This window comes from Carettochelys insculpta, chromosome 2 (genome assembly GCF_033958435.1).
Source record: "Carettochelys insculpta isolate YL-2023 chromosome 2, ASM3395843v1, whole genome shotgun sequence".
NCBI lineage: Eukaryota > Metazoa > Chordata > Testudines > Carettochelyidae > Carettochelys > Carettochelys insculpta.
Genome location: NC_134138.1, coordinates 274,687,528 through 274,968,297, shown reverse-complemented (window position 1 = coordinate 274,968,297; position 280,770 = coordinate 274,687,528). Strand labels below are relative to the sequence as shown.

General features: G+C 55.6%; 5 protein-coding genes across 11 annotated transcripts in view; 2 read left to right on the top strand and 3 right to left on the bottom strand.

The window, feature by feature from the left end:
- Window positions 1-49,327, top strand: part of LOC142008959 (unconventional myosin-Ig-like) — a 51,438-nt gene extending 2,111 nt beyond the window's left edge. Inside the window, exons 4-21 of the mRNA XM_074986344.1 lie at window positions 2,316-2,369; window positions 3,387-3,482; window positions 5,053-5,169; window positions 6,813-7,019; window positions 8,208-8,353; window positions 9,075-9,189; window positions 9,706-9,876; window positions 10,388-10,458; window positions 13,427-13,501; window positions 14,473-14,605; window positions 18,008-18,174; window positions 19,068-19,275; window positions 20,787-21,010; window positions 21,113-21,257; window positions 24,077-24,181; window positions 24,289-24,402; window positions 25,878-26,032; window positions 48,048-49,327. Of these exons, the coding sequence (XP_074842445.1) occupies window positions 2,316-2,369; window positions 3,387-3,482; window positions 5,053-5,169; window positions 6,813-7,019; window positions 8,208-8,353; window positions 9,075-9,189; window positions 9,706-9,876; window positions 10,388-10,458; window positions 13,427-13,501; window positions 14,473-14,605; window positions 18,008-18,174; window positions 19,068-19,275; window positions 20,787-21,010; window positions 21,113-21,257; window positions 24,077-24,181; window positions 24,289-24,402; window positions 25,878-26,032; window positions 48,048-48,204 (2,460 nt within the window). The 3' untranslated portion in view covers window positions 48,205-49,327. The remainder of the gene's footprint in view (window positions 1-2,315; window positions 2,370-3,386; window positions 3,483-5,052; window positions 5,170-6,812; window positions 7,020-8,207; window positions 8,354-9,074; window positions 9,190-9,705; window positions 9,877-10,387; window positions 10,459-13,426; window positions 13,502-14,472; window positions 14,606-18,007; window positions 18,175-19,067; window positions 19,276-20,786; window positions 21,011-21,112; window positions 21,258-24,076; window positions 24,182-24,288; window positions 24,403-25,877; window positions 26,033-48,047) is intronic.
- Window positions 49,328-68,989: 19,662 nt separating this feature from the next.
- Window positions 68,990-69,928, bottom strand: LOC142008958 (cyclin-dependent kinase 5 activator 1-like). The gene has a single exon (XM_074986342.1). It carries the CDS (start codon window positions 69,926-69,928, stop codon window positions 68,990-68,992), a length of 939 nt encoding a protein of 312 aa, XP_074842443.1.
- A 17,072-nt stretch (window positions 69,929-87,000) lies between these two features.
- Window positions 87,001-119,558, top strand: PTPN23 (protein tyrosine phosphatase non-receptor type 23). Of its 2 annotated transcripts, none has more exons than XM_074985244.1 (25): window positions 87,001-87,169; window positions 95,693-95,767; window positions 96,911-97,038; window positions 98,660-98,736; window positions 100,002-100,051; window positions 100,937-101,068; window positions 103,294-103,374; window positions 104,106-104,237; window positions 104,500-104,547; window positions 105,322-105,378; window positions 106,859-106,917; window positions 107,303-107,382; window positions 107,722-107,836; window positions 108,223-108,288; window positions 108,797-108,942; window positions 110,294-110,602; window positions 111,402-111,556; window positions 111,735-111,886; window positions 112,631-112,810; window positions 113,028-115,104; window positions 116,787-116,968; window positions 117,380-117,484; window positions 117,697-117,835; window positions 117,962-118,075; window positions 118,158-119,558. In XM_074985244.1, the coding sequence occupies exons 1-25, from the start codon at window positions 87,086-87,088 to the stop codon at window positions 118,680-118,682; spliced, it is 5,268 nt and encodes a 1,755-aa protein (XP_074841345.1). In that variant the 5' UTR covers window positions 87,001-87,085; the 3' UTR covers window positions 118,683-119,558. The 2 variants fall into 2 exon arrangements, with proteins under 2 accessions (XP_074841345.1, XP_074841344.1); XM_074985243.1 differs by having other exon boundaries at window positions 87,002-87,169; window positions 116,784-116,968.
- Window positions 119,559-121,977: 2,419 nt separating this feature from the next.
- On the bottom strand, window positions 121,978-217,258 carry SCAP (SREBF chaperone). 5 transcript variants are annotated; one of them, XM_074985238.1, is made up of 23 exons: window positions 217,158-217,258; window positions 190,522-190,748; window positions 156,615-156,744; window positions 155,523-155,680; window positions 153,160-153,380; window positions 152,103-152,208; window positions 150,931-151,103; window positions 150,277-150,403; window positions 143,536-143,648; window positions 142,408-142,502; window positions 136,081-136,179; window positions 135,457-135,675; window positions 134,299-134,720; window positions 133,555-133,749; window positions 131,961-132,162; window positions 129,461-129,576; window positions 128,010-128,568; window positions 126,720-126,805; window positions 125,864-125,946; window positions 125,215-125,381; window positions 124,586-124,666; window positions 124,039-124,245; window positions 121,978-122,586 (listed from the first exon to the last, which is right to left on the bottom strand). In XM_074985238.1, exons 2-23 carry the CDS (start codon window positions 190,641-190,643, stop codon window positions 122,341-122,343), a joined length of 3,927 nt encoding a protein of 1,308 aa, XP_074841339.1. In that variant the 5' UTR covers window positions 190,644-190,748; window positions 217,158-217,258; the 3' UTR covers window positions 121,978-122,340. The 5 variants fall into 5 exon arrangements, with proteins under 5 accessions (XP_074841339.1, XP_074841342.1, XP_074841341.1 ...); XM_074985241.1 differs by lacking the exon at window positions 217,158-217,258 and adding an exon at window positions 217,083-217,109; XM_074985240.1 differs by lacking the exon at window positions 217,158-217,258 and adding an exon at window positions 216,768-216,898.
- Window positions 217,259-221,889: 4,631 nt separating this feature from the next.
- On the bottom strand, window positions 221,890-261,645 carry ELP6 (elongator acetyltransferase complex subunit 6). 2 transcript variants are annotated; one of them, XM_074986340.1, is made up of 7 exons: window positions 261,512-261,645; window positions 252,699-252,777; window positions 248,688-248,758; window positions 229,978-230,105; window positions 228,268-228,460; window positions 224,407-224,553; window positions 221,890-223,073 (listed from the first exon to the last, which is right to left on the bottom strand). In XM_074986340.1, exons 1-7 carry the CDS (start codon window positions 261,563-261,565, stop codon window positions 222,945-222,947), a joined length of 801 nt encoding a protein of 266 aa, XP_074842441.1. In that variant the 5' UTR covers window positions 261,566-261,645; the 3' UTR covers window positions 221,890-222,944. The 2 variants fall into 2 exon arrangements, with proteins under 2 accessions (XP_074842441.1, XP_074842442.1); XM_074986341.1 differs by lacking the exon at window positions 224,407-224,553.
- Window positions 261,646-280,770: the final 19,125 nt, after the last annotated feature.

The following is a 280,770-nucleotide window of genomic DNA, read 5'->3' as shown; positions in this document are numbered from 1 at the left end:
CTGTGACTGGCAGAACCCACTTGGCCAGTGTTCCCGGGAAACTGAGCGCTTGGGCAGCTCCCCAGGAGAGAATCAGGTGCTGCCCAGCTGATTAGCAGAGCCCCCCAGCCTTTGTTTCTATGGGTGGTGCACATCCACACATGCCTCGGTGCACACAACAAAATTTATTCCACCTGTGGATGTCAAAAAAACTAGCGGGATCAGCTCCATGGCCCTTGGTAAACTGGCCCAGCCATTAATTACCCTCCCTGCTCAGACTGGGTGCACATTGCCAGGCCGAATATTGGTGTTAGTTGTCGGCCGTGTGAAGGCGGCATCACGCCTGTGCCTGCCGGCCTGAACAGCCCGTACCGGCTCCCCGTGCCAGGCCTTAGTGTATGAGACCAAGTGCCCCTTCGCCTGGGGAGGAGCAGAGGCTGCAGAGCTCAGCGGCCCCAGGCTGTGGTGGGGGGCAGATCCAGAGCTGGAGCAGGCCCCAAACGTGGCCTTTTGTCGGTTCCTGTGGGGAGACACTGGGTAGTTTTCCGAGCCAGGCCTCAGGGACACGGGTCCCTGCCCCGATCCCTCAGTGCATCCTGCGCAAACACCTCCCCTGCATGTGCTGTGTCTGCATCCCTCCACACGGGACCACCCCCCGGCTCCGCTCCATCCTGGGGGCCTTCGCTGAGCCGTCCTCTCCCTGCACCAGCTGTGAGTTCCCGCCTGGCCCCAGCTGGCTCTGATAAACCCTAGAAACCACAGCCTGGTACCTTCCTGTCACAGGGCTGCCTGCCCCTTTCCGGCCCGGCCCCTCCTGGCCCTGCTGGGTTATCAGACCAGGCTGGGAAGGGCGGGAGGTTCCAGCCAAACAGCGGAGAGGTCTCAGGAGGAGGGAAGAGAAGCAGTGGAGAGGTCTCTGGCTAGGGCCTGTTATCTGTCTTGAAGGGAGTGGCCTTTGGGCCCTGCATCCAGGCTGGGCGGGTGTCACGGAGTGTGGGGTCCCCAGGCCCTGCCCCCCCATCTCCAGTCAGGTATGACTCCCTCAGCAGGGAGAGCAGGAGTGTTATCAGGTGAGAGGGACACAGCGTAGAACAGACTTGTCACCCCGGAACCCGGAAGCCGTCTGCACAGTCCTTGGGGAGCGGGGGCCTCAGAGGGTCAGAGCTGGGGCTCTGGCTCTGCCCACTTCATCTCCAGCCAGCCGGGACTGCCCCACTCCCCTACTGAAACCCCAACCAGAGGGCCCCTCTGCCAGGCTTTGTCCTGCTTCCTGCGCCAAAGGTGTCACCTGGTTGCCTAAGTTACAAAGGGCCTGGCCATTGATACCTGGGAGAAGTCTTCACACCTGAAATGCCCATCACCAGCTGGCGCGAAGGGAAGCTGAGGCACTCACGTGGCGTTGCTACAGGGCAGTCGGAAACACATACAAAGTAACAAGGGGTCTAAAATGCTCCCAGCCCCCCCAGGCATATCGGCTCCGTCCTGGTCCCTGCATTCAAGCCTTGCCCTTCATCGCTGACATTCCCAGGGCCCTTCACCTCTCAGGGCCCACAGCACCGCACATGCAGAAACCACCCCCCCACTCCCTGGGGCCAGGGCACCGCTGGGGGGGTTAGGCAGCAGCTGTTTCGCAGTGCACCCCAGCTTCGGGCTGGAAGTGAAGGCGGCTGTGGCTGCACACGGCAGAGGGAGGTCAGGCAGACAGGCCTTTAACCCGGGTGCCGGCGTTCCCACATGGGGACAGGCTCTCAAGTGGAGCCTGGGCGGGGCAGGGCCTCTCCTGGGCTTTCTCCCCCAAGGCCAGGCCGGCTGCTACACGAAGAACTCAGAGTCGCAAAGGGATGGGTTCACCCTGCAGTAAAAGAAGGGGGCTCGGTGGGAAGCCCAGGGCGGGTAGTGGCTGTCAGGGCAGAGGTGCTCTGTGGGGTGCAAGGGAGGAGTTGGCTCCGGCCCGGCTGCCAGTGCTTGGCGCTGTATCCCTGGAGAAGCGCTAATCCCACCCGGCTGATCAGCAGCGCGCCCCCCGCCAGGTTGTGTTTTTATTGGTGGTGCGCTGGCACTTGCTTCGGTGCACATAAAATTATTCTGCACAGCTGGAAAAGATCAGTGGGAGCATTGGCTCTGGACAGCTGCTTCCTTTATGAGGGCCTGGGGTGGCCTGGGAGTTGAGGGCATTTCTCTGGTCTCTCTGGCCCATTGGCTTTGCGTGGAGCCAATCAGTTTAAAGCAACTGTGTGCTGGTCTGAAAGCCCAGGCGACGGCCCGCTGTGTGGGACAGCCTGGGGCTGTGAGCCACCCCCTCCAGGTGCTGACCTCCTCTGGCCTTTGCCTTGCAGTCTCGCATCCTCAAGCAGCAGCCTGGCGAGAGGAACTTTCACTCTTTCTACCAGGTGAGCTGGGGCTCCCTGGGGGCTGCAGGGTTGGGCTCCTTAGGCCAGGGAGGATAAGGTGGTGGCTAAATACAAATGATCAATGGGTGGGAAGCACTTTTCGGTAGCCCCAGAAAACCTGCCCAGACCCCATGCGGCTCTCTGTAGTGGGGCCAGTGCTGGTCCAGCATCAGCCGGGACCTCCGGGCGTTCTGGCCCCAGCAGTAAGCTTGAGCACAGAAAGACGCCCTGGCAGAGCCAGATGTGCCCCAGCAGCTGGGGAGGTGCCCAGGCAGAGCCAGCCTGCGCCAAGGTCAGTGGCACCGTTGGGTTGGCAGCAGCCCAGCCAGCTGCAGTGAGGAGAAGGAGGGGAAAGGAGGCGAAGTGGGGCAGGTTCCTACCCCCTTCCCCTCCAGCCGCAGGGGAGCATCCTGTGGGTGTCCTGCCGCCCCGGCCTGGCAGACGCCCGGTTACTGGGCTGGCCCCTGTGCTCTGCGCTCTGGCTCAGGAGGACCTGCTCGCCCAGGGGACACGGCACCGTCAGCCTGGGTGCCGAACAGGCCTGTGCAGGGCGCAGGGAGGAGCCGGCCAGGCCCCAGTGGCTTCCACCACCTCTGCACAGCCCGTTACAGCGTGCCGGGCCGGGTGGGCGGGAAGCCACAGGCAGGTGACTCAGAGGAGCTGAGGCCACGCTACCTCCAGCACGTACCTCCTCTGGCTCCCGCTCGGCCCCGGCCAGGGAGGGAGCATCTTAGTCACCTCCCACCCGAGGACAGCTCTCAGCTGCCCTCCAGCCCCACGTCGGGCTGGGCTGCCAGGCCAGTCTCCGCCACGGGCCCATTCCATCTCCTTGCTGGCCATTCCCGACCCCCGGCCTTGGCTCCTCTCAGGCTGCCCCTTCCCGGGAGACATGCTGCTGGGTGAGCTCCCAGAGGTGCCCCAGAGCCCAGGTGGCAGCAGCAGCCCTGGCCCTGGGGCTTGGGGGCACGATGCCGCACGACCGAGGTCCAAGGGCATTTCCCCGTCTCTCCCCCTCAGCTGCTTCTAGGGACCTCGGACGCTCAGCTGGCCTCCCTCCACCTCTGCAGAGACCCTGCGGCCTATCGCTTCACCAGAGAGGGCGCCAGCAACAACGTGAGTCCCGCTGCCACGCAAGGGGGAGCTGCGCCAGGCTCTGAAGGACTCCCCAAGTCCCTGGGCCAAGTGACTGGTGACTTGGGGGATCCATCACTGGGAGCCGACCAGAGACCCAGGCCTGCCCCCTCCAAGGATCAGCTCCTCTAAGGGCCTCAAATGGCCCCCCCAAATCATTGGGGACCAGGGACCTAGGATTGTCGTGCCCTGTGGCTGGGGCGGGGCAGGCGGGGGCTGGCTGGGCAGCGTGCCAGTGGGGGGCAGGACTGGGAGGTGCTGCTCCACCCCAGAGCAGGCTCTCAGCTGGGCCAGCAGAGCAGTGGGGTTCCCTTTGCCGAAGCCGGGGCGGCTTCTGCGCTCTGCAGGGACCAAGCGCCTCCCTGCTCTGGACAGGCACAAGTCCCATTGACTTCAGCGGGAGCTCAGCCACCCCCCACAGCTTACACCAGGGCTCCCTCTATGCCCGTTCTGGGAGCCCCCCTCACCCCGCTTGCCCATCAGCCACGGCACACAGAGGAGGTGCAGGGCAGCCCAGCAGGGAGCACTGGGCAAAATCCAGCTGCCGGCCGGCCAGACACCGCAGTGATGGGTCCTACTGAGGACCAAGGAGTGGGCGGGCGCAGCCTGCCCACCACTGAAAGGCCCCCTCAAGGTGAGGGGGGACCCATTAAAAAGACTTGGCCCCAAATAGATCCGGGGGACAACAAAACAGGAAAAGAGGGACGGGAGTGGAGGTGAAAGGTTCAGAACGAGGGAGCCAGAGGGGGACACCGAGCAGAGAACCCCGGACCGCGCCCACTGCTCCCCGAAGGCATCGAGGGAGCCGGGGGCCGCCGCCGGAGGAACTCTGCCCGGATTCGTGAGCGGAGAGCGGAGCGGAAATACACCCACAGTCGCAGGCCTCCCCCCCCCGGCCAGCCTCCTCTCCATGGTGGTGTAGATGGAGACTTCAGCCATAGCCGGGAGGAGGCTGACGGGGAGGCCCTGCAGCTTGGTGGGGCCATGGCTGGGCTGCAGCGATGGGGGTTAGGTAGATACCTCTCACTTCCTGGCTGCTTGGTGTCCTCTGTGAAATGAGCTGTGCTGGTTCTCAGCCCCATTCCAATGGATCCAGCCTCCCTGAACGCTACCTGTGGGCACTAGCTGCTGGCAGTCTGGCTGCCAAGGTGTCTGAGACACCCCATTGCCCAAGGGATGGGGCCTCAGGGGCAGGCACAGCCAGGCCGGTAGGAGCCATCGGCACAGGAGACTTGCCCTGCAACTGCCAAGGCCCAGCGTGACCTGTGGCTGACTGGAGAATGCCAGGGCCATGAGCAGGCCACCTCCCCTTCATCTCTCCACTGCTCTTTGCCCCTCTCCCCCGGGACAGCTCAGCAGTGTGAGCATCGACCTGCTCAGCCCAGGCTTGTGAGTTCAGCCCTCGATGGGGCCACCCAGGGATCTGGGGCAAATAAATTTGGAAAAGAAAAAGTGGGGGGTTCTTGGTGCTGCCAAGAGGGCAGGGGGTGGGCCTTGATGACCCTCTTGAGGTCCCTTCCAGCTCCATGAGGTGTGTTTATCTCCATCCCAGCTGCTGGCCAGTGACCAGGCCAACTTCAAGGCTGTGGCGAATGCTGTGAAGGTGATCGGCTTCAGCCCGGAGGAGATGGACTCGGTTTACAAGATCCTGGCTGCCATCTTACACCTGGTAAGCAGTGGCCAGGCCCGTGGACAAGAGCCTTCCCCTGGGGCTCTGAGCTGGGGTGGCCGGGTCAGCAGGGGCACGGCCGCCCTGCAGGGAGGTGTGTGAGCAGCCAGAAGTGTTGCTGAGGGTAGATCACAGGGTCCCCTGAATCAGGATAGGCCCATGGGGGGTGGGGTGGGGTCTGTGTGGGGTGGGGGCTGGTGGGCCAGTGGCAGAGGGTTAGCAGCTGAGGGTGGCCTTCACCAGGCACCTTGGGGCGCTCTGGAATGCCCAGCTCCAGCCTGAGCATTCCCACACACCTGGGCCCGAGGACGTATGGTGCCAATCATGCTGATAACCCGAGGCCCGAGCTGTGCCTGCTCCTTGTGGCCCTGTCCCCAGCTCACCCCTCTGTGCTCAGTAACCACAGGGGGCTCCAGGCAGCACAGAACCCTGATCCTCCTCACATTCAGCCTGGCCTGCGGCCCGTTACCCCTGCAGGGGCCTTCGCTGTGTCTCCTACTGTCTCTGCATGTGCAGCCAGGCCGGCTGGCCAGCTCTCTCTGTGCCCCAGGGTAACTGTGGGCAGCCAGGATATACCGGCAGAGACCTGGTCTGGCCCTGAAAGCACAGGGCTGACTCCCAGAGGGGCGAGATTTGGCTTCTGGTCCCGTCTCAGGCATCCTGTGTGGCCAGGGGCCCGGCAGGGCACATGGCACCTCTCCCAGCCTCAGTTTCCCCACACGGGAGATGGAATGTGATGCCTGCTTGTCCCCAGGGGGCGATTCAGTGTAGGTGCCAGTCTGCGGGGAGAGGGGGGTGGAAGCCAGGTCATGTATCACTGGTGATGCTCACACGCATGTAAAGACCAGCTGGGTAGACCAGAGCGCCCCGAAGTGCCTGGTGAAGGCCAGCCTCAGCTGCTAACCCTCTGCCATTGGCTCACCAGTCCAAGCCAGGCTCCCCAGGCAGTCGGTGGGTGCAGGGCAGGTGGCTGCTCAACCCCAAATGGGAAGAAGGGGCTCGCAAAGGCTGGAGGGTCCTTTTGAAATGCACGCAGCCCCCGTTATGCTAACGAGGCGCTACCTATGCATGGCAGGGCCTCATTAGCATCTGCCGAAGTGGCTCGTTAGCACCCCCCTTTCGAAGGGAGGGGTGCTAGTGTAGCCCCAGGTTGCGTGTGGCCCCATGCACCTTTCTGCCCCCTGGCTGCAACACACCTGTCTGGGGCCAACTGGCCCTGGGCTGGGAAAATGAGCCACCTTGCGGCAAGGGGTAAGACTTGTGCCAGCTCCGACGTGGCACAGGGTGGGCTCCTCCCCTGCCTGCTGCTCCTCTGGTGACCCTCAGCCCACCCCCCGGTGCCAGTCACGCCTGGGCCAGGAGGCGCGAAACGTCCCCCTCGTGTTCTACCCCTGGGGCAGGTGACAACGCGAGGCACGAAGGAGCAGAGAGTCGGGCCCTGCCTTGCCAGGTCCGTGCGTGTCCCTGCTGCATCTGGCTATTGTGTGCTCTCGAGCAGCGCTGGTGCGGTCTGCGCCCGCTCAGGGCATGGCGTGCATGTGGGGTCACGTGCCCGGGCGTCTCCCTGAACACCCGAGGCATAAGGCAGCCCCGTCGCCTGGGCCCTCTCCCTGCTCACTGTGTCTCTCTTGATGGATTTCCAGGGCAACGTGAGCTTCGTCGCCCAGGGAGACGCCATGGAGATAGAGAACCAGGAGCTGGTCTCCCACCTGGCTGAGCTGACCTCCACCCAGCCAGAGAGCCTGCTGAGAGCCCTGCTGTACCGCACGGTGGCCACAGGCAGCGGGGAGGTCATTGAGAAGGGTCATGGGCCCCAGGAAGCCAGCTATGCCAGGGACGCCTGTGCCAAGGTAAAGGGGCTGGGCCCTGCCGAGCCCCCATACTGACCTGCTGGGGGGGCCCCTTTATCAGGCTAACGCCCCCCCCATGCCCTGCAGCCTCCTTTCCATCACCGAGCTGCCCCACAGTTCCCACAAAGGGCATCTGAGCTGCCCCCCGCCTTCCCCGTCACTGCCCGCTTGGGGCTGAACTCCCGGCTGGCCCACACAGGAGCCTGTAAGCTCATTGGAGTCCAGCTCATGCCCCGTGCCAGCCCCTTCACTCTGCGGAGAGCTCAGAGCCGCCTAGCGGGGGAGGCCTGGACCATGACTGTCACCCTGCCCACAGCAGCAGGCCCCCCCCCGGCTGCTCTGACCCCACACCCAGCCCCACGCAGGGCACCCAGGCTGGGAATGGAGCGTACATTGGAACAGGCGGGCGTCACTCATCTGCACCTGCTCCAAACCCTTCCCAGGGTCGGCTGCTCCGGGGCTGGGGCTGTTTGCACTGCCGCAGGGCTCCAACCCAGGGCTGGAAGGTGCAAAACCCCCAGACCTCTGGGCCACGCAAGCGCCTCCCTCCTGGCAGGGCGTGAAGGCTTATACCGGCAGCAGCCACTATGTGATGGAGTGAGGGAGTGCATGGGTGAGACTCAGGCTGGATGTGTGAGACAAGCAGAGCAGCTCCCAGCGGCTAAGGATGACCCTGGGGCTATAACCTAGGCTGGCAAGTGACACCTCAGCCCTGAACAAAGAGGAGGGTGGAGCCGAGCTGGTTTTGAATCAGGGGCGGCAGTTAGAGGCTGGGGGGAGAGGGAGCTGGAAGCAGCCAGCCTGAGGAGGGGGGAAGCCACACCCCAGAGGGACACCCCTTGGGCTCCTCTCCCCAGGATGGGTTGGAATGACTGTCTCTGGTCGCTGCACTGATGCTTCTGTGAGAAACTGGGCCGCTGTTGCCTAATAAACCTCCTGTTGTACCTGCTGAGTGAGAGTCACTCCTGCCAGAGGACGGGGTGCAGTGCATGGGGACCCCTGAACCCCATCACACACTAGATGGTGGTAGAGTTGCACATTGCATCCAGCAGGGGGCACCCCATCTCCCAGTGCTGAGCTGGGGGGGGCGCGTGGCTCCCGCCAGGTTCCCTGCCCCGTCTCAGCCCAGCCAGCCCCTCACCCGAGCTGCCAGGCACCAACCTCCCGCTCGGTGGCGCCTCCCCGCAGGCCATCTACGAGCGGCTGTTCTGCTGGATCGTGGGCCGCATCAACAGCGTCATCGAGGTGAAGGACTACGACGCCCGGCTGCACGGCAAGAACACCGTCATCGCCGTGCTGGACATCTACGGCTTCGAGATCTTCGACAGCAACAGGTCCCCCGCCGCCTCCTCCCCCGGCGTGCGCCAGGGCTGGGGCCGCGCAGCAGCGGGTTTGCAGTGGCTTGGGCCCGGCGCAGGGTGGGGGGGGCCGCCAGTGGTTCTGGGTGCGGCAGAACGAGGGGCTGGCGGAAGGGCTGGTCCCCTGCTGCTCCTCAGGGCCTAGGAGACAAGGAAAGGGACTTGCAGGGTGAGCAGCTGGGCTGGAGGGTGGCTCCCCACTGCCCGGCCCTTCCATCCTGCAGCTGCTCCCAGGGACAGCCCGGGACTGCTCAGAGCTAGATTGCAGGTGCTCTTGCCCTCTCCCCTGGCCCCGTGGGCTGGGTCACTGGAGGGGAGAGCTGGGGAAGGTGCTGGGGCTGTGCTGGGAGCTTTGGCCCAGGGAGCTGGCCTGCCAGAGGCTCATGTCTTGACTTGCTGTGGCTGCTTCTTCGCGTCTCCCCCGCCCTCCTGGGAAGCGTTCCTGTGGGCTGTGCCGCAGCTGCTGTGTGCCACCCCTGAGGTGGCTGCATCGCAGGGGCTCTTTGCCTGCCCAGGGCTTCGTTCGCAGGGTGCAGGGGAGTGATCACGCCGTGCTCCTCTCTCCAGGCCCCGTGTGTTCTCCTGCGGGGGGTGCTGCATGGGGGAGGTGGAGGGATGGCGAATGGGGCCTGGAGGCAGAGAGACCCCCGGAGGCAGGAGACAGCCCCTAAGACTTGTGTGCTTGGCTGGTTTGCAGCTTCGAGCAGTTTTGCATCAATTACTGTAACGAGAAGCTGCAGCAGCTGTTCATCGAGCTGATCCTGAGGCAGGAGCAGGAGGAGTACCAGCGGGAGGGCATCGCGTGGCAGCACGTGAGTGCCAGCGCCCCACAGGAGGAGCCTGCCCAGGGGCATCGGGGGTGGGCCAGCTCCCCAGGCACGAGAAGAGGCCAAAGGGGCCCCTGTCCAGAGGGCAGCACCTGGTTGGGGTGTCAGCCAGTTGGGGTTCCCCACCCAGAGTGCCGTGCAGGAGGGCCCCTCCCAGAGAGCTGCATGACCACCGCGCAGGGCTGGGGACCGGAGGCGAGCGAGGCGCTCAGGAGCAGGACAGTGCGAGCCGCACCTCTTGGGGCGCTGGCTCCCCGGGGGCCCCGGTGCTGGGCCAGGAGCTCTGCCCCAGGGAGCCGGCCTGCCAGAGCGTCACCTGCTGCAGCCCCTCTGTCCCCGGGGCTCTGAGCCAGGTGGGGGCGGTGGCTGGAGGCTCCTCCCAGGCCCGGCTCAGTGGCTCCCTTGTTTGAGGCCCCCTGGGCAGGCTCGGAGCCCCCAGCGAGGGGGTCCCCCGAGACCCCCCCCAGCCCTGTGCCCGGTAACCCAGGCCTGTCCCCGCAGATCGAGTACTTCAACAACCAGATCATCGTCGACCTGGTGGAGCAGTCTCACAAGGGCATCATCTCCATCCTGGACGAGGCCTGCCTGACCGGGGGCCGGGTCACGGACGCCATGTTCCTGGAGTCCATGGACACCCGGCTAGGCAAGCACCCCCACTACTCCAGCCGCAAGGTACCGCCCGGGCTGCACAGAGGCTGGCGGAGGGGCTGAGCCCTGGGGAGGGTAGGCGCTGCAGGCGTGGGGCTGAGGCTGGACTCGGCGGGGGGCAGGACCCGTCTCAGGATGCTCCTGGATTCTGCAGGACACATGCTGGTTTAGTGCCTCTGCAACTTACCCGCCCCCTCCCCGCGACTCCCTGCAGCTTCCAGCGCTCAGGGCTGGAGGGCCGGGGGAGGCTCCTCTCCACCGAGCGAGGGCCGAGGGGCACTCAGCGGTGCTCCCTGGGTGTGCTGGCGCGGCTGGCGGGTCAGGGCACTGGCACCGGCTGGGAGTGTGGGTAGGAGGGGGCTTGCTGGGGGTGGGCAGCGCAGGCAGACGGGCTGGTCCCCCAGGCGCAGCAGAGTCTGGGGTACTGGCCTGGAGTGGGGGTGGTACCCGGGCCTGGCAGCAGTGCCCGGGCAGGGTGGGCTCCCCCGGTGGCTGGGTGGCCGCACCCTCCCGGCTCAGACCCCCATCTTCGCAGCTCTGCGCCACCGACAAGTCCATGGAGTTCGGCCGGGACTTCCGCATCAAGCACTACGCCGGGAACGTCACGTGAGTCCAGGCCCTGCGCCCCGGCAAAGGAGGGGTCCCATGCGGGGCTTGGGGGGCTCCCTGCGGGCTGGTGGTTTGGTGCCAGTCCGTGGGGTGGGAGGCTGAGCTGGGCTGACGGAGGGGGAGGGGAGCTCACCAGGGGCAGGGCTGGGCCCTGGCTCAGTGTGAGGCTCCAGGAAGCGCTGGGCTCGGGACCGGGATCTGGGCCAGCCGGGCGAGAGAGCGTCCCTGGAAAAGCCGGGCAGATGTCACATGCCATCATCATCTCTCAGGGAGCCCCGAGCTCGGAGCCTGTCCCTAGCAGGGGAGATGAGCGTGTGAGGAGCTGGCTGGGGTGTAGGCGCCTCCTGACGCAGCCCTGGTGGGGAGGCGGCTCCTGGCCCCTGGCAGCGCTGCCATGTCGTTCAGCCGCCCCCGCCGGGCTGCTGCCTCAGAGCTTTCAAGGCTCCTTGTCAGCTGGGCTGCAGAGGCAGGGGAGGCCCACGATCCTGCCTCCAGCAGAGGCGCTGAGCCCACAGCCTTAGCGCAGAGAGCAGCCAGGCATTCGTGCTTGGCTCCCCGGGATGGGCGTGCCTGGCTGGGCAGGAGTGAGCGGGCAGCTCTGATTGTGCACCCGGGTGTGTCTCCCGCCAGGAAGCGGTGCTTGTGCACTTGTGACCGTGCAATTGCACACTGGTGGGGTGCAGCGGGAGACGCATGTGTCTCCTGGTGGGGTGCTGCTTGTGTACACGTGTGTGTGCAATGACGAGTCGGGGGATCTGGCAGGAGTGTGCCTGTGTGTATGAGTGTGGTTGGTCGGGTGGGGGTGTTTTCGCTAGAGGAACACTCAGGGGCAATCCCTCAGCAGTTGTGGGGTGTCAGTCCCATCACTCCATCCCCAGCCCCAAGCTGGACCCCTCAGCTCGGGGCAGCCTGGGGCAGGCTGCAGAATAGACCTGGGGTCCCCCTTTCCCATTTGGCTCTTCCCTGGAGCTCTGACGGAGCAGGCAAAGGCGGTTTGCAATTGCTCATGTGGCCCAGGATGCTGGACCCTGCTCGGCCGGGGGAGGGAACGGCTGCCAGGGCACCGGGGTCCTCTCTGACTCTTTGCAGAACTTCTGTGGAGGCCCTTAGCTTCCCCATGGGCAGCTAGAGTTAGCCACTTCTCTGGGCTGATGGCCACCTCCCCTCTCCTGCCCAGGTGGGGCAGGGGCTGCAGTGGGTAGCAATGGGATTAAGGTGCTGTAATAGGATGGGGTTTCTGGGCACAGCTGAGAAAATCAATCCAGGGTAGAAATGCTTAAATTCAGGCCACTTACAGCCCCAGGCTGTGATTTCCTTCTCACTAAGGCAAACCAAGCCAACCACAAAATACCTCTGCCAGCCCCACTGGCCAGCCAGAAACCACACAAGCAAATCCACTGATCCTCCAGCTGTCTCAAAAGCCCCGACCAACAGCCCCCTACTCAAGTGAGAGCTTATTAAGCCCACTTCCCCAATTCCACCCAGATTCTTCCAGGCCCCAGAGGGTCCAGCCACAGGCCCAGGTCAATACACTTGGATCGTACCCCAAACAACACGCTGCGCCAATCCCTTAGAAGCTTAAGATCTGAAGGTTTATTAACAGACAGACCAGGGCGAGAGAGAAAAACCCTTGAAGTGAGACGTGACATGCATCAATTTCAGCGACTGACGCTGGCCAGCGATGCTCTGTGCCGATTTCTGGAAAGTCTCTGGTCTCATCCTTTCAGGGGACGGGCCCCCAGTCCACACAGGCTTCGTTCATGAGGACTGAAAGAACAAAGATGGTCCCTGCCAGGGCCCATCTCATCGTTTTGCCACGCAGAGGGAAAATGCCTTCCCTCCCCCTTAGGTTATGGGTCACCACCGGACCAGGTGGGCTCTTGTGGCGTGTTGCCATTGGCCGCTGCTTTCGCCAGCCCCTCCCAGTCCCCGGCACAGTATGTGGAATGGACGTCTGGGCATCTGAGCTCAATCCCATTGCTCAGCCGAGGTCACCTGACCAGAGGGGCTGCCGGGGCGCTTTGCCATTGGCTGCATCCCAGAGGACAAGTCCCTAATTCCTGAGACGTGTATTCGATGCGCGAGCCTTCGTTTAGTCCATCATCCTGGCTGGGGAGGTGACCACACACCTCCTCCGGTGTATCCTGGGCTCTGTAACGTTCCCTATACAGCTATAGAGCCGACACCGGTAACTTCACATACCCCCATGGCACAGACCAACCAGGGGCATGAACAGACTCAGGGCACTGCCAGCTTTCATCAGACCCCTCACTTGCACCACCTGGCAAAAAGGCTTGGTACCACTTACATGCAAGATAACATAAATGGCTTTGAAAGTCTGGTAACATCACAGGTGTATGAAGCATCCCCCCTACCCCCAGAACAGGGGGTGCTGCTGTGTGGACCGAGGGGGTTATGCTGTGTAACTGCCCACAGGTAGACTGGAACCTAGGACAGGTGCCTCAACAGCTTAAACTAGAGGGCAGCTGGCGCCCCACAGAGGCTGTGGAGGACACTGATTCTTTCCCTGTGACGTGATCTGGGTGCCGCCCCATGGGACAGTGAACCAAACATAGGGGTGTGGGTTACGGTGCATGCAGCCGCCCCCTCCCCCCAGACATGGGGGGCTGCCGCGTGGACCGACGGGGCGAGCGGGCAAGCGTAGGTCACCGAGTGCAGCAGGGTGTAAAACGAGGGGCTCCCTGCAGGCTGCCTCAGGTCCCCCCATTTCAAAATGCACCTGTGCAGGTCACTGGCCCGTTGAGCCTTTAAGGTGCCACAATCAGGTTTTAGAGGGAAACCCTCCCAGGGCAGTAACCACCAGCCCTGTTCTCTCCTCCTGGTCTGCGCGAGGGGGCTCCCAGCTGCAGGCCGGGACAGAGCGCAGGGCCAGCCCCAGCCTCGCCCTAGCACAGGGCGAACAGCAGGGCGTGGGGGTGACTGGCCCCCTGGCTCTGCATTGCAGGTACTCGGTGGAGGGGTTTATTGACAAGAACAAGGACACGCTCTTCCAGGACTTCAAGCGGCTGATGTACAACAGGTGAGGGCTCGGCTGCCTGTGACGGGCACGCGGGGCTGAGCCTGGGCGGCCACGTGCAACTTGCCTCAGGGCCTGAGCCTGGGTGAGCTGCCTCCAGGGAGATCCCACTGGGGTTGGGGGTGCTCGGCGGGGTGCCTGGCTGCCCTGGGGAGCTGCATCCCCTGCTGAGTCACAGAGCAGGGCAGTGCAGGCAGGTCCCCGGCGAGAGGTCTGGGCCAGGACCTGCCAGTGCACCAGCACCGCCTCCCTGGGCTGCCTCTTCCCTGCCCCACATGTGCAGGAGGTGGCCCTGGGCTTTCCCCTTCCCTGCGGCTGGATCGGGGAAGCCGGTTGTTTCCAGAGCAGTCAGGGTGTTCCTGGGACTCGTCAGCTGCCCACAGGGCCCTGGGCGCAGCTGGCCCCACACAGCCATGGGGTGCCCGGGCGGAATGGCCCTGCCTCCTCTCCCGCAGGCTGCCGGCCAGGTCTGATCAGCGGGGGGGTCTCCGGCCTGTTCCCCTGGCTGAACCCCAACGCAGAGGGGAGGGCTAGTGGGCCGTGAGCTGGAGTGGGACAGTCCCAGGGCAGTTGGGATCAGGATCCAGGCCCTCGCCGGGCTCCCTCGCCGTTCAGAGCCACATGCGAGAGGCCAATTTTGTACTGGGCAACACGAGTCTCGAAGCTCCTAATTCCTGGGCATCCCTCTATGCCCACGAGTGGTGCTCGCCATTGACAGCAGCTAGCTCCATGGCCGGCTGTGGGGAGCCTGGTCCCAGGGCCTGTTTCCACCTCTCCCGCATGGCTCGGGGCCGTGCTTTCCTGCGTCTCCCTCACCAGCGCTCCCCGCGCAGGTCCAGGAGGCTGGAGGGATGGGGATGTGGGAGGAGCGTAGATGGACCTGGAGCAGTTCGCTGGAGCACCAGGCCGCATGGGGCCCTGCTCCCCTCGCGCTGGCTTCCCGGCTCCTCACGCCGCCGGCCGTCTCTCCCCAGCGCAGACCCCGTCCTGCGGGACATGTGGCCGGAAGGCGAGGTGAGCATCACCGAGGTGACCAAGCGGCCCCTGACGGCCGCCACCCTCTTCAAGAACTCCATGGTGGCGCTGGTGGAGAACCTGGCCTGCAAGGTAACCCCCCGCTCCTCCTCGGGCCCTGCTCCCTCGGGCGGCTGCCGGCAGCAAGCAGGGCTGGCCAGCCTGAATTATGGGATCCCACCACCAGCCCTGGGATTGGGGTGCCACCACCACCGCTTCCCTGGGCTGCCTCTTCCCTGCCCCACACCTCCAGGAGGTGGCCCTGGGCTTTCCCCTTCCCTGCGGCTGGATCGGGGAAGCCGGTTGTTTCCAGAGCAGTCAGGGTGCTCCTGGGACTCGTCAGCCGCGTGCAGCGCCCTGGGCGCAGCTGGCCCCACACAGCCACAGACCATGCATGGGTCCATTGGCCGCATGGGAGATTGGCGGAGATTGGCAAAGATCCCCCCAGCAGAGATGGGTCTGGCCCAGCCCCTCCTCCACCCCCCGTGCCCAGCTGCATCCTGTGTCCCTTTGCAGGGCCCAGCCGAGCCCAGCTCCTGGAGCCCCAACCAGCCCTTGGGAGGGGGTGTCCAGCTCTGGGGTCAGAGCCTCGATGCAGGTTTGGCCTCTGGGGGTGTGGCCTGTGCCCCACTTCCCAACCCACCTGCAGCCCAGCTCCCAGGCCTCCTGGCATTGCCCCGACACACCTCGGCTGCCCCAGCGTACAACCCACGCCTGGCTCCGCGCCCTCCAGCCCAGGGCCCACAGTCACAGAGCCGCCACCCCTCAGCCTGCACCCTCTAGGGGCAGCGCCTCTGGCTGTAGGGCGCCCCCCAGATCTCCCGCCCGCTTGGGCTGCTCTTGCCCCTGCAGTCTGCTAGCTGCTTTGGAGGCTGGGCGCTGCGCTGGTTGGGTGGGGGCGAGACAACTGGGTGCCCCCCCTTCTCCCTCGGCCCCCAGGGGCTAGCCGGGGCGGGAGCGTGCCATGCTGGCTCCTGCCAGGGGGGCGCTGCTGAGTACCACGAGGGCCTCCCTCCCCAGGGACCAGATCTCTCCCCCGCACAACCCGGCCCCACCACTGCCCCCTCCCACCCAGGCTTCTTAGAGGGCCGGCTGTGTTGGTACCCAGAGCGTGGCCCGCTGCAGCCCAGCGGGGCCTGGGTGCCAGCCCTGGCTTCCTAGCCAGAGCCCAGCGGCCGGTCCAACCAACCAGCCTCTCCTGAGCAGCAGCACCCTGCAGGCTGCGTTACCCTCCCTGAGCCGGCCCTGCCCTCCACCGACCGGCCGCTCGAGCACCTCTTCCAGGGGCATCTCCCCTCGCAGGCTCAGGGGGCGCGTGGGTCTGGCTGGCTGCGCGCAGACACGCGGGGACCCACCAGGCGCTGCCTGGGCAACAGGTGGCAGCGAGTAATACCCCGAGCTGCTCCGCGCTGGCTCCAGCCCCGCGCAGCGGGCGCGGTAATTAGCCCCGGGTAGGAAGCGAGGCGCAGGCGGACGTGCACGGGGCTGCAGGCTGGCCCGGAGCCGGCAGGGGCGCGCGAGAGAGGCACGTGGCGGTAGTGCCGAGCAGCCGGGGAGCGCTGCTGGCTGCAGGGAGGGACCGGCTGCGGCCCGGGGGTGGAGGCCGCGGCTCAGCCTGGGTGGAGGACACAAGCCCCGGCAGGGCTGGAGCGACTCCCCGTCGCCGCTGCTGGGCTTGAAGCAGGCGGCGGAGGCTCCCTGCGGCGCTGTCCCTGGCAAGCGGGCGGCTTCCGTGTGAGCTGCAGCGGGGCGCAGAGCCGGGATTGTCTCCTGGGTCCTCCGCCGGAGCGGAGGAGCTGCCCGGTCCCCCCACCCGACCCGGGCGGAGGCCCTGCCACGTGGCCGCGGCCCTTGTCCCGGCCGCTGCGCTGCGGAAGGAGTCCCCAGAAGGAGCCACGCCCCCGGGCGGTGTCAGACGGGTCCCCGGCCCCCCAGCCCGTGGCACTGTGCAGCGCGCTGGAACTGGGAAGTGCCCCCCCCCCCGCAGCCGAGAATCCCTTCTGGCAGTATGGGGCATATGGCACACGGTTGAGCCGTTGTGATCAGCCCAGCAGTGGTGACGTGCTCGCTGCTGCCTGCCCTGGGGTGCAGCCCCCACCACCCTGCCCAGGGAGCTCCCACGGGGGGGATCTGGGCTAGAGTAGTGGGTTGCACAGGCCTGGAAGGGGGTCACCAGGCCCTCAGCCGGTTCCCCTCCCGGGGCAGAAGCATCCTCACAGGACAAAGGGAGACCCAGGACTCTTAGCAACCCACCCCTGTGACCGCCCTGGGGACCGGGAGCTGTCCGACATGGCAGCCCATCCTCGCCAGGTCTGTTTGGCGCACACACGCCCCCCGCTGGGTTCCCCTGTATAGAGCCCTCCTCCCGCCGGGGCCTCGGTGGGGCCTGTGAGTGGCTTGTCAGTTGGCTTCGCTGTGGCTCAGCCTCACCCAGTCCTTCGTAACGCCCCAGGCCAGTTCACACAGCCAGGCGACGCTCCCACCTGTCTGCCAGCCTGCCCCGAGAGCGCACGGGCCTGTCCACCCACTGAGCACCGAGCGCAGCTGCAAGGTGCAGGGGAAACTGAGGCACGGCTGCCTCATAAGAAAAACATTGCAGAAAATTCCCACTTTGTCACACCCGTCCTGGGCCTCTGCTCCTTGGAGCCCCACTGCAGCCTTACCTGGGGAAGTTGTTTCTCAGGGTCCATTGCTCTCAAATCATGGAGCTGGCCAGATCCCAGCCACTGGCAAGGGGCACATGGCCGGGTGAGCACCAGGGCCAGATAGTGCTGCCCTGCCAGGCTGGCGCTGGGCATGTGGCCAGCAGGGCCTGCGTGTGCCTGGGGTGAAGAACTCTCCCTGGGGTTATTGCACCCACCCCTTAGAGGGGCACAGCTCCCCTCTGGGCAGCAAGGCACATGCCTGGGCCCAGCTGGGCTCCCCCTGGGCTCCCTGCCAGTTCCGGGCTTCCCCTCTACCTCCCCAGCCCCATGCTTTGGCTGGCCCTGGGCAGCCAACCCCGGCAGCTCACTTTGCAGCAGGGGTCCTCAGGGCAGCCCAGCCCTCTCCTCTCCAGCAGCCCTGGCTCATCCCCCAGGATGAAGCATGAAGCATGGAGACCCACCCACCTACCTCAGGGAGCTGTAAGGAGCCTGGAGGGGACCCTGAGTCCAGCCCCCTGCCCTGCCCTCACAGCAGGGCCGAGCCCCATCCCTCACAGATTGTGGTTTTAAACCTATTTGCCCCAGAGCCCTCCAGGGCTGAACTCACAGCTCCTGGGCTCTCCTTCCCCCCAGCCCTGGCCTCCTGCCCCACCACTCGCCCCGTGCACCAGGGAGCTGCTCCCTGCCCAGCCATCCTGGGGCTCTTCCCAGCGCCCCCGTCAGTGGCACCCGTCTGCTGCCCTGAGCCTGCGAGCCCCTCCCTGGCCCCAGGGCAATGAGCCCCACAGCCGCCCAGGGCCCCTCTCCCCGCTGCACCGCGCCAGGTCTCAGCAATGCCCCCCCGCCCCAGGAGCCGCATTACGTGCGCTGCATCAAGCCCAACGAGCAGAAGTCGCCGCTGCTCTTCGACGCCGAGCGCTGCCGCCATCAGGTGGAGTACCTGGGCCTGCTGGAGAACGTGCGCGTCCGCCGGGCCGGCTTCGCCTACCGCCAGCCCTACCACCGCTTCCTGCTCAGGTACCGGCCACGGCCCGCCCAGCCCCCTGCCCCACAGCCCTCCCAGCCCCTCTGCCCCACGGCTCGCCCAGCCCCTCTGCCCCATGGCCTTCCAGCCCCCCTGCCCTCCAGCCCTTCTGCCCCACAGCCCTCCAGCCCCTCTGCCCCTCGGCCCTCCCAGCCCCCTGCCCCACGGCCCTCCCAACCCCTCTGCCCCACGGCCCTCCCAGCCCCCCGTCCCAGCCCCTCTGCCCCACGGCCCTCCAGCCCCCTGCCCCACGGGCCTCCCAGCCCCTCTGCCCCACGGCTCTTCCAGCCCCTTGGCCCACAGCCCTCCCAGCCCCCTGCCCCACAGCCCTCCCAGCCCCTCTGTCCCACAGCACGCCCAGCCCCCTGGCCCAGCCCCTCTGCCCCATGGCCCTCCAGCCCCCCTGTCCCACAGCCCTCCCAGCTCCCCTGGCCCAGCCCACCCTGCCCCACAGCCCTCCCAGCCCCTCTGCCCCAGCCCACCCTGCCCCACAGCCCTCCCAGCCCCTCTAGCCTAGCCCAGCCACCCTCCTACCTCTGCCCATCTCCCTCCAGCCACAGCCACCCTGCCATGGCCCTGCTGGCCCTCACCCCTCTGCCCGTCCCTGCCCCCAGCTGCCCCCCCACCTCCGGCCGCCATAGCCCCTTGGGGAGCCTCCCCCGCCTGTCCCTGCCCCACTGGCTCAGGCACTTCTGCCTCCCCAGCCCAGCCCCAGCTGCCAGACCCTGCCACATGGCCCCCTGTGGAGCCGTCCCACTGGCCCCGCTGCCCTGTCCAGCCACCGGGGGCTCCTGGCTCCTGCCCCTCCTCCCCTGCATGCTCAGAGCGACCCCAGCCCCATAGGCCAGCCTGGCCGCGGCACTGCCCCCCTCGTCCCCCCGCTCAGGTATAAGATGACCTGCGAGTACACGTGGCCCAACCACCTCATGGCCACGGACCGGGAGGCCACGCAGGCCCTGATCGAGCAGCACGGCTTCCAGGGCGACGTGGCCTACGGCCACACCAAGGTCTTCATCCGCACGCCCCAGACCCTCTTCCGCCTGGAGCAGGAGCGGGCCCAGCTCATCCCTGTCATTGTGCTGCTGCTGCAGAAGGTGAGGAGGTGCTGGAGGGGTGGGGGTGGGGGGGCTGAGCTTCTCTGCCCCTCCCCCCCAGAGATTCCCTCCCCTCTGGGGGGTGCTGGGGGCCGGTGCCCACGAGGGGCCTGTGGAGCTCAGGGCAGTGCCAGACTGGCCCATGGGGAAGAGGCCCCTCTAGGCGGGGCTGGGTGCGCTCAGGAACAAAGGGGCAGGGCAGGGGCTCATCCCACCCAGGACCTAGTACCGCAGACTCTGCTGTGGTGGTGACTTTGCCCGGCCCCCGGGAAGGGCCCTTCCCTGCTCCCATGGGGGCCCATCTGGGTCAGGGAGGACGTCTGGATTAGCCTGCTGGGCTGTCACCGGAGGCGCAGCCTGGCCGCGGCCTCTCAGCGTGCGTGAAGACGAGCCGGCCGCCAGGAGGGTCTGTCCCAGCTGCCCACCAGGCACCGTACGCCAGGAGGGAGCCCGGGCAGGGATGGGCCGGGCACAGCCTGTGCTCCAGCAGGAGCCGGGTCGCTGGTGCACAGGCTCTGGGGTGCAGTGCTGAGGCTGGGTCCCAGGTGCTCACGGACCTCCTTCCACATCCCACACGGCCTCCTGGCGCTGCCGCTCCGCAGAGGCCAGCCTCTGACCCCATTACTATCTATAGACGTGGCACCGTTAGCAGATTTCCTGGCAGCGCCGGGCTGGGGAGCTGCGTAGTCATGTCAATGGCAGCTGAGCGCGAGCGGCGCAGCCAGTGTGGCTGGGGCCTGAGGTGGTGTCTGCAGCTCCGCCCAGCACCCAGGAGCTAAGGGGAGCGGGATGGGCATGGGCGGCTTGGCGGGGTGTCCCTGGCACCTCTGTAAGTCGGTGTCTCCCAGCAGGCTTGGGGTGGCTGCTGGAGGAGCAGCGGAAATCCAGAATTTGCACCCGGTCCCATGTCCCGATTTCTGGGCCTTTGTCCCCGAACTTTTGAGCAACGAGAAATTCCGATTTGGTTTCCGTCGACGGCAGCCTGCACCGACCTGGGCTGCTGCAGTGTTCTTGGGCCCCCGTCATCCCTTGTGGGCCCTGCCCCGGCTCAGAACTACACCCCCCCAAGGCACCCCAGCCTCTCCCCAGGGCCGAGCCCCCTCTGGGTTCTGGAGGGGGCGGTTTGGTTCAAAACTCTTCCGCCAGCCTTGCCTGGGCTCCTGGGCACTAGAGTCTGTGTGCTCAGGGCTGTCTTGCTCCAGCCGCCTGCGCTGCCACCTCGACACCGTCAGCTCCCTCACTCCCTGCCCGAAACGGCTGCGAGGCTTCGCCGCGTGCAAACAGCTGCTGCCTCCCACCCCAGAGGTGGCCGCCTTTCGGGGGGGTGGAGGAGCCCTGTGTGCCAGGCTTGCAATGCACTGGGCACCCTCCTGCCGCAGAGGGAGGTGACGAGGGTGTGGGGCTGGAGACGGCCCCATGGTTCGTGAGGTTCTCAATGCAAGTGGCGCTGGTTGAGGCGCTGGGGGCAGGGTCCTGCCACGGAGCGGGTACTATGTCTGCCTCTGTCCCAGGCGTGGCGGGGGGCCCTGGCCCGGCGGCGCTGCCGGTACCTGCGGGCCATCTACACCATCATGGGCCATTACAAGCGGCACAAGGTGAAGACCTACCTGCTGGAGCTGGGGCGCCGTTTCCAGGCGGTGCGCAGCATGGCCGACTATGGCAAGAGCGTGGAGTGGCCCGACCCGCCCGCCGTGCTGGCCCAGTTCCAGGACAATAGCAAACTGCTCTTCCGCAGGTAACGCAGGGCCCGGAGTTGGGCAGCCTGGCAAGCTCCCCCCTCGCCTGGCTCAGCCATGCCTCTCGCACCTGTGCCCGCCTGACCCCCTCCTTGCTGCAGGTGGCGAGCCAGGCAGATTGTGAAGAACATCCCTCCCTCGGACATGGCGCAGATCCAGGCCAAGGTGGCGGCCATGGAAGTGCTGCAGGGCTTGCGCAAGGACTGGGGGTGCCAGAGGAGCTGGGGCCGGGATTACCTGTCCTCGGTGAGCTGGAAGCGCTGTTGTCCGTGATTTGTCGGGACTCCATTGCTGCGGGTGGTTAAACAGCAGCCGCGTCCCGCCCCAGAAGTGGCTGCATTGGTGTTCGACCCAGGTGGGGGCCGTCCGGCCCTGCCCAGAGCTGGGGCAGTGGCTTGGCTTTGGTGATCCCGCAGGGGGCGCTGCTCCTGGGGAGGGGAACGGGGCACCCGCTGCTGCCAGGCAGTGTCAGCGGCACTGAGGGGCGGGGGGGGTGTCCCGGCTGGGTGCGGGGTGCGGGAGGCAGCTGCCTACCCCAGCATCTGCTCTGGCCGCCCACAGCTGCTTTCTGCTGCCAGGCTCCCGTCGCCATAGCAACAGGCACTCGGTAAAGCCCCTTTTCTCCCTTTGTTCCCCCCCCCCGCGGGTCCCTGCCCCTCCCCCACGCTCTCCTGGCTCTGCCCCCTTGCCCCACCCTGCCCAGCTGAGGGCCTTGGCTCTGGCACACCAAGCAGGGCTGGGCAGACCCGGCACGTGCCTGGCAGGAGACCCCGGGAGCAGCACCAGTGGCTGAGCTCATGGTGAGGGGTCGCTCCCCTGAAGGGTGCAAGGAGCCCTGGGCCACAGCAGGTGCCCCACGTCACTGGGGGGGCGAAGCACATGCCTGCGACTCGCAGAGCGGCCTGACCGGGTGCCAGTGCTGGCTCCGTTGTGGCTTTTGCTGGGTGCAATGTTGTCTGGGCTTTTTCAGGACCCCCAGGCTGCGGGGGGTTAAACGGCAGCTGCGTCCCACCCCAGAAGTGGCTGCATTTTGGCGCTACTCCATCTCCATTCCCTCTCAGCCCCCGTGCGGTGCAGCTTGCTTCTGCCTCACGCCTGGCTGGATGCCAGTAGGCAAGCCCTGCTCCTGGCCTCCCTGCTTGGGGCTGCCACATTGACTCCGAGCTCTGGGCCCAGCCAAATTGCCCGCCCTGCTGTGGCCTAGACCCACGAACAAGCCTCCCCAGCCCTCCTCATTAGGGTCATGTGCCAGGCAAGCTGGCACGCAACCGTGGTGAGCCTGGGGTGGCTGGTCTCTCCGTGGCATCAGGGTCCCCCTTTCCATTTGCCTCACCTGGACCCAGCGCTGCCCAACCCCCACGCTGCCGGCAGTGCGCATGGACTGGCCTCTTGTTCTCCCCTGGCTTAGCCTGCTGGGAGCAGGTGTCTCCCTTGCCACACTGAGCATCCTTTTGCTGCCTTCTTCCTCCGCTGGCAGCTCTGCCCAGGCTGTGCCTCAGCTCCCCAGAGGGTTCCCAGTGCTCCTCCCCTGAGCAGTATCCCAGGCGGATTGGCTCCCCTATCAGCACGTTTCAGGGGGACTCAGTGCGGGGAGGGAGGTCTGGCTGTGTGCAGAGGCCTGCACGGGGTGGTGGGGGTCATGTGGTGGGTGAGTGTCTGCATGGTACTGTGTGTGTGTGTGTGTGTGCGCGAGTAGGAGTTTGGGGGTCTGCCTGGCTTCATGTGCTGTGTGTGTGAGTGTGATGGGGTTCAGGGGCCCCCAAGCACTGCACCCCATCCTCAGGCAGGAGTGACTCTCACTCAGCAGGTAGAACAGGAAGTTTATTAGGCGACAGCGGCCCAGTTTCTCACAGAAGAGTCAGTGCAGCAATCAGAGACAGTCATTCCAACCCGTCCTGGGGAGAGGAGCCCAGGGGGTGCCCCTCTGGGGTGTAGCTTCCCACCTCACCAGCCTGGCTGCCTTCCAGCTCACTCTCCCCCCAGCATCTAACTGCTGCCTCCTATTCAAAATCCCCGGCTTTGGTTCCTTCCTCCTCTTTGTTCAGGGCAGAGGTGTTACCTGCCAGTCTAGGTTCTAGCCCCAGGGTCATCCTTAGCCGCTGGGAGCTGCTCTGCTTGTCTCACACACGCACTCCCCCCAGTCCATCACAGTGAGGATGCGTGGGAGTGTGTGTGAGCAGGAGTTAGGGGTCTGCCAGATTGTCCCTGGCATGGCCTAGTGTCCCTACTTGCAGCGTGGACACCAGCACTTTGCTTTGGCTTTAGTGAACTCACAGGTAGGGCCCTCTCCCATTTTGTCCATCTGTGGGTGGAATAAATTTTGTTATGTGCACTGTGGTATGTGCAGATGTGCACCACCCACAGAAACACAGGCTGGCGGCTGTGGGTACTCTGCTAATCAGCTGGGCAGCATCTGAACCTCTCCTGGGCGGCTGCCCAAGCCTTCAGGTTCCAGGGAACCCAGCTCACAAGTGCCAGTTCACTTGGTGAAACCAGCTCCAACCCAGCATGGGAGCAAGGCACCGGCCCCTCCCGCTGCCAGCTGGGCACAGAGAGCAAACCCTGGGGCAGAGGCACCAGTGTAACTCAGAAGGATTGAAACCACTGCCTACAGCCAGGGCCGTCCCTGGGGCTCCTAAGGACGTGGGAGTGGCATGAGGCCAGGCCTCGGAGGAGGCAGTTAGTCGCTTGCCTGGTGGGTGCTACCAAGGCAGCTGGTCCCAGCTGGGTATGGGTAGGCAAAGGGCTAGGGAGTTCTGGGCTGAGGGGAGGCTTTCTCCTTCCCTGACCTTCCCACCAATGCTGCTGCAGCGGGAAGGGGATCAGCGGCTGACCCCAAGGCCCCGCAGCACAGCTCTCCCATTCGGCAGGGAGCAGCTCCGACCCTGCTGAGCTCCAGGGCCCTGCTGACCATGCAGCATGCGGTGCTACTGGCTCCGTTACCCTAAAGCTGGCAAAGTCAGCCGGCCTCCCCCATGGTCGCTCAGCTCCCCCTTTGCCTGGGGAAGTCCCCAGCAGCCCCTCTGTGCCTGACGCCTCCTTTCCGGTCCGGCTCTGCCCTGCAGGTGGCTGAAAACCCCACCATGGCTGCCCAGTTCGCCAGGAGGGTGCAGGCTCTGCGGGACAAAGTGCACTTTGGCTCTGTGCTCTTCTCCTGCCATGTCCGCAAGGTGAGCAGCCTGGCATGGCCGGGCCCCCATCCCTCCCACCGTGGCTCTGCTCAGCACCCTGGCTGTGCTCCCTGGCCCTGGGTGACTTGGTCTCTCCTGCTGCGCAGATCAACCGCTTCAACAAGAGCAAGGACCGGGCCATCCTCATCACCGACCAGCACCTCTACAAGCTGGAGCCCAGGAAGCAGTACAAGGTGATGCGGACTTTGCCTCTGAGCACGGTGAGTGCCGGGGGTGCCACAACCGCCAGGGACTGGCCTGGGTGCAAGGGGCTGCTCTGACACCAGGCCCCCATCTGCAGAGCCGGGGCCCTCGTGGCAGCCCACAACTGTGCTTTGCTGGGCAGACGGGGAGCTGAGCATTCACAGCCCAGTCGGCCCTGGGGCTCTCTGCCGAGGCTGCCAGCCAGGGAGAAGGCAAACGTAGGGGGGCTGCCTAGGGGATGTCCCCCCAGGAAGGCGAGGACGGCACTGGGAGAGCCTACGGTACAGTCTGATACACTGGCTCACAGCTTCTGGGACAGCCTGGGCCCCCCCCATCTGCTCTGATGGATCAGCAGGAGGCTGGATGCCAGGCCAGCAGCCCTGATTGAAACCACATGGGCAGAGCAGAGATGGAGAGGAGCCTCAGCTGCTCCGTCCCCCATCTGGTGCTGGCTGGTGGTAGAAGTGGGATTTCTTGAGACTCCTGCACTGCAGCAGGGTGATTGGAGGCAGCATTGCTGGAAGGTGATCCAGAAGCAGCTGGAAAGTGTTCAAGGAAAACACAAGGCCTGGGTAAGAATCCCACATGCCCAGAATCAGCTGGGCAGCACCTGAATCTCCTGGGTGGCTGTCCAAACGCTCAGCTTACAGGGAACACTGCTCTGGGCTTCTGGTCCTCTGCCCTAGCCAGTGTCTGCTGCTGCTTCCTGCTCCCTCTCCTGGGTGTTACAGTGAGTAGCCCCAAAGAGCAGGGTGCACTGTGCTGCTACAGCATTAACCCTGGACGGGAGGCAACATCACCAGCTCCAAGCATTCAAAATCCGCGAGACGGGTCTCAAACATCTGCCTTGTGCTGCAGCGTGGTCCTGGGTTGCCTGACGGGATGATCTGGGCACTGCTCACCAATCAATTTCCTGCTGCCCCAGGGGCCTTGCTCCCACCCCTGCATAATCACATGACTCCAGGAGCTGGGGATTTAATAGAGGCACTTCAGAGTTCATGATAAAGGCACAAGAGCTGGCAGTGCTGGGGCAGGGAATAATCCTGCGCTAGCAGGGAGACAGATCAGGGTGCCTGGGCCTTTTCCATCCATCCGTAACTACTGTGTGCTGGAGAAAATTCCCTCTCCCTGGTGCTCAGGGAAAGCAGCTGGTGCCACGCAGGGTGCTCCGCCTCAGGAGTCTCCTGGTTGCCGGGCCCCCCGGCCATGTGGCAGAGAGGAACAGGTGATCTGGAGGCCACGCTAGCCCCTGGGCTCTGCCCTGTCTCCTCCCGCCAGCCAGTCAGAATTCAGAATCCTCTCCGGGCGGCAGGAACATGAGCCAATTTGCCATCTCATTGGCTGATGCGGGTGCCGGTCCTGGGTGGGCTTAGAAAACGAAGGAGCACTAGCAAGGGGGTGATGGTAGGTCCCCAGCGGCCACCCCGCCCTTCGCTCCCTGGGGAATCACACCCCTCCCCAGTCTCAGCCCAGGGGCCTTTGTGCTTCCCAGGTGACAGGGGTGAGCGTGACCAGCTGCCAAGACCAGCTGGTGGTGTTTCACACCCAGAGCCACGACGACCTGGTCGTCTGCTTCCACAAGATGCACCCAGAAGAGGACAACCGAGTCGGGGAGCTGGTGGGGGTGCTGGTGGACCACTTCAAAAGGTGAGTGGCACCGTCCGCGGCAGCCGTGGGAGTGGGGGGGAACCACGGTGAAGCGGGTGTTCCTCCCCTGGATGTGGCGTGGCGCTGAGGGAGGCTGGACAGTGGACCCTTGGCTGCTTGTGACTATTATAGCTCCTGTTGTTTTGAGGCTCTGCCCCAGGGCCCGGGCCAAATAATGACACTCCCATTGAGGTATCCCCTGGACCCTGTCCTATACTGAGGCGCAGCCGTTGTTGTGTGCTGTTGGGCAGCTGTTGGGTTCCACCCCAGAAGTGGCAGCATTTCAGCACTGAGTGGAGTGGCAGAGCTCTCGCAGAGGGTACCTGCAGCTCAGGCAGGGTTAGTTAGTACTTGGCTTGGCCTGAGGCAGCCCACAGCTGGTAGCAGCTCCCCACGGGAGACGGAGCTGATCTACCTGAACCTCCTTCTGCGCAGTCAGGGCCTGCTGGGGCAGTGGTGGGTCGGGGGGGCTGTGACTGGCACCTCTCCCCTGGGCGTACCAGCCCATTCGTTGGTCTGGCTCCCCAGAGGATGGGGACCATCGGCTGCTCGTGGTCAGGGTGGCTTAACGTGGCAGGTCAGGTGGGGCGGAGCCAGGCCTGGGGGTTGTCTGCCGTGGTGGCACCGTGGTTCAGGCTGAAATCCGCTCGGGCTCCCCCACCCCAGGTTCAAACCCTTCCCCCAAGGGGTCTGACCCAGTGATCCGGCTGTCAGAGGAGAGCAGCTGCCTGAGAACCCTAAGGCTGCAGGCCCCTGGCCAAGCCCGGGAGCCCTCGGGCTGGTGCAAGAGGGGGAAAGCAGCGCTGGTCCTGCTGGCCCTGTGTGGGGCTGGGGGTGAGGCTGCGCTTTGATCCCGAGCAGGGGGAGGCCGGTGGTGCCCGGCTGGGAGCAGGTGGGGGCGTGCAGGCCGCGGGAGATCCGGCTCTGCCACGGGGAAGGCTCATTTGGTGCCTAATCTCCTAATCAGGCATTGTGCAAAGGCAGGCAGCACATGGCAGCCTCCCGCCGTCCCCTGGCCAGGCAGCACTCCCCACACGCAGCCGCATTGGAAAGCCCCTCCTGACCCCGCTGTCCCCCGCAGCAAAGCAGGGGGAGAGCTGGCGTGGGGGGCGGCGGCTGAGCCCAGACCCGTGGGCGTGAAGCCAGCTCCCTGCTCTGGTGGTTACCGCCGGGGGTGCTCGCGAGCCTTCACCCCGGCTGCGGGTTGCCCCCCTACCTGGCACCGGTGAGCGTGGAGGCTGGGATCTCCGCCAGCATGTGCGTCCTTGTGGCCTGGCTGCAGAGCAAGCCCGGGAGGGTGGGCGTAGGAGGAGAGAACAAGGCCGTACGGCACCGTGGGCAAGGGTGCTGGGGGTCAGGGAAGGGAGCCTGCCCTGGCAGAGTGAAGCTGGGAGTCCAAGGGCAGGCAGGCATGCTGGGTCTAGCTCTCCTTTGCCTGGGGCTGGCCGTGCCATGGACAGGGGCTTTGTGTGGCTGTGAAGCCGGGCAGGAGCTGTGCCATGGGGCAGAGGCGAGCGAGGGCGCAGCCTGGTGCCCACCGCAGAGCGAGCCTGGCAGACGAGGCCGTGTGGCCCGGCAGGTGCCAGATGGAAGTCTGGCTCCCGGCGTCCCCACAGGACAGACTGGGGAGGACAGTGGGGAGCAGGGTCTGGGGCCAGCTGGCGCCATCTGCTTCCGCAGCTGCTGGCCCAGGTCTGCCCCAAAGCAGGAAGAAAAGAGCCGCTTGCAAGGGGGAGGGGCTGTGTGCCGCCCCCGCCCCGCCAGCACTTTCACAGAGTGGATTGCATGGAATTACTGGGCCCCAGGTGGTCTTGCCTCCCCCTGCCCCGTGGGGCCTTCTTAAAGGGCCAGCGACCGCCCTTTGGGGGCAGACAGACACAGGCAGGTCAGAATGACAGTGGCTGCCAGACTCCCATGGACACAGACAGGCTGACACAGTGCACAGGATAGAGCCCCAGTTCTCCCCGGCCCCACTCCCCAGCACCCAGCTGCTCCCTGTCCCTCCCCAGCCTGTCAGTGCGGCTTGGCCTGGCCCCTTCTCCAGTGCAGGGTGTGCCCAGGGGTGGGCTGCCCAGCACCCACAGAGCTCAGCCCAGGCCGGGCCAGGCCAGCTGGGGGAGCTCTTCCTGGAGCTGCTGGCTCTGGGCTGCAAGCCAGACCCCCGGAAAGAGGAACGTATGTGGTCCCTTGCTGTGTCACTGCGGCATGGCCTCTCCCAGGCCAGCGGGCCCCATTCAGCAGGTGTGGCATGGCAGGGGAAGGCACTGAACACTGGGGAGCTAGGACAGGGGAAGGGTCTCCTGACTCCACTGCCTCTCAGGTCCCCAGGCACCCCCAGTGTAGTCACAGCCACGGGGTCCCTGTGGCGTGTCACTGGTGGAGGGAGCGTGGCCAGCCCCCTGGGAGAGCCGAGCACCGGCCTGGCCCGTGTGTGCAACTGGGGAGCAGAGCCCAGCGGGGTGCGCAGGCGTGTTCGTGGCACCCTGCAGTCTAGGGCGCAGGCTGCGGGGGGGGAGTTTTCCATGGCATAGCTCCCTGCAGCTTCAGCAGCCAGGCCTGAGGTCACTGCCTGCGCCCATCCAGCCGGTGTCCTGGCCGATCACAGGCACTGAGTCTCCAGGGCGCCAGGATCCTGAAGTGCTGGCAATTCTCCTAGCCCCATTAGCCAGCACCGGTGGGCAGGGAGGGACTCTGGAACTCCAGCCGTGTTCCCCCAGCCGGTGCAGTTCCCATTGCCCCGATTGCCTGGCTCCTGGCTGTGCTGCATGGGGAAGGCCATGTCAGGCACCGTCTGTCGTTAGCACCCTCTTCGTCCCCCTTGGAAGTGTCTGTACTGTGCGCCGGGGGGCGGGATAGTGGGGCGTGGCCCAGAGACCTGATCCAGCGCATGCCAGCCCGATTGGTGGGCTCTAGACTTCTGCCCCTGGGCCTTTCACATACCAGTCCCAAGCAGCCCTCGTGCATAGGCGCCCGCAGGCTGGTGCACTCGCTCACGCCCGCCCACAGCCTGCCAGCGGCTCCCAGCGAGCCACCCCCTGCCCTGCCCTGCCCCGCTGGCGACATCCTGGGCCAGCAGGAGATCCAGGGGTCCCTGCCTGGTTTCTGTGTCGGGGACCATGGAGGCCTTTGCGCAGAGGTTCCTCCAGGCAGGAACTGCTCAGCTCCCTGGGGCTGGGCCTCCTGCCTGGGAAGCCTTGGGCTTGGATCAGCTGGTGGCTGGGGTGGAGCTGGCCGTGGTGCTGAACGGTGGCTGCTGGGGGTTGTAGCTGCCTTGGCACTTGGGTGGGCTTGCTGGGAGCCGGCCGTGGACACAGGCCAGAGGAACCAGTGAGGGGGCATGGACATGCTGCCTGGCCACGGCTAGGCCGTGTAGGGGCACCGTGGCCGGACTGTCCCCTCCAGCCCTGCTCTGACGAAGGAGCTTCTTTCTGGCCCCTCCTTAGGGCGGCCTGTTCCCTCTGCCGAGGTCTCACTTCCTGGCTTTGCTTCTCTCCGGTCTGAACTGCCTCTCTCGTCCCCTCTCTCCCCCTCCTGCCTGGGGCTTTACAGTTGGGCTGGAGCCTCCTGTCCCCAGCCCAAGCATCCTGAAACCAAGACAGGTAGCACCAGCCAAGCCAGGCTCCCCCATGGATCCAGCAGCCCCATGTCAGGTGAACCCTCCTCTGAAGGAGCAGTGAGGGAGGCTGGAAAGGTGGACAAGGACTCTAGCAGGGTGTTTCCGTGTCCTGCTCTGGCTCATGGCCGGACCCAGCCCAGGGGGAGCAGGGTGCGCTCCCAGCACGGCTCTGGGGCATATTCATATTCCTCAGCCTTCCACTGTCTCATCAGCCATAGCTGCCTGGTCTGATCAGTGTGACCTCCTGGGCTCAAATCTTCCCAGGCAGGTACAGAACTGGGGGGATTCTCCCCTCCCTCCCGGACTCCTTGGATAGAGCTGGGACTCCAGCCTGGTGCTCCCCCACCCCCCCTCTTCTCTGGCTTGCATGAGCCTCAGCTTTCTGGCCGCACGAGCCAGCTGCATGGCTGCTCTGGAGCTGCACCCACTGCTCCATCTGTCCTCAGCATGGTTCTTCGGTTGGCCAAGACCAGGGTTTCCTGGAAGCTGAGCACGTGGTTGGCCACCCAGGAGAGAGTCAGGTGCCACCCAGCTAATTAGCAGAGCGCCCACAGCTGCAGTGTGTGTTTCTATGGGTGGTGCACATTTCAACATGCCTTGGTGCACACAACAAAATTTATTCCACCCAGGGGGTGGACAACTGTAATGGGGTTCAGGGGTCCCCAAGCTCTGCAGCCCTCAGCAGGCAGAAGTGGTTCTCACTCAGCAGGAGAACGGCAGGTTTATTAGCTGACGGGACACAGCGTTGTACAGGGGAGTCAGTATAGCTGGCAGAGACAGCCAGTCCAATTCATACCGGGGAGAGGAGGCCCCAACCCAGAGCTGTGAACTGGCCCCCCCGCTTTGTCCCTTTCTCCGAGCCCAGACTAACTGCCGTCCAACTCCCTGTTCTAATTCAAACCCCTCAGGCTCCACTTCCCCCTTTGTCTGCTGTACAGAGGTGTCACATGGTCGCCAGATTACCCTCAGCAGGAGCCCCACACCCTCTGTGAGACACCCCCCCCACACTTGTATCCCTGCACTACATCACAAGGACATCAGAGGGAACCTTGGCCAAGACCCTTGCAGAACATGTGCTTCCATCTCCCAAGCAGCCTGCCCCGGACTGTGGAAGGGGAAGGGACGGCTGACAGGCCACCAGGCGTGGCGTTGGGGCCATAGGCTTCGGCAAGACAGACCTGCATCCCCTCACTCTGTGGGAGGGGCTGTGAGGCCCCAGAAGAAAGGGAGTGCACATGTCTGTACCACGACCGTGCCTGGCTGCCCCAGGGGGAGTCACCCCAGAAGGAAGCGTTGTCCCTCCCGCTCCCAGCCTGGGGAGGGCATGGCTAGATATTTGCCATGTCTCCCAAGAGAACAGGGTGCCCTGGGTACCACAAGGGCTAAGCCAGGCCCTGCCAGGGTGGATGAGGGGGAGCCTGGGAGTTGAGGTCTTCTGGCTTCTGGCCCCAGCCCGGGCACCGACTCCTGTCCATAGCTTTGGGCTGACCACTCGAGGGCGCTGGGCCTCAGGTTCCCCATCTGTGAAGTGGGGGGTTAGCTGCCTGTCAGTGCCACCATGCCATCCCCAGGGCGCCCTTTATGTTTGCTCCCACAAGAGTTCCCGCCCCAGGGGCCTTCCGCCCCTTCCCTCAAGCTCGGGCCACTGGCCTCAGCCCATAGTACACGCACTAGCACACTGGCGTGGCTAAGCCCCTTGCGGCACTAGTGCAAGTCACACTGGGTGTGCCTGCATCGTGTCAACACGAGGGATTTTCACCAGAGCAACACCACCCCGGCTGCGGACCCAGCCCATCCCGAGCTTCAGCCCTGGCTGAAGGTGGGAAGTGATCTCTGCCCTCGAGCAGGGAAGTCTGCCTGGTGGTGTGTGTGGGTGGGTGGGAGGGTGAGGGGGCTGGGGACCAGCGGCCATCTGGATTGGTACTGCAGGGTCAGATCCTTCCCTAGCGTTCCTCATCCTCGCACCGAGCAGGTGGCTGCCCCTTTAAGAGCCCCCACAGCTGCTCTGCTCCTGCATCTCATTTGCATGTCAGTCCTGTCTCCTTTGTCCTGCCTTAATCACTACCTAGCTGTCTTCCCTGCGGGTCCCGCCTGGCTCGCCTGGCTCGTGTCCCTTGAACACAGGCCCAGCTGCTGCTCTGCTCGCTGCCCCTCCCCCCACATCACTCCAGCCCCAGACAGAGGCATGCACCCAGTGCTTGCCTTTTCGGTGGGTATCCGAGTGCCCCGCTGCCTCCCTTCTCTTCCGCCCCGCACCGCACCGCACCGCAGCGCCCGCCGGAGCCCTCCGTCCCCCAGGGGCCGTAATTAATAACACCCCTCAAATGAGGGCAGTCTCATTAACCCCATTTCGCAGGTGGGGAAACTGAGACCTGGGGGGTGGTGACTTGCTCAGAGTCACCCAACAGCCAAGCAGCAGAACCAGAGTTTGGCCACGGGTCTCCTAAGACCCAGCTCGATGCTCCGGCCACTAGGCCATGCTGCTTTAGGCTTTCTGGTCTGATGGCAGCAGAAGGCTGGAAATTAAAACTCCTGGGGCCCTTTTAATTTTAGCATTGTTGAGGGCATCAGGGTTCCCCCGGCCCTGCCGCTGACTTGCCATGTGAAAGGAGTGTTGTGATACTAGCCACCCCATTGACAAGACAAGCTCAGGTGCCCTCTGCCATGCAGGGTGAAGAAGCCCCTGGCACTTGGCAGCTGAACTGGGGTTTGCCCCAGCACCCTTGGCTTCAAGTCACTCCGCCCAGCTGTTGTGCAGTGTATTCTGCTGGTTGCGTGTCATCCTCCACCCCAGAGGTGGCTGCATTTCAGCCTGTAAAGCACCCTGGGATGACAGGTGCTAAGGGGACTTGAGTTACTCTGGTTTCTCTCTGCCAGTGGCCCTCCCCCAACCTCTTGCTCCCTGGGCGCTTGCAGGACAGCCCAGGCAGGCCCATCACACGCTGTCCTCTCTGCATGTCTGGGATATGGGGCACAGGGAATTAACCCCTTCTCCCTCCACCAAATGTATTGCTGGGAAGCGCCTGAGCTCTGAGCACCGTGGGCTGATTTTTACCCCAGCCCTGAGCCTCGTCACTTAGCCCCATACAGCACAGTGTTCATGGGTCAGGGCTGGTTCCCAGCGCTCTGCACAGCCTGCGCAACCCAGTCCCCTGCAGCCGCGCTGGAGCCCGCCAGTTTGCTGGGGGCCTGGACCAGAGGTGCGCCGCCAGCCTCCCAGGCTGCAGAGGGAAGCAAGCGCCGCTGTGCCAGGAGGGTGTCTGGCTGGGGGCAGGGCACTGCCACCCTCTGTCGTTGTGGGGGGACCCCCAGAGCGAGCACGGAGAGGGAAAGAACCAGGCCACAGCATCCCATCAGTCTCCAGGCTTCCCCCTATGGGCTCTCTTTTTCCCAGGCCAGGCCCTGCGATCACTGGCCTACAGGTCCAGGCCATAAGAACGGCCACGCTGGCTCAGACCAAAGGTCCATCCAGCCCAGTGTCCTGTCTCCCGACGGTGGCCAATGCCAGGTGCCCTGGAAGGAGTGAACAGAGCAGGGAATTGTCAAGTGATCCTCCCCTATTGCCCACTCCCCGCTCCTGACAAGCCAAGGCTAGGGACACCCTCCCTCCCCATCCCAGTGAACAGCCACTGTCTGACCTGTCCTCCCTGAATTCACCTAGGCCTTTTGTGAACCCCCTTAAAGCCCTGGTCTGCACAAGCACCTTGAGCGAGGAAGCCACCAGCCGACTGTGCTGCGTGAAGGAACGTTTCCTCTTGTCTGTTTTAAACCCGCTGCCCCTTGATCTCATTGGGTGGCCCTAGATCTCGTGTTATGGGAGCGAGGAAATAACTTTCCCCCATTCGCCTTTTCCACACCGGTCACGATTTTCTAGCCCTCGCTCCTGTCCCCCTTTCGTCTCCTCTGGTCTAAGCTTTTCAATCTCTCCTCCTACGGCAGCCATCCCGCACCCCTCGTTGGTTTTGGTGCCCTTTTCTGACCCCTTCCCAGTGCCTCTTTGAGGTGAGGTGAGCACAGCTGTCCAACAGCGTCCAGCTCAGCGCCCAGATGGCTGCAGCAAGGCCCCGGGCAGGGTCACCCCGGGAGCAGTGCCCACCAGGGGAAGCGCTGCTCACTCGATGCATGGCTGGAGACGGCGGGGAGGTGCTGGCGTCCCTGTTGGGCTGCCGCTGGCCAGGTGGCTGGGGGTCACCCTGGCAGCTCGCTCCCAGCCCTGCAAACCCCAAGCCCATTCCCTGGCGCCGTAGGACCTGCAGGCCAGGACGTGATCGCTCTGCTCCCCTCTGGCTGGCTGCAGGAGTGATACCCCCTTTCCACTCGCTCAGGCTCCTCAGATTTCATGGCACCATGAGCTGCATGGCCCTGGGGGTCGGGGCGGGGGGAGGCTGAGCCCCACTGTTGCCGCTGGTGGTGGGATGGGGGTTGCAGCCTGAGTCCTGGAGCACCAGCTGGGGCTGGAGCTTGGCTTCCCAATCTGCAAGGCTAATGCTGGACCTAGCGAGCCCATTAAAACAGGGTCATGGTCCACTCAGGGGTCCTGCCCCACTGAGCTCCTCCTAGGCCCAGGTTGCAGAGCACTACATGGCCCCCAGCCAAGTCTCAGCAGGCCCCCGGGAGGGCAGGTATCACTGCTGGCAAGGGGGAAACTGAGGCAGGCAGCGGCCCAGTGGCTTGCCCTAAGGTCCAGGTCATGTCAGCAGCAGGCTGGGACCAGCACCAAGGGCCCCGGGATCCCATGCCACTGGCGCCCTCCTCCGACTACGTCTCGCCGTACCAGCCATCCCCTGGCCCTGTGCTGTCCTGCGGGAAGGAGGGTCTTCCCTGGGGACCACGGGGACGGCTGCTCCCCCAGCGCTGCACCCTGGCCTCATGCCGGCTTGGGGGTCACCAGGCAGGCCCACAACTGGGGGTGGTGAACAGGCCTCAGGACTCCCCCCGGGGGGGCTGGTCCAGGAGCAGCAGAGCCCCTGGGGGTGATGGGAGCTCCACAGCCTGTTGGCGCAGAGTCCGACTGCACGGACCAGGGACTGTAACCGGCCAGGCTGAGCGCCGAGCTGGTGTCCCACTTTGCAGGTGGCTGGGAGCCCAGAGATGGTTGCTAAGGAACTGGCGGAAAGCTCATTAGCAGCTGAGGCTAACGAAGGAGCTGGGGAAGCGGGGAGCCAGGCGCAGCAGGAAGGTGTCAAGGTGAGGGGAAAACACGCAGGTCTCAGGAACTCAGCTGTGCCCCGCCGCTGCCTTGGCCTTGTTTGGAGCTGGGCTGGGAGCTGCTCTCCCTGCCTGGCAGTGTCACCCCTGGGCAGGCAGGGGGGCTGGGGAAAGAGTACCAGAGGCCAAGGGGATGGGCACAGCCAGAGTGACTGCATGGGACAGGCCAGGGCACGGGGCCGGGGCGGGGGTATGTCTGGCAGGGCCCCGCCCAGGCTAGCATAGCAGGGGGTAGTAGCGCTGCTGGCATCCTGGCACCAAGGCTGCCAGGGACCCCACGCTCAGGCCAGACACACGGCAGGCAGCGGTGGCCAGCTGGCAGGAAGAGCCGCCAGCCTGTCTCCTGCCGGGATGTGGCCAGCTGGGAGGCGGGGTGGGGAGCAGGCAGCCGAGGTGTGAGGCGCAGGCTGGCTGGCGCAGGGCGCGTGTTTCTGTGGCAGCGTGGCACAGCGCTGTGTCAGCAGAGCCGGGGCTGCGCCTGCTGCTGCGTCTCCTCCTCGGCGTTGGGTACCGGGGCAGCGGGCTTGGGCCTGGCTCTGACCTTCCATGGGATCAGCGCAGAGCTCTGGGGCAGGTCGGTGGCCACCACTGCACTGGGCTGTAGGGTGGGATTCAGAGAAATGCCAGGGAGCGAGCGGGACGGGCCACCCCAGGGTGGGTGTCATTGCAGGGGTCACCTGAGGGATAGTGCTGCCGCCTGACAGGAGGCGGTGATGCCCTTTAGAGGGGACGGGACTTGACCCAGTGGGGGTGGATCCAGCCAGCCAGCAGGGGCAGGCGTCCCCTGGCACCTTCCTGCTGAACCAGGCCATGCCCTGGTGGTCTGGCCACAGGGGCTGATCCTGCACCACCCTCAGGAGATGGTCAGAGCAGGTGTATCTGGGCCTGTTCTAGGCCCACTTTCCTGGGGGGTGTTCCACCCTCTGGAGCCCAGACAAGCTCCTGTCTTGTTTGCCCATTGCCATTCGTCCCTGGCCGCCGAGCCAAGGAGAGCCAGGGCTGCTGGCTGGCAGGGGCAGGTGCCGGTGCCCGCGGAAGGCCAGCAATGCCAGGTGCAGGGACGAGGAGGCAGCCGTTCCCTGGTTCTGGCCCTCAGCCCGTTGCTGCTCGTCGGCTGCTTTTGATTCTCTCACTTGAGGGGTTTGTCTGACGGTCCTCAGGCCGGGTGCCAGCTGCTGCAGCACCTTCAACGCGAGAGGAAATTTCTACCCTCGCCTCCTGCCTCTGGCGGGGCCAGGGCCCCGTCCTTCCGCAGGATCTTCCGTGCAGCCTGTGATGGGGTTCTGGGGTCCCCCAAGCTCTGCACCCTGTCCGCAGGCAGGAGAGTCTCTCACTTAGCAGGAGAACAGCGGGTTTATTAGCTGACAGGACACAGCATCGTACAGAGGAGTCAGTACAGCCGGCAGAGACAGCCAATCCAATCCATGTTGGGGAGAGGAGGCCCCGAGGGGCCCCCAGAGCCAGGGCCTTGCCCCCTCCTTGGTCTCTCTCTCCCTCAGCCCAGACTAACTGCTTCCCAACTCCCAGTTCCAATTCAAACCCCTCAGGCTCCACCTCCTCCTTTGTCTGCAGTACAAAGGTGTTACCTGGTCATCAAGGTTACCCTCAGCAGGAGCCCCACACCCTCTGTGAACCACTCACACACACACAGGTATCCCCCACTCCATCACATCTCTCCCCCCTTCCAGACCGAACTGAGCAGGGTCACTCAACTGGTGACCTGGGGAAGTTCGGGGCTCTCCCCTCGTGACAGGGCATCGGCTGTACCCTTAGTGCTCCCCTTGATGTGCACCACCTCCACATTATAGTCCTGCTGGGGGAGGCTCCAACTCAGGAGCTTGGTATTGGCCCTTTTCATGTGATGCAGCCGGGCAAGTCCCTTTAGTTCCCTTGGGTTGGTTGGTCTCACTGCTTCGGCCCTGGTCCGTCAGCCACGTTCTCAAGTCGGGCGGGCAGAGCCCATACAGATGCTGCAGCACCAACAGATCAAACAGGTCTTTTGTGGTCTGGGTCCTGCCCCATCTGACCACCAGTCCATACAGCTGCTCCAGCCAATGTCTGGAATTCAGTTACAGTCCAGTAACGGAAGGTACAAATGCTTCCATCCTTGGCATTTAGCCAGACCACCCAAATGGCTGTGTGCCTCAGTTTCCCCTTCCATGCCACACAATAGGTTTGGAATGTTCCTTCTCATGTCAGAGGTTGCAAGACTAGTTACAGGGAACAATGGTGACATTTCAGAGTTACAGACTCCTTCAACATACAATTCATGCTTCTACATCAATGTCATCATGTCACATGGCTCTTTTCAAACATTCAGTGCGTGGTACAATTCTACAGCTTTTGGTAGCAGCACCCCTTGGTTACAGCAGTCAGCGTGAGTAACAGAACAAACCCATTGCAACTGTACATTTACGTTGCTCTGTGGTAGACCACAACTTTTGTGTAACCCCCTTGAGAATCTGGTATTTTGGGGATAAATGGCTGAGGCCTTTCTCAGCACCATCAAGTTCTAATCTTCTCCCTTGCCCCCTGGGGTGGAAATCTGATCTCTCTGGCTGTGCCCTCCCTTCTAACAAGAGCTGGGCCATTGATGATCTCAGGGAGACGGCCCCCTTCCTGCCAGTCTGGGAATTTGCAAACCAAACTGCTTTCTGAGAGTTGTTTTGTGAGTCCCAGACGCAGAATCCACATGAAGGAATCCCTGTTTATCCCTTACTGGCCCACCAGGCCCACAGCTCCTTCGTCCTTCCACCTCCAACTACTGCCTCCCCCTGGAATCAGAAGTTGAATCCAGTATGAGAATATAAGTGTTTCCACCATCTGGAGATGGGGAATTGCTGGTGCTCTCCTGCATCCTACAGAGATTGGCTGTGCAGCTGTTTTACTTGGTTCTCACAGGGCTGCTCACATTCCCTGATAGTTTTTACTTTACTTGCACCAGCTTCCAATTCCTGAGAAACTTTTACACTGCCTGCTTTGGACCCTTCCAGAGCACAGCCAGTGGTTTCACACTCAGGCAGGTCCTGGCCATCAGGAGCTGAAACAAACTTCTCCCCAGGCAAAGGGCTGCTCTGGCGCTTACAGGCAAGCACCTTTCCTGTTCACTCTCCTTCACCTCACTCCCATTTTCTGCAGTCCCCACAGACGGGTCAGGAAAACTTTTAGGGAAATTTTCTTCCTCAAGAGCTCCCCCAAACAATAACTCACCCCTGTCTTGCTCCACAGGGGCACTGGTCCCTTGAGCCACAACCAGCTCCTGTGTTTCACCTACACCCAGGATCACTTCTGGCCCATCAGGCAGATTCCCACGTAATCCCCCTCCAGACAGACAGCCAGTACCACCGGACAGAAGGTTAGGGTCCCTTTTCTCCCTTCTGCTACCAGCTCCTTTATCTTCATCAGTCAGCATAACTCCTTTGCCCATCTGTTCTTGTGTCCTGGCGAGAGGATGACTCTGGTAGGACAGAGTCCTCTCACCCCCTCCCAGTAACACCTCAGCATCAGGCAAAGAACAAGTACCAGAATCATCTGGTCTCTGGGATTCCCTGATGATACTAACTGGATTAGACCAAGTTAAAGCATCATCCCCTCTGAGAGACACAGAGGCAGGCCCACTTCCCATCTGGGCTTCAGCTGCCCTCAGATCCAGCCTTGGGATCTTGGCTCCATCTCGAGCCCCCACAGGCTCAGACAAAGGAGTCACTTCCCCAGAAGCAGAAGCACTTTTCTTGCACCAAGGACCAGTGTCCTTAGCAGGGATACCACTGCCCCATCCCGGAGCCATTCCCTCTGCTCCAGCCCCCATGGCTGGATTCAGAGTCACACCTGGAATGCTCTTTTCTGGTGGATCCTTCTCCAGCCACCCCAGGCTGGTGAATCTTCCTCAGACAATGGGCTAGTTTCCTTATTGGCACCTTTTCCAAACGCAGGCTCTGCTCTCTCCCCAGGCTGCTGCTGCTGTTCAACACAGACAGACAATGGGAGACACTCTCTCCTTTGTCCCAGCTCCCCGGCTGGTCTCCACACACACACAGAAGGTGAAGCAGCTTCTCTCACAGACAACTTGCCATTCCCAGTGGATCAGCTGCTTTCCTGCACAGACACACAGGCACCTTCCTTGGCCCAGGCCTGGAAAACTCTTCGTAGGTCTGTCTTGGCCACTAGTAGATGATGGGTTGGAATTGCTCCTTCCCTCCTTGAGCTGTGGCAGGCCACTCGGTTCAGAACTCCGTGCAGTCCAGGGTTCCCTGCCCCGATCCGGGCTCACCTCTGCAGGATTCTCCCCAGCCCTCAGCTCCGCCACTGCACATCCACGCTGCCTTGTCCAGCTTCTTTAATCTCGATTCAGTTTCCAGGTGCTGCCACTTCACAGCGAAGTTGCTCAGCGTGGTTGCAGGCTCTTAGGCTGATGCTCTCTGCACCCCACGCTTCCTGGAAGAATCCCTTCAGTGTGCCAAGCTCCTTGCGGGTCACAAGCTGCCCGGGGTTAGGCTGTAGGCCCCTCTGCCCTCTGGGACTGACTCCAACAGACTCCCAGCGGAACCCCTTCTTCAGTGTGACACCCACTCTCAGGGACCATGAGCACCCTGTCTTGGGAAGAACTCATTCAGCGTCAGCCTCCTCAGGGGTCACTTGTTCCTGGGGGTTGGGCTCTCGGCCCCTCCACCTTCTGGGACCGACTCCAACAGACTCCCAGGAGTAACCCCTCCTCGGGTGTGACACCCCCTCTCGAGGACCACGACCGCAGTTGCTTGGGTTTGGCCGCAGGCCCCTCCTCCTTGGGGAACTGCACCTCACTGCCCTTCAGCACACCTGGGTCTCGCAGGCCCCACTTCTTCCGGGGCCCCGGTCACTTACTGCTGGATGCTCCATCCTCAGGGTGCAGAACATCCCACTCCTGACACCAGTGTGATGGGGTTCTGGGGTCCCCCAAGCTCTGCACCCTGTCCGCAGGCAGGAGAGTCTCTCACTTAGCAGGAGAACAGCGGGTTTATTAGCCGACAGGACACAGCATCGTACAGAGGAGTCAGTACAGCAGGCAGAGACAGCCAATCCAATCCATGTTGGGGAGAGGAGGCCCCGAGGGGCCCCCAGAGCCAGGGCCTTGCCCCCTCCTTGGTCTCTCTCTCCCTCAGCCCAGACTAACTGCTTCCCAACTCCCAGTTCCAATTCAAACCCCTCAGGCTCCACCTCCTCCTTTGTCTGCAGTACAAAGGTGTTACCTGGTCATCAAGGTTACCCTCAGCAGGAGCCCCCACACCCTCTGTGAACCACTCACACACACACAGGTATCCCCCACTCCATCACACAGCCCCAGCCAGGCAGTGCTCAGCTGTCTCTAACACGCGTGGGTTAGTACCCTCAAATCAGGCCCCTCTGGGGGTGGATGCTCTGGTGCCCCATCTCAGTGGCCAGCCCTGGCACAGGGGCTGCTGTGTTCCTGGGCTGGAAGACACCTTGGGGCAGGGAGTTCCTTCAGCCAGTGGCGGGTACTCAGGGTAGCGAGTGTACAGTGCAAAGGGCTGTGGGAGCCGGATCAGTGACCCAGGCAGGGATCCAGTGAGCCTCCCCGTTAGCGGGACTGGGACCCTCCCGGTGTTCCCTGCCACCTGAGCACCTGGGCAGCCACCCACAAGAGCGTCGGGTGCCACCCAGCTGATTAGCAGACCGCCCACAGCCACAGCTGGCAGCCTGTGTTGCTCTTGGGTGGTGCCCATCTGCACAGGCCTGGGTGCACATAACAAAATTTATTCCACGCATGAGGGAAAAAGCTAGAGGGAACGCTGGCCCGCTTAAATGCACGCCCTTGTAGCCAAGCAGGCTAATGGCGCATTGGGGTGCATTAGGACACACATTGCCAGCAGGTCTAGAGAAGTGGTGGTTCCCCTCTATTCCACACTGGTGAGGCCACATCTGGAGTATTGTGTCCAGTTTGGGGCCCCGCCCCCTGTATAGAAAGGATGTGGATTTGCTGGAGAGGGTTCAGCAGAGGGCAATGAAAATGATTAAGGGGCTGGAGCACAAGATGTATGAGGAGAGGCTGAGGGATTTGGGCTTGTTTAGTTTACAGAACAGAAGACTGAGGGGTGATTTAATAGCAGCCTTCAGCTTCCTTAAATGGGGCTCTAAGTAGGCTGGTCTCAGTGGTGACAGATGGCAGAACAAGGAGCAATGGTCTGATGTTCCAGAAGGAGATGTATAGGTTGGATATTAGGGAAAAACTACTTCCCCTGGTGGGTGGTGAAGCACTGGGACGTGCTGCCTAGAGAGGTGGTGGAATCTCCATCCCTCGACGTTTTTAAGTCCCAGCTTGACAAGGCCCTGGCTGGGATGACTTAGTGGGGGTTGATCCTGCTTGAAGCAGGGGGCTGGACTAGATGACCTCCTGAGGTCCCTTCCAGTCCTGGGATTCTGTGAAATCTGTCAAGTAACATCCGTGGGCGCCGTGGAAGGAACCACGCCCAAACGCTGGCAGGCATGAGAGAGAAGGGCCTGGCCTGGGGGGGCCTGGGGCAGCGTTCCCTGTGAGCTGAGTGCCTGGGTGGCCACCCGGCTGGTGAGCAGAGCTCCCACAGTGGGCAGCATGTTTCTATTGGTGGTGCACATAACATCTATTCCAGCCACGAATGGAAAAACCAGAGGGAACCCTGGTCCGGGTGGGGATCGTGGGAACAGGCTGGCATGGGGCAAAGCTCTGGCTGGGGTGGTTCTGTGCCTGCCCAGTGCTACGTCTGCCTCTGGCCGGCTTCCTGCTCTGGAGGTGCGATGGGAGACCAGCCGATGACAGGAGTCTAAGGGGGGCATTTTGCAGCAGTGCGGTCCCGTCTCAGGAGACCCCCCCGCCACAGCACCGGCCGCCTTGGCAGGATCCCATAGGGGGAACGTCACACCTCTGGCCCGGCCCCGGAGCTGCCTTCCCACAGGCCTGGGAGCTGTCCGGTGACCAGCCCATCGCGGGGGGGAAGGTGCCCCCAGGCCTGAGGCCTGGCCTGCCATGGGGCCCAGTCCCCAGGCCCACAGATTGGCGCTGTGGCTGGGGTCCAGCTCACTGCCGGACATTGGTCCTGTGGTGGGGATCACGGCCTCCAAGCCAGTGCCCTGGGCCCACCTCCTCAGCAGGTGATCAGCCCCCAGGGCCCGTCCCACTAGTGGAGACCAGTTTCTTGCCTTTCCCTGGGACCAGCCCCCGACCCCCAGTCCCTCGTGTCTCTCGGCCCCGGCGAGGGCGTGTTCGGGCACAGCAGCAGGGCCACAGGCTGCGCCCCTGGAGGCGGATCTGGGACGTGCCCGGCTGTGCCAGGGGAAGGCAGATCCCAGCCCCGCCCCCACCCCCGGGCTGAGCAGGAGGGCACGTGAGGCTCCCTTGCTGCAGAGAGCCTCGTCTGCAGGGCTGCCTCGCCCCAGATCTGTCTGGCCTGTATTAATATTTTACCGAACTGTGAGCGCCACAGCCGCTGACGCAGCGCGAGCCAGAGGCGGGATTGTCTGGGCCCAGCTGAGAGCACAGCCCTGCGGCGCTCACAGAGCGAGGGGGGATTCGGCTCTGCCCCACCGCAGGGAGACCCCCCTCTCGGCGGCCTGGACGAGCAGCCAAGCTCCAGGGGCTGCCCGGAGCCAGTGGGGAGCTGGAGGGAGGACGAGGCAGGAGGCCTGGCTGAGCAGGGGCTGAGCCCTCGCGGACGTGCCGGGGGGTGGGGGCAGCCTGAGGGTGAGGTGCCGCCAGCAATTCCCTCTCCAGAGCCCCTGCAGCCGAGTGAGTCTGCAGTTCGTGTCCCAGCCCTTCGGGCACAGCACCAGCCCTCCTGCACCTGGCACCAGCCTCAGGCTCTGCCCACGCCCAGCCCCTCCGAGCACCATGGAACCCCTCAGCACCAGCCCCGGGCTCTGCCCACGCCCAGCCCCTCCGAGCACCATGGAACCCCCCAGCACCAGCACCAGGCTCTGCCCACGCCCAGCCCCTCCGAGCACCATGGAACCCCCCCAGCACCAGCCCCAGGCTCTGCCCACGCCCAGCCCCTCCGAGCACCATGGAACCCCCCCCCCCAGCACCAGCACCAGGCTCTGCCCACGCCCAGCCCCTCCGAGCACCATGGAACCCCCCAGCACCAGCCCCAGGCTCTCCCCACGCCTAGCCCCTCCGAGCACCATGGAACCCCCCCAGCACCAGCACCAGGCTCTCCCCACGCCCAGCCCCTCCGAGCACCATGGAACCCCCCAGCACCAGCACCAGGCTCTCCCCACGCCCAGCCCCTCCGAGCACCACGGAACACACCACCAGCACCAGTCCCAGGCTCTGCCCACGCCCAGCCCCTCCGAGCACCATGGAACCCGCCCCCCCCAGCACCAGCACCAGGCTCTGCCCACGCCCAGCCCCTCAGAGCACCATGGAACCCCCCAGCACCAGCACCAGGCTCTCCCCACGCCCAGCCCCTCCGAGCACCACGGAACACACCACCAGCACCAGCACCAGGCTCTGCCCACGCCCAGCCCCTCCGAGCACCATGGAACCGTCCCCCCAGCACCAGCCCTCCTGCACCTGGCACCAGCCTCAGGCTCTGCCCATGCCCAGCCCCTCTGAGCGCCGCAGAAAACGCCCCCCCCAGCACCAGCACCAGGCTCTGCCCACGCCCAGCCCCTCCAAGCACCATGGAACCCCCCAGCACCAGCCCCAGGCTCTGCCCACGCCCAGCCCCTCCGAGCACCATGGAACCCCCCAGCACCAGCACCAGGCTCTGCCCACGCCCAGCCCCTCCGAGCACCATGGAACCCCCCAGCACCAGCCCCAGGCTCTGCCCACGCCCAGCCCCTCCGAGCACCATGGAACCCCCCAGCACCAGCACCAGGCTCTGCCCACGCCCAGCCCCTCCGAGCACCACAGAACCCCCCCCTCACCACCAGCCCCAGGCTCTGCCCACGCCCAGCCCCTCCGAGCACCATGGAACCCCCCAGCACCAGCCCCAGGCTCTGCCCACGCCCAGCCCCTCCGAGCACCATGGAACCCCCCAGCACCAGCACCAGGCTCTGCCCACGCCCAGCCCCTCCGAGCACCATGGAACCCCCCCCCAGCACCAGCCCCAGGCTCTGTCCACGCCCAGCCCCTCCGAGCACCATGGAACCCCCCCCCAGCACCAGCCCCGGGCTCTGCCCACGCCCAGCCCCTCCGAGCACCATGGAACCCCCCAGCACCAGCACCAGGCTCTCCCCACGCCCAGCCCCTCCAAGCACCATGGAACCGCCCCCCCAGCACCAGCCCTCCTGCACCTGGCACCAGCCTCAGGCTCTGCCCATGCCCAGCCCCTCTGAGCGCCGCAGAAAACGCCCCCCCCCAGCACCAGCCCCGGGCTCTGCCCACGCCCAGCCCCTCCGAGCACCATGGAACCCCCCAGCACCAGCCCCAGGCTCTGCCCACGCCCAGCCCCTCCGAGCACCATGGAACCCACCCCCAGCATCAGCCCCGGGCTCTGCCCACGCCCAGCCCCTCTGAGTACTTTGGGACCCCCCCAGCCCAGCCCCGCCCCATATGAGCTGTTGTGTTTTTAAGTCCCATCCGTCCCTGCAGTTGGGCCGGGCCCATGTGCCCAGCACATCAGGAATGCCCTGAGGCCCCCCCTGGCACTGCTGCAGCCCCCACCTGGGACTGGCCTTGCCTCCCCTCCCTTTGCACGGTGGCTGGGGTTTGTTGGGGGTGGAGGGTGGCTGATAACAGCTAGGAGGGACGTTGGGCACCAGGCTGGGGTGGATGCTGCCTCCAAGGACGGGGCGACAGTGGCATGCGCCGGGCCACAGGGGACACAGCGCCAAGGCCAGCCCAGAGGCAAGGCCATGTGTGGGTGCAGGACAAAGGGCACAGGGCATCGGGGGGGCTGTGTGTAGTTCTGTGCGGAGGCCTGCGCCCAGGGCAGGCTGCCCTGCTAGTGCCACAGCCAGGCATTCCTGTGCCTGCTGGCTGCTGCCCTCCACCGCTCCTCACCCCGCTCGCCTCGCCGGGGGGGCTGGGACTGGGGCCTTCGCACCCCCCCTGCGGCCGAGGAGCCGGATGCCCCGGGGCGCAGCTGGGTCCCTGACACCGCCGCGCCAGCTGGGCTATTCACAGCACCGTCTCTGCAGCTCCCCAGCCGCTGTCCTCTCCTGCAGCACCAAAGAAACAGCCCCTTTGTCTCCCAGGCCGCTCCCCTCGCGCCAGCGTGGAGCCGTATGAGCCACCCGGGGCTACAGCCTCTCTGGCCCTGACTTGTGACTTCCTGCCCTGCTCCTGGAGGGGGTGGGGGCTGCCCGGCTGGGAGGGGGGCAGGGAGCCGGGCCGCACCCAGCACGGAGCTGAGACTGCAGAGGGTTTTGGGGTGGGGTGCGGTGGCCGGCCAGGAGATGCCTGGGACGGTGGCGTGACCTGCCCTGATGAGCTGGGGCCCTGGGCTGCCCTGTGAGCTTGGCTGGGCGCTTGCTCCACCCTAGGCCCGGTTTCCCTCTCCCAGGGCCTTCGGCTGTGCAGCTGGGAGGTGGGGTGAGACATGGGACCCAAACACCCCACCCCACAGCCAGGCTACGGCAGCCAGGGGGCCAGCTGTCCCCCCCCAGGCCAGTGCCAAGTCCCCTGTCCAGTCCCTGCTGAGCTGGTGCCACCGTGCACCGGCGTTCTGCCTGTTCGGATCAAAACCCCCAGGCAGACCCCCCCCACCCCCAGCGCCCCTCCAGCATGTGTCCCCTCGGCAGAGCCCACGCAGCCGGAAGGGGCCCCGGCCCAGCTGTTGGTTCCAGGGGTCAGTTACCGGCTCTGAACGGCCGCATGCAACCTCCGGGTCAGGCCGAGGCCGGGGGGGGGTTCTCCAGATGGCAGCCCGCAGGCTGACAAAAGCCACAGCTGTCACGCCAGCCTGCGGGGACAGAGCCTGGCCCCCAGGGAATGTGCTCAGAGAATCAAAGCCCTGAGCTCCACCCCACCAGCCCTGGGGCCCACCCCAGGTGGCGGAGCAGCAAGGTGAATCTGGCACGCCTGCGTGAGGCTGGTACCTCCTGCCCGCCACTTTTGGCCCCCCAGCCCCAGGCAGGCTGGGATCTGCTGGGGCTTCCCTCTCGCTGTCCTGCAGCTGAGGGCAGTGGCCCCAAGGGCTCGCTTTTGCCAGGGCGGCCGAGTGGTCCAACGTGCCAGGCTTCAGGCACCGGCTCCCATGGGGTGCTCTGGCTGCTGAAGGGAGGTGTGGGGCTCAGCTCCCCCTCCTGCCACAGCCTTTGTGGGTCCAGCACTGGCCTTGGAAACCCAGGCTTGTGAGCTCAGCCTTCAGGCTCTGGGGCAAATAGATTCGAAAACACAATCTGCCAGGGACGGAGCTTGGCCCTGCATTGGGCAGGGGGCTGGATGCCCTGGCCTCCCGAGGTCCCTTCCAGCCCTGGGATCCAGCCCTGCACGAGGCGCCGGGCATTGGGCCTTTCGGCTTGGGCTTATGGTACCTGGGCCGCCCCAGGGGAACTGGAGCCTGCCGGGAGAGGCCTCTGTCCCTGACTGCACCATGCGGGTTGGGGGGGGGGCGCATTTAGAGCCCTGTGCAGCACAGCACAAGCCCGCCCGAGTACCGCACCCCGTGCGAAGGCCTGGCATGCCCCAAACGCCCTCGCTCCGGTTACAAGAGCAGCAGCACGAGAGCCGCCGGGGGGTCGTGCTCTCGCCAGGGGAAGGGCGGAGCGTCGCCGGGATCGCCTCAAGCCAGGCTGGGCTTGGGCTTCCGTAGGGCGCGGCTGCCATTTCAGAGGCCCAGCGAGAGAGCTGGGGCAGGCTGTCCGCAGGGGCCCCTGGAAGCAGAGAGCTCATCAGCAGTGCTCAGCTGCGCACTTGCCTCGTGACCGTGGGCCTGGCCTGATGGCCGTTCCCCGCCTCTCCCGAGCCAGACCTGAGCACCGGCCCACGAGCCACCGGAGCCTGAGTTCGAATCCTGTCACTAGCACTGCAGCGTGGGCCAGTCGCAGAACCCCTCTGTGCCTCAGTTTCCCCCGCTGTGCTTCCCCCCCCCCCAAGGGCACTGCAAGGCGAGCTAAGGCAGGAGGTGCCTCGTAGCCGGTCTCCACAGCTCAGCAACCCAGGCTGCGGGCGGGGTAAGGTACCGTTTCGAGGGAACACTCCCAGCCGAGCCCGTTACAGCCCCCAACGGGCTTTGCTGGCTGCGTGTGCCAGCCCTGAGGGTGGCTCAGGATTCGCTAGCGCAGCCGACCGGCAGGGGCACGGTTAACCCTGAATGGGAGCAGGGCAGGTAGGCTCTGCAATTAACACCCATGGCGAGGTGATGTTCGCACCTCCCCTGCCCGTGGTGTCAGGCTGGGGTGTCAAACAGCCGGGCTGCTGTTACCTTCCTTCCTTCCCTGCTGAAGGAACAGCAGCCCAGGCCCTGCCCCGGCAAAGGGGAACGTGGCAGCCCGGGCCTCGCCCAGCCCAGCTCGTGTAACACTAGCAAAGTGCGGCTCGCACAAGCATCCTTGCACACGTGCCCATCCGCTCCTGGGTGCGAGCGCCTGCCCTGCAAGGCTCGTGGGGCCAGCTGCTGCAAGGGACTAGGGCCATCCTGAGGGCAGGCGCAGGAGCTGCAGCTTCCCCCCCCCAGCCTCCCTGGAGTGGGTCCGTTCTGGAGCCCATCAGGGCCCTGTCCACGTAGACACGCAGGGATGGGACAGCCCTTGCAGAGGGCCCCTGCAGACAGCCCTTCATCCTGGGCCAGGGGCCTGTGAACCGCCCCCAGAGGGCTCTGCCACCTCTGTCCTTGCTCTCTGCAGCCTCCCCCGCCCCAGCTTCCTCCCATAACCAGGCCCGATGCTCCCCCACAACCCACACGCTGCACTCTCCCTCCAGACCACAGGGGTCCTTAACCCCTCCTCACCACTCCCTCCTCCAAGCAGCCTCCCCCGGCCAGGGACACCCTGCCATCCTTACTGCCTGAGCCGCATCCAAAGGGCAGCCACGCAGAGCCCCATTTACAGCTGCCCCTCGCTGCAGGTGGCAGGGTTTGAACCCGGCCCCTCCAAGCAGAGAGCACAAGCCCCTACAGCTTGAGCTGCAGGACTCAGCACCCAGGGCTTGGCTGTCGGAGAGGCAGATACTGCGCTGGGGGTTACAGCGGGAGGGGGGCTGCTGGCCCCTGGAACGGAGCAGCTCCTGCCCACCCCCTCCCACCAGTACTGCACCTGCTGACTGTCTCCTCCCCGCAGGACCAAGCGCGAGCTGCAGGTGTGTGTGTCGGACTGCATCCAGCTGAGCCTGCGGAGGAGGAAGAGGCTGGTTGCCGTCGAGCTGCGCCGCGAGCCGCCCTACCCCGACTTCGGCAAGAGCCGGGAAGGCTTCGTGCTCTACTGGCCCAGGAGATGAGGCTGGGGTCCCGGCCAGCCTGCACACCCAGCACTGCCTGGCCCTGCCCGCAGGAGCTGGGACGCAGGGTGTCGGTCCCGCTCAGCAGCCGGCCCGGCCTTTGGGTTCCACTCTGCCGTTGTTACCCCTTATTAAGGGTAGACAGAGCCGGGCAGAGGCCTCCAGCCCCAGCGGGCAGCAGCCCCACTGCTACCCTGTGCCCCGCTGCAGGGACGATGGCAGGGTAGGGGAGACAGCCCCACGGGCCGGTTAGCGCTAACCTGGCTGCCGTGGGCTCCCACCTGACAGCCCCAGCCATGCCTGAGCCGGGGGCAGGCTTGTACCAGCCCCACTGCCGGGACCAAGGGATGCCAAAGCCCAGAGCCCCTTTGATAGGAGCGCCCCAAGTCACCCTCTGGCCGGCAGGGCACTGAGGCAGCCCCCAGTGGGGGAGGACCATTACCCCCACCCCAGAAAGCCGCATCCTGCCTCACCTGGTCCCTCTTGTCTCCCCATTGCTGCCAGGAGAGCTGCGGGTTTGAGCCCATCCCCCCCTGCTCTGCAGAAGCTGCCAGCTGGGCAGCTAACCACCCCTCCAGGGGGGACATTAGCTGCAGGTGCTGTGGGTGGGGGGAGAGGACCCAGCCCCACAGCTGCGAGAGACTCTGCCCTGGTATAGGAGGGAGCTGAGTCCCAGAGCTCCTCCTCCCCAGTGGGCAGCTGGCTCATGGGTCACGCCTCATCCTCTCTCCAGGGGTCCCCTGGCTCTCTGGCTCCCTGGGTCCCCACTCACCAACAGCTCCTGTACCAGCAACTCTCCTAGCTCACCCCTCTTCCACCCCCTGGCTGTCCCCTACCCTCAATCCTTACCCACCAGCTGCTCCCTGCTGCCTCCTGTCTAGGTCCCCCCTACCCCGATCCACACACCGCCCCCATCCCCTCCTACCCCGATCCACCCCTTGCCCTCCAGCCTGATCCACCCACTGCCCCTGTCACCCCCTACCACACCACCCCAGATCCCTCTAAATCAGGGGTGTGCCAAGAGGGGGTAGGCCCCCTGGGGGGAGCATGGCATTTTGTAAGTGGGGGGCGCAGCACAATCGGCTGCTGGTCTCAGGTTCATCCATCTCATTAAAACCAATTAAACTTGTTGATGTTTTGTGTTTTCACGTTTCTATCCCCATCAACGCCGGCTTTCCACGCCACACGCCTATCTTCTCAGAGCCGCCAAGAGTGGGTTTCAGTGAACCCAACCGAACGCGCCCCGAGGCTGGATCACATTAGACAGGTGGGGGGTGGGGCTGCTCGTTGCAGGGATGAAGAGGGGCACCCAATGTAAAAATTTGCTCACCCTGCTCCGCCCCATTCCAGCACTGCTCTTCCAGGTCCCCGCACGCCTGTCCCACTGGGATGGCTGAGCCAGAGTCTCTTCCCACCCCGCAGCTCAAGTCCTTCTCACCATGTCCACTTCACCCCACCCCACACAGCTGCCCTCCCGTTCCCCTTCCCATTCATCCTCTCCTCTCCCTGCCTCCATCTGCCCCTTCTCCCACGCCGGCCTCCACACCTTCCTCCACGCTCAGAGCAGTGGTCCACTCCCACACGTACTACATCATCTTTCCCATCCCTTCTTGTACCCTCTCTGCCCCGCCCACAAGCAGGTACTCTTATAGTCCAGTCCCCTTCCCAGCATGCATTGCTGCCAGGCCTACAATTCCCAGAAGTTCTGGGAACTACATCACCCAGAATTCCCTCATTCTGGGCTGGGTCCCTTGCCTCCCTTAAAGGGCTAGTTTGCTACTCCCCCTTTTTCCTGGAGCCTCCTCTGCTATCTCCAGACTGTTGCATCCCCTTCCCATCCCACATCCCTTGCTTGGGTTTGAAGGTTTGCCCGGGTAGGACTGCAAACTCCTCTGGCCACACAGAGGCAGAAAGGCAGGACAGCTAATGTGCCCCACTGGCCGACAGCAGGGGAACGCCAACCACTTCCTCGAGCTTGGAAATCAATGAGCTGTTTTCTCTTGGGTGCAGCTGGTGTGAGCTTTCCTGCCTTGGTGCTGGGTTCCCCACAGCCCTGGCAGTAGCTGGGCATGGCTGGTTAGTGGGTAAGGCCCATAAAAATAGGGACCCATCCACGAGTCTGGTCCGGGTCAGAGCCCACAGCCTGTGCCCAGGGGTCAGAGGAATGGTGTGGCAGAGCCAGCAAGCCACTCGCACCATTGCAATGGCTTGCTTTAAAGTCTGTGGCAGGACTAGGACCAGAGCAGGGGCTGTCTCTGGCAGCAGCTGGGAGCAGAGTGGTCCACCCTGGGAACAGACGCCTCCGGGAAGTCACAGTTCCACCTGCTTCGGAAGAGCCAGGGACTTGTGTGTCACTGAGTTGGGGGGGGGGGGTCACCAGGCCCTGCACCCACACACAGTCAGACATACTCTCACTCAGCAGGGGGGACAGAAGGGTTATCAGGCAACAGGAGCACAGCATAGAGCAGACTGGGCAGCACAGAAACCAGAAGCCATCAGAACCCTGCCCCTGCTTCCTCCCTTTCCAGCCAGAGGTGACTGCCCCACTCCACTGCCCAGTTCCCATTCAAACCAGCCAGGCCCCACCACCCTCTGTTGCCCCAGGGAAGGAAGGTGGCACCTAGGTAACAAAGGCCAGGGAGGGCCTTGTGTACATCAGAAGTCATCACACCAAAACCCGGACACGAGACCAGGGCCCCAAATTCCGCTGCCCGTCACGTGCATGAAGACCCAGCATCTCTGCAGCCGGGGCTGGATCAGATTCCAGCAGCATCCTGGATGGTGAATGCCTGGTCTGGGCTTCCCCAGAGGCCCTGGGGCTCAGAATCCACCCAGGCCAATGTTACCTGCCAACCCCAGCAACACACAGAAGGCCCTAGCATGGCAATGGAAGAGCCCTTTGTAATATTACAAGAGGTTCTGGGCACAGCTGAGAGAACAAGTCCTGGGCAAATTATTTAAAACCAGGACACTTGCAGCCCAGGCGAGCGTTTCTTTTTGATAAGGCAAACCAAGCCAGCCACAAAATACCTCTGCCAGCCCCACTGGCCAGCCCGAAGCTACACAAGCAAACCCACCGATTCTCCAGCTGCCGCTAATGGCCAAACCAGTAACTCTCCTTACCCAGGTGAGGGGCTGTGAAAACCTGTTTCACAAAATCCACACATTCTTCCAGGCCCCGAAAGGACCAGCCACATCCCCAGGGCAACGTATGCTTAGATCTTACTCAAGCAGCCCGCTGTGCCGGTCCTTTAGAATCTAACACATGAAGGTTTATGGACAAAGAAAGAAAAGGGTGAGAGACGAAAATTGTTCAGGTGGCTAAGTTACATACGTCAGTGAAAGCTGTTGATGCAGGCCAGTGATCATGGCAGGGCCTCCTGCCCTGCCTTGCTCCTAAGGGCCCCAGAGTCACCCCCAGGGCTCCCACAGCCCAGTCAGGCCGCTGCAGCCTAGTCCCAGTTTGTGGCCCCTCCCAGCCTTAGGCTCACAGGGGGTGGGGGAGCTTGGGCCCACCTACACCACTAAGCTCCAGGCCAGAGCCCTGTTGGTGGTGGGGGGAGACCCCCCAGCCACCAGAGACCCCACCACCACACACTGAGATCACAGGCTACCTTCTAGGTCCCCCCAACCTGGGCTACTTCCTACCCCGTTCCTGGCATAGCCCATCACCCCCACTCAGGTCTCAGCCCCTCCAGCCACAGACTGCTGCTCGGGGGGTGGGGGCTGCCACCACTGTCACACCTCAGGCAGCTGTGGTGGCCTCTCCTTGGGTGGCCATAACACCCAAGCTTCCCTTGAAGCTCCTTCCCCCCTCAGCTGCTCAGCCCTGACTGCCAGGCTTCTCCAGCTTTTATACCTGGCCTACAGCTGGAGCATGCCCAGCAAGGCCTTGGGGGCGGGGCCTTTTCCATCCAATAGGCCTGGCGCTCAACCCCCTGCTCAGTGCGGGGTTGGTACACCCCATCACACCCCTGCTCAGTGTGGGGGTGGTACACCCCGTCACAGTGATGTTAGAAGCTGCTTTCTTGAGAGTCTCTGAAAATCCCTCCCAGGAGGGAAGGGCCCCCACAGTTCCCACAGGCTTAGTTCATGGGGGTGAAGAATAACATGGTCACTCCCAGGGATGTCATTATAGACATCCTGGGAGACTTTCTCCTAGGAACACCTGACCAGGTGGCCCACTGGGGCATCCTGCCATCGGCCGCATTCCAGACAACAAGTCCCAAATTCCTGAGTCTTTGTTCTAGTCCTTCGTCCTGGCTGGGAGGAGATGTGATGGGGTTCAGGGGTCCCTGAGCTCTGCACCCCTCAGCAGGCGGGAGTGACTCTCACTTAGCAGGAGAAGAGCAGGGTTTATTAGCCGACAGGACACAGCGTTGTACGGAGGAGTCAGTGCAGCCGGCAGAGACAGCCAGTCCCATCCATGCTGGGGAGAGGAGGCCCCAAGGGGCCCCCAGAGCCAGGGCCTTGTCCCCTCCTTTGTCCCTCTCTCCCAGCCCAGACTCACTGCTTCCCAACTCCCCGTTCCAATCCAAACCCCACAGGCTCCACCTCCTCCTTTGTCTGCAGATCAGAGGTGTCACCTGGCTGCCTCAGTTACCTTCAGCAGGAGCCCGACACCCTCTGTGAGACACACACATACACACACCTTGTGAGGGAGTGAGGGAGTGCATGTGTGAGACTCAGGCTGGATGTGTGAGACAAGCAGAGCAGCTCCCAGTGGCTAAGGATGACCCTGGGGCTATAACCTAGGCTGGCAGGTAACACCTCAGCCCTGAACAAAGAGGAGGGAGGAGCCAAAGTGGGGGGTTTTGAATCGGAGGCGGCAGTTAGATGCTGTGGGGAGAGGGAGCTGGAAGGCAGCCAGGCTGGTGAGGGGGGAAGCTACGCCCCAGGGGGACACCCCTCAGGCTCCTCTCCCCAGGATGGGTTGGAATGACTGTCTCTGATTGCTGCACTGACTCTTCTGTGAGAAACTGGGCCGCTGTCACCTAATAAACTTCCTGTTCCACCTGCTGAGTGAAAGTCACTCCTGCCTGCGGATGGGGTGCAGTGCACAGGGACCCCTGAACCCCATTGCACACCTATCCCCTACTCCATCACATCAGACCACGCCTCTCACAGTGAACCCTTAGCTCTAAACTTTTCTCATGCAGCAATGGAGCCAATTCTATGACTTTACAAACAAACAGGGCACAGCCAGACAAGTGGCATAACCAGAGTCGGGGCATTGCCAGTTTCATGAGACACCTCACATGGGCCACCTGGCAGAAGGGTTGGTGCAAACTTAACATAGGAAGCACCGAAAGGGTTTTCATATTTCATGTAAAAATCCAGCAATGTCCCACCCTCGTCTCAGAGTGGGGACAGTGTGGGGGTGGTGGCAGGGTCCTGGCCTGGCTCAGGTCCCTCACGGGGACAGGGGAGGGGAGGACAGAGCAGGGCAGGGCTCTGGAAGGTGTTCAGAGGACAGCCGGGTTACAACTCATCCCTCTGCTGCTAGCAGGCTCACCGGAGCTGGGATTCATTTTGTGTAGAGATTTCAAGGCCAGAAGGGATCAGCTGCTCTGACGCGCCTCACACCAGCCCTAGGACTTACGCCCTACTTGAACTAGAACCGGTACGCGGGGACACACCCAGCCTGGCTCTACACATGGCCACAGAAGGCAAATCCATTGCAGCCCAGGCAATTTGTTCCAATGGCTAAATCTGCGTCTGGTTCCCAGGCTGAACATGTCCAGCCCCGGCTCCCACTCACCAGGTGTCAGCTAGACAGAAGATCCCCGGCTTAAGCATTTATTCCCCACTCCGGCATGTGGAGACAGGCCTCAGGTCAGCCTGGGCTTTGCTAAGCTCAACCGCTGGGGCTCCTGGCGCCGTCACTGGGTGGGCAGCATTTCTCGCCCTTCTGTCGTTTTCGTGGCACGTCACCAAAGCTCTCCAACCCATCACGGCCTCCTTGAACTGCGAACGCCAGACCTGGGCCCGGGATTCCTGCCGTGCTCACAGCTGTGCCAAACCCGGAGGGGAAATCAGCCGGCCCCTAAGACCATGCACAAGAGCCAGACCCCCTGGCTGCTGTGGTTGGCAGCCATCTGCAGGGCTGGATGAAGACCAGGTAGGGCCCTGGGACAACACAGTCCCGAACAGCTGCAATAGGGTACAATATTCATGTAATGTCATTATTTATGCTTTAAAATCTATTTGTGCTTATTATTACGCAGGATGCAGCATACAATGGCCCTTAAATTAATTGTAAAATCAGCCTGACATGGCACATTGCCTTTGTTCAATTCAAGCGAATTGTTTAAACACAATGGCGTGACCATGCCTTGGAGGCCCCCTCACACCTGGGGGAACTGTCCCTTTTAGCCTTATCTTAATCCTCTGCTGCCCAGCGGCCCTGCTATGATCCCAAGTGCTAGGGCTGGCCTGTGCCGGTAGCCCAGCCCCATGCCCCCTAGCTTTGCTGCTCTCCATAGCCATGCTAGGTGGGTAAAGCCAGCTCAGGTCTGCAAACCCATGGAGTGATAGCCCTGGCCTGGGGCTAGACTCCTTAAGCAGAAGCAGAGAGAGGTTGCCGAGATGTATGTGTACAACACAAGCCCTGGGCTCTGCTGAGTTCCAGCTGTGCTAGCTGTCTGCAGGGCTCTCCCATCAGGGGCATTGCTGTGAAGGGCAGACAGGAGAGGCGGGTGCAGCCTGTCAACCTCAAAGGCGCAGACTCACGTTTAAAAGATGCCTCTCTATGCGGAAACCAGAGCAACACCCCCACCAGCTGTGTCTGGCTCACACACATGGCCTTGGTCAATTTCATGCGGCCTTGGTCTATTTCGCTGTGCAGCCCTGACCTTGGTGGGTTCCCTGCTCCTGGCTGCCTGCTGTGCAGATAGAGGGCCAGGTAGTGGGCCAGCTGGCAAATGCTGGAAAAGGGAAGTGTGACAGACACTGACCCTGCACCCGGCCACTGCCGTGCAAAGCCACTGGGCCCAGCCTAGTGTGGTTGTCCCCCGAAAGAGAGGAGTTGGTTTCTGACAAAGAGCTGAGGAGCCAGACGCAGCCGGGATGTCACAGCCCCGGGGACAGGCAGTCAGGTCTAGCGTGTTGGGAAGCAGACACCAGGAACCAAGCCGGAGGTGAGGCTGGTAAGGAGGCAGCATGGGAGTGAATCCAGCAGTGAGGACGAGCAGGGTCAGCCGCTGGCCTAGGGCTGCCTCTGGGGCTGCGTCTCTGCTAGGTGGGCAGCTCGGTCAGTGTGGGATGTTGGCTGACGGCCTGAGGCTGGGCTGAGGCAGCGGTGCCAAAGTCACGGGCAGGCCGTGCTCGAGTCGCACCAGATGCCATGGGGCGCCAGCTCGGGCGTCACGGGCCGAGATCTCCCTTCCCTTCCTGGCAGCGGTGGGCAGGGGATGGGATTAGACAGGAAGCGCTCAGTGGTGGGTCGGCACACCGGGAGATGGGCCCACTGCAACAGGCACCTCTCTGCCCCAGCTTTCTCCCACGTCCCCTGCCCCCTCTCTCTGCAGGGCCTCGCTCCGCCCGGGGTTGCAGCCCGTCCCTGAGGACCCCAGCCCTGTGGAGGAACAGCTGAGCTGTGGGTGGGGCCAGATCCCTGCCCCCCAGGCTCTGGGCCTCGGAGGCTGCGTCCCGCCGTGCAGGGCAGAGCACGCCAGAGAGGTGTGCTCGTGGCGGGCAGGCAGGCCCTGGGCCGACCGAGGCAAGCGCTGAGCAGTTGTTCCTGCAGTGCCAAGTTGTCACTATGGGCAGAGCTCCCTGGCCTTGTCCTCCCTGCCCACAAAGGCAGGGCTGGTCCCCAGCAGGCCTCATGCCTGGGAACTCTCCCCAGGGAAGGCGAAGGGCACTTGAGCTTTCCCACGCAGAGACTTTGCTGTGGGCAGCCCCTGGCTGGGGTTTTCCTCAAACCAGCTACCCCGCTGTGGCTACCAGGCCTCTGAGAGCAGCCGGCCCACAGCCCCAGCTCCATGCTCCCGTCTCTCCCCGGTCTGCTCCCCGTCCCCGTGCCCGTGCCCATGCCCACGCCGTCTTCTGCAACGGATCAGCCCTTGGAGAGTGAATGAGGACCCGGCATTGCCCCTCCAGTGAGTGCCCTCCATTTACCCCAACCCCGTTTCTTTCCAGCCGCACACGACAGGAAATGTCCTTTTTTTTTCAGTGAAGATTGAGCCTGTGTCCAGGCTGGCCGAGTCACTCAGGCCACGTTACTAGACTAAACGCGGCAGCTCTGCCTGTGGGAAAGCCCCGGGGAAGGGCATCAGGCCCCCAGCCCTAATGGCAGATTGGAAGGTCATTTCCCCTAGGGGCAGCTGTGCTCCAGCACCGGCCATTGCAGAGCTTCTGGCCTTTTCTGGGCTAGGGCAATCGTGGGTCTGATCTGGTGAGACAACCGGCCAGGAACTGTCACTGCCCGGCTTGGAGTCACCCAGCGAAGCTCTCAGTGGTGAAATATTTTCACGGCTTTGATTTTAATCGCTGCCCTTTTAATCACCCAGGGTGAGGCTAGCGAGAGGGAGCAGAAGGTGTTTGCCTCTTGACTGTGCCCCAGTGAGGAGAACGACCTGCCCCAGCTTATTCTTCCAGCCAATGAGCCCATGCGGTGCCATGACGCCAGCAATTTGTGCAGAGCTGATTTCCGAGAATTCTCCCTTTAAAACCCGCGGGGTGGTGTCATTCAGATGTGGCAGGTGGTGGTGGGAGGTGAACCTGACAAACACATCAGCAGACAATGGGGAGAGAAGCAGGATCGGTTAACAGCCTGAGTCAGACGAGGACAGGCTGGGGACCAGCTGCAGCCGGAGATTGGGGTTCAAACTTGAAAAAGGGTAAAATCCACCCGCAGGCTTGGCCAGCGGCGTGCCCTGGAAACCAGGGAGTGGCACCTGCCAGCCTCAGGTCTGTAGGCTTTCTGAACGGAGGGACTGGGACCTGCACCCCCGCCGCAGTCAGAGGTGACTCATTCAGCAGGGAGAACAGAAGGGCTATGAGGTGACAGGGACACAAGGTAGAATAGACGTGTCAGCCCAGAAACCAGAAGCCGTCACTACCATCCATCTTGGGGACAGGGGCCCAGAGGGGGTCCCCAGGCCAGGACCCGGCCCTCCTGCCTCTATCTCCAGCCAGACGAAACTGCCACCCTCCCCTTCCCAATTCCCCTTCAAACCAGCTGGGCTCCTCCTCCCTCCATTGTCCTGTTTCCCGGGGAAGAAAGGAGTCACCTGGTTGCCTAGGTTACAAAGGCCATGGAGGGTCATTGTGTATGTGTGAGAAGTCATCACACTGAAAATCCCCTCCCCACTATGCACTGATGCTGTCCCTAGGGAAACTGAGGCACCCACCTAGGGGTACAACAGGAGGATAGGAAATACCTGTGACTGAACCAGGGGAATAAAATCCTCAGACACTCCACTTGGGCACGTCGTGCAACATGGCTCGGGGCTAAGGCAGCAGGTGGTTGCCTGGTGTTCTGGTCTTAGCTCTGCCACTGCCCTGCTGTGTGTCCTTGGTCTTGTCACTTCATTTTTCTGGGCTTGAGATTCCCTGCAGAGCCAGCCCCCTCCTGCAGGCAGGGCCCGCCTCTCCCTTTCATTTGAAGGTCATTTCCCTTTGGGGCAGACAGATCTGCATGAGCTCCAGCTGGGCCAGCATGCTGAAAATAGCCATGTGGCTGAGGCTGCTGGCGCAGGGAAGGGGCGAGGTGCCCCAGGGATGTGCCTCACATCTCGGCCAGGATCGTAGGCCAGGCAGCTGGCCCTGCCCCCAGCTGCAGCTGTGTGTCTGTACTGGGCCCTTCCGCAGCACGAGAACAAGGACATGAGGGCAGACCTGCCCATGTGGGTGGCACCCCCAAGCACAGCCAACCCTGCTCCACCACCCAAGAGTAGCGCTCAAGGCCATCCAGTCTGCCCCCCCCCCAGCCCCCGGGCTATCCCCATCCAGCAGCACTGCCCCTCCTTCCCCTCAAACCCAGAGCCCAAGTAGCACAGCCCTCGGGGGACTAGGTGAGCACACGCCGCAGGCAGAGAACAGAGAACCCCACCCAAGGCCTGGCGATCGCTGGGAAAGGATGGCAGAGCCACACCCTGTAACTCTGGCAACTGCCCCACACCCCGCGCTGCGGAGGAAGGCAAAACTCCCCAAGCCCAGTGCCAGTCTGACCGAGGGGGAAATTCCTTCTCCAGCCCCGCACGCGGCAGTGGGTTCGACCCCGGGCGCGGCAGGAGGACGGCCCTGCCTCTGAGCCCACTCAGGCCTGCAGACAGCTTGATGGAGCTGCCTGAGCAGGTGGGGAAGGGAGCAGGCTGGGGCTGAAGCCCAAAGCAGCAGTAGTGCTCCGGCTCAGGACCGGGTCATGAGGCCTAGTGGTCAGAGTCTGAGCGCCGGAGCCAAGAGGCAGGACAGTGGTCTCAGGGCCGGTTTTATTCAGCATTTTCATTACTGACCTGGCGGAGGGGCTGGATTTCACTGTCAGCAAGTTCGTGGATGGCACGAAGCTGTGGGGAGAGGTAGATATGCTGGAGGGTAGGGCCAGGGTCCGGAGAGACCTGGACAAATTGGAGGACTGGGCCAAAGGAAATCTGATGAGGTTCAACAAGGAGAAGTGCAGAAAGAATCCCAAATGCTGGGGACCGACTGGCTAAGCAGCAATGCAGCAGGAAAGGACCTGGCCATTAGAGCAGATGAGAAGCTGAACATGAGTCACCAGTGTGCCCTTGTAGCCAAGAAAGTTAATGACATATTGGGCTGCATTAAGAGGAGCATTTCCAGCAGATCTAGGGAAGTGATTATGCCCCTTGAATCACCACCGGTGAGGGCACACCTGGAATACTGTGTCCTGTTCTGGGTCCCCCATTACAGAAAGGCTGTGGGCACACTGGAGAGACCAGCGGAGGGCAACAGAAATGATTAGGGGGCTGGAGCACATGCCCTGTGAGGACAGGCTGAGGGATTTATGCTGATTTAATCTACAGAAGAGAAGACTGGGTGGGATTTGACAGCAGCCTTCAACTTCCTGAAGGGGGATTACAAGGAGGATGGAGAGAGAATGTTCTCAGTGGTGACAGATGGCAGAACAAGGAGCAATGGGCTTAACTTATGGTGGGGGAGGTCTAGGTTGGATATGAGGAAAAACTACTTCCCCAGGAGGGTGGTGAAGCACTGGAATACGCTGCCTAGAAAGGTGGTGGAATCTCCGTCCCTAGAGGTCTTGACAAGGTCCTGGCTGGGATGATTTAGTTGGGGGATGATCCTGCTTTGGGCAGGGGGCTGGACTTGATGACCTCCTGAGGTCCCCTCCAGCCCTAGGATTCATCATTCTAATTGGCTGAGGGTCAGAACCAGCTTAGCAGGTGTCGGGGCAGGTAGGAGCTCTGAGCCAGGAGTGAGGCTGGGACAGGACTTAACCAAGGCTGCCACGTCTAGGCTGGAGCCACAGAAGAGCTCAGCAGGAGACAAATGAGCTGCAGAAAGCAGACTCGGCTAGTGTGCTGCCAGGCCACCTGCTTGGTTCCTAAGCTTGGGGTGGTCTGGGGAGCAGCTGTGGCTGCAGGGCTTTCTCCCTGCTGACATGAGAGCAAGAACCAATAGGTCCACATCATGCAAGTTGTACATTGAGTCTGTTCTGGTCTGGCCGTGGTCTGAAGAAGTGGGTCCGTCCCATGAAATCTCATCACCTAATAAATGATTTTGTTAGTCTTTAAAGTGCTACTTGGCTGCTTTTTGTTTTTATTAGGTGAAAGACGCTCCCGCCTGGTGAGGTGGAAAATTGCTTTCACGGAAGAGATTTACAGCTTTGCCAAGGCTCCCACCTGCCAGGATGGTTCAGGGACAAGGGACTGGAGTGTGCCACACAGGGCAGGCTCAGATCCCAGATAACCTGGAGGCTTCCTCCATCCCAAAGGATCTGGTCTGTCCCAGCCAAGAATGCCGATGGCACTTCCTGGATCCTTGTCACGTGACTGGACTTTTATATTGGATATGGACGCCAGTTTATGTGTCCGATGGCCCCGAACAGTGTGCCGGTGGCGGGGGGGGGGGGGCGTGTCTAATGAAAGCTGATGATGGCCTGAATCTGTGTATACTACTTATATGTCCGTGTCATATTGGGAGGTAAAGTTACAGGTTTTCGCTCTGTAGTTGTATTAGGAATATTCAAAGCAGAGATTCACAACAGGAGGTGTGAATTCAGCCCCGGCCAGGATAATGGACTTAAGAAAGGCTGAGACGTTCAAATCCATATCTCAGAAATTTGGCATTTGCCAGTGGAAAGCAGCCCAGTGGACAAAGGAATTGACATCAGATGCCCAGACATCCATCCCACCTGCCACATAAATGACTGGGGTGTGCTAGCAACACCAGTGACCAGGGGTTTTGCCACAGCAGCTCACCTAGGTCAGATGACCCTGATGGGAGGAGACGGGGCTTGGTCGGAGGTGGAATGCGCAGCGTCCCTCTTGGACTTAATCCTGCTGCTTTGTTCTGGTTCCTGTTCCGAAGATCCATGTTCCTGCATGCTGACCCCAGCTGGCCAGGTCTACTATTCTCCAGTAACTAAAGCTACAAAACCTGGAATTTTACCCCTTATGGGGTGGACTTTCAGAGACTTTCAAGAATCAGCACAGAACATCGCTGGCCTGCGTCAATAATTGTAACTGACGTATGTAAAGTGTCGCTTGAACAATTTTTCTCTCTAACCCTGTTCTTTATTTTTTAGTTAATAAACCTTTAGACGTTTAGATCTGAAGGATTGGTGAGCATGGTGATTTGGGTAAGCTCTGCGTACATATTGACGAAGGACTGTGGCTGGACCCTTTGGGACCTGGGAGAATCTATGTGGAGTTGGTGAAAGAGGTTTTAAGAACCTCTCACCTGAGTTTGGGGGTTGTTGGTCTGGGCTGGTGTAGCAGCTGGGAAGTCTGTGGGTTTGCTTGCGTGGCTTCTGGCTGGCCAGTGGGGCTGGCAGAGGTGCTGTTGAGGCTGGTTGGATTTGCCTTAAGGAGAAGAAAATCCCAGCCTGGGGCTGTGAGTGGCCCGGATTTAAGCAAAGATACCCTGGACTAATTTCTCTAGCTGTGCCCAGAAACCCATCCTATTACAGTCACTGCAAGTCACGCAGCTAGCCTGCTCTTTGGGGATGCCAGGATCCGGCTGCCAAGTGATCCACTATCCGGAGAGTAGGCAGAGGCCAGTTAACCCAGCCCATGCAGGTGAGACTGCTTCGGCACAGAGCCCTGCCACTGCAGGTTGCTGGGAGGTGTTGCTCTGAGGAGGTGGTGGTGCTGGCTGGGCTCTGCTCATCGGGAAGGGTGAAATGAGGGGCAGCACGCACCTGAGAGCTCTGCTCCTGAGAAAAGGGGGGCATGGCCAGGGGTCTGACCCAGGCCAAGGCAGCGGAAGAGCTGGGCGCCAGGACCCGCTAGGCCACAGGCTGAGATTTTCAGCCTTGGGATCCATCCGTGGGCACGCAAAGGAGCAGCCTGAGTTCAGAAGTGCCGTCTGCCCCCCGGCCCTGGAGCCGCAGCCACCCCGAAACGGGGAGCTCAGCACCTTGGAAAATCAGCCCCTGCTTGAGACATCCCAAATCTGCCCTTCCCACTCGTCACCCCCACCCCAGGGCTCGCTGGACTGCGTCACAGCTGGGAGCCCTCACAGCTCATTAAGGCTCCCGGGCGTAACAATGTGCGCGGCAAAAGCTTCCGCCCTAGGTCAGCGTGTGGTCCCAAGCCCCAGGAGCCGACACGTGCTGGGCTCCTCCTCCCACAGGAGGCGCAAGACCTGGGGGCCAGGTTTCTCCCCAGCCTGCAGGGTTAGGCAGCGCCGGATGGATTAGGTCCACTGACCCACTCGGGGAAGCGTGGCAGGGCCTGGGGGTGCTGGCAGGGCCACAGGCGGGGGTTGTAGCTTTGCTCGGTTGGGGTGGAGACCCGTGAGGTAGTGGGAAGCAAAGCCTTGACTGGGACAATCAGCCTGGGCCTAGTCTTGCTAGGAGGACATCCCTTGAGCCCAGGGAGCCTTCTTTCCAGGGTGTTCTCCCCGAGCCAACAGGATCACCCTGAGCGTCGTCCGCCTCTTGAGAGCTGGCTGTCCTCCCCAGCAATGTGCGCCTTGCACAGCCTTCTGCAGGGACGCAGCATCACGGAGCTATTCCTGGCCTCCAGAACCGCCTGTGGCATGAGTCAGGGTTTCAGATCTCCTGCGCTTTGGGGTGGGGGGGGAATAGGGCGGGGGTGGGGGAAGGCTGGGCCGCCGCGTTTTCCAGGGGGTGTTTTTCGGTCTCCAGCACAAAGAATTCAGAGTTCTGTGACAAATTCCCATCCAGACTTCTGTCTGGGGTGCTTACCTGACCCCCCATTACCGCAGGACCAGGGCCTCACACAGCGCCTGGGAGGCAAGGCAGCGCTGTTATTCCCATTCTACAGATGGAAAACTGAGGCACCAAGCATCTAAGGGACTTGCCCCAGGTTACAGAAGAAGCCTGTGGCAGAGCAGAGATTCCCCAGGACTTCCACAGTCCCATTGTTACTTGGGATACCACTTGACCCTCAACACGTTAAAGGCAGACAAGGGTATTTTAATGATATTTACTTGAGGAAGATGCTGCAAAAATCAGCCTCTGAATGGGGCCCTATTGGCAACCTTCGACCTGCTGGGGCTGCTCTGTCCACGCTGCAGGGCTGCATCCAACCCCTGCTTGGGAACACACGCAGGGTTGTGTCCCTTTCGCAGGACGAGCAAAAAGACCCAGGCAAGGTGGTCTCGCCGAGCGAAAAGAGCGAAGCGCTCGGGCCGTGTTTCTGCATTGGCTCCGTCCCGGGTGGGATTGCCAAAGGCCACCGCCACCTGTGGTGGAAAATCCCAGCTCTCGGGGGCTAGCTGCACGATGGCGTGTGCGTGGGGTTGTGCGTCACACTGCACGAGGACAGCCACCGTGGCCCGGCTCCCTGTTGCGTGTCGAGTCGGTGAGCCCGGAATTGCTGTGTTGGGGTTTGCAAGCGGGCTAGGCCCTGGCTCCTCATAGGGCAGCCCCCTTCCTCCTCTGCAGTTTCTTGCAGTGAGATTTAAGTTTTGTAAATAGCATTTTAAAAACTCCGCTACTGTCACTAAGCCAAGTTTGCCAGCCCAGCTCACAGTCTCCCCATGGCCTCTGCAGCTAACCTCTGGGGTCCTGCCAGGCCCCTGTTTTCGCTACCCCCTGGGGTTCAGCCACCCATTGGCCTTGCAGGCTGTTCCAGCCCTAGGGTCCTGCTGCTCAGGGGCTCTGCAGCCCACCCATCCTGCTGGCCCCATGGTGCTGCAGTCTCTGTTGTCACTCAGGGTCCCACCGCTGCTCTGGGGAAGTGCTCCTGGCTTCGGCCCTGGGCTCAGCCTGGGGCAGCGAGGGGCTAGGGTTGCCCACCCGTGTTCCCTGCCAGCTGAGCACTTGGAGGGCTGCCCAGGAGATTCAGGTGCTGCCCAGCTGGGTGGAATAGGCACAGGGAGGGGGCAGAGCAAGGGCCCTTGGCCAGTGTCCCCTCTGCAAGCCCCACACCGGTCGCCTTAGAAGAAGACCATTTGCTGCAGCCCTATTGTACAGCTTGTAGGCTTATTGCCTTTGTCTGCAGCCCGCCTGAAAGAGCAGCAGGTGGTGGCTGAACAGCGCATCCCAGCCACCATGCAGGACAAGAGTCACACCAGGAGGGTAAGAAGGAGGGCCTGTCCCAAGGGCCCCACCAGCCTCTCGAGGCAGGTGAAGACCCAGCGTTGCCAACCCTCGGGTGGTGGAATCCCCATTCTTGCCTCCTGTGGCCATGGTGCCCCCCTTTCCCTATGGTTCATCTGCCGGCTCTGTCTGGTGTGGAATCGTTTGTCTGCTGGATGGTTAGCTTGGCCAGGTGCAATAACCTCACTGCTCCTACTCGAGACTCCCCTGCTCGGGGATCCCAGGTCACGTCTTGGCCACAGCGTCACCCTGGGGATGCGTGCTCAGCTGGCTGCTCTCCCCACCCTGCATCTTTCCCCCAGGCACCGGTCCCAGGCGAGAATCCCCACCCCCGTGAATATCCAGCCTCAGGCCTGTCAACGGGGGAGCAGGGGGAAGAGGGCACTTGCTCCTGGGCCTCACACGTCAAAGGGGCCTGGAGCCTAGGGCCCCTTCCAAGTGCCAGGCCAGTGCTGCTCTGCTGTTAAGCTCTGAGTGGGATGGCAAGGGCCCAGCACCAGAATCTGAGCAGAGCTAAGGGCTGACTGCCCTAGGCCCCGCCCCTCCCACTCTAGGCCCCGCCCTTGGCCCTGCCCCTTCCAGGGTGCAGAGCTGGACCCACCCCACCTTGCCCTGGGGCATGCGCAGGCGGTCGGCCCTGCAGTCCGGCCTGTGTTCTGCGCCCCCAGCTATCTCAAAGAGTCTCATTCAGTCCAAGGGTTGGATGTCAGATTTTTCACCCCAATTTTATTTTGCATAAAGTGCCGTGGTCATCAGCAGAAAACGCCTGACCCCGCTGCTGCCGGCACTCTGCGACCAAGCTGCATTCCCAGAGCACCTGGTGGGGGGGGGCAGCGCGCTCCCAGCCAGGACACTTTTAGAAATCGGCCGTGTAGGCAAGTCTGAGATAGACGACATTACAAACCGATGTCAAATCCCTCTGGGAAGAGGGCAGAGTATTTGCTTCAAAGACTGAGTGTCGTCTTCGTTCGGCACTGGGAGGGACATGAAGGCGAAGGCCCCTCGGGGGGATAGCCGCCCCGGACTGCAAGGTGAACCAGCTGGTGCCCACAGTTCTTGGCCTTTGCAGCGGGGTGGTCAATCTCCGGGACGGGGACCAAGGAATTTTGTGGGGAATCACCCCCAAAGCCCCATCTTTGGGGTGGGGGGAAAAGGAAGGGGCTGGACAGCCCCACCCAAATAAATAGTGGTTCCAAGGAAGAAATGCAACAATCAGAAATGAGCAGAGGCCAGTTCCAGCGCAAATGAATGAAATAGCCTGTTCCAAGGAATGTTCTTTAGTTTCCCACCATTCTGGAGGAAAATCCGGAGCGGTGTGTTTGGCCAGGAAGGGGTAGGGGGGCTCTCTCCCCCACCCCCATTTTAAATAAGAAATTAACTGCTTCAAAACAGCTACCCCAATGCAGAGAGAGAAAGCGACAAATTAAATAAATCACCTTGACATGCACAATCATCACGTACCCACTCACAGCGCTCTATACAGGGGTATTTACAGAACAGCATATCCACCAGGGGACCAGGGCCCATCAGGGAGGGAGGAAAGGACAGAGGCGGAGGCTGGGTTAGCAGCAACTGGCGGGGGTTTCGCCGATGGTCCCCACCTCTGGAGGGTCTGGGGGGCAGGCGACACAACTGGGACATCTGTAGAAACGAAGGTGACCTTTCATTAAAAAAAAAAAAAGCCAAAAGTCATTTGGCCCATGCCCATGTTACAGCTACCAATACTTTCTGGTATAAAAATATACATATAGCTATGATACAGCGGAGATGGGTGGGGAAGGGTGCAGCTGCCCAGAGCCCCAGAGATCTGCAGGGACCGTGAATGCTGACGGGGCGTGGGGGAAGGTCTGTGCCCACTCCCATCACTACAAAGGGGGCCTCTAAGTGGAAGGTGGCTGGTATGGGTTTATTTTCCAGCCAGTGTTGAGCTCCTGCTCAGCTGTGTTAATGCACAAAAAAAGGCCTGAGCTTGGGGGAACAGCTGGGGGGGATTTTAACCTGTTTTTTTTCCCCTTACAAATGACAAGGAGTCATGTCTGGAGTGCCTTGGGATTTACTAAAGGAGCCGGTGTCTGCCAGAAAGCGGTGACTCTTTAACAAAGAGGTCCTTTCTCCCTGGTGTTTATTGGGCATCAGAGTTAAGAGTTCTCAATACAAACAGCACAGACAACCCCCCTTCCTCGCCTGGCTGGAGCTCGTTTCATTAGGTCTACAGGTGCCACTGAACAGCTTGCGTAACAACCAATCCCATTTTTGGGTCCAACCTCTCTGGCCGTTTTTGGCCCCTATATAGGGAAGGGAAAAGGCACCAGCCCCATTTCTTTGCAGGACGCCTCGAAGCGAGGAGCAGAAACAGACCACGATTGGCTTCCTGTGTCCTGTAGGGCCAAATGCTGGGAGCAGCACTCCCAGCAGTCAGGGCTTTCAGGAGCTCTCCCTGGGGGGTGTTACTACGGGTGCCAGAACTAGCCTGGCTGTGACCCAGCTGAGCCATGGGAATTCCTAGCTCTGGGCACCCAGGAAATACTTACAGTGAGCCATAACAGAAGACCTACGTTGCCATCTTCCCATTTGCTTATTCCTAAGGCCAAGAACGCACCAGCCGGGCTGGTTACAAAACCTGAGCCCGGTGCCGGGACAGCACATGGCCAACCATCACTGCACCAGGCACCGAAATACCACCCCTGCCCATCTCCCAGGAGAGGACAGCCTGGACTCCACGCCAGGGTTCCCTGTAAGCTGGGCGCACGTGCAGCTGCCCAGGAGAAATTCCAATGGCACTTGGCTGGTCAGCAGAGTGGCCCCAGCGAAGCAGTGCACATTCGCACATGCCTGGGACACATAAAATTTATTCTGCACTTGGATGCAAAGGATAGCAGGAACGCGCTCTGCCCTCAAGGCAAGCCAGTAGGCCTCGGAGCGCCTGACAGTTCTCCCCAGCAGGACGGTGCCCCTACAGGATGGTGGGGTCTGGGTACATCCCACCTCCCCAGCATCCCCAGGGTCTCTCTGCCTATAGCTCCGCACAGGCAGCTGCAGCACAGCCTCCAGTCTGGCGCCAGTGCTGCTGCCCTGCCCACCACCCACTTGGGGCAGAGAGCTGCACATGGAGGATTCACTCTAGTGATAATGTGCACCAAGGCCACCCTCGGAAAGAGCTCCCTTGGCTTCAGGCTTCAACAGGAGCTACTAAGGGCAGGTGAAGCTTCAAGCCCCAGTGCTGGAGACGATCTCCCAGCCCGGTCTTGTGCTCCAGCCCCACTGCCAGGGATTCCAGGAAGAGACCTCCAGGCCACATCATTCTGCGGCTGAGCACCGAGCCTCCGGGTTTCCCTCCAGCCCTGGCCGCAGGTCAGTCCTCTGCCCACAGGATGAAGAGCCTCTCGTCTCAGATAGTATCTCCCTCTGTGGCCTCAGGCAAGTGGCTTGCCTGCTCTGTGCCTTAGTTTCCCCCTCTCTCAAGCAGGGGTGGGAAGAGTGACATACCGACCCCAGCTGGCTGGGAAGGTTCATGGTGCTTGCAGGACACACAAAGTGGGAATGACTCGTGGTGACCCACAGCCTTGCAGGGAAGAAGTGCCCCTGTCATTCCCCGCCCACCCTGCAGCCCTGTTTGGTTTCACCCACTCCACCCCCACTTACGGGGACACCACCCACTGGAGCAGCCCTCAGCCATCTCTCCCCCAGCCATTCAAGCCCCCACATCATCCCTGCCGCAGCCCCTGTGCGCTCCTGCCCTGAAGCCTGTCTGCAAAGCCTTGTTGAGTGAGCCCGCAGAAGGGGCACATCAGGTGGGGCTGCATTACCCAGGCTGGGGGGTCGGGCCCAAGGCAGGAGCGGCCCCAGAGAGCAAGCGGGTGGCTTAGCACATCCCCCCATCCTAGCAACGGGACAGGCAAGCAGAGACATGAGCTGTCAATCTCCATCCCCCGCCCAGCTTGGTGAGGAGACTGCAATTGAATGCCAAGGGAGGCAGGGTGACAGGGGGCCTGGGGGGTGGATTAGGGGGTTAATCCTGCCAGAGGAAGGGGGCAGGGAACTCACAAACTAAACCAGTGGTGTGCAGGCTTGCAGCCCCTCTCCTGGAATGGCCGGTACCTCCAAGGAGCCCTGCCTCCCCAGCTGGCTCCTCCGTCCCCCCCCATCCCAGGCTTAACCCCACACAACAGGCAGGAGACCCGGCTGCTCCAAAAGACAACCCACAGCCACTGCCTAGTCAAACACCTCCAGCCGTGCCCCAGGCCACGCTCTGCGGAGACCCACGATGCTAACAGCCCCTCCAGCCACCACCCGGCCCCAGCTCCTCCCTCCACCCTCCCATGCACCTGGAGGTGGATTCAGAGGGGCCATCAGCTTCTCCTCCCTTCATCACATGGCTGCAGCCTCCAGCACTGCCACTGGGCTGCAGAGATCAGGCCGGTACAAAAAGGGAGAATCCAGCGCGACTGGCACAGACAGACAGTACAACTCACCAGTGGGCCCAGGGTCTGGCACGGGGAGGGGGGGCCGAGTGAGGCAGAGCAGGTTGGAAAGGAAGAATACACCTGCACAAATACACTGCCGAGCGAAGCTACAGCCCGCGCACAAGCCCAGCTGTATAGCTTAGATCCACCCTGGAATTTCCCCAGCATTTTGGGAGGCAGCTCAGCAGACCCAGACGAAGACGAAATCAACAAGGCAAAACCATAGCGCTAAGCAGGGGAGCGGCTGGGGGGGACCTTCAGGCACTTACTGTCTTATTAAAAGGGGATCAAATTATTGACGGCAGGAAAAGAGAATGCCTTTGGCTGCCCCTCTCCTGTCTCCGACACAGACACCACAGCGGATGGCTGCCTTCCCGGCTTGGCACATGCAGATGCCCTCTGTTTCTGGCTCACGGGGTGGAGCGGGGGACAGGACACCAAGCCCAAATGCTTGTAAGTGCATGGATGACACCGGGCCAGAGCTGGCCTGGGGGACAGAGGAAAATCCCCAGCTTGCTGCAAGCTGGTCCTTAAAGGTCACAGCAGAGGGAGGGCTGCACTGCACACCAGGCTGGCGGGACAGCGGGCCCCTCTCGCGCCCAGCCAGTCACCGGTCCAGGACGCGGGTGAACTCCTCGCAGGTGCTGCCTTCGTTTTTGAGGTCGGCGAAGACCTGGGTGAAGAAGTGGGGGTCAGCGTTGATGCGCAGCATCTTGGCGCTCATGGTGCTGATGATGCGAAGGCACCGGTCCCAGAAGGCGTCCTTCGCGGCCTCCACCAGGAACGGCTTGAGCGGGTAGGAGATCTCGTTGCCCATGTAGGAGTAGGACAGGTAGAGGCAGGTGAGCAGCGCCGCCTGCAGGTCGTGCTCGCTGGCCACCTTGTCCCCGTCAATCACCTCCCGGCACAGCAGGTACACGAAGACCACGTTGGCCGGGGTGATGAAGGCCTGGTCCTGCCAGCCCTGCAGCAGCAGCGAGCGGTCCACGCTGCGCAGCCACAGGATGGGCTCCGTGGGCGACAGGTGCTTGAGGCGGTAGCAACGGTGGCACAGGAACTGGCCCAGGCATTTGAGCAGCTCGCTGGTGGAGGCCTGGACCACCACGCGCCGCGGGGAGGCCGAGGTGCCCCCGCCGGAGCCCGGCTTGAGGGAGGAGACGGAGGTGGCGGAGATGCGCTGGGAGCTGAGCGGCGCCAGGGGCGGCCCGCCCCCCTCGTAGCCGGCGAGGTTGGCGCAGGACAGCGACTTCTTGACGTTCTCATGGTTGAGGTGGGCCACGTCCTTGGCGGCGGGGCAGTGGGCGCTGTGATTGTTGGCGGGGCCCTTCCCCCCGCCCCGCGAGCCCTTCCGCTTGGTGGAGGCCACCAGCCTCTTCCAGGTCAAGGCCGGGATGAACATGGAGTGGCGCTTGAGGGGCTTGTCCGCCTTCTGCCCACCGCCCTTGGCCCCCGGCCCCGCCGGGTAGCGCGCCAGCGAGCCGGAGGAGCCCTCCTCGTACAGGCTGGCCTTCCGGGAGCCCGGCGACAGGGACAGCACCGTGCCCATGCTGGGGGGGCGGGCGGGTCCCTCGGGGAGCCGGGTGACAGCCAGGCAGCTGCCGGGGCAGATCCCGGCCGGCAGCTAAGGAGCCCTCTGGCGGCGGGCCATGGAGCGGCAGCCCGGCCGCCTGCCCCGCGGCCCCTGGCGGGCGGTCAGGGCGCAGGGGAGCCCGCGGGCGGCGGGAGGCTGCGGCCAGCCGCCGCCGCTCGCTCCATGCGAGTCCCGCGGGCGCTGCGCAGGTTCGCGGCCCGCCTCCGCCGGCAGGAGCCGGGCAGGGAGCCGGCCGGCCGGGCGGGCTCAGGGCTGCTCCCCGCGGGCTGCCGGGGCCATGGGCGGCGAGGCGGCGCCCCCAGCCCGCTCGAGAGCCAAGCCCCCGCCGGGCGATGCGGGGCAGCAGCGGCAGCGGGTCCCCGGGGCTGGGGCCGGCGCTGCGGCAAAGCCCGGGGCGGGGGAGCCAGGCTCGCCCGGCGGGGCCCGTCTGCAGCCGCCGCACCGCGCCGCGCCGCCCGGCACTGGCAGGAGGCGGAGGGAGAGGGAGAGGGATGGTCCTTGGCAGCCGAGCACGGGGGGGGCTGGAGCCGGCTGGGCGCGGCGCGGGCTCCCCCTAGGGCCGAGCCCCGGCAGGAGCCTCGCCCGGGCGCTGGGGGCGGGGTTGGAGGGGGGGCGCCCCCCACCAGCTTCCCCGTCCCCCACCCTCGAGAATCGCGACTAGATGGGGCGGGGGAGGGGCCGACCCGCTGCCCCCAATTCAAGCACCTGCTGGCTGCGGGGGGGGGGCCCAGTGCAAACGCCCGGGTGAGTCCTTGCCCCTCGCCCCCCACCCTTCAGCGGCAGCCTGGAGGAGAGGGGCTGCTTTGCCGGCTGGGGAAATGTCTCCCCCTCCCGCAGTTTTTCAGGGGCCCATCCAGCCCCCGCCCCAGTTGCCTGCAGGGTTTTGTGTTCCCCCCGCCCCCATCCCATGTGCGGAATAAGTATTTGCTGTGCGCCGCCAGGAGCACAAAACCTGGCTGTGGGCGCCCTGCTAGCCCGCCGGGCGGCCTCCGGATGCGCCTGGGCGTCTGCCCTGCTTCCAGGGAGCGCTGGGCCCTGGGGGCGGGTAGGGGCTAAGGACAGAGCATTTGCCATCACCCAGTGGGCAAGCTAAGCCCTCGGCAGTCCGGGCAACCCCTGGGTGGGAATATCAGCCACCCAGTGTTCCCCACGGGAGTGAGAGACCCCTGCAGGGAGGAGCTGAGACCCTGAATCATGAGCCTCAGTTGCTGCTGCCTCGCCACAGCCTGCTAGTTCCCACCTGCACCATCAGGGCAGAACTGTCCCTGCGCTGCACCGGCCTTTGCAGGGGCACCAGCTCTGGAGAGTTCATCATTGGCCAAGGCACGCGCGCGCCCAGCAATTTCAGCCCTGTCCCGGGAGCCCCGTGCCCCTCTGATTGGCTGCCTGCCCTAGCAGCCCACCTCTGGGGCAGAGCAACCAATCAGGGCTGTGGCAGGAGACACGTGGTCCTTATCCCCCCTCCGGAGCTAAAAGGAGCAGAGCTAGGCCAGAAACTCAGGCCGGGCCTGGGATGGGAGAATGGAGGGCAGAGCCTTGAGAGATGCTGGAGGAGGAGGACTGCGCAGAGGGGCGGAGGGCACATCTGTGGGGGCACAGCTAGGGGGTAGCCCTGACGGCCTTGGGGGTTGTGACGAAGAGGGAATGTGCTTCACGTTTTCTCGGAACACGGTGTGTGCCTCGGTTTCCCCCAAGGATCGAGACAGTGACACAAGAGGGGTTGATATTGGAAAGGAGGGGGCCCAGCCATCTGCCCTCTGGAGGTCACTGCAGCAATCACCCACCCTTCTCCACTGGCTTGAGTAATACGTAGGGGAAACTGAGGCGCGCGCTGTATTCCGAGCAGCCATGAGGAACAACCCTGCTTTGTCCCCGGGGTACACTGTGAATTGCACCGCTCTGGGGTTAGCAGATGGGGCACAAATAAATGAGAATGGGGGCAGGGGGGGGAAACTCCACCACATCCGACTGCCCCTGAGAGAGAGAACTCTGAGGGGGAGGGGGCAGAGCCACGCTGCTCTGGGCACCCTGAGCCCACACCCGGCCACGCACAGATCAGAAAACAGAACTGTGATCTCTTAGCAGCTCTCCCCAGCTACCATCTAGATCGGGGTGGGCAATAATTTTGCTGGGGGGACACTCGGAGATTTTGGCAAGTGGTCAAGGGATGCACTTTCCTATGGGGTGGGTGTGGGGCCTGGGACAGAGTTTGGGTGCAGAGGGGAGCTTGGGGTAGGGGACTGGGGTGCTGGCGACAGTGTTGGGTCTGAGAGGGAGTTTGAATGTTGGAGGGGTTGTAACCCAGGACAGGGCATTAGTGTGCAGGTCTGGGAGGTGGTACGGGCGCAGGGGAGGATGCTGGCCTGGGGAAGGATGGAGGAGGGGTGCAGGGGAGGATGCTGGCCTGGGGAAGGATGGAGGAGGGGATGCGGGATCTGGGAGCTGGTACGGGCGCAGGGGAGGATGCTGGCCTGGGGAAGGGTGGAGGAGGGGCTGCAAGGTCTGGGAGGTGGTACGGGCGCAGGGGAGGATGCTGGCCTGGGAAGGATGGAGGATGGGGTGCGGGGTCTGGGAGGTGGTGTGGGCGCAGGGGAGGATGCTGGCCTGGGAAGGATGGAGGAGGGTTGTGGGGTCTGGGAAGGAGTTGGGCTTCTGGGTCCAGAAGTAAGCTCTGGCTGGGTGCTCACCTAACCAGCTCCTAGCCATCAGCATGCTCAGCCAGGCTTTCCTGCCTACCAGTAGCCCCAGCCCACTGGCTCTTCTGTGTGGCTCTCTGCACTGGGGGGAGGGATTCATGCTGCCCCCGCCCCCAGCAAAATCTCTCAGCTCCCATTAGCTGAGAAACTGTGTTGCACTGCGCCCGCTCCCTGCAAAGCCCCTCCCCTCTTATTGGTTTGGAAATCAACCAGTGGGAGACAAGAAATTGTGCTGCATGGCCCCACCCCCAGGCAATCGCTCTGCTCCTAGTTTCTGGCCAGTAGGAGCTGAGGGACTTTCCTGGAGGTAGGGTCAGCGCGTGAAACTGGCCAATGGGAGTTGAGAGATTCCGCTGTGGGCAGGGGAAGCTCCTGAAGCTCTCCCCTCTCCGCAGTCACAGGGGCCAGGTTAAAAGGCTGGGCAGGCTGTACCCAGCCCACTGGCTGTCTCTCGCCCATCCCAATCTAGATCTTCCGGATAAATGTCCATCTAACCTGCTCTTAAATATCTCCAATGATAGAGATTCTACAACCTCCCTCGGCAATTTCTTCCAGCGTTTAACCACCCGGACAGTTCAGAAGCTTTTCCGAATGTCCAACCTAAACCTCCCTGGCTGCAATAAAGCCCATTACTCCTTCTCTTGTCCTCTGCAGCCCAGGAGGACAATGTTTGTCCCTCCTCCCTGTAACACCCTTTTGGGTCTGTAAAAACTGCTCTCACGTCCCCTCTGAGCCTCCTCTTTCCCAAGTGCAGTTTCTGATTTCTGCGCCTGACTCCTGATTTCTAAACGGGGAAGGTGGCCCTGCTGCTCTCCCTGGTGTATAGCATCACAGAGGAGCTCTCTGTCTCTCCCTGTGCTGCACCTCACCCGCAGAGCACTGACCTGGGCGTGAGCTCCCACCTCAGTCAGGCCGGAGGGCTTTGCACTTGTTTTCAAAGTACAGAACGTAAGGGAGAATCTCATCCCTGGGCCGTTCTTTGTTGGGGACAAATCTGAGGACCCACCCCAGACTGAGGGGTCGACAGAGGAGTTTTGGAACAAACGGAGGAATGGAACCGTGGTAAACCCCCAGAACCAGCCGAGAGTTCTCAAGGAACTCAAACGTGACATTGCCACTTTACGCACTCTTCCAGAGGACTGGCGGATAGTTAAGGTAACACAGCTTGCACCATTCTCAGCTCTGCCCCACCAAGCCAATGGGGACTTAGAAAGAAGCCACTTTCTATGTAACTCATGTACAAATAAACCCTACGGCCAGGCAGAACTGATGGGAGGATGGGTCAGGCGCTGCTAACAAGAGCGAGGTTGGGCGACCGAGAAGAGAAGCATTGCTATCCTCTCTTTACAGCTGGGGACGCTGAGCCAGGAAGCAGGGCTGTGACTGCCGTCGGCCCAGGCTGAGAGGGGACGTGAGAGCAGTTTTTACACACCTAACGGTGTTACAAGGAGGAGAGAGGAAAATGGTTCTCCTTGGCCTCTGAGGACAGGATCAGGAGCAATGGGCTTAAACTGCAGCAAGGTAAGTTTAGGTTGCACATTCGGAACAGCCCCCGGGAACATGAGAGCCGAGCGGAAGGGCCAGGCCTGTGACGGAGCGGCGCTCCCCGAGGTTGCACAAGCCCGAGAGCAGAACCGGAAGATGGAAGCGAACTGGTCTGACAGCCGGGGTGTCAGGCTGGCTGTGACTGAGGAGCCAGCGACGGTGACAGGCTCAGAGCCCCGGCATAATGTGCTCTCGGCTGCAAATACTCATCCGCTTGTAAGGGCCCAACCACCGCTCTCTGCGCCCTGCCTGGTATAACAGGCCGGCCAGCACATGGGTCCGGCACGCCCCACCAGAGCCAGGGACCTCAGCCAAGCCAGCTGCATTACTCCTACTAAGGCACTGCTCACCCTGAGGCCTCCTCCTCAAGGCAGCTGGGAGATACGAGGCTGCAGAAAGGGCCGGGGGTGGCCCTTGGAAAGAAGAGGCCGGCGGGGGTGCCCGGGCCTTTGTGTCTGGGTGGGAAGCCCTGGCTGGAAGAGTCTGATCTTCCGACTATGGGCTGCAAACAGGGATAGGGCCCAAGTGCTAAAGAGGAACGGGAGGTGGGTGATACTCCCAAGGCCAGGAGGAAGCCAGCCAGGGAGAGCGTCTCGCTCTGAGGGACAAGGCCCAGGAGCAGTTGCCATCTCTTGCAGCCGGCCACCTCAACTGCAGCTTTTGGTCCGGCACTTCTGCCCGCTGTGAGCTCCAGTGCCAGTTCCAGTCCTGGGGCGAGCCCAGCAAGGAGAGCGACAGGTGGGAGCGGACACCCAGGGTCACCCCAGCTGTGACGCTCGCCGCTTGTGTCCCTCCCAGAGATGCTGCTGAGTCAGCGCCAGGGGCAGCATCCTGAACGGGTCTCTCTGTGCTGCCACACGCTCCTGCTCCCAGCAGGCAAAGCACGGCCAGTGGTGTCTGCCGGCGCCCGGCGCTTGCGGTGCTGGGGACCATGCAGAACGGCCCCCTGAAACCTTGGCTCTGGGTAGCGGCCGAGCAAGGCTGGAGCCAGGGACCCTGGCGCCACCGGCTGGTCCCTTGGGTTCAGTACACTCACTCCAGGAAGCCAGTTGCCTACATCAGTGGAGTCCAAGAGCAATTCAGGGGCCGCACGCTTGTGGTTGTCGCACTCACCCAGCCCCCCGCCCCTGCTCTAAGTCAATGCCCTCCCCCTCCCCTGGAGCCAGGCATCCCCACATCCCCTCCCCCTGCTCTAAGGGATGGCCAGCCACTCACCAGAGCCACCGCTGCTGCTGGAGCTGCAGGGGCCCAGGCCACTGACGCAGCAGCTGCTAGAGCCATGGTGGAGCCGCCGTGCCACTACAGCCACGCCAGGGCCACCAGAGCTGTGGCCACTACAGCCACGCCAGGGCCACCAGAGCTGTGGCCACTAGAGCCACACCAGGGCCACCGGAGCTGTGGCCACTAGAGCCACGCCAGGGCCACCGGGGCCATAGCCGCGAGATCTGCACTGGGGCTACTGGAGCCACAGCCGCTAGCGCCCCACAGGAGTCGCTGCTGGCGCTGCCACGGCCACACACTTGTCCCACCAGCCATTGAGGCGCGTGCGCAGAGCAGGTGGAGGGCACGCCACGCGTGTGGCTTTCAGGAGCCACATTTAAAGGCGCCAAGAGCCACGTGCAGCTGCAGAGCTTGGGAATCGCCACACCACGGGGTCCCATCGGCCACATGTGGCAAACGTATTGGACACCATGGGCCTAAATGCCAGTGGTGAAGTGGGTTGGGGAGGGGGCTGCTGTTAAGGTTGGGAGGGGCCAGGGGCTTGTCTTCACATAGTGTTTGCTTCCCCATGGTGATGGAGGAACAACCAGGATCTACAGGAAGCTGAAACCCACGGACAGGGTGGAAAAAGTACCCCAAAGAGTTACTTGAGTAAAAGTAAAGCTACCTGGGCGGGGAGGTTAAGTAAAGGTCGAAGTATCCTTCTGGAAAACTAGGTAAGTGAAAATACAAAAGCATCACATCTTAACTGTGCTTAAATATCTGCAATTAAGAAGCAGCCAGTCCATGGAAATCCTTGGGTACTTCTGGATAGTTGAGTACAATCAAGGTGTGACACGTGCACTTTTACTCAAGTAGTTCTCCCAGAAGACCCTGGCGAATTTTATTTAATTACATTCCCTCCAAGTAGTGGTACTTTTACTCAAGTAACTCTTTTCTACCTCTGCCCACCAAAGGGATTCAGAGTCCAGCTCTGGCGTTGCTTTGGTTTTCGGTGCCCATCTAACTCAAACACCCACCGACCACTTGGAAGAGATCCCCCCTTTGTGAAAGACAGCTCCCGGCTGACCTAGGACCCCTCCCGCCCCTTGTGTGCCTCCAGGCCGACATGGCTGGCTGGCCATCAGCTGGGGGCTGAGCCAGCTCCCAGACGACTTCCGCCGTTTCTCTCAGGAGTCCTCCAGCAGAAACGGGTCTCAGAGCTCTGAGGTTAGAAGAGAAAAAGCTGGTTCCTGAAAGAACCCCAAGGGCACTAATCCCAGGGGGTCGGGTTTTGCCTTTGCAGGTCATTTTTAAGAGGAGCAGAGTTAGCAACCTTCATGCACCCAGATAAACCCCCATACATCCAGGAGTTCGGTCACACAGGTTATTGCGCGTATACCATGAAACACACCTACAACAGCATGCATTGCCTACACCTGCTGCATACAGGCTACCCCGTCGTCCCCACATGTACACAGACATACCTACAAGGAAGCCGCACCGAGATCTGCCTTGCCAGCTGTGCTTGGGGCCACCTGCTTAGCTGTGAGGGCACACAGCTGTAAGCAGGCTCACACACACACACACACACACCCCTCCAGACTCACACACCTACAGCTGCATGTACACCCATGCTTCTAAGCCAGCAGCACCCCCCACCCCCCAACTGCAGTGTGGTGGTTGCAGAAACCCAACCACGTGCCTGCACAAACACAACCTCACAGCTGGACCAGAGCAAGAGGCCTGGTTTCTGTAGAGGAGTCTGGGCAACCCCATCTTGACCAAAATAACAATGTCTGCCCTGTATGTACTGTCCAGCATACAGATCTCTAACAGGGACAAGCCCAGGCCTCTCTAAAGCTTGATGCATGTACCAGGCAGGCTGAGCCAAGGGAATCACAGAATCATAGAATCCTAGGGCTGGAAGGGAGCTCAGGAGGTCATCTAGTCCAGCCCTCCTGCTTCAAGCAGGATCAACCCCAACTAAGCGATCCCAGCCAGGACTTGTCAAGCCGGGACTTAAAAACCACTAGGGATGGAGATCCCACCACTTCACTTGGTAACACAGTCCGGTGCTTCACCGTGGCTGCGTCTACACGTGCACGCTACTTCGAAGTAGCGGCAGTAACTTCGAAATAGCGCCCGTCACGTCTACACGTGTTGGGCGCTATTTCGAAGTTGAAATCGACGTTAGGCGGCGAGACGTCGAAGTCGCTAACCCCATGAGGGGATGGGAATAGCGCCCTACTTCGACGTTCAACATCGAAGTAGGGACGTGTAGACGATCCGCGTCCCGCAACATCGAAATAGCGGGGTCCTCCATGGCGGCCATCAGCTGGGGGGTTGAGAGATACTCTCTCTCCAGCCCTTGCGGGGCTCTGTGGTCACCGTGGGCAGCAGCCCTTAGCCCAGGGCTTCTGGCTGCTGCTGCTGCAGCTGGGGGTCCGTGCTGCATATACAGGGTCTGCAACTAGTTGTTGGCTCTGTGTATCTTGCACTGTTTAATGAAAGTGTGTCTGGGAGGGGCCCTTTAAGGGAGCGACTTGCTGTTGAGTCCGCCCCGTGACCCTGTCTGCAGCTGTGCCTGGCTCCCTTATTTCGATGTGTGCTACTTTGCCGTGTAGACGTTCCCTCGCTGTGCCTATTTCGATGTTGGGCTGAGCAACGTCGAAGTTGAACATCGACGTTGCCAGCCCTGGAGGACGTGTAGACGTTATTCATCGAAATAGCCTATTTCGATGTCACAACATCGAAATAAGCTATTTCGAAGTTGGGTGCACGTGTAGACGTAGCCCGTGACACCAATCTGCTTCAATATGATGGCCATGGGGAGAGGCCATCCTAGGCCTCAGCTAAACATCTGGACACCCTCGCAGGGCAATCACGGCACTCAGAGAGGGCATCAGGCAGGTGCCAAGCCCAGCCTGAGCTGGGAGAGACCGAGCATATTGGCCCTCTCCATTTCTGGCCCCAGCCATCCTCTGAGTCTCTCTTGCTTCTCACACGCCCCTTGACCCAGCTCCCTGCCAGGCTCCTGGAACAGGACCGGAGCATGCGGCCTCTCTGGCTGCAAGAGATGGTGCCCACCGGGGCTGACGGAGAAGTGACTCACGTCCAGGTGGTACCCTCCAAATACGGCTGAGCCCCCCGACCCTTTCCTTTCCCCCCGTCCCATCTCTACCTCCTATCAAGGGCCACCACTCCCATGCTTGTATCAGAGGGGGAGCCGTCTTAGCCTGTATCTTTGAGAACAACAAGAAGTCCTTGGGCACCTTGTGGGCTAACAGATATTTTGGAGCAGTAGCTTTTGTGGGTGAAGCCCTGCTGAGGTGCATGAGTCATGCTTGGGCTCCTCTCCAATGGGACAGGGCCCAGGAAACAGGATCCCTAACGGCACCTAGTTGGCTGGTCTTGGAAACCCAAATTCCAGCCAATCCCACCCCCAGAGAGCACTGTGCCCTCATTCTCCCCCATTCTCCACAGCGTCCGTCATGCCCATGTCTGTCTCCCCAAGCACCCACCACATCTCCCTAAGTCATAGTCCCTGCCGCCCAGAGTCAGTCCTGTAGTCACCCTGGGTAACACAGAAGGGTTAATCTCGAGAGGGACTTCCCCAATTCCTCCTCCTCCGCCTCCTCCTTGGTTGCCATGGGAACGGAGCGGGGAGCCGGGTTGCAGGGGAGGCACTGAGCCCCCCCCCGCATATTCATGTGCTGCTGGATGAGATCAATAATTCACAAAGGCCTTGGCGCTGGGGAAGCTTCCGATGCACACGGCCTCCATGGCCGGTCCCCAGCTCTGGGACCACCTGGAGCTTCCTAGGGCCAAGGGAGGGGGCAAAGGAGCAGGGGAGGTGGCTGGGTAATGCCAGGGGCCTGCGGTCCAGCTGCCAGAGGAGCTGATGGGCCAAGGCTTTGTGTCTCTCCAGGACTCACTCAGAGCCAGGCTCGGTCCGAGGTGAGCTGGTTGATGGGTTCTGTGGAATGGGTCGGAGCTCACCGCCCAGGGACGCACTCACATCTGCTGGGGCAGCTGCCACCGACCAGCCCCCTTGCCACCAGCCTTAGCAGAGAGAGAGGCCAAGGCTGACTGGGTACCCAAGACTGGCCTCTCCCTCCTCCAGCCAGGTGGCTGCTGTGGGTTCACAGGGAGGCACACTGTGGGAGCAGCCCTCCCCTCATGCATGTCTCCACTGAAGGCTCAGGACTTTCCCGGGCTGGGCTGTCCAGATGAGAGAGGGGACGTGGCAAGAGGTATCAGACAAAGCAGAGTGTGGAGAGGGTTGGGCAGGAGCCTTCGTGCCTCTTCTGCACCAAGCTCAAGGGGACGTCCGTCCCGGTGTCACCGTTACAGCTGCAATTACCTGGCAGAAGTTATGGCTACAATGGACACGGAGCTCAAGAGAATAGACGTGTTCCCCAACTACCTTTCTCTGCATTATTAGCCCCATGCTTCAGGCCACAAGTCTGGGGATAGGAGGAGCTGTCCCCTGAGGTATTTTACTGCACGTTTGTCCCAGCCGGTGGTTCCCAGGTCTGACCCCCACAGCAGCTGGTAGCATTCACAGCCGGGGACGGGCTACTGGATTCCCCCTTCCCCACCACTGCTCCCAGGTCTCTTTTCCTTTGCTAACTTAACACCTTTTCATTTGAGGAAGTGGGTCTTACCCACGAAAGCTCACGGCCTCAGAACGGCCTTGGTCTCTAAGGCGCTACAGGACTGCTTGTTGTTTCTAACACAAGAATGTCCCCCAGTGAAATTTCTAGGCCACAGATTTTAAACTAGCAAAGAACCATTAGCTTATCATGGTCAGCCCATGGAACTCTTTGCCAGGGGAAGGTGGAAAGGCCCCAACTATTAATAGGGTTCCAGTAAGTTTAAAATACAGAGACACACATCACATCTCATAGACCTGGCAGGGACCTCTGGAGGTGACCAAGTCCAGTCCCCTGCCCTCTTGGCAGGACCAAGCACCATCCCCGCCTTTTTTTTTTTAATCTATTTGCCCCAGATCCCTAAGTGGCCCCCTCAAGGATTGAATCCACAGCCCTTGATTTAAGGAGGGTAAATCCATCAATGATTCCTAGTCACACAGCGTCGAGATACACGTCCCTAGTCTCTGTTTTCCCAGAAGCTGGGGATGGATCACTTGATATTTGGCTCTTTATTCCTTCTGAAGCACCTGGCATTGGCTTCAGTCGGTAGGCAGGATACCGAGCTAGATGGACCGTTGCTGTGACCCAGCACGGCCATTCTGATGTTCTCCCATAGAATCCTGATGTATTCGCCTGCTGCTGTAACTCAGCAGACCCCACTCTCCTCCGAGAGTTGAGATAGAGCTCGAGAGTCCTGCCAGTCTCTGTCTTTCCCTCTGCAGAATTAGTGACAAAGTCAGAACAGACCTTACACTTCTAAGCCCAGCCAGGGTCCCTGAAGTCAGCGTTTCTCAAACTATGTTCCTGGGAACACTAGCGTTCCATGATCAACACGCAGGTGAGCTCCGGCGGCACAGCGGCTGGCAACAACTTGCGGCACTGTGATGTTACTGGATTTTTATGACAGTTGTAAGGCCACTTCTGTAACCCCTGTATTAAGTTTGCACCAAATCCTGGGCCAAGTGGGCCAAGTCAGATGTGCAATGAAAACTGGCAATTCACTGAATCGGTTTATGTGGCTTGTACATCTGTGCCATGTTTGTAAGTAAAGTTATAGCTGTTGGCTCGATACCTGTATTAGAAATCAAAACACAAAAGCAGTCAAGTAGCACTTTAAAGACGAACAAAATAACTTATTAGGTGAGCTTTCATGGGACAGACCCACTTCTTCAGACCCACGAAAGCTCACCACCTAATAAATTATTTTGTTCGTCTTTAAAGTGCTACTTGACTGCTTTTTTGTTTTGATAGTACATAGACTAGCATGGCTTACTCTCTGTTACTGTATTAGAAATGTTTTAGAATTAAGGATTCACAAGGGAAAGCGTGATCACCTCCCCAGCCAGGTGACACGGGCTGAACAAAGGAACAGAGACCCAGACATCAATTTCACATCTTATGGAAATTTCTTATGGAAATTGACTGAGACATGCTGGCTAACCCAGCAGCCAATGGAAGAATGCCCCAACAGACCACCTGATCATTGCCTACCTGAGGAAGAAAGGGTTTGTCCAGATGTGATGGAGTCAGGGGGGGTGCGTGGGAGAGAGTCAGGCTGGATGTAACAGAGAGAAAGCCATGTTAATCTGCATACTATCAAACCAAAAAAGCAGTCCAGTAGCACTTTAAAGACTAACAACCATTTATGAGGTGAGCTTTCGTGGGACAGATCCACTTCTTCAGCCCATAGCCAGACCAGAACAGACTCAATAGTTAAGGCACAGAGAACTAAAAATAGTAATCAAAGTTGACAAATCAGAAAAATATTATCAAGGTGAGCAAATCAGAGAGCAGAAGGGTGGGGGGGGGGTGTCGAGAATTAGATTAAGCCAAGTATGAAAAAGAGCCCCTACATTAACACGTGGTTTGAACCAAGATGTGAATTTTCTGGGTCACTAAAAGGGGGTCTTTTGCATACTTGGCTTAATCTAATTCTTGACTCTCCCCCCCGGCTTCTGTCCCTCTACTCTCTGATTTGCTCATCTTGATAATTTGTTTCTGATTTGCCAACCTTGATTACTTTTTTGGTTCTCTGTGCCTTAAATACTGAGTCTGTTCTGGTCTGGCTATGGGCTGAAGAAGTGGGTCTGTCCCACAAAAGCTGACCACCTAGTAAATTATTTTGTTCGTCTTTAAAGTGCTACTTGACTTTTTTTGTTTTTTCAGGCTGGATGTGTGTATGAGACAGGCAGAGCAGCTCACAGCGGCTAAGGATGACCTCCTGGGGCTATAACTTAAGCTGGCAGGTAGCACCACTGTCCTGAACAAAAGCAGGAGTGTTAGTCTTTAAACTGCTACTTGACTTCTTCTTTGTCCTGAACAAAGAGCAGGGAGGAGCTGAGCAGGGTTTGAATCAGGGGCTCCAGTTAGAAGCTGGGGAGAGAGAGTTGGAAGGCAGCCAGCCTGGCTAGGGGGGAAACTAGACCCCAGATGGGGCACCCCTCGGGTTCTTCTCCCCAAGATGGGTTGGAATGACGGTCTCTGCCGGCTGTACTGACAACTGTGTACCGAGCTGTGCCTCTGTCGCCTAATAAACTTCCTGTTCCACCTGCCAAGTGAGAGTCACTCCTGCCTGCAGACGGGGTGCAGTGCTTGGGGACCCCTGAACCCCATCACACCCTCCATGTGGCAAGTCTATAAAGATGTCCCTGGCAGTGACAGTCTTATTCTTCAGTTCTTGTGAATTAAGCTTGTGTGGACGGAGGCCCAGCCCTCAGAGGATGCATTTTCAAACACTCAACAATGGCAGCTTATACCATCACCATTCCCTACATCAATAACTTTAATTGATGTATGTAATTTACCACTTTAACAATTTTTCTCTCTTACCCTATTCTTTCTTTCTTTCTTTCTTAATAACCCTTTAGATTCTAAAGGACTGGGACAGCCTGCTGCTTTGGGTAAGATCTAAGCATACATTGCCCTGGGACTGTGGCTGGACCCTTTGGGGCCTGGGAGAATATGCATGGATTTGGTGAAACAGGTTTTCACACCCTCTCACCTGAGTAAAGAGGATTACTGGCTTGGGCATTAGGAACTGCTGAAGAATCTGTGGGTTTGCCTCTGAAGCTTCTGACTGGCCAGAGGAGATGGCAGAGGTATTTTTGTGGCTGGCTTGGTTTGCCTTATTGAGAAGGAAATTCCAGCCTGGGCTGTAAGTGGTCCGGTTGTAAGCAATTTGCACTGCGTAAATTCTCTCAGCTTGGTGCAGAAACCCCTGAACATTACAGGCACATGTGTTTCTGTTATGAAAACCAGAGACAGTGAAATCTTTCATGTCCGGCATTCTATTATCCGGACCTCTCAAATAACCAGCATTCTAACCATAAATTAATGTTAGTTACATTTCCCATAAGTACAGTATAGTGAAAGTAAATACAAATAAATACAGCAAATACAGACTGAATTTACAGTGTACAATACTACCGTTGTTGGTAAATAAAGTACAGTAAACCCCCTGCTTTATGTGTCTTCAGGTTGTGTGAAACTCACTTTAATGCAGGTTTCACAGAACATGAAGCTGCTGGGCTGTCAGCCTGCCTAGCTTCCCACAACTGCAGGCAGCTAGACAGGCTAAAGCTACGTCTACACGTGAAGCCTACATCGAAGTAGCTTATTTCGATGTAGCAACATCGAAATAGGCTATTTCGATGAATAACGTCTACAAGTCCTCCAGGTCTGGCAATGTCGACGTTCAACATCGACGTTGCGCAGCACCACATCGAAATAGGCGCTGCGAGGGAACGTCTACACGCCAAAGCAGCACACATCGAAATAAGGGTGCCAGGCACAGCTGCAGACAGGATCACAGGGCGGACTCAACAGCAAGCCGCTCCCTTAAAGGGCCCCTCCCAGACACACTTGCACTAAACAACACAAGATCCACAGAGCTGACAACTGGTTGCAGACCCTGTGCATGCGGCATCGATCCCCAGCTGCAGTAGCAGCAGCCAGAAGCCCTGGGCTAAGGGCTGCTGCACACGGTGACCATAGAGCCCCGCAGGGGCTGGAGAGAGAGCGTCTCTCAACCCCTCAGCTGATGGCCGCCATGGCGGACCCCACTATTTCGATGTTGCGGGATGCAGATTGTGTACACATGCCCTACTTCGACGTTCAACTTCGAAGTAGGGCGCTATTCCCATCCCCTCATGGGGTTGGCAGCTTCGACGTCTCGCCGCCTAACGTCGATGTTAACATCGAAATAGCGCCCAACACGTGTAGCCGTGACGGGCGCTATTTCGAAGTTAGTGCCGCTACTTCGAAGTAGCGTGCACGTGTAGACACGGCTTAAGAGCCCCTTCCCCATGCCTTCTGTGGAATGGGTCGGAGCTCAGGCAGACAGGTGAGCTAGAACCCCCTTCCCGGAGCAGCACTGCTGTCAAGCTGACAGTGGCCATGCTCCGGGAAGGGAGGAAGAAGGGTTTTAGCCCCCTTCGCTGGCCACTGCTGCAGGCAGCTAGTGGGGCTAACACCCCATGCCCCACAGGATCAGCCCCTACCTGCGTACAGGGCTCTCAGCCCTTGGTACACTATAGACCCACACTGGGATTGGGCTCCAGCCCCCAGCATGGCAGATGGCTTGGGCTCCAGCCCCTGCCTACTACCCTCACGGACCCTGCTCTAACCCCAGATCACCTCTGCCCTAACCCACCCAGGCTTAACCCCTCCTTCTCAACCCACTGCCCAAGCCCCCTTGACCACACAACCCTCACGTATCCTGAGGGACTACTGTACTCTGCATACATTTTTGTTTGGTTCTTAACATCTAATCTTGTTTTTCTTTAGTGTTGTACATTGCTAGGTATGCCTCTCTAGTATACAGAATATCTGAATTTCCATCAACTTCCCAGTCCCAGGGCTGCCGGTTATGAGCTGACTGTACAATGTTACTTCTTCGTTGCTATGCTACCTGATTAAATTACTTCATTTGGCTTTTGCTGTATCTGTCCCTGTTTGTTTAGATCTTTTTTTTTTTTTGGTCTGATGACAATTTTCTTTCGAGAACGTTTTTGTAGGTGTTCTGCATAAAAAATAATGGTTTGGGGTTCCGTGGTCACAAAGTTTAAGAGACGCTGCCTTAAATGACTTGCCGCATGATGTCAGACTATGTTATTCTTACAGCTCAGTGGAGCTACTATTTAATTTTCTTTAGTTTATTCAGGGATTAGGCACAGTGCTCTTGTCAGCTAATTGCTAAATTATCTGCCAAAAACCCAGAGTTTCCAAGTGCCTGGACGGCTCCTGGAAAGAGGTGGGGGGAGGGTGGGATGTGGGGAGTGTAGAGGGGAGCACACAGCAGCTGGCAAGGGAGGTGGGGATGGCTCATTGGTCTGAGCACTAGTCTGCTAAACCCAGGGTTGTGAGTCCAATCCTGGAGGTGGCCATTTAGGGGGTCTGAGCCAAAGAGATTTAAACAAAATAGTAATAATCTGTCTGGGATGGTGCTTGGGCCTGCCAAGAGGGCAGAAGATTGGATTCAATGACCTCCCAAGGTCAGCACTATGAGATGTGTACCTCCATGTATTATTTAGGGTCAGGCCCCCTCACACTCCCTTTGTTGCTTGGCTTGTACTGAGCCTGTTCAGCAACGCTACTATCCTTGCTCTGCTCCCCATAACCTCATTTCTTCCCCCACCCTTTCCAAAATCAGCAGTGGTGCCCCCACTGCTTGGGGTAGTTGGACACAAAACACTCTGATTTACCAGCCAGCAGCTGAACCAGGCTGTCCTGCCAGCTCTCTCCCCTGCTGTCAGCCCCTGGCTTGTTGGCAGCAAGCAAACAAATGCTGTGGTTTAGTTGTCTGAGATCTTTTGGCAGCTGATCCCATGTCTGAGCAGCACGATTTTTTCCACTCTGTCACTCATCATCTGTTGCTTTGTACTGAATTACTGGCCCTTGGTTTCCAATGCAAAATGTATCGGTGAAATCATCACAAGAGTGAGGCTTGTGGAGTGACTTTTGGTGCTCATTCAGAATGACAGCTGGATAGTCCTGGACTTGGACACCCACCATTGCCCACGGAGCTTCTGCAGCACAGGCAGCAGCGGGGCGGCCCTCCTGCACTCTGTGCCCTTCCTGTGTGGCTCAGCCGAGCCCTGCGGATTCCACTGGGATGGGCTCTCCAGGCCCATTCAGTCCCAGGGCCTTCCATTTGTAACTGGGAGACTTGCTCACGGGGATCTGCTGCGAAAGCCACTGCCCTGCTTTCACACAGGACGCCTAATGGGTGGCCACTGGCAGAGTTTCCGCTCACAGCTGATCCTGGCTGGATCTGAGCCCCAAGGCCAATTATTCTGTGTGTTTTTAAAGTGCTGCAGGACTGCGGGCTGTTTGGTGAAGATACAGACAGGCACCGCTACCTCCCCCTGATCACCACGGGTGGGAGGAGCCTCCTTGCGCCCCCTGCCACAGGGGAAAGTAGGGGCCTAGGGGCGGAGCCTGTGCTCCACCCTCCCCCCAGCAGAAGGGGAGGGGCCTGGGGAGGAGCCTGCGCCCCGCCCCATCAGCAGGAGGGGAGAGGTCTAGGGGCGGAGCCTGTGCTCCACCCTCCCCCCAGCAGAAGGGGAGGGGCCTGGGGAGGAGCCTGTGCCCCGCCCCATCAGCAGGAGGGGAGAGGTCTAGGGGAGGAGCCTGTGCTCCACCCTCCCCCCAGCAGAAGGGGAGGGCCCTGGGGAGGAGCCTGCGCCCCGCCCCATCAGCAGGAGGGGAGAGGTCTCGGGGAGGAGCCTGTGCCCCGGCCCCCAGCGGGAGGGGAGGGGCCTGGGGGGGAGCCCTTGCACCTCCCACTAGCGGAAGGGGAGGAGCCTGTACCAGCCCCCTCCCGCAGGGGGAGGGGGGGCACAAGTCAGCGGCACAACTACATTTCCCATCAAGCGCAGCGACGTCGGCTTCCGGTGGGCGGCTTCCGGCGCGGCCGGTGAGGCTGGGTGGCGGGCCGGGGGCGGCGCTTGGGAGGCTCCGGGCCTGCTGCGTTGCGGCCGGGAGGGGGGAGCGGCGCCGGCGGAGCGGCCGGGATGGAGGCCGTGCCCCGTATGCCCATGATCTGGCTGGACCTCAAGGAGGCCGGGGAGTTCGGCTTCAACCAGGCCGTGAAGAAGGTGAGGGGGCGGGGCGGGGCGGGGGCCTGTTGGGTGGGGGGGGGAGGAGGGGCCCCTTTGGGTGGGGCCGGGGCCGGGGCAGGTGGGGGGAGGGACACATTAGGTGGGGGGAGGGGCAGGCGAGAGCAGGGGGTCGCGGTGGGTACGGGCGGGGGGAGGAGAGACGGATGGGGCGGGGCAGGTGCGGTATGTGAGTGTGCAGCGGGTGCACTGCGGGGCGGGGGGGCTGCTCCCAGGACGGTTGCTGGTAACTGTGGGCTGAAGCTGGGCCTGAGGCCCGAGTCTGTCCCGCTGTCCCCACCGCGGTGCATCCGTCCCTGTCTCTTCCCACACGCGCCCATCCCACAGCCTGTTGCTGCCCCCCCCCGTGTGGGGGGGCTTGTGGGGGTGTCGTGCTCTGGGGTCCCCTGACTCTCATTACCCACTGCCACCCCCTGGGACTGGAAGCTGCGCCCATTGCGAGCCCCGCTTCCGAGGAAGGTCAGCGGGTGAAGGGTGAGGCAGTGTTTGCTGGTGCCCCCCACCCCACTGTGCCCAAGGCTGGGATAGTTTTAAAGGAGTGCGGGATCTCACGTCTCACTGAACCGCCTTTCCTGAGAGGGAGAGATTTCATAGCCTGTGGAGAGCTTGGGTGCTGCTGAATGAGTGAGCGAGGCTGGTGAATGGTAAGTTCTGGCCCTGTGGGGGCATGTTGTGCTTACATCCATGGCCTGGCCCCATTCTCTCACCGCTCTCTGCACATCAGCATTTGTCCTGTGACACAGCTTGCCTCCTTGCACGTGTTGGTAGAGACAACAGCGGTGAGAGGAGACCTGTGAAGGTGCCTGTGGCCAACCTGGAGTGGGTTTTGTTCCATGGCTTCTTGTTTCAGATGGGAGTAGTTCTTCCTGGCAGCGAGATGGCACCAGGGCCTTATCAAAGGCCCAGTTTTTTACTTTTGTTCAACTGAGACTCTGTCTTGGGTGTTTCCTTCCCTCGGGCTTTAAAACGAGGATCCCCACGTGTCTGGATACGGTGATTTTCTACGAGAGATGCATTAATTTAACCTGTTTGTAAGATGCCTTTTGTTGGGGTAACTTAGCTCTGTGCGATAAAGCTGAAGTACCAGAGATCCAGCGGAGAGACCCAGCCAGATCAAATGTACTAGGGACATTAAAATATTTAACCGTTTTTACATAACGCCTGCTGTCCGGCCCCACTAGACCCTTGGAGTCCCACTGTCTCACTCACTGGCCCTCTGCAGCTGTGGCTGCTCATGGCTGGCTGGTGCCAGAGTTCACTGGCAAGGGCCAATTAATCAGTTAATCAGTAAACGTACCGGAAAGCTGCATGCTTACCAGTATGCTTATCAAACAAACCAGCAGTCATGCAGCACTTTGAAGACTAACAAAATGACTTATTAGGTGATGAGCTTTCGTGGGACAGAAGAAGTGGGTCTGTCCCAGGAAAGCTCATCACCTAATAAATCATTTTGCTGCCTTTTAAAGTGCTGCATGACTGTTGGTTTGTTTTGTTAGAATACACGCTAGCATGGCGACCTCTCTGTTAGTATGCTGATCAGTTAACCATCATTTAACATACCTAAAATGCACTGTCAGAAAGAGGCAAATGGGAGACGTAATGACCTCCAAGGGGAACTCCCAAGCCAGCTAATGGAGTCATGTGTCAAGTGATGCAGAGAGAATCCTGTCAGCGGGGCAGAAGTCTTCCAGGAAGAAGCCCTAAGTGAAAAGCCAGTTAAAGCAGGGTCCCTCCTGCTGCATCCCCTCAAGGAGGATTTCCATAACATGGAATGGCGGTTGCTTGAGCTCAAGGCTAGATTGGCCCAAACCTAGGGTGTGTCTACATTACCTAGCCTGGGTCAGTGTAATCCCTTAAAGTGGATGCAGCCCAAACCAACAGGAGTATGGGAACTTGACCTCCCCAGATAACATTAGCAACTGCGTCAAAACTCTCTATTGTTGGCATAGCTGCAGCGCTGGATGTGGGTGTGTGTTTACACCCCAACTGACACAGCTCTGACTGCCTACCTTGGAAGTGTAGCCAGGCCTGGGCACCCTTGCCCCATCACACTGCCTACATTAAATAAATTATTGGCTCCCTTTGAGATTCTCAGTAATGTTTATTTCATAAGGTGCAATCCAGCATCTGCTAAAGTCCATGATAAAAACAGTGAGATGTTTTCCATTGGCTTTAAGAGAGTTAGACTCGGGCCCCAAGAAAGCTGACAAAAGAGCAAAGGGACAACTGTGCTTCCAGTCTCTCATCTCTAAAAAACAGAGACTTAACTGAGAACCGTCTTTGCTGCGGTAACACACGCTGCTGTGCTAAAGGAAAGGCAGTGTTGTGAAGCAGGAATTTGCAGATAGGAGGCTTGGTTACTGGCTTCCTGTATGTTGTCAATCCATAAAAGACCAACTTACTATGGCTCTGGGGATGTTATAGCCAATGCCTAAGATTTCTAGAATTCAGAGACTGTGACTGTGATTTTGCCAGCGGTTTCTTCACGGTCAATTTCATAGTTTACCTGATATTGCTTCTGGTCCGTTTCTCTGTCTGTGTTGGCCTTCCACAAGGTCAGAAGAGTGATCGGGAGTAACCTCAGTGTGTGAAATTCTTAACTTGTTGATTCTTTAACTAAACTTCAAGTGAGCTGTTTCCGTTGGCCCCCTACCCACAGTCCCATGGCTCCGTGTTTCCATTTGTATCAGTGAGCGTGCCGTTTGCCCGCTTTGTGTTAACTTTTGTAAAAGAAAATACTTGTTGATCTTTGAGGTTTGTCTGAGAAATGTGCCATTAGTACTAATTCATATTCCTTTGTGCTGTGCAAAATTGTTGTTACTTTTTGGGCACTTTCCTTCTGTATATCCATGCTCAGTTTTTGGTTGATGCATTTTTTTTAAGGGGGACGATACGTGGCTCTAAATGGAAAACTCCAGATAAAGACTAGTGTTTCTGTAGGGCCACCTTTCCACAAGAATTTCCAAACATTTCACAGACTAAGTTACCACCCTGCATTTAAGGCTCTTTCTTGGTTTGATACTGAAATGCAGCCTTCCTGGCTTCCCAGCACCACTATGCAACAGCTTAGACAATAGTAGATGAGGAGTCTGGTATTCGTTTGAAACTCTGGAGAGGGACTGGGGGAATTTAGCTTGGCAGAATGTGGTGGGTCAGAGATGTCTCCCTGATGTCCAGGAAACGCATCATGAAATCTTGGATGCCTGCAGGTAGTTGTGCTTTCCTCAGCTTTTTTCAGTCCAGAGAGCTGAGTCATGTTTTGCAGAGAGCTGCGGGGGTGATGGTGGTAGGATAGAAATGGTCCTTGCCATTCCAGTTTGCCTAGTTCTGGAAAGGAGACGAGCCACTTTAAAACTTCTGCTGCAGTTGATGGAGTGACAGGTACTTACCTAGAGAAGGGTGGTCTCGAAAACAAGGCAGTTGTTTTAAAAAGTACCATGGCTGTGTGACAGGCCTGCCTGTATATGAGGAATGTGGTTACCGCTTGGTCAGAACGAACATTGTCTCTTTCAGCAGGTTTAAACCTCAGGTTTTTTCTTTCTTTAATAAAGAATAACCTGAAAAGCCTGATGTTACTAGAGGTACTCTTCTCTTTAGGTGTAAAGATTTCCTTGGAGTGTGTGCAACCCAGATTTCTCTGCATTTTGCTGGTGCACAATAGCCAGGAAGTGAAACCAACTAGAAATCAGACAAACTGACATGTCCAATTTCACTACCAAGCAGAGAGATGCAGAAATGATGAAAAGTACATTTTTAAGCCCCTTTAGTTATTATAATAATAACACCACAACCACGTACAGCATAAGTTTTTAAAATTAGCAATTTTTTTTTTAGTCTGACAAGCTTCAGTATGATCCCTTTAAACTTCAAAGTGTTTACCCTCACTGTTTGTTCTCCCTGTGTCCCTGGAGTGGGGAAGCAGATTGGATTTGCTGCATATCGCCTGGGCTTTCAGCTCCCTTCCCCTTTCTGGGTTATGTAGGGAAGTGGGGTAACAGAAAGGCCTCTGGAGGTTGAGAAGATGCAACTGGGGAGTACAGTGTCAGCACCTGGGCAAATGCGCTTTTTAAAATCCAGCCACCGCAAGGCCTTGTGAACGGGGGTTAATTCGCTCCGATTCTCCCTGCACATGCGAGGTGCTCTGGCTTGCTGAGGGCCTTGCTGTGGCTGAGTGGTAGAACCAGATCTTGAGTCCTAGCTCTACCTCTGAATTGCTGTGACTTTGGGGAATTCTTTGCCTCACCGTCTGGGCCAGGGTGTAATGCCCTCCTCCCATTGCCTGAGGCTTGACAGAATGTGATCTGCCAGAGCCTCAGAGGGGAAGTTGACTAATCAATCAATATTTGCTTTCCACCCTGGCTCCTGTTCTCTGTACTGGTTTGTTAAGCCTTCCAGCCCTGAGTAGGCTGGAGGAGTTGGCCTTATGCAGTTAGCAGATGAGATCCTATTTAATTTTCCTTTTCTATAAGGCCCCAGGTTAAGACTCCTTATTGGACTCCAGTCTCTCGTGGTCAGGGCTAGGCTTGTCTTGTTTGGATTAAGGACATCCACAGGCAGAAATCATCAATGCAGGGAGTTGACCTTGTGCGGCAATCAACTCTACCTAGTCACCCAGCAGGACCTTAGGCCTTCGTACATCTCTTATGGATGATCTTAAAGACTACCACGGCTCCCCCTCTCAGACTATATATTAAGCATTTATGTAGCTTAATATTTTCAGGTGTTTATTAATTGTACATTTTTAATATGCTTATTTCCTATGTAAGTCTTTGCCGGTGATGTCAGGCTGCTTCAGAATGGAAACTGGAATTTAACTAAACATGCAACAGAATATAAAATTTACTTGGATTAAGCAAAATGTTAAAAGTTTTTGCTACCTAAACTTGTCAACACCTTTCACATTTCCAGTAAATGATTTCTTCGACCGAGAGCCCAACTGTAGGCAATAAATTAAACTGATTTTTTTCAGGTCAGCCTGGGAACATTTTCAAATATGCATAAATGAAAGTGACCGGAGCTTAAATTCCTACTTGCCTAACTCTGGAAAATGAGAGGGTGCCCTCAGTTACTCATACTTCCCTGTTGTGACCTCAGCCACTTCCCCGTGATCCTTCTTGAGCTAGAAAAGCAACCTTTAACTCCAAGCTTGTGACAGAGGTTCATGGAGTCAATGTCATCAGTTCTTATTTAACTATGTTAAGCGATTCCAATAAGTTTGCGATTTAATATTTTGTATTGGGTTCCGCTTTCATTTTAGGCAGGCTGGTGTTTGAAAAGAAGAATAAACGATAATTTCAGTAAGATGAAAATATCCGGTTCAAATGAAAAGCCGATATTTCAAACAATGATTTATTTTTATCCACCCGTGAAGTCTCGAACCCATGACATCCCAGTCAGTGAGCCATTGGGGCTGATGACAGCTCTGAGTCATGGCCGGGCTGGATTTGAATGAGTGACCTGGAGGGCAGAGGCTTCTCTCCCCCTGGCTCGATGGCTGAGGGTGCGTGACTCCCCTCCCCAGCCTCACACCCCACTTCTCTTACAGCAGTCACTAGTGGCTGAGCTGCACCTCGAGGCATTCCTTGGGGTGCCTTTGGGGGGTATCTCTGCAGGATCGGATGCCGCCTGTCAGGAAGAGCATGTTCATCTGGCTGGTACAGCCTCCTCCTCTGGCACCTGCGGGTACTGCAGGGCCGGCAGCCTCGTTGGCGTGCTTGGCGGCTAACGAAACGTGGACTTCCCTAATGTGTGTTGGAGCTGGAGTGGCGGCTGAGCAGTCTGCAGGGGTGGTGGGGGCAGTCGTTGTGCTCTGCCTGTGGGGAGGGAAGTCCTGCAGTCTGGGCTTAGCTGCTCTCTCTCCGTCCCGCTGGCCTCCTGACAGATACTCGGGGGACTTGGATGTGGCTCGTCCTGCCAGATGTCAGAGGCAGTGCAATGTAATGGTCGCAGCACAGCGACCGCGCAGTCGACTCCCTCTGTCTGTTCCTGCCTTTGTTGGGTGGCTTTGGGGCACATCACCCAAGCTCCAGGCTGGTGACCTCTCTGTCTCCGGGGGGCATGGGGCTTAGGTGCTGGTGCCAGGGCTCAGGGATCTAGGAACTGTGCGTGGCTAAGTGGGTGGGGTATTGCCAGACACATTGCTTTCTGGGTTGAATCTTTCACGTCCTTCCCTGCTGAGGCTGCTGAATTTTCAGGGAGCCGAGGGCCTGTCTCACATCGTGCCCTTGTGTGGGACAGCTGGGCATGTTTGTTCTGGAGCATGTTCCCCAGCTAGCCCTGTGCTCGGTGCCATCAGCCGGCTGTGCAGCTGGTGTCTCCCCAGCCAGTTAGTCACGCGGGCCCTACATTTGCTAACAGATCTCTAGCAGGTGTCAGCTCCTTCCCCGCACCCCAGCAGGCAGCCTGGTTTCTTGCCAACATGGCACTGTGTGCCTTCAGTCGAGGGCCGTACGTGCCCACAATCCACAGCCTCAGCCTGTCCAACACTGAGACCTTGTCCTTCAAGAGTCTCTGTCCAGCGGGTTTGCTGCCAGCTGAGCCCAGCTGGGCGCTGTTCCCTTGAGCCGTGCCTTTGCCCTGCTGCAGCCCTGGCTGGGGATCTCAGCCTTCATTAAACCCCACAGCCCAGCTACTCCGCTCCGCGTGCTGGGCCTCCCCATGTACCAGGGAGGGGCTGCCCGAATCCCCGTGTTAAGTCAGCACCAGAGCCAGAAATCTGCGTCCTGCTCCTAGTCCCTTGTGCTATTCGACTCGTGTGGCGTCCTCACTGTGCCCAGGCCAGGACTGCTGTGTGCCTGTAGCTCAAAGGCTCATTGTCTCCTGCTCTCACGCTTCCCCGGGCCACCGTCACATGGGTGCCCTGAATGGGGCATGGAATGCCCGCCCTGTCCTGGGCCTGGCCTTGTCCTCCCCCAGCCCGCTCCATCAGCACCTGCTAGGTGCACTGCCCAGCCCTTCTGTCAGCGCCGCAGGCGAGCAGCCCGCCAAGTCTCCGGCAGTGCTCAGGCCTCATGCCGTGCTGCGCAGGCAGGGCCAGCGTGTGGCCATCAGCTGGGGCGCCTTGTGCTGTGGGCTCTGTTCTTCCTCCAAGCTAAGGAAGGTTGGATGCAGGGGAGGGAAGATCTGAGGTTCTCCGGGCAATGGCTCCATGGTTGTCCGACCAGGTCCGCCCCTTGGCAGAGTGGCAGGGCAGCCTTTCCCCTCTGATGCAGCGCCGTCCTGCTGATGCGGGTGGTCGCTACACGCTCCAGGGCATTCCAGTCCTGGTAACAGCCTTTTGCTGCCCCAGATTTCCCTGCAGTTTCTTTGGGAATCTCTGTTCTTGGGCGGCGTTACTGTGTGCTGGTAAACTGCTTCTGCTTCCTCCCAGAGGTGGCCGCATTTCAGAGCCAAGGGGTTGGATATTAGGAAAAACTACTTCCCCGGGAGGGTGGTGAAGCACTGGAATGTGTTACCTAGAGGGGTGGTGGATTCTGCATCCCTAGTGGATTTTAAGTCCCAGCTTGACGAGGTCCTGGCTGGGATGATTTAGTTGGGGTTGATCCCGCTTGAAGCAGCGTTACTGTGCACTGTTAAACCGCTGCTGCCCTGCCCCGTGCTGTCCTCCTGTGGTCCCTTCCAGCCCTAGGATTCCATGAGTCTAACTAATTACAGCTGGGCTGAGCCCTGAAGAAAGCCGGTCGTTATTACTCTTGGGCCAGGGAGAGCTCTGGAAGCCGCCCGGGAAGGAGCAGCCCCGTCCTGGCTGTCGGGGGACTGGGAGAACCGGCATCGCAGATGGGGGTGGGGGGTGCTTTGCTGGGCCCAGAGGAGGAGAGAGCCCAGGTCTGGTTTGATCTGCACGGTGCCTGGTGCTTTCCATGCAAGGTCCCTGCGGGAGGCTTCCGCCAGCTGACTTAGACCGATGCCTCCGGCCACTCTGCTGTGGTTATGGGGGGAAAGGGGCCCGTCTTGGCAAGTCTGGCCATCGGATGAGCCGCTGTGGCAAAGCCTTTCCCCTGCCACGGTCTCTGCGTAGCCCCGGCTGGAGCAGCGAAGTGGCTGCTGTCGCCCGGATTCCCGTCGGGCAGCCTGGTCCCCTCACACCACATACAGCTGCTCAAGTCAAGGACTGGCCCCCTTCCCTGCCAGACTTTTGCCAGCGGCCACAGCAGGGAACAGGCCTGCAGGGTGGGGCTGTAACTGCTGCCTGCAGGACTGGGTGTGGGCACCAGAGCTCTCCTGTGGGTGTCCTGGCCTGGGCTTGAAGGCTGCAGGGAAACAGAGGCACCCACAGGCTGAGGAAAAACCCAGCCTCCTCCAGCCTGGAGGTGGCTCCCCTGGGCTGTGTGGGGCAATGTGGGGAGCTGGCAACACTCGCCGGCCCTGAGCCCCTGGCCCTGACCATGCAAGCCCCACGTCTCTGCTGCTCTCCCTGGGGGCTCTTGCTGCCCGGCTCCAGCTGGGTTCCGCTGCTCCGCGCCGGTCGCAGCCCCAAGCTCTGATCAGCCTTTCTCCCGCCAGTTTGTGCTGAAGAACTATGGCGAGAACCCGGAGAACTATAACGAGGAGCTGAAGAAACTGGAGCTGCTGCGGCAGGTGGGTGGGTGGGTGCTGGGGCGGTGCTGTGTGGGACAGTGCAACAGGGTGGGACAGCCACATGGGGAGACTGGCCCTGCCCCGGGGCCTACAGTTGTGCAAGGACTGACAAAGGCTTGACTGGGAAGCGACTTGCCCAAAGTCCCCCTCTGGCGGGATGGGCGGGTGCCAGCCTGTGGGGGGCAGGGCCCTCTCTCTGCGCTCCCCTCTCTGGCGGGGTGGGCGGGTGCCAGCCTGTGGGGGGCAGGGCCCTCTCCCTGCGCTCCCCTCTCTGGCGGGGTGGGCGGGTGCCAGCCTGTGGGGGGCAGGGCCCTCTCTCTGCATTCCCCTCTCTGGCGGGATGGGCAGGTGCCAGCCTGGGGCGGGTGGGGCCCTCTCTCTGCGCTCCCCTCTCTGGTGGGATGGGCAGGTGCCAGCCTGGGGCGGGTGGGGCCCTCTCTCTGCATTCCCCTCTCTGGCGGGATGGGCGGGTGCCAGCCTGTGGGGGGCAGGGCCCTCTCTCTGCACTCCCCTCTCTGGCGGGGTGGGCGGGTGCCAGCCTGGGGCGGGTGGGGCCCTCTCTCTGCATTCCCCTCTCTGGCGGGATGGGCAGGTGCCAGCCTGGGGCGGGTGGGGCCCTCTCTCTGCACTCCCCTCTCTGGCGGGGTGGGCGGGTGCCAGCCTGTGGGGGGCAGGGCCCTCTCTCTGCATTCCCCTCTCTGGCGGGATGGGCAGGTGCCAGCCTGGGGCGGGTGGGGCCCTCTCTCTGCGCTCCCCTCTCTGGTGGGATGGGCAGGTGCCAGCCTGGGGCGGGTGGGGCCCTCTCTCTGCATTCCCCTCTCTGGCGGGATGGGCGGGTGCCAGCCTGTGGGGGGCAGGGCCCTCTCTCTGCGCTCCCCTCTCTGGCGGGGTGGGCGGGTGCCAGCCTGGGGCGGGTGGGGCCCTCTCTCTGCGCTCCCCTCTCTGGCGGGGTGGGCGGGCGGCAGCCTGGGGCAGGTGGGGCCCTCTCTCTGCGCTCCCCTCTCTGGCGGGGTGGGCGGGCGGCAGCCTGGGGCGGGTGGGGCCCTCTCTCTGCGCTCCCCTCTCCGGCGGGGCGGGTGGGCCCCTCTCTGTACGCGTGCGGCTGGCTCTTGCCTGGGCGGACTGCTCCTGTGTCTCCTCCAGAACGCGGTGAGCGTGCCCAGAGACTTTGAGGGCTGCAGCATCCTGCGCAAGTACTTCGGGCAGCTCCACTACCTGCAGAGCCGCATCCCCATGGGCGCGGAGCATGAGGCGGCTGTGCCTGTCACGTGGTAAGTGTGCCGGTTTGCATCCAGCTGGCCCCCGGGGCTGCTGCTGGGGCGTGGGTGTGAGCTGAGGGAGCAGGAGAGCTGAAGCCAGGGCTCTCCTGGGGACTTGCTGTGGCCAGGCTTTGTCACTTGCCTCTATTCCCCCGTCCAAGTGGGTTGCTTCTTCGGCCCCGGTAAGCTCCTGCCTAGACTCCTGGGCCATCCGCTGAGCTGTTCTGGATGGACTGGAGCCATATTCCCCTTCCTCTGCCCTGCCCTGGCTCCCTCCCCTACCTCAGCCGCATGGCCTTGTGCTCATGTCTGCTCCACCAGTGCCCCCACCCTGGCTCCTTCGCCCCTCCATCTCTGCTCGCATCCCTGTGCTCCCTCAGCCCCCACTGCCTCTGTTCCTTCGGCAGCCCCCTCCCTAGGAGTCTCCCCCTGTTCCCGCGTCCAGCCCTCTGCCAGCCTCCGCAATGAACGAATCCAGACTGCACCCTCCCAGCCTCACTGCGTGCTCCCCCGTGCCCCTCACCCAGCAGCACACCTCTGTGCTGAGCTAGCCTGTAGCGCCCTGCAGACAGCCGTGTGGGGAGCCTCCCCACCGAATGCCGGGTGCACCCCTGGCTTGAGAGAGACCGACTCCTGCCGACTGGGGAGGAGAGTGGTCCCCTCCCAGGGCGCTGCGGGTCGGGGAGGTTCGTCAGGCACTAGAAAGTCGTTCCCGGCTCAGCACAGTAACGGGGATTTGATAACACCTCTCAGCCAGTGAGGGCTCCACGGCTGCTTCAGGCTCGCCTAGCAGTGCCTTGTGGGCCTGAGCCGCAGAGGGCAGCCCTCCTCGTCCCTTGGCGAGCAGTCCTGCCACAGCTGGGTGGGGGGGCGGGGTGGTTTTACACCAGCTGCTGGCAGCGTGGCAGGCTGGGCTCGGGGCGCCTGGCTAGCGTGAATTGCAGCCCCTGGGGCAGCTTGCTGGCTTTGATCGGTAGGAACACACCTGGCTGCCCAGAGGCCTCCATCCCCGCTGCCCCTTCGGAGGCCTGGCCAGGCCCAGGGATGGAGATGAGTCGTTGGCTCATTTTTCGGCCAGGGCGGCCCAGCTAGGGGATCCTCTTGGTGTGGAGATGTATTGGAACGACGTGAGCTGGGGGCAGGGGCGAGGGTCTGGCTGTCCCCTTCCGGGTGCCGTGACAGCCCTGATGCCCACAGGTGTTCAGGACGGGACCTCGGGAACGCCAGCAGAACAGGGGGAGCACTGCTTACTCACCCCTTTCCTGGCTGTGCTTCGCGGAGGTCTCCCCTGCCGCCACTTTGGATTAAGTCTGAGGCCGTCCCCTCCTCTAACCACTAGACAACACTTCCCTAGTCGGCGAAGAAGCTGGCCTTGGTGCCACTCACCCTTTATGGGGTCTTGCGGGTTTAGGTGCCTACTGGCTTCCCGTCTGCCCCTCCTTTGGCGCGGACTCTGCGCCGAGTGGATAACACAGTGAGTTAATCCTTTGGCTCGCCCCCACTTGCCATGAGCTGTTAGTTGCTAGCCACGTACCTCTCCTGAAATCTGGCCTGTGAGACCCTTCGGCAGCTGGACTGTGCCTCCAGCTCGCTCCCTAGGGCAGGCGCTAACTCTGGGCTTCCCTGTTTGCAGGACCGAGATCTTCTCTGGCAAGACGGTTACCCATGAAGATATCAAGTATGAGCAAGCATGCATCCTCTATAACCTCGGTAAGGCCCTGGCGCCCACCTGCTGCCTAGAGTGCCTGGAGGCTTGTTTGGCACCAGAGAAATGCCCTCCTCCCCGGCTTCCCTTGTGCCCTCCACAGGGCCCAGTGTCCGCCCTGTTCCTGCAGTGCTGGTGGGGGAGTGGGAGAGAACCCTGGTCACAGCTACAGGGCCATTCGCCTGGCATGCCCCGCCCCAGCCCTTTCTGTGATCGCGGCTGCTGGGGGGCCTGGCCGCAGGAAGCTGCCGGCAGCTGGGCCTCGGGAGAGCTGAAGAATTCCCCCGACTATGGAAGACAATGGAGGCACTGTTGCCTTGGCTGTGGCGGATGCTGGTGGGGTTGGGGCTGGCTGTGTCTCGTGTCCATGGCGGGAGGCGGCTGTTGGGGTCTGTAGTGTTGGGGGAGGCTGATCTCCTGGGTCAGCTCCAAGCAGCTCTGCCCCTTGGTGCTGGTGGGGAAATGCCAAGCCAGAGAGGCCTCCTCCTCCCCAGCAGGCCAGACCCAGGCCTTGTGGAGGAGGATAGCTGCCCCTGCTGGAGTTTGGTCTCGCTCAGCTGGACGTAAACCCTGTTGTTGCAGCAGTGAGAGGGTGTAGCTTGTTTCAATGAGCTATCAGCAGCCAAAACCGCCAAGAGTGCTATAGCGCCAGTGCATCACAGGTCACCCTGTGACGTCGCCAGCCTAGTCCCTGCTTAACCCTGGTTTGAGTCTGGCCCCTTAATCTGCGAGCCAGAGAATCTGCTTGGAGCTCAGGCAGAGGGGCCCCAGAGACTGTGGCGTGCTCTTCCCTCCGAGTCAGCGGGGGCCCGGTGGTGCTTGGGCGCCCTGTGCCTGGCGGGGTGAATTTGACGGGGAGATGGAAAACAGGTCCTGATTGTGTGCTGGGCCAGGAGAAGGGGGGCAACCAGGGGTTGGCGGCAAAGCCCACCACTGGCTAAATTGCTGTGAGCAACGTAAGCACAGAGGGAAAACCTCGTTGCCGCTTTGAAGCTGTTTTACTGGGCTGTGCTGCACGGTGGCAGCGCTCCTCCCCAGAAGTGTCTGCCTCTCAGGAGCTGACCTGACCCCAGTGTGTTTTATTTGGCTTGGGATCCTTTGGAATAAAATACCCGGTTTAAACATCGCTGTGTCAGAGTCCCAGGCTGGTGGAGGGGCGCTCAGACAGGAGGGGGTTGTGATCTCAGATGGGTGCTGTGCGCACTGGAAAATGTGGCTTGTGTGGACCTTACTACAGCGAGGCCTGACCCCAGCTTCCTCTCCCCCCCAGGGGCGTTGCACTCCATGCTGGGTGCCATGGACAAGAGGGTCTCCGAGGAGGTAACGGTGCTGAGCGCTTCGCAGTTCCCCCTTATTGCCTTTTTTCCCCCAAACAGACGAGAGCTCTGAGGTCTTTGGTAACCTCGGGAGGGGACTCGTCAGGTCAAAAGGGTCACAGCCCCTTTCCAAATCACTCTGCCCTCTGAAGGGTTTGTATCGCTGACTCCTGAGGCCACGATCCCAGGACTAGAAGGGAGGAACAGTGAAAGGGTTTTTCTTAACACTGCGGAGTTACAGAAGTCTGTAGCAGGGCCTGTCTTGAGCTCTGGGAGTGTTGATGTAGTAACATCCCAGCGTCCTCCGCAGGCATTAACTGAGCTCCCCCACGTGCAGAACAAATGCCCAGCAAAGGTGAGCCTGGCCACATGCCTGACAACCAGGACTCTTCCTGGAGAGTCCAGCCAGCCACTTCCCCGCCCTTCCCAATCTGCCCAGTGCCCAGGTGACCTTGCTCATGGAAGTGTCTCCTGGGCAGAGAGTCCCTCTGCTGAGTCCCACAGCTATGTAGGACGCCAAGATGGGGTCAGATGAAGGGGGTCGCTTTCTGGCCGTACTACGTGGTGGCTGCTTTCAGCACTAGATAGTCTGCGGGGTCTCCTGGGTCACCCCGTGTAGAGTGCCATGGCCACGCAGTCTCCAGGTGATGGGAGCATGGGCAACGGGGGCAGGAGAAAGCTTAGCTCCATTTAAAGTGGTGGGTTTGGTCCCCCAGCTACTGGCCTAAGGAAGGCAGAAGATAATTTCAAAGAACCCCTGCTGCAGCTCTTGGCTTTGTCAGTTTCTGGAGTCCAGGCACATGGTCTGTGGTGGGGTGTGCCTCTGCTTTGGCTCGTGGGCATTAGACCCTCATGTTTCTTCTCTTCCCTCCACGGCGGCCCTGGACAGGGTATGAAGGTTTCCTGCACCCATTTCCAGTGTGCGGCTGGGGCTTTCACCTATCTGCGGGATCACTTCCCTCACTCCTACAGCGTGGACATGAGTCACCAGATCCTTAATCTCAACATCAACCTCATGCTGGTAAGAAGTGGGCACTGGCTCGGCTGCTGCCCACCATCAGTGCCAGGGCCCAGTGGTGGGGCTCATTCGCCGCCATTCATCTCCAGGGATCTCACCAAAGCTGACGGAGCTGGTGGTGACCTGGCTGCTCTCAGTATGGACCTAACCTCGTGTGATTTTAACAAAGGCCAGGTGGAGTGGCAGCCACCTTTGGGACAGAGCAGGCTGTAAACCTGTTTGCTGAGAGGGAACTGATGCCAGGAGAGGCTTCTAGTGGCCTGGCATATTCAGGGGAGATCCAAACGGGCTGCTGGAGGGGAAGAATCGTGTGTTCAGCTCCAGGACACAAGCTGAGCCTCACAGAGCCAAGAGGAACATTTTCCTCTCCGTCTGCACTGCTGCCCAGGTGGCTGCGTGTGTGGTGGGCTCTGCTCGCTCTTCTCTGGAAGCAGCCTGGCCCCAGTCTCTCGGATGGGGACACTGCACTCTTGGGCTTGTGGGCCCTAAAACACGGGAAGGAAACAAGGTGGTTCTGGTTTGCTGTGGGGAGGAGCTATTGCTAACGCAGGTGGAAATATGTGGCCGTTGTCGTCCTCCAGGAGAGAAAAGGGAAAGGTGGGCACGAAGGAAGCTGACCTTGCTCCCGCGTTAGCTCTGGGGGAGGCATCCCCTTCTAGTGGGCCTGGCCTTTCGCGGGCTCTTTGCATTGCGTTCCCGTGGGCAGCTCAGGGAGGCGTCAGACTAATCGCTGCTGTCTGGGCAGCTCTTTGGCCTGGAAAGTGAGGTGGGCTCTGGCTTTGCACTCTCCAAAGAGCCGGTAGTATTGGCTCAGCTGCACTGCTGCCGTACATGGCCAAAGTGAAATCCTCCCGTGTGTCTAGCTGCTCTAGCGAGGGGAAGGGAGCGGTGGAGGGGTGGCAGGACTGCCTCCCCACTCTGGCATGCCGAGTGCAGAAAGTGGGGCTTGCAAAATCTTAAAAATGCCTCACCTCTATAGGTGCTGCTAAAGAGAAAAAAAAAAAAAAAAAAAGCTCCCTGGGCTCATAGATTCCCTGACCCTAGGGGTGAATTCCCACCACCACCAAGTGAAAAAGTCCCCCTTAAAACCCAGGAAGGCACACTTGACTATCTCCCTGTGAGGTAACCCCACGCTTCACCCTTTGCTTAGGAGATAACTTGGAAACAAAGAGCTGTATTCTGGTAGCTGACCGTTTGGTCTAGGCATGAAAAACACACATACATTCCTCTAGGACACAGGAATCAAATTATTGCTTTAAAGACAGGAGTTTATTAACAATACCAAGAAAGGACATAAGCATGCTCAGTTGCCTGGTGTAATCACAGCAACTAAAATTATTAATATTAGAGCACAGAGAATGACTTCCCAGGGATTCAGCTTAGAAGTTACAGAGTACAGGGGAAAAATACATCAAACAGCCTGGAAAGTCCCACACCAAATCCAAAGTAAAAATAACCTGATCGCATCTGTCTAAACATTTCCTTTCCCCGTATGTACCTCTGCACTTGTTATGAGATGACCAGGAAACTTACTGGATTTACTTATCTGCTTGAGCATCTTGTCTGTGTCTTTCTGCTCCAACCCAGCACAAACAACTCTTGCAGCAGGCTGCCGCTTGTGTTCAAAACCCACGTTCTCCCCATTGACTCACCTGGCTGCTTCCCCCAGGGAGCCCTCTGAGGGTTTAACTCTTCACACATGTTCATGTACGACAAGGGGTTTGACTAACTGACCGACACCCCTAGGCATTGCAGTTCTCCATAGGGGCAGGCAGAACCCCATCTGTGCAGCCATGTGCCCCACGAGCCCCGTCTTAGGCTTGCACTGGACCTCAGAGGGGAGTTTGTTCTCCAAGGCCATTGGGTCCTTGCTTGACTTGTGCCTGAACCCTCCAATGCAGCGTGGGGGGTTTGTCTACTAGAAACTGGGCCGAATCCCCTGGCCCATGTAGGCTGGTGCGTGGTGGTTCCCCCGGGGGCTGGCTTTGAAGTGGCGGTGGAGGCGAGAGGCTTCCTGTGCATGGCTAGCCCTGGAGGAGTTCTGAGCTGCTTTGGCTTCGTTCTGCATTGTGGACCAGACCGCTGGGCTGGGACAGCCTTTTAGCCTGGCAGCCAGGCACATGGCTCACTACCTCAAGCAAGCGAGGCCTGGCTGAGTTGGAGGAGGCCAGGAACGAAGCCACGTCTCAGGGCTCAGACCTGAGCGTCTCTCTTGCTTTTCCCTGAAGGGCCAAGCTCAGGAGTGTCTCCTGGAGAAGTCAATGCTTGACAACAGGAAGAGCTTCCTCGTGGCCAGGATCAGCGCCCAGGTGAGTTCCCCAGGGACCTCTGCTCTTCCAGCGCCTCTCTGCGGCGGCAGGTACATTTGGGAGCATTTTAGCCGTGGTCGAGCTGGATCCCCTCCTGCTGCCCCTGCCGCGCATGAGTGTGTCCGCTGGAGCCTCTGACCCAGCAGAGGTGGTTTGTAAGCAGAGCCGGAGAGCCCTGGGTCAGCCACTGCAGTTTGCTGGTGCAGGCAGGAGAGTGGGGAACAGTCACTCTCTCCTAGAACACGCGGGCAGGTAAGTAACAACTTAAAGGCTCGTTAGCTAAATAATTGGAGTGAAGTCTGTGCCTGAGCTCTGGGTGGTCCGTCAGTGTGGGTTTAGTCCTTCTGCAGCTGGTTGAGAGCCCCGTCAGCTGCAGTAACTCCAGGCTCTCTCTTTCTGGGTTACTTTCCCTGCTTCTCTGTCCTGTCCTTGGCCAGTGTGTTCACCTCGCTAACTCCCATGCGGCAAGGATCACATGGGGGTGGGGGGCTGGAAGCTATCTCCGGTTCTGCTGGCAATCCCCACAGTTCCCTGCAGTTCTGGGCCATGTGTCAGTTCAGATTGGCAGCAGCATTACCCTGGCTAGATAACCCCAGCGTGCGTGATGCCCCTCACTGGAGAACATTTTCTCCTCTCCTGTGCACTCCGGTCCTGTGTGAGCTGGCGCTGGGGCTTTGTTTGGGATCCTGGCCCCACCCTGAGATGCCCCCTGGTTGGCGCTCTCCACACAGGTGGTGGACTACTACAAAGAGGCCTGCCGGGCTCTGGAGAACTCAGAAACCGCCTCGCTGCTGGGCAAGATCCAGAAGGACTGGAAGAAGCTGGTGCAGATGAAGATCTACTATTTTGCTGCTATTGCTCATGTGAGTGGGAAGGCCGAGGCTGTCACTCCCTGGCTGCCTGGAGGAACGGCCTTGGGCCACTCACTTGTGGGTGGCTGCATCCGCTTACGCCTGCTGGGAGGTGGTGCGTGCTGGGGGCAGAGTTCCTGAGCGTGCCTGGGGGCCAGCAAAATTCAGCTTTCTGGAGGGAGTCCCCTGGCTGGCTTGGGGGCTGCAGTCTGTTCGGGTTGAGCCCCTCCCCCACCCAGGTCCCTGCCCTCACTGCATGTCCGTTCCTTTGCAGCTGCACATGGGCAAACAGGCTGAGGAGCAGCAGAAGTTTGGCGAACGAGTGAGTAAAACTTGGCTAGTCCTTCTGCGATCCAGCTGTAACCAAGGCCCATCTTGCGGGGGGTTGGCCTTGACCCATGGATGGGGTTGGGCTAGGTTGGGAGAATGCCACTGTCCATGACATTGAGGATACATTGAAGCTTGGGTGTCCATTAAGCGGTGCTTTGAAGGCCCTGCCTCTTCTGCACCAGTTTACGGGCCAATGGTCTCTCTTACTTGGGGACCCTATTGTTGCGTATATTTCCAGCTAGGTGTATGTTTTCTAGCTGTGGAGGGAGCTGTCCCACCAGGGACAGAGTAACGGCTGAAAGATTGTACGTGCCGTGGAAGTGTCTTTCTGACCAACAGTAGCGGGATTGCCCATTTCCGTGTGATTCGCGTGGGGTGCAGTGTAGCCCCTGGGCTCTCCAAGCAGGATGCGATCGTTGTCTCCTCGTGCTACAGCCTGCTATGGACCCTGGGCTGGAGGAGCGCCAGGGTGTGATGGCAGCAGCTGGCTCGCTGAAGCGGCCGTGTGGCACTGCATTTCTCAGGGCCCGCCCTTCGCTCGCAGAGGCCGGGCTTGTCCCCTTCGTGGCGAGCCTTCATCTGGGTTGCTGGGCTGTGCTGTTAACTCGCTCCTCCTTAGAAGGCCCTGCTGTACATAGTGACATTGCAATGCCCTTTCCACGGGGCTCGCCAGCCTGTCAGCTGCAGCTGGCACAGCAAGCATGTGTGCCTGTGACCCCCTCGCTGCTGGCTGAGTTGGCAGGACCTCCCTCTGCTTCCTCTGCAGGTTGTCTACTTCCAGAGCGCTCTAGATAAGCTCAACGAAGCCATCAAACTGGCCAAGGTAGGCTGCTGTCCTGTCCCGTCCTGGCCACGGCGCTGCTCCCCTTTCCAGCGCCCATCCCCAGGGCCGGTCTGGGCCGAACCGGCCAGTGGGGCACCCTCGGGAGTCAAATGTTTGCTCTCCCGCCGCGGCTCAGGGGACAGCTGACAGGAGCCCAGCCAGCTGGGGGCTCCCTGCGAGTGCTCTCGACAGCTGTCACCGGGGTGGTGCTCCTTCGGTCCTTCAGACTGCAGCAGCCAGGGACTCGCGCTCTCCGAACGAGGCGCCTGCTCCGAGCGCGCCCGGCCCGGTTGGCTTTCAGCTGGGGCACAGCCTTGCCTTGTGGCTCCAGCAGCTCTCTGGGAAGCGCTGCCAGCCCGGGCTCTGTAGAGGGAGCTGGTGGAAGCCCCACGGCTTGCAGCACTAGGGGGCCGTTGTGCGCTGCCGGGGCGCCGGGCGGGCCCTGAGAAGACCGGCCACGAGCTTGGGGTAACTGGAGCGATGGGACTTTTCAAGCCTGCCCAGGAGCGGAAGGGACTCGTCTCCTGCTTTGCTGGTGCAATGGGGGGGGTCTGTCTCCTGCCGCGGGGTGGGAATGCTCACCCCAGCACTCCAGTGTCTCCTGGCTTCTGGGTCTAGCTGGTGCCCTGGGACTGTGCAAAGCCTGTTCTGGATCTGCAGCCAGGCATCCTCTCCCTCCTTGGCCCCCGAGCGCCTACGCGCCCGTGTTGGACTGCGGGAGGAGGTTGTGACGAACACCCTCCATCTCAGGGGAGGCACTTGCTAGCTTAACACAGCCCGGGTCCCAGCTGCGAAGCCCTTAAGCTTCTGCGGGAGGCTGCATCTGGCCCCCACTCACAGGACTGACTCTGCAGGGGGGCGGGGGGCAGAAGTTTACACAGGGCGTTGCACCAGTGACTTACACCTGCTGCCCTGCCGATGGATTTGGCCCGTTTCCATCACGTGATGGAGCCGAGAAGCAGGTGGCGTTGGCCAGCCTGTGCCTCCGCCAAAGGCAGGGGCACAACCCCCTTTGGCCCGGGCAATGCCAGGCCACACAGCAAACTACCGGCAGAGCCTGGAAGCCTTCCTGACCTCGCTGCTGTCACGCTGCTGCACTCCGCAAGCCCCACTAAGCCTGCTGGGGCGTTTCCAAGGGGTCTTCCAGCCCCGCAGGCTTAGGCCAGGAGCCCATTCGCCGCCTCGGCCCGGCGGAGCGAGAGCGCCCACGTTTGACGCTGCGGCTAAGGAGGTTGTCGCCGGATCTCCCCGCCTGTGTTTGCGGCGCTGAGTCGCAGCTGCCCCTGGTGAACAACGCGCCCAGGGCTGGTCACGGCTCTGCTGGCTGCTCGCTCTGGAAGCGGGAAGGGCATGGCAGGGAGCGTCGCCAGGCAGGGGGGCAGCTAGCTGCAGCATGCACACAGGTTGCTCGGGGCGTGTGCACAGCTGTAACGATGCGCCAGGGCTGGCTGTGTTCATGCCTGTTTTTTGCCTCTGCTAGGGTCAGCCTGAAACGGTTCAGGAAGCTCTGCGGTTCACCCTGGACGTGATCGGGGGCAAGTGAGTCTGCAGCTGCAATTCCTTCTGGGGCTTGTGTGGGTCAAACCTATGTGCCGAATCCTCCCGGCCCCGCCGGCTAGCGGAACACCGGGACAGGCAGGGTGGGGGCTCGGCGTCACAGGGAGTGCAGGCCTGCTCTCTGCAGGGGTTTGGTGCCTGTGCGTCCTGGCCCATTCCCTCTGAGAGGGGCTGGAATGGAGTTGTACCCAGGTGCCGGGCGGTGGGGGCCAGCCTGTAGACTAGAGACACCAGGTGGTGTCTTCCAGGGGCCCGAGATGGGCAGCAGCACCGCCCTCCCTGCCCCCGGCTCTTCCCCACCTAGCCCAGTGAGTCACAGCCAGGTCCACGCTTCCCTGCCCCGGACTCTCACGTCACTTCTTGGTAGGTACAACTCGGCCAAGAAGGACAATGACTTCATCTACCACGAAGCCGTCCCTGCGCTGGACACCCTGCAGTCCGTAAAAGGTGAGACGGGCCGGACCCAGCCACAGCTCAGTCGCCTGCTGCCCTGCACCCTGCGCAGCCCAGGAGCCTGGGTGGGGTCGCCTGGGAAAAGCTGCTCTGCCCTTGGCTCTCTGCGTGGGTACCTTGGTCATCAGCACCCTGGGGAACATGCTGACCCGGCAGGTTTGGCACCTGTCGAAGCCCTTGGTACTGCTCTTGCCAGGGATGCTGGAGGGGACCAGCTGCTGGTCGCTGTGGTGGTGGGTGCTGCCCTAGAACAGCCATGGGGGAGGGAAAGGCCCCTCCTGCCCTAGGATAACCGGGAGCTGCCGGCGTCAGGCTAGTCTGCTCTATGTCCAGGTGCCACCCTGGTGAAGGCACTGCCCGTCAACCCCACCGACCCAGCTGTCACCGGCCCGGACATCTTTGCCAAGCTGGTGCCAATGGCGGCCCACGAGGCATCTTCGCTCTACAGGTGAGTGAAGGGAAGAGTGAGCCTTGCCTCAGGCCCTCCCAGGGCACGTGCTCCATGAGGGCAGGGCCTGGCTCCTGCCTCAGTGGCCAGGAAGCTCTGGGCCACCTCTAGAGTGGGGCTGTGCTGTCCGGCGCATCGCCGGTGAGTGGGACCTGCCGGAGACTTCCTGTTGGCAGCTGGGCCGGCACCGTCTGACAGCGGCTGAAACTGGTCCCTCGGCTGCGCCTGCCCTGGCAGGGCCCTGTTCCGCAGCTCCGTCCAGGGCAGCGCCGGCCCCTGCTAGCCTAGGGCTGGCCGTGCCTGCTGCCGGGGGCTGAGGAAGACTCCGCTCCCAGCAGGGTACGTGGCCGGCCTGGTTGCTGAGGGCTTCTCTCGCTCTGTCCTAGTGAGGAGAAGGCCAAGCTGCTGCGAGAGGCGATGGCGAAGATCGAGGCCAAGAACGAAGTCCTGGAGTACGTGTGCGCCGATGTGGGGTTCCTGGCGCTGGGGTGGACGGAGTCGCCCCCTCCGTCTCCCTGCTCCAGCTGGCAGGAAGTGAGCTCAGCTCCTTCCACCATGGCAACCAGGGCAAGGGCCCAATGCGAGTGAAACCGGTGGGGCAGCGGCTGGGTACCTGAGTCAGTCCTGAGCTGCTGCCCTATGTGCTGCCGAGGCTCTCGCACTCCCCGCGGCCGGGCCCAGAGGCAGGCTGGGTAATCAGTTTGCCTCCCTGGCTTCACCCTGCTGTTTCTGTTGACTGTGTGGTGTTCAGCATCCCGCCCTGCCTGTGTGCTGCTGCGCTTCTCCCCAGAGGTGGCTGCATTTCCACGCCGGTGGAGGTGACCGTGGGGTGCACCTTCTGGCAAGCCCTTTGGGACCTTTCTCAGTTCCCCGCTGCCAGCGCCCCAGCCCTGGGGGAGGCCGGGCCTGGCCTGGGCAGGGCTCTCCGGCTGCTCAGAGGGCTCTGCTTTCTACCCACAGCCAGTTCATGGACTCCATGCAGCTGGACCCAGAGCGGGTGGATAACCTGGAGATGTACAGCCATATCCCCCCTGTCCTGATGGAGAAGTGTGCGGCCCTCAGCGTGCGGCCAGACACGGTGAAGAACCTCGTGCAGTCCATGCAGGGTAAGGCCTGCTGGTGGCCTGTATTCAGGGCGTAATATGAAGGGGTTTTTCTGGATACAGCCAGGGCAATCTGCCTAAAACTGGGCCACTGCCAGCCCAGGCTGGAGTTGCCTTCTCAATAAAGCAAACCAAGCCGGCCATGAAAGTACCTCTGCTGCCCGTCTGGCCAGCCAGAAGCTACGCAGGCAAACTCACAGCTTCTCCAGCTGCCTCTAATGCCCAAAGCCAGTACTGCTCCTATGCAGGGGAGAGATTACACAAACCTATTTCACCAAAGCCACACAGATTCTTCCAGCCCCACGGGGACCAGCCACATCCCCAGGACAATGTGCGCTTAGATCGCGCCCAAAACCACACCCGGCGCCAGTCCTTTGAAATCAAACATCTAGAGGGTTATGAAAGAGAGAGAGAAAATGGGGAAGGAGAAAAATTAGGTAGTGGTTAAACTCCAAACATCAGTCAAAGCTAGGGATGCAGGATACAGCCGATGGTAAGAGCTGCTATCTTCAAAGTCTGAAAATACGTCCTCTGGGGACCGGCCCTCAGTCCATACAGGCTTAGGTCATGAGGACTGAAGGACGCAGATGGCCACTGCCTGGGTCACCTTCATAGACTGGCCACGTGGTGGGAGAAATCTGTCCTTAGTCACAAGTGTCAGAGGGGTCGCCATGTTAGTCTGTATCCTCAGAAACAGAGAGAAGTCCTGTGGCACCTTAGAGACTTAACAGCTACTTTGGAGCAGAAGCTTTTGTGGCAGATGCAATCTGGTCTTTGCCCACGAAAACTTAAGCTCCAAAATAGCTGTTAGTCTCTAAGGCGCCACAGGACTTCTTGTTGTTTTCTTAGTCATGTGGGCAGTGGAGAGTTATGTGCTTAGGCCGCTTGTCCTTCCCCTGCTGGGGCCCTTTTCTATTGGCGGATTCCCAGAGGGCGTCCTTGGCTCTAAAACCTTTCCAATACTGGTACAGAGCCCATATCCACATACAAGTACCAGTCAGTCCATCCGTCTGTCGGCAGCTTTCATGAGACCCCTCGCTTTGCACCATGCCTTGTGCCAGGTGGGCCAGCTTAATGCAGTGGTTACAGAAATGGCTTTTGTGTTTTATTTAAAAGCCAATAACGTCATGGCCAGGGGCCTCCGGGGGCTGGGACTCTGACTCCTGGGCTCTCCTTTGCGGCCGAGCAACAAGCCCTCTCCTGTCCCTGCCTGCCCCTGGGGTTTGTTCGAGTTGCTGGGTGGACGGGCCATTTGCTGCCCCAGTATCGCACCCCTGGGGGAGCAGCCTCTGTTTCCAGCGGTGCCCTGCTGGAAGCGCCTGCCGGGACCTAACGCCTCTGGCTTTGCCCCCAGTGCTCTCGGGCGTCTTCACTGACGTAGAGGCATCTCTGAAGGAGATCCGGGCCCTGCTGGACGAGGACGAGCTGCAGGAGCAGAAGCTGCAGGAGCTGCTTGGCAAGCCGAGGTCTCCGCCAGGCCCACCCCCGGCGCTGGCCGAGGTCAGCCGAGAGTGGGCCAAGTACATGGAGGTGCACGAGAAGGCCAGCTTCACCAACACGGAGCTGCACAAAGCCATGAACCTGCACATCAGCAACCTGCGCCTGCTCAGCGGGCCAGTGGAGCAGGTGCGGGCTGCCCTGCCCGCGCCCGCGCTGACAGAAGGTGAGCGCCCTGAGTCTCGCCCTGCCCGGGGGGAGAGATTCTGCTCAAGCCAGGGCCTTGGCCCCGCCTTGCTTTGTGCGCCCGGGGGGCCCTCTGCCAGCCTGCAGCTCAGCTGAGGAGTTCGTGCTGGGGGCCCAGGCTGGGTCTAGGTTCCAGGGGTAAGTCGCACCCCAGCCAAGCTCTGCAAGGCGGAGAGACGCCCAGCCACTGGTGGCTGGTTCCGGGCCACGGCTGAGCCTTCCCATGCTGGGAGGCTCTCCAGGCTACCCGGGTGCAGCTCAGCGGCCGCAAGGGCGTAGTATTCGCTGGCCCACGGGCCCTGCTGAGCACACGGCCTGCCGGGTGGCTTCGTCGTGGTGTTGGGTAGAACCAGCCTGGCCGAGATGCCGGCAGGTGGCAGGCAGTGGAAAGGGCAGACTGCCGCCCCCTGGCTCTGGGTGAGACCCCTGTCTGCTCCAGTCGGAGGCAGGTGGCTTACCCGTCCCCCCTCGCTGCGGGGCTGGCTGGGTGAGCTGGGTTCGGTGGGGCCAGCCCCCTGGGCTTCAGCTGGCAGCTGTCCAGGGCACAGGGGTGGCTGGAGGAGGCTGGAGCCCAGCTTGGCTCTCGAAGCCCCCAGCGGGGCAGGAGCAGGCGGGCAGCTCTGCAGGCGCCCCCAGGAGCTGGCTCTGCCCGCGCTGGAGGCAGTTGGCCAGGGAGCGGCTGTAGCTAGTGAAACCCGGTGGTGGCGGTGCCTGGCCTGCCCGGAGCAGGTCCCCCCGGCTGCAGAGCGCCCCCTGCTGACGCTGCCTCCGTCCCGCAGACGACAAGCAGGTGCTGCAGAACCTGAAGCGGATCCTGTGCAAAGTGCAGGAGATGAAGGAGCAGCGTCTGTCCTTGGAGCAGCAGCTGCGCGAGATGATCCAGAAGGACGACATCACCACCTCCTTAGTGACCGCCGACCGCTCGGAGATGAAGGTGAGGCCCGGACGGACGTCGGAGCCCCCCCAGCCAGCTGGCCCTGGTCATGTCCCCTTGGGAGCTGCTGGGCCATTTCCAGGGCTTGTTGCCCTCCTCTGGGGCGCTGGTGGGCCCCCCTCCCCCCCAGCTGTGGCTGCAGCTGAGCTGGCCCGGCCCTGTCCTCTCGCCCCGCCAGAAGCTCTTTGAAGAACAGCTGAAGAAGTACGACCAGCTCCGGGTGTACCTGGAGCAGAACCTGGCGGCCCAGGAGAACGTCCTGAAGGCCTTGACGGACGCCAACGTGAAGTACGCGGCAGTGCGCAAGGAGCTGGCCGAGGTGGAGCACAAGTGAGTTTTTTGGTTGGGGGGGAGGTTTGCAGCCGCTGCTCCAGTGTGCAGCACCGTCCCCTGGCCGCGGGGGCTGACCGCCAGCGTCCATTCAGCAGCCGGGCCAGTGGTGGGTGCGAATCCCCAGCACCAGCAGCCAGCCACCCACTCCGTGCGCCCCAGCGCCTCTCAGCTGCCAGGGCGGGGTCCCAGGTCCCTACTGGCTCGGCAGGCCGGGGCCAACGCACTGCCAGCCCCCGCCCTTTCCAAAGAGCCACGTCGCAGCTGGGACCAGGGCGGTTGCTTCTCAGAGCGCCTGCTGGGCCCCAGGGAACCAGGCTCCAGGCGCCCAGCAACCTTCCCCCTAGATTTTCCAGCCAGGGGCAGAAAAAATGTTGTGGGTGAGACCTGTGCAGATGCGCACCACGCATGGAAATGTGCTGCAGCTGTGGGCTCTGCTCATCACCTGGGCGGTATGTGTCTCTCTCTCTCCTGAGCGGCCGCCCCTGCACTCAGCTCACCAGGAAACCTGGGGCCCCTGACATCCAGGGGCTGCCTCCCCCCAGCCTGGCCCTAGAGTTGGAAGGTGTCTGCTTCGAGACTGGGTGGGACTCCAGAGCACGGGGTTGGTCCAGGGGCTCAGTGAGGGGAGAGGAAATCCTGGGCCGGATCCCTGACTGCTGCTGTGGCGTAAACAGCCCTCCTGTGGGGCACTGAGGCCAGCGGGCCTTGCCCCGTGCCCCCAGCCAGGCGTTCCTGTCCCAGGTGGAACACCACGCTCCAGACGCTGGTGGCCTCCTACGAGGCCTACGAGGACTTGATGAAGAAGTCTCAGGAGGGGAAGGATTTCTACACGGATCTGGAGAGCAAAGCAGCCAAGCTCCTGGAGAAGGCACGAGTGGCCTGCCAGGCCTCCCAGGCCAGCAGACAGCAGGCCCTGGAAAGGTGGGTCACTGCCCCGCGGGCCACACCTGCTGGAGCCAGCTCAGTTGTCGGGGCCTGGGGGGCTGGGCATGTCGTGGGGCAGAGCGGGACCGAGTCAGGGGGCGCAGGAGGAGATGGCACGTGCCGGGGCCTGGCCTGTGGGGCAGTGCCCTGAAGGCACTGGGGGTGCAGGCCGGCAGAGCCAGTGGCCACCCTGCGCCTGCTCTTGCCTTGGCAGAGAAATGAAGAAGAAGCCGCCGCCCAGACCCACGGCTCCCAAGCCGGCCCTGCCCAAGCCGCCCTTGGAGCGGGACGTGGACCCAGAGGGGGCAGACCTGCTGCAGCTGGGCGCTCTGGCACTGGCCGACCTGCCCGACGAGCTCCGTAGCCTGCCCCCCGACGTGCTGGCGGCACACCTCGCCCGGCTGCCCGCGGACACCCTGGCGGCCTTCTCCCTCGAGCCGGCCCTCGGCAACGCTGGCATGAGGCCCCCAGCCGCCCCCCACCCGGCTGGCGCGCTGGTACAGCCGCCCATGGCAGCCCAGCCCTTCCCCACCCCTCTGCCGGGCCACTACTTCCCCAGCCAGCTCGCCACGCCCCCACCAGGCCTCCCGGGGGGCCCTCTGCCCGGTTCCTTCCCCCCACAGACCTACAGTGGGCCCCCAGGGCTGCAGCCAGCCCCGACGGCCAGCCCCCAGCCCTACCCAGCCGGCACCCTGCTGAGGGGCCCTGGGCACCCTGGCTCTGCCTCGGCTCCTGTTCAGCCTGGCTATGCAGGGCTCCAGGGGCCTCCCCCGAGGTCCTCCCCCCAGCATGTGCCTCTGGCCCCCAGTGCTGCCTACGGGCTGGGCCAGCCGGTCTCGTCCAGTGGGGCTCTGCCTGGCGGGCTCCCCACAGCCAGAGCCGTGGGCCGGCCCCAGCCCCCCCTTGGGGTCCGCCCAGCCACCACAACCGTCGACAGCATCCAGGGGCCCATTTCCAGCTATGCTGCGCCCAGGGCCATGGGTGGGCTCGCGCCTCCCCAGCTCCCTCCCCAGGGCGGCTTCCTCGGCTCCCACCCCCCCTTCCCCTATGCCCAGGGCAGCGGCCCGCCCTTTGGCCAGCCAGCCCAGCCCTCCGGCCAGCCGGCCCAGCCCTCCTTCCCAGCCGGGCCGCCTGCCCCCAAGTTCCCCACACAGCCCTACCCACCACTGCCTGGGTACCAGCCGCAGGCCCACTTCCCCAGCCACGGCCAGCTCAGGCCGCAGCTCTACCTGCTTCCAGCCCAGGACAAGCCCCAGCCCAGCCTGCCCTCTCACTCCTTCCCCACAGCTGTGCCCCAGGGGCCTGCCCCGCCAGCTCAGAGCCTCCCCAGTGGCCTGCTGACCCCCGCACCGCAGCGCCACCCTCACTGCTCCCTGCCTGGCATGCTGCCTGTGCCAGCCGGCTCCGCCACCCTGCCCTTCTGCCCTGCCCCCTCCGCTCAGCACGCGGGGCCCCCGGCAAGCCAGCTGCCTCCCGGCTCTGCCCTGCCGCTGCCTGCCCCCCAGCCCGTGGCCTCGAGTCAGCCCGGCCCTCCCCACGGCGTGCCGTCCCCCAGCCCTGCTCTCAGCCAGATGCCAGCCGGTGTCATCGCCCCGGGCCCTGCCATCCCGGCCCCGGCGCCTTCTCCCCAGCCCGCCCTGCCTGCCGCGGCGCCCCCCGCCCAGCGCCCCCCGCCCTCGCTCACCCCCGGCGCGGCCGAGGTCCCCTTCTCCCGGCAGAGCTCTTCCCCCGACGACCTGCTGTCCTCCAGCCCCGAGAGCCAGCATGGGGGCGCCAAGGCGGGCGTGAGCCAGCCGCTGCTGCAGCCCACCAAGGCGGACGCCAAGGAGGGGCAGAAGCCGAGGGCCGTGCAGCTGATCGAGAAGGACCCGTACGAGAAGCCCGAGCACCTGCGCAGGCTGCTCTCTGAGCTGGACCGCTTCCGGCACCTGGTGGCCCGGCTGGAGCAGCCCAGCCCTGGTGGCGCGAGCGAGCTGGACGGCATCTGGAAGGAACTGCAGGAGGCCCAGGAGCGGGACTCGCGCCAGCTCTCCATCGCCATCGCCCGCTGCTACTCCATGAAGAACCGCCACCAGGACATCATGCCCTACGACAAGAACCGCGTGGTCCTGCACTCGGGCAAGGACGACTATATCAATGCCAGCCGGGTGGAGGACCTCTCCCCCTACTGCCCTGCCTTCATCGTCACCCAGGCCCCGCTGGTGGGCACGGCCGCCGACTTCTGGCTCATGATCTATGAGCAGAAGGTCTCCCTTGTCATCATGCTGGTCTCCGAGCAGGAGCTGGAGAAGGTAGGGGCGCCGGGCACCATGGGCCGGGCTGTGCCCAGCGGGTGTCAGCGGGAGCTGGAGAAGGTGGGGGCGCCGTGGGCCGGGCTGTGCCCAGCGGGTGTCAGCGGGAGCTGGAGAAGGTGGGGGCGCTGTGGGCCGGGCTGTGCCCAGCGGGTGTCAGCGGGAGCTGGAGAAGGTGGGGGCGCCGGGCGCCGTGGGCTGGGCTGTGCCCAGCGGGTGTCAGCGGGAGCTGGAGAAGGTGGGGGCGCCGGGCGCCGTGGGCCGGGCTGTGCCCAGCGGGTGTCAGCGGGAGCTGGAGAAGGTGGGGGCGCCGGGCGCCGTGGGCCGGGCTGTGCCCAGCGGGTGTCAGCGGGAGCTGGAGAAGGTAGGGGTGCCGGGCGCCGTGGGCCGGGCTGTGCCCAGCGGGTGTCAGCGGGAGCTGGAGAAGGTGGGGGCGCCGGGCGCCGTGGGCCGGGCTGTGCCCAGCGGGTGTCAGCGGGAGCTGGAGAAGGTGGGGGCGCCGGGCGCCGTGGGCCGGGCTGTGCCCAGCGGGTGTCAGCGGGAGCTGGAGAAGGTGGGGGCGCCGGGCGCCGTGGGCCAGGCTGTGCCCAGCGGGTGTCAGCGGGAGCTGGAGAAGGTGGGGGCGCCGGGCGCCGTGGGCCGGGCTGTGCCCAGCGGGTGTCAGCGGGAGCTGGAGAAGGTAGGGGTGCCGGGCGCCGTGGGCTGGGCTGTGCCCAGCGGGTGTCAGCGGGAGCTGGAGAAGGTGGGGGCGCCGGGCGCCGTGGGCCGGGCTGTGCCCAGCGGGTGTCAGCGGGAGCTGGAGAAGGTGGGGGCGCCGGGCGCCGTGGGCCAGGCTGTGCCCAGCGGGTGTCAGCGGGAGCTGGAGAAGGTGGGGGCGCCGGGCGCCGTGGGCCGGGCTGTGCCCAGCGGGTGTCAGCGGGAGCTGGAGAAGGTGGGGGCGCCGGGCGCCGTGGGCTGGGCTGTGCCCAGCGGGTGTCAGCGGGAGCTGGAGAAGGTGGGGGCGCCGGGCGCCGTGGGCCGGGCTGTGCCCAGCGGGTGTCAGCGGGAGCTGGAGAAGGTAGGGGTGCCGGGCGCCGTGGGCTGGGCTGTCCCCCAGTGGCTTTGGGGTGGGGTCAGTTATTCTGCACGTCCAGCCAGTGGGGGGGGGCTGCAGGTCAGGTCTCAGGGAGCCGGGGGTTAAGCCCTGGGCTAGGCTCCCATAGGGAGTTGTGGGCTCTCCCTTGGTGTTTGGAAGACCCGGTTGGACAAGCCCCAGGCAGTGGGGTACCAGGGTTACAGGCCCTGCCTCAGCGCAGCGGGTGGGGCCTGGCTGGGGCTGGCGTCACTACCTGGACTTGGAGCCGGTGTTGCCTAGAAGGGGACCTTGGGGTCTGTGCCAGCCAGGCTTGGTGGCGTCTGGGCCACCAGCTCGGCCGTGGAGTCCTTGAGTGCCAGTTTGTGTCACTCGCACTGGCATTGTTTGGGGCTGGGGCTGGGGCAGGGCCCTGCAGCGCTGGCACTGGTGGTGTCTGCTGGGCTGGGTGGGCCTGGGGCTGGGGGGAGGTCTGGGGACTGGGTGGGGGGCCAGGTTCTGGGGGTCTGGGACCAAGCTGGGGGGCCCTGGCTGGGGGTTGTCCTGGCACACTCAGCTGTTCGGGGCAGGAGCCGTCCCGCGCCTGAGCCGGTGCCCTGCCCTGCAGCAGAAGGTGGTGCGGTACTTCCCCTCCGAGCGGGGCCAGCCCATGGTGCAGGGCCCCATCACCCTGATCCTCACCAGCCAGAAGGTCTCCCCGACGCACGTGGAGCGGATGATCACCCTGCAGTTCCGCGACCAGAGCCTGAAGCGCACAGTCATCCACCTGCAGTTCTCCTCCTGGCCGGAGCTGTACGTGCTGGGGGCGGAGGATCCCTGGCGGGGGAGGGGGCGATGCTGGGGGAGGGAGACCCTTGGCTGGGGAGGGGGTGGTGCTGGGGGAGGGAGACCCTTGGCTGGGGAGGGGGCGGTGCTGGGGGAGGGAGACCCTTGGCTGGGGAGGGGGCGATGCTGGGGGAGGGAGACCCTTGGCTGGGGAGGGGGCGATGCTGGGGCAGGCGACCCCCTTGGGGGGCTCCCGGTGCTCTTGCGCTGGGGCAGTGACTCCCGGCTGCTGCGAGCGGAGCTGTGGGGCTCTCCCAGGGAGGCCGGCCCTGCAGATCTCCTGGCAGCAGGGCCCCACACCAGGGCAGGGGCCTGCTGGGCTGCGACGCCCACAGCTCAGCCCTCGCCTGCCCGCCCCGCCTGCTGCTCTCCCCGTAGGGGCCTGCCCGACAGCACGGGGAACCTGCTGCGCTTCATCCAGGAGGTGCACAGCCATTACCTGCACCAGCGCCCCCTGCACACCCCCATCGTGGTTCATTGCAGGTAAGGCAGCCAGGCCAGGCTGCAGCCGCCTGGGCCCCCGGCCAGAGGAGGGCCCAGCAGCAGGCAGAGCGGCTCTACCCCTGCAGCCCAGGGCTTCCAGAGGGCGGGTGCTTGGGTGAAGGGCCCTACCCCTAGTGCTGGGCTGGGCTGGGCTGGGCCTTGTTACTGGGGGTGGGGCCTGTGACTGCCCTGGGCGCTGTGTCTGCCCCCAGCTCCGGGGTGGGGCGCACCGGCGCCTTCTGCCTGATGTACGCAGCCATGCAGGAGGTGGAGGCCGGGAACAGCATCCCCGACTTGGCCCAGCTGGGGCGGAGGCTGCGGCAGCAGAGGAAGCACATGCTGCAGGAGAAGGTGATGGGCAGAGGGGTGGGGAGTGCCGGGCGTGGCACCGGGCTGGGGCGGGCTCAGCTTTGGCTGCCCCGGCACCTGGGCGCACCCTTGGGGCTCAAGGGCTCTGGCCGGCTGCTTCTCTTCCAGCTGCACCTCAAGCTCTGCTACGACGCGGTCCTCCGGCACGCCGAGCAGGTGCTGCAGCGGCATGGGGTTGCCACCCCCGCCTCCAGCAAAGCCACCAGCAGCGCCCCCCAGAAGGTGGGTCCCCGGCCTGAGGGCCCTCCCCCCTCTGGCTCAGCCCTGGGCCCGGGCTGACGCAACCCTCCTGCTTCTCTTCTAGCCGCACCTGCCTCAGGACCCGCAGGACCTGGTGCTGGGAGGGGACATGCCCATCAGCTCCATCCAGGCCACCATCGCCAAGCTGAGCATCAAGCCCCTGGCTGGCGCCCCAGAGGCCCCCCCTGGCTGCCAGCTGCCCGAGCTGGCCCCAGTCCTTGACCCCGCCAGCCCTCAGCTGGCTCCCCCAGCGCCTGCCAGCCCACCGGAGCCCGTGTGCCCCCCAGGCACCGAGCCAGCCCTCGCTGTGCCTGCGCCACCTGCCGAAGCCGAGAGCAGCAACCATGTAGAGGAGAGACCCAGAAGGGAGCCTTCAGCCCCGAGCGTGGCCCCTTCCTCTTCCTCGCTGGAGCTCCTGGCCTCACTCACCCCCGAGGCCTTCTCCCTGGACAGCTCCCTCAAGGGCAAGCAGCGGATGAACAAGCAAAGCTTCCTGCAGCCCCACGACGGGGAGGGGCTGCGGGGGCCCCGGCCCAGCGACGACCCCCTCAGCAAGCTGGACCCCCTGTGGACGCTCAATAAAACCTGAGCCTGGGGGCCTGGCCCAGCACCACCCCAAGGAGCAGGGGGAGCCCAGGGCCATGGCTGGGGGCTGGTTGGACTGGGAACGCACACAGCACTACCTGCCAGCCCCAGGCTCAGTGCTCAGGAGCCCTGGCAGCTTCCTGGGTCCCACTGGCCCGCGTGGAGAACCGGCCCCTGCTGCACCCAGCTCAGCCGACCTGCACATCCCACCTGCCATGAGGGGCTGTCTCCTGCCAGCTGAGCCGCTGTGGGGCCTGGGCCCTGGGTGGGTGGTTGCGCTTTGCAAGCAGCTGCAGGCCCAGCACCCGCTGCTGGAGAGAAAGGGAGGGGTGTGGGCAGCAGTGAGGCTGAGCCGTGTCTGTCCTGGCTGAGTTCCAGCACTGTCCTGTGCACCAGGTAGTCACGGAGGCCGGTGGCTGGGGAGCAGGGACTGCTGGGCCCCGCTGGGGCAGGGGATGGGGTGTTCCTTGGGGGAAGCAGCTTTGCTGAGCTGGCTGGGCCTTGAGCTGTCCTGGGCCTGGGTGCCAGTGGCCCAGCCTGGGCATGGCAATGGACCTGTATGTCTCCAGCAGCTGCTTGGGCATCAGCTGTGCCCACTGGCGACTGGGGCAGCCCTGGGCTCTCCAGGGCAGGGGGGGCAGGCTGGGCCCAGCCTTGAGAAGGCAGAGCTTATCTGCTGGGTGGGAGGAAGTGAGGAAGTGCTCAGGGTGCTGGGCTGTGTCTGGTGGGGGGCTGGGCAGTGCCTATGGCCCCAGAGCCCTGCTCACTGGTTCTCTCTGCTCCTGCTTTTGTACAGCTGGGCCCTGGCCCTGCCCCTGCCCCCCTGTAACTAGAACTGACTTTTTCAGCTCTTTACTACTCCAATAAATGGACAGTTTGTGCTGGAGCTGTGGTGTGGGGGGGGGACTGACCTGACCAGACACCTGCTAGAGTGTGGGGTGAGGGGAGGGGCTGGGTGGAAACGTGAAACAGACCCCCTGGCTGCTGTAGGGCCTGCACTGACCTTGCTCAGTTGGGGGGGTGTGCAGAGAAGAGCAGCCAGCCCTCCTGCTGGGCCCCCCTCTGCTCCCAGCCCTCTGGGGCTGGACAGATGCCCCAGACCTTGTCCTGACCAGGGCTTTTCTCTACTCCCTTCATAATGAAAGTGGCAGGTCCCTGAGGGTCTTGGCCTCTGCCCAGTGGTGGTGGGGGAAGAGATAACGCCAGTGATCCCCAGCCAGCCAGTGCTCCCAGCGGGGGCTGCCAGGTGTGTACTGACCGGCAGGGTCCCAGCACAGTTGGTGTGGGGGCAGAAAGAGCCGCTCCCCCCCCCCCCGCCTCCCCAGCTGCCTAAACAGCAGCTGTGTGTCACTGCTCCTCAATGCCCCCTAATGCCCGTGGTCAAACACACCCAGCACCTGCTGCCTGCAGTGGGCTCCCCACTCCTGGGCTGTGGTCCCTGGGAACAGCTGCATGGGCCATGGTGCAGGCAGGGCTCTGCTGGGGAAAGAGCTAATAAAAACCTGCCCTGCTACTGCCCCAAGGTGGGGGCAGCCTGTGCATCCAGTGCTGCTGCCCTGCTTACCCCCCGGCATGCACCAAGAGCAACGGTGCAGGGAACAAGCAGCACAGTAGCTCCCTTTGCAGGTGAGGAAGAGCCTGGGTCAGGGCTACTCCGAGCCCTGCCACTGGCAGCATTTCGCTCTGCCTGTAACGCTCAGCCGGGTGCTGCCTAATGCCAGGAATTGGCAGCAATTTAAAACAAAAGCATGAAGCAGCAGGGAGCCAGCGGGTCTGGGGACAGGTCAAACAGTGGACAAGCCAGGCAGCTCACTTGGGCCCTCAGGTCCTGCCTGGGGCTGCTGCAGGGTACCATGGGGATGGCACAAACAAGGGCTCGGGGCTGGTGAGGTGGCTGTTGGGCCCCAGGGCAGGGCATGCAGCCAGTGCCCCTGGGCTCCACTGCTGCCAGTCCCGTCCCGGGGCAGTGAGCAGAGGAAGGCAGAGGTGTTGGCCTTTGGTTAGTTTGGTTTAATGGTTCTTTGTACAGGTTATAAAACACAGTCTGGTACAAAACAGCTTCCCCTGTACAGTGCAAAGCGCACAGAGGGCTAAGGCCACCCACGGCAGGACACAGACACCGCTCAGCCGGCAGGCGCTCAGGAGCAGGGTTCCCTGCTGGCAGGCTCTTCAGGGCTGCTGGCCCCCAGGCAGGCCTGCAGCTCAAGCCAGGAATGCCAGGCCACCCTGGCCCAAGGTCTGGGCCGTAGCAGCCGTCACTACAGGCACAGAATTACAGCACGAGCAGGCTCCCAGGTTGCAGGGCCTGAAACACGCAGCGTGAACGAAACCCTCCGGGGCTGCCCCTCCATCCCCAGCACAGGCAAAGCCCTGGGCCCTTCCTGCAGTGCCAGGACCAGCCACGTGTCCCTGCCCACAAGCCTGGCAGCCCTGGAGAACCCCGACCCCTCACACCCTTAGCAGCGACCAGCCAGGCTGCCCTGTCCTGTGCACTTGGGGCAGTAGCTTGGGAAGTGGGGGGGGAGGTCATCTCCCAGTACCCAGGAAAACCCCAATTGGTCCCACAGCTGCTGCCAGCTTGGCCCTGGTGCCAGCCATCGCCCCAGCTGGCCAGGCGGCAGGGAGTGATGGGGCTGCTGCCCCCCCCCCCCCAAATGACTGTCACAGCCCAGCATTTACTGAGGGCCCCCAAGACCTCAGTGAGGTGCCCCATTCCCACACTCCCCACGTACAGCCCGGGACCAGGGGATGGCCAGTGGTTCCATGCCTGGGCTGGGCCCTAGAACTCCAGGGAGAGGCTGGTGGGGGCAGTGCTGGGCGGCCCCCCCCCAGCTCGCCCACCAGAATAAATAAGTATTTACATCACAGCAATAAATAGGGCAGGTGACGTGGGCAATGCAGGGCAGGCCCAGGGCCGCACCCAGCAGGAAGCCTGGTTGGTGCTAACAGAGCAGGGGAGAAGAGCTGGTCAATTTCTGAGCTGCTGCACCACCGCCCCCCAGCACGCTGTGCTGCACCCACTGGCTAGGCTCAGGCCCTGGCAGCCCCACCCCGCAAGCTGTCGCTGCCCCAGCAGGGGAGCCCCAAGGCCACTGGGGCTGGTAGCTGGGGGCTCTGGCTCCTGCCTGCCAGCCTGTGGGCAGCACCAGTGGTGGTGCAGGCTCCCTTGGGCACCACTGACCTAGGCAGTCACCCCCTAAACACCAGCTGTCTCCCCCCCCCCCCCCACTGAGGACAGGGAGCCCTGGGCTCCCAGCCCGCCAGGGCAGCTACCCAGCCCCCAACCCCCACCAGCCGCCCCACTGCCTCATCCCATACACTACTCGCTCCTGGGTTCTCTGGGCCCTGCAGCCAGGGGCCTGCTGGGGCACCAACATGAAGTGCCCCCACCCCCCAGCTGGGCAGTGCCAGCCCCCTGCTGCTGTGGGGGGGGGGCACCACTGCAGAACTGTGAGCTGGGGCCTGTCGCATCCCACTAAGCTCATCTGCTGCCCTGTGGGAGGAGCCAAGAGCAGGGCAGGGACCACCAGGGTGGAGGACAGGGGCACTGGGAAGGGGACGGGAGGAGCAGGCTGTCCGATGTCTCTCCCCCTCCACCAACTGTCCAATCAGAGCTCAGATGCGGTGCCCGGTCCCTGTCCCGCCCCCTCCCCAGCCCCGGCTCAGTCCAGCTTCTCCAGCACGGAGGGCACGTAGACCAGGCTGAGCTCGCTGCCGAAGTTGCAGACGATGGCGGCGTTCTCCAGCACCAGGATCTGCCGGGCCGGCTGCGCCTCGTTGCTCTTCCCCAGGTAGACGGTCTGCAGCAGGTCGCCGTAGCCGATGTCCCAGAAGGAGACGCAGCCCTGGCCACCCGTCACCAGCAGGTTGTCAGAGATCACGCCCAGGCTGGCCCCACAGCCCAGCTCCTGTGCCCAGAGCAGAGGGGGAGCGTCAGGGGCGCCCAGCAGCCCTGCCCCCCTAACCATTCGCACCTATGCCAAGTGGAGCAGCCCATCCCCCCGCTTTTCCTCCCATCGCTGCTCTTCTTTCCGCCTCCTTGGGTGGGGTGGGGGTGGGGGTGGGGGCGGCACAGCCAGAAGGCGGGGGGTGGGGTTCCACCTGCCTGAGCAACTGAAAAGACCCCCAGGGGTTCCAGGCCACTTGAAATAGCTTGGGGGGGGGGGGGGGGCGGGTCCTGGGCACTCACTCCTTTGCCCCCGGCCGGCAGTGGGCCAGGCTGAGCCCCCCCTCCACCCCACCCCAAAGCGCTGGGCGCCAGCCTGGGACCCCCGCCTGCTGCACCCCAAGCCCTTCGTCCCAGGCGGTAGCTCAGCGCGTGTGCGCCCAGCTGGGGCTCCTCCCCCCAGCTCACAGCTCACCCGTCTGGCCCAGCCAGGAGCCCCCTGGTCATTTCTGTGCTCAGCCCAGAGCGAAGGGGCCCCACAAAACCCAGCAGCCCTGGCCTCCAGAAGAGCTAACGTGGCCCTACCAGCCCTCCTCCATGAGTCACCTCCCTCCTGGCCCAGCTCTCCCTGAGCCTGCCCCGCATCGGCCACGGGCCTCCTCCGCACCCCCGAGCCCCCAGCTAACCCCAGCCTGGGCCCAAGTGCCCTTTAGTCCGGGGACTTGCCTGTTAGCACTGCCTGGGGGGCTACCAAGCTAAGTGCAACCCCCCAGCGGCTTTTCCCCCTTCCCCCAAGTGGCTGTTCCTGCCCACCCCGCAGTTGCTGCCATAGGGCCCTGCCCCTATCCTATCACCTGCCAGGTGTGTGTGGCGGGGGGGGGGAAGAGACACAGCCGCCTCTGTCTCTCAGGCAGCGTGAGCAAAGAGCGCATAGCCTCTCCTCCACCCCCACTGCCCTGGGCCAAGCCAGCAACAGCCTGTTCAAGCAATCTCCAGAGCCCCCTCTCCAGCCAGCTGGTGAAACAGACACCCCTGCCGCTTAAGGCGCTGTCTCCTCCCGTCACCTCCTGGTGGTGCAACATACGGGACAACTAGCCTGGTTCTGGGACGCTCTCCAGGGAGCTAAACAAGGGCCAGGCCCCAAGAGGGACGGTCACCTGCCTGCCCCAGAGACCCCGGGAGGGAGTTCCCAAGGCAGCCAGCGCACAGCCCAGGCACCCCCAGGGGAGCTCATTTCAGCACTGCCCCCCCTGGGAGTCTGCTGCCAGAGGCAGGGCCTGGCTCCCCACAGCTCACGCACCTCCCCTTCCTGCGCTGGGACAGGCCCTGCCACACGGCTTCCCTGCCCCCGCTGGGCTGGCCTGGGCCCCGGCCACCTCCCACAGCCACACCCTCGCGACAAGGAACCCGCCCCCCGAGCAATCTGAGCACGGAGCTGCCACCCCCCCACAGCCACTGCCTGCCCGGCACCTGCCTGCTGGATGGAATAGAGTTTGATCCCAGAGCTTCGGTCCCAGATGCTGATGACGTCATCCAAGCCACTGCTGATCACGCAGGAGGTGGTGCAGGTGAGGGAGGTGACGTCCCCGCGGTGGGCGTACATGTGGCTGACCCTGCTTCCCGTCAGCACGTCCCACAGGCAGATGGCGCCGTCCTGGCCCCCACTCGCCAGCCCCATGGTCTGCAAGGGCACGGCCAGGCCTGAGGAGCGCCCGGGGCTGCAGCCCGGCTCACGCACAGCCCCCCGTGCTCAGTCACGCTCTGGCGAGCCAAGGGCCCTGCACCTGGCCCCTGCCTGACACTGCCCCCCCACGCCCCAGCCTGCTGCCTGCTGCGGGACACCTGCTGGGTTTGCAGGTGGCGGTGCCAGGCCTCCCCCACACAGCTCCTCCCAGCCTGTGCTCCGGGCCAGGGGCTCCCCTGCTGAAGTGAGCCACAGCTGGCTGGCAGGGTGAGCCCAAACCGTTCCCCCGGAGTCAGCCGGCCAGAGGGGAGGGGAGGCCCTCTGCTCAGAGCCCTACCTGGTCTATGTACACTGCTGTGATTGCTCCTGAGTGGCCCTGCAGTGTAAACAGGCAGCAGGAGTCTTCCAGCCGGTACACCTGCAAGGAGTGAGAACACGGGCAGCTCTCGCCCGTCTGCCGTGGGACCCCTCCCCGCCCCGGGCCCTGCCCAGCTTCCCCCCGCCAATTCACCCCACCTGGGCCAGGTTTCCTCCTGCGGTGTGGCTGTGCCCCCTCAGTGAGCTGCAGAGCCCAGGGCCTGGCTGGGACATCAACCCAGCCTCCATACCCACCTCACCCTGCAGCAGCCCACAGGGCAGAGGCTCTCTGGGCAGTGCCGGGGGGAAGCCGGAGGCGGTGGCCAGCAGCTGTCGTGGCCCAGGCTGTCAGGGAGGGGCTGTGGGATGCAAACGCCCCTGGCCAGGGCCGTGTGCAGGACAAGGCTGACGCCCTCCTCTTGCAAAGACTGCAGGGAAGCGGGTTGGGATCCGTCTGCTCAGGGCCATCCCTGTCAGGGTGCGGGGTCTGGGCAGGCCCCAGTACCGCATGCACAGGGCCCCACCCCTTCCCCAAGCCCTCTTAGGGGGGCCAAGTCCCCTCCCACCAGCCCTGGCCCTGCTGGAGACCTGCGGCAGCAGAGTGCTCACCTTCAGCGTGTGGTCCTGGCTGCCTGTCACCAGCCGCCCAGCCGCAGCCTTCAGGGCAGTGATTGGCTTCTGGTGGGCGCAGGACACGGTGTGGGTCAGCTGGCACAGGATGAGGTCACTGCTGCTGCACACCGGGGAAGTGGGGATGCTGGTCCTGCTCGGGGTCCCTGGGGAGCACGCACAGCAGGGGCACTGCAGCCTTCCCCACCCAGGCCAGCACGCCCGGGGTGCAGGCCCCACCCGAGAGGGAAGGGCTGTTCCCCTTCGCACCAACCCTGCAGCCCCCAGGTCAGAGTCCGCCCCCAGGTGGGGAACCGGTGCATGCCGGGGGGGGCCAGGCCTGGCCTGTCAGCCCAGAGCAGGGGCCCATCAGCTCCAGAACAAACTCCCCAGGAGAGACGGGCCCAGACCCAAGGGTGCCCAGGGTAAACGGGAAGCCGGACGACAAGGGTCTCCTGAGCCCACTGGGAGTCTGGCCCCGGAATTCCCCGCGGGCGGCCCCAGGGCGTGTTCCCGCCCTAGCTGAGGGGAATCGGGGTGTGTACCAGCAGCGCTGCGCTAGGTAGTGCTCTGCCTGTGGGGAGCCGACGGCCCTGGCAAAGGGGAGCTGGGGATCCCACCCGCAGGCAGATGCCCGGCGCCCACTCACCTCGGTACTGCAGGTGGCTGAAGGAGGAATGAGCCTCTAAGGAGAAGAAATCCAATGAGCCGTTCAACCTGGCGGCCACGATCCTGGGGGAGAGGAAGAGACGGGTGAGTAGAGGCCTCTCCCTCCGCGGCCCCCGGAGATGGGTGCAGGGGTGGAGGCTCCTGCGGCAGCTTGAAGACAAAGCCCAGATTTCCCTGGCTCCTGGGACCCATGTGACCCGGCCACCACCTGGAGAGGGACCTGGGCAGCGTCGATCTCTGGGCCCATCTGCCAGCAAGATGAGCTGCTGCTGCCAGTCTGGGCGGTGGTTTTCGCGATGGGGAACCCCGTCCCCTGCAAACCAGACTGAGACCAGGCCACCGAACGGCCACCAGGTAGGAACAGCTCAGCCAGTGCCCAGCTGGGCCGGATGAGAGCTGGGGGCCTGGGAACAGCTCCGTACACCAGTCCCCAGAGCCGTCCAGCACCTGGGCAGCAGCCAAGAGGCCACTGGTCGCAGGGGCACCACGACCATCAGGGCCGCTGCATCTCCATTTCAAAAAGCAGGGCCGGTTCCCAGAGCCCCCGCTAGTACTGCCAGCGCCGAGCAGGGCCCCGCTGCCCTTGCCACGGTCACCGCTTGCTGATCGTCCCAGCACTCGCCTGTCCCTGGGCTCGTCCTCCGGAGATGGAGAAATCAGGGACTGCCAGCAGCCTCCCGCTCCCAGCCAGACACCCTGGCGAGCTCCCAGCTCTGTCACCACAGCCTGGAGCTGCCTGTGTCGCCTCCGGCCCCAGCCAGCCAGGCTCCCGCCCTCACAGCCTCCTTCCAGGCGAGACCCCTGGGAAAGGGAGCACCCGGGGCTGGGTCCGTTACCTGGTGTTCAGGAAGACGAGCGCGGTGATCCCAGACTGGCCCTCCTCATCACTGCACCGGAGCGTCCCCTCAATGGCGTCCCACACCTGGAAGAGAGGCGGAGTGACAGGACCGTGCAAGGAGTCCTGGAACAAAACTGCGGGCTGTGGCCTGGCCCCTGGGGAGCTAGGCCAGGGAATCGCTGCCTACAGACGCAGCAGCCTTCCAGCAGCCTGGCTAGCCTAGTGCACATCCCGGCCTCACGGCTGGTCCTGATGGGAGCAGAGGCTGACTGGCACCAGAGTTTGCGAGGCGGCCTGGAGACCAGGCTCAGAAGCGAGCTGAGGACACAGCTCCTTGGGTTCCACCAGCCCAGCGGTGCCACCGTCACCCGGCAGCAGTCGCGGCCCGCACCGATGCAGGGGCTCTGCCATCGCGACGGCAGCTCTGCCGCTGGGGACGAGGTGACACAGCTCTGTTGGGCTGAGAAGGGGGGCTCCCCCCACCCCCCGAGCCAGCTAACTTTTCAGGGGCACTCAGGCTGTGGAGGCCCCTCCCGGCTCTGGCACAGCAGAGCAGCCAGCGTGCAGGAAATGGCAACGCCTGCAGCGAGCCCCCACAGCTGCCAAGGCTCAGAACTGCACCGGCGTGTGGCCTGGGACCTATGTGGGTGACATCAGCCCCTCCCTGAGCTCCACAGCTGGGGCCCAGCTTCCCAGGAGCCTAAGAGCAGCCACACGGGGTCAGGCCAAAGGTCCGTCTAGCCCAGCGTCCTGTCTTCCTGCAGAGGCCAGTGCCAGGTGCCCCAGAGGGGACGAACAGGACAGGGGATCACGGAGATCTCTCTCCTCACACCCATTCCCAGCCTCTGTCAAGCAGAAGACAGGGAACCATCCCTGCCCAGCCTGGCTGATGGCGTCAATGGACCGAACCTCCGTGAATGTATCTCGTTCGTTTCTGACCCCTGCTAAAGCCCTGGCCTTCACAACCTCCTGCGCCAAGGAGTTCCCCAGGCCAGCCACATGCTACGTGATGAGAAACGGCCTTTTGTTGGTTTTAAACCTGCTGCCCACTAATTTCACTGGGTGGCCCCCAGCTTCGGGGGCGGGCGGCGCTGGGCCATGGTGCCAGGTGGTGGACCTGGCTGCAGAGCAGGCTCTGGAGAAGACGCTGGAGGAGCAGCCTCTCACAAGCGCCTCCAGACCTCCCTCCACACCACCAGAGGCACCCTGAAGAGACCAGTGCCCCAGGACCACGGCCGGAGGGCTGGGGAGCCCCTGTCATGGCTTCCGCTCAGCAAGCCCCACTCACCTCCAGCTTCCCGTTGCTTCGGCCAGCCACAATGAGGTTCCCTTGCAGGTCCAGGCTCCAGACGGAGCTTTCCACATCGCCAGCCCAGGCAGAGACGGGGGAGGACTTGTCCAATCCAGCAAAAGTCTCCTCCCCCAGGCTCCTTCTGCGGGCGCCGCACCCTCCCTCCCCCGCCCCGCAGCTCAGGGCCCTGCTGGCGCAGAGAGCCACCTGTCCAGGGGGAGCCGAGAAGCTGGCAAAGTTCATGCAGTTCGAGGTGCTCTGCTCCTCATAGACCTTCTCCACCAGGCTGCTGAAGTCATAGCCAGGGTCCCTGTGCCGGCCGCAGGCTGCACGGTGCCGCGGCTCCGGCCCCCCCGCCTTGGTCTGCTCCGAGAAGTTGGTGTCAATGAGCGAGGTGAGGTCCGGCTGGTCACAGAAGAGAGGGGCCTGCGAGGAGCTCAGCAGCCTCCTGAGCTGGTGGCTGCCCTCGAAGGGATCCTCCAGCCCGTTCTGGGGTTCAGGGCTCTGGTCCCAAGGCTCTTGGGAATCATAGAGGCCAGTGCTGTCTCTGCGCAACCTGAAAGGCAGCACTGCAGGTTAGTGATCTTGGCCGCACAGACGGAGAGGGAGCGGGGCTGGCTGGGAACAACAGAAAACACCTGAACCAGGGTGAATCGTCACTATACGGCTGACACACCAGTCAGAGGGTGAGCAGGCAGGGACCGTGCAAGGACATGTGTGCTTGCATGGGGTGGCAAGCAGGGACTGCATCAGGACAGGGGCAAGCTGGCCGGGGCTAGTGAGAACTGACTGTGTAAGGACAGGCATGCCCGCACAGGTTAGCAGTCAGGGACTGTACGGGGAGGGGCACGCTTGCACGCAGTAGTGAGCAGCAACTGTATATGGACGGGGCATGTTTGCACGGGTTAGCAAGCAGCAATGGTGTAAGGACAGGCGTGTTTGCACGGGTTAGCAAGCTGGGGCTGTGTAAGGACAGGCGTGTTTGCATGGGATAGCGACCAGCGATGGTGTAAGGACAAAGGGATGTTTGCATGGGTTAGTGAGCTGTGACTGTGTAAGAACAAAGGCGTGTTTGCACGTGTTAGCAAGCTGTGACCGTGTAAGGACAAGCGTGTTTGCACGGGATAGCGAGCAGCGATGGTGTAAGGACAGGCATGTTTGCACGGGTTAGCGAGCTGTGACTGTGTAAGGACAGGCGTGTTTGCACGGGTTAGCGAGCAGCGATGGTGTAAGGACAAAGGCGTGTTTGCACGGGTTAGCGAGCTGTGACTGTGTAAGGACAGGCGTGTTTGCACGGGTTAGCGAGCAGCGATGGTGTAAGGACAAAGGCGTGTTTGCACAGGTTAGCGAGCTGTGACTGTGTAAGGACAGGCGTGTTTGCACGGGTTAGCGAGCAGCGATGGTGTATGGACAGGTTGTTCACCCTGTTCACAGTGGCGTGAACATACCCTTGCTTGGGGATGACGGTGAGGCAGTCTCCGGTCTGAGCGTCCCACACTCGGATCTGGCCCACCAGGCAGCAGCTGACGAGCAGCATCCCATCGCTGGCCAGGCACTCGATATCCTGGGGTGAGGAGAACAGCCTGTGCTGAGCACCTGGAACCAGCACCCCAGCAGGCCTGGAGCGCTCGGCAAACTCCCCTGCCCTGGCTGATGCCCTCGACCAGGAAAGCTCCAGTGGAAACAATCTGCTGGCTCAGGACTTCCAGGGCAAGGGGCTCGGAGCCCCAGGACTGTGCACAGGAGGGGGCAGACTCCAGCTGTGCAGGGGTGTGGCCTGAGGAGGGGACAGGCCCCAGCATGCAGTGCAGGCGGGCGCCTGGGCCCAAGAGGGAGCAGTGCATGCTGGGACCTGTAGTCTCAGCTCCAGGGGTAGGTCCTGAAGGCTGCTGTGTAAACTCTGGCATCCAGTGTGGGGCTGTTGTGTCCACAGGCCGAGGGAACCCCCCCACCCCAGCTCAACACGGGACACCTCGGGGCGGGGCGTCCCAGCTACAACGGGACAGATGGTCACCCCGTGCCAGGCAACAGCCGCCCCCTTTTTCCCACCCAGCCCTCTCCCGAACCCCCCACCCACTGCTGCCCTTCCCCTCCCACCCAACCCCCAGCCCACTGCTGCGCCCGCCCTCCCAGCCAGAGCCCACACCCACTGGGCCTGGTGCTGCGCGCTCTGGAGGGGCTCTGGCCCCAGCCCCACGGGGCTCCAGCCCTGCAGGGCGTCCAGGGAGCCTTGGCCCCACACAGCACAAAGCTCCGGGCCTGGCCCTGCGACGTGGCGAAGGCTGGGGTGGGTGGGGGGAGGATGGATCTGCCCTTGCGCCACGCAGGGCTCTGGCCCCACGTCCGCAGCAGGGGCTGCCCCGGTAGGACTCCTGCCCCAGTTCCACCCCAGCCCTACGGGGGGACTCCAGGAGGGGCTCCAGCCCCACAGGAGGTCCAAGGGGCCCTCAGCCCCACACCATACAGGCGTCCTGCCCTGGCCCCTGATGTGGTGGGGGCTTGGGGCGGGGGAGGCTTTGCCCCATGCTGTGCAGGGCTGTGGCTGTAGTAGGGCTCTGGCTCTATCCCATGGCAGGGACTGGGGGTGGAGAGGGCTCCGATGATGGCCCCAGCCCTGCACTGCCAGGGCCCCACCTGCCCCTTCCCCCCAGCTCTGCCCCCAGCCCACCCAGGCACCTCTGGAAAGTGACGGTGGCCAGAAAAAAGCCCCGAGAGTCTCCAGCCCGCACAGGAACAGGTCGGCTGGGGGGGGCAAACACAGCACCATTCGGCCCATTTAAAGCAAGTCTGGATGGGCCGGGTGGTCGCCCTCTGCAGCCCAGGCCGAGCAGCTGTGCTCTCCAGTGCCTGGCTGTCTTCCCGCGGGGCAGGAGGGAGCCATGCAGGGCCTTCCCAGCCGGGCTGTCAGCGAGCTGGGAGAGCAGCACCTCGCAAGGAGCCACCTGCTGCCGGGACAGGACAAAGGCAGCCACGGGGCAACCCAGGCTGGCGAGCGCGCGGTGCTGGCTCTGCAGCAGCTGAGGGCCCACAGCACACAGAAGGGGGGCCGGGGGGAGGAAGCTGCCAACTGTCTGATCAGACAAACCCAAACCCCTTTGTCCTGCCCTTGCCCCACCCCCGCTCACTCTGCGCCCCCCCCACTCGCTCTCATCAGGACAGGGCGAGGGGCTGAAGTTGCTGGGGGGAAGCTCTGGGCTCAGACTGGGACAGGGAGGTGGAGTACTTGTCCCAGGAGGGAGCTCGGGGCTGGGGTGCAGGGTGAGTGTGTGGGGTACTGGCTCCAGGAGGGAGATGGGGCTGAGCCTGGGGCTGGGGGTCAGGGTACTAGCCCCAGGAAGAGCTCAGGGCTGGGGCAGGGGTTGGGGTGCAGGCTCCAGCCAGCTGGTGCTTACCTCGGGCAGCTCCTGCTCTGAGCCCCGTGTCACTCTGGGAAGCAGCTGGCTCATCCCTGTGACCCCCAGATGGGGGACCAGTGGGTCTCCACATGCTGCCCTGCCCACAGGCTCCGCCCCCACAGCTCCCTTTGGCTGCACTTCCAGACCAAGGAGAACCGTGGAATCAGCACTCGGGGGCAGCATATGGACATCCTCTGCCCCCTCCCCCAGGGACGTGCAGGCCGCTCCCAGACAGACGCGGGGCCAGGACCGGCGGGGAACCCTGCTGCTGCGCTACCGGACTTCCAGGGTTTAAAATCTCCCAGACTGGCTTCAGTTGCCTCTGGGGGACGAAGTCCGACTCAGGGAGATTCCTGGCAGAATCCAGAGCACTCCTGGTGAGAAGCCAAAGACCTGGGGACGTGTCAGGCCCCAGCATCACCCCAAGCGCTACCTGACCAGTTCACCTGGGCAGGGACCACCGCGTTACGCACCCGCCCGTTCTGCCGCCGGGGGAGAGAGGAGGGTGGGGTGGCCCCCGCAGCGACACTGCCAGCACCCCAGGCCGACCTACCATGAGGTGACCCCTGAGGACCAGGGGGACGATCTCGGTCTCGGGTGGGGAATAGCCATAGTCATCGCAGGGCAGGTCCCCTCTCTTCCTGCGGCTGTGCGAGAGCCCGTTCTGCCCATAGTTTTTGGGGCAGAACACGCGGTACAGGCAGAAGAGCAGCAGAACCAGGAGGATGCCTGAGGCCAGGCCCAGAGCAGCGACCCTGATGGGGAAGACGGGTGTCAGCTGTGCCAGCACACGAGCGCTGGCTCTCGACACGGCTCTCCAGAGAGCGCCTCCGAGGGGGCCGGCTCAGGGCTCACAATGCGGCTCCTTAACAACGGGGAACTTCCAGGGACTCCAGCTGGAGAGGCCAAGGGAGGAAAACCCCAGCAGGCTTTGGAGCCGCTGTACATTTCAAACCCCTGTTTACCACGTGACAAGGGGGAAGGCGCTGGGGGGGAGGGTGTAAAAGAAATCTTCATCCACAGGTCCGACAGTTCGACGCCCCGCTCGTGAGCGGCACTGCCGAGCCCGAAGGCTGGTGTCTGCCGGCTGACTCCCCCCCAGCACAAAACACCGGGTTGCGCTCCAGTCGCCGGGCCACTGCTGAAGAAGAGCAGAGGGCCCGGCTCAGCATGACAGAGCAGAGAGGCGCCCAGGAGGGCGGGAAGGTGGGCTCAGTGGGATTCCAGCCCAGCGAGCAGCAGTCACAAGGGGGTCTGTGACCGAGCCCGTCTTGCTGGCCCCTGCTCGCTGCAGGATCAGAGCAGTTAGAGTTCAGAGCAGCGCACGTGCCTATAAAAAGGATTCGGACCCAGAGGTCCAGGTGGGACTAGTGAGCCTGGGTGCCTCATAATAGTGCCCAGCTAGAGACGCCTTAAAAGGCACCGCCAGCTCCTTCCTGAAAACAACACCCTTGCGAGGGTCCCACAAATCTCTAGTCCATTCAGAACTCCTGACCTAGCTCTCTGCCAGCTACCGCCCCGGGGCGCGCTACAGCCAGGCACGGAGGAGGATACACGGCAAGATGGGAACAGGCCAGCTGTGATTTCCAGGGGCTTCCCGCAGGCACTGCTGATGCAGACTGTTGATGCAGGCAGGCTGCGTTCCCTGCTAGCCCGGAGGGCACTGTCTGATAACTCATGACCAGTCGCCTGCTCTAAAGACACTCAGCTCTTCCTGCCACCTTGGCCCGGGGTTGCTGCGCTCGGCAGGAGTCAGGCATGGCTGGATCCTGGGGAATGGTTAACGTGGCAGCAGAGCTGCCCCGCTCGCTAATCAGATCACAGCTCTGACCTAGCTCCACTGTCTTTCCAAAGGGCCTGGCTCGCTGCACACGATCACCCCCACACAATGAACGCTCACCCCAGCACATTACGAGGGGCAGCCCTGCTTCGCTGGGGGTACTGGCAGACTGCGCAGCGAATCACCCACCTCTGAAGGCAGCAGGAATGGGAGCAATTCACCTAACACGGCCCAGCAGAACTGAAGCACCCAGGGCTACAAGAGTCTCCCTGCAGCCTTACCACTTTCTCCCCAGGGGCACTCAGAGCCCTCCGGCGGCTAAGCTGCCCACTCTGGGGATATCACAGGGGCCTGCCAGCTCTCTTACTTGTAGAGCGTGACATCCCGGTGCCCTTGCACCTTGGGCAAGGCCTCGCCAGGCTGATCCAGTGCCTCCAACTTCCCGGGGCTCAAGGGGAAGAAAGAGTGGTAGCGGTTCGCCTCCTGCGGGTGGCGCACTTCTAAGGCTTCTTGTGGCTTCAGGAACAAGGTGACCGGGATTGCTGGCAGGATGCTGATGTACCTGGAGAGGAGGGAAAGGCAAGAGCAGCTTAGGATGCAGAGACGGTCACGTATCTCCTGCCTGGGCCAGGCCAGGCCCCTCAGGGCGCTGTGCAGGCCAGGCCTAGCTAGCGGCTGGCTCCTTGCCTGGAGCCTCATCTCCCTCCCGGGAGCAGCTCATCAGTGGCTGCTGGGATGTCAGCGATTTGGAGGCTGATCTAGTCTGACTCCCCGCAGAGCCCACGGAGAGCCTCACCAAGAGCCCTGCACTGAGCCAAGGAGCTAGTGGCACTGGAGCAGGGCCACCACTCAGCCTTTGTTTACACTGCGCCTTTACCTCCAGATGGCAGCAAGGGGCTCTGCGAACACGGGGTGGAGGGAAGCCCCCAGGCACATGCTGCACCACGCACCAGCGGGAAGGGGGGAGTGTGTTCTGGCCAGGGACAGGACGGCGCTCGCGCAGGGCAGACTCGGCTGGGCTGAATGGGCTGTCCAGAAGAGCCACCCAGGATGAGCGGCATGGAAGCGTGTTTGTCTGCTGCAATTCAGGGTGGACGCCCAGGGCACTTGCCTTTTGGCCAGAGTGATGTTGTAGTAGCTGAAGAGGGCTGGCCAGTGTCGGAAGGAGAGCTTTCTCCAGATCTCCTCATCCTCCGCTCCCCACATGACCTCCGCCTCGGAGCCAGACTCCGGATGCCCACTGCCTTGCTGCTCCAGCCCCCGGGCCCACAGCTGCTGATTTGCCTCCAGCCCTTCCTTCGGCTCCCGCTGCTGCTGCTGCGTCTGGTTCTCCGAGAGCTGCACGGGCTCCGCCGGGAAGACCGTGAGGGCGAGCTGGGCATCCCCCGCCGAAAGGACCCCTCCAGGGACGGGCATGGGCGGCAGCCCGGCTTCGCCCAGCGGGCTCTGCTCCGTGACGTGTGACGTGAGGTAGGTCCGGAGGCCAGCAGGGTCTGTGTACACCAGGATCCCAATCCAGATCACCGTGCCAGCCTGGATGTACCAGTGAAGAGACAAGGCTGTTGACAGCCTGCTCCCCTGCCCTCAGACACCAGGGCACAGGTGTGAGCAAACCACCAACGCCTCCCACAGAGGGCACCCCCTGCCCTGAGGTCCAGACCTGCTTCCTAGCACTGATGCCCACAAAGCTACGCAGACTCCCCCCGCGTAGGGGAAAGGCAAAGCTCTGCAAATCTCCAACCACAGCCCTTGGTCTGCACCTGATACTTGATAGCTCCACTCCTCACATGCCCTGCACCCTGGGAAATGGGCCCTCGGAGGACGACAGGGCCCCCCGGCCATGCTGCAGGAAATGCTTTAACTCCTAAAATGGTGCTCCAGCACTGCCCCCAGGACCTGAACTCCCCATGGCTGGTCTGCTGGGGTCTTCCCTTCCCTTCGCTCAACTACATGTGAAGAACCACCTCTGTGGTTGGGCCAGGGCCCTGCGTGTTGCAGGAGAAGTGGCAATAGTCAATCAATAGCCACATGCTACATACACGAGCAAGAGGCCACGTGGCAGCGGTACAGCCTTGACAGCTCCCAGGCTCCACTCAATCTTGTGGCCCGGAAACACGTGTTTAAAATCACTTTTCCAGCGGCAGCCGCCACTCTCAGGGCAGTGCCGGGACTGCTGAGGCGCGAGGTGGCGCGAGCCTTCTGGGGGCTCTGCTCTGTGGAAGTCCAGCCGGGGAGGGCGTGAGTACGGCCAGCGGGGAGATGAACGTACCATGATGAGCCGCTGGGCCAGCCGGGTCCTGGCAAAGAAGTAGATCACCCGCAGCCTCTTGGGCAGGCGCAGGTTCCTGAAGGATGAGGGCTGCAGGGTGATGGTGTGCGGGGTGGCCGGCCGCATGGCTGGCTGGCGCTCGTACCTCTGGGCGCGGCTGGCCGGTTTGCCTGGGGGCATGCAGGCCTCGGCCGGCAGCCGTTTGTTCAGGTCAGCGAGCTGCCGATGGGAGAGCACGTGGATTAGAGCAGCGGAGACCAGGTCCTTCTCCAAGAGAAACCACCACGTAAGCATTAGCTGGGAGCACAGCTGCACCCAAGCGCCTGCCTCGTCTCACACACAGAGGGATGCCCATGCCCAAGTGCCCAGCCTCACACCCACGCCTGGCCTCTGTCTCCAATACCAACGTGACTGAAGCGGCCCATTCTCACGCCTCCCCGCCCTTGCTCCCTTGCCCCTGGCCTCCCCGCTCCCCCCCACATGGACGCCTGTCCATCCAAACCAGCCCACTCGCTCTCAGCCATGCAGCGAAAAGCCCAGAGTAAGTGGTCTTCTTCGCACAGCATGGTACAGCCCCCGAAGGTCAGGTGTGAAAACCTCCCCCTGTTCCCTCCCGGCTCCTACCTCCATCCGGCGAATGTCAATGGACAGGACGGTGGTGAAGAAAAACATCTGGAGGAAGAAGTCAGACACCAGGCCAACCACAGCAAAGAGGCAGAACTCCTGCAGGACACACCATGTCCACGGATCAGCAAGGGGGTCTCTGAGCTTACTGACCCACAGCGAGCAGCACAGCCAAGGCCAGGCCATGGCGCAGCCTTGAGTGAACATGATGGGCACTCTCTATTATCTGCACTCTGGTGGCCTGTGTGTGTCACGCTGGCTCTGCCACAGAGCTGGTAACTCTGGAGAATGTTCTCTCTCAGGAGGGCCTAACGTGCCCCACAGTGCTGCTCCACCTTCTCAAAGGGCTTTGGGGAAACCCAGGCAAAATTACGCCCACAGACCAAAGCAGTGGCAGAACTAGGACCAAAACTCATGACCCCTAATTCTCAGTCACGGGAACTAACCACTAGATCACACTTCCCCAGTCAACAGCAGCGTTAGCTTTCTTGGCCCACCAATTAGCCTCAGCCCGACCTGCAGGGACCTGGGTTAGGGAAGTGGGAGTTCGGTCTCTGAGGTTTGTCCATCACTGCTACAACAAGCCCAGTTTACATCAGCTCTGGTGGCCATTTTGTGACGTGACCCAGACTAAGACCCCAACATTCATTTCACTAGGGGGCCACCAAATGACGTTACTGGGCAGCAGGTTTTAATACCAACAAAAGGGAGTTTTCTTCACACAGCGCATGGTCGGCTGGTGGAACTCCTCGCCGGAGGTGCTGTGAAGGCCAGAACCTAAACAGTGTTCGAAAACCAACTAGAGCAGCAGTTCCGAACCTTTCCAAGACAGGGACCTATTCTGACAGTTCAGGAAGACCTGTGACCCCAGGCAATTCAGAATGGTGGGAGGAGGACGTTCTCCCCTGGGAAAAATTCACGCCCCCTGCCCCCAGCTTAAACCCCTCTCAGCTAGGGTGCCAGATTTTTAGCAACGTTATGTGGGACAGGCAGCCCCACCCACAGGATCCCCAGCCAGGGCTGCCTGTCCCGCATAAGACTTCCAAAAACCTGGCTGGGGGGGCGGAGACCCTGGCAGCCCTGATGCTGGGAGCCGGCTGAGGCACACAGCCCTGGCTGGCAGTGCCAGACATGGGATCCCCAGCTAAGGGACAGGGGGAACCTCCACAGCCCTATGGGTAGGAACTGGCTGGGGCACAGAGCCCTGACCAGCTCTGAGCCCCACTCCAGCCTTCTGGCCCGAGACTTAAACCCCTCTCGGACCCCCTCCCTCCCACCTACCTCACAAGGAGTTCCATGCTGGGCTGCCACCGCCTCCTCTGCCTGGCTCCCCTCAGCCTTCCTACTTCCTTCCCGCACCTGCAGCGGGGCAGTTCCCTGCCCTACCGCACCAAAAAGGGGCCCAATTTAATTGGTTTAAGGCCGGGTTCCCTCCTGCCAGCTGTTAAGCCAATTAAATTGAGTTCCATTTCAGTGCAGCAGGGCAGGCACTGGGAGCCGGACAAGAAGTCAGGGGACAGCACCAGGAGCCACAAATGGCTCCCTTAAGAGCCACGTGCTCGGAGATGCCCAGCTAGTAACCCTTATCAAATCTAATTGCGACCCATAGGCTGGGAATGCCTGAACTAGATACACTCACGGAGGTTCGGCCCTTCAATGACTATTAGGCAGGATGGGTAGGAATGGTGTCCCTAGCCTCCGGCTGTCAGAGGCTGGAGACAGATGGCAGAAGAGGGATCACATGATGATTACGGTTCACTCCCTCTGGGGCACCTGGCACTGGTCACTGTTGGAAGACAGGATACCGGTCTTGATGGACCTTTGGCCTGACCTAGTGTGCACGTTCGTGTGCTCTTATGCCCAGGCTGTCCACCAAAGAGACAAGCTGCACCCCGGACCCTTTGCACAGAGGGGGGCAGATTCCATGAGCTAACAGGTCACTCCGATTGCTAACCACTGTGCCCCGGGCTGCAATACCTGCAGAAGGTGGGGTTTCTCCAACCCCTTGCAATACATCGCTCTCCCCAGCAGGTGTCACAGCAGGAACAAGGCTCACACAAACACTCCAACCTCTCCGATGAGTGGGGATTTACAGGAGCCCTGAACCACTACAAATGTCATCACCATCGCCCCACAGGGCACCAAACCACCCTCTCTCCCTCGGGGCCATTTTGGCAGGGCTGAGGCCCCGACTCCAGTCAGCGTTCTCTACCACGCACAAGGTGATGAGCTGCAGTTGTAAAGGCCTCAAGACACAGCAGACTCAGGGCGCCGGAAACCCCTTGCAGCGCGAAGGTGGCAAACGCCCAGGGCTTGTCCACTGGCTGGGACCCCTGGGACCTGCACTCCCTCCAAAGCCAGCCAAGCACCAGCTGCTCAAATGGGGCGAGCAAGAGCCACTTGTTTGGGTTCCCCAGTCTCCTTGCCCTGCCTCCCCACCTCACGCCATGCCGGTCATGCCCTGCCCCAGCCCAGGCACATGGGGACAGAAAGTACGTGAGGATAACGGCTCCACCAGGCCTTGCAATCTAACCTCAAGGCTCCCCACCTAGCCCGGGCTCTTCCCAACCCCGCGTCCCACAAACCACTCAGCTTACAGGGAACGCTGGGCCCGACCCCTGCTGTAGGTGCCAGGCCCCCCCCCACTATTCCCCCAGGCAGCCCAGGGCTCTGGCCCCAGGCCCTCCCCGCTTCAGCATTTGGAAGAGCACATGGCCCCTCCGCACACTGCAAGTGGTTCCTGTCAAACCAACCCTGCCTTAGGCATGGGGAGAGCAGTGGGGATGGGGGAGGAGAATTCTCGCCCCCTGACTGAGACAGGCTGCCCAGGCGTTAGTGAGAGGAGCAGAAATTCCTCCCCCCCGCTGCTGCTGGTCTCCATACCATGCAGCCCCCATTGGCCCGTACCAGTGCAGGTCCCTGTCAGATTTCGCAGTTCGCCTCCCTCTGCCGCCAGGGTCCTTGGACTCTGGCACAGGGCAGCGTGTTACCCTCCTGCGCCCTTGTTCCCAGAGACAAAGATAAGGGGATGCGCCCAGCAAAGCGCAGTGCAGAGGAGCCAGTCTCACAAAGCCTCACTGTGGGGCTCTGCTCGGGGACTCTGTGTAAGTCTGCACCCCGAGAACAACGAGACCCCCGACCAAGCATAGTGGGTGTGAGCACAACCTGGCACAAGCGAAAGCCAGGGTGGCAACCTGCTAACCAAGGATTGCCCATGGGATCTTCTTCCACAGCTCCCCTGAGGGGCCCCATCTCCCACTCCCCCCTTCTCTCTTTCTCTTTCTTGCAGGGAGGACAAACTCAGGTCACTTCCCTCTCCACTTTGGTTACAATAGGCTGCAACAGGAAAAGGGACCGGGCTTGGTCCTGCACAGCCTCTGCCCGGCTCGGCGGAGCAGACCACATGCTGTTGTGCACAGAGAGCGCTTTGGAGCAAGATCTGGCCCGTGTTACTTCGCCGCTCCTTCACGCAGGGAGTGGAGCAGCTGAGAAGCAGGGGGCCAGGAAAGCACCAGCGTGACGCAGAGCCACTCCCCAGCTCCTTTCAGGCTGTGTCTGAGCAGAGCAATCCCAGTAGCCTTCACCACACCCTCCCGGCAACCAAGGAGTTACAGAGATGGTGTACCACGCTGCCAGGGACCCCGGGCTGAGTCTCAGTGCCAAACAGAAACGGCCTAGCCCTTTCAGCTGCCCTCCTCTCCAACGCAGAGCTCCAGCCCCTAGGGACGGCATGACATGCTCCGCTTGGTCTGAGTTCAGTCTGAGCTCAGGGGAGCTGGCAGCCCTCGCTGTCAGCACCTCCCTAATACAAATGCAGCCTGCTTCATTTAACCCAAGGCCATGTGGTCATCTGGCAAGATACCAAAGTAGCTGTAAATGTTGCAGTGTCTGGCCTAGCCTGGCCCCAGGGCCAAGCGCCTACTGGAGACAGGACAGAATTCCAGGCCTCTGACAGGCTTGGGCGCGGGTTGGACGGGATTGGTTTCCCCGACAGGTGGAGACACTTGGTGCTGACCTGACGCTATTCACCTCGTGCAAGCAGCTGACTGGGAGTGAAGCAGGGCTGGTCAGTGACCACGCAGAGCCAGCAGCAGCAGTGGTGTGCATGGCTAGGAAAGCCCCGTACAGAAAGGAGGAGGAGCTGCAGGAGCGAGTCAGGTTGTCCAGCTGAAGACAAAGAGGAGAGCTGCAGCTTCTGGCCAGGCACCCAGCTCTGAAGGCAGAACGAAGAGCAGCAGCTGCTGGCTGGTCTCGCAGCTCTGACGGCAGAGTGGAGAACAGCAGCTCCTGGCCAGGAACCCAGCTCAGAGTGGAGAGCAGCGGCTGCTGGCCGGGCACCCAGCTGCGTCCCAGACCCACTGTGTGACCTGTGGAAAATCACTCCACCTTCAAGGCCTTGGATTCTCCAGCCATAGAATGGGGAGAGTGGTACCCACCTGACTGGGTGTGAAGGAGCTAGAAAGGTGGTTATAAAAATGGAGCCATTCCCAGGACAATATGGGACAGGATGGAGCTCAGGCTGCACTTAGAAAGTGGAGTCTGTCTGCCCCCAGAAAGTGGAAGTCATGACAGGAAGTATGCATGGCAGGATGACCAGACAGTTCCATCACTGAATAATGGAACATCAATTGTGCCAGTTCGACAGGGAGTACCTAGCCAGCCCTCCGGGTCCCAGGTGCTATGACCTGGTCAGCTCTCTTGAGAGTCGCAGAGTAAGACTTGGCCTTGGCTTGGATGAGACCGCTACAGCAGAACTAGGACCCTGCTAAATATCCTCTCTCTTGGACAAAGTGCACAGGGAATTAAATGACCACGAAAGCTCGACAGTGGTTCTCAAATTTATTTCATCAGGCCCACCTTCTTTGCATCTATACTTGTTTACACTGTTTCCCTCCAAGTACATATACTGCCACCCCGCGGCTGCTGGCAAGACACCAGGCTCTGACGGCAAAGCAGCAGCTGCTGGCCAGGCACCCAGCTCTGAAGGCATTACTACAGTAGACCCTCAGCTTAAACAGAGGTTGCATTCTTGTGCAACTCCGCTTAAGTCAAATTTCACATTACGCAGGGGAGCCAGGGAACTGACCAGGGCAGCAGTGCTGGTCAGCTTCCCTGCTCCTGTGGGCAGCGTGGAGCAGGAGCCTGGTGCCAGCTCCTTACTACCTTGAGCTGCGTTACATTGGGATACACGCAACTTGAGTGTCCAATCTCAGGGTTCTACTGTATGCTACCAGCAGTATTGAAGGGTGGCAATGTAAAAGTTTATATTTGTCAATCACCGTTCACAGCACACTAAACACCTCACTACCACCCTTACTTCTGTGCTGCTGCGGCTGCCACCCAGGTTGACAGTCAAAGATTCACCGCCTCCAAGTGACAGACTGGGTGGAGGGGAGGAAAGCCCAGGCTGCTTCCTGGTGAGGGATTGGGGAAGGGGGAAAATCCAAGCCTGGGTGGCAGGACCCTTTCTGTCAGCCCCAGAGTGGTAGGGCTCCAGTTGTCCCCTTTATCCCCACCCTCTTGTTGTGCACCACCCTTCTGCATAAGATCTGGCCACCCAGGGCTGACAGTCAGAGCTCTTAAAGAACAACATACAGCTTACATCTCCCTTGACACATTCTCCTTTCTCTCTTGAGATCCATCCCATAGTCTGAGAACCACTGCTCTAGGCCTTAGGTTGACATCTCATCTGAAAGACAGCTCCATCCACAAATGCAGTGTCCCCTAACATCACACCGTGGCAGGGGTTCAATAATGAATTCAACTTCCAAGGGAAGAGTCTTACTGCTACATCTCTGGTAATACAATTCTGCCTCCTCAAAAGGAAGGCAGTATTACCTAGGGGTTAGAACAAACAACTGGAAACTGGTGTTCCATACTTAGTGATGTCACCACATTGTTGTGTGACATCAGACATGTCACTTTACCACTCTCTGCCTCAGTTATCCCAACAGTCAAATGAGGATTTTACACTCCCGAATGTGGCACTGTGAGATCCGATGTCTGTAAAGCACCTGAGAAGGCACTGGAGAAGGGCAAAGCCGTATAAATTATCCTGTAGTTCCAGTAGGACACAGGATGGTTCACTTCCTGTACTAAAGTACTGTGTGCTGCACCTGTACACTGTAGACCTGCTGTTGCGTTTCACCCCAGAGGTGGCCGCATTTCAATGGGGAATGAAATATCCTTTTGTACAGAATTCATAAAACCCCCTGAGATTTTTTAGGATGCTGCTGAAAATCAGCTACTGATTTTGTGCTCACAGCTGAGTTTACACACCTCTTCCCACAAAATCCTTAACCCTTTACATTGCCCAACCACACACACCTGGATGGCTGGGACGAGCGTGAAATAACCAATCAGGATGATCCCAAGCTCCGTGGCCATGTTCTTCATAATAGACCAGCTCTCATTACTCAAGCCTAGGGAAACAAAACATGGTAGTGATTAGAACAGGGGCTGGTATGCAGGACTCCTGAGTTCTAGTCCTGTCGCTCTGTGTGTCAGAGAGAGACATAAATGTAACCCCAGAGACACTGTGAGACCATTTACTAGGGAGAGTGAAGTCTCTACTCTACAGCCTTGGCAGCCAGCCAGCTGGCTTCTAGCACATGTGGTAAAGCACTGGGCTTTGGCCTCTAAGGTGACAGGTTTATTCCCTGCTGATGATCTAGGTGTATTCACCCTACATAAGAAAAGGCTTCTGTACAGCTACACTACCCATGAGATGGGGTAATACTCTGAGATTCAGGCAGCAGAACAGAACTTTTATTATTATTACAGGAGCCTCGGTGGCTAAAAAACATTAATTTCCTTTACTCAGCTACCCAGAGAGACCAAACCTTGCAGCCCAGGGAGCTCTGGAGCACACCCCATCCACCAAAATTTGGGGAAGCTCCTCATGTTTGTCCATCACACTCTAAAGGAAGCGCAAGTCCCTGAATAACGTGCAAGGGACCATGCTAAATGCTTCACATGGGTCTCAGCATGCAAGGCTCCACCTTGAGCTAAGCAGCCTGCATGCACAGCATGCTGGGCGATGTAGTCCCCAGGGGACACTGCACCTTAGTGAAGCCGGGACCCTGCTGTAGAAGCCCATGTGGCTGCATGCGGCCTGTAGGCAACACTTTGGCCATTCATGCTCTGAGGGGACCTGGTACCAACAGTCCCTTGCAGGGCATGGTGCAGCCTTCCCCATGGCAGTGCTTATTTCACAGCAGCTTACATGGCACAGAAGAAGCACAGCTGTGCTCCAGGCCCCTGGTGACTAGGACACCCCTTCATGGGCTCTTGGGGCTGACAAGCATCAAGCTAAAATGGCCATTACACCCCGAGTGCAGGACATGCATCCCTCGGTCCAGGGCTGATCCACACCATCTTGTAGGCCAAGAGCTATGACCGTTCCCCTTTGGAGGCAGGGAGATTGGGACTCTCCCTTGTGAGCCAGGCGGGTACCTTGGGCAATCCTCAGTTTCACTTCCAGGTCGACGGGCGTGGAGACCACCGATTTGGTGAGAACTAGCACATTCTCCAGGCCAATCACCACCACCAGGTACGGAAAAATCTCCCTAGGAAAAGAGAGTCAAGCGTGAGACCAGGGAGCACCCAGACGCCCTTCAGCCTGGGGCAGGGCAGGTTGTGGGCTCTCATTTGACACCGCCGAGCTGCCGTACAGGGCCATTCACACAGTGCCGTTCTGGGAGCAGGCAAGAGGATGTGCACTGCCTGGCTCGGACAGAGGGTAAAGTTTCAGCAATGCTGGATTGTTACCGACTGGCCAGCACCTGCCATCCTTGTATTAGAGTTAAACTCACCAGAGCAGGGACAACGCATTTGTGTGTCTGTGCAGCACCCAGCACTGGGGCCCTCGGCCAGGGTAAGAGCTTCGGGCAACGCAGCTGATCATAAATAGCCAGTAAACCACAACTAGAAAGTTGGGACGGTCCGACCCAGGGGCCAGGACAAACCTCACTGATGAGCCCCAGGCAATCTGTAAGCAAACCAAACCAAACCACTGCAGAGCAGCCGGGGGATGGGAGACAGGACAGATGCACATGGAGTAGGTTTCGCACCCCACAGCTGCTATGGCAAAGTGGCAGCCCGCTGGGAGACGCTACGGGGGACACCCGCTGCCTGCAAGCCTGTGCCGAGCATGCGGGGAAAGCTGACTGCACAGGACAGCATGATGCAGATGGAGGTGGACGGGGGAGGAAAGCTGCTTGGCTCACGGGACAGCAGGGAGAGTCAGAGGAGGGCAGTGCCAACTGGATGGGCACTGACGGCCCAGCGGTGGGGCTTCCTAACCTCCCCCTTCCCTAAACTGAATCCCATCAGCCTGTCACTCTTCAGTGATGAGCAATCCTGGGGACTGGTGCCTCTAACCACAGCCCTGCTGGAGCCTGTGTGCATCCAGCCTCCCTGCTGCACTGGAGGGAACGTGCCACGTGGGCCGAGGCAGCCCCTGTCATACCTGAGCCTCCCCGCTGAGCCTGGCAGCCAGGTTTGCAGAGACACGGACACCTGAAGCTCCCCATGCCTCTCCCACCATGAGGGTTGGGTTTGGTCACTGGCCAGATGTGGAACTAGGAACCCAGAGTTAACTGCTCCCTGGCCCATGAGACTACCAGCTTACCATGGGCCTTCCTGAAACCACCCATGTCCCCTCTAGTGAGGGGAGACACCAGCCCTGGGGAGGTTTCTCTCCTCCTCAGACGGCACACTCTGAGAAGCCAGTGGAGCAGGGGGCTTAACAGACAGGGCAGCACAAGGAACCAGTGAGACAACGCTGAGCAGCAGGTGCCTTGCCGCACAGCTGCAGCCCAGCAGAGGAAAGCTGTGAGGCTGGACTTGAAAATGGACAATAAATGAGTTTCCCAAACAACACTTTCCCTGTCCTCTACTGGGGCTCCGTCATGGCCTCCTACGGCCACTGCCCTCTAGGCTGCTTCTACGCAGGGAGCACAAGCAGCTGCCCCGAGCGCAGGGCCGGTACCTGGGATTTGCTGAGAACGGCAGGTTCAGATATCAGTCTCCGGAGGAGGCACAGGATCCGTGTCCTGCAGCATTACGAGCCCTTGCGTGGCTAGGACAGGGGCAGCACAGCTAAGCAATGGGGCTGGAGGCAAAGCAATCCGGGTGGCCACCTTAACTGCTGCTGCCTGTGTTGAGCCTTAACAACCGAGCTCTGCCCCCGGGAACCCACACGCAGCTGCCCCGGCTTCAGCAGCGGCTGCACTGTGTAACCGGAGGGTGGCCCTGCTGGCTCCTGGCACCGTGCTCTTCCCTGCAAGGTTGGACGCTGCGGTTCAGCAAGCGAGGGCTCTAGCTGCCAGCAGCTCTGCTCCCATTGAACAAAACACAGCAGGAGAAAGCGGCACGGGCTGCGCTTCCAAACGGGGAAAGGCCACAGCCCTCCTCCCGGTGGTGCCGACGGCTCTGGTGTGAGCCGCTAGCGAATGGCAGAGGGCACGGGAAGCGAGCCTTGTCGCTAAGCTCACAAGCCGCTGTGGTGTGACCCACAGGCCCTGCTCCCTGGCCAATGAGCTGTGCCAGCGCAGGGGGGCACTGCGCTCACCCCAGACTCAGCAGAGAGCCCCAGGGCCCGGTGTGTCGCCTGAAGGTCCCGGTGCAGGAACCACACAAGGCTAATGCCCTCGCAATGCTTGTGTAAGACAGCGACCTGAGCAACACACGTGAGCAGAGAGTGCACGCTCCAGAGCCCTCTGCCAGGACAGAGCTGCCCAGTGCAGGGCAGAGCGCTCTCCCCTCCACACGGGCTAACAGTCCAACTGTGCCCAGCCTGACACACCCCAGTGCAGAGTGCTGGCGCCCACTGCAAGCAGCACCTCCGCTCTGCAGCCAGGCTCCCTGGAGTCTGTGGCAACTCACGCTGGACACTGGGTGGCAGCTTCACTTAAAAGTGGAGCGTGCCAGTTGTATTGCATGGTTCAGGCAAACCAAGGAGGCCCTCAGCTCCTGAGCTTCCCACAGACTCCCATGTGCTCTACACCCTCCCTACATTTGCACTTCACAGTGGGCTGCCGTGCTTTGCACTGACTGGCCGTAAGTCTATCCCAGACACCTCCAAGGGACACAGACGGGAGGAGCAGCTCAACAGGGACACAGGAGACTTCGCCCACCTCGAACGCTGCATGGAACTGCGGGAAAAGCACGTCTGCTGGGTGTAGAAGGACCAGCAGGCAGCAAATATTGCCAATATTTGACAGTTACCCTCTTCAGAGTCAACACCTCATTGAAAGGAAGCAGCAGTTCACAGCTCTCCAGCCCCTTCCAGGCTGCCCGTAGATTTCCCTGCCTGGGTTAAATTCAGGTCAAGCCCTTTTGGTTATCTTCACCATCCTCTCATTAAAGCTCTGACTCTAGAGCAGACACTGGCTGGGGGTGGATTCTGTGGCAAATCCGATGTCTGAAGAGTCACACACTACAGGCAGCCTGGCAGGTAACAAAAGGAAGATGACAGGAGAGGGAAAAGGGCGGGGAACCAGCTGTGTTAGCACCTTCTCTCAAAGTCCGTAACATGGCCAGGGGAAAATGAATCTGAATTGTCACACACCCCTAAATCACCCCCTCCTGCCTCCATATGAGCCTCCTCTGACTGCCTACAGAACACTATCTCGAGAGTTCTGAAGCCCCCACACCTCGGTCTGCAGTCTTGACGGATCTCACAAGCTAAGCCAGGCCAATACAGGGACAAGAGACCTCCCAGGAGGAAACCTACTGGAAATGCTGTTGGGGATTCAGTAGAGGGAACTCATTCCTCAGCGTCTGGACTAAGTTATCCCCGCGTGTTGTCACAGATGCTCTTTTTAGATGAGTCGCAGCTCTGAGCCGCTGATGTTTGTCTTAAAGATCTCACTGTACTCCCCTCCCCCAAATAAATGTGTTGCCCCTGAAGTCCTGGTCTCCTTCAAACTCCAGCAATCCCATGCTGCCCGCCTACTGTCCCTGTGTGGTTTCAGCTTTTCATTTCCTGTCCAAAGCTGCCCCGTGGGAACTGCCTTTCACAAATGCCCACACATCACTTCCCGTCTAAGGAACACACCAATCCAGCAAGTACAGCTCTGCTCCAATTTTATGAAAAGACTCTGCCAGTATGCAACTGAATTCTGTCAGCCTCTTGAGTGGTCATGTCAGACGGGGGCTGTGCACGAGACAAGCACTCGGGGATCCTCCAGGATGGAAGGTGCTCCAGAGCGTGACAGACAACAGAGGAGAGGTGCGTGGCAGCCTGGTGCCAAGTGTAATTAGCGAATGGTGGCGGTGTGGAATGCCACGTCCTTCTTAATCACATCTTTCTAATCCACTGTTTTGGAGGTACGAACTGATCTCCCCGGCACAGGCTTGCAGAAGAAACAAATCACTGCTCTGTAGCGCTGTCAGAATGTTTAAATCCTATAAATGAGTAGGAATTTCAAATCCCAGAAGACATCAGCTTCCCTCGCAACTGGCTGGAATGTGTGGCACAAACACAAGCTGTTTGCCTCCTCCGACCGAGGCACAGAACACAAGGGCCACCGTCCCATCCCCTCCGGAGGGGAGACACTGCAGAGGATACTGCTGTCGCTGTCTGCCGCAAGGGGGCAACTGCCGAGAAAGGAATCGCAACAACACCAGGGCTGAGAAGTGGGGGAAGTGCTGTGCGTATGCATCTATCCAACATTTATTCCGAGCTCAGCACCCTGATGCCAGAAGGTGCCGAGTTCGGGCTGCTCCAGCACCCACAGCAGGCCTGCTACACCACAAACATTTAGGGAGATGCCCAGTGCTGAGGTCGGGGTGGTGCATGAAGCTCTCTGAGCAATCAAATGCAGCTCCTGCTTGGAGCTGCGCACCCAGGCTGCTCACCACCGCTCGGCGCACACACCCTGGCACCTGCAGGGAGAAGCACATAGTGGCAGTGGCTCCGGTGAGTCCCAGGTATAATGGGCATTGGGTTAGAGCAGGGGGCTGGATGCCTGGCTCTGGAGGAGGGGAGGGGGACTGGGTTGGAGTGGGGGTGGGGTGTGCCTGGCTCTGGGGGGGATTGGATTAGAGTGGGGTCTGGGAGTGCCTGGCTCTGGGGGAGGGGAGAAGGATTGGGTTAGAGTGGGGGTGGGGTGTGCCTGGCTCGGGGGCAGGGGATTGGATTAGAGTGGGATCTGGGGGTGCCTGGCTCTGCAGGAGGGGAGAGGGATTGGATTAGAGTGGGTCTGGGGGTGCCTGGCTCTGGGGGGAGGACTGGATTAGAGCAAGGGGCTGGGGGTGCCTGGCTCTGGAAGAGGGGAGAGGGACTGGGTTAGCGAGGGGCTGGGGGTGCCTGGCTCCGGGGGAGAGGGACTGGGTTAGCAAGGGGCTGGGGGTGCCTGGCTCTGGAAGAGGGGAGAGGGACTGGGTTAGCGAGGGGCTGGGGGTGCCTGGCTCCGGGGGAGGGCAAGGGCACTGAGCTACATTTCTATCTATCTGCATAACAATAAATATATAACACGTGGCTCTTTGGACCTCTAGCCACAGCTACTCTGGCTCTTCGTTTCTACCTGGGTGGCCACCCCCAGCTGAGATCCATGGGGCTCCCAGCTTTGCCAGTTTCTCTGCTGCATCTCACACCACGCCCCGTGCCTTGGCTTTCTCCTCTGCAAAGCAGGGACAATGACTCCTCCTACCATTACTCTAGTTCATTACTACCTGCGCCGTGCCTCAAGAGCTGCAGAGGAAAGCTACCCTCCCAGGCCAAAGGGGGCTGAGAACCCAGGCTGCTATCTCAAACCCTCGGGTCTACACACGCCCTCCAACCAGCACGCGGCACGGTCACACCGTACCAAATGAACACGCGCGAGATCTGCAAGGCTCAAACTTGCCCCTCCAGTATCCCTGCTGCAGGGAGGGGTCAGGTGACAGCCAGGCGGACGGGGCAGACTGGACCTGGCCAAACACAGTCTCTGGCTCACCGCCCACCAGCACAAGTTCCACCACGGCCACATCGCCACCAGGGCTACCCTCAGAGACACGTGGAGAGAGGGGAGCTCTCTGGCAGCTGGCTCCCACCGACCCCATGTGTATCACCATTGCTCCATTCCCTCCGGGCCAAGCCAGAGGGCACCTCTCACACCCGCCTCTAATGCACACGGAGAGACCACAGCATGCGCGCCGGACAGCAGGAAGAGCGCTCCTACCGCCTGACAGCGACCAAAGCGTCTAAGTGCCTCACTCTTTCCCTTTGTGGCCCGGTGCGCCTGGGAGACAAGCTGGAACCCCACGGGCCCTCTCCCCCGGGAAGCCTGTGCGGAGGGAAGAGTACATGCCTGTACCCTCCACCTGGCAACTGTCCATGGAAGAATTAGCCTGCAGGAGGAGCCTGCCTGCCCATTCCCACCAGAGGCCAGCACAACCATTCAGGTGAGTGATGTCACGGGCTGCCACCACACCTAGCATCGCAGGAGGGCCCGTCCTTCGTCCCTCCCATTTGGCTCTCTGTGGAAAACCCGCCTATGAAATCAGCCGGCAGAACGCGAGGGCAGGCAGGAATCAAGAGGGGCTGGGCTGCTCCAGCTCACAAGGCCCTGCACCGCTAAGCAGGAAGCCTGCTGAGCTTTGGTTCTGCTGGAGCCTTTCCAGAGCAGGCAGCTTCCCACCTCGGCACAGAGAAGGGCAGTGAGCCAAGCTGGAGGTCCCCTGGCTCACCACCCACATGGACACCCCCTCCCAAGGGAGGAGTTAATAACCCCACCAGTAATGGTCCCAGGACCTCCCTGGTAGTTCCCACCTACCCCGAGCACCAGTCTCCTCCAATCTCTCTGAGCGAGACATAGCGAACCTCAGCCAGACAAGGCAAAGACACGCAAGGCTGCGCCCTGGCCTGCGTGGCAGTCTCAGTGACCGGCACATTGGCCATGGGAACTGGGGGAAGAAGGAGCAGTCTAGGGGCCAAGCTGCTGACGGTGAGGGAGAAAAGACTGTCTCAGTATTTCACTAACCGCAACGTGCGACGGACGTGCACAAAACGCCCCTGAGAGGCCAGGAGCCATTCGGCCCATCTGTGTCCTGGGGAAGCAGGGCCAGGCAACACGGAATGTGACCATGAAATGAGGCAGGCCTGGTGAGAAAAGCCTAGAGCCTGGAAGCGAGGGGCTGCGACAGGTGAGCACTCAGCCGCCCTTCGTCCCTTCTCTGAGCGGGAGACTCTGATTTCTAGATACCTACCCTCCGTTGAGTGTAGGCGTCAGGCCAAAGAGCGTGCACAGGCCCACCGACATCAGCAGAGAGCTGAGCACTGTCACGACTGCAGCCAGGGCCAAGCCCCATTTCGACTTCACCATATCAATCTTCCCTGCAAGAGAGAACCCGAGGCAGGCGTCGCTGGGGGGGGTCATTGCCAACTCCCCAGATCCACGCGCTCACCCCTTCCACAGGCAACACGCTAGGCAGGGATGGTCGGAGCAGGTCCAGGCCCTAGCTCCCAGCTGTGCGGACACAGCAGTACAGTACTGGATTGGCAGCTCTAGCCCCAGGGCCCAGCAGAGGAGACCAGTTCCAGCTGCGATACTGCCCGGGGCAGGCGGGAAAGGAATGTGGGATCTTTCTGGACATAGGCTGGTCCCCCCCCACGAGAAGTGGGGGATGTGACATTCAAAACTGAATGGGCAGAGGGACTGGATCGGCTGAAACCTAATCAGGCCCTTGCCCTGTAGGTCCTAGTGCATGTTCAGCTTCACCTGACTGCAGGAGAGACAGGAGACTGCAGCACTGGCGAGTATGTCCTTTGCCCTCCCTCCCTGTGGGAGCCGGGAGCAGCATGGTGCCAGTGGGGAAGCCCAGGGACAGGGTGTTCACCCTCCCGCCTCCCCCCAGACCTACGTGTGGAGAAGTAGATGTACGCGAAGAGGATGATGTAGGTGGTGACGAGGGGGATGAGCTCAGCAATGCCGATCTCCTCCTTGAAGTGGACATGAACGACGTGCTCCTCCCGCAGGGTGCAGTTGGGGCTGGGGTGCAGCATCTTCAGTCGGGACCGGAGGCTGGTGAGGAACCTGGCGCAGGAGAAAGGCGGAAGGACGTGACCCTGCTGCTTTGCTGGACGCCTCATGCCCCTCTCGGAGGACGGCCCACGGCTGCAGCCAGCTGGGCATTTGTGCAATACTCAGCAACCACGAGCTCCAATACCAAGATCTGCCTGCCTAGGGTTTGCACCTCACTGCTGGCCGGCGTGTCACCACGTTCCCAGGAGACCTGCAGAGCTCCTGCAGAGGAGTCAAAGCGGGGACCTGCAAACTCTCACTGATGGAGTTCAGAGAAGGAGGTTACCAGGGACTCAGCCCTGGGGGATGGCGTGTGCTGCAGGTTCGAACTCGTGACTGTTACAGATGTCAGGCAGGTAGTGCTGATGAATGATGCTAACGGACGGCCCTGGAGACTGGAGGCTTCTCTCCCAAAAGCACAGCAGAAAAGAAAACACCCACCGGCCAGCCTGCCAGGGCATCTGCAGACCACCCGGAGGAGGGAGCGGAGCACTCGCTCACCAGTCCCCGACAGTCCACACCCCGTCTGCCAAGGCCGCCAAGCAGCGGTCTGTTAGAGCTACCCGGGAGCACGCTCACCGGCACGTGAAAGCCCACCCTCCAGGAACAGGACTGAAGCCAACGCCTCGGCCAGCCAGCTGCTGCCCGGAGGGCAACGGTTCCATTTACTACCAGCACGTGTCGAAAAGATGGCTGTGGGTGTGGGCAGGGGCAGCCAGCAGCAGGGGAAGGCTGGGGTGGCTCCTGGGTGAGCCAGGCTTTCTGAAGCAACAGGAGTGAGAGTCCAGCACGGGCAGACAGCTTTACACTGCTGATGGTAAGACTCAGAGCTTCTACAGCACCGTTCCTGGAGGATTTCGGCATGCACTGCGCAAGCTCCATCCAGAACAGTGGAAAGGGAAATAAAGAGAACCAGTGGGCCGGAGAAACAACCAGCTTCCCAGGAGATGACGAAGGGAGCCCAAGAGGCAGGTGATCTGTCCTGGAAGCAGCAGAGCCAAAGTGTCTTACCGGGAATCATACTGCTGGAGGGCCAGTGTGACAGCATAGGACACCACCCGCTTCCTGTTGTACAGATTCACTCCGCTGTACTTCCCTGGGACGCCGAACAAGAGATCTGCAAACATACAGTGGGAGCCAACCCCCATGAGCCCAGACAAAGGCCACTGAGGGACCATGCAGGAGTGTTCACCACCAGATGGGCAAGAATGCTGGAGAATCACAGCCCCCCCCTCCTTATTACAGGGGAGGCCAGGTCCCCACAGAGCAGGAGGGCTTTTGCCTTCCAGGAGCTTCCCACCCCACGTCCCTGCCTCCTCACACAGGTAAAGGGAACTTTCCCACCTGCCTTGGCAGGGAGCATCAGCTGAAAAAAGACGCAGTGTTTCAAAGTTGGTGCTTAGATCAATGCTGACCCCAGGCTATTGCTGGGAACACTTACACATCCACACGCTACATCGGTACACCCGCCAGGGCTCCTGGGTTGGGTGGGTGTTTGCTGCTTGTTTCTGGAGGAGGAAAGGTTGTGTCTCCCCTTGGGGTGCTCTAGTCCTGATAGCAATTTTGGGCACTCGACTGGGAAACCTTCTCATTAAGAAGTCCCTTTTTAGGCTGGAGGGACTACTGGGCTCCTGAGCCCAACTGAACTCCGTCTACAGAAAGGAGTAAACAATCCTCTAACTCTTGGGGATGCTCAGACATGGCCGGATTCCAAGAGATTTTCACTGGCACCAGAAGCCCACCCGAGGACGAGCCCCATGGGTCACTCCAAGCAGTGACCAATGAAGGACAGCCCGGGCAGGGCTGTTTTCAGAGCAATGGGAGACGGGGGAGCGAAAGCAGCATTGTTAGAGTAATGCAGATAAAGGGGGTTGAGGGCCCACCGGCTACACACAAATGTCTTCTCCATATCCTCAGGCTGATGAGGTTTTCACCTCAGATGGGTGGAATCTGGTGTCTCATCCTAGACTCTGTGAGTTAAAAGCCACTACCCAATTTGACATTGCTGGCAATAGGCTCAGGAGAGACCTGGGACTTCTCCTACCACTGGCACCACTCTGCCTCCTACCTTTGAGGGTAGCTGACGTCTGCAGAGTCTTTGGTTCGTGCTGGTGGATGGTTCTGATGATATCTGGGTCGGCGTTAAAGTGCTCTCGGTCATTCTGCCAGAAGTTCCCCGGGGACAGCAGGAGGCAGCCGTGCTCAGGTAGCAGGTCTCGCAGCTTCTTCAAGGTGGGCAAGAGGTCTGTCACCTGGAGGCAGACTTCCTCCAGACTTTTGATCCCAGAACTGAAAGACAGGGAGAGACCAGAAGCTGCAGTGCGTGTTACTGTATCCCCATGCAGCTCATTGCACAAAGGAAATGCCCCCAAGCACTCCTGAGTTCTCATACTTGGCTGGGGAAACGCACAGCTTCAGAAGCCTCCATTAATTCTGGAGCCCTCAGTGCCCAAATTAAGACACACAAGGCCTGTCAGAAGCACTGGGCACCCGCAGGTAACGACCTGTAGCTGAAGTCACGAACATTCAGCTCTTCTAAAACACAAGGGGGATGACATTACAAAGTAGTTGAGACTTCTGAAAACTTAGGCTTTAACCTCTCTGCCTCCTCACTTCCCCCTGTGCTATGGGGGATGGTCATACAAACCTCCCTCACTATTTCTGTCCTGGATTAGTTAGGGGTCACACAGGCTCTGCTGGAGTAAAAGTGTCCTGCACCAGCAACTCAGCAAAATCTTTTCCCAACCCCACTGTGTTGCATAGCAAAGGGGGTGCCCCCAGCCCTGTGAACCCATGGGGCTGCAGCACAGCCCTGCAAGTCATACACAGCTTGGATGCCTTGACACTTCCAAACCGCAGGCACAAGCCATAAGCCTTTGTTACAGGACTCTGCTCACAGGCGTACAGGCTGCACAATCAGGCCCCAGCGTCGGAGCTCCTGTCACAGCACTGCGAAGTGCTGCCCTCCCGGTGGGTTACAGTGTGTGAAGAACTCGTGTTAATGTCAGGCTTACACTGACTTTAAGTCTAAGGTGGTGCTCCTTACGAAAGCCAAAGCCTTGCTTTACATGCTAGTGCAATCCTTTGATACCCACCAACAAATCAGATGCACACTTGACTTCACTCAGCCTGGGCCTTCGGTGGCACTCGGCAGGGCAGGGCTGGCTAGCACTGCTCCAAAAGAGAGCAGTACTTCCTTGGGTGTAGCCACAGCCAAGGCAACCGGCAAGAGCTAGCATAAAATCCACAGCCAGCTCCAGAATTACACAACAAAAACCTAGGTTTTCACTTCAGAAAAATAATGACATTTCTAGTCCACCTGGAGGCAAAGACAACCTTCAGCCTTGGGACTGACACTGACAGCTCTGGAAGATGCCAGGGCTCTGCTCTGTCTCTGAGTCAGGCATTGACTCTGAAACCTAATGATGGCAAAGTTCTTGACAATATTCACTGCGCCATTCCTGATCAGTGTAGCAGGTACATATGGCTCACATGTTTCTCTCTCAGAGCCGGATACAGTGATGGAGATGGGTAGAGTGGGTGGCTAGGTGCCCTAAAGGATGTTGGGGTCTGGAATGAGGTGTATGATCCCCCAGGTCATCCCCACCCTGGCCCAGCAGACAGCAGCCCAGACCGCTAACCACCTCCTTGGGCAAAAATACAAACTGCCTCCTATATCTTCTGGATGGAAAAAGCCTTGGCTATGCCCTACCCAGCTGCCCAGCCCCTCAATGACAGCTTCAACATGCAGCGAAGCTTTTTCGTAGACAGTTTTTTGCAGCATTTTAACAACTTAGCAACAAACTAAAAATAAGCAGGATTGGATGTCAAAACAAGCAGCAAGCTGCAGGAACACAGTGCTGAGGCATTAGTCATTTCAGATTTAATTCAAGCCCAGCTGGCTTGGAAATTATTTCTTTGCCACTTGTCCCTAAGTTGAGGTCTAGCTGGGTTTGGCGCACACAGAGCCGTGCTTCATTTCCGTGCGGCGCAGGTGCCCATCAAGGACATGGTCACAGTGGTCAGACACACTGTGCACAACAGGAGGAGAGAGTTTATAGCTTGCCACTAACAAATATGCGGGATCACTAGATAGTGATCCACACGTGTGCAGTAAAGGACAGCTGATCTGAAGACAAACACTGTGCAGCAAGGACATCGGCCCAAGACTGACTGGACTGCCACTGACAGCTCCTTTTCACCACGACACAGGTATCTTCTCTGCCACAGGAGCTTGTCTGCTACAAGGGGTGGAAAGGATGTGACACCATTTGGCAAGAGGTCCGCTCTGTTTCTTGCTCTCCTTATTTTTGGGAATCGAAGGGGTTCAGTCCGGATGGCCGGAGCTGCAGTGGGGGAGGCTCAGTGTGACACTGGCAGGCCCCACTCCCCATCCCCATGCTCCAGGGAGGCTAATCAATGAGCATTTACCTGTCTCTCAGGGCATGGTTCCTGATCTCCTCCACGAGCTGGAAGACGCGGGAGAGCGGCGAGCGGAACACATCCACAGCAAGGAAGTTCTTGTGCCATGGTGAGACCGTGGCTTTCACCAAGATCTGCTGGATGTAGGCCACGGGAGCACCCAGGTACTGTGGTGAAAGCAGGAGGAGAGTGAAAGATGACCGTCTGGAGACTGAGAAGTGAACGGGGATCGCTCATGTAACCCCCTCAGAGCATCAGCTCCTAACCCTTCCTTCTTGCAGGACCGACTCCGGTGAAGGCTGGTTGCCCTCCACATGCCCTTTGGTGCCACCCGAGGCTGGCTGAGGGATAGCTCCTCCCATTTTCTCGTTTGTTTCTAGCTTCATAGTTTTGATGCCCTCACATTCCCCGCTCGCCTGGGAGCTGTCCCCATCCCTTTTTGCAGGCTGTATGCTGCCATGGGAAGGCGGTGACCTTTGACGTCCACGCCTTTCATGCTCTAGCAGCTGACCTGATGGCCATGGCTGAAGAGAGGCTTTCCTCAGCCAGCTGCAGCCTAAGTCTGCAGCCCTGCACACACGAGCTGCTTCTGGGGCTGGCTGCCCTGCAGCGACTGCACAAGGAAGGCAGGTGGCTTCAGTCACAGGCAGAAGAGCCGGAAGAGCCCTCAATCTACCCAAAAGGCTGAGGCACTTGGCAGCCTCCGCTGAAGGGAAGCCTGGGAGTGTAAGCACTCAATAGTACTGAAAAACCCACAGCAAACAAAATGCCACCCTGGACTCGGAACAGTGCTCTCGGTCTGCCCTGGGAATGCACGCGCCTGGTGAGCCGCATTTGAAAGCTTCTACCCACCCTCGCTAAAGGTCCAGAATTGGGTCTGTGAACAGCATTCAAGTCCGATGACAGGAGCGCGTTAGTCCCGAATTTAGCAAGCAGGCGAGGTGCCACAATTACAAGGCACTTCTTCAATTCGCAACATTAAAGTATAAACAACACCTGAGGGAACCCCCTCCCCACCATTCCTGTCAGGTGCAAACACACACACACACACACTGGTCCGCAAAGGGCAGCAACACACACGCACAAGCACAAAAGACCTACCCAGTCAGGTCTCTCATTAGGATCTCCTTGCTGGTGGCCTGGCTCTGAAGGAGGTGGCGAGTAATCCTTCACAGGGGTGCTGTACTCCACAGGGCCTGTTCCAGGCAAGGGGAGCTTAAGCAGTGGGTAGCTAAGATTAAGACACAAGCAAGAAGCATTGTACATTTAAATAAGCCCACATTTTACGGTATGCCACACACTGAAACGCGCTGGGCTCATCAGCCAACCCTGCTGAGGACGGGGAGTTGGACAGGTAACTTTTTTCCAGGTTGCCAGTCTGACTCTGCTCTGTTGATTCCCTCCGAAGCCCGGGCTTTGGCCACTGTCAGAAGACAGGATACTGGGCTACATGGACCTTTGGTCTGACCCAGTGGGGCTGCTCTTATATTCTTAATCTGCTCCAGTACCGTAACACCCAAAAGCGGATGCCCTCTGCTGACTTCTCTCTCTGTCCCTACCTGGGGATAACACATGTGCAGATGGCTCCAGGGCTGCTACGTTACTGTGTAGACTAGGCAAGGTCTCACAAGCTGGGGCTGCAATCCCAGCCTGAACCGCTCCATGAGCTTGAACCAGCGGGTCCAGGCCACCAATGCTGTGGGGCTTTTATCTCCATGGCAACATACACTCGAGTTAGCAGCTTCAGACCAGTTTGTGTTAGATGGATTTATGCAGCAAATTCAGATCTTCCATTGGCAGTTGTGGGGAGAACGCAAAGGTGGTTTGGGCCAGGCAGCCACCTTCTCCCCTGTCAGGCCACCTCCCCCGGGTGAGAGGGGCAGCTGGAACCCAACAAGGCTGTGATGCTAGTAGAAGCAGGTCTGTTTTTCCTTGCAGATGGGGGTTCCCAGTGTGTGTGCTGGAGTTTTGCAGTTTGGCACAGGAGAGCTAAGACACAACAAAGATGAACTGCCCTGAAACCAGCTGTGTCAGAGACAGATTAAGGAGTTCACGGGCTACTCCACAGTCTGTGAAGGGCGAAAGCTGACCCCTCTCACACAGTAAGGACCCACCATACACACTCTGTATGAGCCACGTTCCTGAATGACCCACACTACTTCTGGTAACTCCTGATCCAAGTTGGATTTGAAAGGTCTCAGATCCCACTTCCAAAGTCCATGTGACACCCAGGACCATCGCTGTGATTTTCCAGGGCTGTCACTCAAAGGCCTGACTTTAGCGTGGCTTGAACCACTTCTGACACTTGCCATCAACATCACCAGTCTCAAAGGCACCATTAACGTTGCGTTCTGAGACAAAGACCATATAGTCAAGTCACTCTTACTACCTCCTGGCTGCAATTTTGGTGGGACTGTACCAACTGGTAACCTATCAAACATGCACACTAGAGATTGATGCTTTACCCCACTTGGCAGCGGAAAAGCTCAGCTTCCAGACAGTAGAGAGCGTTTTCTTTTTAACTCTGCAAGTTCTTCAGGCAAGTCACTAAAGTTATGTTGGAACTCCAACTGGGGAGAAGCAATTCAGTCAACAAGCTAGGATCCTCAAACAGAGGAGGAATAGCTCAGTGGTTTCAGCATTGGGGTGCTAAACCCAGGGTTGTGAGCTCTAGCCTTGAGGAGGCCATTGAGGGATCTGGCGTAAAAAGTTTTTTTTTTTTAAATTTGTCAGGGATGGTGGTAGGTTCTGCTGTAAGTGCAGGGGACTGGACTCAATGACCTCTTAAAGTCCCTTCCAGCTCTATGAGACGAGCAGACACTCTTAAGAGAGGATTCCTGGTTTCCCAGTGGCATTCTGCCTGGTTGGTTAGCGGGCCTTGGATTTGTCACAGGTCCTCCAAACTAGCAAAGCTTTTTATGGCAGTGATCCCAAGCTAACTAGAAAGGTCCTGGACTAGTGCCACTGTCAATCCTTGTAACAGTCAGTGACACAGTGATCAAAGCACTAGCACGTGAGGGAACCATGGAGCTGTTAAGAGTCGGGCAACACAGGAGACTTCTAAGGCTTGACGTTTCAGGGCGCAGGGCAAAGGAAAGCAACAGACAGATGAGATTTGGAAAAAATAGCAGATCGGAAGAGGATAGCGAGTGATGTGACCAGCTTCAGAGCGGGTCAGATTTTCTGTTTCAATCCTTTATTTGTTCTTAATAACTTGAAAAAATGCAACAGCCAGGCCACGAAAGGTCTGGTCTGGACTACGATAAATGGACCAATGAGGTGAGGAAGAAGTAGAAACACGCACCAGTGCGTTGAGGTGAGAACCCCCAGCACAGGCCAGAGCTTTGGAGATGCAGCTGCAGAGACTTTTTTCCCCTGGGATGTGATGAGCTGTTTTTATCCATTTTCCACATAATGCAGTGGGCCCCCGACTTTTTCCTTTGCTCCCCCATCCCCTTATTCCTGTTGCCTCCCCCGCCACCTCCAGAGCTGGGGCTGGGAGCAGGGCTGCAAGTCCAGGATGGAGAAGACATGGATAAGTGGTAAGAGGGCCAAGGCTGGGGCCACAGTGGAGCCCTGGGACAGGCTGAGCAGTGAACCACAGGGGCAATAGCTGGGACCCTGGGCACAGGGCCAGCAGCCAAGAGTTGGCATCTGGAGCAGAACCCGGGGGCGCTTCCTCCCATGCCCTGTGGGGGTTGGCCCAGGCCCCAGCCATGCACCCCCTCAATGTTCCTCCCCACCCCTGGGGAGGGACACCCCATACTTTGAGGATCTCTGACACAACATCTAATAACTTGCACTCCACACGAGGCTTGGGGAGAGCACGGCCCAAGGAATATGGTTTCACTTCACAGAGGAAATTGCTAGGCGCTGTGCTGGCCTTTACCCAAAAGAGAGGCATGGGGGCACCTGACCAAGCAGCGTGGGCCAAGGGGAGGACTGCTACATTAAGAAGAGATTCCTGAGACCTGAAAAGCATACAGGAGACCCAATGTCTGACGACGACCCAGCATAGTCACCAGCTCTTCTGATTCACACCCGTAGCCCAGCGACAGGAGCTCCTGCCCACGTAGCCAGCCAGGAGGTTTAAAAGCCAGCGGACACGTTCGCTCGTGTACCTTAGCTCATTTAAAATTCGGCACACTGAATTCAGCACCTGCGTTCATGTGGAGGACGTGACTTATGACCGGCTGTTCAGCAGGGCACACTTCGAAGCCCATTTCAACCATTCCCCGGGTAAAACTACTGCCCAGGGCTGTGATCTTAACAGTTACAACTAAGCCAAGCAAGGCTGGCGGGTGCTTAGAACCTGTACCGAAAACACAGCTGCTGCAGGAAACGACGCTGGTGATTCACAAGGCGACCTCCTTAAAGATTCCCTAGCACCAGGGTTCCTTGTAAGCTGAGTGCTCGTGCGGCTGCCCCGCTGATCAGCAGAGTGCCCACAGCTAGATTCTGTTTGATTGTGTGGTGCACATCGACACAGGCCTCGGTGCGCATAAAAATTTATTCTTCACACGGATGGAAACGATGCGCAGGAGCGCTGCCTCGCCCCGTGCCCCAGGCTCAGCGTGTTCACCCCACCGCTGTCTCCAGAGAACACGTTCGGGGCATTCCGTTCTGCAGAGAAATCCCACCCCGCTGCTGCTTCCGCTGGACAAAGACTTCGTCCTCATTCGCAGTCCTAGGCCGCCGTGGGGAGTCCCCTGGGCAGCCAGCCATGTTGCTGCACTCCAGGTCCTACACAGTGCAACTCTGACACAGCGTGGAGCTGGAGGCTATGTGCAGTGCTATCACCGTAAGGGTACGATAAGGGCACGTCCACTGCACACAGGCTAGCTGGTCTCATCCCCTCCCCTGCAGTACCGCAAGACGCAGCTGCTCCTGAGCCCCGGCATGTGACCAGATCTCCCAGAATCCTTTGAGCCATCGTTCGAACTCCTTCAAGGGACTCCTAGTAGAGCTCCTGATCCTGGCATATGTGGAGGGGGTGCGCCCCACTCCTGGCCCCTTTTGGGCCTGTTCTCCTTCCCTCAGTGCTGGGGAAGGGCGGGCTCCGTGCTCCCCAGGCAAAGGAGAGCTTTCTGCTCTGCTCCCTCTGCCCCTGAGGCGTACACGTCCTCCCCAGCGCTGGGTGTTGTTTCCTTGTGTTTCGGGAGATCATTGGTGTGACAGGCATTCCAGGCACTTCCCGTACAGTAAGAAGAGCCTGGACCGTGCTGAGCAGAAGCACCAGGCAGTGGCACGGCTGCAACTGGGGACCAGTTCATGACCTGCCCTGCAGAGTCCCACGGCTGAAGAAGGGCCACGCCCCAGCCGCTGAGCTACTGCCTGAGGCACAGAATGAAATTCTGCACGATAATCCACATGGCAGCCAAGACACCAACGTTAAAGCCAGGGTCTGGCTGCCAAGTGAGCACGCCGCAGTTCGGAAGTGACTTGTTGCAGGTGAGGTCAGTTCTGTGAGGCCTGAGTGACCAGTGGGGAGAGACGTAATGGGGAAAGATTGTGACCCCCCCACACGTAACTTCTTCCCAGCCCCAGACAGGGGATGGGAAAAAGCTACATGACCAATGAAGGGCACGGGAGGGGGTGCGTGGGCTGCAGGTAGAACCGCAGTGGGGCACGGGCTGCAGATTGCCCCCCACTGGACATGTGGCTCACTGAGACAAAGGAGGGCCGCATGCTCACTAGACTTGAGTGCCAGTCCCCCTCTACCTGATGGCATTTCTCTGCTCCTTCGTACAGAAGGGGATAACTTCGGAAAACTGCATGGGATCAGGCTGTAATTCCAAGAGGGGGATGATAGCCCTAAAGGGGGTGGGAAGGTGACACATGGGGGGAGGGATACAAGGAACTCTGGTGTGTGCAGGGACCTAGGCTACCCCAATTACAATCTATGTGACCCTCTAGTTATATGACCACAACCTATTTCTCTCCACAGGCTCCCCGCCACATTCAATGCCTTGTTATCCTTCTCACTCCATGTGTCACCCCATCTTTATTCAGCACACAGCAACAGCCCTTATCACTGGAACTAACAAAGTAACTGGCAGCAGACCTGGGTTGTTACCCTCTTAAAGAGCCACCCTCTTCAACGTGGTAAGACACATACTGACATGCTCAGGTCATGTCACTTAATTTCTCTCTGCCTCATTTTTCCCAGCCGTAAGAAAGAGATCCTGAGCAGTAAAAACACAAGGAGCATCCACCGTCGTCTCCAGGAGCATTAGCACAACGATCTCCAGTCTGTCCCACGTAGGATATCCCTTTCGCTTGTTGGCCTCCAAGTTTCACCTCACTTAAAAACTACTTACTTGCAACATCAGATGTAAAAGATACAAATATGTCACAGCACCACCCTACTGGACGAGTGATGTTAGAATGATGATAAAATAAGAAAGCAACTGGCATAGACACATTCCCCTTCCGTTTCAGTGCACGGTGTTTACAGCTGTACAAAGAAGTCATTGTCTGAAACATTGGTTTGTACTGACTCCCACAGAGCTTTTCAAAGTAGCCTTTTGGAAACCACGGCAAACATCCAGCTGAGTCGATGTACGCTCATCCCTCGTTAAACCAGTATGCCATTTACAAGTACTCGCTTAAACGAGGGACACATTTACCTACCTTAGTTCACTCTACAAGTGAATTCCTCCCCCCGCTAATATGAGCCTTACCCCCCTCCCCACAGCTCCAACCCCCCCCAGTCTGACCCCTCCCCCCACCAGCCCCACAGCTCCAACTCGCTGCAGCCTGACCCCCTGCTGGCCCCGCAGCCTAACACCCCACAGCCACCTGTACTCCCCTCGGCCCCGCAGCCCGATACCCCCGCTGGCCCTACGGCCCCAAACTGCAGCAGCCTGACGCCCCCATCTGCCCTGCAGCCAGACCACCCCACCGCTTGACACACCCCCTCGCAGCCTGACCCTGCGGACCCACCCCCCCCGCCACCATACCCCCCGTGGCCATACTCCCCCCTGCCACCTGTACCCCCTGTGGCCAGGAACCCCCCACTGCTTAACACCCCACCCCCCGCAGCCTGACCCTGCAGCTGCCTGTACCCTCATGGCCCTGCAGCCCGACACCCCTGTGGGCCCCCCGGCATCTGTACCCCCCCCACCCAACCCACCCCCCTGGTGCCTGTACCCCCCACAGCCTGACTCCCCGTGGTCCCCCAGCCTGACCCCCCTGCCTGCCATCCCCCCGGCCCCAAACTGCAGCAGCCAAATCCTCGTACTGGCCCACAGCTAGACCCTCCCTGCCGCCTGCCCCCCACGGCCAGACCGCCTGCCAGCCCCAAACTACGGCAGCCTCAAATCCCCCACCCAACCCGCCACCAGATTTTAACTCTCCCTCTCGCTCACCGCCCCAAACTACCCCCAGCCTTTAACCCTACCCAACCCAAGCTTCACTCACCTTTCACAAGCAGCGCCACCTGCTGCCACTCCTTCCCTGAGTTCGGAGCACTAGGAACCTATCAGAGACTTTTACATGTAATTTAATAGGAATTTAGTGTCCCTCTTACAAGTTTCTACCTAGGAGAAGTTGGAAAGTTGGGAACCAATTGTGCTCGTATAGCGAGGGATGAGTGTACTCCATGGAAAAACCTCAGCATACCCTGAGGGGTGCATGTACCACTGCCTGAGCGCCACTGCATTACCACAAAGGGTGCTGGGAGGTGGGAGAGCTGAAGAGAGCTTTGAAGAGGACTGGCTGAGGACCAACATCACAAGTCCTACCAAAGAAACAGGCTCAGCATTCTCTAGGCAGGTAAGATGCTGCATACCATGCACAGAAGATACCCAGGACAGGACACCTGAATTTAGTTTCACTTAAAAATTACGTGGTCAGCAAGGGAGCGTGAGGGTATTTATGGCAGCGATGCTGGAGCTTGTGATAGGATTTCAACGCACCTCCGAAGCCTCACGACTCAGCTGCAGCATGACACTAGAGAAGGGCAGCGAGGCAGGCAAGCATGCCTGTGGATTGCCACATCATACTGCCCTCTGGCATGATTCTCAACGCCCAGGAAGTGTTGCTAAGGGCTAGGTATCCCAGGGCTGCCCCACCCTCCCAATGCAGGAGGGAGGCTCCCATGCCAACGCCAGCTCTTGTTTGTTTTACAGTGCTGCGGTTTGATCATATGTAGGAAGAGGGACTTCCTACGCCCACACACTTAACAAGGCTGCGGCCATTTCAGATGTGCTTTTAGGTGTTAAGGAAAAGCAGGTACTAGTGTCAAATCACCAGCGCAACTGAGCAGCAGGTAAATCACACATCAGGCTACAAATCAGATAAATGGTGTTTAAACTGCCTTCACCCACAGTCTGACCTTCCTGTACACACCCCAGCATTGGGTAACAGTGCAGCCAACAATATTGTACGTTCAGCCACTACCGGCTGAAAACCAAATATAATATAGCTAGGGAAATCTGTAGCCAACTGCTTGCTCGCAGTCTGTTACTCAGAATGGGAGGATGGGACTGAAAGCTAACCAGTATGGAACCAAGTGAGTCAACAGTGACCTCAGGTTTAAGTGCCCCAGTACATTACTGGTACAGCTAGAAAGGTTTTCATAAAAAGGAGTAAGTGGTTTTGCTAAACTCAACAAAACCAGTGACCTACTAGAAGTCACCACAGGTGATATGTTTTGTTTAAAGATACCTATAAACAAATGAGGCAAAAGCATATGCCTTGGACTGGTCAGTGGGGCAAGGATGTAGTATCTAATCCTTCTGGCAATCAGACAGAAGGGATGCTGCCTCCCTACCCCTGCTCCTCAAAACCTGGCCACTGAGTCCTAAAAATCATTTCTGACTGCAGGGAAAGGTGTTAAAATGCTCTGACCCTACTGCAACTCGTGTGTGCGTGTGCGTGCGCTTGCCAGTGCCAAAAATCTAATTAAAAAGTAGCTTTAGGTAAAAGCACTTTGGTTTGTCTCAATTATTAATCAGACAACAGCATTGTGTTCCCATTGATTTATTCCTAACGCTGTCTGAAGAGAAAACAGGTGGTTTCTTTTTTAAATTGGAGATACACATTGCCTAGAAGTGGAAGGGACCTCTGGAGGTTATCTGATCCAGTCCCCTGCCTTCTCAGCAGGACCAGCCACCATCCCTGGCATCTATTTGCCCCAATCCCTAAACAGGCTCTGCAAGAACTGAACTCACAACTGCAGGCTTAGCAGGCTAATGCTCCATCCACTAAGCTCTCCCTCCCCAACTTCAGCCTGCAGCACACAGACCCCTGGGAGTATGCAGTGGTCCTCTAGCTTGTTATTCACCTGGTTTTACAACAGGCTAGCAGAGCCAGTGCAAACTAAACTTTCACACAATAATGTGTTTATACTGCTCTATAAACTAGAACTGAGAAAGGAAAGAATTTTTCAATAGTGATGTGCTGTGACGCTTTTCTATTTTTATGTCTGGTTTTGCAAGCAAGTCATTTTTAAGCGAGATGAAGCAGGAGATATGGAAGACGAATCAGGATGGTGTCTGGTCCTGTCAAGAGAGCAGGGGACTGGACTTGATGACACCCGTGCTGCCCCTCCCCCTCCCCGGGGGGTCCCTTCCAGTTCTAGGAAATGTGTAGCTGCATATTTTGGGGCTGGGACGGATCGCTCACTAGTTTGAGCACCGGCCTGCGAAACCCAGGGTTGAGAGTTCAGCCCTCAAGGGGGCCACTTAGGGATCTGTGGGAAATAGATTTAAAAAAAAAAAAAAAAAAAAAAAAAACCAGATTCTCCCCTGAAATGGAAGCAATAACCTGTAAAGGTTGTGAGAGACTGAATTAAGTTAAACACCACTTTGGGGTCTATGACCCACCCCTCAGCTGGCAACTGTAAAGGTCTCTACAGAGTATGAAATTGTAAGAGTAGGTATCTTGCTGGAGCAGTTGAAAAACAAGAATTCCTTTTGGGTATGTGGGATATTTTATTCTTCAGTCTTCTCAGTCCATGGTTAAACTGGTTCTATGCAAGCCTACACATGCAGTCACCTTGACATAGCCTGAGCATGGAAAATTTCAGCATGAAGGAAGTTTTTTAAACAGCTTTGAGAAACTGGGGAGGAGTGCGTGGGTTGGGTGGTAAGACATGGAACAATTCTAGATCATCAATAAGCACAGACTCTATTATCTTTGCTCTCCTATAACCCTTTGCCCTGTCACAGCATATAGTGGCTGATCTCAACACCCTTTACATGGTAATTAATGAAGCTTCAGGCTAGTCTTACCAGAACGTGTAAGGCATGCGTAAAACAGAGATACCAGGAAATTAAAGCCAACTCCCTTCAGATTAGCCACTGCTTGTGTGCCTCCGTTGCTAGATGCCTACTTTGACTCTACATGCCCAATTTTCACAGGTAACACACATACCACTCCAACTGAAACAAGTTCATAAGAATATAGGAACCGCCATACCAGGTCATACCATCTTGGCCAGTATCCTGTGGCCAGCACATGAGGATAATCCAGTGGTGGGCCAAGAGACAGTTTGATGACACAGGCATGCCCCCCCACCCCACCCCAGGCATATCCAAGCAGCTACAGTTTTCCACCCCATTCACGATTTGGCAGGCCTCTATCACATCTCCTCTTGGCTGTGTCTTTTCTAGGGTGAACAGTTGTGACTATTTTAGTCTCTCCCGTCTCAGAAGGTGCAGGACACCCTGACCACAGAATCGCAGAACTGGAAGGGACCTTGCAAGCTCACCCAGTCCAGTCTCCTGCAATCACGCCAGGACTAAATATCATCTTGACAAGCGAGCAGTGGTATCCCGAAGCAATGTAAGGGATCACCACAGCACCACCCTATCACATTACTCGCAGAAGCCACCCAAGAACATGGCTCCAGCCACCACCATGCAAGCCGGCCTGGAAAGCAGCTGGAGCCCGCCCGAGACAGAGGAGTCACCTCCACCACTGCTGCCACACGCTTGTCCCACCACATGGTCAGGCACATGTGCGGAGTGGCCAGAGGGGCACCCCATATATTGGACACGGCTGTTCTAGACCATCCCTGCCAGGTGTTAGTCCAGCATGCTCTTCCAATCTCTAACAACGGCGATCCCACGCCCGCCCCAGGCAGTTTATTCCACTGCTTACCCTGACAGGAAGATTTTCCTAATACCCAGCCCCTTCCTGCAATTTAAGCCTATTGCTTCTTGTCCTAGCCTCAGAGATCAGAGGCCAGTTTTAACTCCCTCCTCTATGTAACAACTCTTTATTTAGTTGAAAACTCTTATCTCCCTCCCCTCCGCCCCCACATGCCGCCAGTCTTTTCTTCTCCAGACCACAGTCTTTGCCCAAATTTTCCCTATAGGTCATGTTTTCTAGATCTTTCCACATTTTTCTTGTTCTTCAGGGGTCTGTCCAATTTGGCCACATCTCTCTCGTAATGTGGTGCCCAGAACTGGACACAATACTTGAATTGAGGCATCATCATCTTGTGGCTTGCTTACAACAGTCCTGCTAATACATCCCAAAATGTGTGCTTTTTTAAAAAAACAGTATTACCCTGTTGACTCATATTTAGCTTGTACTATGACCCCAAGATCCCTTACTGCAGTAGTCATTACTAGACAGCCATTTCCTGTTTTGTGCATGTGCAACTGACTTCCTTCCTGCATGGATCATCTTTGTCATCCTTCTCTGAAACTTTGACAAGGGAAGAGCCAGAACAGGAAACAACATTCAAGGTGCAGGGGCACCATGGATTTATATAGCAATCTGATGTTTTCTCTTTTATTTTCCTAATAGCTCCTAACATATTGTTAGCCTTTCTGACCCCCGTTGCACCGTAGGTAGAAATTTTGAGAGAACTATCTGCTGTGAAACCAAGTTCTCTTTCTTGGGTGGTAACAGCTAATTTAGCTCCTATCGCTGTAGATGTACACTTAGGATTTTTCTCTCCAGTATACATTATTGTAAGTTTGACATTTTGATGCCCAGTCACACAGTTTTGTAAGATCTCTTTGCACATCCTGCCCTTCAGCTTTAGGCTCCGCTGCCTTGAATTATTTTGTATAATCAACAGTCTTTGACTTCTCAAGCTTGACTCTCTCTCTTCCAGCTCATTAGCTACTATATTTGAACATTGGTTCCAGGACAAATTCCCTTAAGGACCCTGTTGTACACTTCTCCTGCTTGGGGGAAAAAAAAAGAACATTTGTTCCTATTCTTTATATTCATCTTTCAGCCAGTCACTAAACTTGCTTAAGAGCCTTTGATAAGGAACCTTGTCAAAGTTTTTTTTGAAAATCCTACTACAGTGTCAACTGGCTCATCCTTATCCATCTGCTTGACGACTCCCGCAAAGACTTCCCTTTTCAAAAGGTACATTGGCTCTCCCCTACCAAATTATGTGTATCTCCATAATTGATTCAGTTCTTTATTACGGTTTCGCGCAATCTGCCAGGTACTGACGTTCAGCACACTGGTCTGCCATTGCCAGGAACTTCTCCAGCCCCTTTAAAAATTGGCTCTGTATTAGTCATTATATGATCTTCCAGCCACCAGCTACTGAGTCTGACTTCTGAGACAGATCAGATACTCCAGTTAGTAGTTCTGTAATTTCCTCTCAGCTCCTGCAGAACTCTTCAGTAAATGCATTCTGGTACCAGTAATTTATTAGTTTAGTTTAAGTCATGGGCTCAATATTTGTGATGAGAATTAAAACCCTGCAGTTAGATGCTTAAGCAGGGATTTGGGGTGCTTTCTGTAAGCATCTTTGAGCGTGTTTGTTTCAGATTTTATTTTAAAAAGAGAGAGAAAGATAAATGCTGAAGTCAAGAGGAACGAAGCAGAACGGCAAATATCACATTATAACGTGCAATACAACTGACACTAGGTGTCCTGGCTATTTTATCAATTGACAGCTGGTCAGTTGAGAAGCAGTTATGTGCCTGCTCAGGATCAGGGTTTATTGTTGTAGGTGCTGTACAACTGCAGTCAGGCCAGATTTATATTAGACTGAAAAGTCGATCTAAGATACACAATTCCAGTTATGACAAGTGTATAGCTGGAATCAATGCATCCTAGATAGATTTTCTGGACAGCTACAGAGGGAGGTTACTGGGAGAAACTCTCCCATCAGCCTCCTTATGCCTTAAGAGACCTGATGGTTTGATTTAGCATGCCCACCGCTAGATGTGCTAAATCAAACCCTGGAGGCACAGATCTTCTAGTAAGCATAGATATACCCTCAAAGGCAGTACCCATCTCGGAGAACTTACCCACAAAATAGATATGACAGGAAAGCAATGGTGCACAGATACAACATACGAGATGTAACCACGCACAAGAACCACCAATTTGAGTGTGACCAAAGGTAAAATACTGGGCTAGATGTGTCTTCTGACAGCAGCCAACACCAGGTGGCCCAGAACAGGCTCATTAAGTGATCCATCCCATCATCCATTCCCAGCTTCTGATATCCAGGATGTGCAGAGATGCAGCCTCTAACAGTCAGCAGTGGACCTCTCCCCCCTGAATTTACCTAGTTCTTTTTTGAACCCTGTAGTGATCTTGCCTTTCACAACATCTTGTGGCAAGGGGTTCTGCAGGTAGACTGTGTGTTGTGTGAAGTACATCCTTTTATTTGTTTTAAACCTGCTACCAATTAGTTTCATTTGGTGACCCTTAGCTCTTGTGCTACAGGAAGGAGTGACAATCTTCTTTATTCACTTTTTCCATACCAGTCATGATTTTACAGACCTCTATAACCCTAGCTGTCTCTTTTCCAAGCTGAGAAGGCCCAGTCTTATCAGTCTCTCCTCATATGGCAACTGTTCTAACACCTTAATCATTTTTATTGTCTTTTCACTCAACTTTTTCCTAATATCGATATATCCTTTTTGAGATGAGGCACGCAGCTCTGCAAGCAGTTTTCAAGATGTGAGCATACCCTGGATTTATACAGAAGCAATAAGAGTCTGTCTTATTCTCTATCCCTTTCTTAATGATTCACAACACGGCTTGGTTTTTTTGTTTTTAGAGTTTTTTTTTTTAAACTTCCCTTACACACTTAGATCTATTCAGAGAACTATCCATGATGACTACAAGACCCCTCTCAAGTGGTAACAGTTAATTTAATCCCCACCATTTTAAATGTACCATGGAGAGGTTTTCTACTATGCAGTACTGTACTTTCCATTTACCACCGCTGAATTTCATGTGCCATGTTGTTCCCCAGGCGCTCAGTTTTGTGAAACCCTTTTGAAGCTCTTCACTGCCTGCAGACTTAACCATCCTGAGCAGTGTTGAACCATATGCAAGTTTTGCCACGTCCCTGTTTACTCCCTTCTCCAGATCACGGCACAGGGAATTCTTCTCCAGAAAGCAGCGTGAAATGCAACCGGCCTCACGACTAACCAATGTTAGCAACCCCTGAACCTCCAGAGTGCAGGCTACAGTTCTCCTGAGACAGGCCTACAATTTCAGCTGACGGCCTCCACCTAACTGAGCAGTTTGTTTCACAAGCGGTGACTTCTTGGTTGATTTAGTTCAGCAGGTTTCTCCACTTCTCTCACCAATAAATTCCATAAATTCCTCACTGCTGGAAGGTACCCACCTACAGGCAGTACAAGGTTAAACGTGGGACTCCAAATAACCCAAACAAGTCATCATGTAGTAGTATCCATCTCCAGCTACAGAAATCTTCAGATAAGAGACCAGTCCTGCTTGCAGTAGAATTGTGGTACTGGTTCATCATAGGCCCCAACAGTACAGGGCAGGCTCTCTCCTTCTTGTAGCGATCTAATCTCTTAGACAGCAGTGCCCTCCAAATACATGGGCAAAGAGGACAAAATGTGATACAGCAAATGTAGATTGGCTGCTCTGACTCAAGAGAAGTTCCCAAGGAAGTTCGATGTCCATGTCTGCACAACCCAGAGCGTGTTCACACAGGAACACTGCTCCGGCACATAAAAGTATTGCTTTACCAGGTATGTGACCATGCACCCTAACAGGACATTCTGAGTAAGTTAAAACAGAGGCAATCCCCAGAAAACAAGGCCCCAAAGGTATTTAGGCTCCTAACTTGCATTCTCATCACTAGGCACTAGGAGCCTAAATCCATTTGAGCCCTACACCCTAAATCCATCAGGGCCCTGCACCCTAAAAATGTGAGCCTGCATGTTCGGTGGAACCTAGAGGCACTGCTGGATCTTTATGAGACCATCTGCCCAACTGCTAAGGAAAAACAAACAGTGCGGCAAAGTGACCTAAAGATAAAAGATCACCCCGATTAAATGAGGACACTTCAGTCATCCCCACAACATCCAAATCCACCCACCAAACACACACAGCTGGATTTTTTCAGTAAAACTGAAGACCCTGAGCCAGGATTAATTAGCTTGTGATGACACCATTTCTTCTCTAGCGACATAACCATAACAGAGCAGATGGCCCTCTTGGGTAGTTACCCTTCTCAAGCCTTTCCTGGAACATAAGGCACAGCAATACCTTCACCTGCAGTTCCATGTCACCTATGCCCTTTGTCACTGAGTCTGAGAGCCAACCGGGGGAAAGAGACAAAACAGTACTGAGAACAAAAAAATGTAAGCCAAGGACTCCTGTGGTCTATTCCCAGCTGCAACAGGAACTCAATGGGCCACATCCAGGTCCGGCCTCTGTGCCTCAGTGTTTCTCTTCTGTAAAATAGGCTAGTAATGATCTATGACCGAGTGATGCTAGGAGAATCTGTGGTCATAACACCAAGCACTGCAAAGAGTACTAACATTCATACACAGCAGCATGAACCTTAACGTGCACCAGGAAGGAGAGAGGCACCCTACTGTAATTCTGCTTATCATGTCAGGCAATTACCATTAACCCCTTCTCATGCTTCAGACCTTGGAGAAGAGGACTTAACAGGGCAGCTAGCGTACCTCAAGGTAGCAGAGAGAACACAGCAGAGTTCTATGAAAAACAATCATATTTTGACCTCTCTTAGGGCATATTTACACTTACCGGGAGATCAACCTGGTCACAGTTGATCTTCTGGGGTTTGATTTTGCACACCTCGTGGCGATGTGTGAAATCAAACAAACAATCAGGGGTCGACAGTCAACCCCCATACTCTTCATTCTCACGAGGAGTAAGGGAGATTGACAGGAAAGTTTCTCCTGTCAACCTCCCTCAGCGAGGATAGCTCAGGGGTCTGCAACCTGTGGCTCCGGAGCCACATGCTGCTCTTTAAGGATTTCTTTGTGGCTCCCGACAATAAAACTGCAGAGTTAAAAAAAGCAAAAAGAAAACCTCCTGATTATTTTTAATAAACTGTGAATGTCTAACAACTCATAGCTAAAAAGCAAACAATGATCTCAAAGCGTTGGATGACTCCCTCCCTTTAATATGTGCAGTGGATTGTGGGATATGATACTGTATCCATCTTTTGATCGTGTTATTAATAAAGCCTTGATTTTGAAAAGGAAGCTTGTGGCATTCCTGCTATTAAGGCAACACACATTTTAAGAAAGAAAAATTAAACATGAAGTAAAACTGGCATCATTAAGGTAGGTTCAGGAATGAAAGTCAGGAAGATGGCAGCACAAGAACATAAGAACAGCCAGACCATAGGTCCCTCAAGCCCAGTATCCCTTCTTCCGACAGTGGCCAATGCCAGGTGCCCCAGAGGGAAGGAACACGACATGTAACCATCAAGTGATCAATTCCCTGTTGCCCATTTTCAGCCCCTTGCAAACAGAGGCTAGGGACACCATCCATGCCCATCCTGACTAATAGCCATTGATGGACCTATCCCCCATGAATTTACCTAGTTCTCTTTTCAACTCTACTATATTCTTGGCCTTCACAACCTTCTCCGGCAAGGAGTTCCACAAGTGAACTGTGCGTTGTGTGAAAAACTATTTCCTGTTTGTTTTAAACTTGCTGCCTATTAATTTCATTTGGTGATCCCCTAGTTCTTTCTTGCAAGAAGGAGTAAACAACAATCCTTTATTTTCTCCATACCAGTCATGATTTTATATACCTGTATCATATCCCCTCCAATCACCTCTCTTCCCAAGCTAAAAAGTCCAGGTCTTATTAATCTCTCCTCATATGGCAGGTGTTCCAGACTCCTAATCATTTTTGTTGTCCTTTTCTGAACCTTTTCCAATTCCAATATATTTTTCTTGAGAAGGGGTGACATCATCTGTACACAGTATTCCAGATGTGGACAAACCATGGATTTATATAAAGGTAATATGATATTTTCTGTCTTATCTATTCCTTTCTTAATGATTCCTAAGATTTTGTTAGCTTTTTTGACTGCCGCTGCACACTGAATGGATGTCTTCAGAGAACTATCCGCAATGACTCCAAGATCTCTTTCTTGAGTGGCAACAGCTAGGCCAGACCCCATCATTTTGTATGTATAGTTGGGATAATATTTTCCAATGTGCATTACTTTGCATTTATCAACACTGAATTTCATCTGCCATTTTGTTGCTCAATCACCCACTTTATTAAGATCCTTTTGTAACTCTTCAGTCTGCTTGGGACTTAACTATTTGGAGTAGTGTTATGTCATCTGCAAATTTTGCCACCTCGCTGTTTATGCCTTTTTCCAGATCATTTATAAATATGTTCAATAGGACTGGTCCGAGCACAGACCCCGAGGGTCACCACTATTTACCTCTTTCCAGTCTGTAAGCTGACCATTTATTCCTACCCGTGTTTCTGATCTTTTAACCAGTTACCAACCCAAGAGAGAACCTTCCCTCTTATCCCATAACAGCTAACTTTGCTTAAGCAGCTTTGGTGAGGGACCGTCAGAGGCTTTCTGAAAATCTAGGTACACTACATCCACAGGATTCCCCCGTCCACATGCTTGTTGACACTTTCAAAAAATTCTAATAGATTGGTGAGGCACAACTTCCCTTTACAAAAGCCGTGCTGACTCTTCCCCAACAAATTATGTTAACCAATGTGCCTGACAATTCTGTTCTTTACTAGAGTTTCAACCAGTTTGCCCAGTACTGAAGTCAGACTGACTGGCCTGTAGTTGCCAGGATCACTTCTGGAGCCCTTTTTAAAGATTGGCATCACATTAGCTATCCTCCAGTCATCTGGAACAGACGCTGATTTAAATGACAGGTCTAACACACACATGTGAAGTGGGATGAAATAGAATATGTAAAATGTTTGTGACTGTCCTGCAGTAAGCACAGATCACGTTACTGTACAAACCATTGTGTGTACACTGTTCTTAAAACGGGGTACAAAAAGTATGGTTTGATGTTATTTATTGAGGACTGTCTCGTATTCACATGCTTTAAGCTCTTGAATTGAGTTTTTTTAACCACATTCAAAGAAATGGCTTTTCTTTGCATTTAGGTTGCTAACCCCTGGGATAGCCAGATAAGTTGATCATAGATAAGTCGATTCCAGCTACGCAATTGCCTTACCTGGAATCTAGGATCAACTTTAAGGTCCAGTGTAGACCAGCTCTCGGCTTCCCCAAACTGCCCAGCCAGTGGGAGAGCTGGTGGTCTTGTGTTTAGTGACAAATTCCCTCTGCCATTCAGACCCTGTATTTTAGGGCACCACAGACTGTTGCTTATAGAAGCCTCTGCAGGATAAGCCCTCCAACAGGCATCAGTGTTGTACTCGTCAGTCCCAGGATAAGACATTGTAGCAATAGCTTTTTTTTACTGGACCAACTTCTGTGATACCACTGCACTGATTTTGCCGCTCTGAAGCCCTTCAATGTGCCTTCATTCCAGGAACAAGCAGGGAGACAGCTGCTAAAAAGCACAAATATTTTACCACCAGCAAAAGGGGAAGACTGATGCAGGAGGAGAGAAAGTGGATTTAGAAGGGTAAAGGATGGCACAAGTGTTCCCTGCTGTGGGAGGCCCATCTGTAAGTGGATGGAACAATAAACCACCACCACTGAACACTACACGGGCCTGGTAATGGTCAGCGAGAGCCTGTCAGGGTGGGAAGTTTAAATCAGATTAAATCAAGTTGGTCTGCACACACAAAGCGAGTCACACACTGACCCCCACACTTATCAGGAGTGTTTCAAAGTGAATTGGGTTTGCTGGAAATCAAATTAGTCCAAGTCTATTGTTTGAATGCACGCAATGCTGCTGCAAACTACTTTGGTTCTATGCTAAAACTGCTCTGACGACAACTGTTACTGATTTCTCTGTTTACCTGTGTACTGCTGCCATTCTGAGGCCAATCTGACTAGCTGTCCCCAGCCCTTCTTACAGGCTGCTGTAACATCAGATTTGGCCCGTCTGCTCCTAGAGACAAGTATGTCCACACTGCTGCAGTCATAATTCAGAAAACTCAGGTGCCCCCAGCAAATGGCTAGAAACATGCTGACACATTGGATCTCACCATCGAGGGAGAGGCTTGGTGAGGGTCACTCTGGGTCGGCCAGCCACCAATCTAAAAGTCCAGTTGAAAACATTGTAAAGACAACACCAGGGAGAGGTGAACCAGAATGTGAGTGGTGACATACAAACAGCAAGCAGCCCACACTGTAAAAATGAGGCATGACGGTGGGGAGGAAATCTGGCAGGGGACATGTAACCTGTACGTTTTTGAGGAGCTAGACAGGATTTTCCAAGGTCACCTGAGAGCACGCTGCCTGTTTCCTTCTCCCCCTCACAACTCGCCATGCTTCCCACCCGTGTTAACAGGTGAGCAGCTGGCTAACTGGTGGGGCAGAAAACTAAATGATGGAATCTTCAGACATCACCACAAATTCATCCCTTCCACCTGCAACAAGAGAAAAAGCCAAGTCACAGCGTGATGGAGGCAGTACTGGAGCACAGGGAAGGAAACAAAAGGGTTCTCCAGGAGATAGCTGCAGCGACCAAGGACCGCATGTTAATGGCCAGGGACAGCATTGCTATGGCCAAATCAATACAGAAAGAGACAGGGAGATGTACGGGCAATTGCTGGAGACAATACAAAGCGCCTTGTTGCAGCATGCCATCCTTCTGACAGCAAGCCATCCAGTACTGCCCACCACTGCCCGGACATGTTATGCTGGTGCTTTTCATCCTGGGTACCACTGTGGGCTGCATATACAGCTCTCTCGGTGCTTTGTGGGCTGCATGCAAGCTGTAAGGCCCTGCAAATGTCACATGGGCCTCAGCTGTGAGTTGAAAAACTCAGCTGTGCAGCCCCTGGACAATGATGTGATGGAATGGGAAGTTTCTGTGAATATTTTATAGGAGGAGTGTGTGTTTCAGTTTCCCTCCTTATACTGCATTGTTGCCCTGGGGCTAGAAGGGGGTTGCTGTCTCTGTGAAGGCCAACAGGTGCAGGTGTAGCTGACTTGGGTTTGGGGCCCAGTCAGTGGGCAGCCCCTGAAGACAATAGCTGACTCCATCACTGGGACATTGTGTCTTAACCCAATCACATCACTGGGGCTCTGATTGGTGAGGTAGAAATGCAGGCTGCTCCTGTGCAACAGTCAACCCTTCCTGGAGTCATGACCCAACCCCTAGACTGTGCACATGCCAGGAACCCATCTCCACACCTGCTGCCCTCACCCCTAGGATGGAGTCCTCCCCCAGTCCCCTCTACTGCAGGGCTGTGCTTTGGACTGTCTTTGTAACCAGGAGCCACCTTCCAGTTGCTTTCCAAGGCGAGTGTATTAGAGCAGTCGTTCCCCCAGCCCCCACCTGTGATGGAGTGGGGGGAGTGCATGTGTGAGTCAGGCTGGATGTCTGAGGCAAGCAGCAGCTCCCAGTAGCTAAGGATGACCCTGGGGCTACAACTGGCAGGTGACACCTCTGCCTGAACAAAGAGCAGGGAGGAGCTGAGAGGGGTTTGAATCAGGGGTGGGAGTTAGAGGCTAGGAAAAGGGAGAGCTGGAAGGCAGCCAGCCTGAGGAGGGGGAAAGCTACACCCCAGAGGGGCACCCCTCGGGGTCTTCTCCCCAGGACAGGTTGGAAGGACTGTCTCTGGCTGCTATGCTGTTGCTTCTGTGAGAAACTGGACATCTGTTGCCTAATAAACCTGCTGTTGTACCTGCTGAGTGAGAGTCTCTCCTGCCAGCGGACGGGGTGCAGTGCAGGGGGACCCCTGAACCCCATCACACCACCCTTTTGCTTTCTCGCTGCAGGTAGGGTGAGAGCTTACTGCCTTAGGTACAGCCCCACAGCCAATGAGAGTCATCTCCCAAGGGCCAAGGACTATCCTTCTGCCCACTCAGCTACAGGTGTCTGCTTACTAACAAAGGCACCTAGAGCTGAGCAGCTATTAATTTTAATTATGGCAGTCACTCACACCCTCATGCCCAGCCTGGTGCCATTCAAACCTTTGATTGTTAACAAAACCAAGGGACTGGAGCCTGTGAAAGAGCTTTGACTTGAAAGCTTGTCTCTCTCACTAACAGATGTTGGTCCACTAGAAGTTACTATCCCTCAACCTAGGGTCTCACATCCTGAGAGCAACAGCAAAACAATCACTTCCCAAAAGGAGGTCAATGCTGTTATCCCGGGGAACCCCAAACACCTCAACCCTTCCTGTGGCCACACAGGAATCAGAATTATAGGTAGAGCCTTGCATGGATATAAAACTGGTATCCATACCTGCAAACATGATCCAGGGAGACCCACATCTGCCTGGGCAGATACCCATGGATATAAAGAGGATAGCTGCAAATTTGCAGGGTTCTAGATACAAAATGAGCCCTGGATACCCATGGATACAAAGTGGATAGCCACAGATTTGCAGGGCTTTCGTCACAGGGAGGGGAAACAGCTTCACATGCGGGAACTTTACCCAAGTTATGCAGCTTTTTAGCATTTGACAGGGTTGTACAGGCTACAGATAACTACAGAACTCCTCCCACTCAGCCCCTGCAGAAATTCCCTTCATGAACTCCAGCTCGGGGCTCAGAGAATAGCAACTGCTGGGAAACCAAGGCTTTTGAGCTTTGAGTTTTGGCACCTCACACCAGTGGGCCCAGGAACAAAAGGCAGAGCCAAGACAAATACTTGCTTATGACTTCAAGTCCCCCCAGCCCCTCTGCTGTGCCCTGCAGCGTCGCCTGGGGAAGTTTTGTTTCATTGCTGGGTTCATGAAAGGGTTCTTTGTAGATGAACTGCTTCTGAACATTTTTTTTCTCATTTCATTCATTTTTCATAATTTAAGCATAGTTTCACTGAAGTTCGTTTCTGTGTGTGGCACAGATTGTTTAAAATAAAGCTTGAAAGTTTCATTCACAAGGCCTTACCAGCTCATTTTAACCAGAAAGGTAATGTTTGCACTAATTCATGAGATGATGCAAGCAAAGACCAGGCAAAACAGCGATTGCCCCAACAGTGCACTTCCACCAAACTCCATCAACACTAACCTCCTCAAGAAATCCCCAGGCCCCGCTCCCAGCCTAACAGCTGGACGTACAAGGAAACAATTTCAGGACAGACTCAAACTTAAGAGCAACAGGCATGCCTGACAATATTCCCCAACTGTTTGCATTTTGCAATGGACATCTCGCTGGCTTCTTAAACTGCTGAGCAAATCCCTGTATGTTGATCTCCCACCCATCACTAAGGCCTTCTCCTTTCCTCTCAAAAATACTGTACAAAATCCAACAGGCTGCTATAATCTTTGTAACATTCTCCTCGGCTGCTTCCAAACAGCATCATCTTCCTTTCAAACCACCAAATGCAGTCTCCACTGCCATTCTGCGATGATTAAGGTCATTGTCCCCGAGTGCCTTCCTTCAGTCCAGGTGGCGAGGGAATGGCTCTCTTATCCAGGAAAGCAGAGGATAAACAACATCCACACCATTAATTACCATCATGTTCCTGTGGAACAAACAATCTTTTCTCCTTTAAGGGACACACATCAGAGTTGCAAAAGGTCTTGCCACCGTGGATGCTTTCTGCAGTTATGCCAATAAATCCTGCCACGGTGGCCAATAAGCTCTTGGAGCACCCTAGAGAACTACCCACTTCTGTTCGCTACTTCTCAGCTTTGCTGGGAAGTGCAAACAATAAGCACAAGGATCTCATCAATTACCCAAATAAGTTTGGGAACCCCCTTGCAGGCAGAGTCATTAACAACCTTCTGAGCCCCAGCTAGCTCTGTGCGCGACGGTACCCTTTTCCATGGCATCAACCATGGGGACCATTGTATGATCTGCCCACACCAAAACAGGTCACTGGAAACTGGCAGCGTCCACTCCGTGTCTGCAGGCCCTTTCCCACTGATCTGAGCCGGTTTCCCACGTTTGGGCCTGCACCACATGCTGTGACACTGCTCCAAGGATCAGTCCTGCGGTGTCATCCTTATCCCAATTCCACCACTGCTAACAACCCTCCAGTAGCTGCTGTTGCCACACCGCCTGCCGCACCACTGAGCAAAGTGCAAAGCTGAATTTATCCAAGCTCTGACTGCTAAACTACAGCGAAGTGGTCTCTACTCATTTGAGACTGCCAGCACAACGGCGCAGAACTTTACTGGGGCCATGCTGGTTGATAGCAACTTGCAAATGGTGTTAGTGCCCCCAGAAAAGAAGGATGGGGCATAAACAGATGAACCATTTCACTTAAAAGAAAAAAAAAAAAAGCTCGCCAGGTGCCGGCTACACATTCCTCAACAAGCAACAAGAAAAACTGAGAATGCAAACTACACACCACCACTGGACGCTCTCCAGAAATACCGCCCCCTCACAAAGCAGCGCGCTGCCACTGAGCGTACACCATGCGGCATGCTGCCTGAGGGCACAGCATTTCACACGCACACTATTAGCACAGCTTGCGTACCGCTTGTTACCTGATGGGCATCAAAAAGCTGTGACTAAACCTAAGACTTCGCCAGTGTCACGGTGGGAACAGTACAGTCCCCCTGGGAGCTCAGAGAGGCGGCTGGTAGAGAATTCGGACAGCACATCTCTGAAAGCACAAGTCCTTAATGGGGTGGGGGACCTTTCTGAGATGGGGGCCAATGGCGCACAGAAAGCCAGGGCCACAGAACAGTAAAAAGCAAAAAACCGCCCCTTCACTGATGTGGCCCCTGACGGAGAGACCTCCTTCCCCTCACACTCCAGCCTCACAGGTGAGAAGTGGGGACTGACAGTCAGGGCTTCCCCCAGTCCAGATTAACTCTGCTGAGGGCCCAGGGTGAAACCAGAAATGGAGAGTCAGGGTTCAGTATGCAGGAGGGGGCTGCCAGGGAGCAGATGTAGGGACTCAGAAGGAGGGAGAGTGCAGGAGCTGGCTGGGGTTGGGATGCAGGAGGGGGCTAGACACAACATGGAGGATTTAGGAGCACGATGGGGTGGAGGCTGCAGGAGAGGGCTGAGGTAGGGGGGATCTAGGCAGGAGTGAGGGGGTGCAGGAGCAGAGTGGAAGGTCTAGGCTATGGGGGGCACTAACCTCCGCACACCACTGCCCCCTCCCCATCTCCTGGCTGGGGCAATGGCAGTGTGGAGAACAGCTCCCTGGAGAGGCTTTTCCTCTGCCACTGCCAGGCACTCACCCGCCCACCACTGCTCTGACTGGCCGGGACTGCAACCCATCAGAGCAGCAGGGGAGAAGCCTCTCCAGGCAGCACTGCACTGCTGATCCCCAAGCTGCGGGGGAACAGGGGAAGAGTAGTGACAGTGGCACATGGAGCCACTTCTTGCCCCCACCAGGCACAGCCTGTGCGCAGATCGTGGCCCAGCTTGCCTGACTCTGGCCTGCAAGGCTGAGGGCTCCATAAGACCCATCCTGCTACAGGCTGGATGCTGGAAATGGGACCCTTGTGCATTGAAGGCTGGATCCAGATCATGGGCCAGCTGTTCCCCATCCCTGCCTTCTAACTACAGCTTTTGGAGTTTGGTTTTATCCTGCTCCTTCTCTGGAGGTGTACCCCAGCTCTACCAACACTGGTTCCAACTGGGTCCACCCCATACATTGCCTTGGAGAAAGGAACAAGAAGAAAAGACATTCAGATGCCTAAATCTAAAGGATTTCAATGGAAGTTAAACACCCCTAAACACCCTGGAGAATCCAAGCCCGGGTTATTTTGGTGTGGACGAAGGAAACTGGGTTGGAACCCAGCATTGTTTTCTACTTTATGCCAAGATCAGCCTGAACTGATTTTCTCTTGGGAGGGGGTGGGCAGGGAAGATGGAACCTCCACCCCAAAATGTGGGGGAGACAACCATAAATGAACCACTGCCTCCCAAAACATTACTGAATATTTCAGCACCCTGAAAGTCCAGTGCCCTTGGCTTTTGCCTCGTGTTTATAAATCCAAATATAAATTAAAAAGTCCATTGGCAAAAATGAAGTGGAGACAGATGAAGGTGCATTAGTGGTGCACTGGAAGATTTCACAGGATCGGGGGGAAGCCACGGCAGGAAGGTTACCAAGGCAACAAGGAGCCCTTACGCCACACTATCCTCCACCTCTGCACTAACTCTCTGCACATCAAAAATCTACACTTCACGTTCAAGTTTCTTCCCAGTCCCACTGCTAGATCACTAACATGGAAGAGGTAGGGGCAGCACAATAGATCCTATGTCTCTCCAGCCACATACCGAAATATCTTACTGTGACCTCCAACAGCACATGATAATTAGCTGACCCATCTTTCTCTTCCCCATGGTTACACAGACCCATTGTTAGCTGTAAGCAGGAAATCAAAACGTTGCTGGAAGCTGTCAGACGGCTGGTTCCTTCAGTCTGCTCCACTGCTCTGATGCCACTAACTCAGCAACTTTAATTACGCCAAGCACATATGGGAGTTTCTCTGACTTTCGCCAGAGGCTTAAAGACATTACATTGAAGACTCTGGTCACTCCTACTGACAAGGGTGTCAGATGATGGGAATGGTGTGAGATTTCAGTCCCCAAAGCTTTTAGCCTTGTTCAGAAAATTGAGGCTGCAGTACAAACATCCCCGGAACCGATCTACCCCCGTATCTCCTGGCAGACCTGAGCCGACTCCCACAGGGGTGAGATAAGTCCAGCATCCAGACCCATTTATTCTTTGGCCTTTGAAGAGACTGCAAGTATGTGTATTACCATAGAGCCTAGAAATCCTAGTCGTACAGCAGCACTTCAGCATGTCAGGTGCCATACAAGGAGAAGAAAAACAGACAACCCGCACCCCAAAGAGCTTACAATCCAATTATGAGGCAGTAACAGAAGTAGATAGGAGAAGGAGGAAGAAACAATGACAGTATTGATCACTGTGACAAGCACTGGTCTAAGGGCACAGTGGCCCAACAACGGCCAGTTTTTTGTAGGCATGATGGCAAAGGCGAGCTAGCAGGAGGGTTCTGAATGAGGATAAAGCAGCACTGCAGATGTTTAAGAGCTCCTCCCAGGCATAAGGGGCAGCACAGGATGAAGCATGAAAGAAGGTGTGTGTTGGATGATACCGCCCACCGGGAATAGAGCCAAGACCCAGGTATGTTCCACCACAGGGCAGAGAACCCTCAGATGGTGACCACTTTGGGTTCCTACAAAAAACTGTTCAGATTTCACCAGCAGCATGCAGACAGGCACCATATTCTACCACCACACCACACCGGACACCACCTTTCGCAAACCATGCCGTGCAGCACGTTGTGGGCAGGCTTCCTGTTTTAAAGCAAACTGCCAGGGATCATCTCATGGAGGTGCCATACTGCACCAACACATCACGAGGTATCCTTCACAATTCAAACTGGCCTTTACCGTACTCATCCATTTCATGGCTGTACATTGTCTACATAGACTGTAAGCTCTGCTACGCACGGACCCTGACTCCCTTATCTGGAGTGCCCTGCATACGTCTATACATCTCTCTCAGTAGCTGATAGCCCCGCTGACAGCGGTCGAAACGCAGTTCAGCTGAAAAAGGAAGGTTCACTTTCAGAGCAAGGCTACCTCGTATTTGTGGTGAACACGACTTACACAATGGAGCAGAAGAAACACACCAAGGCTACCTGCACACTGCAGAGCTTCTACCAGCACAGCTGTGTCAGTACTGCTCTCAGCATAGATGCAGCACAAGCCAACAAAAGGCAGCTCTCTGCCACTGGGAGGATGCCCCTTGCCCAGAGGGTGTTAGCTATGCCACCATGAGCTCTCCTGTCAGCACCGCTGCGTCTCACCCGGGGGCTTGGAGGCACAGTTGGGCTGCTAGGTGTTGTGGAGTTTCCATACCCCTGACTGACACAGTTCTGTTACTGTCCATATTAACCGCAGATGCAACTAGTGCCTCCCCATAGACACACACAGGGGGACAAAAGCTAAAGGGGAGCCCCACTCCCCTCCCCTGTCCAGTGACCCCTCCCACCCTGCACCAGCTGAATGCCTTCCTTTGGCAAGGGGGGGAGGCGGGAAGAGGACTCCTCTGCTCTCCCTTTTCCTTGTCCTGTCTATTTGTCTGCTCTCCCTGGCAGATGGGCTGGAGCCAGACCGAGCTGCTTCTGCCTGAGAGAGCCTGACACTCCTGCTGATGCTCCCGTGTAAGTAACATGCACCTAAAAAGTCGGGGTGGGGGTGTGTGTACAGGAAGAGAGATTCCCTGCAGCATCCCCTCACAACTTCCAGCTTAGCTGCCTCCCAGCCAGACTCTCTCATAGAGAAGTGGCTCCATCCTGCTCCTCACCCAGCTGCCGGGAGAGAAGGAAAGAGCTCCTTTCCCTCCCCGTCCCCATCCAGCCAATCTGGAAGTGGGAGAAGATCACTTGACCTTCCCCCTACACTCTCTCACGATCACCTCTGCCTGGGAAGCTAACCAAGGGAGAACAGGCACCTAGAGCTGCGATAGCTCCCACCTCAACACATCCCCCCCACCACACAGACTGAGCGGTGTTCATATACTAAGTTAATAGGGACCACCAAGGTATCCAAACAGGTTCCTGCTTCATTGCTATGCCAGGCAAACTCTGTTCCTTTGCTGATGCTGGCAAAGGACATGAGGAAAAAAGGCAGAGGAGAGCTCCGGAGGCGCAGGCAGACTCCAAGGCACAACAATGGTAATGCTAAGACAAGCACTAGACGCACAGTCGCTTTCTTCTTCCCAGCACAACAAAGCAAGGATCAACACGTGCAGGCAGCGACAGCACACTCATCCCTCGCTATATGAGCGCAGCTGGCTCCCAAATTTTATCTCATAGGCAGAAACTTGTAAGAGGCACACTAAATTCCTATTAAATTACACGTAAAAGCCTCTGATTAGTTCCTAGTGCTCCTAACTCGGAGAAGAAGTGGCAGCAAGTGGCACTGCTTTTGAAAGGTGAGTGAACCTTGGGTTGGGGAGGGTTAAAGGCTGGGGGTAGTTTGGGGTGGTGAGCGAGAAGGAGAGTTAAAAATCTGGTGGCGGATTGGGTGGGAGAGGGGTCAGGCTGCCACAGTTTGGGGCTGGCGGGGGGGAAGGGGTCAGGTTGTGAGGCCACGGGGGGGTCAGGCAGCAGCAGCGGTCTGGGTGTGACGGTTACAGGTGGCAGCGGGGTCAGGCTGCAGGGCCGGCAGGGGTGTTGGGCTGCCGGGGGGGGGGGGGGGTGTTCACAGGCAGCAGTAGGGTCTGGCTGCAGGGCTGTGCAAGTGTCACACAACAGTCAGTGACCCTAGCTCTTGCTCTCCAGCTGTTCTTATGGAGTCCTGCGAGTCACACGCTAGAGGGCTGATGCCCAGATGATGATGGTATCTTAAAGGAAATTCTGCATGGTAAAATGCAACCAGACAATGGGTAGGCAGGTGAATAACTGAGATGGCTAAGAACTTGCCCATCCTATTACATATTTATTACCGTCTCTTCCATCCCACCCACTTCAGCTTCTCTCTCCTCCTCCCTCATCTGTTGTCTTACCTTCAGAATATGAAACACTGAGGGGCAAAGATCACTGTTTGTTGTGTATCCACACAGCATCTAGCACAACAGGATGGACGATGGTGACAACAGAACCAAACCAGACCACTACAGTGAGTCAGATGCAGAGCAGGAGACAGAAGGCAGGAATGGCTCCTCGCCTAGTGCTTAGTGCACGAGACAACATTAGCCCTGCCTAGCTAGATGATACATCTAAAAACCATCTGCAGCTATAGATAGTTGGATAATTGTCTTGGCAGATTATGGCCCAGCAGGTCTCTCAACTGAGCAGTCACCCATTTGATTCAAAACAAGCAGAGATATTCCATTTTTAAACATGTGACCATAACCTCTGCATTTGTTCCTGCCATGACTGTGGAAGCAACGCCACACCTATCGGTACCTTGCTGTGTATTCACAAACTGCCTGGGCGAATAGACAGCAGCAGCACAACCCCTCTGGGTTACACTTACTCTGTTAGTCTAAAGGCGAAGAAAGAAAAAGCTCGTCACCTAATAAATTATTCTGTTAGTCTTTAAAGTGCTACTTTACTGCTTTTTTGCTTTGTTTTCTAGGTCGGTGACTGTCGGTGGGCAGAGGTGGCATTGGCAAGGGATGGTCTGGTTCACAGCCAGTTGCTGGCAGTGGTGTTTAACTCCAGTAAAAGCACAAACCTAGGAAAACAATGGTATGTTGTCAGGCTCTGAGTGATGAGCGAGTACTGTCTGCGATCCAGTGAGGACTGCAGGACTGCAGCCCCCCGCCCGCCCCCAGGACTGCCTCGAAAACAAATGAACATTATGGGACCAAAACTTGCATATTTTTATCTCTCTTGTGCCAGTTCAGTTTATTTTGGAGCCAGACTAGGGGAGTCCCATTCGGCAGCATGTTTCCTTTTACTTTCATCGTCATTTCCCCCCCTGCCCCGAGACTGCAGTCACTTTGGGCATTGGGAACACATAGCAGCTTAGCTTCAAGGGTTCAAAACAGCTGAAGTTGGATTAGCAACAGGGTAAAATACAAAACCTTCTCAACTCACCTGGAAACATCCTTTCTTCTCTAGTGAGACAGTCCACAGATCCATTACAATGGATCTTAATCTTGCTTTGAATTCCATGGAGCCACAACCTGACCAAATCAGTCAAGTGATGCTCGAAATGACCACCACCTATGAAACACCAGCCAGTTCGGGATATGTTCAAGCTTTCCTCAGAGTTCATTCCTTTCAGCTTTAGTCCAGGTGGATTTGATTTGCAGAATTTGCCACTAGAAGAAACAACATTTTCAGGCAAGCTAAGAAATTTTGCTCTCCTTTGCAGGGAAAGTCTCCAGTTCCATTACCCTGGCATGTCCAGCAGCAAATGTCTCACCAGGCAGGGAAACAAAGGATGAATGAGAAGATTAAAAAACCGCATCTAACTATGTATCAGTTACTGAGTGAGGACAGTAGGCTGAGCTCTCTTCCATTGCAAGGACTGATGAGGCGTTCATGTTTAATTGGTAACATTAGCAAAAATGTGGAAACATGTTTTCATGATCAGGTGGTCACCCTACATCTGTGTGTGTTTCATGTGGTCCATCAGGGCAGGAAGCCTCCATGGCTCTGCATGAACATGAATGTTTGAGACAGAGGTTTTCAACCTCAGAAAGCTTGCGAAAAGTTCAGCCATCTGATAACTTGAGTCTTGGTCGCTTCTTCTAGTTTCTGACATGTCTTCTAGATCACTGGTTCCCCACCTTTTCAGTAACACGGCTCACTTCAATGAGACAATTCCCTGGCACACCCACTTTTTTCAGCCAAACGGATTGCTCAGAAACGCTGCTCCTCCCTGCCAACCCACTGGAGCCATGATGCAGCATTTAAACCATGCCCCAGCTCCATCAGGCTTCTACCTTCCCTCCTTCCTTGCCACAGCAAGGAGCAGGCAGCCTTGCTGCTTGAACCCCAACTTGTGCAAGGTCATCAATTAGCTCTGACTGTAAGAATGTAATTGGAGAGAGATCTCCTAGAAACTGGGAGAGACCTTGGGAGGTCATCTAGTCCAGTCCCCTGCCCTCTTGGCAGGACCAAGCACCATCCCTGACAACTATTTGCCCCAGTCCCTAAATGGCCTCCTCAAGGAGTGAACTCACAAACCCACGTTTAGCAGACCAATACTCAAACCACTCAACCATCCCTCCCCTCCCCTACAAAGAGCTACAGGGAGGGGAAACTGACAAAATCCCATGGCACCTTTGGACAGTGCTCAGGCACACCGGTTGAAAACCACTGTTCTAGACCAGCAAAGCTACAGCTTGATTGAATTAAATACTGTACACAATGATTTTTGAGAGCTTTGATATAGTATATGCCAGGTGTGCACTGGTTTTTGTTTGTTTACATCTATTATTAAACAGTTCAGTATGTAAGCCAAAAAAAACAGAAGAAAACAGTTACTTGTAATCAGGGTTATTTGGGGAATAAAGGCTGAGTTAACTCTCAGCACAGTTTAATTCCATGAGCGATGCACGACTGCAACTCCTCAATATGACAAGTTCTAAGAAAACCCCCCTTGGCCAACAGATTGCAGCTAGGATGACAACCTTCTGGAGTCAAAGTGGTCCCCATTCGGGGGGACTGAGACAAGATTTAGTTCCCAGGAGGAGGTTTTCCTTACTGGTGTAAAATTAAGAAGTAAGGCCACTCTAAGAAATCATGCCCAATTTGCTGTCTCTAGTGCGCTGACAACACCCACCAAATGGATTTGCTTTGCCCTTGCCTGGAGCAGATCCATCTTAGCACTATACCTTCCCTATAGACCAGGTCCTTAAAGATGCCCTGTTTAAGGCATAGTTTCTCAAGACTGAAGGCATGATACAAATATATCTAAACAGCCTACTTTAACCGGTGCCTCTTAAATATCTTGTAGCTACATTATTCAGGGCTTGACTGTGGAATCTTATTTTTGAGAATACCATAGTCCCCCGAGTTGTGTGAGGGTTCTGTTCCTGCACACCCTCGCATAACTCGAATTTCGTGTATGTCAGAGGTGGGGGAGGAGCTGGGAACTAGCCAGCAGCCTGGCTCTTGGCTCCCCTTGGCTTGGGGGAACCAGGGAGAATCTGCACCACCACGGCTGTCTGCCTGCCCAGCTCCCTCAGCTGGGGGAAATGGGCAGGCAGGCAAACACAGTGGCGCAGTTTCCCCCAGCTGGGAGAAACCACACCACAGCATCTCTCTGCCCACTGGGCTCCCCCAGCTGGGGGAGTGGGGTGGGGAGACAGCTGCTATGGCACAGATTCTCCCCAGCTGGGGAAGGTGGGGACTGGAGCGCTTTCCATTTAACTTGTGCTAATGCAAGTTAACTGCAACTTGAAACCGCACATACGGGGGATTATTATAGATCCTTCTCTAAGAGAAGGCATAGCAGAGTGGTGCTTGCCATCCAAACTGGAGGCAAGAACCAAGACACTCAGACAACATGGGACCAACCCATCTCACTTTTGTCCTGGAGAACATTATAAAGAGAAAGTCACTTGAGATTTTACCCACAGAAGAAAAGCTGCAGCTGTGATCATGCACTATTTGAACTCGATTTGATAAAACACACTGGGATCTTTGCTGGACCTTTATCCATTGGGGGTGGGAGGCACAACTCAGGACCTCCACTCAAAGATCTTGGGATGTAGACTCTCCTTTCCTGGACTCTACCCTTTTCCTGTTTAACCAGCTGCTTTGGTGTTTATTTGTAGTGCTTGGAAATGCAGAAGACTTTTCTCCTTCCCTTCACCCAGAATTAAGAATATCAGACACTGGCATTAGGGCTCAAGATGTCTTACTCCTTGTTGATGAAGAGTGTTGTAAGACCTCACCAGTATGTCTTGGCCTACTAGGACTGAGTTACAGCTCTTACAGATTAAGTCCTATGAGCCTGGGCAAAGCAGTACTGTGAGGGAGGCTTGTTCTTTCAACCACCTTGAATAAAACCGCTGTGTCCCTACTCTTGAAGCTGGTTGAGGGAGAAAATTAATCTCGCCTCTGATCCAGACATTGTGCTCTTCCAGGTACCCTTAGTATATGAGCTCTACTCGTCAACATGGCATGAGCCACCCTTCAACAGCAGGACATGGGGAGGGATGATGGCTCCTGTAGATTGAAGTTACAAACTTTCTGAAGTGGGCCCTGAGGGAATCTCACTCAGAGCAGGACATCAGTTCAAGACATTATTGTTCTGATTTGGGACATCAGAGCCCCAACAGATGTGACTTAAAACAAATGTCCTTGTGCTCACTTTTCTGAATCCTGCCCTTTGATACAAACATATTTCTGTAGAAGCTGGTATCTGTGACTTTCACAAGTAACATAATGCTGACAAACCCGTGTTACGCCACAATCTAATCTTAGCTGAGTGACAGTTGCTCCACAGACTTATGCTAGGCTGGATGATCAGGTGCACAGGTAGTTTAACAGAAGATAACAAAAGATACACAGGACTCCTCTTTACCCAAGGAAAGTAACCTCTCAGGAATGCTGTTCGAAGCACAAGTGAGATGCAAATAGGCCAATACAAATTACAGAATACTAGTAACGCCCACTGCATGTCTGGCCCAGATATCCCTTACAGCAGTGGTTCCCAACCGTTTCGGTAACACAGCACACTTCAGTGAGACAAAATTCCACGGCACACCCTCTTTTTTCAACTGAACTGATTGTGCATAAACATCCCATTTACTTACATTTATTATGGTTATGGTCTTACCAGAGAAGTTTGCAACATAGCAGCACATACAAAAAGCTAAACAAGGATCAAATGGGATGTTGAGTAACTGAGCACCAGCATGGAGGAAAGGAAGAGGTTCCAAAGAGCAGTCTCCCCTCCCCACCAGCTTGTTGGCGCTGGGACATGGCATTTAAACTGCATCCCAATCCCAATAGGCTTCTGCCCTCCCTCCCTGTCCCCTTGTCACAGCAGAAAGAGGGCGCGAGTGCCCCGCCAGCCTGTTCAGACCAGAAAGCAGCATTTCAGCTGCCTTCTGGCACAAGGGGGCTGCTGCAGGGTTGGCACGTCCCCTTGCAGCAGCTCTGCAAAGCGCTGCCGCAGGGAGGCAGGAGAGGAGAACTGACCAAGCTCTCCCCAGCTGGGACTCAGGCAACCACAAGAGCTGTGGTGAGGGGAAATTGGTAAAATTTCACAGCACACTTGGACAGTTCTCATGGTACACTGGCTGAAAACCACTGCCCTAAGGGATACTCAGACACATAGATGGATAGTCTTCAGATCCATTGACAATAAAGAAACAAATCCCAACTGGAAACTGCTGCTCTGGTAGAATTTGCAGTCAATTACATTCAGATCAAGCAAGACATCAGGTGTCCTCCTCTTCTTCCAGAGCACGGCTCAGTGCTGTTAAGAGTAATTCTGTGTTCTCAAATGGAGATCCAAGCCGATTAGTACTGGAGACATTAGTAAAATCCTTTAGAAGGCTTTTAATCCCAGGACCAACGTGCTTTGGGACGTTACCAAACACAGATAAAGGACCCTTTTATTCCATACACTTTCAAGGCATTTTTGGAATTCTTTCCTGAAACAAGGAACTACAGAATTAGTAACTGACAGTCATGTTCTTGTAGTTTTGTGCGGGTCACAACAGAGCCCCTTCCACCTTGAGTCAATGCTGATCATTTCAGGCAGGTATCGAGAGCATAAGCAACTACCGAGGAGTGCTGCACAGTGCTTGGCACAGCAGGGTCATCAGTCCTACCTGCAACTGCCCCCAAGGCCCCACAGTAAAGAATAATGGCCTCTCACAAAGCAGCCCAACATCGCCGATTACCAGTCACAGTAAGTGCACCTCCACACCCCGTCTGAACCTCTCTGTTTAGAGACCAATCACAGAAGTGGAATTTCAAGAACGGCTGAGCTAGGGTGGATAAGGATAAGATAGCTATGTTCCAGGGACAGTGGCTTAGGCGCAATATTGTGTGGGAAAACCACCAACTCCCCTTCCCCACTTCATATTCCTGGTTCCCAAGTTGATCACTAGTTGGTCTGCTACACAGCAAAGTATTTTGCCTCCAGTTTCCCACCTTGCTCCTCAGCACAACTATGACTGGAAGCTCCTTTGTTAAACCAAACACTTAAGGGACAGCCCATATCAGAATGCTCACACTTAGAGCGAGGACTTCACAGAACAGGAGCATGGAACCAAGCACTGACCTGGGCAGACAAGTGTTGTACAGCACTTACCAGCAGGCCAGGATGCAGAGGCCAGTGAAGAGGATGATGGGGATGGGGTAGGACGCACATAGCAGCCCATGGTTGTAGAACGCCCACGATATCTTCTCGCGCAGCTTTTCAGTCAGGGTCATTCTCAGCTGTCGTCACCTAGCTGCCATCCCGGAACGCGTCAGGGAGGTTACTCAGGTTCACCATGTACAGCACTTCAGAAAAGGCACCAGATGCAGGACAGGACGCTGGAAAGGGGAAATAGAGAGTGCATAAGAGGAACAACAGGTGTATTATCAACTGAGCTCTACAGCCAGCCAGCTGCTGCACATCTCCTGCGGAGCAAGCTGAAAACACGTATGGCTCAGAAGCCCAAGACAAGAAGTTGTGCCAGTGGGCAGCCATCTGGCTCCCTGCTCACCAAACAAAGACACCAGGGAGGATGAGAGCAAGTTGTGTGACAACAGGCTCAGCAAGCGCGCGGCAGGTCTACGGGGCGGAGAAGGAACAGATCTAAAAGAACTTAGATGCCCTGGGACAACGAGAGAGAGGATCAGCAGAGAACAGAATAAAAATACCCATCAGAAGACAGAGCGCATAGACCAGTTAGAGGGGAAGTATACAGAAGAACTGAGTGAGAGGGGAAGTATACAGAAGAACTGAGTGGGAAGGGAAGTGGGTGCCTGATAGGCAGGAAGAATGAGCTGGGCAGAGCAACAGAGCTTAGCTACCACTCAAGAGAAGGGGCAGAACCCCCTATGCAGATGGTCAGTTTGAGGAAGGACAAGGCCTAGATGTCAGCAATACAAACGCTCTCTCAGGAGAAAGGGGAACCAGAGAAGCACAATGCCGACCCTCAACATGAACATCCTGGCTGCTAGTGATGTGGCAGGAGAGGCTGGGTCTGGACTTTACAACTACAGACAGTTTCCAGGCTGAACAGTAACAGAGAAGTAACCATGTGAGTTTGTACTCCAACAAAACAAAGCAGCAGAAATGTAGCACTTTAAAGACTACCAAAATTATTTATTTGGTGATGAGCTTTCATGGGACAGTGGGTCTGTTCCCCAAAAGCTCATCACCCAATAAATCATTCTGTTAGTCTTTAAAGTGCTGCATTTCTGCTGCTTAGTTTCAACGTTATTTTTTCTGAAAAAAGCAAGCAAAGGTTGAATATGCCAACCAAGCCACAGCAGACTTCATAGTAAAATAAAGATATCTTGAGTGCTTGCTATTGGCAAAAGACCTTTTGCCATGATTGCAGGAGAAGATTTAATGGTTTGTTCCTGCTTCACAAATCAGACCTCCAAGTTGTTCCAGGACCAGGCGATTCAAACTTTTCTGTTAAGGTTTACCAGTATCCACAGACATTCAGGAGAGTTTGGAAAGCAAAGGTTATTCCCAGGTTGTGCACTGGAAAGGTGAAATGGATAAGCTGCAGATAATATGGGATCTTTCCTTAATAAGTGCAGTCTTCCTGTAAATGGGCAAATTTTTTTTTTTTTTTTTTTTTTTTTTTTTAAGGGCCACATCACTACTCACATCAAACTTGGGGAAGTAATGTGTCACTTTTTCCACAAGAAGCTCCCATTACTGGCTGCTCTCCCAAGCGCACCTGGAGTTGATCCAAAACTGACCACCTTATTTTAAACCAACATCAAAGCTGTTAAGCCAGACTTCAGTCCGACATTTTGAAACACTCTGGGCTCATCTACACTAGCCCCCTCTTTCGGAGCCCCCCTCAAATGAGCCCGATCAGTGAACAGCAATGAGGTGCTATGCTGCATATGCAGTGCCTAATTAGCATAATGTTCACCATGTGAACTTCAAAGTTGCTAACTTCGCAGCACCAGCAAGCAGTGTAGCCATGAGCACTTCAAAGTACCCACGCAACTTTGAAGGGCCCTTACTCCCAAAACATTCTGAAGGTTCCGATGAGGGGTGCAGGCTCTGGGGTGCAGCTTGGGACAAGGGGATGGAGTACAGGAGGGGACTCAGGACAAGAGGCTGGGGTCGGGGTTTGGAGTCTGTGGGCGTTACAGTGCGGGAGGGAGCTAAGGGCCAGGAAAGAGTGCAGAAAGGGGTGCGAGCACTTACCTCCAGCAGCATTCAGAATCAGATGTGGGTAGTACACATCCCTGTGGCACCTGGGAGGAGCCAGATGGCTCCACATGCTGCCCTTACTTGCAGGCGCCAATCCTGCAGCTCCCATTGCCTGCAGTTCCCAGCCAATGACAGCTGTGGTGGTACCACCTGCAGGTAATGGTAGCATATAGAGCTTCACAGATTGCCATGAGCCAGAGTCTGCAATTCCAGCTCCGCACTGGGGCTCCAAGACTCAAGACTTATGGCCTTTAGCCCGGACTGCAATGAGCCAGATGAAATCAAGCAGCAGGTCAGAACCAGCCCACAGGCCAGAGGTTTCCCTACTGGCCTATAGGTTTTTGAAAAGGCAAGCAGCAAAGAAGAAAGTAACTATTTAGGCTTATTCAAGAAGGTATAACTAGGTGTCAAAAAAGCCAGGTTTGGGTTTTAAAGCACTTCAAGATCTTCAGGTAAAACAAACAGTAATTCTATATACCTTTTGTCCATTCTTTATATTAGCACAGAGCATTAGTACAGTTAGAGGATTACAAAATTTACAATACATGACTCGTGTGATTTAAATTGAGACACTGTTCTCCTTGCAATTTCAAGGCTTTGCTAAAGACCAATCCAGCAAACACCACAATGTAAGTCTCATCCTTAGGGCTCTAAGGTTATCAGCATGGCTAAGCTACCTAAACGACAGCCCTCGTTATATTCTCCCACCTAGCTATTAAGAAATGATGGTGCAACACACTATTGCTAGGGAAACAGATTTCTCAAGAAAGTCTTGCTACACATTCTATATCAAAGACTCTCCGCTGGGTCTGGGGCCTTACCACAAAGTGGCAATCCAGTGCTGTTACAAGTTGACAGAAAAGGAATTCAAATTATAACCAGTTAATGCTACAAACAGGGTGGAAGAAAATTTAAAACAAGCTGGAGCAAGACTGTACCCCTTGCCACCTCAGCCGGGTCTCCCCTCTCCCAAATATAGCCAGAGAAGGTGATAGCACTTCTGAACCACTGCAGAGTACTAGAGCACAATTCAACAGGTCAATGGAAGGGAAGCTAAGTTTGGCAGTAATAACATAAGCAAATTTATACTCTGGATAGCCCGGAAGATGGAAGTCCCCTATTCTCCAACAGGTTCAGCATAAGAGCAGCAGGGCTTCCCCAATAGCATGCCTCTCTAGAAAGGATGGACCTTCCCTACGGAAGAGAACTCCATTTCCATGGGACATTCTACTGCTGGTTTCTAGAGGGAGAGATCCTTTCAGTCAGCTCTGCCATCTGCTACATTCACCAACATCTCCTGGGCTTTCAATGGCACACAGGTCCCTTGGGAAGATTTATTTTACTGCAAATGTCCAGCTCTGGTACTTCACTTTACCACATCCTCTTGGCTCTGGTCCTATTTCACTTCCTGCATAGGGAAGGAAGGGATGTCCTAGGACTCGTCATCCCTTCTTTCCAAGAAAGTGAAATGGGACCACAGCCAAAAGGCCGAGAGCTACTGGATAGTTTGGCCTGTGTAGCTTGCCAATGCCACCCCTCTGTCTAAGCATTTATAACATGCAATTACTTCAAGCTTACAAGATAATATTAAGAAGGAGCTTTCCAGCTGGCTGACAAGCAGCTCCAACTTGGCAGAGAACCTCAAGACACACATGGGACACAGGAGTCTCTCATGAATGCAGCAAAATCATTTCTTGCTGTTCTCCGACAACGCAGTACAGGCAGAAAGAACACACTCCATTCATCCCCAGGGCTCGACCTCTCTTCCTACTGATCACAACCTGTTCTTGCCCTTCTGTGGCCACATAATCACCCCCATTGAGTCACATTCTACTGCTTACAGCTACTGCTACTAGTAGGCAAAAGAATTTGTCATAAGAACATAAGAACATAAGAACATAAGAATGGCCATACTGGGTCAGACCAAAGGTCCATCAAGCCCAGCATCCCATCTGCCGACGGTGGCCAATGCCAGGTGCCCCAGAGAAGGAGAACAGAAGACAAGTGATTTATCTCCTGCCATCCATCTCCTGCCCTTGTTATGAAGGCTAGGGCACCATACTTTATCCCTGGCTAATAGCCATTTATGGACCTGACCTGCAAAAATTTATCAAGCTCTTTTTTAAACCCTAATAGAGTCCTGGCCTTCACAGCCTCAGTACAGTAAACCCTCAAAATGCGCAATTGCAAGTTAAGCACAACTCAATCTCATTCTCCCTGGCCCCAGTACACCCTCCCACACGGCTCCAGATCAACTCCACCTCCTGCCCCCTGCAGCCTTAACCCACCCCCGGCTTAATCGCCCTGCCCCCCTCCCACGGCCCCAACCCTCCTCAAATGCTCCCCCAACCCCAGGATTTACAATTCGAAAGGAGCTCCAGGTGCTCCTGCTGCTTCCCCGTCTACAGAACATGTGTTCCACCAGGAAAAAAGCTGCCCTCCCCACCATCACGATTTACATGAAATTTGAGTGATGTGAGGGTGCGTGGGAACACAACCCTCACAAACTGAGGCACTACCGTATACACAATCTGTCTAACCTTTTCCCATAGTGAAACAATATACCAGACACTCTCCTCATTCACCTCCCTTTTAAAAACACTGTAGGTTTGGCCTATACCATTCTGTTGCATTACCCATCTACGAGGAACTTTCACACAGACAAGAGTCACTTCCTTTTTTTAAAGCTCTTTTTCAGGAGTCAATTTGCAATAAAGCATTTTGAGAAACAATGGCCAAAGTCAGCGTGCAATGGGATGAAATATGAAGGGAGATGAACCTGGTCCATTTGTTTGAAGACCACATATGAAGATCAGTTGCATGCTACGACAATATGCAAAGTGGGATCTGGCAATGCCACCATGAAATAAATGCTATAAGAGCATAATTGAGTTATGCAAAAATATCCGTGGGACATGGATGGCTTTAATCTCCAACCAGTTCAAGCTCAGCCTAAGTCAGCAGTGACCAACACAGTTTCTAGAACTCAAAGCAGAACTGGTACGCAGAGTCTATGGAGAGATGGTAAGAGGGAGATCAGGGAACTGATAATAGAACACTGACACCACCCCAACCTTGTCACCACCCAGGTCACCAGTGACCAATAATTGATACAACCCACTGGCTGTTCAGGAACAAATAAGAAATGAATCTTGGGATTTCAGATCAATTCCTCAGATACCTCAACACCACAAAATCTATCGTCACAGCTGATGCCTCCATTTTGGCAGTAGCTACAAAGGTGAAGCAGACCTACCAGCAGAGAAGCACCCATACATGGATGGGTTGAAACATGGGGTGGAAAAGCTGGCAGTGTTATCCCTGTCATCCCTAGACACAGGACACAAGTAGAGGGATGTCAGTGGCAATACTTTTCAGTGTGAGAGACATGGCAATGTCCTATAATATTCCTGAGACCCCTAAATGAATTCCACCTAAGTATCTTTGAGTTCAGCTGCATTAAATGAATGGTTTAAGTACTGCTGAGGACTTGACTTCTACACAACCTCTCAAGGAGGGAGAAATGGCAGACAAGAGTGCTAGCGTTACAAGAATTATATACTGAACAATCTGACAGAAAAGACTGGACTTTTCGGACCAAAACATATTATGCAGTTTTGCTAGGACGAGGTGAATGCAAATTCCCCACCTCCATTTACACAAAACCACTATATTTCAAAACTGCACTCTGAGAAGGGGCATGTTGTCTGCTATCACCTGTTACGTGAGCCAAGACCGAACTGTACAAAGGATAAGACAAGGAGCAATGGGCTTAGACTACAGCAATGGAGGTTTAGGTCGGACTTTAGGAAAAGCGTCCTAACTGTCAGGGTGGTTAAACACTGGAATAAATTACCTAGGGAAGTTGCAGAATTTCCATCACTGGAGATTTTTAAGAGCAGGTTAGACAGATACCTATCAGGGATAGTCTAGACTGTGCTTGGTCCTGCCAAGAGGGCAGAGAACTGGACTTGAAAACCTTCAAGGTCCCTTCCAGTTCTAGTGTTTTATGATTCTATGAAAGGGAAGCCTGAACTATTCATGGCTAGTATAGTTCTGAATCTCAGACACTAATGAACTTGCCAATCCTTCACAACCTACCACTGAGTAACATCTACCAGATTCTGGGAAAGCTAGGGTGACCTCTGATAAGCTTTTTGGCATGCATAATTCTTTTACTGATTCTGAAGTGATGTGTCTGTAATGCAGTTACCTTAAGAATAAATGTACTCTCTTAGAAAGAGATGTGTACAGATTAAGCCTCTCTGACTCGGAAAACTCTCTACCAGTAGCATCCGTAACCCAGCATGATTTTAATTCGCTGGATGACCACTTATGAGTGAGGCCAAATTTCCTGTGGCACCATAAAGTATGCTTATAGCCACCAGACCTGGGTCTCAGTGTTCTGTGCTGTTATTTAGTTCTAATTTACCCCTAATCTGTCTTCTAAGAGCCCAATAAGCAGTGGAAGTGTTGGTAATGTGCTAGACAATATTGGCTTCCCGTGGTCCAGCAAATTCTCTTGCCTGGAACAGGTCAGGTCCTGAGTGTGCCGGATTAGAGAGGTTCAACCTGTCATAACTTGCAACTGCTAGAAATACACTGCTTATAACCTAGGGAGAAAGCAAAGTGCAGATGCGGGCTTTCTGGAGATATCACAGCTCAGGAAGGGGAATGATGAAGCCTGGACAAACTGCAGTCAGTTGGAAATGACGCATGAGTCTCTGTTGAAGAGAAATGACAGTTTGAAGCCAGAAACCTTTAATTAGGTGCCCTTGGTGAACTACAAAGGAGGAATACTGGTGCAATTGCCCTGAACTGTGACAATTAACAGTTGAAAATAAGCCTAACTGAACCAATATATAGTGTATGAAGTTTAGTGAAGAACAGTTAACAGTGACAAACCCTTTGCCCTGAATAAGGTTGTGTCTGAATTTAGATGGATTAGCGGCACTGATGCAGTGCTTCGGGGTAGACGCAAACCAGACAGAAAAGCTTCTCCTATCACTAGAGCTAATCCAACTCCCCAGGAGGGCAGAATCAAGGCAGATGGAGGAATTCTTCCATCAGCCTGGCATCATCTACACCAGAAATTTAGTCACTTTAATTATGCCATGCAGGGCTATGGACTTTTCACACCCGAGTGATGTGGCTAAGTCAACCTAACCTCTTTAGTGTAGACCTGGCCTAAGTCTCACACCATAGAATATCATTCTCCCACTTCCCCATACTTTATGTAAACATCAGGCTTGCAAGACTTCCCAAGCACAAAAGAACTGGGCTGGCTATTTCTTTTGGCCATAAACCCACCTGACTGAGAAAAGCCATGACTAGACCAAGTCTGAAGCATAGCTCACCATGCAAGGGAGTATACCTCGTTATTCAGCAGCATTTTGGATGCCTGATGTGGCTTGCATACTCGTTTGTCTAGCTTTATGCTTGGGATTATCAACACAGGGGCTAAAAGCTTATAAATATTTGCACAGTCACAGTGACCAGGGAAGGAAGGGAAAGGTTCCAAGTTTACTCAAATAATCTGCCCTTGAGGGATGTTAACAGTTGTTGGATGATTCTTCTGAACACACATACACCATCTTTACTCACTTAGCAGCACCATTATGTATTCTGTACTTTCTCCACACTGAAAATCACTTTACAGACTCCAGAAATAAAAGGCATCACTTCATGAATGAAATGCAGGCATCCTGCGCATGAACAGGTAGAATTAGGACTACACTGGCAAACAGCAGGCTCTGCAGTAGAGGCAGAGTGTATATTGAAATAAAGACACATGTAAAATTCTACACTTAAGAAAATATATCATGTGATCTTTTTCAACCAAGTCAGTTTTAAGGTCTCAGATGAAAAAGAAACATGCAACAGATACTGAGAGTTCTGTGAAATTTATGTTCAAACAAAGACTAGGTGAATCAAACCTGTTGGGATTTAATCTAATGATTCCAGACAGACAACATATTTCAGACTTGATGCTTTGGTCACCAACCAACCGCTCTGGACAAATCCTTGTGAACATGAGTTTGAAGTAGCTGGCAAATTGATTTAGGTTCAGGGCTGGGTTTTGGTTTTTTTTTTTCAACTTTTCAAAGAACTCCACTGTAACTAACTTCTCCATAATGGCACCAAAAAACCCAGAAAAAATCTAATTATTCCTCTACAGTCTTAGCAATACATATTATATCACAGGGTTAGCAAAAAAGGCAAAATAACTACTCTAATTCATTGTTTAATCTTGCAGAAAAGCAACTACTAAGCAGTGCTGATTTTTAAACAGTAATTTAACTTAAGCTTATGAGTTTTAGAAACATAACTATGGGATTATGCTTTAAATACAAATTTTAACTTGCCAAAAATCTATTTAACATGCTGATAAACCACAACCACTTCCACCAATCGCTAGCTACTTTCTTGCCTATCCTTTCCACAACACCTCTCCACAGCTTCTCCCACCGTGCCCTTTGGGGGTACAGGCACACCAAACTGGGAATGGAATGCACCTGACAGCACAAATAGGGACGCCATGCTACACACCTGACCACGAGAGTCCTCTCCTGGAATACAAAAGGTAACTGACAATGTGCTTGTACTGTAGGTGCAGGTCAGTAGAGATACTATGTATGATGGGACCACATGCTTCCATTAGGAGCAGCCCTCAGTTTGGAAGCAGAATATGCTGGGCCCTTTACCGGCTGCGCACATACAGTCTACATAGTATTTTGGAAAAAGGAGAAACTCACCAGAAAATGCAGATCTATACAGGTTGTTGCACTTCTCTCCTCTGTCCCATATGAAGCAGGCGAAGCTGGTTAGTATTCCCTTACACTGTCTCCTGGAAGGTTAAACAGGGCACATGAGCTATCCAAGGGAATTCCCCTTCCTAATGCTTCATTGGCTTGCAGTCTATTTACCAGACCAGTAACCTTCCCAGAAGTGTCCATCCCCAGAGATCAGCAGGGGACAGACTAGAGAGTAACTCCTACTTTCAAAGCCATTTCAAAATAAGAGACAGTTACAGAACTGATCCTGCTTGAGGCTGGATGAACCATCCGATTTCAAAACCGCCCTGGTCACATGGGACTTACAGGTTCAGTAACCGATGCGAAAAGCTCCGTCTCCAGCCAAGGACAGCTTTGTAAACAGCCAGCCACCACAGGACAGACGATATTCCTTACGTGGCACAATCTGACATACATCCCTATATACTGTATGGATACAAAGCTGCTGGCACGATAAGATTGCTCAGGAGGATACCACAGTCCTGTGCTGTGCCCCCAGAGACAAAGCATCTGCGGGTGGCACCTCTAGCACCAGGGTCTATCATCTCAACTGTAATCTTCACCGAGTAGCCCAAAGTACCCGAAGGCTCTTTCCAGCACTCTCAATGGAGAAGCTGGGGTACAAATTTACCTGGAACTCAAATCCACAATGAAGATACAAATGAAAATTAATCCCACCACACTCAAGGACATACAGGAGATCTCCAGGCACCAGAGGAGATATGCGCAGGGGAGTAGGTGTCTCAGGCCTAAGGCAGCATTCTACCTGAGCCGCAAACGCATAAGCTGCACAGCTGATCAGCAACCTAGAGCCTCTGTGCCCACCCTTACAACTCAGACTCTGCGGATCTCTAAGCCTTAGAAGAGCACTGACAGCAGCTGCAATAGGAGCTCTCCTCTCCAGCCTGAAAGGCACTCCAAGGCTGTGTCTACACTACAAAAATAACTGCAGCTGCTTACTTCGAAGTATCACTTCAAAGTAACTGACTTCGAAGTTGAGCGTCTACACAAACTTCGAACTAGGGCACTACTCCATTCCCAGGAATGAAGTAAGAACTTCAAAGTAAGGGAAAATGTGTGCAGACACTCCTCAGGCTACTGCGAAGTAGTGCCTAACGTCACAGTTAACTTTGAAGTTATTTCCTAGTGTAGATGCACCCCAATAGCAGCAAGTAATGAAGGGAAATGAAAGGCAAAACTGCGTCATTGTTCCCTGTAAGCTGTATGGGATTCAGATGCCACCCAGCTGTGTGGGATTCAGGAGGGATTCAAATGCCACCCAGCCAATTAGCAGAGTGCCCACAGCTAGGATTTTTGTTTCTACCGGTGGTGCACAGTTGTACGTGCCCTGAGGCACAGAAAAATTATTCTGCATGTGGATGAACAAAATCCACACATGGATGGAAAAGATTAGCGGGAACATGGCCCATGGGACTCAACCTTCCCATCACCAATAAAAAGAGAGTCGGCTGACCGAACTGACATTTTGACATCTGCTCCAGTGTGGGCAGGAAGTGGAGCCATTTCTCTAACGAGGGGTTCAGAGCTGAAAAGTCAAACATGCACAGAGGACATTAATTTCTCTTCATGAGCCTGCTGGGCAGTCAGTTCAATAACACCACACTTCTGTTCTCTGCCTTTATTCCCATGGTAAGAACAGTGAGCTTTCTGTAAAGCTGAAATGCAAAGGCCAAGCAAAACAGAACACTTCGTATGGGAAAATCACAACCCGAGCACTGACCACGTAGAGGGGGGGTGTCTTGTGTGGGTGAGAACTGACTCAGTTCTTTGGATGTTTTGGAGTCTGGCTCCTGAATCAGTTCTGTGCAGGGCATTCTGCTGTAGAAGAACATTCCCTGCCACAGAGGTTCATCTCAGGTTTCCCATCAGCCATGGGATCAACTCAACACCTAGTTTTGAACGAGGCTCCTTCCCAGGTTCTCATCACATGAGATACACATGAAATCTCTTCCTGCCAATCCAAAACACTCCTGTCAAAAACATATCACAACCTTGAATAGTAACAGAGAGTAAGCCATGCTAGTCTATACACCTTCAAAACAAAAAGCAGTCAAGTAGCACTTTAAAGACTAGCAAAATAAACAAACTATTTTGCTAGTCTTTAAAGTGCTACTTGACTGCTTTTTGTTTTGATATCACAACCTTGGATCACATCAGCCACCAAGTCCACGCCCTGACCCCCACATCAAATCTAGACTTTGTTACAGCCTTGAAGATCAAATTTCCCCACCTATATTGCTGACTTGATTACCTTTCATGTGGTTTGCCAATGAACAGCAACCACTGTCAACAAATATCAGCTACTTCTTGATTATCCTTTTCACAATGCACCTCCACAGCTTTTCGCACGTTGCTCGCTGGACTACAAATTGTTCCCCCAAGCCATCTCCCTGAGCTCATTCAAATCCCCCTAAAATAAAATTCAGTTCTGCCACAGAGGTGTGAACAACAACAACAAAAAAAGCCAAGGGACCAAACCTGTAAGATTAATTCATGCCACAGCAGTCACTCTTGACACCCTTTTCCTTCCCTCCCCTTGTCTATAACCCTCATTACTCAAGCTTAAGTATGTTTCAGGCCTGTGTTCCTCAAACTGAAGTCTCACTCCAGAGAGTCCGCAAGCCCTGCAGATCAGTTCTCCTCTCCTAGCCAGTCCCTCTTGCACGCCTTGGAGCAGCTATTCAGCAGGAGGCAAGGTAGTGGGAGAGGAGATGAGGACAGGGTGCATTCAGGAGAATCAAAATGATGTCCAGGGCCAGAGGCCTCCCTGATCAACTGCTCCCACTCCCTCCCAATGCCTCCTGCATGCCAGGGAACAGCTCTTTGGCAATGTGCAGGAGGTGCCGGGACAGAGAAGGAGGAGCAGAGAGAGGTGCAATCATATCCAGGGCCACCTCACTGATCAACTCTTCCCTCCCAGCGCCTCCTGTACACAGCAGAGGAGCAGCTGAGCGGTATGCAAGAAGCATTGGGAGGGAGGGGGAGAAGCAAGGGTGGAGAGGATGCAGGACCTACAGCTGAGCGGGACATTGGGGGTCCATGAAAATTTGTAAATTAAAATGGGGGTCCTCAGGTTGCTGAAGTTTGAGAACCACCGTATGAGACTGTAAGCTGCTTGCCGTATGGATCACGGCTCGTTTTGCAAGGCACCTACCATACACTGGGGGGCTGAGAAATGATGATCAGCACCAGAATTGCCAGTACTTGAGCGCACACATGGAAGAAAAGTAAGCTGGCCTCACACAAGCTTTAAAAAATGAATGAAACTGCTGAAAAAAAGCAACCTTCAACCTTACAAACAGGCTCCATGATCTCCATTACAACCAAGAGCTCTGACCCCAGTATGGTAGCACATGGAACATAAGCACCAGTCCTCATTTTTTGGGAAATCCCATGGTCCTCCCCTCCACATAAAAAGAGCATTAAGTTGAAATTTGTCCAGGACAAATGACTGAAGTATACTAATCACATTTGTTCTCATTTGCCAGAATGATCCATTGTACTTTCAGTTGGACTAGATGTTCTTTGCTTCCTATCATAAAATGGCACATAGCTTCTCTCACAGATATCAATGAAGTCCACATTCTGATTAGCTGGATTCCAGAGCCTTTCTGGAAGAGAGACAGTAATGAAATGGAAGGAGTAGATAAAAGGGACATCTTGGTTTGACATTTATTCCTCATTTTGGATTTAGCCAATGGGAAGTTAGAGTCCTCATCTACACCATATGAAAAATTAATAATTTTTCGAACATAGTTCCCTTTTCTACAAAACTACCACTTTAGACAAGAGTTTGCTAGAAGTGATCTAGTTAGTAGCTCTCTATTCTTCTGGAAACCATATCTAATGGGAAGAAAACGTGATTTATGTAAAATAGTACCTCTCTCATTCAAAGATACTTGTTTCTGGCAGGTCTTGCTGGAGTCACAGCCTTTTACAACATTGATGGTTTATTATTTCTGTATGTCCTCTACAGCTCAGCAACTACAGGTATGGGAATGCAAGCTGGAGCTATCCTGCCACACACAAATTATCAGCTAAAGTCCAACTTCAAAAATCTTAGTTATGGAAAGCAAAACCCAGTCCGACTTGGAGACATCTTAACTTTTAAGTAGGATTAAGTCAGGTGCTACAATCATGGAGACTGAAGAGATGGGGAACCCAAAGCATCACCCTTCAGATGACAACAGCTGCCCAGAAAGCAAAGTGAAAATAGAGAAGTTCAATGGCTTGGTATAAGAGAAGAGGTGCAGAAGAACATGTTTTACGGAAGGACTTAGTGGAAAGAGACATATCATTTAGTGTAGAACCTGCCCCGTGCTTGGTACCACAAGGACATGTCTCTGCAATAAACGTGTTAAGTGGTTCTAAATCTCTTCAAGCTCTTTAGAAAACAGATCCATTGCTCTTTTTGACAATCTGACCCCATTTCCACTGAGCCATTCTGTAGTAGTTTGCCAGCATTTATTCTATCTATCCATGCTAGGTTGACAGCCTCTTTCACCATTCATGTCTTGAAGCCAGCCATGCTTGGTAGTATAGGCTAGTAAGAGGCAACAGCTGCATGAAGTTCATTTCTCTCCACTAATACCACTGCAGAAACAGAACTTGTCTGGGACAGCAATCGCCAATAGCCTTACTCAGAAAATTAAAATGACTGACACAAGCACCTGCTCTAGTAAGTAGATCCAGGCTGGCCTATGACCATTACTGCATACCACTGTGTCTCATCTTCACTGGGGAGCCAGACCTAGACATTACTTGAAGTGACTGTACTATGACTTCATGAAGAAGATAAAACATGGGGAAGCGACTTTGATCAAGAACTCTGATTCTTATGGAAAGATCTTCACCAACTACCTAGTGGAAGCTGCGTAGTGTCTGAATGTGTCACCATTAATGGACTAATCAGCCTGCTCTTGTTTACCAATCTGGCTGCTTCACAACAAATGTCTAGGGAACACAGCTGACCTATAAGAATCAAAAGGATGATGCAACCACCACACGCAATTACATCCTCTGCACTCTACGCCGGAATGAACATACTGAGAACCAACAGGCAATAAGGAACCAGGTCTACCACTGCCCTCTGCAAACGGATCATGGGGGTGGTGGAGGAACAGGCCCACCTGGCACTCAGCAAATACCTGCTTGGTACCCCCCACAGGAAAGCACAAAACCCACCAAGAATCCAGTTAATGTGCCCTCATGGGCAGGAAGGGAAAGTGTTCCCAATTTCATGCCTGCTAGTTAAGTCAAGCAAAAAGCTTGTGGTTGCAAGCGTCAGCTGTGTGCTTATGCTATGTTCCAATTACACCCCAAAACGCCAGTGATACATACTGTCTTATTTCCCATTAAAAAAAATAAGAACATAAGACTATCTCCATGAAAAATAATCTGCAGTGATTAGCAGTACCAAGTATCATTATTGCTCTTTATCCTGTTGTAGGCCTTACCTAAGCTCCATACGCCCACAATACAAATCATCACTTTGTCAGTTTCTATTCCCCTATCACACATAGGTTTGATATAGTGTCACCGAGTTATTCCATTTTAGTTCCTTCTGTTCTTTTAGCTCAATCCCTGGATCACCAGCTGCTCCTCTCAGTTATTTATGCAGTCTACAAACACACACACCCCTACCCCCACTGAGGACATGTTTATGCTTCGGGGAAAATCCACCTGGTCAGGGTTGATCTTCCAGAGTTCAATTTTGTGCATCTGGTAAAGACACGCAAATTCAGTCTCTGGGGTTGGCAGTCGATCCACGTACTCCACACGACTGCATGGAGTAAGGGAGGTCGACAGGAGAGTACAAGAGGCTAGGGCCTATACAAGGGAAATAAGTCGACTCTACCTAAGCAAATTGCATCTCTGAAATCGACTTATTTCCCTCATGTTCCCTCTCACCCTTTCCTCTCTCCCCCCATATGACGTGTTTCTCTCTTCAGCGATAAGCTTCTGGTTACGTCTTTCTTTTGTAACATGAAGCACCTAATGCACTTTTGGGGCATTGTGAAATAAGACAGTAACTCTCCTCTGTCTGTCAAGATATTTGATAAATGAGACCGCTGAAGGAAGACCAACATGAATTTCTGACTGAACTATTTTTACACTGGGGACAAATAGGCTATGTAACTCTTCCACCATCACAGCTAACCCCCATCTGGCTCACATATGTACACAGGATTCAGTGAAGCCAGGAAGTGCAATATAGAACATACACCACAACAGATGTGGGAGAATTACAAAACAACCACACACACACACACACTCTGCTGGACACCAATTATTATGCTGATGCAGAGTCCAGCATCTTCTTTCTCCAGTTTAAAAAGTGTCTTCTGATCCTGCCCAACACTGTCATCGACAAACGAGCAACAATTGGCTATAATATAAGCTCAGGCACCCGCATTTATCGTATGTACTGCATTGGTGTTGAGGGGCCTCAGAAGTGGATCAGGGCCCATTTGTGTTAAGTGCTACACAAAACACAAAAAAGAGACAGTCCCTGCCCTAAAGACCTTATGGTCCCTGCACAAGACAAGGCACAACAGGTGGATAGAAAGACACGAGGAAATGAGACAGTTCTGTTTTTACAGCACCTGCATCTTGCCCACTAGCCAAAGAAGCATTACAATCTAGTGATTAAAGCACAAGGTTTTATTCCTTGCTCTGACACTGACTCATTCTAACCTTTAGCGAGTCATTTCCCTACCTGTATGCAGAGGGATATTTGTCTTCCTACTCTTTTCTGAAATCTTTGCAGAATACTGTCAGTATAAGAGGGTTTTTTTATTATAATATTAATACACATCAATTATTAATATACAGTGTTCCTTGAAGAGATTCTCGAATCTTAAATAAGCAACTCCCAAACTGCACTGTCATCTGTTTACCCCCACGTTCAGTTTTGTTTGGCACTGCCTCTGTATCTTTACCTTGAGGCACATGGCACCTTTCATGGACAAATCCCTGATGTAGGACAAAGCAAGATAAAACTGAACAAACTGCAGTCTTTATTGCCCTCTAGTTCTAGGAAAAAAAAAAAACCACCAGAGGGGAGAATCTGTGCCAAAAATCAACTCTGTTTCATGTGCCTACCTAGCGGTGGCTCTGGGCACACCTTTCAACACAACATCTACTGCTGCAGCCTTGTTAAAGGGGATTTCACCATGATAAAAGAGAACATCCATTCCCCCCCCATTTTCCAAGGGCAACTTTTTTTTGCAGCAAAGGGAAAGAGGGCTTATAGTGTCCTACTGGAGGGGGAAGTGATGATACAGGAAGCTATCATCATATTTCTCATCTCTAGACCAGTAGCTCAGCCCTGAGATTACACAGACAGAGTGAATTTTCAAAGCACTTCCTAAGTATACCAGATCTGCACAGCAAAGTCCTTATCACAAGTCTCAAGTTTTCTCCCTCCCACCACAAGAGGCGGCTCCCTTGATTTTGCCTAGATGTGGTGGGTCAGAGAGTTTTTCTGCATCCGGTGGTGGCTTTCTGAGGATCAGGTGGGATATTACATTTTTCTGGGGGAAACAGCAATTTCTGTTAATAACAAGCATCATTTTCCATGGGCTTTTACCATACAGGAATGACACCTATTTCACAGATACCCACTCAAATTTTTAGAATAGCTATTTCAGCAAGACAGAACCTAACTCAGTGGTCACCAACAAGCAGATCGGTATCTATCGGTAAAATAGCCATGTACAACCAAAAATGGGGAGTGGGCCGTGTGAGTGCTCCTCCTTCACCTCAGCGGGGCACAGAAACCTGCAGCCCATTGGGGTTCAACCTGCAGCCCCACAGACCCCATCTGCCTCCTCCCCCATTTACCTCCTCACACACCAAGGCACCAAAGCCCTGCACTTCCACATTTCTGCATCCCTACCAGCATTTTAGAAGCAGCGCACATCAGTCGCTCACCCTTGCAATTCCCCCTCCCTCCCAGAGCTGGAACAGCCGCAAACAGCTGATTCACTGTGTTCCAGCTCTGGAAGGGCAGAAGAGTGGGAAGTGGGTGGCTCCAGTGCCCTGGTGTGTGAGAGAGGCGCATGGGAGGTGCAAACAGGGATTCCATGGGCTGCCAGCTGCCCAACACTGCGGTAGATCCTGGAGCCTCTGATGGTTACAGACCTGTGCGGATACAAAATTTGCATCTGCATCCGTATACATCTCTGCAAAAATGAGCTGCAGATATCTACACTGACATCCACAGATTTAAAGCAGATAGCCATAGATTTGCAAGGCTCTACCGATGGGTGATCCTGACTGGTTTGTTCAGGAGGCTATTAAGTGCTGTCACTTCAGTTGCCCTGCTGCACCTGCCTTCTGCCTTGAAGCTGCCCTCCAGGAGCTCTGCAGGATGAGGAAGGCAGAAGAGAGGGATGCTGATGTTAGGGTGTCCCCCCTCCCCGCACCTCATCACCAAAGAATGGGGCCTCAGAGAAGGGGTGGGGCAGGGCATTTGGGTATGAGGCAGACTGTGGACTGACAAATTCAAAAAGTGACCTTATGTTTAAAACACTGGAGACCACTGATCTAACTCCTTCAGAGATGATGGAGCAAGAGCTGTGGTCTGATCCATTTCTGAATTTTATGCCTTGACTAATTCCTCTGAGGGCTTTTCTGCAGAGCAGCATGAAAGCCAGTCACAGCAGCAAGTGCTTGGATCTGATGACTGATTTAGGCCATCTAGATTAATTAATTGGTTCGCTATGCAGTACAACTCTTCTGGCCATTAGTGTATGGTTGTGATGGAGGCGGGATAGTAGAGTACCTTCAGCTCTGTACCTGCAGAAGCAAAGCCCTACAGGACGCGTGTGTGGTGCTGACAAAGATATCAATGAGGTTTTGTGCTACCGACATTTACTTTCTGCCTCAGCACTCCATTTCACCTAATCAGCTTTGGTGATGTTCCTAGATGATACTGAGTGGGATATCCTACAAGCTTATTCATACCTTAGCCTCTCAGTTGTGTGGTTTGCTTCATAGAATATGCTGGAAACATGAAATGATTCACTTTTTTTAAAGTAAAGCCAGCCCAAGACGGCGATTGTTGGAACAAGAACACACACACAGTCAACAGGTATTATTACTAAAATGTACGTTCAGTGCCTCACTGAAGTACTTGCTTTCCCATAACTAGCCAAGCCTCAAAGGCAGAGATGGAAGGAAACCTGGAAAGAGTGATTTGCTGAGTGTCACGCACCACGCCCAGCAGAGTATACCAAGAGCCAGCCCTCTGCTCCATGACAGCATGCCACTCCTTCAACCATTCTGCCTCCTATTTTTAGCGCTGCGCAATATCACAGTTTGGAATCTAAAGAGCCATTTGAATCTCTAAACAAGATTATGCAAAAAGCACCTGAGATTTCTAAAACCTACGTATCACACAATGTAGGATTAAATAGCATATTTCCATTAGCTGGATTCAGTGCAACTCATGTCTTCAGCCTCAGGCACACTTAAAATTTGGCAGCACAGCTATTTTGGTTGGGGTGTAGAAAAAGTCACCACCTTATCAGCAAAAGCTCTAGTAACTATGTGTAAATATCAACAATAAAAAGTCTTGTTCACAATATAACTTACTCTCTTGGGAGAGCAGACACCTAATAACCTAAATCGGCAAAAGGAACTTATTTGCCAGAGGAAGTTGCATCTCCACTCGGGCAGTTTATTAGCAGCAGCTATACTGGAATAACAAGGTATTCAACTTGCCAAATTATTTCAATCACAAATTTCTTCCCTCTTGTAAACTTCAGCTCTGCACAACTAATGGGTGCTCTCTTCAGAGGAAAAGCAACAAGCTGGTCTGGAAGTAAAAGAGAAGCCCACGCAGTAAAAATCCAGTGTTCAACGTTAACTTCCCTCTGAAGCCACCTGATACCCAAAGAATAAAACTTTCACAGAAGTTTAACTGAACAGCAGCAGCTCATTTACACAGCATGTTTCAATACAACGAAACTTCACTTTACTCTGCAAACTTACGAAGCAACTGCACAGAGATACTGAGGCTCTGTCTACATTTAACAGTTTAAAGCACAGCCATGGCAGAGATTCTCTCCCAATGTTCTAGATCCACCGTGTCCAACATGCTGTCCATTTGCCCCATGTGGTGAACTGGACAGTGGGATGTGGCAAATGTGGCTTCTTAGAGGCACGCACGTGGAGCACCACCCGTGCACACACCCCACCAATTGGTGGGACAAGCCCACGGCAGCAGCAGCGAGGTGGGGCTCCTCCTGCAGCTTGCTTGGGCCACGGGACGGCTTGGGGCTGGGCAGCACAGCTTTCCGGGCTGGGCTGGGCTAGCCAGCTTAGGTGGCACACATGGCAGTTGAGCTGGGCAGTACAGCTTGGGGCTGGGCTGAGCTGCACAGTGCAGCTCTCGGTACTCAGCACAGCTCAGCTCTCCTGGGCTCAGGCGGTGTGGCGCACCTCATGCAGCTCTGGGCTGGGTGGCTCCAGCAAGTCACCAGAGGTGGTGCATTGGGTGCCTGTCTGTGGTGGGGGAGTGGGGAGGGAAGTAGGGCACCTGGGGGGAGGTGCTATGACAATCAGTTCAACTGGTTTTGGACACCACTGCTCTAGATAAACTGTTTCTGCGAGGGGAGCAGCCAACTGCACACCCCTGAGCCAGAAAATTACAGTGCTGTGAACTGCCAGTGTAGACTTGGCCTGAGTTACCCTCATTTCAGTGGGAGTGAGGTATCTGGGAGGTGACTCACAACTGATTACTTTCAAACAGACTCTAGATTACAAAAACATCTTTGCACCAGTTGCAATGAGCTCAGAACTCCTGCTGAAGCCAGCACCTTGCAGGATGAGACACATTATTTTAATTCTGAACAGGATGGTAATCATAAAAAATTACAAATTAGATCTTTGATTTTGGGACACAACAAGCCACTCCTCCATCCATTGGTGAAACACCTTTTAACACACTTTGTTACATGGTTCGGCTGACTGAGCGAGACTGTCCTGTTCTGAACAGCAGCACACATTATTTCCCTGGCATCCTTGTCACACTTGTTCATGCACAATTCATGTATCCACTGCCAAAGGAGAAATGCAACTCTTCTCCTCTACCCAAACTCAGCATCTGCCTGCTCCCTCAGCATGAAGCCCACCATCCCAGAAGCAGGACTCTTTTTGCCCCGTTAAGACACTGTTTACACAGGAAGAAGACCGGCAAGAGTTACCTAAATGAACTTAAGTGCCAGAACCTCATGACTAGCATCAAAGAATCACTAAACACCCTACACACTATGCAGTTCCATTCTGGCACTTTCTTTAATTCGGACTCATCCAATGAGCAGGACCCATTGCAAATTCTGAGCAAAAGAGGCTTTTGTGGATAACACAGCACTGCACTACTGTAGAACTCCCTTAGATATCCTCCGTTGGACATAGTAAATTCTTTGCTTTGTTTTTAAGGCACTGCAAAATAAAAAGAAAGGGTGAACACTTGCATAGATTGGGTAGAATGAGAAGAGATCAAGGGGGCAAGCGCAGGAAAAGTTGGGCTGGTCATGTTTTAAAGACAAAGAAGAAATTTGTAAAGAAGGTGGGAAGAAGGCAGGGATGGGATTTTAAGTGGAGTTAGACATAATGAAAGCAGCAGGAAGGAATAGGATTTTCACAGACCTGTTTTGGCCAGGACATAAGAATGAACAAGCAGGAAGACAAGAGATTTCACTATAAAAAGTTTTCTGAATGTTCAACTTAGGTTTTCCTTTGGTTATTCTATTCACTATTTCTCCTAGCTGCTTTAATTAATCTGCACATCTACAATATCCCAACATTTAATGCAACACACGAGCTAGATTTAAAACTGGCTAACAGGTTTCAAAATGTATTATAAATGGGGAACTGTCACTGAGCAGGTGTGCTCTCCAGCAGAGCCCCACAAGGATCAGATCTTGGCCCTCTGCTATTTAATATTTTTACCACTGACAAAGTCATCATTGACAACATTTGCAGATAACACACAAATGGGGGAAGGGTACATAATGAAGAGGACAGGTCACTGGTTCAAAGTGATCTGAATCACTTTGTAATCAGCAAATACATATTTTTCATATAGCTAAACATAAACATGTACATCTAAAAACCAAAGAAGGCAGGTCATGTTTATAAGATGAGGGAAACAATACTGTGAAGGCAGGACTCTGGGAAAAGACATTGGGGTTCTGCTGGGTAATCAGCTGACCATGAGTTCCTGATGCAACACTATTGTCAAAAGAATAGTAACAAAGAGGAAGCTGTGCTAGTCTATACACTATCAAAACAAAAAGCAGTCAAGTAGCACTTTAAAGACTAGCAAAATGGTTTATTAGGTGAACTTTCACGGGACAGACCCACTTCTTCAGACCATAGCCAGACCAGAACAGACTCAATATTTAAGGCACAGAGAACCAAAAACAGTAAGCAAGGAGGACAAATCAGAAAAAGATAATCAAGGTGAGCAGTGATCATCTTTTTCTGATTTGTCCTCCTTGCTTACTGTTTTTGGTTCTCTGTGCCTTAAATATTGAGTCTGTTCTGGTCTGGCTATGGTCTGAAGAAGTGGGTCTGTCCTGCGAAAGTTCACCTAATAAACCATTTTGCTAGTCTTTAAAGTGCTACTTGACTGCTTTTTGTATCGTCAAAAGAGTTCACACAATCCTGAGATGCTTAAACAGCAATATCTGTACAGAAACACAGATCTTATTTTTACCTCTGTGTTCGGCACTAGTGTCTCCACTTCAGGAACAGTGAGTCCAGCTCAGATGTTCACAATGAAGAGGGGTTCTCCTGTCAGTGCAGATAATCCAGTTCCCTGACAGGCAATAACAGGCTCAATAAAAGTATTCTTACAGTGACCCACCACTGGCAACACTGAGCACCAGCATACACACCTCTCTCAGCAATGTGGATTTTTCACACTCAGAGACATAGCTACCCCCATGTAAGTTTTCAGCATACCCCAAGCTACACACCTTTAGCTCCTACCAGAGACTGTCACTATTCTCTAGCCATTTGATCATACCACTTTTTTTTTCTTGCAGGTGCATGAGAAGTTTGACATCAGACACATCCAGCAAGCCCTTTACTTCAATAAAAGGAACAGTAAAACATTAGCATCCTGCTAGAATGAAGCTTTGCAGCAGAGTTAACACCAGCCATTCCAATTAACAACTGAAAGGTAACTACTCTTGTGAAGGAAGTCAGAGGCGAACAGCATGATTTTTCAGCATGGTTTATATCTAATAAACCCAACCAGTTTCCCCTTTTTAAAAAACATAAACCACCTGACCCACCTGTTGCATCACACAACAGTGTCAGTCATCTTATTGTATTCATGTATTGCTACGGAAGTCACTTCTCTCTCTCAAAGGACTTATTATAAAGAGCCAAAGATAAGCGCAAAGGGGAAGCTCCTTTGTATTTTAACACCCTCTAGAAATAAGCAGTATTTGCATCCACAGATTTTGGCAAAAAGCATTACGGGGGCAGCTTCTCCACACAAAGCTCCACCTCCGAGCAAAGGCCCAATTATTTCTGCTTGCCACACACAACCACAACACCTCAGGACTTATCTTCACCTAGAGCACTGCAGCTGGGTTAGCAAAGACACTACTATGCCATCAGCAGAGCTTCTCCCACTGGCACAGTTAATTTCCTACCCCCTCACTCAATATAGCACTGTCTCTGCCGGGAGCTAGGTCCTTGCTGCCGTGGGGGGACAAAGGTGTAGATTTTTCACACTCCTGGTGAAGTACTTATACTATTATATAGTATAATATATATTATATATAATATATAGTATTATAAGCCTGTAGTGCAGACCTGGCCACAGCTTCAAAAGCCAGCCCAAAGCCTTTTCTCTTTTGAAGAGCTTGAAACAGTTTTTTTGACTCTAGTTTTCAACCTTTTTTCACTTGGAGACCGCCCCCCAAAAACACTCATGCAGACGCAGACCTCTTTGGAAATCTTAGACACAGCCTGTGGACACGCCACGCTAGGATCCACACACCACACACTGAAACTCTGTCACAGAAATAGCCCTGTGTCACCACATCCCCTCTTCCTAAACCAATGGAATGTAAGTAAACAATACTTTCCACTCATTAAGTCTATTTAACAACTGAGTAGGGTGGATAAATCATTTTTAATTTAAACTGGATATTTTTAAAATCAGCAAAACTAAATTTCTCATTTAAAAATAAGACTTACAATTAAATCTCATCACAAACATGCTACACTTACAGTCTGTCCAGCCTACCTACTAGCAAGTTCTGAGTTTTCCATCTCTGTTTCTCAGCAGATTATCTGTGACAGTAGAACATGCAAAGACAGACAAGCTGAAGAGGACCGTTTTTGTTCTGTGCTTATGTGGTGGTGGACCTTGGCCAAGCACAGCAGAGATGTTACTTAAGACACCATGAAAAGATAGAGAGATAAGAAATGGGGAAGGTCAGAGACAGCACAGAAAGGAACAATAGAGCAGACTGGAAAGAAAAAGAACACGTTATTCAGTACACACACAACTTCCTATACCCCCTAGCCCCCAGTTTTGACACAGAAAAACTGTCACTGCTTCTGGTCATAAGAGAGACCCTATGCAGGAATACCTTGAAGAAATTCATCCCCCGGGTGAAAAAGAAAACATCTCAAGCATAAGCAGTGCAAGACAATGCAGGACCTAACTGAAAGAATGAAATATCATAAGGAAAACTGCTTATTGGAAGAAAATGAGGTGGATAAAGATATGGCTATGGCTGAGTGGGCCAACTGGTTATTAACTTAGATAATTCACTGTGTGGTGCATCATTCATCAAGATTCCCTCTATGCTTTTTAGTGTAAGTTTGATTTGACAGGAAAATTTCCAAGCTATTTCCTATGTTGGAGGTTGCTAGAAAAAATGTGTAGCTTAGCAAACCCCTATGGCTTTTTTAATTAGTTAACTAGGTTTAGAATCTATCATACAACTATATAATACAGAAAGCTGCAGTAAGAGAAATCTTGAGTTGCCAGTTGCCAGAGTGTGTCATTTTCTTAATTTTTATTAGATAACATACAACCCTTATCTCGGCACATACGTCATGGTCTGGCCTGCTAGATAACACATGACCTTTATCTTGGCACATCATGGTCACAGACCATAATGGTGATGTCATGAATCTATTCCTTTTTAATTCAGCTTAGTTCAGCTTCCCCAAAGGTGCCCCATTCTATACTTGTTTTCTCAAAAAACAGAAATGCCAATAAGTTCAATGTGGCTTATTCGAAAATTAAGTGCACTGTAAGCACAGTCAGCCTTAGCTTTTTGGTAACAATTTAAGTCAGTAAGTTTAGGGGGTGATTTAAATCAATGGTTTAAATCACATGGACTTAATCAACCCACCCTGTAAATGAGTCACTTACTCCATGTCTACCTTTATTAGACCTCTTCTCCCTTCCTAACTGCATGTTCCTTTCTTTTCTTGTATTGATCAGGTTGCATCTGTGCCTTGGTTACAGTGTCTCTAATTATCTTGTAACAGAGAGGGAGCCATGCTAGTCTATACACTATCAAAACAAAAAGCAGTCAAGTAGCACTTCAAAGACAAGCAAAATAATTTATTAGGTGAGCTTTCGTGGGACAGACCCACTTCTTCAAACCATAGCCAGACCAGAACAGAGACCATAGAGTCTGTTCTGGTATGGCTCTGGTCTGAAGAGGTGGGTCTGTCCCACGAAAGCTCACCTAATAAATTATTTTGCTTGTCTTTAAAGTGCTACTTGACTGCTTTTTGTTTTGTAATTAATTTGCAGTCCTGTAACACCTTAAAGACTAACAATTTTATTTATTAGGTAACGAGCTTTCATGAGTAAGACCCACCTCACCAGATCAGGAGCAGAAATAAGAATCCAGGGTTTATGTAGTGGGGAAAGTAGGGGAAAAAGGGGGAAAAAAAGGGAGCAGTGAAAGTCACCTGTCATTAACTCATTCCCTCTCCCTCTTCATCCTCTTACTTCCACTCCTAGACCATCCCCATGTGGTCTCTTGCTATCTTCTCTGTGTTTCCTTTCTCTGTCCTTCTCACAGAAAAGGATCTAGGGGTTACAGTGGACCACAAGTTAAATATGAGTCAACAGTGTGATGCTGTTGAGAAAAAAAGCAAACATGATTCTGGGATGGATTAACAGGCGTGTCCTGAACAAGACATGAGAAGTCATTCTTCTGCTCTACGCCGCACTGGTTAGGCCTCAAGTGGAGTACTGCATCCAGTTCTGGGCACTGCATTTCAAGAAAGATGTGGAGAAATGGAGAGGGTCCAGAAAAGAGCAGCAAGAACGATCAAAGGTCTGGAGAACATGACCTATGAAGGAAGGCTAAAAGAATTGGACTTGTTTAGTTTAGAAAAGAGAAGATTGGGGGCGGGGGGAGACATGATAGCGGTTTTCAGGTATCTAAAAGGGTGTCATAAGGAGGAGGAAGAAAACTTCCTCTTTTTGGCCTCTGAGGATAGAACAAGATGCAATGGACTTAAACTGCGGCAACAGAGGTTTAGGCTGGACATCAGGAAGAAGTTCCTAACTGTCAGGGAGGCCAAACAATGGAATAAATTGCCGAGGGAGGTTGTGGAATCTCCACCGCTGGAGATATTTAAGAACAGGTTAGATAGATGTCTATCAGGGATGGTTTAGACAGTACTTGGTCCTGCCATTGGGGCAGGGGGCTGGACTCAATGGCCTCTCGAGGTCCCTTCCAGTCCTAGCGTTCTATGATTCTCACCTGTCTTCGGGCCTATTCATCCCCCAGATACTGCTCCCCGGCAACGTGCTGCAAAAGAAGAAACGGCCCAGCGTCCCCACAACCTGCTCACCTCTAGAAGAATGAGCAGCTCCGTCCCCCATCTCCCCTTACTCGCCGGCAAAGCCCTGGCCCCCAGCACATGCCCAGCTTCCTCTGGGCTCCAGGGAGGGGACCCCTCCAAGCTTCACTTCTCAGAAACCCGAGAAACGAAGGCGGCGGCTGAACGCTTCACTCCCCCACCCCGAGCACCTGCCTCTTCGCTCAGCAGCCGCCGGTTACCGCGGGCAAGGCGCCGCCTCTCCTCCGCCATCCGAAGGCTCCAGGGAAGCGCGCTGACCTCCCCGCCCCAGGCCCGGCTGGCGGCGCTGCGCTGCGCTGCGCTGTTCTCTTCCCCCAGCCCAGACACAGCCCGCGCCCGACTCGCCCCGGCGTGCTCGGGTGGGGGGAGCCGGAGGCCCCCCGGGGCCCCGCGCAGAGGGCAGCGGGGGGTCGGGGTGGGGGCAGCGCGGCCGGGCTACCGGCGGTCTCCCCGCTGCCTGCCCCCTTTGTTTACCTGGCGCATGTGGCAGCCCAGCGCGCCCCGCCCCCGGCTCGCTGCGGGGGTCCCGGCGGGCAGCGGGGCAGGCGGGGGGATGGGACGGGATGGCGGCAGCCCGGCGGAGGGGCGGCAGCCTGCTCTGCCCCTCCCCCTCCACGGCGCGGGAGCAGGAGGCCCCCAGCCCCTGCAGGCCCCTCCCCCCCCGGAGAAGGTGGGGCCGTGCCGGGCCGGACCGCCCCAGCGCACGAGGCCGGCGTGGGACGCGCAGGGGCGCTCGGGCCTCGCGCCGCGGCCGGCCAAGAGGGAAGAGGCGCGCGCGCGTCTCCTCACCTGGGCGGGATGGGGATGGGGGGGGGGGTGTGGTGGCCGGTCTCGCGCCGCTCCCGGCCCGGGCAACCGCCTCACCTGTGACCTTCCTCCTCTCACCCCTGCGCCACAGCCGGGCCCGCGCGCGCAGGCAGGGCTCGGGCCCCGCCTCCGCCGGAGCCACGCCCCCTCACGCCGGAACTGCCGCCGCGCTCGGGCGCGTGGAGCGTTCGGACGCGGGCGCTGTGGCCGCCGCCAGTGGGGCGGGGCGGCACTGAAGGCCACGAGCCGAGCCAGGGCCAGGCAAAGGGGGGGGCAGGCTGGAGGCTATGGGCCGGGTGGAAGGACGAGACTACGGGCCAGGACATGGGGGCGCTGGAGACTGTGGTCCCAGATAAATCCCCTGCGGACACGGGCACTCCCCCTCCTGGCCCGTGGAGGTAACAAGGCGAGACTGGAGCCCCAGCTGCCTAACCTGAAACTGTTCCAAAACTCACATACTGACTCCAGGCTCTCAGTCCTCGCCAGCAGTGCTGCAGCCTTGGGTGCGGGCACAAAGGGAAGGCGAAATAAAATCTCAGCGGCACAGCAGCGTTGCTACTAATAGCAATGACAATGTTTTCCTGATTTTGATTCACGCGTTTCAATTTTCACTGTTTCCCCCTCAGTTCCCTTGCCCCTGCTCTTCCCAGAATCAGAGACAGGGATCAGCATGGCACCCAGAGCAATATGAGGCTTTTCAATTTGCTATCATTGTCAGCTAGGAGCAGGGAGGATAGAATCTAGGCTAGAGTGGATTGTTGGGATGCTAATGTCCATGTTAGTTTCTGGAGAACCTAATCTGCCATTTTAAATAAACACATTTCCAAATCCTCACAGTTGTGAGGACAATCCTGCCACCTATCTCATCCAGCTCGAGGGAACGTCAGCTTTGCCGTGGAGGGAATCCAGCTTCATGCTGAAAAGGCAACAAGGTGGAATGAAGGGACTCTCTCAAACCATGGTCTTGTATGTGTAAACGGACACAGGAGGAGGGCCTTAGCTGGAGCTCATCTCATGAAGGAGGGTCTGACTTTTCCTCTCACCCGGGAGGTCATTCTGGGAGATGAGGTTACAGTTGGAGCCCATTGCAGATACACGAAATATTGTATCTCACCTGCAAAAATGAGCTTCAAATACCTGCAAATTGTCAGGGTTCCAGATACAAAATTGATCTGTATCTGCAAAAGTGAACTGCAGCTACCTGTGGCTATAAAGCAGGTTTGCAGGGCTCTAGTTAGTTGACAGAGACAAACTGAACCAATAAGAGATGGTTTCAACATTTCAGTAGGTCAGACTCTCATATGGTGCCTGCATGTAACCAATTTATCGCTCAGGTCTGCTGTAGTGTAGACAGGACAATACAACTGTCAGCGTGATGGGGTAATGTTGGCCTCCTAGGATCCTGCACAGGTCATCACAAAGTGCAGCTGCCTAATGAGCTGCCAGGAAATAGGAAATGCTGCTCATCTCTTGCAAGTTAGTTGTCTATGGACCATTGTTAAAAGACAGTTACAACTTTGTGCCACTGGAGTGAGAGCAGGGTTGGAGTTCAGCCAATAGCAGGTAACAGATCATGCAGGTCCCATAAGAACATCTGGCAGAGCCAGCAGAAGCCATACATGTAAAGCAAAGAAATCTCTGCCCTACCTGCACCAATGAACAGAGACAAGGAAAGGATGGTGTTATTCACATGGAAGAGAAGGGAGGCCAAGAAGCGGTGGAGAGAGAAGCACAGAAAAGAAGACTGAAGCAAAGAAAGAGAAATTGGAGGAAAAAGATGGACTCAAAGGTACCAGATTCCTCTCCAATGCTCCACTTTTGAGGAAAATTTTTCCTCTCTCCTCAGCTGAGGCTAAAACAGTCCATGTTGTACCCAGCACTAGTGTCTATCCTGCACCTTCCTGTGGCTTAAACTATTTTATGCCTTCGCTCCATGAGTTCCTCTAATCCAGGGATGGAACATTTTATAAAACTGCTACAGGTTTGCCACTACGAGCAAGTGCTTTTTGCTATACTAAATAATCCCTCGTTTTAAACAATTTTCACTTCTGTGGACACAACTTCTTGAAATTCCAGGAGGAATGGAGACTGCAATCAGTCAAATTAAAAAAAGATCAAGACCCAGGACTAATGCATACACCTATGGTTGCAAAAATGGCAATGGCTTTTTAACTATCCTGTGTGGTCAGGACACAAGATAGCAACTTCTAGCAGCACACACAGCACCCCAGTGGTGTGACTAGACGGTGTGTTTGCACTGTTGTGAACCATCCTGTTTTTCAGTTATTTTCCTCTCTCGTCCTGAGACAACACTGGATGTGTTTGTCCAGTGTCATGAACCGAAGGCATTTGAAGAGTGTGACTCCCCATCCCCACCAGCGTAATGTGCAGTGCATGTCTGGTCAGTGGTCACTCAAAAGCCGGCAGGCCTATGCTGATCCCAGAAGTACTGTAGTGCCCAGGGTTCTGGGGATGAGAGAGTGGCCATCCTAGCTGCAACACTGGCTTAGGGTTAACTCAGAAGTGGGCCACCTATTCCATCAACACTACGCACATTTCCCTAGAGCAGCAGTTCTTCAGTGGGGGTCTGTGAGCCTTTGTGGTGGTTCCTCATGGCAGAAATGCAGAGCCCTGACCCCCTACACCCGTAGTGGGGCAGAAGCAGCCCCACCTAGCCAGGGGTGTTTTGGGGCTGAAGTCATAAGCCCTCCGCACGCAGGTGGCCTGCTGAGGTGAGTCAGGGGTGGAGCTGGCACTCCCTTCCAGCACCCCACTGTGCAGAGGTGACCTGAGCCCCACCAGTTCCTGCCCCCCTCAAATAGTAGTAAAACCATGTCTAGGCCTGGGATTCCCCCCTTCCCCTCTCACCTGGAGCCCCATATTCCCTCAGCCCGCTGGGCCTTTGTGTTTTTATAGCATGCTGAGTGGGGCCTCAGCAAGAAAAGGTTGACAACCCCTGCTCTAGAGTCTCCCATCCAAATGCTGACACAACCCAGCCTTTCCAAATCAAGGCTTTAGGAGCATTTCCAAAGAACAACCCGGGAATGCGTCATTCTGGGGATTTGTCTCCTACACACTGAGATCTCAAACATTCCCTGGCCACTTGGAATTGTTTGGTCACGGTGTTCCAAAGGTTATCTTGATACAGCCAAGCAGAAAATTGAGAAATAGCGTCCAGCTGGGGGCAGGATCTGGCAAGCTTCGCCAAGGCAGGAGCTTGGAGAGGAAACATCAAATTACCATCATTCAGTCGACAATGGAGACCATTCCCAATATCGTGATGGGCCCACCTGGATAGGTAGCACCACATTTTTACCTGCAGTGAAGCAAACTGCAAAGCTGAATCCTAACACTAGATTAGAATTCCTAAACCCTTGCTCCAGTACCAGACAGGCATTGGGATTTTTACATGCCTGCTTGGTGGGTTTTAAACCCATAATTTGGGTACGACGCAATTTTGACCACCGGCCAAGCCCTGCATTGATGCATGGCCAATATTCAGCTGGCATACCATGGCATGCTGTACCAATACATCTCTGGTGATCAGCTTCTCAAGGAGTGCAGGTTTCAAGATCTTCCTTAAAAATAAAATTCCAATTCTAGCCCCTTTGGTGGCAAAGATAATCTGACTTGACCTTTCTCAGGGATCTACCTGAGGCACAAGAGACAGACTGAAGGTTTGTCTTTGTGGCCTAACAGTGCAAACTACAGGGACAAGAACTGCCATACACACTAAAGCAGGGGTGGCCAACCAGGTGGGGACTAAGAGCCACAGACAGCGTGCAAACAGCCATGTAGTATACATTTATCTTTATCTCTCTATCTATATATAGCTATAACATGGACGGATAAAAAATATATTATATGTGGCTCAATGCCCATCCCCTCCCCCAGAGCCAGGCACCCCAACCTCCCTCCCCGACTCTCACTCAATGCCTTGCCCAGAGCCAGGCACCCCCCAGCCCCACCCCCCATCAGCAACTTACTGGAGCCACCGCTGCCGCCACCTGCTTTTCCCACCAAGCATTAGGGCACGGGCGCAGTGGGGCGGACAGCACTCCTGGCACATGGCTCCAAGGAGGAGCTGGGTTTAATGGCTCAATGAGCCGCACGCTGTGGGTTGGCCACCCCTCCGCTAAGGCACTGCATAAGACTGGCCAATACTGGTTTAGAACAAAGGTCCATCTAAGCCAAGTATCCCGTCTTCGACCATCTGCCAACGCACTGTAACTCCTCCATGTAGATCCCGTTCGTGTGAACTAAAAGATACCTAAATTTGCACTTTCATTAACACACACAAGGCCATGCAGACAAGCCCTGGACACAGCAGCACTGAAGGCCAGAGCCTGAGTGATTTGACTTGAAGTGTGACCTTTCCCTTGCACTCCTCCCAGCTCAATGCCATGTTGATGTTGAAGCCCAATGAAGACTTAAATAAGCACACAATTAACTCTTTCACTTCTGGTCACTCAGGAGAAGCATCCAGGTAAAATGAAGAAAGGTGGCCAGAGATGGATAAGGATCTGCATCTTTCCCTCACTCGCCCTGAAGCTTCTTAAAGTTTCTTCCTGTCCCCTTGAAAAGGGAAGTCTCCAGGAAAAAAAAAAAACTGTGCTGTGTAACAATACTTGTCACTTACTGCAGGTAATTGCAGGTATGTTCTTAATAGAATATAAGGAGATATGCATCTCATAGAGCTGGAAGGGACCTTGGGAGGTCATTGAGTCCAGTCCCCTGCCCTCTTGGGCACGACCAAGCACCATCCCTGACCGTTTTTATTTAAAAAAAAAAAAAAAAAAAAAAGTCTACTTGCCCCAGGTCCCCTCAATGAGTGAGCTCACAACCATTGGTTTAGCAGGCCAGGGCTCAAACCACTGAGCTATCCCTTCCCCACTTAAATGGGCTTCTCATTGGCTGAGCTGACAACCCTGCATTTATAAGGCCAAGGCTCAAGCCACTGAGCTATCTTTCCCCTAAGGGTTTACAAGGTCAATGTGCTAACCACTGAGCTATCCCTCCCCCTCTGAGTATGATCTCCCTGCAGGGTTTTCCCAGACGCCCAGAAGCTGCTAATATATCACCACTGCCAGTAACAAACTGTATTCCACACACCAGTTGAGACTAGTGTGCATTGTGCTAGACTCTGCACATAATACATAGAGAGAGGCCTCTGGAGCAGTGGCTAGGACCTATGTTTCTAGAACAACAACAAAAAAAGGTCTCTCTCTCACACACACACACACACAGAGTGAGAAGAGGGACACAGGACTATTTTTTCCCTGTGCAAATCAGCTGCTGTCTCATTTGGCACATTTCAATGGTTAAACCAACTCTTAACCTAGTTTTTGAAACTCGGATTCCCAGGCCTCTCCAGGGCCATCATTCCTACGTTGGGTCTTGTCTCAGTAGCTTCATGGTGCCTAACACAAGGGGACCGCAATCTTGATGGGCTAATCCTACTTTCTTTCACATAAATGAACACAAATAAGCTACAGTGGACCCTCGAGATGGCAGCTGCCTGTTTGCTAATTATATTTAAAATCCACTGCATTCATTCTTCTTCACAATTAGGATCCTTTGTGCATTATAGTGGAATGCTGCTGGACAGTAAAGGGTGGAGATTTAGGCTCCAATACTGCAATAAACAAAATTCCAGCAGATCCCTCCACCTGCACGGAGTTCACTGGCTTTTCGATGTCATTTAATGCCAGTGCAAGTCCAGGATCGCTCCTGGGAAGCACTGAAAAAATACCGAGGTTGTATTGCTGACATCTCCTGTTTGTCCCACGTATCAAGCACCACTCTTCCATGCCTCAGGTCCCAAGTTGAATTGTGCCTTGGAATTCACAACACAGCAGCTGACATTCCTCTGGCAAAAAACGTGACGTTCTTGTCCTGAATTTTATACTGGTAGATCCGGGGGAGGTTCCTCTCAGTTCTCAGGGCCGATGGTCCTTTCTGAATGATCTTTAGCTGCAAAGAAAAGGGAAAGAGTGAAAAGCTGCTTCCTTGTGGCTGCAATCACAGCATCTTACCTCCAAGCAAAGGGGTGAGCAGGCGATGTAGCATGGGTATTAAAATATCTTTAACATCTGCAGCTGACCTAGCTGGAGCACTGCACAGCCATCATAACAGGCATGAAACCTTTTCAGTGGCAGAGAGGGCAGGCAGTCAATGGACGCTCCAGAAGACTGACGTGCTCTCTCCTCTGTACAGGGGAGAGGTCATGGAGGAAGCCATCTGAATCGGAGTTTGGAGAAGCTTCTTTGTATTCATACCACTCTCATCAGCTTAGCATCAGGCCACTAGCTTAGGATCATAGAACACTGGAACTGGAAAGGACCTCGAGAGGTCATCAAGTCCAGTCCCCGGCCTTCATGGCAGGACCAAGCACCATCAAGAGTATCTAGACCATCCCTGATGGGTGTCTGTCTAACCTCCTCTTAAATAGCTCCAGCAATGGAGATTCCACAACCTTCCTAGGCAACTTATTCCAGTGTTTAACCACCCTGGCAGTTAGGAAGTTTTTCCTAATGTCTAACCTACACTCTTGCTGCAGTTTAAGCCCATTGCTTCTTTTCCTATCCTCAGAGGTCAGGGAGAACATCTTTTCGCCCTCCTCCTTCTAGCCTTCTTTTAAGCACGTGAAAACCACTATCATGTCCCCCCTCAGCCTTCTCTTTTCTAAACTAAACAAGCCCAGTTCTTTCAGTCTTCCCTCATAGCTCATGTTCTCTAGACCTTTCATCATTCTTGTTGCTCTTCTCTGGACGTTCTCCAATTTCTCCACATCTTTCTTTCAGCCTGTGCTTCAGCTATGCTATGCAAAGAGCTTCAGTCTCCAGGGCTGTCTGTCCAGTCCCTTTCTCCAGCACTGGATTCACAAAAGCATGGACTTCTCTTCAACCTTCTGCCTTTTGCCAAGCCTGTAGGCCAAATCCTAGCCCTGCTCTGCCTGCTATACAGACTGATTCACCACAAGCCAGAGGGCCAGTGCAGAGTTAGTCATCCCCATCGGAAGCACCCACAAGTTGTGCTTGAAGAGTGGAAATGTCATAACAATACCATTGTGTTCTAGCAGCCTTAGCTGATGAGTCTAAATTAATTCTAAGGTTGCTCTGAATTACGGTGGGGCCAGACTGGTACCTGCATCAAGACCTACAATAAAGGCTTAGCTCCCATTTGCACCCCACCCCCTGAGGTGCAAACACCACACTCCGGTAGCCATGCCTTACAGGAGAATGTCGTAAGCTACCGTGTCTGATGACATCAACGGAACCAGAGAAAATGCTCACACAAGAATTACCTGTCCATGAACATCTTTACAGAAGCCTGTAGCCAGTCCCTCTGCCCAAAGGATCAAGTTGCTCTGGTGACAGAGTGAATTCACAACCAGTTCATTCTCCTCATCTTCTGACTCATCATTACTGTGCAGTAGTACCACTATGTTCCCCTGGATCAGAAAGCATCACACAGGAATTAGTGACTCACTGAGAATCAGTTTTGGATTGTAAGAGGAGATCAGAGACCTGGGCTCATAAAAACACACTGCTAACTAAACTATCTAATCCCTTAGCTTCGTGGTATCTGCATCAATCTGGTTCTGTCAGAGCCAAGTGGGAGAATAAGCAAGGTGATCTATAAACTCTCCAGCCTAAAAATACATCAAACCTTTGCTACAAAACAGCTGGTGCTAGTTAAACAGATCTGCCTGGCCAAACAGGCTGCTAATCTGTGAGTTGTACCTTAAAGAACCATCTGACAGAGCAGGAGTGTGTGCAAAGTGGGGGGATGTGAACTTTCGTTAAGGGGGATACAGCACAATCGGCTGCTGGGTCTCAGGCTCATCCATCTCCTTAAACATATGGAAATACGTTACTGGTTTTGTGTACGTGTATTCACATTTCTATACCGGTTCATAACATTTTTATATTCTACTTATTTTCTTTCATGGGCCGAAAGGCTTTTTTTCCACATGAATATAACCAAAACGTCCGTCAGTTTGGATGACATTAGATGGGTTGTGGGGGCCCTTCTAATTGCAGGGATGAAAAGTGGGGCCCAGTGTAAACAGTTTGCTCACCCCTGTGACAGAGAACTAGCTAAAGGGCCGTTGCCAGGGGCATTATGTCCACTGTTGGGCTTTTGCAAAAGAAAGAAGTTTTCTGAAATACAAACCTAGTTCCATTAAAAAAATACCATGAGAATCTTTGATTCAGCTCCTGGGGATCTTTCTGGCCCAAAGCTAAAGTTTTACAAAAGAAGAAAAACCTTCCTTGGACAGAAGCAAACACATTTCCATTATTTATTTTAATTACTGAGGAAACAGAGATTGTATACATGCAGACAGACATTCCTTGGCACCATTTTCTTCCCAAACACTGCAGCGTTAGCTCCCAACAAGGGAATAAAAAGGTGCTACTGACTAATCTATTTTTGTGATCCAAGGTACAGGACATTGGGGGAGAAGGGGAAATCACAGCAGAAAGAGAAAGGGGGAGTTTGATATTTTAAGATTCTTTCAGCAGTAATAATCTCAGGAGTTACTCGTACGAGGATTAGGAGAATTTCTGAAGTTGATTATATTCACACACACTCAAAAGCTCACCTAATAAATTATTTTGTTAGTCTTTAAAGTGCTACTTGACTACTTTTTTGTTTTGATAGTATATAGACTAGCACGGCTCCCTCTCTCTTACTATTCAAAAACTAATATGCATGATGTGGGGTAACCTTTCAGAACTGTACATGTGGTTGTCCCTTTCCCATCCCAGTTGGAATTGACAGTAAAACTTGGCCACCATCTGGTACTTGCTAGATTCCTTAATAACTAGTAAGCCCTGCTAAACCAAGGAAGCCGTGATCTACATGAAGAAAGCAGAAAGGAGTGGGAAGGAGAGGGAAAAACTCAATCACTAAAAACTAGAACTAAAAAATTATGACTCTGTTATGAAGACCACTAAAATCATCTTGTTCTGATTAATATCTTGCTTTCTCCCTCTACCACTTGAATTTTTAAAGCGAACTGAGAAGCTATTTTCTCAAGAAACACTAGTTCTGGGAATCAATCTTTTACACCTTTGGTACCCAGTTTGAAAGTAGTGGCGACGCAGAGAATTCCTCTCTGGCTAACAGCTTGTGAGAGACCAGTTTACGAAATCTTATCTGAAGGGATCAGCACAGATGCCATCAGTACTAGTGAAAGAATTGCCCTGGAACAGCAATCCAAGATCCTGAACACTCTGGTCCCTGCGAACACACTGTTAAAACCCTGTATTTTCCTTTGATGACAGACTGGAGGTGTACATAAAAGAAGATAAATAGGGGCTATGTTCCAGCTGCCTTTTCATGCTTACCACAGTTCTGGATTGTAAACTTTACATTTTTCCCCAGTTAATGCAGAATGGTTGATCTGGGAAAGCTAACCCACCTGTAACAGAACCTGCCTTCTCCTTAATGTGCACAGTGATCACGAAGTTGACTTGTCTAAAAAAGCAAAGGATGTGGATCTTTCTTCCCCTTTCAAATTCTTCTCTTTCACATCCTGCTCTCAACTGGCCCTTTCATCTAGAGACTCAGTTCCTTCCATCAGAAGACCACTATCCTTTTTAAAAAAAAATCAGAGGTGTAGGAGTTTTTCCCTCTTCCCCGCACTACTTTCCACTCTGGTCAGTGACAAAGCAGAGCATCACTTACTTGAGGGTCCTGCTGTGTCACAAAACACCAAGGAGCTTCAGCAGAGATGCAATAAGAGATTACCAAATGAAAAGTACAGAAATGTCTCCTCCTTCCATCCCAGTAGCTCAAAGCACTTTATGGCTGTTAAGTCTTTATGCGAAGAAGGGTTAGCCATCACTTTACTGTTTACCCAAATGCAAACACTGCTGGGGTGGAACATGGTAGATGGTTAACAGCACACTGCTACACCACACAGCACTTTAAGAGAGGATACGCACACAGCTGCATCCTGGCAATTAAATGCCATGGTGACTGAAATATCTTTATCATCCATCAGAGGGGTAGCCGTGCGAGTCTGGATCTGCAAAAGCAACGAGGGGTCCTGTGGCACCTTATAGACTAACAGAATTGTATGAGCATAAGCTTTCGTGGGCAAAGACCCACTTCGTCAGATGCATCTGACGAAGTGGGTCTTTGCCCACGAAAGCTTATGCTTGTACATTTCTGTTAGTCTATAAGGTGCCACAGGACCCCCTTGTCGCTTTATCACCTAATAAATTATTTTGTTAGTCTTTAGAAGTGCTACATGGCTGCTTTTTGGTTTTGTCTAGGGTGAATTGGAACAGCACAGGGAATCAGTATAGAGTGCAAGTAACTACTAAAGTTCTCTGATCAGGATTCTAGAGGGGAAAGCCCCACACAGAGAGAGCGACAGGATCTTTAATGGCCACAAGGAGTCAGGATTTCTGGCCATTCACACAGAACAAAAAAGTAGTCCTGTAGCACTTTAAAGACCAACAAAATAATGTAATCAGTGTTTCCCAAACTTAAAACATCCATGTACCTTTTTCAGCACTTCGGCTTTATCAGTCTACCGTGTTGTCCCAGTACTTATCTTCTGATTTTTAGTAATTTATTTTCTGCCACATACCCCTTGAAATCCTTTTGTCTACCACCAGTCATACGCATACCACACTTTGTCAAAACTGTATGAGGTGAGGAGCTTTTGTGGGACGGACCCACTTTCGCAGATCGGGAACATTCTGAATTTTCCAGATCTGAAGAAATGCGTCTGTCGCACGAAAGCTCATCGCCTAATAAACAGTATCATTAGTCTTTAAAGCATCAGGGAGGTAGCCAAGTTAGTCTGTGTCTTCAAAAAAACAACATGAAGTCCTGTGGCACTTGATAGACCAAGAGATATTTTGAAGCATAAGCAGGTCTTTGCCCACAAAAGCTTATGCTCCAAAATATGTTAGCCTATAAGGTGCCACAGGAATTCTTATGGTCTTTAAAGTGCTGCATGACCACTTTTTTGTTCTGTGAAGATACAGACTAACCCGGCCACTTCTCTGTGCCCATCCCGGCAGAGAATGACAACTGCTCACTCCTGCATGGCAGCACGGCCACAGAGGGAACAGTGCCATCGAGTGATCCAGGCCATAAAGTTATTGAACTTTGGGAATGCTACAGAGAGACGCAACAGTACCTTTAACTGGGAGCACACTGTGACTCTGCAGTAATGGATGAAATCCAAAATATCAACCGCCTTCACACCCAGGCTGAGCAGGACACTGAGATCATCCACCAACAACACAGGGCATTTCCAGGAATCACTATCGGAGGGCATCAGGGATGTCCGGACGAACTCATACATGGTTTTCAGGTTGGAGCCTTCTTTGCTGGAAAGAAGAAGAGGAGATTCTCACTTGGCCTGGTCTCAACGTGGGTTTTGAGCTGCACTAGCTATAGAACAGAACTGCAGCAATATAGGACTGCAAAGGACCTCCAGTCATAAAAATTCAGTCCCATGCATTGAGGCAGAACTGTGTAAACCCAGACCAGCGATAGGCAACCTAGGCTAGCGAGTGGGCCACGTGAATGGCCCTCCATCTCAATGGCTCACAGGATTGTCATAATCAAGACGGTCTCCCAGGACAGGATAGTTTGATACCTGCACTTGTGTACCTTGAATTTGCAGGGTGTGCCGACTGGACACAGAGGGAGCACGTGGCTCTCATGTCAACATTGCATATAGCCAGCCTGCACCTCACTTCCCGTGTGCGTCACTTTAGTAACACCGGCAGGAAAAAGCTTTGCAGACCAAAACCAGCAGAATTGCAACTCTGCCCGTGCGCAACAGGAAGCAAAATATCTCACAGGCCACACACAGAGCCCTGATGGGCTACATGTGATCTGCAGGCCACACAGTGCCCAACACAGACCTAGACCATCCCTGACAGGTGTTCATCCAGCCACTTCTTAAAAACCTCTCCTGGTGGGGAGATCAGTCTAGAAGCTGGTAAAGAGTACGTCTCCACTGCAGCTAGAACTGCAATTTCCAGCTCAGGCAGACACAGCCACACTAAAAACAACAGTGATGCTGCAGCTGAATGGGCAGTAAGAGGTTATAGCTGCCCTGATACACGCCTACGGGTTTCAGGTAGGATTTTACTTGCGATGGCTGGCCCATCCCACTGCCCATGCAGCCTCCACTCCACTACCTTTACCTTTAGCCCATTAGCTCAGCCACAGCTTGCGCAAGTCTGTCCACCTGAGCTGGAAGTTACACCTCCACTGCGACAGAAATGCCCTTAATTAGAGCAGCAAAGCCTACCTGGTGTGGATGAGGTTATACCAGCATAAACGTGCTTTGCACCGACACATGCCCCTTTTATGGCGATAACTCTACCCACCCTAGGGTTCCACAGCCTTCGTTGAGTCTGCCTCTCAACCGATATAATGGGTCAAATGCAGCGTATGTACAGGAATCAGCTGTTGGAGTTACACACCAGAAAGCAGTCATAGCAGAGCCCTACTGCAAGGCTCTGTTTTTAGCTGCCCTGCTGGCTCATACAGCTGAGTTTGGATGGGAGAAAGATCCACCTTCCAATAGCTCCTTAGCTCTTCTACAGCTCTGGAGAGTGGAAGCAGGAGAAGAGCAGAGGATGACCTCTCAATGGAGGGAGGGATGGAGCACGGTCCTTCAAGCAGCCAGAAGAGCAGGCGGACGGAATCAGCTCAGCATTTCAGGTTCTGAATTCACTTCTATTTGCAAGTTCGAACTTAATGCCACTGAGAACAGCTGGACTGACAGCCCATGAGCCTGACTCATTCCATTTAGGCACACAGAAGGAACAGTGCGTTTCTAATCCCAGGAGTTACTGGCTGTACCTCTTCCAAAGCACCAGCGCATTACCTTATAAACTGAAGGGGACTGGTCTGCCCCACGTGCTGCTCCTCACCAAACAACAAGTCCAAGCAGGATTTCAGGCCTTCCAAGAACACGAGCTGTCCCCGGTCTTTGGCTGTGGTTAGACTGACTCCCTGGAGGAATGGAAAAGAGCACCTTACACAAGCAAACAGCTGCAGAGGAATGATGCCAAGGGAGTCCCAAGTGGATCTGCGGCATGTTTTGATAACATCTTGTCTAAAACCAACACCCAGCTGGATCCTGCCCAGCCAGGGAGTCAGACACTTCCATTGTACGCCTGGCATGACACTTTAGCTACCCTTGTTTTGTCAGCAGACGGTCCCAAAGATGAGTCAAGAATACCACCACACGTACCCAGAACCTTTCTGTGGCTTTTCACATTCACAGAACCTTAAAAATACTAATTAAATGGGTCCTCACGTCTCCCTAGGAAACCGGGGGAGACAGCATTGTTATCTTACAGCTGGGGAGAGGCAGAGACATGAAAGGATGTGTCCAAGGACAGGGTGAGTGTGTGCAAAAGCCCAGATTATAATCTAGGAGCACCTGGTTCCCCATCCACTGAGACAAGCTCTCCTTCTGGACTCATGTGTCTTCCCAAACAAGAACTCTTTGCACCTCCCCATGTTGCCCACTTGCCGTCTTTGCAGCAGAACGGGGGGCATTTTAGAACTAGCTCTCTGAAAACCCAGCCTGACTAGATCTTTCTGCAGGTTGTTTCTAAACTTCTGAAGGACAGAGTCTGCAATGGGGAGAAAGGAGGAATGACTGAGGTGCTTATAAAAATCTCTTCTACACCCAGTGCTTAGTAACTGTCCACTCAACCAGATACGTACCATGTAAACCCTGCACTCAGTCACAGATCCAGACACAAGCCAGTAAACCTTGGAAGGAGGCAGGCCTTGTATTCAGTAACAAAGTTATCCCAAAAGACCACACTCCCTGTCTCAGGGCTTCTTCCATCAGCACAATATTCAGGAGCTGATATTGTACTTTTCCACATTTGAGCAAATCATTTTCCCTCATGTGCTGCAGCAAACAATTCACTCGCCTGGCCTTCAAGGAGGGTGGAGGACTTATGACGAACATCTTCTTTAAAAAAAAATAGTTTAGCCGTCAGTGTGGCAATAACAATCACTTGGCAATACTAATTCATCCAGCAGGGCTAGCACCTGTAACCTGCAGTTATGGAGAGCACTGGAAACAGGCCAGCCCAGAAGCTGGACAATTGACAGAAACTACCAATATACCTGAGATTGCCCTGCTGTCCCCTGCCCTGGCATGGCTCCTACGGGAGGCAAATCAGTAGTGTTTTCATTTTATACATAAGGAAACTCAAATACAGAGAGACAAAGCGAGTTGCCCAAACTCACATTAATGGCAGAAGTCAGGTTAGAACCGGGCACACCTGCTGCCTGGTCCTGGGCTCTACCACCCAAGCTGGGCCCCAGGCACTTTGGGATTTTTGGCAGCAGCTAGAGAAGCCTCCTTATTACAAGTAAGTCTCCACTGACACAGGCTCCAAGGCACAACACTTTGTCACTTTCGTTGTAATAGTTCCTCTCTCGTACCATCCGAGCAGCTCAAAGTGCTTGACAAACATTGATTATTTGGGATCACGATCACTGGTGTTAAACTGATCTCCACTTTACTGGCTCCGGGGGACTTCCATAATCAGGGTGAATTTGGTCCCAGACTCTGCTTTTCAGGTGTGCAGGCACCTGCAGCTCCCACTGACATCAACTGGTGTTACAGAAGGACAAGCATTTTTCAAAGTCAGGCCCCTTGTGACTTGCCCATGGAGTCAGCACCAGAGTCAGGACGAAGGTCCCAATCTACTGTTGCACTAATAGAATGCCCCCGGCTTCCCTAAATCAACATGGCTCTCTCTTTTGCAGAATACAGCATAGCTGTCTGACATATTCGCCTCTGGGTCACTGTGTTTTCGGAGGAAATCCTGCACTAGTTACAGTCATAATCAACAACAGCTATTCCAGTAGCACCTATCATCTTGTTTCATGAGGCTCTTTTCTAGCTATAAGATTTTTATGGCCTGATCCAATTATAATTTTGAAATGAAGACTGCTCCACGAGGGAACGAGAGGACAATTAGTCTAGAGCTTTTCAGTGTCTTGGCTTACCAGAAATTGCCCAAGACAGAAAATTTATCAAAAAGTTAATACAATATTTCTCAATAGTCAGAGCTGACAAGCCAGGCCAGGACTGGTTCATTGATGCTAAGAGACACATCAGTAGGCCGGGCATACGTAGAGAGTAACAATGGGAACTGGGATGCAGTGGTAACAACGCTCGCTTCTTTTCTTGAGTGAGTTGTTCAGTGTGTCGGCGGAGCCAACGGATGAAATCTCCTGAGGCAGGCGTCTAAGGAGAAACAGGATCCAGAAGCGGACATTCAATTTGTGAAGATTCTAACTTGCCCGCTTGATAGAAGGATAAAAATAGCTACGTTCCTACATCCTTACTTAACTGTTTAATAAGCATCCCATGGTGCACTCATCTAGTGCATTTCCTTGGAAAATCTTCACATTTGTTGCATACGTTATCTGACCCTCTCAACATCCGCAGGAAGCTATCTTTGTTTAACCATCTCTGGGGAAACAAACCATGAGATGCAATGATTTGCCCAAGGTTATGCAGCAAGTTTGGTAGCCAAGCAGGGATAGACCCTAGTCTCTTGCTAGAATCACCATCCTTCATCTATCTCCTCCCTTATAAGTAATCAAAATTTAGCCAGCAGCATGGAAGATTTCAGCTTTTATTTTTTCCTTTCTTTCTTCCTTGGAGGAGCAGGTGAGCATGTCAGGTCTGCCAGAGATGTTCATTACAAGTGACGAGCTCCAGCTGTTTTGAAAGTCTGGCATTTTCCCACAAGGCAGAGGCCGGCATGGGAGAGAAGAGACAAGGTTTCTCGCCCGCTAAGGAGAAGGTCATTTCCAGGAAAGCTAACCTTGCGTGCTGTCTTTATAGCTGTACTCTTTCAGCCCTTATCAGCTGCCACATGGGCACTCCCCCACTGGGAGACAAATCTGCGCAGTGTCTCTTCCCAGCTGAATCACAGAACACTAGATCTGAAAGGGACCTTAAGAGATCGTTGAGTCCAGTTCCCTGCTCTCTTGGCAGGACCAAGCACCATCTAGACCAGTGATTCTTCACCTTTACTGCAGCCTGCACCCCTTTGGTTCTCAAAATATGTTCTCGCACCCCTTATCAAAAATGGAGATGGGGGGGGCCTATGCACTTTTAAATGCATATTAAATATATGTAAATTAATAGTGCAGTAGGCACACAAAAATACGCAAGTACTACCCAGAGACGTTGCAGAGTTTTGGTGTGGAAATAAACTGTAACCGATGCGCTAACAGTTAGCAGCTAATTGAATTCAAACAAAGCCACCGCTCTGCCACATCATCTGCATGTGTCCAGAAATACCTTACAACGTGGCGGTACGCTGTGTTTTGTAGTAAGATAATTTCACTACGATTAGCTTAAAAAACACAAAATAAATTTCTGTTTGTGTATTAGAGCAATCATTAAAATATGTATAATGTTAATAAATACATAGGTTTGGTGAAACAAAGTAGTTGTACTTAAGTGCCTGTGCTTAACTTGTGTTTTCGATGATTTACCTTCTAAAACAATCTGGCATGTCTCGCAGCCCCAGACAGGGCATCAAGCACTCCGGGGGCGGGGCGGGGGGATGCACCCCACGCTAAAAACCACTGATCTAGACTATCCCCAGTAGGTATCTATCTAACCTGCTCTTAAATATCTCCAGCGATGGAGATTCCACAACCTCCCTAGGTAATTTATTCCAGGGTTTAACCATGCTGACAGTTAGGAAGTTTTCCTAATGTCTAATCTAAACCTCCCTTGCTGCAGTTTAAGCCCATTGCTCCTTGTCCTATCCTCAGAGGCCCAACAGAACAATTTTTCTCCCTCCTCCTTGCGACCCTCTTTGAAGTACTCGAAAACTGCGATCACGTCCCCTCTAAGTCTTCTCTTTTCTAAACTAAACAAGCCCAGTTCTTTCAGTCTTCCCTCATAGCTCATGTTCTCTAGACCTTTAATCATTCTTGTTACTTTTCTCTTGACCGTCTCCAATTTCTGCACATTATTCTTTAAATGTGGTGCCCAGAACTGCATACAGTACTCCAACTGAGGCCTCATGAGCGCTGAGTAAGTAAAAAACGCCACCCACTTGATAAAACTGCTGTTCTGCATTAAAAATACCCTGAATGAGTCAGGGCTATATACTGATTAGTCCAATATCAATCCTTGGATAAAATAATGGAATCGTTAAATTGGGATGCTAGCAATAAAGAACTGAAAGCTAAAAATACAATGCATGCCAGTTAGTTTGGTTTTGTGAAAGGTAAGACTTATCAACCCAATGTTTGGGAATTTTCTTGGACAGAACTAGTCTGATTGATAAAAGCAACTCTGTGGCTATAATACACTTGGATGTTGTCAAAGCTTGATTTAGTCCCACATAACATTTTGATTAAATATAATAACTGGGCACATAATACATAACAACTGGATTAAAATCTGGGTCACTGACAGATCTCAAAATGTAGCTGTTACCAGGAGAAACCAGTGAATAGAACTGCCGGTAGGAGAGTCCCGAGGGGTCAGTTTGTGGCCCAATGCTATTTAATGCTTTTATCAGTGATTAGACAATGGTATCAACTCTTCACTGGTAAAATTTGCAGATGACACAGATTCATGGGGTAACATAACGAGACGGACTTGTTACTGTCTGTGATCCGAATTGCCTGGTTAAGCAGTTACAATCCAAAGAAATGCATTTTAATACATCCAAATAGAAGGTGGTACACCTGGGAATGCAGAGGACAGGTTAAACTACAGAAAAGAAGACTGCCCAAGTTGAGTCTACAACTTGTGGCCAATCCATGCTATGTCAGCATACAGCTGCCAGCTAGTGTATTTCTTCAGTATATGCATACTTGACTCCTTACAGCACGGAGTCACCAGGAATGTCTGTGTCAATGTACGCTCTGGTGCACCACGGGTAGGTATCCCACATGCAATTTATCATCATCTGGTGCACTGTCTTTTGGGATATTTTTGCCGTGCATGATGGGGCGGAAACAAGTTGCACAATGATGACCAGGATCTAGAGGTCGAGTTCTGATCACTTAACTTTCTCCAGCTCATATTGCTATTCGTAACCCATAACACTTTAACGCCTTTTTCAAAAAAAGTCCCACAGAACCACGGGGAACGTCCTGCTGTCTCCCACCACTGACAAGCTCTGCGCTGTTGTTAGAAGCGTTGCAAATGCAGGCCAAATGATCTTCCAGTATTTGCAGAGCCATGAGAAGAACAGCAGCAACAGGACTCAATCACAACTCTTGTGGCAGGCAGAATGCTCTGGGACAGAAAAACCAATTCAAGGTTGCTGGAAGCATTTACAGAGCAGCTGCAGCCAGTGGAGTGTCACTTTGGGGCCTGAAAAATGAGCACGGATGAGTAGGATTGCATCAAATGCAGGCTTGGGATTGCAGCAGAACTTTCAGATGCACAAGGACACATTTCTGGATCTGCAAGTCAAGCTTGCCCCAAGCCCTCCAGTGCAGGTGTAACCACCCACAGGCAGGCTCAAACCTGGGACTTCAGGAACACTGAACAAGAGCCTCTACAGTTTGAGCTAAAAGACAGCTGGCTCTCAGTTAAGGCTGTAGAGCAGACGGATTCCCTGTGTAAGCTGTTTAAGTGCCGCTACATGGGAACAGTGAAGCACACCCACACCCTCGCTTACACAGGCAGACCAGCATGAGAACTGCACTGACAGCTGAGTGCCTCGTGGAGGGTTGCGAAGTTGGATTACTGCCAGTCAGTGGGAAATGATTTGGGAGTTGGAAAATCCACCACGGGGACCATCGTTGTGCAAGTGTGTAGGCCATTATGCTATGCTGGGGTGTGACTTGTAATGTGTAGGACGGAGTGGATGGATCTGCAGCAATGGCATTTCCAAATTGCAGCAGGGTGTTATGTGGCATGCATATGCTTTTTTGGCACCAGCATATCTTGCCCAGAGTCCACCAACAGAAAGGCCTGCTCTTCTCTAGCAATGCAAGTGCTCATGGATCGCCAGGGAAGGGGACACATTCCTGACATCAAAGCTGGCTGATCGGGGAGATGCACGATGTCTTACTTAAAGAGCAAAGGACTGTTTAGAAAGATGCAAGGAGGAACATTCATTCATTCTCCAGAAGTCGATTTTCATTGGCAATATTGTAATGCCAATCGTGATTTTGGGGAACTCAGCCTACCCCTGGCAACTCTGGCTCATGGAGCCATATACTGGCCCCATTGACAGCAACAAGGGAAAAGGTGATTACCAACTCAGCCAGGGCAGAAGGATAAGTTAATGTGGTTTTTGTAGTCAGAAGGGACACTGGTGTTGTTTACTCATGAGACTGGATCTCAGTGAAAAAACATATCCCACTTCTTACAACTGCTTGCTGCGTCTTGCATAATATCTGGGAGGCAAAGGGGAAAAGTAGCTGCCACGAACATGGAGGTGGAATGGAGTTTGAACAGCCAGATTCAGGGAGTATTACACAGTCGTACCAAGGTACAATGATGCAGCTGAGGGGAAACCTTGACTTTAACAGTCAGCCACAACGATGTGATGTGCTGGACAGTGCTCTACCTGGCTCTGACACGCTGAAACTGTGTGCACTAAGCACCACATCTCTGCATAGAACACCATCACTGCACCTATTCATTGTGCACTGCTTACTGTACATTTATGACTATTTCACTGTGTTCGTCAATGATCCTGAGGCTAGTGCTACACTCACCCCTAGTGCCAGCAGCTTGATGCAAATAAGCAGTCTTGAAAATGCAAAACTGTCACTCATTTGCATATCCAAGCTGCTCATTTGCATAATCACAACAGAAAACAAGCAGTGAAGACATGGTTCTACTGGCAAAAAGCCCCTTTGTTGGCAGTTCTTTATCCCTGATTTTTGGCCCAGGGATAAGGGCCTGGTGACAGAGGAGGTTTTTGCCAGTCCTGAGGGCTGCCTGGAGAGGGGGAAGTGCTGAGAGCTGGCTGCCCCAAGCCCTACACCTTCTGCTTGAAGCCTTGCCCCTTCCAGGAACGTGTATCCAGTCCCACACCCACCTTGCCCAGGGGCCACCAAGTCTGTCAGCCTCACTCCATACGGGCTATAGGATCTAAAGAAGGGCCTCATTCTTAAGTACAATTAACAACCCCACGCAGAACTATAAGGAATTGCTTTTTATAAATAGTTCCTGCACAAAATAAGGGCTTTGCCCATCTGGGGGACTCCATCCAGAAGTGCAAAACCACTATCTGTGGTGTGATGCGTACGGGAGAGTGAAATCAGAGTAAGCTGCATCTGTGGCTGAGATTGTGGCATAGCCTGGCCGCCACTAGGGGTTTGTACTAGTGAGCACTGGAACTGAGGCAAATCCTCAGTGTAAACAAGCTACAAGGCTCATAGTGAAGCTATCCATCCAAGAAATCCATCCATGGGAGGCGACTATAAATAACCTATAGCACAAGCATCAACATCAAAGAGCCTCCAAGGAATTCAAGGACTGTCGTCCATGCAGAGAATCCTGAAGTCAGAATACAAGCCCAAAGCCAGGAGGACACCAGACAGCCATCAAGAGATGGAACTGTCTCCGGGAATGCCCCGTGGGAGAACTGGATTGTTCCTTTCAGCACCTCCCTTTATGGGCAATAGCACTGTTCAGCGCAGTGAGGAACAACACATTTCAATTTGCATCACACACCTGCTACAGCAAATCCTCATTGTTCTCTGCTTTCTCCGCCTCTCCTGGGAGAGAGAGGTCACAGCAACACCTATTAATAACAAACACATGGGCCCTGTCTGCTCAGGGACCTTGCATCAGGTCAGAAGCCACCACATAACCCAACATGATGTTTCCTTTAACGTAAACAAGGACCCTCACAGCTGGACGTAGTTCTCCCCAGGGTGCTCTGTCTAGCGTAGCTGCTAAGTGATGTTTAACATCATGCTAATTAAACACAGATTCTACCATGCTGCCTTTTCCCCAAGGTACACAGACGAGCTCGCTTGGCAGCAACACTCTTCATTCCAGCTGCCTCAGCAGTGGCAAGACCTGCTTCCTCAAACAGCAGCCATGGGACCAGCAGAGACCACCTGAGGCTGATTTGGGCTGACTTGTGGAACGCTAAGAGAGAGGTGGCTGTGTTCGTCTGGATTCCATCAGAACAAAGTAGCAGAAATGTAGCACTTTAAAGACTAACAAAGTGATTTTTTTCATTGATGAGCTTTCGTGGGACACACCCACTTCTTCAGGTCAATTTCATTTCCAATACAGACTGACGTTTATAAGTACGGAGGACCAAAAAAAAATTTGCAAAATCTGACAAATCAAATAGGATTGAAGGAAAGTGGGTGTGAGGTGGGGGGGGATGTTAATTGTCCTGTCTGAGATAATTATAAGCATCAAAGGAAGGGAAATGGTCCTGGTAATAAGTATCAGAGAGGGAACCATGTTAGTCTCGAGCTTCGACAACAACAAGAAGTCTTGTGGCACCTTATAGACTAACAGATATTTTGGAGCAGAAGCTTTCGTGGGCAAAGACCCACTCTTGTTTTTTCCTCTTTTGATAAGTACTGTTGATACTGGGCCATTTCCACCTTGCTGAATAGACCTTGTCAGCTCTGGCCCTCCTCTTACTAGGACCTCACTCTTTTAATACCTCTCTGAAACCACCACCCCCCACCCATGCATCTGACAAAGAGGGTCTTTGCCCACGAAAGCTTATGCTCCAAAATATCTGTTAGTCTATAAAGGTGCCACAAGACTTTTTTTAGTCCTGGTAATGTGCGAGATAGTTGATGTCTCTGTTCATACCACGTGTTAGTGTGTTGAATTTGAATATGTGCTCCAACTCACAAATCTCTCTGATCTGTTGTTAAATTTGTGCTCCAGGACTCAAATCCTCAGGTCTTTAACATAATGGCCTGCTCCATGGAAATCTAGTTTGTAGGTGCTATTTAGGCACTAAAATCCTCCAGAGAATGTGTGCATAGGGGGAGAAAATAAAACTTTGTGTGAAACCTCTTCACCTCACCAAGGAAAACTCATTCCACTCCTATTAGGTCTGAGTTCTCAGCCCATTTATCTGTTAGTACAAGGGAATAATTGGGCATTAGCTTTTGCCACTTGCCTTATGTTTAGATTGTAGGCCACTCAGGACAGAGTCCATCTATTTGTTCTGTGTGTTTAGCATTCAGGGGCCCTGGCCTGTGACAAAGGCCTGCATGCAATGGTAATACAAAATAAATAAACGGAATAAGCAAAATACAATTTAAAAAGCATCAAGCTCAACCCGCAGCACAGAGCGCATCAGTTTTGCAGGCATCTTCCCCGCTTTGTGACAGAGTCTGGAGAACCAGCAGCTGAACCAGCATTCTGGTCATAGAAAATCCAATTAAGTCCCCTGGAGAGAGCCAGGGACAGGAAGAGAGTAACTAAGTACTTGAGCAGCCAGGTGGGGGAGATCTCAGGGACTAAGCAGCCAAATAACTGCCCAGGGAGAAACTGAGCACAAGAAGGAAATGAGGGGCCAGGCCAAAGGGAGGTCCCCACATGGGGAGAGCTCTTCTCTCTGTTATGACTATACGACACCGTAAAGAGAAGTGCCGCATGGGACTGTCAGAGGGTGGTGGCTGATAAAATAAAAACACAAAAAGTGCCCAGTGGTTACAGAGTGGAGGTGTCAGAGCCACTGAAAGAAGACAGGGGCAGAGGGCCATGCCCTGTTACAAGTGGGGGCTGATCTGGGATCTGCCTTACCCAGGGCACCTGGTGTCTGACACTGCTATGACTTAGAGCAGCAGGAGATGCAGAAGCCCTTACAAGCCTTCTAGGATATCCGCCCCCCCCGGACAGAGACAGTCCTTGTTGCAAGGCAGGCTGAGCAACTGAACAGCCTGTAGGATTTCATTCAAGAGCAAAACACAGCAGCAGATACGCCAAGGCATGGTGTGTCCTCCGGCAGGGTACAGCAACGGGGCACCAGTGGTCGGCCTCCCTTAGACATGTCCTGGAGATGACCCGACAGATTTTTGTCCATTTTGGAAAGAACAGTTATGGGTGCAGGTTTGGACAAGGGAAATTGGGCCCTAGAGTTAGCACCTCGCTTGACAGGGGAAGCTCAGGAAGCCTCTGTGTAAGCAACTGTAGCACTATGGCATGGTCCAGGCTGCCATGCTAAATAAGAGGGGCTTATCCACGGAAAAGTACCAGCCAAAGTTTGGGCCACTAGCTGCACTGGTGTGTTATGACCCTGGGAAGTTTGCCTGGAAACTGACGGACTGGGCCACCTGCTAGCTGAGGCCATTCAAGACTGTCTATGAAATCACGCATCCAGTTTTTAGAACAATGGCTGCAGCCCATCCTCGTGAACACCCAGGTACAGGTCAGGATGCATCAGCCAGGCACCCCAGAAGCTGCGGTCAAACTCAGAAGAATTCATGGAGGCAGGCACCCCCAGGAAAGAAGTTTGACAGTTCCAGGGACCAGACCCGGGAAGCATAGAAGAAGAATGCCTGGCCAGAATGGTCAAAGAAGAAGCAAGAACATAGTGGGGCTCTAGCTGGGATTAGGGGTATTGTTTTACTGGTGTGAACATCAAGGACACAAGGAAATGGCCCTTACATGGAATGTGGGTTTTCAGAGTTCCATCCTGGCTGGTCAGACACACTGTGGCCTGTTTCTGTAAAGGTGGTGAAGAGGTGTCAAAGGGGTCTGGTGGACAAGTCACAGCCAGTTTACTTCTCAAGAAGGAGTTGGTGAACCCCACGAGATGCCGGTAGGAGCAAGGTTTACTCCAGCTTACCAGTTTTACCTTAACTTATCACTTTGTGTGCTTCCCAGCACGTGAGCACTTACAGGAAAGCAAAGGAAAACTTATTTCAGAAAGAACAGAGATTCTGCAAAAAACAATTGTGTGATGGAAACAAATGGTTACGCTAGCAAACAAAAATCACAACACTCAAACTAGGGCCCACACTTATTAAGCGTTTTCTTTCTTATCTAATAAAGCAGATTTCCCCTGCCCAAAGATGCAGTCTGTGGCAGAGCTAGTTGTCTTCCCAAGAGAGGAAGTATTCAGTATTTGATAAAATACATCCACTCAGCAAGAAGCCTCCTCCAAGAGTGGATGCAGTGTCTTTCTCCACCTTGTTTTTATACTGAATCAGGATTATCTACATCCTCAGACTAGGAAATCCCCTCTCTGCTAAAATGTTCCCTTTTGTGTCCATGTAGTTTCGACCGCTTGCAATTGTCTTTGATGATTCCTATTGACTTCTGGGATGAGGTTACAGTTGACTATTGAACTTTGCATTAAGTAACTGGCTAACCAGCCAAGGGGTGCCAACTCTTTTGTTCTTAAATTGGCTGTCATGACAACATATGACTTCCTGATGACTAACACGCCAAGATCATGAGGCATGGGTTTCAATGTAGTTACATAATTCTTTAAATATTACTCTCTCACACACACACACACACACACACACACACACACACACACACACCTTACAATGGTTATGAGTACTGACAAGTTGCTAACTTTCAGCAGAGCCCTCAACCAGATAGGCTTCATGGATAAGAACCATGAATTCAGTGAATTGGGTGTAGCGAGTTTTGTCAGGCCAAAAGCTGGAGTTTCTTGTAAAGAACAACGAACCCTTTGCTAGGTGTCATCAGTAGGTCTCTGTGCCACAAAAGACTCGTATACTGAAAACCAAGAGGGATGTAGCAGTTCTCCAAAGAGGGCCCTATTTTTGGAGTTTAATGTACCCACCCTACACACAGCCACCTCATAGATCATTTCAATGCTTATTTTATGTACGTTTAGATGGGTAGCTGTCAAGTGGTGCCATAAACCTGTAGGTGAGGAGGTGGTGAAACAAAGGTAACCAAAACAAGAAAGTATTTTTCCCCCAGTTCCAGAAATACCGCAATGTGACAGTGGCTGCAGTTTTTACCGCTTAAGTTAAACACAACATTAAGGTGTTAATTGCATCAGTCAAAGCTCCCAAACAACAATGTATTAAAAGATTCTGACTGGTTTTGCAGGGGCGAGGTTTGGTTGTTTTTTTTTTTTTTCCTTTTGAAATGAAGAAGCTGTTAGCAGGTAGCAAATACAGCAGTTATCCACATTTGGCATACAGGAACATGAACCGTGCTCACCTCAGATATTTGTAATTCTCAAAAGTATTCACACGCGATTGTAACAGTTTCCTGTATTTCCAATTGAAACGTGCTGGCCAAATGAGTCTCACACTGACAGCTGTGCACCAGCAGCAATAAACCACAGATCCATGGTTTGTACTGCACAGTGGGTAGACATGATGTACATGAATTCCCAGTGGAATGCTTCCTCTCTTTGCAGAACAGAGGTCGTCGTGTTACGCTGTATTCTAACAAAACAAACCAGCAGTCAGGTAGCACTTTAAAGACTAACCAAACAATTTATTAGGCAATGAGCCTTCATGGGACAAACCCACTTCTTCGGATCTCTCTTTTTATATGCTTTTGTGTATACAATATAGCCTGGTAGAAAGTTTTAATCTGTAGTTACCTCTGCACGCAGTACCAGTGTTTGAAACAGTCTAGAATTTTGCCTTTGAATTTAGTGACACACTTATGCACAGGTCAGTACCGGCGTTTGAGATGAAAATGCGCAGCTTCATATTACAAACATGCAGAATCTGTGAGGGAAAGAAACAGTCTAACAAGAAGTAGTGCAGATCAACTCCACAAACGTGTCCTTCCCTCTGCACTGAAAAAGGAAGGGAAGAATGTTACAGTTCTAACCAACCATGTCGTTGACAACACGACAAATCCATGGGACCCTGCATCTCATCCAGAGGTGCTTACCAACCTATCCATTGCATGGAATGCGAGATTGCAAGAGCTTCTACTGAAAATAGCTGATGCTGGTGAAGAACAAACGGAGAAATTTGCGAGAGGCGCACTCAATTCTGAAGGGACTGTGGCAGCGTCAGGCCAGAGGGCCCCTTCAGAGTGGGAGAAAGGCAGCACGAAGAGGGGAAAAGACCTGCTAAACAGAAGCAGAGGGCAGCAGGGCACTTAGAAGCAGCTGGGAGGGAGCTGACTCAGGCAAACTGGGGTCAGCGGACTCCACTGCTGGCTTGCTGAAGGCCTTTAAAAACCCTCCCCAGCTGGAAGGTGGAGGAGAGGTGCAGGAGAGGCCGAGAGCAAAAGTTTGAGAGTAAGCCATACTGGCTCCAATGCAGAAACAGCAGGGAAGGGGGTCCCAGTAGCACTGGCTGGGCTCCCTACCCCAGAAACCCGATGCAAGCTCCAGCCACATGGGGAAAGGGGGGGGACTGACTCAAGTAGTAGCCTCGGTAAGCAGGGCCCTTGCGACAGGATACCCAGCTTCTTCAGCTCAGTCAAGAAATCCAGCATCACAACATTCACTGACTTGGTCAAGATGACCAAATTAAAGTCTAGGAAGAGAGACCAATCACAGCAGCTGTCAGTGCAGAAATGGTTTTCTCCAGAGCCATAACCTTAGTAAGATGCAGAGATGATGTTCTCAGACACCGAGTAGCACTTGTGCTTATGTCCCTCCTGTAGGGTGGTGGAACAATGACAGAGCTGAATTAGGGCATCAGCTGAAAGCCCAAGATGAAAGAATCCATGGGGCCGCAACCACGCAACAAATGAAAAAGTCAGAGTGCACGTCGAAGATGCTATGGCTATCACACAAGTGAAGCTGGAAACATTCCACACATTTGGGCTGTGTCTACACTTGCACTCCTCTTTCGAAAGAGGCATGCAAATGAGGCAAATCAAAAATGCAAATGAGGTGGGAGATATGCAAATTTGTATCTCAATTGCATATTCTTATTTCAAAATAGCTTCTTTCACAAGAAGAAAAGCAGTGTAGACACTGCTCTTTCGAAAGAGCAAACCCCATCTTCAAAAGAATCCTTCCCTTTTTTTATGGGAAGGATTCTTTCAAAGATGGGGTTTACTTACGAAAGAGCAGTGTCTATGCTGGTTTTCTTCTTTCAAAAGAAGCTATTTTGAAATAATATGTAAATGAGGTGTGGATATGCAAAATTGTATCTCATTTGCATACCTCTTTCAAAAGAGGAATGCAAGTATAGACACAGCCTTGGTGAATTGGCTGCTGAGTCCTTGAGGCAGACCGCAAAAGGGTTTGACAAAGCTAATTCTGTAATCTAAGTCTTTGACAGATAGAACAGTAACACTGTCAAAACTGCAGGAAAGCTTGAGGGACAGGATCTATGGTGGGATGCAAGGAATAGCAGGTGATTGCTGAACATCCTGCGCCTCCATGGCAAAACCTTTCTGAAGATGGCATCCAAGAAGTAGTCAGTGAATCACTCATAAATATATGCTTCAAAAGGTACCAGAAGTTTTTTCTTTGTCCTTGCTGTTTGCTACTTTCCAAAAATAGAACACGCACAACATGTGGGTTGAAACACACACCCTTACCAGCACAGCTGACAAATAGCTGCTACATATCTGCACGCTTGCTCTGTGATGCACTCACTCCCGAGTTCTGCCGTACATGCATTAACAGGATGCTGCGGTGTCCCTCCCTTTTTTGGTACTGGGGGGAAAAAGTTGTGGTTAATGCTGTCAAAACAAAGAGTTTACCACTTCAGAGATCTTGCCAAATTAGGAGGAGAAGGCGACCAACAAGTAAGCTGATAGCTGGGGAGGTAGCAGGCAACAGTATTGCCAGGGTGGGAAAGAAACGGAGACCCTCAGAGATCCGAATCGCTTGTACCTCATTCTAGACATCAGAAAGGACCAGGTACTGGCCAAATTCTCACCAGGTGAGGATCGTTTTGAAGAGGGTGTCAAAAGAGCACCTTGGCAAAGAACGATGTGGCTGTTTTCAAGTTTAGAAAAGCCAGATTTTGGATCACCACTGCAACGTGGACAGAAAAATGATGATGAACTATTGCCTGGATTCCTGAAGGACCCAAGTGCATCTGAACTTCTACGACACCTTAATTGGGCCTGCAGCAGTGGCTGTCTCTTACTGTAACAGTAAGCAGTGTCTGAAGTCACAGCAATCATTGCTGCTCCAAACCAGGCACCTACCAAGGGAGGTTTAGGTTGGACATTAGGAAAAAGTTCCTAACTGTCAGGGTGGTCAAACACTGGAATAAATTGCCAAGGGAGGTTGTGGAATCTCCATCGCTGGAGATATTTAAGAACAGGTTAGATAGATGTCTATCAGGGATGGTTTAGACATTACTTGGTCCTGCCACTGGGGCACGGGGCTGAACTCGATGGCCTCTCGAGGTCCCTTCCAGTCCTAGTATTCTAGGATTCTATGATACCAAAGAAACAAAGATGGGGGTAACCCACCCCTTCCCAGAGATCTTAAACAAGATGCTGATCGTGATGTAAACTAGCAATGTCACCAGCTCCATTACACTTCAGTGATAGCTGGTACAAACCATTAGATTTTGTTTCACTTTTCAGATTTTTTATTGTGACACTCTGAAAGTCTCAAAATAATCCAATTTCATGTCTTGAAGTAACACAATCATTAAACTAACAGAAACAAATGCAAATATTTCAAATTGGTCATTTTAATGCACTGATGCAGCCCTGTTACCGCAGAAATGGGGATAACTCTCATACCCCATCTTACAGCAGACAGAGGACGTTTCCAATAACGTATGGACATCCCTTTATATAAGAAGGGTACAATAAATGAACCAAAAAATCAGTCACCTCTGCCACTTGCCTGTTCTAGATTTAGTTCCGCCACTGACTTGCTGACCGCGGGGAAGTCACTAACCCTCTCCATGCCTCACTCTCCCTATCTATGAAATGGGCACGATACTTGTTTGCTTCACTTGGCCTTGAAAGGCAATTCATTAGTGCTGGTCAAGTGCTTGGAGAGCCGAACATGGGACGTGCCGGAGAAGAGCCATCTTCCCATACGTCATGGCTGCTCAGGATTGGTGCTCTGGCCCCAGATTTGGAAGATGTAGGAGGATCCTTTCAATGTGCCCCCAAGGAATTTCACACTTCCTCCAGGGTAAGTGACAGAGCTTCACCCCCTCTTTAGACTGGACCGCCGGTTTCAGCGCCTATGCTTCACCCCAGCAGCCCTGTTCAGAGAGTCCAGCAGAGACAGATCCCTGATGGAGTCTTCTATACTCTGCAGGGACTAATGCCCCTCACCACTCAGCATTTGCAAAGGTGCTCACCTCAGCATTGTCAAAGTAGACAGGGGTTGTTCATTAACTGGAACGCAGCATAGGAAATCCTGCAGGTAGTATAGCAAACTGAAGGTCAAAACCTAGTCCATTCAGGTTAGCCCAGAGCGCAGCCAAGCTGTACAGAACCCCCCATTCAAGCTTTGGTCCTCCCTCTATCTTCCGTGGTCAAATTCCAGGCGAGAGTCCTGACCCCTGCTACAGCTCTCCTCCGCCCACCCCCCAGTCACACCTTCCCAGTCCTTTTAATCCAGGTGAGGGTGGTTGCCGAGCCTCCCTGAAGAGAGGTGAGAGAATCCAAATCCTTCTGGGTCCCTGGTTGGCAGGTGCCCATGGATAGGCAGCCGGATTTACCCCCACTTTTTCAAACGTTCCACTAACGTGGAGCTAAAGGCCCTGCCAGTTCAGCAACACGCACACCTGTGTCTCGTAGGGTACGTCTTCACTCTGTGGAAGATCACTTAGCCAGGCTTCTGCAAGAAGAAACCTACATGCTGAGTTACCTAGGCCTAAAGTGCACACTGCAGAGAGTAACCCTGCTCTGGCTGCTCAGGGCCAAAATTGACAGTTGACCTGATATTTTCCTGTCACTATAGTGTTCTCTACGATAACAAGGCTTTCCAGCCTGTTCTGCAGGAGCACGTCGGTGACTTTGATTGCTCCATTTTAGGGATTCTTAAACTTTCTCATAGCCCAAACTGCACCTTAATAAGGAGATTGCTTCATGGTACCATCACCCTCCCGTCTGCAATGGCGTAACGCCTCTACGGCTGTGTCTAACCATCCTCCCTTTGAAGTAGGGAGGTAGTGAAGTAGGGTGTTGGGAGTTTGTTAATGAAGTGCTGTGCTGCATATGCAGTACTTCATTAAGCAAATTACCCCCCACAGCAACTTTTAAGTTTGAAACTTTTCAAGTGCTGGCTCCCGTCTAGCCACGGCTCATTGGCCGGTACGTCGACGTAAACTCTCAACACCCTACTGACCCTCCTCCCTTCAAAGTAGGGAGGTAGTATAGACAAGCCCTATGACAATTATTCCAATCGCTTGCCTGCATTTAAAGTATTCTTAGCTTCTTTCAATACTATTTAATGTACAGAAACAAGGAGAAAAGTTAGCACCACATGTTCAGCCAAGGCCACGAATAGATGCTCCACAGATCTCCTACCCAGAGCCGCTGCTCTGCCTTACTTCAGGCCAAGCACACGTACCACTGAGTAGGTAGAATACTAAGTTATCCATTCCATTGTATTGCCATGTTCACTCAGCATAGACCCAAGCTTAGGTATAAGCCAGCTATAGCACATTACAGAAACAAAACATAAAGCAGAGAGACTGGCCACCTATGGATTTGGTTACCTTCCCCCCACCCTCCAATATAACTAACATAGGGACCACTGAGCCCCACATAAAAGAGTTCAAGGATCCCAAACCTTGGGCAGCTACTAAACAGACTTGATAAATGCTTCAATTCCAAAACAAAAAAAAGCAGTCCAGTAGCACTTTAACAAAATAATTTATTAGGTGATGAGCTTTTCTGGGACAGACCCACTTCTTCAGCCATACCAGAAGAGACTCAGTAGTTAAGGCACAGAGAACCAAAAACAGTAATCAAGGTTGACAAATCAGAAAAAACATTATCAAGGTGAGCAAATCAGGGAGCAGAGGGGCGGTGGCGGGGCAGGGGGGTAAGTCTAGAGTTAGATAAAAGCCCCTATAACAACCTAAAAAATACCCATCCCAGTTCAAACCACGTTAATGTGTTGAATTTATATTTAGAGCCAAACTGAACCTGGGAGTAAGTGTATCAAATGCCCATCAAGGTTCGTAGAGCTGCGCTCATGGCCACCAAAGCTCACTTTGGTCCTTAAAAGTATAAGGGACTATCGCTAACAGCATTCATCTGTGTTTTGAGCTTGCCTGGGTTGAATCAAAAGCTTTCCTCCATAAATGCTTGCAAGTGCCCTACACATTTAAAACATCCTTCTCCCAGACCTGACCATGCCTAGAAAAGGTGGCCATATAAACCAAAGAACTAACCCTGGAATAGGAGCCAGATGAGAAGTTTCTACTTCCAAAGAAGGGTGAAACAAGCCCTGAATTTCTAGGCTCGTTCCCGACCATCCACAACTTCCAATAATTTCACAAGGTCTTGAGCCTGCCCAGTCGGTGTTTCCTGGGATCAGACACACACATTGCAAAAGACCAGGCTCTGAGGGGAAGAGCATCCATGCTCCATGTAGAATACCTTACGTTTGTGTCTGCCACTCTCTTCTTCTGGACAAAAGCCTTACGGACCCAACAAGCCTGCACCCCACTGCCCACGTGTGAAGGACAGTCACGATCATATTCCAAGAGACTTACCAGCTTCTGCGCTATGATATTATAGTGACTGAAGGACTGGACCAGGGCCACAAAACAGACTTTACAGCCAGCTGGGGGAAAAAAAAAAGACAAGACACATTAACCGCTATCAAAGCATTTGCAATGAAGAAGAGTCGGACACTCAACAGCCTATCAAAAAGAGCCAGAGAGGAAGATACTCTCACCACACCCAGATGGGAGTCGCTGGCTCAGATTTAACGTGAGTTTATTTTAAACTTGTAAACAGATGATTTTTCCTCATTGAAAGAAATGTTGTCCAGCTTAAAAAAAAAAAAAAAAATGAAAATAACCACCAAAAGCGCCCATAAGTTAGAAGCAATTTCTCTTTCTTTCCCTCCCCACCAGCCCCAGGCATTCTCTGCCATTGGAGAGTCTGTCTGAGAATTACCTTTCAAAACAAGGACAGTGGTCCATACCAAGACATGGTCTCGTCTGATGAATTAACATCTCTTGGACTGTGTCTACACTACTGCAAAGGGAGCACGGTAGTAGAGCATCAGGAGATTATTAATGAAGTGCTGCGGTGCATATGCAGCCCTTCATTAAGCTAATTCTACCCCGCAGCAACTCCAAAGTGTTAAACTTCGAAGTGCCAGCTCGCATGGAGCCGTGGCTAACCCGCCAGCACTTCGAAGTGCCTGGGCCACTTCAAAGTCCCTTTACTCCTCAAAAATTTTGCTGCCCAGGCACTTCGAAGTACCAGCCGGTTAGCCGTAGCTACATGTGAGCCAGTAGTTCCAAGTTCAACACTTTGGAGCTGCTGTGGGGAGAAATAGCTTAATGAAGGGCAGCCTATGCACCGCAGCAATTCATTAATAATCTCCCGACACCCTATTTACCATACTCCCTTTGAAGTAGGGAGGTAGTGTAGACAAGCCCTTGGAGTATCAAAAGGCCCTTTAATTTGGCTATCATGGGGCAAAAGACACACGCACATAGTTTAGCCCTGGTCTTGACAGATTTACACGCTTGGACTGAATGATAAACGAGAAGTTTCACCACAGAAGTCTCTTTACTAAGGACAGATACGGGTTTTGGAAAATAAAGGCCCTGGCTGGCTGAGGAGCATAACACACTGCATCCATCAGAAATGCAGCCTTAGAGCTTGGCAGCGCAGAGACTTCATTCAGGGTGCGTCTACACCCTGGGCTCCCTTACTTTGAAGTTAACTTCAAAGTATGTGTAGACTCTCTGCTGGCTACTTCCCAACAACAGTAGTATTGTACACGATAAACTTATACCGTATTCGCTGTATCTATTTGTATTTACTCTCACTCTACTGTGCTCATGGAAAACGTAACTCAAACGTACTTATGGTTCGGATGCCAGTTATCAGAGAGTTCCCGGTGACAGAATGCTGTGAGAGAAAGAGTTCGCTGTACATCTTTCACTTTCAAAGGCACTCTGTGTTTTACATTCTCTTCAGATTATGGAGAAGGTTGGCAAATTTCTTCTCTCGGTGTAGTAGGCATCCTTCAGTCTGCACAGACTATGGATCACGCCCTTTATAGTTTCACATGAGGACTTCATTTACAGCATCTACTGTGACTATGAAGACTCACACCAGAGTGACAGTCCTTGCTGCATCTCTTGCAGATGTGGTGGGTGTCTGACAAGTCCTTAGTGTGCTTTCTGTGCGCTCGCTTCTCCTCCGCTAGCTGTCTGATCCTCATCTCGCCCTTCTGAAGACCCTTGTGTAACCCCTGCCTCCATCTGTGTAGCCAGACATGAACCCCCCCACTTGGCCTTTTCTTCCTCTTCCCCCCACTGGGAGAGACAGAGAGAAACAAGCAGGGGAGACAGGTAGCCTTTGATGTCCTGGGAACACAGGTGTGCTGTCTCACCCAGCCTCTCTACTATACACAAAAAACAGACAGTGAATGGGCTAGCTAATGGCTGCCCTTCTGGCTGATCTCGGTGATTGACACGCCTGATCACTTCCCCAGGAAGAACGGGGAACCCCCGCCCATCACCTCCAAAGGTGCCCAATTGTCCACAATTCACAGGTGCAAATTGAGCCTTGCATCTTCCCTGGGAAACCTGGGGTTCAACACACATTCCTCCCAATTGGCCACTTGAGACCAGGAAGAAGCGTACGTGACAAAAGGGGTATAAAGGGGCTTGGCAGCCCACCCCCCTTTGAGTTTCAATGACCTCCACCTGCAGGCCAGGTCTGGAATTAACTCCCGAGACTGGGGACGCCTGGTTCGTATCTACTTCTTCCCGAGGGATTGAGAGAAAGATTCTGGGTCACACCGGATCTAGAAGGCAGGGGTAAGAATTACACCTGTATTACACTTCTTTCCTATAGGAATTGAGGGAAAGACTCTGGTTCCACCAGGTCCAGTACTAACTTGTACTTTAATCATTTATCTTTGTATAAATAAAAAGTAACTGTTAAAGCCTCTCTAAGTGTAATTTTCCTCTTGCTGCTGTACCCGAACTAAACACAAACAAAATAACCCAGCCTGCCCTGGCTGTTTAGCGTAGCTGCTGGTGTGGCATCACCCCCTTTGCCCCACCAGACCCTTAGCTGGCACCTGGGCATCGGCTCACAATCTGCTGCGGTCGTCTGCTAGTTCTTCCCAGTTGTCCAGCTCGATGTCTACCTCTCTGAGGTCTCTCTTGCAGACATCTATGTAGCGCAACTGGGGGCGTCCGGGAGGTCTTTTGCCAGAGGCTAGCTCACCATACAGGATGTCTTTTGGAATCCTTCCCTCATTCATCCTGTGGATGTGGCCAAGCCAGTGGAGTCGACACTGCCTGAGGAGGGTGTGCACGGCTGGGATTCCAGCTTGCTCAAGGACGGCGGTGTTGGTCACTCTGTCCTTCCATGATATTCCAAGGATGCGCCTGAGGCAACGCAAGTGGAAGATGTTCAGCCTCTTTTCCTGGTGGGCATACAGAGTCCAAGTCTCGCTGCCATAAAGGAGGGTGCTGAGGATGCAGGCTCTTCCCTCGGTGACACCTCTGCAACCCCCCAAGTGCAACAGGGATGCACGGGCGTAACGGAGGACAGATTTTGGTCCACCAACACCTAGGTGCTACACAGCAGAGCAGGTTCAAACGGCTGGTTCCTGAGAAACACGTTATGTCACAATCCCAACTGATTTATCCAGGACTGAAACTTCACCATGAGACATTTGGCAAAGTCCAGGGCTCCTCACAATAGCATTTAACACAATCCAGCTAGACAGGTCTGTTCTGGTGCAGCAGATGGATCATCAGCAGGAGACACTTAGCAATTTGAGATGGGTTTTGTTGGTTCATTTTGAAGTGTAGCCCTGGGCACTAGAGACTTTGCTGATATTTTTAACACGGCTTTCCTTTTACATCTCAAAAGCTGTTGGCACTGAGCAAGCTTTTGTTACACAACAGCTTCCCACCCAAACGAGCCAGAGGGTTTTACAACATTCATTCAGTTTCACAACACCCCTGTGGCTAAGCGTGCACTGCATCTTGCAGGTGGTGAAGCTGAGCCACTGAGAGATGAAGTCACATGCCCAAGGTTGCAGAGAAAGCCCAAAGACGAGTTAGGAATACAGCCCGTGAGGGCCAACTCCCAGAGTCCTCATCATCGTAAGAGTCTACCAGCTCCCTAAAACCAAGTTTTGGCTATATCTACACTAACTCAGAAGATCAACCCATTCAAGGTCGATCTCCCAGGGTTCGATTTCATGCATCTAATAGGGATGCGCAAAAAAGACCTCTCAGGGGTCGTGGTTGACCCCTGTACTTCTCGCAAGACACGAGGAGTAAGGGAGGTCACCAGGAGAAACTCTCCTATTGACCTTCCACAGTAGGGATGGCCAAGTACACTGAGCACAGATACGCTGATTCTCGCTACACAACTGCCGCAGCTAGAACTGCATATCTGTGGTCAACTTATTTAGCCTAGTGTAGATATAGCCTCTGCCCCACAGTTCATGTGTCAACTGGTGGTTCCACCAGAGCCTCGCGAGTCATTTCCTCTTTGCAGAGCTCACGTACCTCTGAGATAAAAGGAGAGGAAGTGGTGCACCAAGAAGCTGCCATCTGTCCTGGTATCACGCAGCAACGTCAACGTCCCCTGGAAAACAGCAAGCAGAGAGCCAGCCGTAAAGAAAGGCGAGAAGTGGCACAATTAAAATGCTGACAAAGGATCTGTCTACACCAGACAACTTTTAGCCACAGAGCTGTGTCCGCACAGCCGTATCGCTAACAATCAGACAGGGTAAACGCTGGGTGCCGGCACTTTTGCCCCACATGAGCAGCATTTTCTTTATCATCAGGAGTGCTCTAGAGCGTCACCCTAGCGGTTCACCCTGCAAATTTTTTGTTTCAGGGTTAAGGGTTTCTTAAGCACCTGTGAACCACAAAAGCTTTGCTGCTCATTTGCCAATGTAGACAAAGCCACACACATGCCATCACAGCTACAAAGGCAGCAGAACAGATGTGGACTGAGGCACACAGCTGCAAGAGGCTGCCATTAGTACTTGGGACTGGTGACCAGGAGGAGTCGAACGCAGCACAGACTGGTCCTCAAACTGCCTCTGAAGCTTTGGCCCTTACAACTAGCACCAAACCCTCAGATTCAGAGAAGAGACTCAGGTCCTGGCTATGCTTCAAACTCAACCACATTTGGAGAGCTGTGACGGGCTCCCAGCATGGACTGGCCTTGCAACACGACAGGACCAAATGGTGTTAAGCGTTCCCAGCTTGTGCTACAGCCCTGCCAAGGCCAAAGCTGTAGCTGGCTACAGAAACACAGCTCAAATACATTGCAGCTCTGTCTGAGACGTATCTGAAGGTTTACTGCGGGCCAGATGTGTCAGGCTGAGTTCAGCCAGAAGACGAACACCCTGGCCATGCTGACATCAGACCTAGGCTAAGCACATTTGTCACTGGCAGAGTTCTAGCGTGTCTGGGTGCTGCGCCTACCCTCCTCGCCGTCTGCTGTTATTATTGCTGATGCAGCTCCACTCCTGGTGGCAACAGCAGGAACATCAGTATAGGCAAACAGCAAGTGGCTGCTGGTGTTCTCACCACTGTTCTGGTCTAACTGGGCAAGGAGCAGGTCTAGACAACCGGATGGTAAAATGCTGGATACCTGGTGGTAGCAGGAGTGAGAAATTTGGGGTTGGGCGGGGGGAACTGAAGCACAATTTGCCGATCCTGGGACAAGCAGGTCCAGGCCCTCTCCCTCAATCAAACAGGAGGAGCCACTGCACACAGACCCCAGCTCAATACAGGGGACAACCAGCGAAAACACAGGTCACAGCTTGACAACCAGGGCTCCAGCGGGGGACACCAAGCAGAACACCCGACAGCACTCACTGCCCCTCAAAAGGTGTTCAAGGAGATCGTGGACACTGCGCAGGGGAGGCACGATCAGATCGAACACGGAGAGCAGCTCTCCAATTCCAGAGCAACACTCCAGTCCAGCTGCTCCCTCTGCGTACAGCGGATGCTCCTTTTGGCCAGCGCCGGGAGGAAGCCGACGAAGAGGGCTTGTGACTTTGCGGAGCCCTGGGTGGGGTGTCTCTAAACGGGGAAGGACAGCCAGGGCTTTCCCAGCCAATACACAAAATACGCAGCAGCGGAGGCACCAGGAAATCTGGGGCACAGTGCCCTCGGCTGCTGCTTGCTGTGTTACAGCGCCACGGCCACTCCTATTGCCCAGCTAGTCCCCCGAGGGCTGCACCCAGGCACTGCTCACTCTGTGGCAGTGGGCGGTGTGAGCCTGAGGGCCAAAGGACCCAGGAGGAGCAGCTGACAGCTGCACTGCCCTGCCCTGCCCTGCCCGAAGGGCGCTCCGGAGAGGGAGGCCAGTGTCCAGGCCACTGTGGCCCAGCTGCTACCTGGCCCTGGAAAAGGCTGGTTAGCCAGGGCTGGGTGCCCCCTCTCTGCCCTCCTCAGAAAATATCCCCTACTCCTGTCCCCTGTCCTTCCCTGGAGCGAGACCACAGAGCACCCCGAAGCAGAGCAGCACACGGGGGTCAGCTACCTGCAGGAACTTTGCTGAGGGCACAGATTGCAGGCTCAGCCTGCCGGGTTGGGAGAGCTGGGGCCACATTGCTCACTCCTCTGGAGCTGCCTCAGGCATGTGGCTGCCCGGCCACCCCCTGCTCCTCCTGAGTCCTCCAGCCCACAGGCTTGCCTCAGCTGAGCCTCCCTGCCCTGCTGCTGCTGGCTCCCAGCAGCCCTGGCCCTGCAGCCCCACTGGGGATTGGCTGCCCCACTGGAGGGGCGGGGGGGGTCGTGCAGGTGCTTGAGCTGCATAGAGCACCAACAGAGACAAAGATGGCCCCGGGTGCAGCCAGAACCTCAAGACGAGCTCCTGGCAGAGGGCTGCAGCCTGACACTTGCTACCCAGATGGATGCCAGGCTCTCCCCCTTGCCACAGAATGGGCAGGTGTCGGGGATGGGGGCGAAATGCCCCAGCTACACACCTATGCGTGCAGCTCCTAACCCTAACCCTATCCCTATCCCCAGCAGAGCATGGAACTGGAGGGTTCAGACTGACACCCTGGAGTTCCTGCCTTCCTGGGGTGGCAGCAGCAGTGCATGGTAGGAAGCACAAGCATCTACAAATGTCCTCCAGGTGCAGTTTGGAGGCAGGTCAGCTGGATGGCACTCAGATGGTCGAGGCAGGCAGGCCCCATGACAGGCCCTGGAGGGCCAGGGTGATCAAGGAGCACAAACCCCACTCAAGGAACACGAGAGAACAGGAATTGAAGGGGGGAAAAAGCGTAGCATGGACAAGACATGTCTTAGCGTAGGCCAGGACCCGGCTGTATTATGAGAACACGGTTCAGTCCTGCTGGGGTGGTTGCAATCAAGCCATCTCATGATCAAGTAACAGCCCTGTTCTGTTACAGGGCAGCAACATCACCCCACGTACTCAGGTGAAAGCAAACCCTCTTTTGACTTGGCAAAAGCATTTCCACGAGATAACGCGAGGCCCTGGTGTATAAACAGTTACAGTCAGGAGCCAATGAGGGAAAGACACAGCACAGCAAACACCACAGTCGGGCTGGAACAGCTCTAGACAAACTCCCTGACTACAACTATCAGGGAAACGGGCCTAGTACTCAGATTAAAGAGCTGGGTTTGGAGCCTGTCTTTCAGCCCACTGTGCAATAAACTGCAGGTCTGTCGCCAATGTCGCAGGCGGGCCCAGCTTATAACCACGCAGCCTAAAGAAAGCCTGTGTCGCTGACAGTGTCTCCCCACCAGTCACGCTCAGCCCCGGCATAACTAGCAGGTACGTACGCACATCAGGTTAAAACTGGAGGCCTTTGGGGAGCTTGTTTGTACTTGCAGCATTTTATTCAGAACGCATTTCCTTTAATGGCTGGTCAGAGGTGCTAAGTAGCACGGAGAAGCTACATGCTGCCAATTGAATATGCTGCCTCCACACCAGGTCAGAGCATTGTGACCACAACCAACCAACCCACCCACCCACTCAGGGCTTTGTTTTAGTTCACGCGCAAAAGAGAGGAAAAGATAATATTGGAAATCCCAGGCAAGCGAGCCCTGATCTTGACTGGAGTCTTGTGGCTCTGTTAGTACAAACAAAGTGCTCCACTCCTCCCTTAACACTCACTCAAACTCCCCTGGTGCACAAGATTTACCAAAGAGGAAATATTCACTACTAGCACCAACCTGACAATGACAGCAAGCAGGGCTGTCCTGAGGGGTGGGCGGGGCAACCCAGCGGCTGTGCTGCAGGCTCCGCCCCTACCCCACTCCATTCCCACACTGGCTGGGGATTACATGGGGCAGGGCGTGGGTGGCAGCATACGGCTGCAGCAGGGGATTGCATCCCCCGACCCTCGTTTCCCCCCACAACACTCGCTATGCGGCATGAGCAGCAGCTGGCTCCGCTCTGCCATGCCCTCCCAGCTCACTGAGGCTTGCTTCTCCACGGGCAGTGAGGAGCAGAGGCTCTGAGCATGGCAGAAAGCAGGAGTGGGGCTCAGCGGGGCCAGGAGACCATGGCCCAACAGAGCCAGCTGCCGCTCACACCACGTGGGGAGTGTGGCAAGGGGAGAGGAGGTGACCCCCTGCTGCTACTGCCTGTCCAGCTGCCCGCACTCTGCCCCATGTAATTCCCCCCCCACACCCATAGGATGGCTGGGGCTGCCGCCATGGGGCCCCCCCAAACACAGGGAGTCTGGGGCGGCCGTCCCACCTTGTCCTATACACGGGACAGCTCTGACAGCAAGTCTCACAAGCTAAGGAAAGGTGGCCTGAGTCAGTATGTAATGGTTGACCGAGAAGGAAAACTTTGTAACTACAGAAATTTAAGTCAGCGATTCATGAGGTCCGCTCATGAATGCAAACCTCTATCCTGCAGCCAGAACCATGCAAGATTGCCAAAAGCTCCAAGAAGCTTCACTTATATGGTCAATAACATAGGAATTGCTAAACTGGGTCAGATCCAAGGTCCATCTCGTTAATATCCCCTTGCAGACAACAGCTAGTCCTAGATGCTTCAGAAGATGTACCAACTCTGCAGTTCTCAAACCCCTTCTAGTGCTGAAGGATGTGCTGCTGTGTTATCTTTGGTGTAGAAAATGTTTGTTCTCTTGGCACTCAGCTAAAAACACCAGTGTGAATGGATCCGAGCTGTCTGGGGTTTGGGGCATGTGTAAATGGAACTTTTACTACGACAATGTTAAGCCCAAGTATCAAAGGGGTAGCCGTGTTAGTCTGTATCTGCACAAACAGTAAGTAACAGTAACCCTATGGGCCATTCTTGGTGCCTAGGTATTCAAGTCCCGGTAACTGAGGTTAACACTGAGAAGGCCTGTGGCACCTTATAGACTAATAGATTTATTGGAGCAGAAACTTTTGTGGGCAAAGACCCACTTTGTCAGACGCAGGCATGAGATGGGTCTTTGCCCACAAAACTTTCTGCTCCAATAAATCTGTTAGTCTATAAGGTGCCACAGGCCTTCTCAGTGTTAACCTCAGTTACCGGGACTTGAATACCTAGGCACCAAGGATGGCCCACTTCTCTGCAGGAGTTGTACCACTTTCTTCAGCACTGCTGCCAGCAGAGCTGAGCCCTTAGTCAGCAGCTGCCACTTGCTGGCTGCCCAGCTCTGAAAGCAGCGGTACAGCAGGAAGGATGACATGGGTGAGGTGTTACCACCCTGACTTCTGCGCTGGTGCTGGCAGGTTGCTGCCTTCAGAGCTGGGCACCCAGACAACAGTACAACCACCCGTCTCCAGCTGCCCACCTCTGAGGGTAGTGCAGAAGGAAGGGTGGCAATATCGTGAAGTGCTTCTCCTAGGCAAATTGTTCCAGTGTTTAACCACCCTGACAGGAAGTTTTCCTAATCTCCAACCTTAACGGCCCTTGCTGTAACGTAAGCTCACTGCGTCTTGTCCTACTGGCAGTGGCTGAGAAGAATGGTTATCCTTCCTCCTCCTTGTAACAATCTTTTATGTACTTGAGAGCTGTTATGTTCCCTCTAAGACTTCTCTTTTTTCTGACTAAACAAACCATTTTTTTCCATTCTTTCCTCATAGGTCATGTTTTCTAGACCTTCAGTTATGTTTGTTGCTCTCCTCTGACCTTTCTCCAATTTTTCCACATTTTTCCTGAAATGTGACTCCCAGACCCAGAAACAATAATTTAACTGAGGCCTAATCAGCACAGAATTGAGTGGAAGAATTAGTTCACGTCTGTCTTACAATACTCCTGCTAACAGATCCCATAATGATGTTCACTTTTTTTGCACCGGTGTTAACACTGTTGACTCATATTTAACTTGTCCACTATGATCCTCAGATGCCTTTCCACATCCTCCTTCCGTAAAGATAAAATATACAGAGGTACACATCTTGTTGAACTGGAAGGGACCTCAGGAGGTCATCAAGTCCACCCCACCACCCTTTTAGCGAGGGTGAGCCCCAACTTTTTTTCAAACCCCAGATCCCTAAATGGCCCCCTGAAGGGTTAAACTCACAACACTGGGTTTTATAAGCCAATGCTCAAACCCCTGAGCTATCCTGCCAGGGATTGTGTTTTGTATTGTAGGAGAAAGAAGCAGCCTGAAGCATATGTACGTCTGAGGCCTAAACCAAAGAAAGCAAGAGTTAGACTGTTAGTAACAGGCAGAACCTGTCAAAAAGAGCATATTTGCTTGCAAGTCAGTGTCCAAGACAGGAACGAGCAGTAGTAGTGCCAAAACAGAGAATACGTAAATATATCCCCCAGGCCATCATGAGGATAGCCCAACCTAGCACACAATAAAACACTGACAGAGGTTGTGCTTTCACGCCTGAGGTTTCAGAGGTTTGTCTGAAACCTCAGGCATGAAAGCACAAGAGCTGGTGAACAGGAAAGCTTTGTCTGCAATGACAGGAGGAGCGCAGAAGGGAAGGTAACAATGTGTCCTTAATGCATAAGATGATACGCGATGTGTGTATCAGAGATGGTTTCTCTCAGTCTTTAAATGTTGGGGTACCTCAAATTTACTCTTGGTCCACACTAGAGGGCAGTGTTGCTATCCTGGCACCGACCATGCAGGTCCATTGTTAAGGATTACATATGTGTAGTGGTTCAGTAGAGTCTGCTGATAATTATTACTGTACCTCGTTTAACCTGGCTTGGATACCTTGAGACCTTATCCAATTTTGTGGTCTTTGGGGCTCTCTCAAAGGCTACCGCAATAGTCATCTGTGCGGGGCTAACGTGACATACTACAGGAGCGTAGACATGTGGCCAAAAGATTATCATCGCTGGCAGAGCAGGAGCCCTGTCAGGACACCACACCAGTGACTTCTGACTACCACGTGTGCGCAGCTAATTATGCCTTTCTAAGCAGAGTACTTTGCATGTGTCCTATCTGTATTTCACCTTATTTACAGCAGACCATGTCTCTGGTTTGTGCAGATCATTTTGAATTATAATCCTATCCTCTAGAGCACTTTGACGCCTCCAAGCTCGGTGTTGTCCACAACCTTTGTAAGTATACCCTCTTTGCCCTTATCTACATCACTGAGGAAGATCTACACAGAACTGACCCCTGTGGACTCCAGTCGTTGTGCCCTTCCATGTTGACAGCAATCCCTTGATAAGTATTCTCTGAGAACGGTTTTCCAACCAGTTCCACCCACCTTACAGTAGCTCCATCTAAGTTGTAGTTCCCTAATTTGCTTATGAAAAGGACACATAACAGTATGAAAAGCCTCAGTAAAGTCAAGATATACCACATCTACCACTTCCCCCCCCATCCACAAGGCTTCTTATTCTGTCAGAGAAAGCTACTGTGTTCATTCGATTCTATTTGTTTTTGACAAATGCATGCCGACTGCTACTCATTGCTGACAAGGAAGAATGATTCTGTACTGGTGGGAACATGGCAATGCAGGGATTATGGAGATCAGAGAGGAGGTAATCAAAGAAATATCAGAACTGTAATGCCTGCTCTTCCCTGCATGGCCCGAGAATCTAGAGGAGGGGCGGGGAAAGATCTCTCAACTCACAGCCACCAGGACAGAGGTGCTGGATGTTCAATTCTCCCAGCTCCACGTCAGGCATTGGAGTGGCACAGAGGTTAAGAAGATTGTCTAGCAGAATGCGATAAGAACATAGGACTGGAAGAGGCCTGCTGAGGCAAAGTCTCCACTATTGCAGGCAGCACCATTTTCTCATCAGATTTAAAGACAGGGATGGATCACACCATCTAGTCCAATATCCTGTCTTTTGACAGTGGCTAATGCCAAATGCTTCAGAGAGAATGAACAAGCAATCCTCAAGTGATCTGTCCCTTGTCTCCCATTTCCAGGGTCTCAGAAAAAGAAACTAGGGACACTTCAGAGCAGACTGTGGATGCAGCTTATTGCCTCTCTCAGACAGCCTCATGCCACAAGCTGAGGGAGCCCTAGTGAAACGCAAAAGGCCAATGGCCCGTTTACAGCCTTTTCGAAGGGCATTTAAACTAGACATGCAGTTAAAAAGAAACACATGGGAAAGGACAAGGGATCCTCAGCCACAGGGGAACATATGTGGGAAGGAATAAAAGGTGGGGCAGCCCCAGGGGGCAAGCAAATGGGGGTTGTAGCCATCTGGCCAGGGGACCCACAGAACTGGGCAGGAGGAAGCCCTGGGGAGAGCAGTGCAGTACCCAGCAGCCCCGAGGGGTGTCAGTCCCAACCAGAGGGTCACGACATCCAGGCGGATGGCCTGCCACGAGCGGAGCTGCCCCCAGGCGGCATCCGAGGCAGAGAGAAGGCGGTGGGCTCCGACAGGCGGCAGCGTGGGGGTCCCTGGCCGTTCCACGCCCCCGCAATCCCTGGGGTTCCCCCCTCCACGGCCAGTCGCTGGGACCGAGGAGGGGTCGCCCCGGGGACCCCACTGGGGGTGGCGCCGCCAGCGCTGGGAGCAGCCCGCGGAGACAAAGCTCGGGCCCCGGCCGCGTGCCTGCCTCTACCCGGCGCAGGCGGCCCCGAGCCTCTCCAGGTGACTGCGGGTCGCGCACGTGCTGGGCGGGGCTGCGGCCCCTCGCTGGCCCCGGCCCCGGCGAGCGCTACTTTGGGGCCGGCAGCGCCGGGGCAGGAGGAGGGAGCTGGCACCGAGCCCAGCGGCCCCACGCCCCCTTCGGCCCGAAGCAGGCCGGCGCGGACTACACTTCCCAGAAGGCATCGCTCCCGGCACGCAACGCGACTTCCAGAGGGACAGGAGAGGACTACATCTCCCAGCAGGCTTTGCTCCTCCGGGGCCGAGCGGTGCATGCTGGGAGTCGTAGTCCCAATCGAGCCCCACACCCTGTCAGGAGCGTGCCTAGCCGCGAGCCCTCCCTCACCTGCGCGGGCCTGTCCGGGGAGGCATTCAGGAGCTCGTTCAGCTCAGCGAACATCCTGCGCCAGGCTTCCGCTCCGCCGCGGCCTTCGCCACAGCCCGTACGGGACCCGCCGAGCACTTCCCAAGCCGCGAGCTCGTGGCGCAGTATAATGTAGTACGCATGCGCCTCGCTCGCTCCGCCCCTTCTGTCCCAGACGGCTGGCCCATGCTGCCCCCTGCTGCTGCCGACTCTCTCTCCGCGGTTTATAGGGAGAGCGGGCGGGGCGGGGGGTGTGCGCGCGCCTGGCCCTATGGGGCGAGAGATTCCCACAGCCCCCGCCACTGCCCCTGGGGGTGACAGTTCCCCCCTGCTCCCTTACCCTGGGGGGTGACAATTACCCCCCCCCGCTCCTGGGGGGGACAGTTCCCCCCACCCCCTTTCCCAGGGGGGTGACAGTTTTCCCCCCCTGCTCCTGGGGGGGACAGTTCCCTCCTGCCCCCCTTCCCTGGGGGGTGACAATTCCCCCCCTGCTCCTGGGGGGGACAGTTCCCCCCACCCCCTTTCCCAGGGGGGTGACAGTTTTCCCCCCCCCCGCTCCTGGGGGGGGGACGGTTTCCCCCCAGACACTATCACTGCTCCCGAGGTGGGACAGTTCCCCCCACTAGCCCCACCACTGGGAGAGTCCAGTGCCACCCAGCTGACTAGCAGAGTGCACACAACTCGGTTTTTTTGTTCCTCCAGGCCTGCACATTCGCACGTACTTCCATGCATATAACATTTGTTCTGCACACGGACGGAAAGGATCAGAGGAAGCACAGCCCAGGCCCCTCCGCAACCTCCCCTGCGGTGTGACAGTTCCCCACCACTGCCACCTTCAGTACCTGGCCCCCACAGACTGACCATTTCCCCTGAAGCTCACGGTGCCTGGCCTACGTGACAGTTCCCCTCACAACCTCCAATAATTGGGTACATCCTCCACCTGCCGCAGCAATCAGTACCATGGTGGGGGGGGTGCATAACTCAGCAGGGGGCTGGAGAAGCTCCTGCATAACTTGCTCCAAACAGGGCTTTGCTAATTCTGGGTGTGATTTCACACCACTCCTTTCTCTGCCCCTTCTCCGTCTCTGCTCTTCGTCCTGCCAGGGCCCCTTCTGTTGTACTAATCCCAGCTGTCATGAGGAATCCGTGTCCCCACAGAGTCTCAGGTGCCACCCCACGAGCACTGGAGACCACGGTTATACCGATTCCCTTTCTTGGGAGATTCCCTCCTCCAGTGGAGGTTTATCACTGCGCTAAGTAAGCCAAGCCAGTGAAACTGTTAAACCTGTTGCCCTAAGACTGCCTTCCCTGTATTGTTTATTTGCTATACAGCAAGGTCGCAACATTGGCGAATGCCACGTTCACAAATTCATAAGAACATAAGAACGGCCATACTGGGTCAGACCAAAGGTCCATCTAGCCCAGTAGCCTGTCTGCCAACAGTAGCCAATGCCAGGTGCCCCAGAGGAGGTGAACCGAAGACAATGATCAAGTGGTTTGTCTCCTGCCATCCATCTCCCACCTTCGACAAAAGGCTAGGCACCATACCTTACCCCTTGCTAATAGCCATCTATGGACCTGACCTCCAAATATTTATCGAGCTCTTTTTTAAACTCTGTTAGAGTCCTGGCCTTCACAGCATCCTCTGGTAAGGAGTTCCACAGGTTGACTGTGCGCTGTGTGAAGAAAAACTTTCTTTTATTAGTTTTGAACCTGCTACCCATTAATTTTATTTGGTGTCCTCTAGTTCTTATATTATGGGAACAAGTAAATAACTTTTTGGTATTCACTTTCTCCACACCATTCATGATTTTATAAACCTCTATCATATCGCCCCTCAGTCTCCTCTTTTCTAGACTGAAAAGTCCCAGTCTCTGTAGCCTCTCCTCACATGGGACCCTTTCCAAACCCTTAATCATTTTAGTTGCCCTTTTCTGAACCTTTTCTAACGCCAGTATATCTTTTCTGAGGTGAGGAGACCACATCTGCATGCAGTACTCAAGATGTGGGTGTACCATAGTTTTATAAAGGGGAAGTAAAATATTCAATTATTCACAAGCAGGCTCACTTCCCCGGGGCTCCGGGATGGGACCGCTGGCGGTTGATGCCGCTTCCCCAGCTCCCCTTGTCCTCACCACTGATCTCTGCCCCCATCCCTGCTGCCGTCCCTATTCGCAGAAGTCAACATTCTCAACATAGAACCCTCATAAACATTGAGACCCTACTGTGCTTCCAACCCATCAAACGTTATGAGTATCAAAAGTACAGCCATCTAGAAGCCATCGGGCCATGATGCAGGATAACACCAAGTTGCTATCTTGAAAACAAAGCAACAAATAAAGGCAATACATAACAGTGTAAAACTCCTAAGCAGTTAGATCTCATGGCTTTCATTCAACGCCCAGTGTGGCAGGGCCTCAGAACTAAAATCCTGAGTCTCTGTCATGGTGTGTCTGTGTGGGAGGGCTAAGCTGATGTACTTACAGTTATCACCCTGGATTTCCCAGCTCAGGGAGCTGAGATGCTTGACTGACATGGTCCAGTCTCCTAGGACACTAATAAATAAAAATACGTCTTTGCAAACTGAGCAAATCCCTCACGCCCCAAAAAAGAGGGATCTTCTCAGACCAGATATACTTGCTCATGCAAAGCCACATTAAACCATGTAACTCTCCTAGGGCTAGGAAATTTTAACAAGGGAGCAGCTCAGGGCAGGTTGAATGGCAAGTGATGAAGATAAGAAAAGAAACAGGCAAATTAACCCTTTAACTCCACCTATGTTGTGGGGAAAAATTTAGTCGATTTAACCCTTGAGCTGCACTGCCACGGGATGTCAGAGAAGCAGCTGGCATGGTTCCAGAAGGGAGTCTGCTCACTGGGTGCAGAATTGCACTGTGGCAATGTGGGCGTGAGATTTGACAGACTTTCCAGACAGGTGGGTCTCGCTGGGTGACAGCAGATGGAGACAAGGAAGCTCCACGACAGAGAGAAAATAGCGCAGTGCCTTTGTCGGGGAGGAGGCGTGCGGCGCCCTGCTTCTGCCACGGTCTCCGGTGCTCAGTCACAGCGTTCTTTCCTCTCACCACAGCACCACTTCTGGCTGTGCCTCTTTGGTGCCTCCAGAGCCAGCAAACCAGAGGCAAAGCAAACAATTTTCTAGGAGAGCAGAGCAGCTGGTTTGGGTTTGTGGCTTGACCATCCGTTGCATGTGGTGGACATTTGCCCTGGGGCTCTAAATTGCTCAGGGCAAATGAGCCAAAGCACCCGAGCTAGTTACAGATCCCACTGGTGACGGGGCCACTCCCACCAATGTCACCTGGGCCCTTTTGAGAGCGCTCACTGCCCATTCTTTCCAACCTCTGTAGTTTATGGCCCCGCACAGACCACAAGCCCCTCACTTACTGAAACTCAGGTGCTCCTGCACTGGCCCATTTTTAAAACATGTTAGAGGCTCAGGTGGGACCATGGCACACTGCCGCAGGAGGCGCAGAAAGGCCTGGGAACATCCCACGCCAGCCTGGCTGCTCTGTCTTGGCAAGGGCTGGGATACCATGGGGTGAAAGTGAGTCTGACAAGCACCTATAGACCCCCCCAGGTCCACCCTCAGTGGGAGGCCTCTGCTGTCAGAGCCTCAGGGCACAGAGAAGGAAAGCCCCTACTGAAGTGGGGGCGAACCAGGAAAATGCCCTAGAAGCCAGCTCTGAGGCTGGCTGGACTCCTCCATCAGGACAGTCCTTTATGGATGGCGCAGCACCCATCTGTTACCCCAACACCCCGCTGGTAACAGCAGCCTGAGCTGTCATTTCAAATTTCCCCTGGCTGCCCCCCACACCCGCCCCACCCTCTCTCCATCAGCAGCTGACGACGGTTCCCTCCTGCTAGACTCAGAGAAGAGAGGAGCCCTCAGCTTCTGGGCCCTGTTCCTTCCCTTGGGAAGCTCCCAAGCCCTGGTAAAAGCTGCACAGGCAAGAGGGAAGTCCTGAGCCTCAGGCTCCCAGCAGAAGCCACATGGTGGGGTGAGAAAACCCCTAACTCCGGGGAGAAACCAATGTGGGGGAGGGATGGGGGATGCCCCAGGCCCCCAGCAGAAGTTGCCCAGGGAGACAGGAGTCAGAACCTGCCCTTCCCCGCCTCCTTCTTTATGGTGGCTGAAGAAGGCCGGGAAGCTCCTTTTTAAGTGGTTTTCCAACCTGTTTTTTGGAAGAGAGGCCTTGTTTTCCCTGGGTGATTCTACAAAGAGCTAGTAGGCTTGTGACATGAGCGATACAATGTTGATAAAGCTGATTAATCAAGAGTAACTTTGATTTGTATTGAGTCATACTATCTTTTTATTCAGTCATTTCCAAACTCTTTGCTTTTTGTTTGTGTGATTCCCATGTAACATAAATGTGAGCCTAAGACACATTTTACTTATACAACAACAAGAAGTCCTGTGGCACCTTATAGACTAACAGACACTTTGGGGCATAAGCTTTTGTGGACAAAGACCCGCTTCATCACATGCATTACTAATGCGTTTATGCTTTGGCATTCCATCTGCCCCCAAGGAACGGCTGGCCAAGCTCGGAACCCTCATTTCTGAGACCTACATGTGCCACCAAAAATCAGGGAAGGCAAAAACTTGGCACGTCCGATAAGCAAGCAGAAAACCCTTTGGACTTTCACCACAAAGCAGGAAAAAATACCAGAAATCCACCATTTCTGCTTCCTTCTTCAGGTCACCTTTCAAATCAACGTCTGCCCTTGAAAGCTGAGAGGGCCTTCGATACAACGAGGAGTCCTGAAGCACCTTACAGACTAACGGCTATATTAGGGCATAAGCTCTCGTGGGTAAAACCCAGTTCATCGGATGGGCCAGAGTGGAACTACAAAGGCAGCTTTATCTGCATGGAAATTACTGCTGATGAAGACAGTGTCTATCCGTTGTATTGCCGGCCAATGCTCCACCAGAGGGTGCCATGCTATCTTCCAGCATAAACTGAAAAACTATTCCAGAGAAGTTATAGGGGCTCTTTGGCACACTTGGCTTAATCTAATTCTTGACTCCCCCCACCGCCCGAGCCCCACCCCTCTGCTCTCTGATTTGCTCATCTTGAAAAATTTTTTTTCTGATTTGTCAACTTTGATTACTGTTTTGGTTCTCGGTGCCTTAAATATTGAGTCTGTTCTGGTCTGGCTATGGGCTGACGAAGTGGGTCTGTTCCACAAAAGCTCAACGAATAAATTATTTTGTTAGTCTTTAATGTGCTGCTTGACTGCTTTTTTATTTTGCTGGTATATAGACTAGCACAGCTCCCTCTCTGTTACTATTTCAGAGGAAGTGTTTTACAATGAGCAGGCATCAGACCAGAGAGCTGCTGTCTGAAGCTGGGTGAGACTCGGGGCCGTTGTAGATGAAAGGGCTCGATGTGCTCAGAGAGAAACTCTCTCCTCCTTGTTCCCTGTTACAGACATGTCTCACCTGCATCCCTCTAACAGGCCCATTTGCTCCATCACATAGCCTGCTGGTCTCCATTGTGCCCTCTCTCCTCCTCAGCTCCTGCTCACAATACAAAGGTGCTTTAGGTGCATCTATCACAGCCTGGCCCGTGGCTCCTTTTGTCTGTCAAATTACCACCCCAGCTCCCTTCTCCCCTTCAGCTCCCGGCACCTTGAACCAGCAGCGCAGCCAGAATGGAACAGTTAGCAGGCCCAAGTGCGGGTGGGTGGGCAGTGCCTGGGTGAGGGGGTAGGCATGCGGGAGCCACCTCCACCCCCTGACCCTAGATGGCCTTGGAAGAGAGGGAGGGATAAATCTATAGCCCAGAAGCCTATAAAAATGGTGTCCTGCACCCTCCCGCCTACTCCACCCGGATACACACTCACCATGTACACACAACTCGCCCTGCTCTCCCCATGCTCACAGCACAAATGCAGGGTCGCAGAACCAGTACATGCCCTGTCTGCTCACTGATGCTGTAGCACAGGAGCAGGATGCTCGGGCTTGACCCACTTTCCCTGCCCACCCGGTGCTCCAGCCAGGGAGCGGGATCAGACCTTTGCAAGCCTCCAACTTCAGTCCTTGCCAGGAGTGCAGGTTGAGTGGAGCAGGGTGAGACCCAGAGCCTCTCCCTGGCCCAGCTGCAGCACTGAGCGGACAGGGAAAGCCCCTGCATCCTGGCAGGCGCAAAGGAAGAGCTGCGGGGGCTAGGGGAAGGGGTTGCTTGCAGGCTGGGCAAGGGGTGGAGGCTCAAACACACACCAGGAACTGGGGAAGTCAGTGCCTCTGTGTGCTCATGCTGCAGGCCTAGAACATAGGTCCCTGTGGATTTCTGCTTGACTTGGTGGCGGGGGGGGAGGGAGGGGCTCTGTCCTTGTGCCTCCTCCACAGCACGCATGGCCCCATCCCTTACTGCCAAGCCCAGGCAGCGAGTGGAAGGGGTCGGACCAGCCACTTGTCACACCCGCTGCTCCTAGTGACTGCTCCAGGCAGTGCAGCAGCTGCCTGAGAGAGAGCCGCTCTGTCCAGGCCTGGGTGCTGGGGGCCGGGCCGAGTGAGCCAGAGTCACCTGTTCCCCATAGCAATGTAGATACTTGGGTTTGGGCCCTTAACTGGCTCCAAGACCTGCCCCCTCACTGGGATTCAGAGCCCAGCCCAAGCCTGAATGGCTGCGCTGCTATTCTGAGTCCAAGCATGCCAGTCGTGGGAGCTCAAAGTAGCTGCTCCAGGCTCTAGAACTCACTGCTGCGGGTCTTCCGCTGCGGCAACGTACTCCTCGCTGCTGCGGACTGTGCTCGCCTCGCAGTGATGTCCTCCCTAGGCTTCCATGGCTCTGCCCCTCCTGGCGCTCCAGTCATTCCTTCAGCGTTTCCTTCAGATGATCTTGTTTACCCATTTACCTCTGGGGCTTCCATGCGGCTGTGTTCCTGGTCCTGCTCTCTTCTCCCTCTGCACCTAATCTTGGCATGTTCTCATCTGCAATTGTAACCATCATCTCTTCGCCAAGGACTCACAGACCTACCTCTCTACTGCAGACCTGTTTCCCCCTGTCCAAACTGAAATCATGGCCTGTCTTTGACATCTCCTTGCAGATGCCTCGCCCGTACAACAACTTGGCTAAAACAGAGCTCCAAATCTCTCCCCACAGGAAAATCTTCCCTTGTCTTGCTTTCTGTGGTGGACAAGCCCACATCCTGCCTGTCAGTAAGGGCCTTAACCTGGGCACCACCTTCCATTTGGACATCTTTCTACGTCAGAGGTGGGGAAACATTTTTTTGGCTGGAGGTCACTGACCCAGAGAAAAGTCAGTTGGGGGCTACACTCAAACAAACCAAAAACCAACCAAAAAACCCCACACAGGCCAGATCAAATTAAGCTGGGAGCTAGATCTGGTGCTTTCCCACCCCTGCTCCAGGCCCTTGTATACGAGTCCAAGGCTTCTTGATTATAGCTACATAACAGCCCCAACACACAGCCTTTCGTCACTGTCCACATGGCTAAAACTCTCGTCCACGTTCCGGTCACCTCAATTATTGCAACCCCATTTTCTTTGGCCAAGACACCTGCAAACTTGTCCCTCTGCTGCTGCAAAGATCATTTCCTAGCTGGTGGCTTGGCCCGTGTCACTGAACCACTAGTTCCCTTTTCTTTAGCACATCAAACGTAAGCTACTGAACTTCACTGTCGAGCCCATGTCTTGTTCCCTACCAAAACGTAAGCTCCCGTCTCCCATCCACATCTGCCCCACCAAATTCTCACCTATGTGCCTTTGTGGTTTCTCTCATGCTGCCCCTTGTGGACAGGGGATGAACCACAGGCATGGGGGAGGGTAGCCCCCAACCCACCCACCCCTTCTGCCTAAGTCTTTGCTCCCCAATTCCTTCTGCCACCTAAGCCCTGAGGGCTCCCCCAGCTCCAGAGTGCCAGGCAGTCAAGCTGCACATTGCAGATCCATCTCTGTGTTAACCATTTTCTCATAGGCGGTTTTAATATGGTCTCAAGTTCTTTTATATTTAATTGTATTAGGTCCTTTAATATAGAATTGTTGTATCTTTTCATATAGAACATAGAAACTTTGTATCCAGGTTTTTTACATAGAAATGTTGTGTCTTGCAGAACAGGGCCTAGAAATAAGTAAGTAAGGAAAATGTCTTTGAACCCTTTATTGCTGGTGTGCTCAGTTGCTTGCCCTGTGGAGTGAGGGAGGTGTGGATGGATAAGGTGTGGAAGACAAGCACCGCCAGGTACTTGCATGGGTTGGAGAAGGGAGAAAAGCCAGATCCAAGAACAAGGGGACCTGTGAAATGGGCTCATTGAAAGCAGATAGGGCCTTTGGATGCTTTGTGAGTCAGCAGCAAGTGCCCATGTTTGGAAGCACCAATGCCTTTGGAGGTGAATGAGACACCACCCAGAAGAAGGGGCCACAGATGGCTGACTGTGTATGCATATGGTGGCTCTCACACATGATGCGTACGCATGTGATGGGTAACCGGTGAGAGTGAGGTCACTACCAAGCTAAGGCATCATGCTGAGGGACCCCAGGTTTCTTCTTGTCAACATTGGAGCATCGAGCTGAATGGGCAGAAACCTGGCTCCACCCCTCCCCCATCTAACTGCCCTGGCCAGCGCAGTTAGGGGGAAGACGGCCTGTGCCTCTGTCTCTGTCTCTGTCTCTGTCTCTGTGTGTGTGTGTGTGTGTGTGTGTGTGTGTGTGTGTGTGTGTGTGTGTGTGTGTGCGCACGCGTGTGCATTAGAATTCTTTGAAGGGGTTAATAAACATGCGGACAAGGGGCACCCAGTGGACATAATATACCTAGATTTCCAGAAAGCCTTTGACACGGTCCCACACCAAAGGCTTTTATGTAAATTAGGTGGTCATGGGATAGGAGGAAAGGTCCTTTCATGGATCGGGAATTGGTTAAAAGACAGAAAACAAAGGGTGGGAATAAATGGTAAATTTTCACAATGGAGGAGGGTAACTAGTGGTGTTCCCCAGGGCTCAGTCCTGGGACCGATCCTGTTCAACTTGTTCATCAATGATCTAGAAAATGAGGTAAGCAGTGAGGTGGCAAAGTTTGCAGATGACACCAAGTTGTTCAGGACAGTCAAAATCAAATGGGATTGTGAAGAACTACAAAAAGATCTCAGCAAACTGAGTGATTGGGCAGCAAAATGGCAAATGAAATTTAATGTGGGTAAGTGTAAGGTAATGCATGTTGGAAAAAATAACCCAAATTACACGTACTACATGATGGGGTCAAATTTAGCTACGACAGATCAGGAAAGGGATCTTGGAGTTATAGTGGATAGTTCTCTGAAGACATCCACGCAGTGTGCAGCGGCAGTTAGTAAGGCAAATAGGATGTTAGGAATTATTAAAAAAGGGATCGATAATAAGACAAAAGATATCATACTTCCCCTATATAAAACTATGGTACGCCCACATCTCGAGTACTGCGTGCAGATGTAGTCTCCTCACCTCAAAAAAGATATATTGGCATTAGAAAAGGTTCAGAAAAGGGCGACTAAGATGATTAGGGGCTTGGAAAGGGTCCCATATGGGGAGAGGCTAGAGAGACTGGGACTTTTCAGTTTGGAAAAAAGGCGATTGAGGGGCGATATGATAGAGGTATATAAAATCATGAATGGTGTGGAGAAAGTGAATATAGAAAAATTATTTACCTTTTCCCATAATACAAGAACTAGGGGACACCAAATGAAATTGATGGGTAGTAGGTTCAAAACTAATAAAAGGAAATTTTTCTTCACACAGCGCACAGTCAACCTGTGGAACTCCTTGCCCGAGGAGGCTGTGAAGGCCAGGACTCTATTAGGGTTTAAAAAAGAGCTTGATAAATTTTTGCAGGTTAGGTCCATAAATGGCTATTAGCCAGGGATAAAGTATGGTGCCCTAGCCTTCATAACAAGGGCAGGAGATGGATGGCAGGAGATAAATCACTTGATCATTGTCTTCTGTTCTCCTTCTCTGGGGCACCTGGCATTGGCCACCGTCGGCAGATGGGATGCTGGGCTTGATGGACCTTTGGTCTGACCCAGTATGGCCATTCTTATGTTCTTATGTTCTTAATATATCATATGCATATGATGAGTGTTGATTGCTATATCCGATTGCTACATGTGTATTACCAATTAATGTGGTGTTTTCCCTTTCCTCCCCAGAAAAGATCCTGTGCAGTATTTTTAAGTACAACAACATGAGCCCCCCACCCCCACCCCCTGGCTACCACGGAGCACTGGGTGGGCAGATAGCATGCACCCCCCCCCCCCAGAATGCTGGATGAGAATTCATAAGCAGCACCCCCACCCCAGAGTGCCGGCAGTGTGGCCATATTGCCAAGGTCCCCCCCAGTGTTGGGTGTCCCTGGACACTCCAGTTCTGGCCACAGGCCAGCTGCCCTAGCTCCAGCCCCACCTCTACCCCCCCACCAACTGATTTGTTTCAGTGTCAATGGCCCTGACCAGCAAACGGACCCTGCCTGACACAGAACGACATGCCCATCAAGGATGACTTTCCAGATTATGGACCTGAGTGGCCTCCTGGAAGATGAGACAGCCAGCCTGGGCTGGGGCAACAAGCAGCAAGCTGGCAGGGGAGCCCTGGGGGTGGAACAAGGGCAGAGCCAGGCTAGGCTGTTTGGGGAGGTACAGCCATCCCCAGTCCATGCTCTGGGCCCCTCACACTTGGGAGGTCCTCCCTGTCAGTGTTTGCCAAGCTACCCCATTAGTCTCCTGCACATTCTGCCTTAACACTGCCCTTTGCCGGGATACCCACAAAACACTGGATGATACTCAGGCTGCTGGTGTACTGCACACACTGCCCTGGATCTGGTTCAGGCACAGGAAGGACCAGCGTGCCAGAGGCACAGCGTTTCAGGGCAAAGGCAGCAGCAAAGAATCAGCTGGAAAGAGAGTTAGCATCCAGACAGGCCAGACCCATCTCTGCCCCAACCTAGGGGCAACTGGTGAGGAAGGACACTGGCCATGTGACCACCCTTCCAGTCACTCCCCCCTGCGCAATCCAGGGGAGGATTGGACAACATCCCTCTCTGCCCCAGGCTCCACCCCTACCCCACCTCTTCCTGCCTGTGCACTGCTTCTTCAGCACCCCCCACCTCCGCTCTGCCTCCATCTCCTCTTTCCCCCCACATGCAGCTGGGGGGATTAATGGGGGGGTCTGGCACTGGCCACAGCACTCCACTTCCCCTCATGAGAGCAGGAGAGTGTAACAGGGTCCACCCACTTGGGAGCACCCCTCCCTGGCAAAGGATGCCATGTAAGTTCCTTTCCAGATGGTCTTCAAGGCTCTGGGGCTAGGAGCTGACTAGCCCTGTCCATGGTGCTGTCAGCTCTTGGGTTGGGCTTGTGGCCGGTTTTCAACCACTGGGCCCTACCCAGGTCTAAGTTCAACTTGCACTCAGAGCTGTCCATAGTGCTGCTGGTCTTACCGTCCCCCCGCCCTCAGTCTACAGACATGACCAGGTCAGACTCCTAGAAGGAACTGTCAGGCCCTGGCCCAGCAGCTTCTTTTATACCAGCCTGCTGGGTCCTGATTGGCTGCCACGGACACAGCCACTCTATCCTGCCTGGAGGACCTCTTTTCTGCTCCTCTCATTGGGATGAGGCGTGGCAAGCCTCTGGTAGGGGGCAGCAGGGCTTTGTCCACCCTATCACAGAGGGCCTGACTCCTACTGTGGGCACGAGCCCCCGCCCTCACTCATTCCCCAGGCTGCCCAGATGCTTTAGCCCCTTGCCCCTCCCACCATGGCATTTAGGGAGGCACATGGCCCCTCAGCCCCCTACTCACGCATCATCAGCGCTCCAGGCTCACCTTCATCGGGGCTCATTCCCACTTGGAAAATGTACAACACATGTGACAAGACATGTTAACTAATAACGATGTAAAACAGTGTGGACGGGGCCAGGGCCTGTCAGGTTTAGAAGCCTCTTGGTGTGTTCCTGGCTTAACCCAGACCAGCCAGCACGGTGTTAAACCAGCACATCGGCCACGTCTGCCAGGAGCATTTTCCAGTGTGGGAAGGATTTGCTCAAGGCCTCTCTTGAGATGCAGGTGAGTGTCACGTTAATACCTGAGACATCCCCTGTCGGGGGGCGGATGGAGCATCAGGGGCTAATCGGTCATGCCCGTGTGTAACTACTGTGATCCCAATGCTGGCTGGCTAGTTGTGCGAAGGTCATTACACCAATGGAACCCAAACACACACCCAAAGGGCAGGCAGCAGGAACAGCGAATGCCACACTCCCAGGGGTTCCTGCCCTACACCGTGGGGACTCGGCCCCTCCACACCCAGCCTGATCTTTCCTCACTGCATCTCCTTTACGGCACACTGACGGGGCAGGAGAGTACCACTGATGTACAGTGAAAGGCACGAACAAGCCTGCTCTCGCTCAGTCAGCCCTGCAGTGGTGCGAGATGGAGCAGCCCCCACTGGTGACCCAAAGAAATCAGGGCCTGAGTCTGTGAGGGGCTGAGCTTGGCCCCCAAAGGCAGCAGGGTTAGATATGAGTTTTCGGTGCAGTGACAAAAGCAGACTGATTGGTGCTGAGTTCCTTGAGGTGCTGGGTCCCATGTCTGCCCAGTGACGGCCTCTGGTGCATCTGCAGGAGTGGGTCTACTTCCAGGAATATTGGTACCTGAAAGCCAATGTGGAGGAAGCTCAGAGCAAGCCAGACGTCAGGGGTGGCTGTGGGAGCAGAGATTACCCTGTGGCCTGGCCCAGGCTATAACACGAGGGCACGCCAGCCACATTGATCCCCAGCCTAGACAGCACTAGGCAGAAGAATTCTGCAGACCTTGCTGCCTCCTCCTGGGGCGGTGGATTACCTGCAGCTCCCCTCCTGGTAGCTGGTCTACAAACACGGACACACTAGAGCAGCACAGCTGTCCCCTGGCAGCACTGCAAGTGCAGACAAGCCCTGAGTACCGGCAGGAGAAGGGAGGGAGGAGAAGCACACAATAATGGTAAAAGAAGGCAGAGCAGGACCAGCTGCCACCCTTGAAGAGGAAGCTAGGCACCCTCCTGGCCTCTCGAGGAATACTCCAGCGAGGGGTTAACAGCTGATGAACTACCTCCTAGTCAGGTAACCTGGCACAGATGGGGACCCCAGCTAGTTTCCAAGAGGGGTGTGTAGGCAGGAGGGAGGGCTGGTGTGGGAGGGCGTTTCCAGAATGTCCATCATTCAATAAGTAGCTGAACTCATCAGACACCAGGCACAGACGTATTGCAAGCTGGCCCATGTGTGTGTGTGTGTGTGTGTGTGTGTGTGTGTGTGTGTGTGTGTGTGTGTGTGTGTGTGTGTGTGTGTGTGTGTGTGTGTGTGTGTGTGTGCACGCACGAGAGAGAGAGAGAGAGAGAGAGAGAGAGAGAAACTCACAGCAGGAGGCTCTTGCAATCTTGCTGACGCAAAACGCAGCCTGTAAGCGCACCAGCAAAGGCGTGAAGTGAGCAAGGTCACAGGCTCTGTTCTGTTTATCCAGCACAGAACAATGAGCTCCAGGTGCGCTCCCAGCTCCAGCTATCCATCCGCTCGAACGAGGGCAAACAGATGTTTGAAAAAAACAGGCCCATATTGAAGGCCACCTGCAGCTGTCCCGGCTTTTTCTACAACATGGACAAAGTGTCCTCTATTTTCTGCCTTCTCCCTCACCAGTACCAGCAGGTCCTGCTGCCGGCCAGATCCCGGCTCGCCACCCTCCCCCTCACCACCAGCATGAAGTTGGGAGTCCGGTGGGTGCGGATGGGGCAGGGATGTACGGCTGGCAGGTGAAGCTGCAGTGTACGGGGCCAGTCCAGTCCTGCTGGTCTGTCACTGCAGTCCTCACTGCGCACTAGCCCTGCAGTGGGATTAGGGAAAGGAATTTCCAGCCCTGTTCTCACCTTGAGCCTGTAGGGGCCTAGCACCCTCCTCACCTGCCCCCTCCCCCCGTGCTGGGTCTTATCCCAAGGGTGTGCAGAGCTGCTCTATCCCTGAGGCACCTTCTCCTGGCTGAGCCACTTCTGCAGCCACAGAAGCCCATGCGTCACTTTCCCAGGACCCTGGTGCACCATGCATGCTCCCATTGCAGCCAGGGGACAGGGGGCAACCAGTTTAGGTCAGTAGCCAGCAGCAGCCTGCAGGTGTTAGCTGCCCTCCAACGTGATCCGGGCAGGAAGGGACAAGCTTCACAAAGACATGGGCCCGGTCCTCTCTTCCCCGGCGTGTCCAACGCACAGTGCCAAAAGCCTGCTGCCGGCCACCTGCTGTGAACCCTGTGTCGCGTGGCTGGACTTTTATATGGGGTCTGGAAACCATTTTAATGGCGGGTGTAGCTATTGGCCCCAAATATCGTGCTGGGGGTGCCATGCGAGGCAGCAGGTGAAAGCTGATGATGCCCTGAATCTGTGTTCTGTAGAATCCTAGGGCTGGAAGGGACCTCAGGAGGTCATCGAGTCCAGCTCCCTGCTTCAAGCAGAATCAACCCCCACTATGTCATCCTGGCCAGGGCTTGTCAAGCCGGGACTGAAAAACCTGGAGGGATTTATGCTACTTGTGTGTCCGTACCATGCATGTATGTAAAGTTATAGATTTTAGCTCTGCAGCTTGGTGAGAAATGTTTCGGTGCTGAGGTTCACAAAGGGAGGTGGGGCTCCACCCCAGCCCGGGCAGTAGACAGACCAAAGGCCCAGGCGGCCAACACCCATTTTGTGATGGTGGGGTTTTTCCTACTGGGACTGCAACGAATGGGAACTCAGCACAGAGACCCACCTGCTCTGGTGGTGGGCCAAAGCCTATGGAGAAGAATGGAGTTTTCCCTCCACGGACGAAAAACTATGAGATGAGCCCTGGCAGGGACTTTCTTTGTTCTTCAGTCCCCATGAGTTAAGCCTGTTGGGACTGGGGACCCATCCCTCAGAGGGACCGTGTAGACTTAGCAGTGTCCATCTTGGATCTTTTGTCTCATAGTCTCCCAGGGTCCGTGTCCCAGCATGTGGTCCCCAGCGGGCTGGAGCTACAATGCTCCAAGGACTGAATCTATGTGACCTGAAATGAATTTTCAGAGACTTTCAAGAATCAGCAAGTAACGTCGCTGGCTGCATCGGGGGTTATGACTGATCTGTGAAGTACCGCTTTCACAGTTCTTCTCTCTAACCTTCCTTCTTTCTTATTAATAAACCCTTAGCTCCTAGATCTAAGCATCTGCCTTTGCATGGTTCTTTGGGTAAAATCCAAGTATATATTGACTGGGGTCTGAGGCTGGGCCCTTTAGGGTATGGAAGAATCTCTGTGGTGTTTGATGACAGGCTTAAGAGCCTCTCACCTGAAGTTGTTGGTTGTTGGTCTGGGCTGATAGAGCAGCTGAGAAGTCTGTGGGTTTGCTTGCATGGCTTCTGGCTGGCCAGTGAGGCTGGCAGAGGTGCTGTTGAGGCTGGTTGGATTTGCCTTAGCAAGAAGGAAATCCCAGCCTGGGGCTGTGAGTAGCCCAGATTTTAAGTAAAGGTGCCATGGATTGATTTATCTGGCTGTGCCCAGAAACCCCATCCTATTACGCCCTGCCAGAAATCAGGGGTGGGGGGAGATGTGAGCCCCCTTCACACGTATTGTCTTGGGAAAAATGTAGTGCCCAGTACTGGGTGAGGTGGGTCCATTCTTTGAGGGAGCCCAATCAGGCACGCATGGAGGAGAGTGCTGGGCAAGGGAGGGCTGGTTGGTCATTCACACCCCAGTGTGAGCTAGGAACATGGATGGATGGATGTGTGTGTGTGAGTGAGAGAGAGAGAGACCTTTCCCTACCTGTGTGTGAGGGGGAAGGGAGGGCAGGGTGTGTGTGTGTGTGTGTGTGTCACCCCTTTCCAAGTGAATGCTAAAATCATAACGATAAGGTAATGAAAAAGAAGCCAACAATGCACTATTTCTTCTTCATGCAGGCCAGTCCAGCCAACTTAATGTAAATGTGAACGTTCTTACCACATAGGTCTGATGACTGCTGAACTCGCTTGTCTACAAGTAATTTTACGAGGGGGTCCTGTATTCTGCTTAGGGAAATATGTTCACGTTAACTCTATTTATAGAATTGTTGTCAGGACTAAACAGGAGAAAACCCTTTGGCATATCTGGAAGGGACAGAGGTAAATTTGAAATGAGCACTGCCCCTTTGCAATGGAGTGGAGGCACTGTTAATGAGGAAAGGGGATTTGAAACTGTCAACCACATCCATCCTGGAGGGCAGGGAAGCTTCCCTCTTGATCGCTTTGCCTCTCCTTTATGATATCCCCCATCCCTTGCTTCAAGGTTGGCGAATCAGAACTCAGCGCGATTTTGTTTCCAGCAAACCGAGCTTGTCAAAAAAGAAGAAAGGCTCCTTGTCTGGTGGCTCGCGGCTCTAATCGGCTCATGTGGTCAAGACAGAAAAAAGAGACATGATGTGAGAAAGACAGACCTGGTTTGTATGCCTGTTCCCGCTCTCCGATGCCAACCACTGCCCTGTCACAAAAGACAGCCTCCCTTCCTGGCCAACTAACCAAGCATCTAAATTTAATAGCTGCCTGCTGCCTTGCAAATTAAAAATGATTAAGCATCTTATTCAAGTGCCTGTGTCATTCTGCTGACTGGGAGAGACATTCCTTTGCTGAGAATGTGAAATCAATTCAAGTGACCAATTTAACACGGTGTGGCACCTCTTACCCCTTCCCAACTTCACCCTTTTCTCTTGAGTCCTGCTGTATAGCATGGATGCTGGGGAGGGGGGGACCAGACTCCTCAACTGCACCTGATGCCCCAGGCAGCCGCTCATGTCCTTTCTAGGACCAGCTTCACCACCCTCCCACACAAGACCTGCTGTTAGCTCGTTTTTCCCTATGTTTTTGATAGCAGATGCACTGGTTATTAAAGCTGAGGGTACAAAGAAACCTTGTAGATAACAATTAGCAAAACACATTATAACACCAATTAGGGAAGGGTCATCAACCGCATTATACACATGGGGAAACCGAGGCACAGCACAATAAAGTGATTTGCCTGAGGCCCCCATTGGCTATGTGTGTAAAAGACAGGCCTAGAACTCAGGACCACCTGGCTTCCAGTCGTGTATTGCCAAACCTTTGGGGCCAGGCTGGCACAAGGACACTAGCAAAAGTTTGTCCCCTTTATAGGAAAACAATCAAGAGCCCTGCATCTGGATGGAACAGGAGATTTGGTGGCTCCAGGCGTGTCTACACAGCAGCTTTATTCCGAAAGAGCTCTTCCGAATAGCTTATTTTGAAATGACGCTGCTATAGATAAACACCCCTTTCAGAGAGCACTCAGTTACTTCAGAATACATCTGCTACACACAACGGAGCCTCTTTCGAAGCAGAGCCACTGGACGCACTCCGGCGTATTTCGAAATACGCTCTGTTCACAGTCTACGCAGCCCCTGGTTTGAAATACCGATTCTGAATTCGGCGCTATTCCTCATGCAGTGAAGTTTCCCAATTTGGAAATGAGCCGACCACTTTTTCCAAATTAGTTCGAAATGGCGGTTGCGTCACAAAGCCGCTAGGGTAGTTATTTTGAAATGACCATGCCGCGTAGACTTCCCCTTGGAGACGATGTCCAGGAGCTCACTGAATGCGTGACAGGAACATGGGCCCCCTTAGATTTCCTTCTCTCCTCCAGCTTGAAGGTGGCCCTCCATAACGCCGTGGGAGCATGTGAGCATAACAGTGGCCAGAATTTGGCTCCTGCCCTCCCAGCTATTGATACTCCTGACTCTCATCCTCTGCGTCTAACCTCCAGCATGCACTGGAGGAAGATGAGGGTTCAGAGGGGTGCACCAGGCTGGCTCCACTTCACCATGGGGCTAGGCAAGCCATGGAGGCTGTTCAGCTTTCTTCTAGATGCTCTATTTGCTGTGCTTGATATATAGCCCAAGCTGCTTTCTGAGCAGCCAGAGTAAACGGAATAAAAACTGGGTCACACCGTCTCTAATGAGGGGCGATATGATAGCAGCCTTCATAGAATCATAGAACACTAGGACTGGAAGGGACCTCAAGAGGCCACTGAGTCCAGCCCCCTGCCCCAATAGCAGGACCAAGTACTGTCTAAACCATCCCTGATAGACATCTATCTAACCTGTTCTTAAATATCTCCAGCGATGGAGATTCCACGACCTTCCTTGGCAATTTATTCCACTGTTTGACCACCCTGACAGTCAAGAACTTTTTCCTAATGTCCAACCTAAACCTCCCTTGCTGCAGCTTAAGTCCATTGCCTCTTGTTCTATCCTCAGAGGCCAAGAAGAACAAGTTTTCTCCCTACTCCTTATGACACCCTTTTAGATACCTGAAAACCGCTATCATGTCCCCCCCCAATCTTCTCTTTTCCAAACTAAACAAGTCCAATTCTTTTAGCCTTCCTTCATAGGTCACATTCTCTAGGCCTTTAATCATTCTTGTCGCTCTTTTCTGGACCCTCTCTAATTTCTTCAATCTTTCTTGAACTGCGGTGCCCAGAACTGGACACAATACTCCAGCTGAGGCCTAACCAGCGCAGAGTAGCGCGGGAGAATGACTTCTCGTGTCTTGTTCACAACACACCTGTTAATGCAGCCCAGAATCGTGTTTGCTTTTTTGCAACAGCATCACACTGTTGACTCATACTTAGCTTGTGGTCCACTATAACCCCTAGATCCCTCTCTGCTGTAGTCGTTCCGAGACAGTCTCTCCCCATTCTGTATGTACGACTTCCTGAAGGGTGAGCTCTAAGGGGGATAGAGAGAGGCTGTTCTCAGTGGTGACAGATGGCAGAACAAGGCACAATGGGCTCAAGTTACAGAGGAGGTCTCGGCTGGAAATTAGGAAAACCTATTTCCCCAGGCAGGTGATGAAGCACTGGAATGTGTTGCCGAGAAAGCTGGTGGAAACTCCATCCCTAGAGGTTTTTAAGTCTCAGCTTGACTAACCCCTGGCTGGGATGATTTAGTTGGGGTTGGTCCTGCTTTGGGCAGGGGGCTGGACTCCATGACCTCCTGAGGTCCCTTCCAGCCCTGGGATTCTGGTTCAATGGGAAGGTTAGTTACAGGAGAAGCCAATTCTCCTCAGGAGCCCTGCAAGGCTATCACAAAGGCTATCTGGGAGAAGAGCAACGGTGCAGCCCACGGTTAGGGCTGAGCCAGCAGGCTCCTGGAAGGCTGACCCACCTCTAGGTGTGCAGAAAGGCTTGTTTCCTTTCTGTCTCAACGCCGACGCGGTGATGACAGCCCAAC

Excerpts from the sequence above, each read along its gene's own strand:
- SCAP (XM_074985238.1), bottom strand. The coding sequence starts at position 190,643 with ATGACCCTGACTGAAAAGCTGCGCGAGAAGATATCGTGGGCGTTCTAC. Across the intron at positions 155,681-156,614 it reads CTAATGAGAGACCTGACTGG|TACCTGGGTGCTCCCGTGGC; the intron begins GTAGGTCTTTTG and ends CTTTCACCACAG. Across the intron at positions 128,569-129,460 it reads ACCGTCATCCCCAAGCAAGG|GTTGCGCAGAGACAGCACTG; the intron begins GTATGTTCACGC and ends GCTGCCTTTCAG.
- PTPN23 (XM_074985243.1), top strand. The coding sequence starts at position 87,086 with ATGGAGGCCGTGCCCCGTATGCCCATGATCTGGCTGGACCTCAAGGAG. Across the intron at positions 107,383-107,721 it reads CACCCTGCAGTCCGTAAAAG|GTGCCACCCTGGTGAAGGCA; the intron begins GTGAGACGGGCC and ends CTCTATGTCCAG. Across the intron at positions 108,289-108,796 it reads GCCAAGAACGAAGTCCTGGA|CCAGTTCATGGACTCCATGC; the intron begins GTACGTGTGCGC and ends TTCTACCCACAG.
- ELP6 (XM_074986340.1), bottom strand. The coding sequence starts at position 261,565 with ATGTTCGCTGAGCTGAACGAGCTCCTGAATGCCTCCCCGGACAGGCCC. Across the intron at positions 248,759-252,698 it reads CCTCTCCTTTTATCTCAGAG|CTGGCTGTAAAGTCTGTTTT; the intron begins GTACGTGAGCTC and ends TTTTTCCCCCAG. Across the intron at positions 228,461-229,977 it reads AGTCCCCTTCAGTTTATAAG|CAAAGAAGGCTCCAACCTGA; the intron begins GTAATGCGCTGG and ends TCTTCTTTCCAG.
- LOC142008958 (XM_074986342.1), bottom strand. The coding sequence starts at position 69,928 with ATGGGCACGGTGCTGTCCCTGTCGCCGGGCTCCCGGAAGGCCAGCCTG.